The 232,898-nt window shown below is 41.8% G+C and overlaps 10 protein-coding genes and 4 non-coding genes across 30 annotated transcripts; 7 read left to right on the forward strand and 7 right to left on the reverse strand.

The window, feature by feature from the left end:
- The first annotated feature begins 10,184 nt into the window (after positions 1-10,184).
- Positions 10,185-67,133, forward strand: LOC116317890 (meiosis 1 associated protein). The gene is made up of 13 exons (XM_031736802.2): positions 10,185-10,198; positions 10,485-10,535; positions 12,753-13,016; positions 13,193-13,390; positions 18,015-18,189; positions 54,208-54,363; positions 55,533-55,692; positions 56,994-57,135; positions 60,860-60,920; positions 61,017-61,159; positions 62,899-63,014; positions 63,249-63,303; positions 64,923-67,133. Exons 3-13 carry the CDS (start codon positions 12,759-12,761, stop codon positions 65,154-65,156), a joined length of 1,698 nt encoding a protein of 565 aa, XP_031592662.1. The 5' UTR covers positions 10,185-10,198; positions 10,485-10,535; positions 12,753-12,758; the 3' UTR covers positions 65,157-67,133.
- trnaa-ugc lies at positions 14,060-14,131 on the reverse strand. Its single transcript has one exon. It is a non-coding gene; the product is annotated as a tRNA-Ala (tRNA).
- trnaa-ugc lies at positions 32,651-32,722 on the reverse strand. The gene has a single exon. It is a non-coding gene; the product is annotated as a tRNA-Ala (tRNA).
- Positions 35,322-35,393, forward strand: trnaa-ugc. Its single transcript has one exon. It is a non-coding gene; the product is annotated as a tRNA-Ala (tRNA).
- Positions 35,779-35,850, reverse strand: trnaa-cgc. Its single transcript has one exon. It is a non-coding gene; the product is annotated as a tRNA-Ala (tRNA).
- An 8,497-nt stretch (positions 67,134-75,630) lies between the features above and the next one.
- On the reverse strand, positions 75,631-90,448 carry dok1b (docking protein 1b). 2 transcript variants are annotated; one of them, XM_031736807.2, is made up of 5 exons: positions 90,085-90,448; positions 80,164-80,484; positions 78,886-78,985; positions 78,609-78,781; positions 75,631-77,979 (listed from the first exon to the last, which is right to left on the reverse strand). In XM_031736807.2, exons 1-5 carry the CDS (start codon positions 90,139-90,141, stop codon positions 76,621-76,623), a joined length of 2,010 nt encoding a protein of 669 aa, XP_031592667.1. In that variant the 5' UTR covers positions 90,142-90,448; the 3' UTR covers positions 75,631-76,620. The 2 variants fall into 2 exon arrangements, with proteins under 2 accessions (XP_031592667.1, XP_031592666.1); XM_031736806.2 differs by having other exon boundaries at positions 78,886-78,988.
- Positions 90,449-92,262: 1,814 nt separating this feature from the next.
- Positions 92,263-94,967, forward strand: nagk (N-acetylglucosamine kinase). 2 transcript variants are annotated; one of them, XM_031736766.2, is made up of 10 exons: positions 92,263-92,361; positions 92,767-92,851; positions 93,048-93,146; positions 93,239-93,380; positions 93,660-93,770; positions 93,843-93,955; positions 94,036-94,123; positions 94,212-94,309; positions 94,393-94,471; positions 94,579-94,967. In XM_031736766.2, exons 1-10 carry the CDS (start codon positions 92,333-92,335, stop codon positions 94,779-94,781), a joined length of 1,047 nt encoding a protein of 348 aa, XP_031592626.1. In that variant the 5' UTR covers positions 92,263-92,332; the 3' UTR covers positions 94,782-94,967. The 2 variants fall into 2 exon arrangements, with proteins under 2 accessions (XP_031592626.1, XP_039465354.1); XM_039609420.1 differs by lacking the exon at positions 92,263-92,361 and adding an exon at positions 92,520-92,620.
- Positions 94,968-95,527: 560 nt separating this feature from the next.
- On the forward strand, positions 95,528-99,226 carry LOC116317860. Of its 4 annotated transcripts, XM_039610214.1 has the most exons (9): positions 95,528-95,634; positions 95,782-95,899; positions 96,672-96,770; positions 96,961-97,156; positions 97,248-97,307; positions 97,517-97,648; positions 98,697-98,778; positions 98,874-99,048; positions 99,140-99,226. In XM_039610214.1, the coding sequence occupies exons 2-9, from the start codon at positions 95,876-95,878 to the stop codon at positions 99,191-99,193; spliced, it is 822 nt and encodes a 273-aa protein (XP_039466148.1). In that variant the 5' UTR covers positions 95,528-95,634; positions 95,782-95,875; the 3' UTR covers positions 99,194-99,226. The 4 variants fall into 4 exon arrangements, with proteins under 4 accessions (XP_039466148.1, XP_039466149.1, XP_031592616.1 ...); XM_039610215.1 differs by lacking the exon at positions 95,528-95,634 and having other exon boundaries at positions 95,733-95,899; positions 97,030-97,156; XM_031736755.2 differs by lacking the exon at positions 95,528-95,634 and having other exon boundaries at positions 95,734-95,899.
- Positions 99,227-102,759: 3,533 nt separating this feature from the next.
- On the reverse strand, positions 102,760-113,378 carry paip2b (poly(A) binding protein interacting protein 2B). 2 transcript variants are annotated; one of them, XM_031736765.2, is made up of 4 exons: positions 113,134-113,378; positions 104,495-104,661; positions 103,817-103,999; positions 102,760-103,728 (listed from the first exon to the last, which is right to left on the reverse strand). In XM_031736765.2, exons 2-4 carry the CDS (start codon positions 104,648-104,650, stop codon positions 103,672-103,674), a joined length of 396 nt encoding a protein of 131 aa, XP_031592625.1. In that variant the 5' UTR covers positions 104,651-104,661; positions 113,134-113,378; the 3' UTR covers positions 102,760-103,671. The 2 variants fall into 2 exon arrangements, with proteins under 2 accessions (XP_031592625.1, XP_031592624.1); XM_031736764.2 differs by lacking the exon at positions 113,134-113,378 and adding an exon at positions 109,940-110,109.
- A 7,358-nt stretch (positions 113,379-120,736) lies between these two features.
- hspa12b (heat shock protein 12B) lies at positions 120,737-140,752 on the forward strand. Its single transcript, XM_031736825.2, has 14 exons — positions 120,737-121,599; positions 123,479-123,542; positions 124,116-124,198; positions 124,609-124,733; positions 124,818-125,004; positions 125,254-125,358; positions 125,568-125,684; positions 127,961-128,138; positions 134,047-134,133; positions 135,087-135,191; positions 135,266-135,524; positions 135,619-135,722; positions 137,376-137,566; positions 137,652-140,752. Exons 2-14 carry the CDS (start codon positions 123,497-123,499, stop codon positions 138,123-138,125), a joined length of 2,061 nt encoding a protein of 686 aa, XP_031592685.2. The 5' UTR covers positions 120,737-121,599; positions 123,479-123,496; the 3' UTR covers positions 138,126-140,752.
- cct7 (chaperonin containing TCP1, subunit 7 (eta)) lies at positions 140,393-146,408 on the reverse strand. The gene is made up of 12 exons (XM_031736826.2): positions 146,327-146,408; positions 145,003-145,086; positions 144,817-144,886; positions 144,621-144,727; positions 144,365-144,543; positions 144,105-144,276; positions 143,819-143,983; positions 143,552-143,740; positions 143,264-143,361; positions 141,864-141,996; positions 141,295-141,501; positions 140,393-141,199 (listed from the first exon to the last, which is right to left on the reverse strand). The coding sequence occupies exons 1-12, from the start codon at positions 146,393-146,395 to the stop codon at positions 140,969-140,971; spliced, it is 1,704 nt and encodes a 567-aa protein (XP_031592686.1). The 5' UTR covers positions 146,396-146,408; the 3' UTR covers positions 140,393-140,968.
- A 1,276-nt stretch (positions 146,409-147,684) lies between these two features.
- On the forward strand, positions 147,685-154,603 carry LOC116317879 (kelch repeat-containing protein). Of its 2 annotated transcripts, XM_039609422.1 has the most exons (14): positions 147,685-147,786; positions 147,877-147,953; positions 148,251-148,412; positions 148,500-148,581; positions 148,696-148,743; positions 148,853-149,099; positions 149,202-149,291; positions 150,858-150,989; positions 151,078-151,265; positions 151,349-151,545; positions 151,659-151,753; positions 151,847-151,901; positions 153,266-153,363; positions 153,840-154,603. In XM_039609422.1, the coding sequence occupies exons 2-14, from the start codon at positions 147,892-147,894 to the stop codon at positions 154,067-154,069; spliced, it is 1,686 nt and encodes a 561-aa protein (XP_039465356.1). In that variant the 5' UTR covers positions 147,685-147,786; positions 147,877-147,891; the 3' UTR covers positions 154,070-154,603. The 2 variants fall into 2 exon arrangements, with proteins under 2 accessions (XP_039465356.1, XP_039465357.1); XM_039609423.1 differs by lacking the exon at positions 147,685-147,786 and having other exon boundaries at positions 147,798-147,953; positions 149,205-149,291.
- Positions 154,604-159,668: 5,065 nt separating this feature from the next.
- On the forward strand, positions 159,669-211,420 carry mark2b (MAP/microtubule affinity-regulating kinase 2b). 9 transcript variants are annotated; one of them, XM_031736767.2, is made up of 21 exons: positions 159,672-161,051; positions 182,851-183,021; positions 184,620-184,673; positions 186,723-186,771; positions 187,007-187,072; positions 187,509-187,579; positions 187,849-187,905; positions 189,674-189,910; positions 190,913-191,032; positions 191,966-192,068; positions 192,242-192,354; positions 192,609-192,683; positions 192,918-192,984; positions 193,294-193,445; positions 194,828-194,922; positions 198,323-198,472; positions 201,744-202,010; positions 204,260-204,286; positions 207,515-207,553; positions 208,279-208,385; positions 209,231-211,420. In XM_031736767.2, the coding sequence occupies exons 1-21, from the start codon at positions 161,001-161,003 to the stop codon at positions 209,578-209,580; spliced, it is 2,421 nt and encodes an 806-aa protein (XP_031592627.1). In that variant the 5' UTR covers positions 159,672-161,000; the 3' UTR covers positions 209,581-211,420. The 9 variants fall into 9 exon arrangements, with proteins under 9 accessions (XP_031592634.1, XP_031592627.1, XP_031592629.1 ...); XM_031736769.2 differs by having other exon boundaries at positions 192,918-192,975; XM_031736771.2 differs by having other exon boundaries at positions 192,609-192,647.
- A 1,818-nt stretch (positions 211,421-213,238) lies between these two features.
- Positions 213,239-226,975, reverse strand: rcor2 (REST corepressor 2). 2 transcript variants are annotated; one of them, XM_031736827.2, is made up of 14 exons: positions 226,741-226,975; positions 223,404-223,529; positions 221,684-221,740; positions 220,853-220,933; positions 220,477-220,529; positions 220,217-220,378; positions 220,012-220,136; positions 219,670-219,736; positions 219,322-219,561; positions 219,078-219,155; positions 218,717-218,774; positions 216,867-216,934; positions 216,415-216,573; positions 213,239-215,568 (listed from the first exon to the last, which is right to left on the reverse strand). In XM_031736827.2, the coding sequence occupies exons 2-14, from the start codon at positions 223,525-223,527 to the stop codon at positions 215,221-215,223; spliced, it is 1,620 nt and encodes a 539-aa protein (XP_031592687.1). In that variant the 5' UTR covers positions 223,528-223,529; positions 226,741-226,975; the 3' UTR covers positions 213,239-215,220. The 2 variants fall into 2 exon arrangements, with proteins under 2 accessions (XP_031592687.1, XP_039465361.1); XM_039609427.1 differs by lacking the exon at positions 226,741-226,975 and adding an exon at positions 225,439-225,644.
- Between the last annotated feature and the right edge of the window lie 5,923 nt (positions 226,976-232,898).

Consider the following 232,898-nt stretch of genomic DNA (forward strand, 5'->3'; position numbering starts at 1 on the left):
CCCATCAGGAGATTAAAAGGGAAGATGCAGTGCTGTTACTGTTACTGTACAGAGCTATACTGTACATACTGTCCCTCTGCAGAGATGAGATGGAAGTGTTTCCAGACATCTCAGCATCACCGCGAGACACAAAGAAGATCAGTGTGCATTTGTTGCCTACATCAACAACAGATAAAAGGGTGTGCTCTGATTGTTGTCATTTCACCACATACAACAGATTTCTATTACAAATCATGCATCTATAAACTTCTGTGGGGAATTTTTGCAGATCCCGTGACATAACCTATGTATGCAGCTGACCTAGTTGGCGAGAGTTATTCTTGTGTCCATGCATTACGTGTTAGTTACTGTGTGGTCGTGTCCCAGTGTTTTATATATGGTCACGGCCAATAGAAAGAAAATAAAACGCTGGAAATTTTTTCCTTCTTTGTTTTTTCGTGGATAAATATTTTTGTTTTTTGAATATTCCAGTATTTTCCCTCCAAGGAATATCTTGGTCCTTATATTGGGAGGACGATTGTTATTCTGTCACAGATAGATTTAAAAACTGTGCCAAAAAAGTAAGGAGGATTTGGTGACACTGAACAGGCCCAATGTGTAGTTACATTTCTAGGCAGGTGTACGTTGTAGGTTACATCAGTTTCAGTGGGTTTTGCGGTTACAATATAGCTATGATGTAGATTTCCTACTAAAGTATAAATCCCCAGTTTGTCCCTTCCAAAACAAATCTTAGCATCTTTAGCTCAGTTGTCTATACTTGTGCACCCATTTAATGTAACTGTAATCACTAACATGTTACTGGTCTCACTTACTGGTGAAGTACTCCTGGCTTTCCTCTCTGTCCACTCCACCATGTCTTCACCTCTTTTTTTTGCACAACCTGTTGCTATGGATGCTTCACCCCCTTCACCACATTTAGTCCTTGAAACCCAACTCTTCTCTTTCTGACTTTCATTACTATTCTCTCCAGGCTCTCCTAAACCTGTTTCCTACTCACACTGCCGATCATTAAAACAAACATTATAATCCACAGAGATTCTTGGCTGACTTCAACCTGTCTATCACCCTGGCAAACAGGAGAGGGCTTACAGCCAACCCCCCGTGTAATCCCCCCTCCACCTTGAACCCATCTGTCACTCCTACTGCACACCTCACCACTGTCTCACTGCCTTCGTCAATATCCTGCACCGCTCTTATCTGCTTCTCTGTCAGCTGAATTCTTTTCTGTGATACTACACCTCATCTCTCTGCACTTTGTCATGTGCTCTCTCTAAGCCCACAACAACAGACCAATTCCTTCTGGCCTTTTCTATCCTCCTGTAGAGTTCTCCCATTAGTGCTATTTTTTCCTGACATGAAATTATACTGAGCCTCACTGATCTTAACATCTCTTCTTCTAGTAATCTTTTCTTATAACCTTATGCCTTTAACGTATGGAGTGTAGAATAGACTTTCTAACCAGAGTTGTAACAGATCAGCCAACAAAAATCCATCCATCCATCCATCCATCCATCCATCCATCCATCCATCCATCCATCCATCCATCCATCCATCCATCCATCCATCCATCCATCCATCCATCCATCCATCCATCCATCCATCCATCCATCCATCCATCCATCCATCCATCCATCCATCCATCCATCCATCCGCTTCTCCTTTTCAGGGTCGCGGAGGCGCTGCAGCCTATCCCAGCTGTCATAGGGCGAGAGGCGGGGTACACTTTGGACAGGTCACCAGTCTGTCGCAGGGCTAACACACAGAGACAGACAACCATTCACACCTATGGGCAATTTAGATGAATCAATTAACCTATCCCCACAAACTGCATGTCTTTGGATGGTGGGAGGAAGCCGGAGGGAACCCACACAAACACGGGGAGAACATGCAAACTCCACACAGAAAGACCCCGGCCTTATGGTGGAATTGAACTCAGGACCTTCTTGCTGTGCGGCAACAGTGCTAACCACCGTGCCACTGTGCTGCAAAAGAAAAACATTTGTGCTTTAAATTTTTGAAACCCAGTGGACAGGAGGTCAGAAGATCAGCAATATATCTTGAAGCTGTATTATCACATCAAAAGTAAGCAATACAATTTTAAAGTCAGCTCCACAACAATCTGGGATCTATAGTGAAGTGACTTTAAAACCACTCAGATGTTTTCTCTCCTGCTGGACTTGCTTATGAGTTTCTACATCTGAGGTTTAGTGAGGCTTTGCTGCATAATGCACAAGAGCACTCCAGTGATGTAACAAAGATTAAATGAATGTATGAATTGCTATTTTTAAATTGTAGCAAGTACATTATATTTTTACAACAGATTTTTTGAACCATTTTTTTTCTTCAGGGGAAATATGATTGGACAAAAAGTTAAAGGTCCAGACTGAGGTGTTTTTCAACGATAGGTGTAGGGAGGACCCCAATGGGAGAAATGTGATAGGGGAATAGCCCTTGTTAGCTTAGAAGTCAAAACTTTGATATAATGGTTATGTTAGAAGTAATGTGGTAATAAAACGCTTAAAACGAATAGAAATGAGAAAGATGACCTGATAAGAATAACGTCATGTAACTCACGTCATCAGCCCTGGAGATCTTTATGTTCAGTCAAAGATGAGTCATCCATGTTGAACTCACTCAGGAGTTTTCCTCCAGAGAGCATCACTCCTGTTCATGTGGTACATTAGGAACACTAACTTATTGATGAGGCCCCAGTCACAGGATCATCCGGAGCTCCCTGTGTTCAGCAGACAGCCTGTTTCCCCGCCATCTTTTCACAGCGCTGACACAATGCCCTTTGAAATGAGCTTACACGAAACTGCCAGTGGAAACAGACGTCATGAATCTGTTCCAGTACAGCCCAGAGGACAATAAGCAAGGTGTTAAAATAAAAACAATAACGGGAAAGAAAAGGCTGTAAAACCAGCATATATCATCCCATCTGCCTCTGCCTCTGGTAGCAGAACAGCTAAAGCTCTCCATCCATCATCCCATTAGATGGGGGGGGGGAGTGTCCCCAGATTTTCAAGAACAAATTAGATTGCTGCTTGATATGTAATGGATAATTGCATTTAGCAGCGTTTTTAATGGTATCAGTTACATGCTGAAGAAGCAGTTGGAGAGCTGCAGAATTCACTGCTCCAGCCTTTTAAGTATTTTACCAACCAAAGTACACATTAAGTCAATTATGCACAAGAAGGAGAGAAAGTGACAAACAAAGGTTTAAACACTGGTTTAATCAGCTGCCATTAAACCTAATTTAAACATGGGAAAAGAACATTGTTTGTCCACTTAGAGTCAACCACACTATCTGTACATGAAGCACTGATCCTTACCTTTAAGGGTGAACTTATGAGCCACGTGGCTCCGATTTGCTTAAAAATGTTACCCTCCAAAGTACAGTCCTGCATTGGGACTGGGATCCCATAGTACTCAAATCTCACGGGAGCAGTCGGTTTCAAGCATGAGTGGGCGGCTAAAAATAGACAAAGTGTCCCACGAGCCGTTTTATTAAGTTGTGATTTTCAGCAAGTTTGAATGTATTTCTTTGAAATATGTTTCAGGGTTTTCTTCTGTTTTTAAGCTGCTCTTTTTCACAATAGTATGATATTTGCATGTTTGTTTGCACACATATTTGCACTTTGATTGATTGTTGGCCTCAGTGTGTTTGCATTTCAAAGCTGTGAGGCACAGGAGTGCTCTTGCAAGGCCGAAACTACCTTGTAATATCCCAAAATTAGAGTATTCCTGAAACTCCAGAATTTTGTTCTAAGCTGATATTTTTGTTTTTGTGATGAACAAAACTTGATGAAAAAAATGCATTTGCTTCATTTTTTGATTTAATATTTCATGGTAAAATATTTTCTATATTTTGCAGTATTGTGAAATTGAACTGTATACTATTCAGACATGCTCACTAGTTGTCTTTTGCCATATGAGGGCTGAAATATGGGACTTTTTTTAACCATCCAATACTCATTTTTTCAATGTATGTGTCCCAAATTACAGATCACGATTCACTGATGAGAAAAATCAGTGAAAATTTCAGGCTTTAATCTTTAAAAGTGCTCGAGCTACTCAAGTTCACACCTGAAACTTGGTCAATGGATGAGTTTTCAAAAGAATATATGTTGAAAACTTGCTAAATTTCACAGCACTCAGTATATATGTTCAAACTTTGGACCATAAATTACAGCAGAAAATATTCTAAAGATTTGCCGACTCGAGATGGAATGACTCTAGAGCACAGGTGTCGAACTCCAGGCCTCGAGGGCCGGTGTCCTGCAGGTTTTAGATGTTTCCTTGATCCAGCACAGCTGATTTAAATGGCTAAATGACCTCCTCAACGTGTCTTGCAGTTATCCAGAAGCCTGGTAATGAACTAATCATTTGATTCAGGTGTGTTGACCAAGGGTGAGATCTAAAACCTGCAGGACACCGGCCCTCGAGGCCTGGAGTTCGACACCCCTGCTCTAGAGTGCTTTAATCCCAGCAGCTGTTTCTGAGCTAGGAGGTCTGGGATTTGTGCTCTTTGACCTCTGTATAGCCACCACTGTCATAACTCTTAAAGCCTTCAGGTTATGTAAAGCTCTAGAAAGAGTGCTGAAGGCAGCACTTACAAAGACATTAGTAGTCCATGGTGACCTACTGGTAACATAAACTGTGCTTTGAGATTGCTCATGCTTTTGTCCTCTGTTGAAAACATCTGAGTTTGTTTGTTTCGGACTAAACTAGAGAACTACTCTCTCCTCCTCAAAGAAAGCTGAATTTCCATGAGCCCTTTCTGAAAACATTCCCATCCAGGTAGTTACAACAAATAAGAAATCATGCACCACTTTAGCTTATCCAGAGACCATATACAGTCAGAGCTAACCACAGTTACAAAAGCAGCTCTGGCTTTGTGCTCCACACACGGCCAAGAAGGATACCAAATGAACTTGCTTTCCCACTGAGATTAGTGCAAATGCTCAAAGAATTAAAGCTTACCATCTCTAAGCTCCAAGCACGCACACACACACACACACATATACTAGAACAGCAATTCCAATAATGCTTGTCAAGTAACAATAGGATTGGATTGACTCCAAAATAGTACTCATGCAAATAAAAGAGCAGCTTGACTTGTCCTTAGTGGTACTTCTGAGAAAAAGCAGAAGATTGGTATATTAATGATTTCCCTCAAAACGCCCAGAGATATATTTATTTCTTCCTGATATATGATATATTTTATGACCTGAAAGAGTTACAGAGAGAATACCGTCATCCCGAGTTAACGTTAATGTAAGAACGCTATTCTTTTGCAAGTCAGTCCCAGTTTCTCCTCAGGGTAAATGCCTGTAGGTGCTTTATGTAAATTCCTTCCACAATTATGCTTCCATACCATACGTTTACACACATGTGCTCTACATGTCAGGTAGCATTTTGCTGCTCTTACTGTAAATGGCATCCCACGCGACCCTGCTGTGCACTTGAGCGCACGTCTTTATATTCTCAGGAAAAATTCTGACGAAATCTTTCAGAATTATGATTACCTCCCTCTCATGTCTTTCGTGCCCACGAGGAAGACAATCTAGTTTCAACATAACAAAATCAAATCTGTGAAGTCTCACTGTGAGATTATATCGCCTGAGTCTACAAGAAAATACCTGCAGTAGTTCAGTGGAAGTCTGTCTTGTGCAATCATGGCTGCATGATCGATATGCTGTTCCAATAATGAAAACAGGCAGATTTCACAGTTCCTGAGAACTTCACAGTTCATGATTTCTTATTTTTCGTTAATGCCAAGCATAACACGCAGAAGCATGCTTTTCATTTTTACACTGAAATCTTTCAGTGTAATAACTGCGGTGTCTGAGAGTTTTTGGTGTCCAGCTGTAACCAAATATTAAAAATTATTCTTTAAAATATAGTGGTTTAAGAAATTCTCTCATTTACTTTTTGCCAACACTTAGAAGAAAGGACTGGTGACCCTCATGTCTCCTTGATTGAAGAAGAAGAAGATGACGAAGAAGAAGAAGACGAAGAAGAAGAAGAAGAAGAATGCAAAAATGGCTACCCTGGCTGAATCCAAAGGGAATATAATGCAATAAGTATATAATAGGTATATAAAGTGGATTATACAACCTTGTGATTATTCTGTGCACATTTTTCTTCTTCAATTTTCATCCTGATTCATTCTTTCACCCAAGAAGGCAGTGCCCTTTTTGATGATATCATTGGTTTGGGCAACCATTTTTCTCCTCCTGACATGACATGCAGCTGTTAGTCATCCAAATCACACCTGTCAGCAGATGTGAATTATTGCACGACAGACCACCATCTGCTCAAGATAAGGCATGCCTGAAACATCTTGCCCAGGAGGTGCCTAGGAAGCATGCCTAATCAAACGCCTAAAACACTTTAGTTGGTTCCTTTCGATGTGGAGGAGTCAACGGGTCTATTTCGAGTCCCACCTGGATGACTGAACATCTCATCCTATCTCTAAGGCTGAGCCCAGGAACCCTTCAGAGAAAGCTCAAGATTTCATTCTTTCGATCATTACCCAGAGTTCATAACCATCGATAAGGGTAGGGACTTAGATAGACCAATAAAAGGAGGAAAAGGTTTAAACCTTTGCTTTTATACTCAGCTTTCTCTTCATCATAACGGACCAGTACAACATCTGCATCGCTGTAGATCAGGGGTGCCCAATCCCAGTCCTCGAGAGCTACTATCCTGCAGCTTTTAGATGCATTACCTACTCCAACACAGCTGAATCAAATGGTTTGATTACCTCTTCAGCATGCCATCAAGTTTGGCAAAGGCCTGACAACAAGCCATTCATTTGATTCAGGTGTGTCGGAACAAGGATGCATCTAAAAGCTGCAGGACGGTAGCTCTCGAGGACTGGGATTGGGAACCCCTGCTGTAGATACTGCAGCAATCTGTCTGCAGTATCTACAGCTTTTATTTTTTGGTTACAAATTAAATGCGTTTATATCCTACATTTAATTTTTAGCTTATATACTTACTTCACTACGTAGATGAAGTGGTTCAGCTAGCTATAAATGAAGAAAGACTGTGGCTGAGCTTGCAGTTAGGGAGCCCCCTAGTGGATATTATATTGAGCAGCACGGTGGCACGTTGGTTAGCACTGTTGCCTCACAGCAAGAAGGTCCTGAGTTCAATTCCACCATCAGGCCGGGGTCTTTCTGTGTGGAGTTTGCATGTTCTCCCCGTGTTTGCGTGGGTTCCCTCCGGGTACTCCGGCTTCCTCCCACCGTCCAAAAGACATGCAGCTTGTGGGGATAGGTTAATTGGATAATCCAAATTGTCACTAGGTGTGAATGTGTGAATGGTTGTCTGTCCCTGTGTGTTAGCCCTGCAACAGACTGGCGACCTGTCCAGGGTGTACCCTGCCTCCCGCCCTATGACAGCTGGGATAGGCTCCAGCGCCCCCCGCGACCCTGAAAAGGATAAGCGGAAGCGAATGGATGGATAAAAAAGGCAGAATCCCTTGGATTCTCTGTCAGACCCACCTATTGTTCATCACATCTAAATTCACATCTGAAAACACTTCAGACTTCACTAATGCATGATACCACAGGGCTACATCCATCTCCTATTTACAGTCTACAAGTCTTTATGCTCTGCTGACTTTCATTCGTTCATAGACATCATTCAAATATAAATATTCTCATCTGAGTCTAGGCAAACTGATGCTTCCAGAAATATATGTATGCAGCCATATTTTGAAGAGTATAATATAAATGGGCTAAACATTGATAGGGGTGTGGAACCAAAACAGGTATCATTCAAGCTGTTTCCAAAAATAATGCGATTTGTCCCAGTGCCTTTTTTCGGATAATTAAAAACCTAAGTTATGAAAATAGCTTCTGTCAACAGCTTCCATCTGACCCCCTTCCGCCAAAACTGCTAGGATGTAGAGGATTTTCTAATTTCATGCTCTTGTTCCCATCTTAGGGAATTTAACTAAAACCTCTCAAGGAAGCAAACAACTTAGCTGAACCGACTTAACGTTCATTTAACCTCAGTTGCTCAGTGAATAAAACTAAGACGGAAGTGAAATTCAAAACTGGGCAAAAATGAGCGAAAAGAGCAACTAGTGTGCAGGAAAAGTGCTAAAAAACCACCGGGCAAACTTTCCCTGATCCCCAGGAGTAAATCAAAAAGACACAGCGGATTAGTATGTTGGTGCAAAGCTCCTATTGACCTAGAAGTGTGTGCGTTCATCACAACAAAATTGGGAAGCAAATTCATGTGTGTATTTTGTGCACATGTGTGTGTGCTCTGTGTGTAAGACTGATTAAGCTCCAATCATATCAGTGCACCTAATCCCTTTACACAGACCCTCATAGTTCAGACTGACTGCTCAACATCCATCCCAGTCAAGCTCCTCACAGTGAAGTCCCTGCAACAGGATGCACAACATATACATTTAGGATAAAAATAGAGCTTTCAGCAAGGGCAGGCAAGTGGGATGTTGACAGGAGGTATAAAGAGTAACTGGAAAAAAAACCTGGAAGATGGTGCAGGTGCGTGGGCTATGAAAAGTTTAGCCAAAAAAGAAAAAGGCAAGATGGAGAACTGCCAGTGCCTTCAAGAAGCCACCGCCCAATCGGTGACATTAAGCCCTAATCAGCTGCTGACACACAAACACACACATAGATATACACACAGAAAGACAGAGTGTGTTTTCACATCAGGACCAGCTACATATTCATCCCCAAATGGTTTTGCCAGGTGCAGTGGGTTGGCAGAAGTTAAGTTTATTTTATTTTTTTCCTTTTTTCCACCAAAAAACACACATACCTCTTATCTCCCTTAAACAGATGTGCATGTTCCAGTTTCTTCATGACAAACTCATATACCCTGGCAAAGTGACATGTTTCACTGTGAGCATTTGTGTGTGCCTGAGAGAGAGTGACGGGGAGCGAGAGAGAGACGGCGAGTATGACTGTGCACGATTGCAGCAGCTCTCATTTCATGACAGAGCTCTCACCAAAGCCTTTTATGCAGACCCCTTTACAAAGCCCCTTCATACACACATACACACACATTCATCAAAAACCTTGTATTCCATTTTCCAAGACTGCAGCTCCCTTCACATCTTGATTGCACCTTCACGGCTTGGACCGTCTGGCTCTCTCACATATAAACAGCCACAAAGTCCAAGAAAGCACTTGAATCAAGCAAACCAGCAATCAGGAACACATTTCCATGCCTTTTATTCTGTCCCTGCACTTTGCCTCTCATTGATCTTTTTCTGTATTCATCTACAAATGATGAATAGAAATAAACACAGAAGCGGGGCAGAACAAGATGCAAATGGGGTTTTTTGAATTAACATTTTGAAAAAAAGTTATGGGGATTTTTTATTCTTTAATATAAACTTAGCTCAACAGGTAAGGAAATTTGTGTTTGGTCGTGTATTTCATTGCTGTAACAATGCTTCTTTGATATAAATCATATACCATTGGAAAGCCTGTTTATATCCTCTTAAGTGGTACCGCATTTGTAAGAAAAATACAATTGTAGGTTAAGCAGCATAGTTGAATGTGTAAGATGCCTGTGAAAAACTTGCCAAATTTTCTCTGTCAATGCCAAACAGGTTATTCTGATACTGACTCTTGTTGTGAGCTTCTGGTACCTGATTAACAGTACCTGCTACAGCGGTGTCTGCTCCAAGCATGCCATGTTTGACTGATCTGCATAGGGCATGTGCACAGGGAAACTTCAAGCAATTGTTCTGCAAAACCAAGTTGTAGCGTTATTTGGAGTGAGCCATAGTACATCTCCAAATTGAAGGCCAATTTCCATATAACAGAGGATATTAGAGGCAGACTGCAAAGTGGTTGTTCTGAGAAGATAACACCACAATGTATTTAAGGAGAAATAACAATCAATTGGGTAGATGAAACGTTGAAATGGCTGCTTACTAAGATTAAAGAAATTTAACACAACAACTGAAAATGCCAATGTTTCAGCAGCTTAATAAAAATCTGTTTGTCTTGAATTTAAAAAAAACTCTCTTCAAGTAAGTTAGCCATCTATTACAGATGTTTAATTCAAATAATATTAAAATGTAGATGAAATTCTCTAAAAATGAATGACCAGTTTTATATGCCTGCAAAATTCCCCACATATGTCAGTTTTATTCAGCATTAATAAATTAGCAGAGTAAACTAGAAATTGTTTCAAAGTAAGTTTAGTTAATTCCCAGTGTAACATTATTGGTGCTGTGTCTCTATTATGTTATGTATGCCCTTTTGTATTGAAGCTGTTCTGGATTCAGGTTACAAAATTTATTTACAGGCCTACCGTTAGCTAGCTAACGTTAGCATGCTAACCGGGTAACTATCAGGTCTAGACTAGCTATTTTGTTGATAAGAAGCAGAGCCTGTGCATGTTGTATCGCAACAGTTTGTTGGTTTTCTCTGGGGGGCTTTTCTGTATACTTTTATTAACCTGTCTACTTGACATAACAGGACGTCCAGCAGAAGCTATTTTCAGAGAAGTTGGGACTTAACCTCAGCAAGGTAATGTTAGCTAAACTTTGCAAGGTATAAGTTGCTAATCCTAGCTAAAATTAATATAACAGCTTTCTAATCTAAGAATAATCTACTTTACATGTGTTTAGTTTTTAAATACTAATAAATTAATGTTTCTTGCCACCTATTATTTGTGTCAAAATCATTTAATTAAAGACATGACCACAGGCAGTATGGATTGCTTGGCTTATTAAAGCTGCACAAAAAGAGATGTGTGTGTGTGTCACTGTAGTGTGTGTGATGTTAAATTCACACCACTAAGTAATGCCTGAAATATTTTTTTAGGTCAGTGAATAACCAACCCAAAACCCATGTGGCAAAAAGATTCATTTTTTTAGCTACTGGGTTGAATCTGATTACATTTATTTGTCTTTGAACAGAGTCTAGCCTTAGAGGTGATGCAAGATCAAGGTGTGAAGGTGAAAGATATTTGATCTGGGTGGTGGGAAGCACAGAATTTGGCTTAGAAGAGGAGAACTGAGTCAGAGGTAGATGAAAAGGGCACACAATCAAACAATGCACATATTTACACAATGTGCCCTTTATATTGAAGACAACAATAGAGCAGGGCCTGGGGATACAGGATTAAAAGACCTGGGATGATAAAGAGTGCTCGGAGCTCAGCCTTTGAGGGATTATTTCTGTCAATGGTTTTGCCCTGATAAGTCCACTCCAAGCTCTCTAGTAATGGCTCTAAATCTGTTGTATTTCCTTCTGTTTTTAGCCTTGAGTCAGGCCTATGACTTGCCTTTACTATTTCAGTATATATAGTGTGTTTTACATAGACATGATATACCCTGTGTCTCAGAGTAATTAAGATTTTCATCAGCAATTTCATTTTGTAACATATCAGTCAAATAGTGTGCTAATTTGCACATCCCAGTCGAAGCTTAATTGCTATAACAATCAGTCCCATACCAAATGATATTCTGTTTACAATGAATTGAAAAAATGATCAAATCTTCATATTTGACAAACAGCAATTAATTCAGCAATTTAATCAGTTATTTGCTTAAAATGGAATTCACGTCACAGTCCCTTATGTGTAAACTACACAACAAAATGCCATCAGCTGCACTCACCAAGCTGTGGAAATTAAACAACCAGCCGAATAGCTGCGTGTCAGTAAAAGGAGACAACGATGCTGCAGATATATATTCCATAATGATGGCTTTCCGATGGAGTAGCTGTTTATAGAAGGATTCGGGGGTTCCCCTCTTTAACCCTTTGGGCACATCCTGTGTGATGGATGAGTGATTGCTTCCTTTTGACAGCCACACAGATGGCCCTTCTTACAGCTTGTGAGTGAAAGTGGGCAAAATATATATGTTCAGACTGTTCAGTCATATACCCCTCTGAAATCTACAGGAAATAGTGCAAGGATATGTTTTGGGGTTTTCCCCGAATGCGGATGCAAAAGAAAAAATGAGGTACTAATATTTTTCAAATGTGTTTTAGTCTGTTTTTTAAGTGGGTTTTATTTTCTCAAGCATGGAATTGTGCTTACGTGCATAGTCACCCTCACAAAGACCCATTTCTCAGATGTCAATTACTACTTTGCTTTTCTACATTTTATATTATAATGGGGGTTTTTTGCATTTTGGATTGCTGGTTATACAAAACAGACAATTTAAAGGCTCTAAAATATTAAACGTGTTGCCGGTATCATATCTTTAAAACAGCAGTGATAAAATTGAACAGTATTTGGAGCATTCGACACAATAGTGTTGCTTACTTTAGTCTTCTTTATACGCTCCATTTTGTCCATTTTGGTTTTACATATTTTCATTTATGATTTATTCTTGCATAGTAACATCATTCTGATTAAGTGAACATTTGAGAGCAGCAGAGCTGGCTGTGTTATCATTTCAGATTATATTCTTATGTTTTCAGTGTTCAACTACTTCTTTTCCCACCATCCTCCTCAGATCTAAGGGAAAGCCCTGAGTTATGTAAGAATGGACTGATTTATAACCTAGTTTCTCGCCACATATTTTCATATGCAGCATAACTCGTTTATTCTGTTTATTTTCTTCTGTTCTAGTTTCCCTACTGATGATTAGGACTGCAGATAATGTACTTATTTAATGAATCTTGTTAACTCCTAAGGGTGATTGTCATTACAGGGGAAGAGTCCTTACATTTTTCTTTTGTTGTCTTTGTGTACTTTATGTGTTCCTCCAGCATTGTGTTTGTGGTTTGCAGGAGATCATGGACAGCAGAAAGAGGGCAGCAGCTTCTTCCAACTCTCCAAGTTTGGTTTTCTGGTCCTCGTCGTTCCCACGGCAACCGGCCAGGGTCCTAATTGTGGAGGCGCTGCCGCCCCGATGGTCAGAGACCCGCACGGTTCTTTGCGATGCCCTGGACAACTTCTTGTCTCTGGCCTCTAGTCTGGATGGGCCCTGTAGGATACCTCTACTGAGCCTGTATGCCGTCAGCAGGCAGCGGGAATGTCTATTGCCATTTGTGGTAAGATGGATAAAAGTGTAATATTCCTGAAAGCAGTGCAAAGCACATTATTTCTCTCCTATAATTGCTTTTTTTCATACATAAATATTAGCCCTTTTCCTGCTTTGCATTCTGTCATCCACATTATCTCCCATTTTTATCCATTTTTCTTTCCCTGTCACCTTTTTTTCTTTTAGCAAGTTCGTGGTAACTTCGCCAGGCTGCATTCCTGTGTTGAAGAGCTGAGGTCTATTCCAAGTGAAGGTTGTATCAGAGGAGCAGCCGCAGGAGCTGATCTGCTGCGACAGGCAGTGCTGGACAGTCTGCAGCAGTTTAAACAGTACATCAGACACACCAGCGCTGGCAGTCAGGCCGGCAGCAACATCTCTGTGGAGGTGAGAAGCGACACACTATCATTTCACAGCAAGAAATGAATTTCTATGTAAAATTGAACATTCGTACAAGTCACAGGGATTGGCTAGAGAGCTCCTGTCAGAGTCCACTCTTACCATTGACTTAGGAATCAGCCCCACAGTACAAAGCAGAGAGCAACTATCCTGATCAGCTTCCAAAGAAACACACATGTGTGAAAGCTCTGTCTTTATAGTGAAAGAAGACACAAACACCATACACCCTTCTGTACAACTGCATCTTCTGTAACTTTTAGTGAATAATTTACATTTACAGTTGGAAAACAGCTTTTAGAAAGGGTGTCACACGCAGCCTGTTTAACTTTGCTGATGGTTAGTGGAGTAACAAACACTGATTGAGTTTCCCATTCCAGCTAGACCTGCATAAAGCCTCTAACTATCTGCACAAAGAGGTTAACAGGCTCTTTCAGTTACTGTTTGCTAAGAAATTGCTTAGTAGGTTTGTAAGTGCTGATCGATTATACTGAACACACACTGCTTGAGAGCCAGTTAGATCTGTGGTATAAGAGTACCCTGGTAACTGTTACAGTAAATACAAAGCATTAAACCATAATCTTGTTTCTTGTCCTCAAATTCCACTTTGTAGCACAGACCTCTGAACTGAGTCTAAGTAGTTCTAAATGGCAATAGAAGTGGAGATGCTGGGGATTGAACCCAGGACCTCATACATGCAAAGCATGCGCTCTACCACTGAGCTACATCCCCTATGAGGTACAGGGAGCGTGTTGATGATAAAAGCTTTATGAGATATATCAGTGCTTTCTAAGTAGGAGAACACATTGAGAAATTTCCATCAAATTCGAAGCATCACCAGCGGCAGGTAAATTTCTTCTTTCTCATTCCATCCCCTGAACTGTCAATTAGAGCTGTGAGGAGAATAATAGGCACAGTTTTCTCATGTTTTTTCATTTACATATTTTTCTTTCTCCTGTCAGCAAACTGAGTGAACATTAAAATTGTGATTTCATGTCGCCTGTTAACTGGGCAACATATAAACCATTTTGTGGTGATATTTGAATTGTGCTTATTCTGAATGTTAATGATTACAAAAAAGTGTAAAAGAATAATAAGAGAACAGGAAAAGCTGACCAGGTTAAAAATACACAGTCTGTACTCTGCAATGCATTATTATTATGTAACAAAGCATCTTTGAGTGTACTTGCATAGTACCAACACCCAAAGAGAATCACACAATCACTACATTGTCATTTCTGGACACTTCATGCAGTTGTTGTCACTGGATTTTTTTTTAAAACTTTATCTTAATTTTCATTATCAACGATCATCTTTTTAGCTGCAGACCAGCTCATGCTGAATAGATCCCCTTTGGATATTCAAGATAGAGAAGAGGTTCCACTCATACCTATTAAATGAGCTGTCCTCAGGTCCAATTCAGTGTATTAAGCAGCTGCAAAAAAACAGACTGAACAAGGCAATCTCATTAGCATGTCTCTGTTAACAGCCCTCTGTTAATGGCTCTCCATGTTTTATATGAAACAGTGCACTTTAAATAAGCCTGTCCACGTATGAAATGGAGCAAAAGAGCTACTATTTATCTGCTAGTGAACCATCTCTGTAGAAAGAGGACATCACAAAAAGCTTTAGTAGTTTCAGTGTTTCCTCATTTGAAGGGGAAATCGGATCAGGTATCGCTACTTAACGCCAGTGTACGAAATAGTGAAGCCAGTTTCCTTAGTGAGCTTCGTGCAGTCAGTTTCAAAAAGTAACTCCTCTGTTGTTTCAACTCATTATTGCACAGTTAAGTGTATCATTACAAGTTTCACTAAAAGCTCATATCTGCTGCTGAAGCAGCACAGTTCATAGATCAGTTCAATTCTATTAATGCTGCGTAATGTTTTTTGCTAATGGTATGCAAAAAAAATTGCAAGCTCATAAGGCAACACAGAAAACATTTTTGGTGTCACCAAGTGATAGTTTATGGCATGTATTCACTCTCACTTTAACAAATTAGATGCTTTCAGCTCACTGAAAACATCTAATTTTTTAAATGTACGGGCCAGGCCGGCAGTCAGCCAGTAAGAACTGTGGTAGCTGCTGAACATTGTGTCCTCTGGACACCAGGCTGTAGGTTGTTGACGAGATTTTGTAAATTCCAGCCAGCTTTTTATGAGGCTCTGGACAGATGATTGCACTAAGACCCGCTGCTTCCGAGGGTAGGAGATATGAATAATGCTCTTAGGAGACAGCAAAGGAAAAAACAGAAGCATGGCTTTTGCATGTGTGTCTGTGTGTGCCTTGCTAGCTCACCAATACAATGCATGTTTTCATTCAGATACATGACGCTTAATGCATGCATGTATTCTCCTTGAGCAGCAGTTTCCATCCACTTTTCTCTAAACAGCCGGAAGCCGAGAGCAGCCCTCATCAATAACCGTAATACAATCATCAGTTCCTGCTACTGTTAATGTGATTCAGTAGAATGCTAAATGTCAGCCGAGCATTATTTTATCTTTTTTCCCCCATTAGGCATGTAAATGACACAGAAAACTAATTTCATCTCTTCCCATGATCACATTTTTCTGCTTATTTTAAGTTGCTGTCTTTAGTCCAAATGTTCAGCAGAAATCTTCATTATTAAAAAGATAACGGATGAGTAAAAACATTTTAAAATGTATTACCAGTAGTTTTGTTCATTTACAGATAATGAGAGCTCAGTTACCGAAAAAAAATAAATTAAAGGGATAGCTCGTTCCCAAATCGAGTTGACATATTTTCCCTCTTGGGCTGTGATGCTGTGTATCTGTTTAGATTGTTTTGTTGTGTTTTCCAGTTTTATCTGCTGTAGAATACCGTCTTCCCTTGAATATAACAGGACCTGAAGGCACCTGCTTTGTGGTGCTCAAATACATTTGAAAATCTCAGCAGTAACGTCTCTCTCCAGAAATCTCGAGTAACCCAGTTACTTACAAAGACCCTCGAACCTTGTTAAGAGCTGTTCCATACAGAACCCAACATTACAGGTCATTCAAAGGGGAAGCCATTAATCTTCACATCATCTTCAAATGAAAAGCCATTAATAAACTCAGACAAGTGACTAGCTCAGGATTTCTGCAAAGAGACAGTTTTTCAAATATGTTTTGTCAAGGTACAGTATTGTGCAAAAATGTTGAGCTGCCCTCATTTCTTTATGTTTTTCTAAAACAAATGCGAGGTAGTTTACAGAAATGAGATACAGAAATACAACTCTAACAAACTTGAAAGTCAATATGTGATGTGACCATCTTTATTCTATAACACAGTGTGAACTCTCTTAGACTAGTGTTATTGCAGTTTCTTGAAGTAGTCTTCAGGAATACTTTTCCAAGGTTCTTGAAGGACATTCAAAAGTCTTCTTTTAATGTTGGCTGCCTTTTGTTCTATTCTCTATCAAGATGATCCCACACTGCCTCAATAATGTTGAGGTTCAGGCTCTGTGTATGCTAATCCATGACTGACAGTAGTCCATAGTAGTAGTTTTATGTTTTTCCATCAAGGTATGTTTTTACCTGTAATGTAGGCACTATTGTATCTTTATCCTTCTTCTGAAATATTGACGACAGTTTGAACCAAACATGCGGATTTATCACCTGTTGCTTCTGATTTTAAACCAGTTTTTGTGTAATTTAGCATATCTAAGTCTTTTCTAGCTGTTTCCCTTCCTTAAATTAGGATTGGCTTCTTGACAGCCACTCTTCCACTGAAATTAGTTTGTATTATGCTTCAGTGAATAGTAGATCGAATAACACAAGGACCAGATGTATCTCTTAGGTCGTTTATCAGGTTCAGCCCTTAAATTAGTTGCCTTTATATGCTTGAATGATTCATAGGTCAGTGTTAAGAGGCTTAACAAACCAAAAAACCTCAAGACACAGTACTGTAAATGCCACAACTGGGCATATTTACCATAAAATAATCTAAACCGAGAAAGAGAACTAAAGACAGGAAAGAAGTCATACACCTTCAGAGGGTCTGCATGTACTACTTTCCTTATGGGCTGACATTATTTTATCTCTAGCGGTTGTGACATCACATGTTCATTTTAGTAACTGTAATTTACTGCATGTCATGTCCCCAAACTCCCAACAGACACAGCACTGTCAGACATAAAGAATGCTTTGTTGTGGTGTTGCTGTGTCCTGTGACTCTGAGGATATAATCCTTCATAAAACCAGCTGGAACAATTCAAATAGAGAAAGGTTTTGGAAAAGAGTTGTGGCAAAGAACATCAATGTGGCTTTCTAATGAAAAGTGATAGTGTTTGTGTAGTGTGGTTGTGGAAGAGCAGCGAATGGGTTACATCATCGCAAGACATCACAGATTAATTGCAGCACACTTGAGTTGAAGTAGTTTGAATGGCATGGATGTCATTCTCATCAGTCGGTGCATAAAACAAGTAGTGGCCAGAATATTGTGCAGTGTGGTTTAAAGAAGCATTAAGAGGGCACTTCTCAGTTCTTTTTGAGCCTGATGACTTTTTTGCACTGTGTCACATTGAGGTCAGCTTGCTCCTTGACATTGGAAACCTAATGAAATGTCTGTGCTCCTGGGAGCTTTCTTATTTGTCTTCATATTTGTGCTGCTTCCCCAGGTTACTCTGGTGACCAGCCAGCCAGGCCGTAGCATTGTTCATCAGCTGGAGATGGGGCTCAAAGATGCTGACCTGGTTTCACTGAAGCGACTCCTGGTAGTGCAGATCTACAGTACAGGAGACTGGGGCCAAGACGCTCTCTCACCTGAGCCTGCCGCACCCTCAGAGACTGAAGGTAGGAAATACAAATACACACACACACACAGACCCACACAAATTGAAACTCATTAAAGAGGAGACAGACTGTCAGCTGTTACTGCAGGCTAACCAGGAGTGCATGTAACTCAGTTTAAAACAACAAGCAAAAAGCATTAACAAACACTCTGTCCTCATGAAGTCTGTTATCTATTTCCAAAGCAGACTTGACTCCTCCGCACTTTCCACATATCTCCCCCCCGTGCTTTCTTAATCATGTTCTGCGGAGCTGTGTAGCACTGACCCATTTATAACACCCTATTTTTACTTTTTTTTTTTTTACTGTTTTCAGCATATCTGCGCGCCACACTCATCACATATGTCACGGTTTGTATAACTTGGCTACAATCCAAACATTTGCCAGTCCTCTCTTAGAGAGCCTGATTTTATAATCACATGTCATGTTTTTTAATTACACGAAGGTTCAAGTGATGTGGTTTGGTTTGAGTAAGTAGAGGGTGCAATGAGGGCTGGGTAGGAATGAAGGGGTGAAAAGGGAGAAGAACAGAAAGTGAGAAAGAAACATCCAAGAGGGAGCAAATAATGAGGACCAGTTTAAAAGAGAGGAGTGAGGCGTTTCATATAAAACTATTTGCGCATCGTCTGTTTATTCCTTGATCATAAATAGTTATTTGTATCTGTGGAGGAAATGACTTAGCAGACTTTAAGATTGGGTTGTTTTTTTCTCAGAAGTGTGTGTGTGTGTGTGTGTGTGTGTGAGAGAGAGATGCTGGAAACATTATACTAATGATGTTTCAAAGGAGACAAACTGTATTATGCAAAATCCACTCTCATTGTTCTTGAACATAATTAAGTGTCCCCACTGTGTCTAGAGACCCAGAAGTCATAAGAAAGTTTCTTTGCTTTCTCCATAGATCAGAATATGTGTCTCTGAATGAGCCATTCAGATTTGGAGCGGCTTTTAACGTTAAAAGGGGATAACCACAGCTCCTGGCTGCCAAAGAGAGCTCTTAAATCATAAATAAGCAGATGCAGTCCGCCATTGTTATTTTCTTGCTGGAGTACTGTTCTGTTAACTTTGTTGAACATACAGCCTGCAGGTCTGAACTGGCCCATCAAAGAGTAGAGTCTGGCCTTCTGGGTGGATTTGCAGAGTGTAAAAATTGGAGAAGGAAGGTGTAATTTTGGACTTTCAACTGTATTTTGCACCAGAAAGCATGTTGCAAGATGTTAAGAATGGATAGCATAGAAAACATCATGTTGCCAATCATCTGTCTGAATCATAATCAGTTTTATAGCCTTAAATTACCTGTAATACCACAAGATAAAAAAAATATAGTATACGAATACATCAGGAAGAGGGCTCCAACAGACCGCATGCTCAGTGAATACCTCAGGCAGCAGAAACCCAAGAAAGAGGAGGAACCATCATGGAAGGACAAGCCCGTGCACGGTATGTACCACCGACAGATAGAGGAAGTGGCTGACATCCAGAAATCCTACCAGTGGCTGGCTACCAAAGCTGGACTGAAAGACAGCACAGAGGCACTAATCATGGCCTCACAGGAACAAGCTCTGAGCACAAGATCCATAGAAGCTGGGTCTACCACACCTGGCAAGACCCCAGGTGCAGGCTGTGTAAAGATGCCCCTGAGACAATCCAGCACATAACAGAAGGATGCAAGATGCTAGCACCCAGGGCATACATGGAACGCCACAACCAAGTGTCCAGCATAGTATACAGAAACATCTGTGCCGAGTATGGCCTGGAAGTCCCGAGGTCAAAATGGGAGACGCCCCCTAGGGTGGTTGAGAATAATTGAGCTAAGATCCCGTGGGACTTCAAGATACAGACGGACAAAATGGTGGTGGCTAACCAACCGGACATAGTGGTGTTAGACAAGCAGAAGAAGACGGCCATAGTGATAAATGTAGCCATACTGAATGACAGCAACATCAGGAAGAAGGAACACAAGAAGCTCTTGAAGTACCAAGGGCTCAAGAAGATGTGGAGGATGAAGGTGGTCCCAGTGGGAAGCAGAGCACTAGGACTCCCAAGCTAGGCGTGTGGCTCCAGCAGATCCCAGGAACAACATCCAAGAGATCTCTGTCCAGTAGAGCGCAGTCCGAGGAACAGCTGAGATACTGCGCAGGACCCTCAAGCTCCCAGGCCTCTGGTAGAGGACCCGAGCTTGGAGGATAGACCGCCCTCAGGGGCGAGAGGGGAATATATTATAACATAATAACATATAGTATGCAGTCTTTTTATTTGTGATGAGAGTAGACTGAATTAATGTAGAAAAACTGAGACATTATCTTGAAGTTACAGGGTTTTTTTAAGGGTCATTCCATGAAAAATCAACCAGTGCTTCCCATCTGACCCTTCCAGAAATTGTTTTTTTGTACCACAACTTTATTACTTTTAATAAAGCCACTGAAAATTTAACCTTCATATTTTTAACTTCCATATTTTTAACATGAGTTCCTCATGATATATGTAGGGCTGAGACAAAATTCTGTACTTCCTATTTTATTCTTACTTTCAATTTCGTACATTAAACTGGTACTTGATATTCAAAACTAGGATATATCCCATGATACTGGTGGAAGTTGGATATGGAAAATCTTGTTTACCAAAAACAAGATTTTGACTTTAGATTATGACACTTCAACTACATGTTATACTGGCATGCAAAATGTAACTTATTGTAAACATGTACAGTATAATTTGAACCCTTTAACTCATCCGACACAGTTATATCAGTTATGCAATACTGCCTGCAAAATTGCTCTTATACCTGATCCCTTGCTACAGCTTTTATATAATATCTAAGGAAAAACGTTGTTGCTTTGTTCCATTAGTCCTCGTGAGGCCTTTGCTCCCCATGGAGTCAATGTAGCGTGAAGCGGCCTTTAAAAAAACAGAGGTACTTAGTCCTTGCACAGGCAGTCAGGTGAAAGAGAGGATAGTGTGTTACATGTGCGCTTTTTAAAACTAAAAGTATTTAGAATAAAATCTAGAGGAACCACAAGGTAAGTGTCCCTGAATCAGTGCCTCAAGTACACATTTTTTTGTGTTTTTGTGTTATTGTATTTGTTGATCAATATGCGGGGGTACTCATTCCGATCTCTCCCCAGTATCTAATCAAACAGCAATGCCATTCAACATAGAAATGTTTGGAAAGAGCCTTGGAGATGTGGTTTTGTAGTTACTGCAGTTTGATGATTGACTTTGATGAGGATGCCACTGGGAATACATCACTGTGTTCCTCTGCAGTGTTGTTGAAGTGTTTATAGCACAGAGTGTTTGAAACATGACAGTCACTCTAACTTGATGATACTACGGCTTCCATCATCGGAGATATATCAGTACCAGTGGTCCTCCTAGACCTTTGATGTCCCACAGAAAGCTGTTAGCATTTATTCTTTCCATAGTAGAGTGGGCAGGATTGCTGAAACCCTAATGTCTACACACAGAGTTATTGGTTCCACTAGTTCATAGTGGTTCCACTCTTCTGTGCTTGTCGATTGTTGTGCAATCACGCTTAAAGAGCAATGTTTGATTTATTTTATTTGTTTTAATTAAAGAACTTAAAAGGGGCTTGTAATTCCCAGCTCATTCAACAGTTCCATATCTTTATTCTTAGACTCGACTAGAGTAGCTTTCCATGATTCATTTAGAAATAATCTTTATATATCTTATACTGTGCCTTGGTGCATCCTCTTACTTCATCCTCTGTCTTAAATAAGTTGTTTTAACACCCTTCAGCTGCCTTTTAGACCAGAATTCTTTTTATTGGCTGCTCGTCATAAACAAGAAGATTAGAACAGCAGGTGGGGCTTACGTACCTGACGCGACCATATTAGGGATATGTGCTGTAAATGACATCATATCGATCAAGTAGGAGAAAACCAGAGATTTTTTAGCCTGACCTCATTATTTGAGACTCCGGCCAAATTTAATGTGAGCATCTATTGTAACAGAACATATATACAATAATTTCTCTAAATAAAGCAAGAGAGAGATTATAATACATCACACGCTCTATTTGTATGATAAACCTTGTCATGAATGTGTTACATTTTAGTCTCTTACTAACAGGAAAACCTCAAATGTTTTGGATAAGAATCAGCCAGCACAGAAAAGGGAATGGGGTCAGTGCTTCATCCAAGAGCTACACTGACCTCAGAGTTCATCTGGCTGAAAAACCGAAGCAGGCTTTAATCAAGATATAAGAAGTCTGAGTGTCTAGCCAGAATGAATTCCACTCACATTCACTGGATGCTCTAAGAGGTCCTAAATTGTGTTTAGTCACTCTGTTGAACACCCTAGTGGAAGTGTGACAGGTTGATTGCTGCTCTGACACCTTTGTTGGGGTCTAACCCGGAGTAGTAAATGCAGAGCTGCTCCGAAGTGACACACAGAGAGATACTGCTGCTGTACCTTTTCAGTTATCAGTCGATTTCTTTTGTCATTTCTCCACTTTCAGTTACAAAAAGCAGTGTGCGGCTAGACACCGGCCCCGCTTCACATATGGAAGCGGTGTTGATACTCTTGAATCTGGGCGCATCATTCAACACCAGACAATTTGTTTTAGCTCTGTTTGTGTGTGTGTGTATGTGTCAGTTATTTATTCCACAGAGTGAAGCATAGTGCAGGAAGTGGGTGGGATATCCATTTTTCTTTTGTACAAAGTAAAACAAAAACCATAACTATTTTTTTCCCTCACTCTGTCTCTGTTCCGCTTGTCATTCTCACTTGTTGTCTTATATCATGTCTGAGAGGGCATGCGGCAGATTTGTACTGTCATTTTCTGTGTGTGTGCATTTGTGTGTGTGCCTGAGAAGCAGTATTTGTTATTATTATATCTGGCCTTACAGCTGTAAAATCAGCCCTTAATGGAGTTGTTAAGATTTCTCACCTTGACACTCAATTTCGAACACAATTATTAAGTGTTCCAGATTTTGTTTGAATTTCACTTACGAGCACTTTTTAACTGTTACAATTAGGTTTTACAGTCAAGGTTATGAGCGGGCCGAGTTAACGGTCCTCACAAAAATGAAAGTATAGATATGTGAGTGTCTGTAAGCCAACGCCTTGATAAGCATCCGGTTTTTGTTGAAACTCCACCAGTGTGTCCTTAAATCTTAGGTCTGTTCTGTAATTTTACAGCTGAGCACCAGGGAGACGATACAGAAATGGGTCACGGAGTGAGACAGAGGCAGGGATGATTATGGCACCAGTGGTTTTGGTTTCCTCTTCACAGCTAAACAGCAACATTGTTGACTGAAACAGAGTCAACAAGCTGTCCCACTCTGAATGCAGCTGCTCCTAAGGGATAGTCAGAGATAGTCAGGCGTGAAAACTAATTATTTCTGTGCTGATTGATGAGCAAAAAATTATATGGCATTGTTTAGCTGTATTCAAATGCATCTCATCCTTCATCATTCGTCTCTGGAAAATAGTGCACCAATCTGATGCACTATTTTGTGATGTCAGATGTCAGTTTATTATAAATGTTATGCATAACATTAAAATCTAGTGAAGTGTGTGTTTTAGATTGAAACATGAAAAGGTGTTTATCATTGGTAGCATCAATCTGATTTTTATCAAATATGATTGTAATTGTAAACTTGACATTTAAGTTGACATTTTCTGCAAACCATATTTCCAGGTGCATTTTCAAAGTAGTACATACACAGGATAATGAAACCAAAGTCAGATGGTTGTTTCCTTTGTGAAAGGCTGGTTTTTTACTCATTTCATTCACTAATAAACAGTCTAAAAGAGCCTTTTTGTTATAAGTAATTTTAATACTGACGTCAGAGTTTGATGAAAGTATCCTAATTTATGTCACTCATCAATTTAACCTCCATTCAGCAATTTAAGACTACAACTGTGTTCAGTGAAGCTGTACTTGAGCGAAATGGTGCATTGAGAATATAGTGTAGCTTGACAGTAGTGTCCATTCAGTCCAATTTCCACAGGTATAAATCGAGTACCTAGCCTTTACAAGCATTTGTGAAAGAACGGGTTGTTGCTCACTGAATTTGAGCTGCGATGCTGTCAGCCACAAAGGTCTGAAGTACATTTCAGGATCCTTAATCACCAGAAATGATTAAGCTAGATGACTAATATGTATTTACACATAAATGTGTTAATAATGTCTTTTTAAAGCTTTCCTGTGGTTATTTTAATTTTGGCTTGAAATAAAATATCCCCCTTTACTGTTACTGCAGCTTACTGCAACTTCTGCACGCGTGTCCATTTCACGTTTTAGAAAGGCAAAGCGTGAAATGGACACGGTGGGCTGGTGTGTCTATTACGTTTTGCTGCCATATTGGATTGAAACCACACTGCTGTTTGTGTCTTATCTCTGTTGTCTAGTTACTAGTGCATTAGCGCTACTCTGCTAGCCTGCGACACTGTCTCATTTATATGCATTACGCTTTTTTCCTCTACTGTCTGTCTTTGAAATGTGAAAGATTGTCATTTTTTTTCCATTGAAGGTTCTATCTATAAAAGACCTGGACACATACCTAGCTACATACTCTTCCTGCAATTGATTCTTATAGTTGTATTTTTGATCAAACGACAACCGTCACTAAGCTGCACGCTAGGCGTGGGCGGTTTGATCCAAATGTCAATAATATCGATGCCAACATTGGTATTGGTGTCGAATCAGTACTAACGTGACCAGCTTGATGATTTAGTTTGTTTCTCTATTTTCAATACGTCATTCGCGTTTCATGAAAAAGTAGCTCTGTCTGTGCAAACACAGCTCCTCTCATGCTGGCACTTTATGCTCCGCCCCCTCCTTCCGGCTCCGATGTGTTTTGCTGATGTGCGGTCACTCAGCTGCACTGACAAAACACATGTGGGCTGCAGAGTGAGAAAGAAGAGCATTATGTGGAAAGATTTTACAGCTGTTAATGAAAACAGTGCAAACAGCAATATATGTATGAAAGAAATTTCCTACTTTGTCAACACTACTGATTTATTAAATAAATTTTTATTTTCCCCAAAACAAGCCACAAAAGAAACAAAGGAAGAGGGAAATCCTTTAGACACACCTAGACCCCTGCACAGAGGTCAGAGGTCACTGACAGAGTCCTGTCAGAGATACACAGAATATCCAGGTAGCTCATTTAGTGGCAAAAGTAATGTTTCAATCATGACTCTTCAACATTAGTTAAGGTTAGTTACCACAGTGTTATTGGTCATCATAAGCTGTTACTTTACCAGACTGACTACCTATTAAAAAAACTGCATTCAGACATTAAAATAATATATTCAACCCATATGAAACATACTACATGAATGATTTTAATGAAATTGAATAAAAAAGAAAAATACTTCAAACTTGAAGCATAAATATGTCTGAATATAATGCCCTTTTATGGTGACTGTCAAGTTATTTTTATTTATGTAGCACATTAGAAGTTGATCTAAAGTGCTTTTCATACAAACACATTAATACAGCAAAACACACTCACAGTAGAAAACAAAATTCACAGACATCTAGTTGTCATTAAATATATCCACATGAAGTATACTGATGATGCAGACTTCATAAATCATGGCCCACTGCTCTCCCCTGCATACACTGCTTTTATAACTTACAAGTATGAGTATCTGTGATAACCAAACTGTATTTTTTGCAGTATCATACACCACTGCTACTACACACAGAGAGAAGCAGAATGGTGGCATCTTGTAGAATATGGGTTCTAACTGACCATTCAGAGGTTTCAGTAGAGGGAAGTCTGATGATGAGGCTGAAGTCTGCCAAAATAATATAGTATGTGACATGTTTAAAAAAGCATGTTTGCTAGTACAGTATTCTGCAGGACTCCCTCTACCAGGACTCAAGCATGGATTTTGGTTGGGTGACCAGTTGCCAGTTGATCTAAATGCCTCTTTGGCAGCAGAGCAGATATCCTCCAGTTCAGACAACTGTTTGGCTGAGCTGAAATTGTCATTTTCACATTATGAATTATTAGAGGCACCGACAGACAGATGTATGAATAGCTTTGCAGAGGAGAAAATGTATGTAAATCCATTTCAGTTTCAAGTGTAAGGCCTTCACACACCTACCACAACAAATCCCTATGAATATTTCACACTCACCTTTCTTAATGTAGTAGTTTGAACTGACCATGTATTTTTATTGGACAAATTTGCAGCATTTATTTTTGTGAACCAAGCCAGATTTTAAAGATTTTTCCGATCTGAATCCAATCAGATCACTGCATTTAGTAACATGGGTGCTCGTAACTCAAATCACGTACAGGCACTGAATACACGATGAGATGCAAATAGTAAAAGAAAACATACTATTTTATCTGAAAGTACCAACCAATCACAGAGCGAGAAGATTCAAATCAACCAATTAGATGTTAAGATCAAATGAATTGGCAGCTAAAGTTACCATATTGATTGCATTCTGTGTAACTGACAGTAAAATCTTGGTAAATTGCTCCAGCACTACCCACAAGACACTGATTGTAAAGTTGGAGCTACAAGTCGTATCTACAAAAACTGTAGAAGTTGTTCTATAGACCTGTGGGGTTTTGTTTGTTTGTTTCTGTTTGTGTTCCTAGCTTTAAAAACATGTCACTGACGCAAGATAGAAAAACAGGTCGTTCTGTTTTCCGCTAAAAAGCCTTGATCAAATTATAATGGGTCTTCATAAAGCTGTTAGATGGCACTCCTCTCACTCAAATGCCTGCAGAGCAAAAGGCTCAGGATGTTGGCTTTGTGAACAACATTGTTTAAGAGAAAACACATTTTTGTTTAGTAAAAAAAGTAATCCTAGTTAGGGCTGTGCCATCATCATGTCATCCACGATAATACCAGAATAAATTTTTACGTACTATATAAATGTTACATCGTAATACCATTGCTATAGCAACGCCATGCATCTATGTTCCCTAATGTGTGCAGGAACGAGAAGAGCCTGCGCTTGTCTCCAATGACGCTTTAGTACCTAAAAAGGAGGCTACTTAAAAACCTTCAAAAAGCACAATACTTTGGTAACAACAAACTTTGCACCACTTAAGGCAAAAACACATTGCTGAGTCATCCAGGCCACGAAGCATGTGACAGTACTGTGCAGCTCCTGACAAGTAATTCGTAAAGAAGGCTGGAAAATGGCCTTCATTTACTTATGCTTATAAATGCAAGCTGCAAGCACTGAAAAAACCTTTTTCGGTATTGTTAGAAATGTCGTTTTCACTGTTATTAGTCTTGTGATTAAATTGAATTTTGAATTTTGAGGCTATATCGCCCATCCCTAATGGCAGTCCATCTTAATACCAAGGATGCTGATTTGGTGCGAGAAAAACTTTACAGATTTTTAGCAAGCACAAGTATTAGTGAAAATGTTTTCTTTGCAACAGTCCCACCAAAAATAATAAACACATTTCCATACAGTAACACATAATTGGATTTTTCCTTTCCAATAGTTCCACCAATAAGAGGGGAGGAGGCAAAGGTATATATAGAAGTACAAATAAAAGGTGATAAAGGCCTGATTTCAGAAAAAAAGAAGGAAACAGGAAAAAAAGACCACATTTTGACTGACAGGTGGTGATAATGGTATCAGTAGGTAGGCAGATAGCCTCTTACTTTTTACCTGATTGAAGCCAATACATTGGGGTCACTGGAGGCTGACTGACTATAATCCAAATAGCCTTTTGCAGTTTATACTACATCCTTTGTGTGAGAAGCAGGAGAGACCAGTCAAAGATTCCTCTGGAAAAAAGAAACTCCAACCAAGGTAGAGGGGGAACCCTCACCTTATGCATACCTAATAATTATTTCATGTAATTATTTCATGTAACAGATATCACACAGGATAACTTGACCTGTAAATTGTATGTGTTTCTTTGTCTCTGTTTTTTCCCATAGCCTGGAAATGCTAAAGAAGCACATCTATACATCATATATGCAAAGCTTTCTTTACCTCAAAACTCCTATTGTTAGCACGCCTATTTAACCTCCTATAGATAGATAGTAGATGTATATGTGACTGGTTCACACCATATAGAGCTCAAGTATATAAAGAGATTGTCACCAAAAAAAGAGAGTATGAGATAAAAATCACTGTATTCAGGAAGTGAAGTTCATTTTTGAGTCTGTTTGCTTTTCCACACCAGTCCGGGATTTTTTTCGTTGTTGTTTTGTTGTTTTGTTTGTTTGTTTTCCTTTTCTAGTACTCACAGTAAACCATAATACCGTCACAGTATGTGGTAGCCATTGAGCTGGTCGTAGATGAGCAAAGCAGGGTAATCCGTTACTAAACAGCTGCAATTAGTAGTTTTATAATGAAATACAAATGTCCCCAGTAGTTTAAAAATACTGGTTATCTTAAGGGTCTGTGGCAGACAAAAGCAAAGACAATTGGGATGTGCTTGCTATAAGTTAGGAGTAGATAATATGATGGACTGGAGCCAAGATGAATTCAGCATGCCAAATCATGTTTCTGCCAGCCTTAACAGGGTAACACTTTCCTCCCTTCAGACTGGAGAAATATGAACTCTTCTGCAGCTCTCAGACTTCATCCATCTGTTGCTGTTTCTTTGTTCCTTAGAAAAAGAACGTGCAGGTGCATGTTCAGTCTGTTACATACAGCCCATTCAACAGTTTCTGTTCACACTTTAATATTAGGTGTTGTTTTCAGTGCAGTGCAACTTCTATACGCAAGTCTTGATCGTGATCGGGATAGATTCGTGAGAAAAGTAAAATCCTTTCGTTTTTTGCAAAGTCACTGTTGGCACTGGAGGCCACCTCTGTGATAGATACCCATAGTCACTCAAAAACACCATCTGGAGCAGCTAGACTGACAGATTACTACCATCTGTCTCTTATGAACACCTGGACCTTTGTCATCTGAGCTCCATCTTTCTGTCTCTCTCTCTCTCTCTCTGTTTCTGGGCCTGTTTAATCACAAACAGTATGACTGCATAGAGGATTTAATCTCCCGAATTTAGTTGGTTACCCAAAGACTATTATCACTAGTTATAAAGTGCCTATGTGTTGTCATCTGTTCAGACTGCTACTGCTTGCATACCAGGCATGTTATCATGCAGTGCTTAGACAACAGGCACTGGCTATAAACAGAGAGAAATGGCTCTTTAAGATTCCCGCATTTAAATCTATTGGACAATTCCACAAGAGAAAAATCTAAGTATTGCTGTCAGATTTCAGTGGTAATTATATACATGCATTCTTTATTTGACCACTGAGATTAAGTCAGTACATACATATTAGATCAAAATAACTGCTTTGTGATGCTGCCGGCTTGTTTCTATAAGGACTGTAAGATATTGAAGGGGAAGTTTGTGTGGCAAGATTTAAATAACAGGAACACTAATCAAGAGTGCCAAGATGAAGTAACATGAAACACTTTAAATAGCAAGTAGTATGAGATCCTGCTCTGTGCTTGACAATATAGTTGTTTTTTGACTAGAAAATTTCAGTACAACTTCTCTACCTTACCACTTCTATATGTTTGTGTATGTGTATAACAGAATATCTGGGCTAGGCTGCCAGGTCACCAACAGTCGATCTACACTGGAAAGATTCAATTTTCTTTTTTTTATAAGTAAATCAATTTTCCATTTCTCAACTACCTTGAGACTCTGTTGGATTTAACTTAGTCCCTGAAAGACTTAATGAGGCACTATAGCCTCCAGCTTCAGATTTAAAGAATATATTTACTTCATAGCAGTAGTGAAGGTAATAGCCTATTACACCTGTGCGATCTAGGGAATCCAGCACTAAGAGGGTCTTCAACACACAGCTTTATAAATGACTCTAACTTAACTCAGCAAAATCATTGGCAACTACATCAGGGTGATTATGTACATAGATTAATAAAAAGTAAAGTAAAAAATCTGATTGTTTTTGTCAGTCAGCTTTACACCAAAGCTGAATATAATATTAGCCAAATGTTCCCTCTGTCTCACTTCTGCAGGTGCGGTTTTGTGTGGCCCTGTGCAAATAACCTAAATGCAAATGCAGTGGGACTAGAACAAATAACAGGCTTTAAAACTTGATGTGTTGTGCTGTATCTTGCTAATATCTCAGTCTGTGTTTTTCTTGCTGTTTTTCTACGGGGTACATAAAATCTTGATTGGAGCGGCTGTTGACATAACTTAGCATATCTTTGATTCTGGTACACTTTTAGTTATGTCTCAACTAAAAGTCTGTATGCATCATTACATAAAATATACGTATATCTGAAACTAAAAACTATGCTGAATAACACAAATCAACTGACTCCAGCAGTCTTAGCTTTATAGGAAAAGGGGTTTGCTGCTGTTCTGCTGATTTTTGGCTTTACGAAACTGTAACAGTGTTATGGGTCTGTTATGTAATGGTGATTTGCTGTGAGACACAGTATGACTTCTTTACAGCATTTCAGAGCTGTGCTGAGTCTGTCTTCTGAAGCATAAAGACACTGTGAGTAAAAGAATGTAGCCCAGATAAAAAAATAAAAAATAAATTACACCTCTCGGTGAATCATAGCTGGCATATGAATGGCTTGACTCAAAAATAGACATTTCCACTGGTATAGTTTTCTTTAAAAAAAAAAAAAATATGTACCTGACAAACAGTTTGTACTTCTACTGAGTTTCTTCTCCTATCTGAAGTATCTCTATGCAATAGCTTGCAACTATTGGCTTGTTAAACTAAATACACTTTAAAACTCCCGTAATGGAATGTGACACCTTTTCCCCACTGAAAATGTCATCATTTGGTATTTTATAGTCTCACATAATGATTCTGAACAGCTCATCTCCTGCTGTTGTTAGTCTGCTGTTCCTCAGGGAATCCCAGCGGAGCCTTTTTACTTTTTAAGATTCTCACTGCAGAGAGCTTTTTGCTAACTGTGCTCAGCAAGACACTACATTCAGAGAGTGAACACGTACTGATATTTTTACATAGACATGCATTTCTTAATATTGCAATTATAGCCACATACATAAGCTTCTGTCAGCCTCTGATTGTGTGACAACACCCTGATGAAGGGCTTCCATTATGCATGCACAGTGATTAATTATGCTTTTGTTTGTTAAGTGTTTTTAGTTCGGCGCTGGTGAGGTGATTAAAGCCTGTTTTTAAATACGGAAACAGGAAATGGAGATGCTGGAGATTGTTCCCCATGCCTCATACAACAAGCACACTCTGTCACTGCTGCCCCCTTGTGCTACATGTCTTTGCTGGGTAGTGTTTCCTTCCCTCATCTACAAAAACAGACCAAAAAGAAGACAATAAATTCAAGCTTGAGATGCTGGAGACTGATTCAACTAATTGTGCAATTAATTTAACTTCAGAGATGCTGAAAGCTTTAAATATTAGTGGACAGCAGGGTGAATTTCACTGTTTTCCTTGCTGTATATATATATATATATATATATATATATATATGTATATATATATATGTGTATATATATATATATATATATATATATACATATATATGTCTCTTTTCCCAACCTATCTACTGCATTAGTGACATTATCATTTGTGATATTTTTTACTAAGTTGTTAACCCCATGAGTAGTTTCATGCCTTTTTAACCGCAAACCAAAGATGATCAGCGAGTGTGCTCTTCCTAGAGCTTGACAGATGTCTCTATCAGCGCAGCAGGATGTTTAATACAGGAAGACGTATGTTGCGTTCCTTTTTCCTCCAAAGTTGGATGTTTGCATCTGGGAGTGACATCATATCTAAATTTAACCACGTTTCAGAAGTTGTAAAAATGAAATCCAGCAACATTTTGCTTCTTTGAAATGCAGAGCCAATCAGCTATTGCTAAAAACATCTGAATTACAATGCAGTGCTGATTTTTAGACCTTAAAAAGCCATTGCAGCATGTTCAACAGCAGAGACTGGTTGGGTCACTGTTAATGCCTCTGTTGTATATTAGTGAGTTATCTGGAAAGTGACTAAGGCAGCACTTCTTAACTTGGGATTTACCAGTACCAGGTTGTTCAGCTTTTTTTGTTTTAATTCTTCACAGATTCAACAAGGTGCTGGAAACATGCCTGAAAGATTTTGGCTCATATTGACATGATAGCATCACACAGTTGCTGCAGATTTGGCAGCTGCAATCATGGTACAAATCTCTCGCTCCACCACATCCCAGATTTGCTCGATTGGATTGAGATCTGCTGACTATGGAGGCCGTCTGAGTACAGTGAATTCACTGTAGAAACCAGTTTCTGACTGAGTTTTGTGAAATGGTGGATAGAGCAGCAGTTTCTTAAAATACTCAGATGAGCCCTTCTGGCACCAACAACCATACCATATTCAAAATCAACATTTTCTTCCCCATTCTGATACTCAGTTTGAACTTCAGCAAGTTTTCTTGAGCATGTCTGCCTGCACTAAGCTGCTGCCATGTGATTTATCCTCATTTGTTTTATCAATACCAAGCTCCTCTGCTCACCTTAAAAAGCAATGAGGTTGGAGATGCTGGGGACCGAACCCAGGACCTCATACATGCAAAGCATGCACTCTACCACTGAGCTACATCCCCAACTGTACATAGAGTCAATGTCTCTTTGTCCTGAGCTTCACTTTTTAGCTTACAGAAAAGTTGCAAAAGCATTTGACAAGCTATTTTCCAGTAGCCACGATACTCACTTGTGCAGTAACTGGCCTAAATTTTTTCAGGCACACTTGTCTGTGTTCACCACGCTAGTTACCACCAAGTTGGCAGCACTGAGAGGCACTGTGCTTTCAGCAAAGAAGGTGAAGTGTGGAGCTGAAAATTGTTTTGAAAGATACTAGATAACCACCGACACAAGCACTCCTCCTTCACCTCCACTCTACACTTTTTATTGGATGCCAAAGTTGTAAATTAGCACATACCAGGGAATAGCTGTGTTTTAACCATAAAAGCAGTACTTTATTTTTGTAGCCTGTTTTTTTGAACTTTTTAACCTCCACTTTTATTTCTCAGCTAAGAACTGTGGCTGATAAATGCTCTATATAAAGGTAATGCATTCACACAAATATTGTGTAGCTGTTTTGTTTATGTGACTGCACACGACTTTTGTGTTGCTTTTACACTAGTCATTTAAATCAGTATGCCAAACTGTGCTTGTGTGTGTGTCAGATTTTAACATCTTTTCTCATTTACAATTTGCCTGATAATAGAGTTCGGTCTTATGAAAATCCATATGACGCAGGCTTCTTGAGCTTCTCTGAAAATCCCTTTCAAATGGCTGGCAAAATGCATTTTCTAATCGTCATATTTTGACAAAATACTCATTCAAACAGTTTTAGTCTTTTGCACATCACTTCTGAGCTTTGTCAGGGCATTTATATTATTCAAATATAGAATTTTCAAATGCTTCTCAAAGTGACAAAACAACCATTTCACCCACATTTAGCCCCAAAATCCAGCTTTCAAGTGACAGTCTTTATTCAACTAAAACACCATCCACAGTGTGTTTGTTATGGATTGTGGAGGTTGTGTATTATCCCGTCATTGATCTATCCTCCATCCCTCCATACATTAGTCTCACATCAATAAGCCTCTTTATTGCTTCTCCATTGTAGCTTGGAGGAAAACCTATTTTCTCACACAGACTCCAAGGCCTGCACCCAGGTTCAGCAAGAAGCACATAACCCTATGTCAACCCTTCTCAGTTTAAAATATATAGTTATGGTGTCAGTGAGGGAAAAAAATGTCAAAATTGTATAAATTAACATTATTTTATGAGTTTATACAACCTTTATTCCTGATTATAACTGTTCAGATGCTTGAGAATTTTAACCCTTGACTTATTTGTTTTTATTATGCTGTTATTGTTTTTTGTTGTTTTTGTTATTTTCATTTTTTAATGAAAAAAACAGAAATTCATTATTTTATGTATATTAAGTATTATAGAGAAATATATATGTAAAAAAACAAAAAAACCCAATGCCCTCATAAAGAAGGCCCAGCAGCGGCTGCACTTCCTCCGTGACCTGAGGAAGAACAACTTGGACCAGACGCTGCTCCTCAGTGGAGAGCGTGCTCTCCCACTTCCTGGTTGTTTGGTATGCAGAGCCAACAACTAAGAACAGGAAGGCTGTGCAGAGGGTAATTAACACCACCCAAAAAATCATTTTCTGCCCTCTGCCACACCTGAAGGTCATTGCCAGGTCCTCCTGTCTAAGAAAAACCGTACACAAGGGGCCATCACAGGTGACCCCTTGCAACCCACCCACCACCCCTTTGACCCGCTACCCTCAGGTCAATCAGGTCCCACACCTCCAGACTCACTAACAGCTTCTTTCCCTGGGCCACTCAGACTGTTAACAAACACTAGCATCGAAAACTGCATCCAGGATAGAAACAACCTGGATGCTGCTAACACAACTTTGGTTCTTTGCATCAGCCAAGACAGCATGCTAATGCTAAGCTAGCCAAGAACCCAGATTCAAAGCCGACCCCAGCAGCCAGACCCGGAACTTCAACAGGTAACAAGCAGATGAGCTTGTCTGCAGCCTCCCCACCTGTTCACGCTTCAAAAGCAGAATCACTGTGGCGATCACTTTTTTGTGCTTGTGTTTTTTAACTTTGCTTTGTGCGGTCAGCTATGTATTCTACTAGGAGAAACATATTAGATGTGTGTCCTCATTAGGGATTTGTGTTGGTGTTTGGGCTTGTAGCCTGGGTAACATGAAAGTAATGTATCGAGTAGTATAAAAAATTACTTTTTCCTGGGAGTAATTAAGAAACATACTACATTACTTTGATGTAATGTGTAATATGTGTAATATATGTAATAATGACTTTTGAGTGAAGACTCCAACACTGATCACAACTAAGGGAGGAAATTATAATTTATTATTCGTAATTTATTTATTTCTGCTTAGCAAAGGTGGTGACTCACAATGGAGCCAATGAGAACCCAATGACAATCGATAAGGAATCGAATCAATGAGTGATATCGATAATGGAATCAAAATCGCTAAATTCTTATCAATTCCTATCCTTAGATATAACAGTGGTGACAATAAGATTCAAAATTGATACTTTATTATTATTTTTGTGGAGGGTTCACTTAAAAAAAATCAAACTCAGGATGTGAGAAAACAAAATGTCTTTGACATAAAAGCTGCCATAACAAAAGCAACAAGAAAGGGATGTAGCTCAGTGGTAGAGCGCATGCTTTGCATGTATGAGGCCCTGGGTTCAATCCCCAGCATCTCCAACTTTTCAATCCTTTAATCGGCTTTAGACTGTCAAAATATATATAATTTTCATATTCACCGGGGTTAAAGTAATACAAGATGAATCATCAATCATAACTACTAAATATAAGTTGATTTTCTTATAGTATGACCTGAGGCTGAGATCTAATAAATTACAATAATTTGTGAGACCCAAGGGTTAAGGCAGTCACTACCTAAGTACCTTTTAACAACAGTTCTTTTTAATAAAATGCAGAATTAAGAAATAGAGAACACCAACTACATTAGCATGTTATAGCATGGAGTGCCAATCAGTATACTGTGTTGGTGACCGATATTACTACAAAGCAGTAATGAGTTTATCACAGTATGTCAATCCAAAGCTACACTACAGCATTAGAAAGGTGGAGATGCTGGGGATTGAACCCAGGACCTCAAACATGCGAAGCATGCGCTCTACCACTGAGCTACATCCCCTTGCAGCAGCAACCTGATCCCATAATATTATCCCGCTGTTTAGCCTTTGGTTGCTGTGAGACGGTCTTTTATTCTTTGGACTACAAATGACTAGTCTGGATGTCCAGTAACTGAAGATTAACAGGTGATAATTATTTTGTATTTTTTGACTGTTCTTCTAAAAGTCCTGGCTTACAGTCTCAGCTCTAATTCATCCGAAAGGTGTTCTATAAGGTTGAGGTCAGGACTCTGTGCAGGCCAGTCGAGTTTTTCCACACCAGATTCATTCATCCATGTCTTTATGGGCCTTGCTTTATGCATTTGATACGCAGTCATGTTGGAGTAGGAACGAGCCATCCCCAAACTGTTCCCACTAATCTGGGAGCATGAAATTGTCCAAAACGTCTTGGTATGCTGAAACATTAAGAGTTCTTTTCACTGGAACAAAGGGGCTGAGACCAGCTCCTAACAAGCAACCCAACACCATAATCCCACAAAAGCAACCGCCCAACCCAGAATTGTCTATCCGATTGCCAGATGGAAAAGCGTGATTCATCACTTCAAAGAACATGTCTCCACTGCTCTAGAGCCCAGTGGCTTTCATCACTGGATCAGACACTTGCAATGAACTTGGTGATGTAAGGCTTGGATGCAGCTGCTTGGCCATGGAAACACATTCCATTAAAGCTCTCTATGCACTGTTCTTGAGCTAATCTGAAGGCCATGTGAAGTTTGGAGATCTGTAGTAATTGACTCTGCAGAAAGTTGGCGACCTATGCGCACTATGCACCTCAGGTGGCCTACCATCTTGTGGCACTTTGTTAAATTACCGCTAACTGACTGTGGAATATCATAACAAGGAAATTTTACAGCTGGACTGGTGGCGTCCTATCACAGTACCACCCTGGAATTAACTGAGCTCCTGAGAAGGACCCATTCTTTGACAAACCTTTGTAGAAGCAGTCTGCTGGAACAAACGACTGTATACCCACACAGCTTTCATGTCTGTGTGCTCTGCAGTGATACAAAAGACACATTCTCCTCAATAAATCATTTTCATGTCATTCTCAAAGGGACTATTAGTACGACCATTACCAGCTCACCACTGAGGAGCAGAAAGTCATTAAGAAAATGGTCACTAATATTTTTTATCATTAGCCCTGGTATTGTCATGTTAGGTGATAACCCTAACCCTAACCTTTTTTTCTAACCCGAGGCAATCAGAATATGTCATTTTTGTTTTTGTTCTCCCAAGTCTTGACAGTCACGGATCAGAGGGATTAAAAACATTTTGACTGACACCCATCAAAAATATATTTTTTTGCCTTTCTCTAAAATGTAAGAAAACCATTTCACACCAGACTTTTCCAGGGTAGGATTAGAGTTAGCATTACTGTACCACCTGTGATGGCTTAGGTCCCAGAAGGTTAAGACACTAATTTTTGTTACTGCTTCTTATTGTAATATATAGATGACATAAGGTAACATCACTGACAGACACACTGACACTATTTTAATAAACAGGAAGTCAGATATCAGCTTAGAAATTACAAAAGAGTTATTATTCATGAGTTAAACAAAATTGCTTACATTTATTGCGTAGTGGTCAAAAGACATTTCTAAAAATCAAAACAATAATGCAATGTGGCCCTAATTTACAATTTAAAAAATACATAAATAAAAGACAAGTCTCGAGTGAACCTGTTTTAGTTTTTTGTGTGGGGGGGTTTCCATCTCCCTGCTAGTACAGGGAGTCTTGAGTTGTAGCGATAAAAAGCCTGTTACATGGCTGGGAATTTTCTTCACCTTGTCAAATCATCACATAAATACATGTCATTTTACATCTATAGTGTTGACGGCTTACTGATCATAAGCAAAATAAATTAGACTTTGTTTCAATGTTTGAATTTCCTATAGTTCCTTCTTAAAAACACTAATATGACTATTACTATGTGTTCGATTATAGTAATGAAAATTATTACTAAATTAAAACAATTCATTTAAAAAGCATTAAGTTAAATAGATTGGTCTCTTTGTGCTTTTGTGTTTTGGGGTTGTTGTTGGGGGGTTTTTTTGTTTTTTTTTTTCGTAAGACCTCAGAGCTGAAGGTAGAAGCAGTCTAAAAGCAGTCTCATATCTTGGGCAAATAGCTCTTTCAAACTGACACCCTGTCAGCGATTCTGGCATCCATCTCTCAATAGAAAAGGATTATAGCCCATTATATCTCCCCTAATCCTCTCTCTCTTTTTCTTACCATCTCTCACTCCCCTGTCCTTTTCATATCTCTCTCACTGTTCACAAACCACAGTGCTGCAGCTCAGTCTTTTCCCCTCCAGATTTTTGTTTTCTTTTGCTGTCTGTCCAGTTTGTACAAGCGATAAGAAGCTTTTATGGGGGACAGATGACAGTTCTTGTTTTTAGGCCTAAAGGAACACAGAACTGTGTGTGTTTGTAATTCTGCTTATATGTCTCCATTTTTGCAGGTTGTGTTGTTGCTTTTTTATTTTTATATTTGCACTTATATTTATATTTACACTTTTATGTGTTCTATGTGCAAATATGTCTAAATGACTCATGAGTGTCTTTCTTTGAACCTTTCTCCAGTCTGTGTGTGTATATGTGTGCACATATTTATATATATTACAAGCATGTGTGGTCCTTCCCAGTGTTAATTTTCACTTTTCTTTTAATCATACCCTTCTGCCTTGCTCTGTCAAAGCGTAACAGAAAGATGATAGGACTTTTTACCTCATTTCTTCTCTTCTTTCTCCAACTACCTAATTACTTTCTCCTCCTTACCACCTCCCTTTTCCTCTTTCCCGTTCTTTTTAGGAGGAGAAAGTTTTGTCTCTAACTCTTGCCCCTCCCTCATACTTCTCGCTTTCTGTGAAATGGGATACTTCACATTTCTTCTTTCTTTTTATCTTCTTTCACGTTATCTCTCTTGTATTACCATAGATTTACGATGTATTAACCTAGATTTATTGTGCCTCTCTGCCTTAACCGTCTGTGATTTTTCAAAAAGTGGGTCTGCTCAGATTAAAACTAAACTCCTTTCAGCAAAACGCTACTTTCCGTCTATAACTGTGGAAGATAAGCTGCAAGGGAATTCGTATCAGACTAGCATGCACTTTGTGCATGACAGGATGAAATGATCAGCATATTAATGCTACAAAAAGATGTATATATGTCCTTGTACTTGACCATTTTCAGAGGAATGTTTTCTTAAATTTCTAAGCCACTTAACACAGAGCTATAAATCATTCAAACATAAAAAAGAGACCTAACTCCAGGGATCTACATAAAACAGACAACTTAGCAAAGAACCAATTTTAAATTTTATCTTTAGGCACTTTGTTACTAGTAGTCGGTTGCAAAAGCACATCGTTTTTTCCCATTTTGTTAGTTGCATCTATGAAAAATACTAAAGAAAACACAGTTTGACAGCAATGAAAGAATATTTTTGCACCAACGAGGTAATTCCCAAAGAGTTATTAGCTGAAAGTTGCATATCTCAGCATGCTGTGTCCTTAAAAAATCTGAAGAAAGTGAACAAGTGGAGGACAAAAGAAGTGGCAAGCATAAAAAAACTATCTACAGCAATTTTACAGAAAGTAATGTTTAAAAAATTAAAAAAAACTTCAGATACCTTAAGGTTAGGGACTTCATTACTAAAACAAAACTGCTTTTAACACTAATGGCACAATATCAGTAGCAGAGCAATTGCTTCTCCTTGGCCCAACCAAAAACGCACTGTCACATTTTTACAATGTGTTGAATCAGTGTGATATGTTGAATGTGACAAACATTCTAGTGTAAAACCCCGCGTCTCTGTGGCTTTCAAATCCCAAAACACTCTGCACCAAAAACTGGTCCACCCCAAGGATCAGGTCCCCCAGCAAAAACAGAGTAATATGGCATATGCTGTTAAGTTTCAGGAGGGTTCCCATGATTTATACGTGGGAATACATTTTTACACTAAGAGGATGGCGAAACACACGAGCTTACTCGTCAGGCCAGGACTCCATAGTCTATTTACACATACAAACCAGTGGACACTCTTTCAATGATGATGATATACACATGGGGAGGACAGGGAGGAATACTGGTTTGAGCAGGGAGTCAAATCAAATCAAATCAAAGTTTATTTATATAGCACATTTCAAAGACCGAAGTACACCAAAGTGCTTTCCATAAGATCATAGTACAGATAAAATCAAAATATAATAAAATTATAAATATGAAAATATGATGAAATAGTTACATAATCCAATGCAATCCGGATGCAGTTTGCCCTAATTGACCTTAAATACAATGTCGAGCATGTATGTTTTTAAACGTCAAGGGGAAAGACCATCTCTGAGGGGGCCTAAGGGTACATCTTTCACCATCTTACAAATCTGTGCTTGTAACCATTCCCTAACTCTCTATGAATGGTACTCATGGCCATTAATCGATCTCTCACAATAAAAGGCACCAGATGAATCATCAACTTTCCACTGAAGTGAAAGACTTCAGTGGAAACCTACATACACTGTGTTTGGTCATGCCAAAATATCCAATCCTATTGGATAGATATGTTGCAGGATGTGGAAAGAATACTTGAAAATGGACACTGTATCTCTGCTGTTGGGACATCCGAGTCAGGATAATATTACTGATGGCAGCTGTAATAGGCTTTACGATATCCTTGCACATGCTGTAAGGAAAACATTTTTCTATCTTGGATAAATGACAAACCCCCAGCAAAACAATCTGGTACATAATTTTTATGGAATACTTTCCTATTGAATATCTGACCTGCCTGCTCCATTCCTCAAGGAAGCTGTTTAGAAGAATTTGGGTTCCATATCTTCATTTCACGAACTGTGGTGGGTGTTCTGTATTGTGTAATCACATTAACTGTTACAGTGCCTGGAGTATGTGCTGTATGCCTTGTTATCGTTGTGGCTGCCACCTCGGATAAGAAATGCTCTTTTTGTTTAGAAGTGTTTTCCTTCTCCTTATTTGCCTCCTTCAGAACACTTAACCCATTTCCACACCCCACACAGTTGCACTTGGATCAGCACACATCCCACAAATCCATTTCGAGTCGCAAGAATAATAACTGTGAAAATTTTTGTCCCTTGAGAGGAGGATTATAATCCACTGGCCCACAGTCAAGAATTATAAAAAGAGTAAGGCAAGACTTCATCCTCAGGGCTCACAATGAGTCATATTTCTTGTATTACATTACAATGATAATATGAAACTTCATCGATCCCCAGAGGCAACTACTCCCCTCAGTTGGCTTCCTCTGTACAAGAAGTTAATACTAATATAAAAGAAACCTGTGAGCTTTTCTATCGATGCTTTAGCAGAATCAATGCTTGAAGATGTTTTGCCAGAAATGATGCTTCGAGATGAGGCTATATTAACTGTGGTCATTTGGAGTTGTGAAGACTGTTGTCACTTCATCCTGATGCCATATGTTAGGTCACATGAGTTTAAGTTCGGCAGGTAGCCAGAATTAGTTTTTTTTATGCAAACATAATTTGGTATTCCTTCACTGACAGACACTAGGGCACTGTTGTCATTTTGTCATTATGTATAAAGGTGGTTAGGAAGGTGACCAGGGATCCAAAGGTCATTCAGAAAGTTTCAGATGTTCTCTGCAGAGACAGCAAAGTTAGGATCTTAATGTTAATGAAACCTTAGGCTACAGTCCCATACACTGGCTGGCACAAATCCGTATCCTAATGAAGGAAAACATACAGTCTTTCTTTTAGTGTTTGAGTTCGAAAAAAGTAATGTTCATATCTCTATTTCTCAAAAGTTGCAGGCTGCGCCACCATTACTGGGTTGTACAGTGATTGTACTTATACAATAAGTCGGAAGATTGAAATTCCCAACTGGAAGTTCCCAATCAGAAATGTATAGCCCACTTGTAAAGAGCAGACCAATAAAAACTAATCCAAGATGGCGGCACTGAATGTAAAGTAGTGTAAAGTAGTAAATTTTTTCATCTGTACTGCCACTGTTGTGTATTTTTGACTCATCAAAAAGCCAATTGCAGAGCAGTCATCAAGCTCTGATCTCCATTAATGTGTTTTTTATGTGCAAATTATTGCTGGTGATGCCTGAATGGCTCTACCTTGTTAAGAACCAAAACAAATCCGATTTTTCCTGGCTTTTTCTGGAACGTGCTAATTCAGGAGTGATGTCATTCCCAGTATCTGGAACGCAGCATTAAACTAGGAATGCTTTACCTGGCATTGAAAAAATACTTGGTCAACTGTGATAAATTAATACTAGTGGAACTTTTCTGGCCCTACACTGTAAATATCCAGATAAACAAAAATGTAAGATTTACTTGTGGTAGTTTGTTTAATCCAGCTATGTAGCGTCTGTCCTTGCCTTAATAATGATCGATTTCTTGTTCCTCACCTTCCATTTACCCATCCAGATCGAAAATACATGTAGCTGTCCATATTTTCGAAAACTTTCATCCTGGCAGCAGTGTAAGGTGAGCAAGTCTTTAGATGTCACCCAACTGGAGATCTGGGAGAGACATTACCACTTTCAGGGATTTTCAGATGAAAAAACACCAACACTATGAATAGAACCCATCAGACTCCCCAGCACAATGAAAATTGACTTGAAAGTGTACCCAGTGCATCACAATATGAAGCTGACGGGTCCTTACGAAGCATCAGAATGCAGAAGTAAGAAAAGGTTGGGAAATTACAGATACTACTCCACTTGAGGCACAAACCATGCCACTCAGTTCTATTTAATGCTGCACTACAGAGTCAGATGTGAGAGTTTGGTATAAATTTCTTTCTTCCACCAAAGCATCTCAACAAGGAAACTGAACAATGAAGGTATTTCTGATCGGGTCACTTCTTGAACCTCATACAGCTCACTCCAACTCAACTCTGAGGTGTTAATAAATACCATTTCTACACTTTAGTGTAGTTGGCTCTGTGTAAAAACAACTTTCCACCGAACCATTTCCTTCTCAGCTACTATTTCAACATACCTGCAGTCTTTCACCCGAGGGTCTTTTCGCCCTCACAAACTTTTTTCTTCAGTTTCTCCCCGTCTCTCCCATTCAGTTCATTTTTCCGTGATAGTCAGCTAGTTCAGTTTAGTGCATTGTGGCTAAATGTGCACAGAGGTCCTCCAAAGGAAACCCCACCCAGACCTCCTGAGAGACAGACACACTGTAACCATTGCAAAGCTTTCACCAAGAGAGAAAGCACATGCTTAGATAATTGTGTCTTAAAATGCGTACAGAGGACAGAAGGAGAGAGAAACCATTTTTTTATTGTCTGAAAATCAGAATCCATATTTTTCATTTCACTACACACAGGCATCGGCAAGGTCAGGCAGTTCACACCACTGTATTAGCAGAGCAGCAGGTGGCCTCACAGATGGAGACTGGTATCACCGTTCACACCAGTATATGGTGTCTATTAGTATCTTGCTGAGATTGGCTGGTTGCTCAGGATCATGGTCACACTAAAATACAAAAAATAATTTGTCTAATCTCTCCTAACACTTGTGTCTTCATTCTTCTAGATCTTTTTAAATCATTTTAGCCCCATCTGTTTGAGAAAATAAATCTACAGTTTCTATTCATGAAAGGAAGCCTCTGGTAGAACATAGGGTGGGGTCTCATATGGTTTTCCTGTAGTTGTGGTTTGCAGACACGTGCAGAATTTTGGCAGCCAAAAGAAGCAGTTTCAGTTATCTTCCCTCATTCTTCCTTTCTTTCTTTCTTCCTTTCTTCCTTCCTTTCTTTCTTTCTTTCTTTCTTTGTGGGGTTCACACAAAGTTGGAAAAGAGAATGTCAAAAGAGTGAGCAGAAAAAGAAAAAAACAAAATAAGAAGAGGTTACTCAGAGTGGTTCACAGCAATCAAACACCATCCTCTATCTACCTGCCACTGTCTGTCACTGTCCTGCTCCATCAGTCACATCTATCTTCTGCCTTCAGCTCCATCAGGACTGGAGGCAGAAGGGTGCATAACCAAACTTAAAATTCTGATTGTGGTGAAAAATATAAGGCAAAGTAAAGGATCGTGTTGTTTTCTTCTTTTTTTAGCATCTGCTCTCATTTCTTTGCTATACCCTGTTGTGTAGGTCTGTTCTGTCGCCCTTTATTTTTTTCTGCCTGTTTTCTTTCACATGAAGCCACATGTGCTTATGGTCCTCTATGGTTTGAGGACAGAAGTGTGTGGGAGTCACTGAGCCTCTTTCAGACATGCATTCATGCAATCTAAACGGGCTGGTTTCATGTCTGAATGAGCACCCTGGTCATTTTTCTGTACAAGTCACAACAGCAGGCACGCACAAGATTACCACTGCACATGTCTCTCAAGCTGTTTGTGAGTAGAAACTGGAGAATTCCCTAAGCAGAAATACCATCTACATAATAACATTTATCCTGACCAATTTGTTTCTAATTTGCAGTAATATTAATAGATGGTTGTTTCCAACATTCACTCCTGAGTTTTTTGAGACATTACCCAGCAAAAATTGTGCCAGATTGGACATTAAGCAGTGATAATCCTTCCAAGTCTCATGGACAGAGTCAGTTTAATATCAGTTGGAATCCATATAACAATAGAGCAGGGAGTTGTCCAGAAAATTTGCAGTCATATATCCCGCCCCCTGCACACTCCATCCAAAGAACACCCTCGCCTGAACCAAACAAAGTATTTCCAGTAGTGAAAAAGCATCTGTAAGGGTCAGCTTCCTGTTGTGTGCAGTGTGTACAAAAGGGCAGCATCGGACAAAGTTGAGATCTATGTGTCTCAGCTCGTGTGCAAGGGCAAGCACAGCTCTCTCACACCCTGCAGCACTGCGCAGCACATACACAGGCCGATTTTTCTAGTTGTTCTTATGCATAATTGTATATGAGAACACAAATAGCAGCTTTTTGTTTGAGATCAAGTTGTTTTTAGTACTGAGAATATTCCTGTTGTCTTCTACATGCTGCACTCTATCCAGCTTTTGTATATAAAAACGTTGTTAGATGCACAAACTAAATGTTCATGTGGTTATACTTATTTGGGGTCAATGCTGTTGGTTCCACAAGGTCCATCAGTCTTTAGCCCCTATGGCAAATGTTGTGCATGCACTTTCACTCTCTCAGTCACTGTCAGGTATATCTCACCGAAACCAGCAAGGAACACTATGACAGAATGACATCATTTTGACACATGCACAAAAAAACAAAAGCAATTTTTTGATTCCTGGAGCTTTTTAGTGTTTTTTTACTTGTGATTAGCTGTTGTCATTTTTAGGTCTTCTAAAAAGTATGCTTTGAAGGAGATTATTTGGTGCATCATCTTTTCTGGTTTCCTTTCATTTCCTCTAACCCTCTTCTCTCTTATGTGCCTCCATGAAGTGCAGTCTGCAGAGTGCTTCCTCTCCTCTGTCCTCTTGTCTTTTTCAAGTGCTTCAAAGAAGTCACCCAGCTGCCATCCTCTCTGGCTTTCTGTCTTTCTCTTCCAACTAACCACCTGCTATTTCCAGATTCTGCTTGAAATGAGGCAGTTGATCTTTTGCCGTCACTTTATTTCCATCCATTGGCCATCTTCAGTGTACCATGGCTGGTTTGGAAATAAAACCAAAGTTTGTAGTTTTCTATGCCATTCATATACTCATTCCCTGGTTTACATAGCTGTGAATAATATCCTGGGTTTCAATTTGAATCTGTTTCTCAGATTCGTTAAACTGGGATTGGAACAAATCTCTTAAGAGACCTTATTCATGGTAAAAACAAAATGCACCCCTTTTCAGTTCTAAGGTTTGATGTATCAGGACATAATAAAAAAAAAAAAATTGGTCCTGAGCATTAAGGTAAATACAGCATCAGATAGCCCACCGCATGGAATATGACACTGTCGTTATTTATTCAACACAAACTAAACCTATATCGTCAAAGTATTTACTTTATAGTAAGTGAGCAGTTGGGGTGTTTTCTCATAGACTTCTATGCAGTCTGATGTTTTTGCAACCAAACGAGTCTCCCTCTGGTTGCCGGTGGAAAGATTGCAGGCTTCAACACTAACTTCACTGCTAAGATTCATAGGCTAAGTTTGTCTTTTCTGTGGTAGCTCCATCTGAGTTAAGTATCTCTTGGTGTTAATTAATGTAGCATGTTTGTTCAAATATTTTTCATGTTACATCCACTTGCACTTTGCACATACGCAGAAACAAATTCTCCAGAATCCTGTAACACACCCAATCAGCCATCAAATATGAATAGTCCTATTATTCAACCAGCTCTGTAGTATTTCTTGTTCTGGCGCTCCCTTTTTTCTCTCCCTTTGTTCTTCCTCTTAAGATGACAGCTAGATAACAGGGCTATTCTTCCCCCTCATCCTCTTGTACTCTTCAAGTGTCTGTCTTCTTTAATTGCCCCCATGACCGCATGGCTTTAACACAAATGTCTGTGAGGCAATTGGGTCACACAGCGGCTGGTTTGTTGAGTGCCCGTGTTTCAGACCACATGATCAATGTCCTATTTGTCACAGTCTCAAAGTACATCAGCGAACTATTCATCATTAATGCTCACACAGACGTACTGACAGAGGACAGAGTGGGTGCTGTCACTGTATAAGTGAAACAAGGATGTCAGAGGGAAATTCCACAGACAGATGTTCATTGACCCTTCCTTTATGTTTATGTACATTTATCAGAGTTCATTTCAGGTTGTTGCTCATAGCTGTAATGCCTCCTCTCTATATTAATTTGATAAGAGTTCAAACAAAACATACTTTTGAGTTAAATTAGGATTATTGCTTACTTAATATAATTGTGAAGGAAACAAATTAATAGAGGTAACTGTGTGATAACTATGTTACTGTTATTTGTATGTAACTGTTAAACGAATGAAATTACTTATTCAAAGCTTATTACTTATTAAAAGTAGCGGCTGTGGCTCAGGAGGTAGAGCAGGTAATCTACCAATCACTGCTGCTCAGTCTGCATGCCAAAGTATCCTTCGGCAAGATATTGAACCATGCGTTGCTTTTGATGCATTCGCTGGAGTGTGAATGTTAGATAGAAATAGAAAAAATAGGGGGAAAAAAAGTGCTTGTCTAAATGAGATATGTTGTATAAAGAGCTTTGAGTGCTCATGTAGTGTAGAAAAGTGCCGTATAAGAACCAGTCCGTTTAACTTCTTCAACCGCTTATAACCATAAGTAGTGGGGAGTTACCACTCGAAGAAGTTCACGAAGAATTAAAAAGCAGAAAGCACGACTTTAAAGATAAAAGCAGTTCAAAGTAGATTGGTACATTGCGCTCATAATATGAGGGACATGGTCAGCACCAACACTCAGATAGCCTGTGGTATTTAAATGATGTTCGGTTGGTACTGAAGTGTTACTCCCGCCAGTCACCATGCGGACAAGTTCTTTGTTTACAGATGGTTTGTTCCAAGCTCACCAACAGGATCACTCATCGTGAGAACTATTAAAATAAAGCAATTATATTTAGAAACATCAGTTTCTTAAACATAAAACGATAATTCTCTTTTAGCTTGTCTCACATATCCAGTGAAAGTGAAATGATTTGAACCATTATGTGTGACAAGGTTTCCAAAAAACACTGATGCCAAGATAAATCCAGCAAATATAAGTGTACATATAAATGCCTGTTTTACATGGAAACTCAAATTAACAGAGACACATTGAACGCACCTCATTGACTGCTGTAGCCAAACAGGAAAGCATGTTCATCTTGGAAGCTGCACTTCATACCTCACAATAAGCGGCTCATTCAAAATCACAAAAATGTTTCCAACAAATATAAAACAAAGAACATGAAATTAAATCACTGTCAGTTACACTAAAGGGCCCAAAATGTGCCAAGATGGCTTAACCAGCAAAAACAACCACACATACTTCAGGTAATTAGCTGGTAAATGATCAAGTTACAAAAAAAACCTCTCAACTTGACTCCAAGATGATATCTCATGTTTTTTCAAGCAAAGAATTGTCTATGTTTGGGAATATGGGATAATAATTTTAGAAATGTACTTTAAGTGATATAACCATATCTAACAGATGACTAAGAAAATTATAGACCACACCTACAAAATTAAGATCCAGGTTATGAAATTTGTGTCCTGTTCTTCAGTGAAGTTAAATGGCATGTTATGCATAAAATTTAAAATGTTGCATATAAATGTGTATATAAATGTTGTAAATGTATAAAGGGAATTTAAATAGCTTAATACACAAGACATAATTCAAAACTATTGATGTGCTAATGTAGCATACTTTAAAAATCCCCATTTCCATGAGCTCTCTGGAATTAGAAAATGACTGTCAGAAGCTTTCATGGCATTACAGGCCACAGTGTCCAGCATGCTGATCCATATCTCTATGAAGGAGTAAAAACAGGGCTCCATGGAAGAGCTCAGCTTTCTCTTCTAATTGAGCGTTAGTGTCATTAATTTTAACTCACAGGCTAATGTTGCACCGGTCAGTGGTCATGACAATGATGTGCTCTTCCTAATGCACAGAGTAAAAGGACGTTTTACTGGACGTGGAATGGAGATTTAGAAGAAGCGCACACATAGAGTCAGCAGGGTAGTAATCTCTTACATGACCAAAAGCAAAAGGAAATAGTTGCATTAGTGCATTAGTAAAGATACACCAATGTCTTTGGTGTTTTCAGAGTTGCAGGTGGCCAAATCACTTGGGCAGATTTCTCCATCTTGTAAAAACACATTTTGTCAAACTCAAAATGACTTCTCCTCCCGCCCTTTTCTGAAAACAGTCTTGTGGGAAATTACAGCGAAATCTGAAGTCATTTCATTTTCATCTGATGAAGTATTCGACTCCTTTTGCTTGTGCATATATATGTGTGTCTGTGTGTCTATGTGTATCATTAAAAAAAATGACGTGCCTCTAAGATGTCATCGGAAGCAACGTAGTTGCATCTATTTGGTTTTTAATCACATATGAGTCAGGAGGATATGGTATCAGAGAATTGGATCAATGGAGACAGACGAGGAACACTAATGTAAAAGGAAGCCATCTTGCACTTGACTGCGTTTGATAAGTCAGCATCAGATTCATCAGCTAATGTGCGACTTATCTTAAAGAAACCAAGTTTCTGCTATCTTATTGCAATCTTATTTAACAAACACATAGAGACTACAAGACTGAGAGGGATACAGCTGCTATGGGATGCTGCTGAGTCTAAAGTAGAGACACTTTTAATGTTTGTTTTGGACTTTACCAGGGAAAATAAGTGGCTGTTTGTCTGTCTGGTATTTGGTGCAAGGAGGAAGTGTGCAATGGGCTTAAAGCACCTTTTTCAGTCACATCAGCTGTCTGTAGCTGCTGGGAACAGGTTAGTGAGTATATACCCAAAGTTTTAAAACCATAATAATGAGTTGAGAAAGAATTATGCTTGTTGATGGCCAAAAGCGTCTGATTGAAGAGCAACTTGCTATGGGACAGTTGGCCAAATAGAAGTGGAGGTGTAGGTATACTTTTGACCCTGTGTGGATTAGTTGTGTGCCCATTAAAGATGTCTGCTGTGCAATCATTCCACCCTGGAGAAAAGAACAGTTCAAAGAAGTGATTAAAAGCCCAAAGTTACCATTACAGTGATGTACATGATGAATGGATATAACTGTGCCTTTATTAAACTTAGATTCAGAGTGTTTTTGTATATTTTTGTAAGAGAATCTACAGTTATTATCATTTAAAAACACAGTGGGCCCTCTATAGAAATGATCTGTTCTAATGTAAAAGCACATATACAAACACACATAGCGCAACATGACGGGCACTTTGGAAGAGAAACCACACCCTAACTAGATATGAATTTCTCATACTAAGGTAGGTTATAAACGTTAATGAAAATGTGAGTATGGATGCTGTTTTATTGTGTTTCTTAAATAGAGCTTCATAAATCTTTCTTTAAGTACCACATTTTGAAAAGATGTCATCCATATGTAGTATTGAGGTTTATTCAACACACTATTGTGAGTTATGCTTTTGCAAATAAATTGTTTTGTGTTAAAAATGAGCATGATCTGCAAATATATAAAGTTGCAGTGCACTGAAAAGTTAAATTTCCTGTTCATGAATTTTACAGCTAACATAGAAAATGTTTATTTTGAAATCTTTACATCACTTACTGTAGATCTCACTCATTTTGGTCACATTTAGTCACATTTTTAGTCTTTTTGCTGGATTTAAACACTACGGTTACAGTGCAGTGCTTAGTGTAAGAGGGGAGCAATCATAAATCCCTTCGTGACCACCCTGACTTTCTGACACCTGATAGAGACACACACACACTTAATGAGATTCGACTGCCACCCTGTATGCTTACCTCAGCATGCATGTCATGGTTTATCTTCTCAGGTACACACACACACACAAGCAAATGCTAATGAAATTCAGGAGCACTATTAGACTTGTAGATCAGCAGGATGGGTCACTTGCTCTGACTCACAATTTAATGGCGTCTTGGTGTCTCATACCAACAGATCACAGAGAACAGAAACAGAGGGAGCAAGAAGAGATAGCGATAGGAGGATTTAACGATAACACATAATTGATTTTTTTGATCTTGCAGACTTGCAATAAACACACACTTGGTGAACCGAGCAGAGGGAGATCTGTGTGAGGATTTAGCAGTGTAAACACATTCTTCATGAACGCTGATAATCCTGCCAAAGAGAAACAGAGAGCATCATTACTTCAGCTCATTGCCATCTCTCCAAACACACACAGACACATATATCAGGGTTGACTACTTTCACCTATTCTCTTCGGTCTTCAATGTATTGCTCAGCAAAGAGCAGACACAAAGGGTGCATCTCGAATTATTTATGCCGCAGTGAAAAGGAATACACCTCATTTTCTCTTTCCTTTTTCCTTCTGGATGGACCACACAGCTAGAGTGTGGTCCACCATCCGTCACCCACCACACCCACCCGTCTCTTTTCTAACTCATCTTGTCTTCATCTGCCTCCTCTCCTTCCTCCTCCCTGTCTGTATTTATACTTTCTCCCCTGTCTCTTCTGTATACACCATTCTTTCTCTCTCTCTCTCTCTCTCTCTCTCCCTCTGTCTTATTCCTCAGACGCTATGAGAGAGAGACTAACGGTCAGTTTGCTTCAACCATCTTTTCTCCATCTCTGTCTGTCTCTCAAGGATTTTCCTCTTATCTCGGTGTCACAATTTCCGTAAAGTCAAAAGCGCATCCTGCCTGTGTGTTTTTGCTCTCCTGGTCTGACTGTATGGTCATTTACCTCAGCTTCTCTTTTTCCATCATTGCTTTTCCGATTGTTTTTTGTTTTAAAGCGAGTTTGCAGTTTCCTCCATATTTGTTGCCTTGTTCTTTTAGACTCTTTCTCTGCAGTCACTGGGTTTTTGCTCAGTAACACTGCAGTGCTGTAAAGTGGGATACCCAGCTGGCCCCGAGTACCAGAGAATTTCCAAAACTTCTTTATCCGTGTTCAGAGCAAGAGCAACGTAGCATGTGTCAGGACAGTGTGCTTTTTCTGACACATAAAAGGACAACTTGTAAAGCTAAAGTGTCATTAGTCCATGTTTTGTCATCCTCTAAATCCTCCCTCTCAGCCTTCATCCCTCTCAGCTTCACACAGCAGGAATCCTACCGCAAGTGTCCATCAGCAAAAAAGTAGCAAACCTAATCTTCGCCCTCCTCCTCCCCCACCCTCAGAGGATGTACTTATTTCTAGATAAGGCACTTTTGCAAACTTTGGCCAAGAACCCAAAATATCTTCTGTGCTGTAGTTCCATCTGACAGATGAAAGAAGCATCGGCATATTTTAGTCTAGGAATTTCAACTTTCTTATTTTCTCCGCAGTGCTCCTCACAGGATGAGATTAAGTACTTTGCCTACTCTTCTCCATCCTCCCTTCTGTCAACTTCTCCTCCGTCCTTCCTGATCTCCTGTTCTCCCTTTAGTCCCATTAGTCATGTCCTGATGGCTCATTAACTATTAAAGAGCAGAACAAGGGAAAGAGAGGAGAGGGGTATTCTGTAAGGCTTGCCTATAGTCATTTGGTAATGGATATCAGGGGATGAGATAAGCGAGAAAGCAGGAGATGAGGGTGGAGCAAGTCCTTGGGGTCTCTTTTCCTCTTCTGATGATCAAATCAAATCAAATCAAATCAAATCACCTTTATTGTCACATCACATGTGCAGGTACACTGGTACAGTACATGCGAGTGAAATTCTTGTGTGCAAGCTTCACAAGCAACAGAGTTGTGCAAAATACAATAACGTGCAACAAGCAAAATATAAAAATGGTTAATCTAAAAAGTAATAAATATATGTACCATATATAAAGGTATATACATTACTGAATGTGTGTACTAAATATGTTTTTCTACGTGTGTGTGTGTGTGTGTGTGAGTGTGTATATACATGTTTTACAAATGAAATAGAGTAAACAATAAAATAAGATATATAAAATATAAAATATACAGAGGTAGGTATGTGCAAAACAGTGGCATTAATGTACAGTATGGAGTGCATAATGTTGAAGTTCCAGTAGTGAGGGTGAGGTGTCTATGAGGTGTTCAGCAGTCTGATGGCCTGGTGGAAAAAGCTGTCTCTCAGTCTGCTGGTACGGGACCGGATGCTGCAGAACCTCCTTCCTGATGGAAGTAGTCTGAAGAGTTTATGGCTGGGGTGACTGGAGTCCTTGATGATCCTCCCGCTTTCCTCAGGCACCGCTTCCTGTAGATGTCTTGGAGGAGGGAAGCTCACCTCCAATTATCCGTTCAGCACACCGCACTACTCTCTGGAGAGCTTTGCGGTTGTAAGCGGTGGTGTTGCCATACCAGGTGGTGATGCATCCAGTGAGGATGCTCTCAATGGCACAGCGATAGAAGGTCCTGAGGATGCGGGGCTCATGCCGAATCTTTTCAGTCTCCTGAGAAAGAAGAGGCGCTGCTGTGCCTTCTTCACTGTCTTGTTTATGTGTACTGACCACGTAAGATCCTCAGCCAGATGTACACCAAGGAAGCGGAAGCTGCTCACTCTCTCCACAGCGGCGCCGTTGATGGTGATGGGGTGTGTACTCCTCTGCACCTCCGGAAGTCCACTATCAGCTCCTTTGTCTTTGCGACGTTGAGGGTGAGATGGTTGTCTTGACACCAGTGGGTCAGGCGCTGACCTCCTCCCTGTAGGCTGTCTCATCACCGTTGGTGATAAGACCCACCACTGTAGTGTCGTCCGCAAACTTCACAATGATGTTGGAGTTGTTAGTGGCCGTGCAGTCGTGAGGTGTAGAGTGAGTACAGGAGAGGGCTCAGTACACACCCCTGTGGAGCACCAGTGTTCAGTGTGATGGGGGATGAGGTGGTGCTGCCCAGTCTGACCACTTGGCGTCTGTCAGACAGGAAGTTAAGGATCCAGCTGCAGAGGGAGCTGCTCAGTCCTAGATCCTGCAGTTTCCTGTCCAGCTTCGAGGGAACGATGGTGTTGAATGCTGAGCTGTAATCTACAAACAGCATTCTCACATACGTGTCTCTCTTCTCCAGGTGTGACAGGGCAGCATGGAGTGTCAGGGCTATGGCATCATCAGTGGACCTGTTGTGGCGGTATGCGAACTGTAGAGGGTCCAGTGAGTCGGGTAGTGCGGAGCAGATGAAGTCCCTGACCAGCTTCTCGAAGCATTTGCTCACGATGGGGGTCAGGGCTACAGGTCGCCAGTCGTTCAATGATGAGATGGTGGAGGATTTGGGTACAGGGACGATGGTGGCCATTTTGAAGCAGGCTGGGACTACAGACAGAGAGAGGGAAAGGTTGAAGAAAGGACACAACATGATGATTGGGAGTCATCAGGCAAAAAAGGAAGACAAGTTAGGCCTTTTAGTATGTTGTGTCCTTTGGGATGAGGGAAAAGCTCAGAAGCAGAACAGAAGCACATTTGTTTGCATAAAAAGCTTCAAAATATAACCATAAAAGCAATTTTTTGCATCTTCAGTCTTGGAGGCTTTTATTCATTCCTAATCAGACAGGCTGAAGAAGGCTTTCAGAAAATCCACAAACACTGAACCCTTGTATTGATAAGTTCACCAAGGCCGTTTGCTACTGTACTTTGGATTTATCATGTGCTGCTGCCATCTAGTGGCAAAAAAATACTTCTTTGAAAGTTGGGGAGTTGTTGAACAAGTTTGTTAAAATGTTAAAAATTTCTAAATAAAGGTCAAAGAGAATGTGAGTGTCGGTTTGCTCTAATTGACATTGTTTAATTGACAAATGTCAAACTAATGAAAGAGGTTAAAATCTTTAGAACAATGCATTATCACGTACAGAGCCTCAGACAGTCTGATACAGCTTTTTAACACTATGTATGTGCATGTGTCTTTGCAGACTCTCTGATGCTGGGGACAGAGGTCGACCTGCAGCAGGTGGAGAACACTGTGTTTGCCATAGAGACTGTGTTCAAGGCATGGCTTCAGGAACAAGGTGGAGACAGAGAGCACCTTCACCTCTTGCTGCCAAGCCCCATAGATAACCTCATTCCAGGTTAAATACTACAGCCACACACAGGCAGACAAACATACACAAATAAAAATCTTTGGACATGAACACACTGATTGGACTAATTGGATAATCCAAATTGCCACTAGGTGTAAATGTGCGAGTGAATGTGAGTGCGAATGGTTGTCTGTCCCTGTGTGTTAACCCTGCGACAGACTGGCGACCTGTCCAGGGCGTACCCCGCCTCTCGCCCTATGACAGCTGGGACAGGCTCCAGCGCCCCCCGCGACCCTGAAAAGAATAAGCGGAAGCGAATGGATGGATGGATGGAGATATAACCCACCATTGCACAGTATAAACAATTATTCATAAGTGAAAACCCTTCAAGACGTCTTCCCAATAGTAGATATCCCAGCATCTCCAAAGTGCTCAGAGGAACTGCATAAAATCTAAGAGCTACATCTCAGACGCTACAGACCTCAGTTAGCATGTTACATGTTAGAGTTCATGGCAGTAAAATTAGAGGAAGCCTAAAAAACTATGGGTTGCCAGGAGAAAGCTTTGTCTTTCTAAAAAGAACATGGCAGCATGGCTTAGGTTTGTAAAACTACATCTGAACAGTGTCCTTTGGACAAACGAGACCAAAGTGGAGATGTCCGGATACCTCACAGTTACTGAGTTGACCACGAACTCCTCTGAATACAGAAGTATTCTAGAGTCAGATATGATCTACAGCAGAATAGCTGAAAAAGACAAAATTGAAAGTTTTTAAAGGCCTCAACCCGACCCGAGAGCAGTGTAGAAACAATTATCCATAAACCTCAATGAACTGAAGCAACATTATAAAGAAGAGTGGGCCATTCGTCAACAAACACCCTAGACTGGTCACCAGTCTGTCACACAGAGACAAACCATTTGCACTCACATTCTCACCTATGGGAAACTTAGAATCACATATTAACCTAACCACACCAACCTCACGCATACACAGGGGGAACATTCAAACTCATCACAGAAAGGGCGCGGCCAGATGATGGATTCAAACTCTGAGCCTTCTTGGTGTGAGGCAGCTGCTCCACCATGCTGCCTGAATCTGATAAAGTCACACAAAAAAGTTATATTTATTGTGACAAGGGGTGGTTCTACAAATTACTGAATCATGGCGTGTACTTTGTTTTTAACATCATTGCATGTTTCTGTTGTTGCATGTGCAGTGTGCGTGAAGTGTGACATGCAGGAGCGCATGATAAGCCCGGCGCTCATCCCGCTGACCCCGAACCTGGGAGTGAAGACTGAGAGCATTCGGGACTTCCTGCCTGGCACTAAGGGCTCGGCCAATCAAAGCCCAGCACCGCAGACACTGAAAGTGATCAAGTAAGCGTGGGCATCGATGCTGAGGGCCTTCTAACTATAACCACAAATAAAAGATTAGGATCAGCTCACCATCACTTTGTTAGGAGAGAGGGAGAGAAGGCTTGTGTGTGCAAGATCCAGTAACACCCGTTCTCTGTATGCACAGCTCCTTTGTTGGACTTGGGAGCAGTGGAATATTTCTAGGATGAAAACTTTCCTGTCACATCTGAGTGCACTTTGTTCTGCTGGAGTTACTGCTCCGACACTGTAAAAGCAACATGAGCACAAAGTTCAGTCTCTTCTCTTTTGTTAGGAATTTTGTTGGCCTCGTAAATGTACAATCAGCGTGATGGACGAGGAAACCAGAAGATAAAATATATTCCAGAGGACAGAAAATGTTCATCGTAAAAGTCTGACAAATGAATAAAATCTTTCGTACCAATTACAAAACAGATATGGAGAGTTTTACAAGCTTGTAGGTCAAATAGCCTCTGTGGACAGTGTCATACAAAAAATAAGCTATTTTTGTTTCCTACAAAATGAACTCTTCATGTTATTTTTAACCTCACAGGGATTGTGGAAGCATGAACTGAATGTAGCGCAGTATATTTTCACTTTCTTCTCTTTCCTACCTGTCAGTAGAGGAATGTGTACGTGCCATTTTTTTCTCACAAACTCACGCAGTGCGCTGGAGATTGTCTCATTAATGGTGTCACATTTCTTAAGCAGCCAGCTGACATGCTGAGCTGAAAGGTGTGCAGCATGCTACAATTATTGGATGTTTTCTCAGACAGTATTTTTCACTTGTAACTATGTGGTAATGTTTTCATGCAGTTGAGGTAATGCTGATTTTATTTCCAACTCAGTGATCAGCTTTTGTGTAACAGCTGATGTCATTTTCCCCTAAATATGCACACACATGCTACACACACGCTAATGATAGAAAGCAGGCACTGAGGTAGAAACTTGATTTGCATTTGTTTTACATTTTCAGGACCTACAGTAGGAAGTAATGTGCGTTTGTGTGAGCGAATGGGAGTTTGTTTTGCATACCAGACGGTTGGGAAATTGTGCTCTTTATGTACTTGAGTTAGAAAATGGGTCACACTGCAAACGCACCTCAGCAGGGATGATGTCATTCTCTCTGCTCATGATGTTTTCCATATATTTGCATACTTACAGTTTTCTGCTGGAGCTTATTTCAGAAATGAAAAGGATTTCATTGTTTTTTCTATTGCTGGCACGAGCCCTTCATTCTTCTTTGACTAACTGTGTGTGTGTGTGTGTGTGTGTGTGTGTGTGTGTGTGTGTGTGTCTTTCAGAGTTCTGCGTGCAGATGGGGTGTGTGAGAGTGTGTTGTACGGCCTTCCGCTGGTGATCCGCCCAACCACCTGCTGGCAGCTGGACTGGGATGAAATGGAGAACAACCAGAACTTGTTCCATGCCCTCTGCCACACACTCAGGGTGTAGTTTCTGTTTTTTCATCTTGTGACAATTGTCTTTATTAAGAGAAACTGACATTTTATTACCGCATATGATGCAGAAGTAAAACCCATTTGACCAGTCTACATGACAGAATTTGCATAATGCAAATCTGGTTCCCGTTTTAGCGAATGTGGGAACGTGGGAGTCATGGTAGAGTAGAGCAGTCATATTCATGTTTGTGTTTTTGTTTGACAGTTGTGCTTCTCAACTCATACAAACTAATACGAAAAACACTGGAAAGTTGTGCAAATTCAAGTGAAAATAAAATGCAGTGGTTTGTAAATTTCATAAATCCATATTTTGTTTACAGCAGAACATAGAAAACATATCAAACGGAGAAAATGTGCCAGTTTAAGAACAGTATTAAATAATCGTTAACGTTTATAGTAGTAACACATCTCAAAAAAGTTGGGACAGCTCCATGTTTACCACTAAAAAGCATCTGCTATTTGTTTAACAACAGGTTTTTTACCCCTCGGCTATAAAGGGCTGATGGAGTCAGTCTGCTAGGCGGGTGGGCAGAGGTCACGTTTTCTGGAAAGGTGATTTCTTGAATGTGATAACTTAAGAACAAGGTGACAGAGGACTTTCAAATTGATACCCCAGGAGGATCTACTTAAAAATCTCAGACATGTTAGAGGTCAGAAGTCAACTTTTCTGAAAATCATCTAGAATTTTTAATTGTTACCAAAGGTGCATCTAGGGTTAGAAGTGGCGGGTATTTTTAACTGTCTGGGAGCTGCAGAGACCGGTTGCTTCACATTCGAGAGAGGAATGTTGTCCCATTCTTGTCTGATAAAGGATTCTAGCTACTCAGCAGTCCCACGTCTTCTTGTTGTATTTTCGTTTCATGTTTCAACTGGTGAAAGGTCTGGACTGGTGGAAAGGCAGTTCAGCACCTGGATTCTTTTACTGCAAAGCCATGCTGTTGGATTAGCTGCAGCATGTGATTTAACAATGGCTGAAAATAATACTGAAATATGCAAGACTTTTCAAATGATAATAAGCTGTCAGGTCTCTCTGCTCTTTAGTCTGGAGGATGTAGCGTCTTTTTTCCCCCAAAGGAATTTCACATTAAATTCATCTGACCACACAACCGTTTTCCACTTTGTCTTGGTCCATTTTAGCTTTAGCCCAGAGAAGACGTTTCTGGATCATGCTCAAATACTGCACGACTTCTTCTCTGCATGATAGAGACAGGAAGGGAATTTGTGGACGACTCAGTGAACTTTCTGGAAGTGTCCCTAAGCCCATGTAGTCAACCAGAATCATAAAGAGCTGGTACCGGTATGTCCTAATGCATAAAAGGTCAGAAATGAACCTGTGTACTTTATATTTACATGATTGAGAGTATCTGTAAATAAGAGCCACATTGAGCCTTTTTCTCTATTTGGATTCCAACTTTACCTCAGATATAATGGCTTATATCCTTCAACTTTAATACTTCTTTGGTTCCTTATGTTAATGTAACTGGTGCTAATACACTGCTGAAGTGTGCAATGTATCTGCTTCTGTTTTTAACACAGTGCTGCCCGAGAGCCCAAAGATCACAGGCATACAATAAGGATTATCAGCCTTGTCACTTGCACACATAGATTTCTCCAGTTTCTCCAAATCATTTGATGATATAATGTCCTGTATATTATTGATGAGATGTTCAAAGGGGAAGGGGATGACCCGCCAATCTCTGGGGGCGAGGTCACTGAGGCAGTTAAACAGCTCCTTGGTGGCAGAGCCCCTGGGGTGGATGAGGTCCGCCCCGAGTTCCTGAAAGCGCTGGATGTTGTAGGGCTGTCTTGGTTGACACGCCTCTACAATGTTGCGTGGAGATCAGTGGCAGTACCCCTGGACTGGCAAACTGGGGTGGTGGTTCCCATCTTTAAGAAAGGGGACCGGAAGGTGTGTTCCAACTACAGGGGAATCACACTCCTCAGCCTCCCTGGGAAAGTCTATGCCAGGGTGCTGGAGAGGAGAGTCCGTCCGTTAGTTGAACCTTGAATACAATGCGGTTTTTGTCTTGGTCGTGGAACACTGGATCAGCTCTTCATCCTCTCAAGGATACTTGAAGGTGCATGGGAGTTTGCCCAATCAGTCTACATGTGTTTTGTGGACTTGGAGAAGGCATTCGACCGTGTCCCTCGGGGGGGTCCTGTGGGGGGTGCTCTGGGAGTATGGGGTGTCTGGCCCATTGCTACGGGATATTCAGTCCTCATACAACCGTTGCAAGAGCTTGGGCCGCATAGTCGGCAATAAGTTGGACTCGTTCCTGGTGGGTGATGGGCTCTGCCAGGGCTGCCCTTTGTCACCGATTCTGTTCATAGTTTTTATGGACAGAATTTCTAGGCGTAGCCAAGTGGTGGAAGGCTTTCACTTGGGTGGTCTCAAGATCTCATCTCTGCTTTTTGTGGATGATGTGGTCCTGTTGGCTTCATCGGGTGAAGGCCTCCAGCTCGCCTTGGAACGGTTCGCAGCTGAGTGTGAAGCAGTAGGAATGAGAATCAGCACCTCCAAATCTGAGGCCATGGTCCTCAGTCGGAAAAGGGTGGAGTGCCCACTCCGGGTCAGGGACAATTTCCTGCCCCAAGTGGAGGAGTTTAAGTATCTCGGGGTCTTGTTCACGGGTGATGGGAGAAGGGAGCGGTAGATCGACAGACGGACTGGTGCTGCGGCCGCAGTGATGCTGACGCTGTACCGGTCTGTTGTGGTGAAGAGAGAGCTGAGTGTAAAAGCGAAGCTCTCAATTTATTGGTCGATCTACGTCCCTACCCTCACCTATTGTCACGAGCTGTGGGTAGTGACTGAAAGAATGAGATCGCGGATACAAGCGGAAATGGGCTTCCTCCGAAGGGTGGCTGGCCTCTCCCTTAGAGATAGAGTGAGAAGTTCGGCTATTCAGGAGGGGCTCAGAGTAGAGCCGCTGCTCCTCCACATCGAAAAGGAGCCAGTTGAGGTGGTTCGGGCATCTGACAAGGATGCCTCCTGGGCGCCCCCTGGGTGAGGTGTTCCGGGCATGCCCCACTGGGAGGAGGCCCCGGGGCAGACCCAGGACACGCTGGAGAGATTATATCTCGGCTGGCCTTGGAACGCCTTGGTGTTCCCCCGGACAAGCTGGAGGAGGTGGCTGGGGAGAGGGAGGTCTGGGCTTCTCTGCTTGGGCTGATCCCCCCGCGACCCGGCCTCGGATAAGCGGAAGAAAATGGATAGATGGATGGATGTTCAAAGACTTACCAATTTTAATGCTGAGTAACCTTATTCTGAAAGCAATCCCCACTTTGTAGATGCAGTTTTTTTTGCAGAAAGGAGAACGTTTGCCCATCTTTACATCTAAGAAACTCAGGCTCTCCAACGTGCTCTTTCTCTGTTTCCAGTTAATATAAATAGTTACAAAATGTTCTTCTAGCTGTTTTTAAGTAACACATTTCCAGTCTTTTTGTTGCCTCATCCCATTTTTTGAGATGTGTTGCTGCCATTAAATGTTCTGTTCTTTTTTTCATGAAACAGTAAAATGGCCCAGCTTGAACATTTGATATGTTTAAGATTTGTTTACATTTTACACAGCATCCCAATGTTTCTGCAGTAATAACATAGCATAAAATTGTTTGGACCATTTGACTGTTCTTCATTTTAGCTTGTCAACCTTGCAAGATTCTGCATATCCCTCCGTGGTTCAAATAGTTAACAGTTTTTGATTTCTCTCTTTCAGAGTCGTGACCTGTTCCTGCTGCTGCAGGCTCAGAAGTCTGCAGCTGGAGCCTCAGGTCCATGTGTGTGTTTGTTTTTATGTTTATGTGTGAGAGAGCTGACTGTTTATCAAGTTCATTTGTGAGCAATCACAGGCCCCGTGTATGTTTCCAACACAGGTGTGTATTCCCACTATATCCTCCAGCCATCTCCATCTCTCTCCCTGCTGCTGAAGCCTGTGGTCTCCAGAGAGCTGCTGCTGCCGTGCTCACAGCTGGTTTTGGCTCAGGACCCTGCACATCACGCCATGCAGACTATACAGGTTAGATGACCTCTGGTTGCTCTAAACTATTTAGAGAAATAAATAGAGACACTGAGAACCTCAAAGCAGAAGTTGATGCATCAACTTCAGTAATCTATCAGCACTGGTTACCTTTACATTAATACAAAGCAAGCTGTCAGCCAAATTAGACAGATATCCTCACATCTGAATCTACAATACTTTGGTATACAGAGGAGTTCATGATCAACTCTGTGATTGCAAGCTGCCCAGGTCTTGTGGCTGCAAAGCGAGCCTAAATCATCACCCCTCCATCTCCATGGTGAACGCTGATATGAGGGGACACTGTGCGTTGTGGCCAAACATCTCCACTTGGTTCTCACCTGTCCAAAACTGTGCTCTTCTTTTTAGGGAGAAAATGCCTTCTCATGACAGCCTTTACAAATAAGCCACATTTGTTCAGTCTTTTCTAATTGTACTATCATGAACTTTAACATTTATCATGCTAACTGAGGCCCATAGATTCTGATGTAGCTCTAAGAGTTTCATCTTCTTCAGGTGGATTTGTTGAAACGTCCCCTCAATGGAGGATTGTCGTATTGTGTTAACACTCACCTGAATGACCAGTTAACCTTTTAAAGACTGAACCATGAAATCATCATACAATTCTAATTGTATATACCTGGAACTAAGGACCACACCATTTGTTTATATGTCTTCTTCTTCTTCCTGTTCTTCCTCTTCTTCTTCTTCTTCTTCTTTCAGCTGTTGGATCACATACCCATCAATCGCTTTCTCTAGCATCCTCTTGTGTCACCCCAACCTTCTTCATGTCCTCCTTTCTTACATCCATGAATCTTCTCTGAGGCTTTCCTCATTTCCTCCTCCCTGGCAGCTCCATCCACATCAGCACTGTCTCACTGTCCTCGTGTCGTACACCACCTCCACCACCGCCATTCCTTGCTTCCTTCTCTCCAAAATTCTGAACATTTTATACCCTAAAAATGATGTTAAACAATCTGGTTAAAAAGTGCCCTGCTCTCTTTCATAGGCATCTCCACCTCAACAGGTAGGTCTTCTGGACCAACCACCTTTCCACTCTTCATTCTCTTCATAGCTGCCCTCACTTCCTCCTTTCTAATCTGCACTTTATGACAAACTGTCTTCCATCTGTCTTCCTCTCTCTTACATTTCCTACACCCATCAGTTCCTCAAAATTACTTCTTCCATCTTGTCAACACACTCTCTTCACTCATTAGCACATTTCCATCTTTATCTTTTTTCCACCTCGGTCTCTCTATAACCAACTGACAAAAGTCCCTCGTTTTTCCTTCTTTTAGCATCTAGTCTGACAAACAACTCACTCTAAGCATTTTCCTTTTCCTTTGCCACCTTTCTCTATTCACTATTCCTGTCTACTTCTACTTCATCTCCCTGTTTCTTCGAACACTTTCCTCACATTATCACTTGCGTCCTGCTATTAAATAATTATAATAGTAATTCCATATTATGACCTGTACTTAAACTGCACACTCATCATTGAGAAAGAGAAGCACGCAAAGTTTCGATGACGTCTCAGGATGACGCTTCTATGAATGTGATGATGACAGTATTAGACGTCATGTGTATTTTTGACAGGACATTTTTACGATCCTGTTTTGGAACACAGTGCCTCGTCATTTAGTGTGATTCACTTTTTTATTCTGAGTACTCGCTGAAGGTCGGAACAGGTCGCAGTTGAAATATTCAAATGATACTTGTGTGCCTTCTGTCTCTGTCAGAGCTGTCTCACTCAGCTGGATGAGGAGTTTGTTTTAAACCCTCTCTCCCTGAGCAGTAACCTCTACCAGCACCTCAGGAGCCGAGGCCTGCTCTCACAGCCACGATACCCATACAGGTCAGCAACACGGGAGGATCATGATGAGTCTGTGATGATATTAGTAGAGACGAGCAAAGCTCTAATTTAAAGAATGTAGTGATCAGTGCCATTAGAGAAGGTGTAGCTAAGTGAAGGTGATCGTAACCACAAGCTGTTGCCAATGATAAACAAGCTTATTAAGAAGATTATGTTAGGCTTGCAGATATATGTTAAGGAGATGATATTGAGGAGCTAAGCTGTTTGTGTTCCCAGGATTCATCCACCACAGGAGGGCCCTAAAAGCACAGGCAGCAGACAGCCACGGCAGGTAAACACAGCAGCTTTATGACAGTCTGAAGGTCACTCTGCAATGCTTATATATAACATGGGGGAAGTTTATGATTCAAGAGCCATTTGACCGCATAAAGTACCATTCTGATTAACCACATTAAACATGTTTCTACGGAGCGTGTGCTTTAGTAATGCCCTTCAGCCTCACGTCCTCATTTGATCACTAGATGGCAGCACTCGCTGCAGTCAGACACAAACAAGCCTTTTGGAAAAAAACATGAAAATAAACATGAGAATGAAAAATGTGAAGTAAAGCATCATAATCCAATAAAACAACCACATTGTTGTTTGGAGGCAGCGGTTGAGGATGAGCAGATGTCTGAGTTAAAGCAAACAGATAAAGGTGTTGTCTGAGCGTGTCCTCCGGAGGCAGCTGGAACTAGTTTTAACTGCTTAGTTTGTAGCCAGGTAGTCCTAAACTAGAGGTCAGCCAGTCTCAAACACTCTGAGGGTATTGTTTTTGTAAACTGTTGTATGATGTCAGCAGCTTTGTTTGAATGGGAGCATCTGAGAGATGTATGAAAGCTGTCAGATAATGTGAGAATACTAAAAAGTGACAAATAAAAACAATCACAGGTTTTGTAAAGGAGGCCACAAAGTGAACTTGTGGTTAATCTTTAATGGTGCTTTGTGTTTTATAATCTTATCATGTCCTGGAAAGAAACTAGAAACTAAAAATGCCAGATAAAAGTTTGCGAAATACCCATTTAAGCAACTTCAATGCCTAAAGTATCATTTCGGATGCATATGAAGTCAAAAGTTTAGTTAAAACCTAAAAGTAAAATTTTATTTCAGGAAGTGGTTAAGTTACCTCATTGAGTCTGAGGATTACTGCGTTTCTGATGTGAAACAACGATAGTGCAGTGAATCATTCTTCAGTTTTATTTTAGAGTTTTCAAAGTGAGTCATAAACGCTGATTAAACGAGCACACAGTCCGTGCTGTGGTGCTTTCTGATACTCTACAATGTTTTCAAAGATAGCACTTTTGAGATGAAGTGGTTTTCTATCACAAGGGATTCTTCTAAAAGGTTCAGACTTTCCAGAAGATCATTCGGCTCGAGGTTTGTCTGGTGTTTTGAATGTATCACTGCTGTGGTGGCATCTTATTGGGGTTTTTTTTACTGTAATTCCAGACCAATATTCAGTGTTTCAGAGTATATTCCGAGTATATTATAGTAGAGTGTAGTATTTCCTGTGGATTTCACAGGCAGTGTATCGCTCATGAACTTTCACCCTAATTTTTTTTTATATATTCACATCAACTGAAGCCTGCTGTGTCCTGAGGGTGTATAGCTGTTGGCAGGGTGACTCATCAGGGCTGATAAGGCTGCTCACATGCAAATAGTTCACTTCAGTGGGAAAGCGCAGGGAAAGTGATTATTCGCTCTGTTCTGTGGCGACCTCTCGCTCCAGCTGACCTCAGACTTAAAGTCCAAACATAATGTTCCTTTTTGCTGCGTTCACATGTCCTTCCTCCCAACTCCTTCAGATCCTCCTCTTCCACTCTTTCATCTGCCGTTTTCTACAAGAAAGTGATCTTGAGTTTGAAATTCAGAATGTCTGTGTGTGTGTGTGTGTGTGTGGCCTCCATGCAGCTACAAAACTACAGTCGCCAACTGGGAATGAACAACAAGGTCAGGGCCACCGTTGCTCCGCTACCCTCCTCCTCCGCCGCCTCCTCTTCCTCCTCGCTGGGACCTCCTCCCAGCAAGGCCTCCCGCCCAGCTCTGAACTTCCTCAGCAGCAGCAGCAGTGGCAGCAGTCGGGCCCCGGCCCCTACCCGGCAAGAGGGAAATGATGATGATGATAACTCTGTGCTAATACAGTAAGAGTGCTGCAGGGTTAGTAGCAGAAAGTGGGGAAAAGTCCATTGTTGCATACTTCAAAGGGGTTCCAGTGGAGTCAGAGTACCTGCAAATGCATAGACCCTCACACACACACACACATATTTGGCTAATTGGTTTCCACTGTAAAGCTGGTGAGCAATCAGGCAGCTCATAAAGGCTTCAAAGAAAGGAAGAGACAAGCTAATTTGCACGTAAATGCACACAGGAGGTAGTGTGACACGCTGTGAACACACTTACTCTGCACTGCACTCTGGGTGGTTCTTCTGACACTTTCTTTCATCTCTATTTATTCTCACCGCTCGCTCGCTCGAACAATATTAGTTAGATCTGAATTTAACAAGCCTCCGTCGCTGCATTTGCAAGCATGTGTGTGTATGTGTGCAAGTGTGAATGTGAGAAAGGAAAGTTTCAGCTCGCTGCCATGTGCAGATTGCTGAGTTAGCAAAACGTCAAAATCACACACCGTAAACAATGAAAAAAAAAAAAGCAGGATAAAAGATGAAAAGAAGGGAAGCGGCAGGACAATGAAAGCGTTAAACAGTCACCCAAAAAAATGGAGGGAAGTAATAAGAAGTTGCAAAAAAAAAGAACAAACGTGGGTGGTGTGTGGGAGATCAGAGGAAGATTAAAAGCTGATGGATGTATAAAAAGCACTGTCTGTGCACTACAGCACGCACGCTGGCACGCACAGCTTTAAGTCAAAAGGAAACTAGCTACAAAACTACAATTGATGCATAATAAATGAGACGTGGTGTATAAAGACTTATAGCGCGCACACATGCACATTCCTTCTTCGCGTCGCCCTTAAGCTCCCGTTCGAACACAGCTTCACTGTTTCAACGAGCCAGAGACAGAGAGGCCTCTCTGCTCGCCTTTACCCCCGCCGCCAGCTCTCTCTCCGAGGGTTGAAAGGCAGCGTGAGGGGGAGGAGGGTGGATGGAAGAAAACTGATAAAATCTGCAGTGTGTTCTGTGAAAAAGTGAATATGACAACTTTGCATTGGAAAAAAACATTCCGTTGTGTCTGCGAGTGTGTGTGTGTGTGTGTGTGTGTGTGTGTGTGTGTGTGTGTGTGTGTGTGTGTGAGACGACTTAAAGCTATTACATCACTGCTGGTTTGTGCAGTTTTCTATTTACACTCACTCTGACAGTGAGTCACATTCACACATTAGTTACGTTTGTCCGTCGTCACTGTTATGAATTAATTTCCCGTGAATGAGCTTTGTCATACACAGACACGCACGCTCACAGGTTTAATGAGTCTCCCGCCATTCCACCCCCTTACTGAACCTTATAACATTTGGCACATCCCAGTGGCCAGTGACTTCATGACGTTGTGATGTCACACTACTTCCGCATTCACGAATTACGGCGACAACGACGCTTTTGTCTCTGAAAAGAATTCAGCCAGACCTTCAAAACCAGCCACTAACATTTTCCCCACTTCCCCCTCTCTCTCCCGTCGCTTCTTCACTCTCGCTCTTCACTTACTTTTTAATTCTCACGAGCGCTGGAGAGCTGAGTCAACTGGTGTGAATTTCATAAATTTGTTCAGATGCAACAACAGCCGTCCCTCTGTCCCCGGAGAGGTCAGAAGGCTAGAGCCGAAGCTCTTCTGTGTGACCTGCACACTGTTAGACACACTCCTCACTAAATGTCACAACTGTTAGAGATAAATGTGATATTACCAGAAACTGACAAAGGTTCAATTGTTTTTGAAATCGCAGGAAGTTTAACAGTGTCCCGCTTGTCAGGTGACTTTTTCGATTTTTCGCTCTAAAGCAAAAGGTCTTCTCTGAAAAATGTTTTGCATTTGTTGTTGTTCTTTTTTTTTCCTCATCTCACAGTGTTAATTCGATCGTGTTCCCGTTCAGCTTTCTTTCATATATATGAGATATATATATACATGTATAAACCTGTATCTGATCTGTTCATCTGCTATGGCATAATAAAATACCAGTTTGTGGGTGGATGGTTGCAGTAACATTTCTGTAGCATAAGGTGCTGATAGTAGAAGAAGAGCACCTAACCGCCTTTAACCTTTTACCTCCCACAGGTTTCCCTGCACATTAATAACATTATTGAGTTTCCCAAGGATGAGAGCAGAATGAAAAGGTGCACAACTATAAAAATGTTACATATTTACTGATTGATTCTCTTTGTCATCTTCATCGTTATTGCTTAAAAAACCTCCACTGCACAATTAAGTGCATCCAGTGTGTAACTAAAACCTTAAACGCTTTTCGTCTTAAGCCATGTACCTAATGAAATTAACCTTTTTAAAAGTGCAGTATGCACCTTATCCTTTCTCATCAGCTCTGGGTCTTAACTGGTGCTACTTTTGTTTTGTCGTCGACATTTCTTTAATTTTTGTGGTATGTGGACAAAGGAAGCAGCTGGGTTTTTTGTCTCCCATCACCAGATATCACTAGTAGGCGAGGACAGGACATTGAAAATAGTGTGCTAAGCAATAAACCAATCCTGCCTAAATGCTACTCTCAAGGGGTCTGTTGCCAGGAGCTTTACCCATCGTTACATATAATGTTTCTTTTACCATCATTTCTTTCACCACCTTTTCTCCAACACCGTATACATGGGCAGACAGTGGGCACTGTTCAACATAAAACAATTTTCAGTGCAAAGCACTTTATATTGTAAGGTAAAGAACCTACGATAATACAGAGAAAACCCCAAGAATCAGCTGACCCCTTGTGAGCAAGCATGTGGTGATAGTGGGAAGGAAAAACTCCTTTTTAACAGGAAAAACCTCCAGCAGAACCAGGCTCAAGGAGGGGCAGCCATGACCGGGTGGAGGTAAGGGAGACAGGTGAAAACTAAATGCAGAGTGGTGTATAAACAGGTGCGTGAAGAAGAAATACTCATGGGTGCGTCATGGGAAGCAGCCTAGGCCTATTGCAGTGTAACTAAGGGAGGATACAGTGTCACCTGATCCAGGCCTAAATATATGTTGTATGGTGATGTGGTACTGTGAGGTTGTTAAGATGGGGCCTGATTATTCAAGACCTTGTAAAACGCTTTTAGCTACAAACTAGCATTACACGTGGTTAAGGCCTGGAGTTAACTGGTGAGCATATTTATTTCAACACACACACAAACGTCTTTAGACCTAAGCTGTTAACGCTCCACACAAAGAATGAACTTTGGTCTGCAGAGAATAATTTGGTTTGGTGGTTAATTCCCACATTCTGTTGTTTTCTTCAGACTAATAATCATACACACTGACATCTCTCCGCAGACTGTTACTGTTAAGAGAAAGGACAGTGATTATATAGGAACCGACAAACATTCAGCAAAGCTGCTTCACAGTAAAATTTCTGTATGTGTTACCGAGCACGAAGTGATATTTTGAGAAGCGATGGTGTGTGCAAGTCTCTGTGTTGCTTTTGAAAGCTTAATTTGCTTAATTTATTTATTTGTTTTTTTTTAAGCGGAGGAAGCTACTTTCGGTCACTATTATTTTTAGTAGTGTGTCTATTTAACCTTTTTGGTAACGCTTATTGCTCAAGAACAGACTAAATCATTGTTTTTAGCCAGATAAATATAGACAAGATGTAATTCTCCAGAAGTATCGGTTAAAGTTATAAAATAAAATAAAATGTTAGCTTTTATTTGTTTTCACGTCAAAGCTGCACCATCAATAGTGTCATTAGCAATGCATCGTCACCTTGCAGAAACCATATTGGAAAACTTCATGTCCAAGTTATTCTTTCTAATAACTTCTAAAAGGATGGTGGTTTGGTTTGGTTTGGGGGGGGGGGGGTTAAGAGATGGACCAAACTCTAGCAACAATTAAACTGAGAAATCTTGTAATTAAGCTCCTGTTTACCAACTGTTTGGATCATTTTTCGTGGCCAAAGAAACCAAACGGATGCGGCAGTTGTACGACGCATCGGTCACTGGTGAGCAGGAGACAGTTTGTTTCCTACTTTTTCAGTTTTGATGCACAGTTTCCGGAGGTGCGGAGAGGTAACCTTTCGTTTCGCAGTCGTGTCTGCGCATCGAACTAAACTCGGTAATTCTGACCCGCGTAAAAAGGCTTTTGTGGTTCAGCTGTCTAAAAATGCAGTTGTATTCTTTTTTGTGCCATCTATATCTGAGTCAGGATAATATTAGTGCTTTGACTTCCTGCTTTATGCTCAATGTTCCATTTCCTTTTTTGCTGCAATCTGCAGAGCACAAAAAAAAACATGCATCAGACTCTCTGTCTGTCCCACAGACTGTAACGCATTGTCTCTTTCCTGCGATTGTCCTGACTTGCCACAGGACTCTGATACTATACACATGGAAGAATAAGCAAAGGAGTCACAGTTCATACACAGGCAGAGAATAATTATCTGTCTTACCAGCAACGCTGAGCGAGAATTGAAAGAGGAAGTTCATCTCTGTGAGGAGGAAGTGAGGAGGTGAAGTCAGAAGGTTACAGAACCTGAATTGGAAACCCGTAAGAGAAATCTTGAAAGGTCTCTACTCCTACATGTCTGACATGCATGCACATGTGCAAGGCTCAGAGATAAAGTCAGGAGCACAAATCTCTGGAGAGCAAGCGCCCCAGTGATTATCATCACGGAAAGCACAGAAACAAGAGAACCTGAACCTGAAGCGTGGTCCACTGAAGCTCGCTGAGGAAAATCACTTCTTCACCACACCTAACCTTTGTGCAGATAATCACTGAGGTTTTGCAAATGAAGCAGCATGAATGAGAAACTGCCATTTCCTTTAGGTAGCACTGAAAGAGACAGCGAGAGTGAATGAACCTCTATTTCAGACACACATGACTGAATTGGTTTGCCCACGCAAAGCCAAAAATAGAGCGCTGGTGGTCGACCAAGTCAAACACGAGAGGAAACCGGACAGTTTCATGTGTGTCTCGTGTCAGAAAGCACTAACTTCTTGTCAGATGCCCACGACAGGAGTGTGTCATATGCTGTGCATCGCAAAGTTGAAACAGAATGAGGAAACGATGCTCAAGGTCGTTTTTATATTAAGAGGTGCAGCTGACAGGTGTCAAGTTTTCACAAGACCAAAACAAACCCAGCCATGTTTGACATAAAAAATGGCATTTGCACAGATCTCAACATTTGAAGCCATAGCCTGACAATACTGTTGTTCATTTATTCCGCAGAGTAACTACATCATTAAGAGGCTATTGGGATTCCTGACCTGATGGATCTCTCGGATGAAGTTTCCTCTGATTACATCAAAGCTGCACCATCAATAGTGTCATTAGCGATGCATCAGTAAATCTTTGGGCTCATTATTTTCCTTTTAGAGCTTCACTTGATGCAGTTGAGGCAGTTCACAGGCTTGAGCACTAACACAGAGTAGACACCATATGTAGACCTTTGTATATTGTGTTTTGTGCTTTTTTGGAAATTAGGTAGACTTTAAGTACTAATGCATGGAGGTGGTGAGATAATCTGTAACCACAACTGTCCACAATCACACAGTTTTATGCAATTTGCAGTTAGCCAAGCAGTTTACAAATAATGAAGTGGACAGATATTTCAGAAGCAATGAGCTAGGCTAGTTGCAGCAGTTTGGAAGGCTTTGTTCAGCAGCTCCTTTGAGATTAGATGACAAGTGGATGGGGAATGAAAACAAGAACTAACTGGTGTGTAGGTAGGGTAGGAAAGAATTTATATCATAGCTTGAAATCCAAAAAATTAACAAGACAAGGGAAGCACCACAGCAGGGAATCCAACAAAGACTACAGACACAACAGGACTATTTATACACAGAAGGGGAATCAGGGAAGGAAATACGAGGGTCATACCACAGTATAATCAGGGACATTGCATAAAAAGTAAAAACCTGTCTTATTTTGGTAGTTCATTGTTCACTCTGTCTTGTGTTTTCTTCCCTCCCTGCTCTGATTCTCTTATTTATTATGACCCCCTGTGTGTCTTTATCGCCAGGTGTTCCCACTTCCCTTATTACCCAGAACCCAAAAGGATCACAAGCCCAAGGAACAATCATAAATGCAACCGGAAATAAAACCCATCCACCCATTAAATAAGAATACACAATTCTTTATTAGGCACAGAACCCTTGGGCTACATCAATTTGAGGTTACTACACCGAAAAGTAGCCTGACTTTGTTGTGTCCTAACTGCAAACATGTTAGCTGTGAGCTAGCTGACTAGCTAAACTATGGATGGATGGATTTCTGTTTTGTTTCTCAGACGTCAGGGACAGATGTTTTCCTCTGCTCATAGTTTTCTTCTCATCTTTGGAAAGCGAGGATGATGCGAGTGCAGCAGTTTTATTTCTCTTTGCTGGTTTGTGTTCTGTCGTACAGGGACAGGGAAAAACCATTACAGTGAGCTATTTATACATATATTTATGATTCATTTGATTGCACATTTGCATATCATAGGGCACTGCCCTGTTGGCCAAGCACCTACTGCCCTTCAATATGAAGCCTCTTGGAAAGGAGTTTTTTTTTTCCTTTTCTCTTTCCACAGAAGCACGTGTTTGTGAAAAAACAAGTTTCAGTGCCTCTTGTTGTTGGGCTGGTCCTTTTCTCTTTCCGAAACTCTGACGTGACCTTTGACTAAAGAGGCCAAGCAGGAGACCTTGGTGGGAAGAAGACAGTCACGCAGTGTTGAGAATAGGCAGTGAAAAGAACAGGAAGGCTGTGACTGACATGATAATAGTTAATAGTGTGTGTGTGTGTGTATGTGTGTGTTTGTGTGTGTGTAGACATGCAGTAAGTAACACATAGACCTCAAACCTGCAGATAAAACTGTCTGGCCAGAGATAGACTCGTGTGTCTAGAAATGGTGCAAACACACCCACACACATACAACTAGTGTCATGTCTGGTAGAGTAAAGCCTCTATATGTTTCTGCTGTCTGTTGATCATCCACAGCATCTTAACTTTGATGCTTTTGGTGTCACATAGCCTGCAGCAGAGTGCTCACTGTTGAACATTTTTCTCCATTTTTCAGTGAGAAAACTCACAGAAGTTGATCTGAAACTGTGAAGTGAAGTCTGATAAAGCCTTTCAGTATGAGGCTACCACACACACACAAACACACACACACACACATACAAGACACAACAAAGCACACAACAAGGGACAAATGGTGGAAATCATGCAGATGCAAATAACACCCTGATACACATCAGTATCAAGTTGTTCATATGTGTTCGTGCACCTTGCCCGTTGCAGATGTGTGAAAGGTCAAACAGATGAAGAGCAAAGTGTGAAGAACAAAAATGAAGAGGAGGTGACAGAAAGAGCGGGGTGCTTTCTGTAACGTCGAAATAAGATCTGAATCTTAGCTGGTGATAACGGATAAATCCATCGGTTTGTTGTTGAGCATATGTTGACGGGATACATGCAGATTTAGTTGTTATGGCCTAGCCTTCTTCTGCATACCTGTTAAGAGGCACTTTAGCTTTACAGCCTGTCGTGGAGTTCATTGCGAGGCTGCTCTGCAACTGCTTCACACTTCAGGAAATGCACATGACCAAAACAGGCTTAATGGCCCGGCACATAAAAACCTGTAAAACCACAAGCTGATATTTTAGCACACTGCTTTTTGAACTCGTTGAGCATTTAAGTGCGTAACTGGGTGAGCTTCAAAAGTGACGGTAGCTCAAAGTTGTTAACTGGCTGCCGGTTGTAGCAGCATTTGAAAGGCAGATATATGCATGAAATCGTGCTTTCATGCATAAGATAAACATCTATGCAAGAAAGCTGATATACGAGTACAGTGCTAACCCTAACCCTACATTTTTTTATATTTTGCTTATGGTCTGGGCATTGGCTGCTTTTGCACTCACTTTCAGTCCTGTCCTTGTACCTGACATTTTCAGAGGGTTTTTTTTCTGTTTATGATTGACCTGTGAATCAGTAAAGCATAAAAACTACAGCTAATGATTTGCCATGATTTGGGACTGAATTTCAGCCAGTGGTGTTGGAGAAACTGGAAATATGAATACACAAAAGTACCATCAGATATTCATCCATCATGCAATACCATCTGGAAAGTGTAGGATTAAAAAAGGCTTCATTTTTCAGCATGACAGTAATCCCAACTACACCGCCAGTGCAGTAAAAGTATTCGTGAATAGAACAACATGCAGTGGAGCATTATCATTCATTAGATGGCTTTCCCCCAAATTTCTGCACCTATTTGCCATTTTCTTGGCAAAACATAAAGAGGGTGGCTCAAGACTTTTGAGATACGACACCATGGCTGACATCACCATAGGGCCAGAGCCATGTGACATATGGGTCACCTGCTCAACCCAGTGAGCTATACCAGTGTAAGTCTATCAACTTGCACTGAATTTATGTTGATTTTCTTCACTAACTTTAAATAGCCTAAATATTATTAATATAGTAGCTCTTTTCCAGTTTTAGTGACCAAAACACTTAAACAGACACATTCATTGAGCACTTTTAGTGCTATTGTGCAGAGCTTTTCCCTTTACACATTGTGTTGCTTTCCATCTGTATTAGGAGTTTTCCCACTGTATAGTTTTATCGTCAGGCAACATAAAGCTATACTAAACTATACTAATCAGCCAGTCTGTTGCCTGCTGCAACACTTATCCCTGATTGTGATTGGCCAGATGCCGCTAACACCATCCTTTTCCTGTGAACACACAGGGGAAACCCTGAGTTGATTTAGTGAGTTGATAACCAGCTTTGTGTGACTGCTGAATCCCTGAATGAATCCAGATAACGGATGGATATCCTGCATTTATTGAAGTTGTTTCAAAGTACCGGGCCCAGATGTTTGGATTGCGCATTTATCCAGGGGAGGCTCATAACTCTGTGCTCAGTAACACTGAAGTTGTTGCTGTTATTATGCTGAAACAGAGAAAACGGAGAAAGTTGGTCTTTGTTTAGGCGTTCATGACAGGATTAGCTCGGATTACATTAAAAAGTCCAGTGTCTTATCTTTTAAACAAAGAATGAATGAATACATAGTGTGACTGGATTTTTTAAATCTGGTCACACTAACATCTTCTTCACATTTCTTTGCTTACCACATAATCGTTCGCATTTAGCTCCGGGGACTTTTTATGCGACTGTTTTTAAAAATGAGCCTAAAATTGCGACACACACCCGCTCACACTGACAATGACATGAAAGAAATAAAATGTGTGTCACTTTATTAACCAAGTCACTGCAAAGAGAGAGAAACAAAACTTTTTATGTCACTCATGGTCTGTACATTTACACAGACAAAAAAAATTAAATCACAGTTCCTGTTGTGGTAAATGACATGGTTGCCTGAGTATCAAAGTACTTCAAAAAAGTAAAAAGAGTCAGTTGCGCATCTAAAATGCTAAACTGAATAGCTGAAATGTGCAAAACTGTAGCTTTTTTTAAAGCTCGAACAAGTGGAGTCACATGAGATAAAGAAGGCATTGAAACTGAACTCAGCATAAAAGTTTGTGCAGTTTGCTTTATGGCCAGAATTTGGGCAAAGTCTTCTCTGGAAACAGACACTGTAAATGTGTAAACAGCTTGTTTTGGATATTCCAAAGAGGAAGTGCTGAACCGAATAAAAGAAAATGTTGACTGCATGAAAACAGTGCCGTAATGTGTGTGTGTGTGTGTGTGTGTGTGTGTGTGTATGTGTGCCCTTTCCCCAGCATTTTTTTTCTCGCAATTGGTTCACTGAGAGTTTAATGAGAAAGACAGAAACTCACTGCTGCTCTTCTACTTTATGTTTTTCTTCCCTCGTTCTGTCTGAAAGAAGAAGGAGTGTTAGAGAAGTTGGGAAATTTACTTTCAATATGTAATCCAATTACTCCAGCAGCAGGTGAGGGAATAAAAAAAGAGGGATAAAGAAGGATGAAGGGGATAAATAGCAGCAGTGGCTGCAAAGAGAACAGCCTGTACCTGTTTGCAAGCCAACCAGACACAGCTTGGCTCATCCAGGCCAGCATTCATCATGTCAGCATTTCTTTTTTTTTCCCCCTCCGTCTTTAAATCTCTTTGTTCCGACTGTTTTGTCACCCTCAGCTCAGAAGAAACCCTCAAATCTTCCCATTCACATCTCGTGTGCCCGCCGTCCTCTTACGGTATCTCTCAGCAGTTAAAATGCACAGCGTGTCCGACACAAACCAGCCACCGTTTTAACTGTCACCAGAGCAACCGGACAACAGAATTAAAGCAGAGATGGAGAAAGGAAGGAAGAAAGTAAGAAAGGACGTCTTTGTGCTTTTCGTACTTTTTTTTTTTTTCGAGGCTGGGCTTTAATGGTGTGATTAAGTGGCTGGAAACCAACAGAAACAAAAACAGAGCGTGGCAGCAGGAGAGAAGTGGAGGATGAGGTCAGACCGCTTCGCTGTCCTGTTTTGGTCCAGAACAGAAAAGTCTTTTAAGCGTCTGATTGGCTCCTGGCAGGACAAGGAGAGCGGGGTGGTAATCGAGAAACTTGTTTAAAGAAGTGACTTTGAAGAAATCGTTTAAATTTGTAGAGCCACTTTTATTATTAGTTATATTTACAGACAGCACAGCTGTTTTGGACACATACACACACATACTTATTACACTGCAGAGGACTGATTAGTTTCATATTTAGTTTGTGAAAACACAGAAATATACAGGATTTTAACAAATATTAAACTTGTGCAGGAGGTTGTGATTTAATGGCCACGAGATTGTTTCATCGATTCTGAAGCAGTCTTAACAGTTCCACTTTTCAGGCTTCACTAAATCAGCTACTATTTTTTTTCCTTTTTTTTTTTTTTTTTTAAACAGCGGCTCTTCCAGTGCGACCACATCTCATATTAGTGTCCTCGCCTGAAAAAATTCATCTTCCCATTTTGGTGAGATTTGAGAGAATAAATCAGCCCGGAAAACACAAACAGAAAATGACTGGTTCCTTTTGGTGCGTCCCTCATCTCACTGTCAAACAATGACTTGTGTCCGTCAAGCCGTCTCGCATTTCAGAGAAACGGAGAAAGCAGCAGTGCAAAAAAACATGTTCTTCGGTCAATTCGCAGCCACAGCGGATGAGAAAAGAAGAGCCAAGCCACTCTCCCAGCGTCTTCAAGTCAAGCCCGTAGGCAGAGGCTCTTGTTGGCACATCCATTCGGTTCCTTTATGTGTGCGTGTGTGTGTGTGTGTTCGTTCAAATGAAGTGGCTGGCTTTGACCACACTGTGGCTTGGGTACACCAATTATGGGTTTGACCAGGCAAACACTCACTCGCTCTTTCTGGAACACACACAAGCGCAGGGTGGCCCTGCTATAGCTGCACTGCATGTTTAAAAAAATGCAGCCATGTTGTGGTTTTCTCATGGCTGTGAGCTAATCCGCTGTCTCAAATCATTATTCCAGTCTGCCGCCGGAAGAAATGCGAAATGCACTCAGTCCTTTGGAAAAGATCGCAGGCACTGACCAAAAATTACTCTTTCAGCGTCATCTTACCTCTTTGAAAAAAGCGATTCGTGTCAAATATCTCCCAGGTTGTCATAAATGATATCGGGTGCTCTCAGCCGTGCTTGTTGATGCTGGCTGTACCACATAGCAGTAGCTGGAGCCTTAGATTTTGATACTCTGCTGTATACCACTTTCCCCCCGTCTCCACTACCACCACCACCCCAAATGTTGTTGTTGTTGTTCACATTATTGCCGGGACCTCCTTTTCCAGGGGGCAGAGGAACTGGCTCCTTACGAGCGAAACCACCCCTGCCTGGCTTGGGAGCGGTAAGGGGCTTGGGGAACCGCGGCGTCGGAGGCTGTGGTGTGCCACGGCCCTGGCCGAACTGGGGAGGGGATTGTCTCTGAGGCTGCTTCCCCTCCTGTCCTGATGGGGTCACCGTGTCCTCTTGTCTCCTCTGGCTGTGAGGCTCTGCGTGAGCCTTGTCATAAATAAGCATTCCTAAGCTAGCAGGTATGCTTCCTTTTGCACGACCCTCTGGTTCGTCATATATGTGCTCCTGGGAAGAGGCAGGAGGTGACGGAGCTCCTTCTGCGTTACCTCCTGGGGGTCGCCTGCTAGTGTTCAACGCCCGTCCTCCCCCTCGTCCTTTCCCAACACCCCCGTTCAGACTCAGTGCGTTCAGATCCATAGTGATCTGATCGTACACATGCGAGTACAGATCTGGGTGCTTCCTGTGGTTACTGCCTGACGGGTGATCCCCGCCCCCTCCCACGGAATCGTCGCCTACTGGTCTTTGGCGTGGAGTGGGCACTGGAGCGTTGGCTGTGGATGGGCTGCTGGTTGGGTTCTGACCCTTGATGCTGTCCACCGGGTCAGAATAGAGACAATCAGCGCTTTGCAGAGGCAAACGGACTGAATCAGCCGGTTCAGAATAAAGGCCTGCGCTTTCATCAGTTAAGCACACACCTTTGCCCACATGTCCTTTGGGAGACCGCGGAGGTGTCGCTGCACCTCCCAAAACCCCCAACATCCCTGGAGGCTCTGGTAAACTCCTCCCTTTAAGTGCCGTTCCACCTCCTTGCACCCTTCCTCCGTCTCCTCCGTCTCTCTTTCCGAGCACGCCGTCAGCCGAGCCTGGTTTGCTCCCGCCCGAATCACCGTCGGCCTCGCGACTGCTGCAGCTGCTGCTGTCGCCACTTCCCGTCGCCATGCTGGCCGAAATGGTATTGCGGAGATGTTGAAGCGATGCCGGGCAGTCTGATTCAGAGTTCAAAGGGCTGCTGAGGCGGCGCTCTTCAGCTAAAGCTTTCTGCGACTGGATCGCCTGGTCGACCAGTATGAAGATCTCGTTCCCTTGTTTGGTCTCAAAGGTGAAGGTGCCGGGGCCTGAGTCGCACCGTCGGCCCGCCTCGAATGAAAACATGACCTGGAAAAAGAAAAAAAAATGGTTAATTGAGTTTCATCTAAGATTTAGAGTTAAGTGTGTCTGTTACAGAAGGCATTGAACAAATTTCAAAATGAAACAGAAGCAACAGAAGCTAGTCACACAAGTCCCAGCACTTCCTTTTTCTAGTGAACTTCACTTCATTTTCAAGTTTTCTGATTAGATCTGAATAATAAATTTACATCCAAATTCTAATTGAGGCAGAAAGTTGAAAGTCATTATCTGTTTCCCTTCCAACCCGCACCAGCGATGGCATCGATACTTAAACATAAACATCATGAGTAGACAAAGTAAACAGCCTCTTTTAAAGGTCATCTGCTAATTTTAAGTCCTGATCTTGAGCTTTGAAGCATCTAAGTGACACAAAACAACCACAGAGTCGGACCCTAAATATATTTGGTGACGCTGAGGCTCAAACCACATGTATACGCGCTGTCATTGTTTTCACTTCCTACGTATAATCAGTTGTGCGCCGTGGGTTTAAACTTAGGACAACACACATCCTTTCCAAGTTTGTCAGACATCAACATGTTTTGATGACCTGAGGAGATTTTAGCCATTTCTCTGTTGCTCTGATCGTTTTTCTGCCTATCAGAGTATATTTCACTCACCCTGTCCCTGCCGTATCTCCTCAGCAGCTTGTAGGGCCACACCAGAACATGCCTCTTGGTCTTTGGCTCCTTCAAGATCAAGACATCGCTTTCAGCTTTCAGCCAGTAGTTGCCCGCAAGCCCACAACGCTCTGAGGCCTCGGTCCGTTGAATGGTTACCCAGAACTCGTTCACTGCAACAAAATAAGAGCAATTTTTTTCATAAATCTTCTAGAAAATATCTGGCTGGATTAGATTAACCCCTGAGCCCAAAAGACTGGACTGCTTTGTGACTTACCCTCCTCTCTGGAGTAGTAGATGAGGTTCTCGGCCATCTGCAGGTCCTTGGGTCCTCCATTAGAGTCTACAGCACCGCTGTTACTGCTGCCACTTCCGCCCTGCTGGTCACATAAACACAACAGACAACCAGACACTAAATTAGGATAGTCACAGAATGTACACATAAACATATGTAAGCTATGTGTCGCACATTTTGTCCCGTTTCCCTCTTATCAACCTCAACCGCTCACGGCAGATGGCCGCCCCTCCCTGGCCTGGTTCTGCCGACGGTTTCTTCCTGTTAAAAGGGAGTTTTTCCTTCCTATCGTCGCCAAGTGCTTGCTCATAGTGACTTGTCTGACTGTCGGGTTTTTCTCTGTGTTATCGCAGGGTTTTTACCTAACAATGTAAAGCACCTTGAGGCGACTATTGTTGTGATTTGGTGCTATATAAATAAAGCTGAATTACACTGAATTTCATATAAACACAGCAGACGTGAAGGACCAAGTAAAAAGAGTGAGAAGAGAAAAGAGTAAAGTGTTAGAGAGGCTGAGTGTGCAGTCTTCCTCCTGGAAACTCCCTCTGGCTTCCTTTCTGCAAATATCTGCTATGTTCATGTTTGTGTATATGTGTGTAGGCGCTCACATGGTATAAGCTGCGGCCTACATAGACACTCCAAGGGCATGTGGGAAAATTTGGAAGACTCACGCACAAACAAAAAGAAAAGTCCACATTGCACTAAATCCGCTTTTTCATTAAATTTGTGCAGATATTTGTGGTCACGTTTAGACTTGTAGACTACAGAGCAGAGAAGCTAGGTGCAAAGAAACATATTGTAGATACAACAAGAGATAAAGACATTAAAAAAGACACACAGGAAGCCTTAAAAAACACACACATCCACCCTGTTATTAGTCACACACTGCAAACTCTGCTTCCTATAGCAAACCGAGCATCAGCCTACAGCACTGAAAAATAAAGTCGGTGGAGAAGTGCGAAAATCTGCAACTTTCTAACGTCCACATGAGGCTGGTTACTAACGTGAGTCGGTAGGCGCCCATGTTAAAATGACCAAGTTCATTTAAGACAAATGAAACGTTTTGAGGCCTGCAACAAAAAGGTGTTGCAGGCTAGGTGACTTTAGCTGCTAGCTGTCTGCTAGGCTTCACAGCCGCTTATAGGAATGACTGAGCTTTTCACTATAAAACCTGTATGGTTAGTCAAGTCCAGTATTTTATTTGTATATTATTTAGTACTAATTAGCAGGTGTAGGAGTCTTTAAAAACTATAAAAATACCTGAAATGCAATGTCGCACATGGTATCCATCCAATCCTTGGCAACAGTCTTTTCTGCTGAAAACACGTGCGTCTTATCATTTGTTTCCACACAAAACGCTGCCATGTTGTCTTTGGGACAGCTCTCTGTCAGTGCAGGCAGGATGGAAATGCACTCGGACAAGCGAATGATCTTCTTGTCCAGCTTCCTGGTCTTCTCATTGGACCCGCCTATGGTGCCTCCGCCACCTCCACCTCCACCACCAGGAGCGTCGAAGAACTCGAGGCGGGCGATGCCATTTTGGCTGGCAGGGTAGAGGACGAACCAGTTCTTCTTCCATTTCTGTGGAAGTAACGAGAAAAATCAGTAAACATTATTGTAGCTAAAACTGAGAGAAGCGTTTTAGCACCTTTCACCTGACTGGTTTTTTTGCAGCGACAAAGAGGGAAGCTGCAGAGTATGTCACAAAAACTCATAACATGGTTCAAGGGTGTTTCTTCTGCCTTTTCTTTACTTTTTTAAATTTTCATTTACTGATGGTTATAAATGCTGATATAGGTAGACTGGGAAATATCGGTCTAAAATACTGGACCACTAATAAATCAGGTCAGCCAAAAAGCTGTTTAGGCTGCTGCACACTCTAACCATGCATTTCTTACATTAGTTGTGAAGACCAAATCAGTTGTTACAGGAAACCTTGACAAATATTGCCATGTGGATAGAAGCATGACTCCAAATACAAATTATTGTCACTGCAAAACGTGTGAGGAGGTTACACATTCTTAGGTTAGGTCATATTTCAAGTACAGGGTGTGTAATGTTTACTTTCTTCTGAACACTTCTGTCATAGTTTTTATTTTCGAAGTTTTACTGATATTGTTCACTTTACAGTACAAATCTTTAGAAACACAAGTTTGTCTTCCATGTAGCGATCAGACAAGTAGGCTGAGTTTAAACTAAACCTGAAAGTTGCCTAAGTGGGTGGACAGGCTGAAAGGGTAGAAAAAAGTGAATTTGAATTGAAACAAAAGATATGATTTACATTATCCTGTTATTGTCTGTCGAACGAGCTAAAAGCCATTTGTGTGTGGTTTGATCTGATAGCAGTAGAGGGGAACACAAAATTGTCCACAAATGATTAAAAATTGATGAAGAGTAAAGTTAAGATTCAGAAATTCTGAGTCAAAATGAGATTTCCAGGCTGTTCTGTTACTCTGCTGCTCTGCTGTCTGAGGCTTAATGTAGGAGGCATGTGGTGATGACTCCAGTGCAGTTTAACTCAGATCTGTTGCACAAGCCATTGTTTCCTTTACATTCAATCAGCAGCAGTTGCAGACCTCAGCATTAGTCATCATTGCTCATACAGAAAAGTCATCTTAAAAGCATTTAGTCATCTAGAGTTTACACATAGATTAATTTAGTATATTAAAATAATTCTATGAGTTTTTGAGGTTTAACAGTTAGTTCATTTTAACCTAACTACTCCAGCTCTGACTGCATCTGTACATCACTTTAGGATAAAAATAATAAATAAATATCTCATTGAGGATGTTTTGGGTTTACGTGCCTTCTGTGTAAAGAAATGTGCCTGCTTTATCTTTTATCTCCCAGGATAAAAAAATGACCCGGACAAAATTTGGCGACAGGTTTATCATTTCTACCCCGAGGCCAGCGGTGAGGAAGCAACAGCTAACAATGATCTCTTCCTCCACAAACAGGGACAGCAGCAAACAACGTGACACGCGATCCGACACTGAACAATGAGAAGCTCGGCAGGTGTAAAAGAGCCCCGGCGTTCACTGCTGAAAATAGACATGAAGACATGTACGGCTGCATGTAGTCAATACAGTGTAGACTAAAGTAGTGTTTATCGTGAAGCTGATACCACAATAAATCAAACTTGTTTTATTTAGAAAATTCCTCCAGGCTTTTTATTCTTTAGTCATATGTGGACATTTCTCCTGAAAAAGTGCGTCTATGTGTTTTCCCCTTAAATCATTCAGCGAGGCCTGATAGTCAGACAGCTGAGTTTGTAACGGGAAGGTCAGGGGTTTTTAAAGTCCTTCGACCAGCAGGGAAAATCCAGCGAACAGAAGTAAATGAGAAATATGAAAATTACAACGGCAGGAAAGGTTCTACTTCACTGATAAGAAGCGAAAACATTATTTAGTACATCAGAAAATTAAAGCTCAAAGAACCTGAATGCTGAGTGGAACAGCAGCCACAGCCCAGTGTGTGACTTCTGACATCCATTTAAAGGGTTAAAGCTTTATTACGACATGATATATGCAACTTAACATAAATACTTTATCACAGCACATTCATTTGTCATGTTGGGAGACACACAAGGGTTAAAACCATTTACAGTGGCTTCATGTCATTCAGCTGTCTTCCATAGAAGTGTGAGAGTGAGTCAACAGGAATTATAACAGGATCCAGAAGCTAAAGAGATTCGAAGGAATTCAGCCAACTCCTATTTTACTTACACCTGCTTTTCCTACTGACACGTTAAAGACCTTTAATGCTAATTAAAGTTATTATTTATTGTTTCTCTTTCTAGTCTTCTCATATTCTGAGTGTCTTGACCAAGCAGCAAGTAGGAAAAACATAGTTTCCATTTGCCAAATATGTAATCAGCTCTATTCTGACAACAATTTAGCTTTATTTTGAACTCGTGTGCGTTAGTAAACAAAGAAAAGGACGTGTTGGCTTGGACATCTCCTAGCTATCCAAAACTTGCTAAAACAGTTGGTGTAGCATATCATATTGTCTGGAAATGAAACCAGTATAGTTTTTACATGATGTAAGTTTACGTTTGTGTAGCATGCACGCACTGAAACAAGCACAGATATGTCTGACGCTAAGGGTAATAAAGGAGCAACTTTAACTAAATTCAACAAGAAAACTGCTTCAGCTGAAGGCAGAAACAACAAATTGAGGCAAAAAGTCACCATCAAGCACAAACAGGCTACGGAGGCATGCAAGGAGGAGATATAGAACCAGCTGATGTGTGGGCCAAAGTAATTAACTCAACTGAGCATCGTTGGCTGCACTCTATACGGCAGGAAAAGCAAACGATGGATGGAAATTCCTGATGTGGTCACAGTGAGGAAAAGGAAGACTTTAATCAGCAGGTTAAAAAACCTGACCCAAGATACTTTTATTTTACTTTACATTTGACTTCTGTTGTGTCACTACTGTTGCTCCCTAACGCTGAAGCTTCTGTTACCTTGTTACAATAGATTCACGCTTTGAATTAGTTAGACAGCAGCTCATCGGACAAGAAGCATGGATGCTGTCCTTCATTTGATTTTGCTGCCTGCAAGCTGGGAACATCAATAAAACACTGTTAAATATTATTTTTCTATGTCGTCAGAAACATTTTAGTAAAGTCCATTGAAATATTGTTATTTTATTATATTGTTATAATTTTGACTCTATAGAGCTCAGGCCAGCAGACTAGCCCAGCAGTCAGATTGATGTAAATCATGAAATACTTTAAAAGTTCATATTACAACTATTATTTGCGTATCAGCTAAGAAATTCACCAACTCCAATAATTACGTCAGCTTGTGGATTCTTTGGGATTCATTGATTAGACTGTAATAGACAATCTTTGTATGCTATACTTAAGGAAATGTAGTGAAAATGCTTGTTAGGACCAGTAAAAGCTCTCAAAACTGAAAGTACTGCATCTAAATATTTGTATATAACATACTGGTGAAGTACACTTAACTGTAACTGACAAATAAAGGACTAAAAGGATAAAGAAGAAGAAATAAAATAGAGCACCTCAAGTGAAATGAAGTACTTCCTAACTGTACTTCAGTAAATGCTCTGCCCATATTTACTGTCAACCATCAGTTTGCCGTACTGAATAAGCCCTAACGGCTTTTTCATTATCATTCGCTGCATGAAAATAATCAACATGTGACTCAGTATGTAAAGGTGGAATTATGATATTTGCATGACGCTTCAGATACAGCTATAGCAACAGGGTTTGTGTATATCTACAACCTACAGGGTCCTTAGTTGGTCTTTCTGAGGTTTCCTGTTAAAGCTGAGCTGGATAACCTCTGAAGGCCTTGAGGTAAATGTGTTCATAATAAATGTCTTAATATCCCTGTCAAATGTAGCCATAAAAGAGGTCCCCGCATTAAATAAGACAGCTTTACCAAATTCCTTCACGCACACACACAGACACACACTGCAGCCTTTAAAATGAACTGCCAAAACGGACAGGAAATGTGTGGGATTGTCATAACTCAGGATTCTCTTTGCTTCCTTCATCTGAATCCTGGTCTGTGTCAGTGTATATATGTGTTCGCTTGTGTGTGTGTGTGTGTGGGTCTGTGTGAGAATGTTCGCCGTGGACCGTACAAGCGAATGCACGCACACAGACCGCGATCAGCCCTTCTTACAATGTGATGTAATTCAGTGGTATACATGAAAAGGATGTGAGACTTTAAAGCATGTGCGGGTGTGCGACTGTGTGTGCGTGTGTATTATGTCTGTCTGTGAAACAGCTGCTCCATATAAGGCAACCGGCCGTTATCAGCCACTATTACACAGAGTGGAAATTATGCAAAAGAGATGTATCTGAGCGAAGGAGCGAAACTTCCTCAGTGATGTCCTGTCTGTTTGCATGAGCTGGAAGAATTGAAGAGAAGCACATGGCCCATACTTATCTACATGTCAGGGGCATTATCTAAAAATGTGTATCAATAAGAAGTACTTAACTCACAAGGTATCATTCCCCTTTACATTGGCTGAAAAGATTTCCCCTCTTTTCAGCATTTTCATGACTGACTACCACTTTAGGGTAGTATAAGAAATATAATATGTATGTATGTATAATATATAATAATAAGAAGAAGAAGAATGTAATAATAATAATATAAGTCTTCTTCTTTCCTTCAGGTAGCTGTGCACTGAACATAATGGTGGAAAAAATAATGAATTTTGCAATTCTGTCACATATTCAACGCTTTGTTTGTTTATATGCCACAGATTCCACTGTGTTTCCAGTAAGGATTACATAACTTTGGGTTTCATTTGCTTGTCCTTCCAACTGTCATTACAATAAGTGTTTGCATACAGACAGATGCTTTCAGGCAGGTAGATATACATTTAACCAGTCTGTCGCTGCATGAACACGTGATGCTCTTTGTCTGTAATAAACCAGTGTAATAACCCACTTCACCACCCTCTTACTGGCCACAGACAGACCTCAGTGGCACATACAGGGCCAGTGTGTGTGTGTTTCTTTAAGCATAAAAGTTTGTCTGTATCATGCTGTGTGTTGTTGGTAATATGCACTAAAAGGAATCTGGTGGAAAACAGAGGGCTCTCTGTTTATGTGTGTCTTTATGTAAAAGGTAGACAAACGAGTAAGAGGTTTTATAAGAGAAAAGGAGATGGCCAACTGCTCTGACCACAGGTCTGCTGCCCTAACCTCAGTCCTCTGTGGTGTCCATAAACTCAAGCTTTTCTCAACTGTTTGCAGATTCTCTCGACCCAAAAACCAAACGTGAATCACAATGAGCTCAGATTTGAGTGAAACTAATGTGAGAAAATAACATTTGAGCAAACCGCAATAACTGCCTGTTCGGTTCATTTACGCTTTCCGTTACTCGCTCCCAAACGATCTGCTGATTTGACACAAATTATATTTGCGCTACTACACGGTGAGGCTGATACCATTATGCACACGCCGTATGGAAAAACAGCTATGTGTGGAGTGGAGATTTTAAGGGCGATGATAATGTCTGTGAAATCAGGTAACACAGGTAAGAGGTCGCTCTCAGTGCCAACACGGTTTTCAACAATGACGTCGTCGCAAAATGTGGAAGTTGAGGTCTAAGTTTAGCCAAATCGACCAGCAGATCCAATAGGAACAGGCGCTCTGATTACCGATTAATCCTCCGAGAATTTTCATGATCATCATTTGGTCTGTAAATGTCAAGAAATATTAAAAATATTACAAGCAGTCAAAAAGATCAAACAGGAAATCTAAAGATCCTGGAAACAGTGGATTTGTTGGAATTGCTGCATAAAAAACGACTTATTATTAACAAATTTCTGATGACCAGTTAACTCGTCATTATCTTAGCGCTAACTACCAGATAAAACAACAACTCTCAAATATATTCACTTTAAACCAACAAGTATTCCCTGGAAACTGGAAACGTTGGATTTTTTGGTCTGTGGTTCAATCCTTGGCATCAGCGATGACATGTTACTCAAGTTGCTCCTGACAGGGATGGCTACCAGCTTTCATGTCAGCTCAACCATCACCAGCGTGTGCAAACATGCGAATGAGGTCCTTATTAAGACGCTGTATGTTCAGTTTTCTTTACCTGTTTCAGCGAGCGCGTGCAGCATGGGCTTTACATTAACAAATGACCAGAAAAAATGCTGTGAAATGTGAAGACTTTCTGAAATGTATGTCTCGGAGGAAGTCTGTCAAATATAACAAATCATTTCCAGCCGCAAGAGTACCGAATTTCTGATGCGCAGAGTCAGAATGTTAGACTGTTAGTAAACGCCACATGTGGCTTTTGTGCGTGCCTAAATGTTCATACGGTAAACTGTTTAGCTTACTTTTATTACAAAATTAAACAGCTATACTGTAATATCGTAGTCCATGACAAGGTTTATTTTTATGGTCGTTTTAGTCAACAGAAGAAGGGTAGTTCTGTTTTCAAGTATTCGTATTTTTAGGGTTGGTAACAATTCTGAAAAAGTCACTGTGCTGTAACACGATACCTGTATAGAAGTATTAATGCTTACTGAAAGCATGATGACCTGTTGACTAAAGGACGCAAGGGGGAAAAGTGCACCGGAAATAAATCAGAATAATGACGTTGAGCTTTTCTCTGTGTTCTAACCAAGTGACAAAAGATTTTATTTTGGGGTTTTTTTATGCCAAGATATGAACCAAACTCACTGAAGAACTGTTGTGCCCGAAGTTACTGAATGGGAATGAGGGCTTGATAAGAACAGGAAACGATAAGCACAATGACCGCACCCCAACATTAAAATGTACGCAAAGAAATTGCTCCAAGTGTCTTCCAGTCACCTCAGTGTAAAGTGCAGTAAATGTTTTGTAAATTTCGCTAAAATTTACAGAACTAACACTTTAAAATACTCACATTATAGTTATAGAGTTCGGTCCAAACACATCAGGTATTTGTAAAATCAGGAGGACATGAAAGTAAATCATTATGCAAAGAGGGGAAAATATCAAATCTAATGCATAAATGGGGATTTTCAATACTGCCAGCATAATACTTTGTATTATTCCTGCAGGCTATTCAAGGAAAACTGCACACATTCCTGTATGTTACTTCCTCAAACTACAAATGATTTGGTGTTTGTTTTCCGAGAAATGTGATGCAGCTACTGAGGTGCTACCTGCAAATACAGACAATCTGACACACAAACCCATTAATCCACTGCGAGGACCTTCAGACGTGAATCACTGTTGTATAAATGTAGTGGCCTCCGGGCACGTAATTCCACTTCATTCCGACACACCCCGTCTGTTCAAGTGGCAGCTAGCTCCTGGCTTTAGAGCTGCACCGTCATGCCCACACCTGCACTCTTCAAACTCAAAGCTTTTTGCAGCTCCAGCATGAAAGTGGACTGCAATCTGCAGGCCCAAGATTTCTAAATCCAAATATTTATCTCAAACACGGCTTTCCAATAAACGATATTTACAGTGTACATAAAGGTGCCAGGTGCATCACCCCAAATATTTGCCCTGTTTTACACCTCTGCATTGCTCAAATGTGCTTCTGATTGGTTAAAACAAAGCAATATGTCATATTTTTGGATCCTATGAATGCCGCTGTAACACAGAGTGGCATCAAAGGAAAAGCAGAAATATTTGTCTTGTAAGTTATAGAAGGATGATGCAGATTCTGGTTAGCTTGCGGATGTGGGCTACTTCTGGTAAAGACTTGGCACTGATGATAAAATGAATGAATACCAAACAAAAATCATTGTGTGACCTATTTTTTTCAACCAGATCAGCAAATGGGGCGCATGGCCGCCCGAGTGCCATCACAGCATCTACAACACTGGTCAAATAAAAGTGCCCACAGTGGGCCAGATCTGCAGAGTTTTCTCTAATTAAATTTTACCCATCACAAGGAGCCAGCCTGTGGAAGCAGCTGTCCTCTATGAAGAAGTTTTTTTCCTGAAGTTGACAGAAAAAACCCCTCAGATGATAATAGGAGCTGTCAGCATCTTTCAGCTTCAAACAAAATAGTTTTTTTGTGTGTTAGTGTGTTTGTTTGTTTGTTTCAATCCTTTATCTCTAGCACGTATTTACCAAATGGGACAAAAACATTAACAAGTTAATTTAATCAGTGAAATAAACAGCTGATTAGAAAATAGCTAAATATAAAATGCGGTCTACTGTCTACTTCACGTTCGACAAGAAGAACAGAGTGAAACAGAAACTTGGGTTGGACACTGCCATTTCACTCTTAAGTCACATTTTCCGACCATACACGTGGGAACGTCCTACCCTGTCCACTGACAGCTCGAACGGTTGCATAATTCACCCACCAAACCTCGCACTAGTTTCAACACTTTCAGATCAGCCAGCATTTTGCTTCCTGTTCTATTCTGCTCAATTTTTATACTTTCTTTATACCCTTCAGGGTACTTCTGGTCTTCGGTCCTCGACACTCTGTAAAAGACAACGCCTCGCTTTTGAAAATGGAAAGATTTAGGTCTGATCACGCTCTATTGAAAACAGCCTATAAAAGGCATTGAAACTGTGTTTTGGGTGTATGAATATGCATTGTGAAGTGTTGATTCCAGGGCAGGAAATGGAGCCAGAATGTTTTGTTGGTCCATGTCATATGACCACAGAGAGACGGAGAGACAAAGACCCTCTTACAAATCTTAAAGAGTAACCCAGCTCCTATGCAGTGGTGCTCTGAGGCCGAGGGCTGACACCAGCACGCGCACAAACACACACAGGTAGCTGTGCCCAGTCTTGCTGGCTGTGTGTGGCTGTGAGATGACACAAAGTCTGCATGCTGACAGCGAGTTTAAATGGTGTAAACAGCAAGTACAGACAGCTGAGCTGAAGTGAAAGTAAAGACTGCCATCGTTGTAGAAAAAAGATTTGGTTTCCGACTCTACTTTAATGGTTTAACACATTTTTATCATGGGTTGTTGTGGAAAGTCACATAAAGCTTGTCACTAACACACACACACACACACACACAACCAAACTTCCCTTCCTGACAGTACTCGGGGAGCTTGAGTTCACTTTAGTTTCATGTGTTCTTGCATTTAGCCCAGAGATGAATTTGCATGCACACTGATGCACATCACCTTTACTCTAAACCACCACACCAAAAAAAGGCCAGATCACTGAAGGCACAGCCACTGACTTCCTCCTTCTGCAGGTACAGTACCATTATCTTTGAAGCCACTGGCCTGTAATTGCACCAGTGCTCTGTTTACTTGCCACGAGGTACAAAAAAACTCCTCAGTCTGGTGGAGGTACAAAGTTAACATCACTTAGTTGTGATTTTTTAAAAATCAAAATATGACAACATAATGCTGTCACAACAGTTTTAGTGCCTCTTTCTTCCCCTAACAGGCTTTATTTGCTTCTCAATAATGAGCAGCAGCTATCCACAAAACTGGCTGAGTACAGAGTGGAGTTTGTGTGTTTGAGTTTCAGCTCTCTTTACTTTTAGTGACCCTGAATAGATTACACGGAAATAATATCTGCTGAGATAAGAGAGAGAAGTTATGACTTGTTTATTACAGGCTTATTAAAGTACAACCACTTCGTTTCATTTGCCTGTAATATAACACTGGCTGTGGCTACACGCACTTCCTTTATTTCTGTGAACGCAACATTTTATTAATAAAAACAGCGTTTTTTTCTTTTCTATTCCTGGGTCTTACCTTTCCAAACTTTTGATGCTGCACATAAAGCTGTCCCTCCTTAACGTGGGTGTCCATGCCCCCCAAAAACGCCAAAGCCCGCCGTCCTCCACAAAGATGAAACTGGACTTGAACTTGACAGAAGAGAATCACCTTTTTTTTCTTCTTTCCCCCCCTCAACAACTTCTCTCTTCTCTCACTTCCGCTCCACAGCCCTTAAACCGTGTTTATCGCGACGCTCGCGCGCAGGTAACAGTGTCATGGTGAAGAAAAAGAAGAAAAAGTTCCAAACTGTCACCGAGAAGTCCTCACAAACTTAAACAATGTCCAAATGTTGTCGGCTGCTTTGACTATCTGTCGCTTCTCACTCCTCCTGCAGAGATGGACCAATGAAAAGCCGCGCTTATACGACAACGCGTCACTTCCGGGTATCGGTTTCACAATAAAAGCGCTGAATAATGACTTTTGACTTCATGGGTATGGTTGCAAAAACCACAAGAGAAGTTTGCTGTAGTTGTGTGTAGATTCTCCAGCGGGTGGAAAAGGTTCCAAAGATATTCAGATCATTAAATATAGACAATTTCTGTTGGTGGTGGGGGGATTTTTTGTATTTGTTTTTTTGTTGTTGTTTGTTTTTACACTTAAAAGTGTGAAAATTATTTGAGAACAGCCTGCTGAACCCAGTTGTGTCCTTATCAGCTCCCCCCACCGCAGTGCATCAGATATTTGTTGAATACTTCATTAGAAGTGTAAATGATTATTGTTTTGAAATTAAAACAGTTTTATTTTAGTTTACACAAAGTAAAACAAACGAGCTGAACTCATATGACAGTAGGCTTTACTGAAAATCTTGCTGTCATATCAGTTCACAATGTACTTTATGTTGATGGTGAATTTGAAACCGCCGAGTCTCCGGAATGGGGAAATGTTTATTCTAGGATCCTCTAAAAGTGATATCCACCAGCCCCCCAAAAAAGAAACTCTAGAATATCCGTAGTCAGGAAATTTCACTTCTCAATTTACCAGCTTTCTCTGTAAAGTCGATTATTGTGAACATGGAAGATCAACATTAGCCATGAAGAATCATTATTCATGGAAGTGTGAAAAAACACGGGGGATATTTATACATGCTTTCTCACTTGGGGGGGAAGGAGTTTTACTGTTAAACTGAGTTTTTTCGCCCGTAGCGCACGTTTATTTTGAAATAATAAGTAACAACCGGTATTGTATTAAATGCGTTATACTTGTCGCAGCTCACTCCCTTCATCTGAAGGAGTGAGCAGCGCGTGGTGCGCGCACCGAGCCGCTCCTCTCCTTCCCTCCTCCCACCTCCTCAACCTTGTGTAACATGTGTGAAAGAAAGCTTTAGTGGCTCATTAAAAATATGATGTACTCATATGGAGAGATGAGTAGTTTGGGATGAGTATTTTTGGGAAATTACACAAATTTGGGCTTTGGTTCAAAACTAAATCCCATAAAAAGTTCATAAATACATTTACAAGCGACTGTTACTGTTCATTTCAAACCACCCAGCTTTCTGAGAGCTCAAGATTAGCACTTAAAAATACTTAAATTACATAAACATCACAGGAATTGTGAGTGATGCAGGCTATGCTGGCAGGGGAAGCTGGCCCCCAAAATTAATGCTTTGCAGATGCCTCCTGCTGGCTCACAGCGCCCCAGTTTTCAGCCAAATGGCGCTAAATCTCTCAATCGTGATGTTTAAACCATGACTCAGACGCAAAATGGGTTTTTTTGCTGGCTCGTGTTCCTTCACAGGTCAAAAAAACCTGTACTCCTGCATCACATCTTATTATTTAAACTTTAGCAGACTGCCTCACATGCTGGCGGAGTGCATATTTTCTTTATGCACTCATTACAGAGGCATGATGCCACTATCAGGCCAATGCAGCTTCTCTAATAGTACCGTCCTGTAAGTCATTACAGGATGCAAACACTCGCGTGTAACTGTTAAAGGGAGATAAGAGCTGTTGCTAAATGTTATTTTTAACGTCTCTGTAGTGAATCTAATTGTGACGTACATCACGTGTTTGTTCGTTTTCTACCTCCTGATATTGTTTTCTCATCTGTCTCCTTGAAGGCCCCTGGTTTGTTTCACGATGTAGCCATGGGCTGCTGCTGAATTTCTCAAATAGAAAGACATTGCTGCCATCTACTGGTCATTTGTCATAATTACAGGTTGGAGGGCGTTCACCCGCTGCTCTCGCGATATCTGCGCAGTTGCCCGGTCCAAAACAGGAATTGAGACATGGAGCGAGTGTTCGGCGGAGTTGAGGGGTGAGAATCAATTAAAATAAGCAGCAAAACTCTTCCAAGTTTATTGTGATGAAGTGTCACATAAGGCTTGTGTGTATTGCAGGCATTTATTCAAGTTTTTAGGTAATTTAGAAAGTGACGAGTTTTCCTAACGGCTGTGCGCGTGTATGTGTGTCTCGTGATTACTTCTCCTCTTTTGTGGGCTGTTTCTGTCAGTTAAAATGTCATCATTTAGGGGTTTGTTTTAAGTATGCTATAAATACGTATTTGTCTAAATGAGGTTTGTGGGGCCTTTTTGTTTGTGCATCTATTTAAATTGTGTGTGTGTTTCTATCAGGGAAGATGCATAAAATGGTCTTGTATAGTGATGTCTAGTTGCTTTGGTGGTTAGCAGCTTCGTTCATGTATTTGTCACTTCCTTTCTAGTGGAGGAACGCACTCCAAAGCAGTGTTGTTGTCAGGGGATGGGAAGGTGTTGGCAGAGACGGCGGGACCATCCACCAACCACTGGGTGAGCAGAAGTGCTGATGGAGGCAGGTGGAGAAATTTGGAAAGGGGAAAGAGGGGGCAGATGGTGGCCGGATGAGGGGTTTGCACATTAAATAGACTGTCTTTATAGTTGTCTTATGAGTGAATACATTGTTACATTGTGTTATATTTCCTGTAGCAAGTTCCATTTATTTTGCAACACTTTTTGTCTCTCGCAGCTGGTCGGAGTGGACAAATGTATCTCAACCATCGATGACATGGTCCAAAGAGCCAAGGCCGAGGCGGGGCTGGATCCAGGCACGCCGTTATACTCGCTGGTCAGTCGAGCTGTGTGCCGGTGCAGGTTGCTGATGGCTGATTGAAATAATGTGAGCCCTAACATCTGATTTGTGTGCGTCTCCGTACGCAGGGCATGTCTCTGAGCGGAGGCGAACAGAAGGATGCCATCGACAAACTCATTGCTCTCATGAAGGAGCGGTTCCCCAGCCTCAGCGAACGTTACTTCATCACCACAGACGCCATCGGTGCCATGGCCACGGCCAGCAATCGCGGTAAGCTGCCATTTTCTGTTCTCTCTTCATACAGCAGTCAGTCCTCAGCAGGAGGACAGAGCTGCCCCAACCATAAATGTGTTCATGTAACAAACACAATGACACTGTCCTAACTTGTATTTAAGAGCTGCTCTTAGCCTAAAATGTTACAGCAGGTCGCAGTTTAATGCTTTACTGTTTTAGGTGTGGCGCTATGTATCATCTTTACTGTCTGACCCTGAGCTTTATGGCTTGATGGTATCAGCATATCAGCGTTATCATCAAGATCTTTGTCTTCAGGGGGCATAGTCCTGATATCAGGGACCGGATCAAACTGCAGACTAGTCAATCCTGATGGCTCGCAGATCGGCTGTGGGGGCTGGGGTCACATGATGGGCGATGAGGGATCAGGTAACCATGTCGGAATATGTGAATTATTCATATCTTTATAGATCAGACTGAGCTATCTGTCCATCTTCCCAGCCTTCTGGATAGCTCATCTGGCTGTGAAGACGGTGTTCGACGCCAAAGACAACCTGGTCGCTCCTCCTCACGACACCACGCATGTTAGAAAAGCCATGGAGGAGTACTTCCAGGTCAGAGTCCCAAAAGTTCGGAGAGATGTGTTGACATACACTGCGATACCGTCTAATGGGTAAAACTCTGCTTATCGTAGGTGTCAGATCTGATGGGCATGCTGCCACATCTCTACAGAAACTTCCAGAAGTCTCATTTTGCAGGGTTCTGCAAGAAGTTGGCTGAAGGTAGGAGGGTGTAACTTCCTGGTCTGCTTTGAAAAGTGAAAGATTAAACGGTAAGGTAAAAGTCAAACTTTGTGTATGTGTGTTAAAGGTGCCGAGGCGGGGGACGCTCTCTGTCGACATGTGTTTGCTCAAGCTGGACAAGTCCTGGCAAAACATGTAGAAGCAGTCCTACCTGCAGCGCAAGAGGTAACACACCCACACAGTCACGTGCCGTCACCTGTTTGTAATCACGTTTCTCTGAATCGCGTCTTCTTTTATTTTCCTGACAGCCACTATTGAGCGGCGACCTCGGCCTGCCAATCCTGTGTGTGGGCTCGGTGTGGAAGAGCTGGGAGCTCCTGAAGCCAGGTCAGTGTCTCCTTGGACCCACATCATGAAACCCTTCAACTTATCCACTTCCTCTGCCTGGGTAGCTTCTATCCTGAAGAAGTCTGAGATTGTCCGTCTCTCCCCAGGTTTCACTGAAGTCTTGGATAAACTGGCATCATCTGACAAGCACAAGGGTCATTTCCGCAGCTACAGCCTTCTGATTTTGCAGCGGTCCTCGGCGCTCGGTGGCGCCAGCCTCGGAGCTCAGCATTCAGGTGCTACCATAGCCATGGATTATGCCGCCAATGCCAAAGTCTTCTATCAACACACCTTCAGCAGCAGCGCATGAGAATGTGTTGCGGGAAGACTTGCCGGCTGGTTTTTTAATTTTTAACGTGATTGTTTTGCACTTGATTTTGACACTAAAGAGTCAGATCTCAGTATGCTCATGTTACCTTTATCGTACTGTGTAAAGACTTTTTAATGCTCATTTGCATTTGTGATTTATAATAAAAATGAGGTTGAATTTATAGAAGATCTTTGCTTTGTTGTGGATCATTTTAGACTGAGTGGTGTGGGCTTTCCTTCATTGTGTTTACCTAAATTTCATCTAGTTTAGTGTCACATCTAGAACACTGAGGCAGGTCACACTTAGAGGCGAACAACCACACTCACATTCTCACCTACAGCCAATCTAGCATCAACCAACAGCCGAACGGTGTCTTTGGAAGAGAATCTGACTACCCAAGAGAACCCATGCAGACACTGGGAGACCATGCAAGCTCCACAGAGAGGCCTCTGCACTCTGCACTTTGATGCCGGTGTGTAATTTGAAACTGTTGCTGTAAACCCACAACTGAAACTACCACAATGAAAGTGGAACAGGCCAACAAATAACAAACATTTTTCGAGGCCAGACCTACAGTTAGGTACATCCTGATTTAAAAAAAAAAAAAAAAAGCGCATTGGCAAGCTCAGCAGTATTAAAAAACACAGACGCTGAAGGCAGCAGGGGTGGAAGAGTTCCTGTTTGTGACAGTGCAGATGGAAAACAGCAACCCAGGAGATTTTTTAATATAAAGGTGGAGCATTCCACTTTTTAGGGAGCCGCAGATTTGATCACCTTAACCAGCTCCTGAGGACAAATATGTAGCAATAGAAGAAGAAAAGTAAAAAAAAAAAAAAGTACCTAAAACATGACAGTAAGTATTAAAAAAATAATAATTTCTTACAGTCACATTTGAGCCCCTGAAGCAGGGAGCTGTGTGTGCCAATTGGCTGTAATTCCACAGTAGAATTCAGTGGAATAAACAAATTCAATTAAAAACATTTTGCTGGCTTTCACTCAGAGACACGCTGGACGGTCTTTAGTCTTCAGTTTGGCTTTAATACAGTGGTGAAGCACTAAGATTACTCGAGGAGGAACCAAAAAAACCATCAAGCATGCTTACATCAGAGCACCGGAAGGTAAATATGTAGCTTGATGGGGAGTTGGAGTGCAGCAGCAACATGTTGTTGTTTGTCTTCTTTTCTTCAACTGAAATTCACAGGTTTAAGTCAAACAGAAAAAGAGAGTTAGACTAAAACTTTTATTTCAACTTGAAATAAGAGACGATTTTAGTTGTCTAACAGTGGGAAACAACAGACAAACAAATGGTTATTTTTCTTTTAAATAATGTGGTTAGACCCCACCAAGGCTTCTGCTTTATCCTTGTTATTTAATTCATAACACTGAGAAACGCATATTGAAATCCTTACTTGCAGCTCTGGTATTTGGCCACCAGGGGGCAGCACAAACAAGCTGTGAACACAAAACAAGCTGGCATAAGGTCTATCAGATATATAACCACAACTACAATTATTATCTTTGTCTTTTGACGAATTTGGAGTGTTGCATCCAGAGTTAAATGTGATTTAAAACAAACAATAAAAATCAGCATCTACCTACATTATTGCATCAGTGGTTATCAGTGCATCAGTTCTAGTGATGAGGTGATTTTATACTTTTAACACCTGGAGGTCATCAAGTTCAGGACATCATGGTTATAGAGTATTTAAGTGTGTGACAAAGTAAATATGAAGCCTGCATACTGTGGCTGAACAAGCTCTTGTTTCTGTCAGGATGTCAGGTTTGCTCACATTATACACTCAGACTGACCATCACAACAAGCTTAACTCCTGTTTAAACCCCCCCCAAAATGCCTGTTTGTGTTTTGTTTTTGTTTTTTTCCCTGACCAGACTCATGGCTTCAACAGTGCAGGGAGATTTCTCACCACTTACAAGAAGGACTATGGACCCGTCAGGGAGCGCTACCCACATCTGAACTCCAGAGATGAGGTGAGCGAGCTCCTTCACTACAGGTTGGATGGATTTGTGCACGTATGAACACACGACATGTCCATTTTCTTTTGTTTGTTGTTTTGAAAGAATAACCTTGAAGCCACGTGGGCCGGCTGTTGGTTTTAAAACTCCTTCCATTAGCAGTAGCACCACCACAGGCCCTCACATGCTGTGCTTTGTCCCCCAGCCTCCTCCTTCTTCTGCCTTCATGTCTTCATTTGGCGTCCTCACACCTTCCATTTCCGTGGCAACTCAGGATGTTGGCTCCGCCCTGATGGTACACTGGACGCAGGATGCAGGAGTTGCCAGGGGGACTGAGCTCTTCGTTGGTCAAGAGGATGAAAGTCAGCGGCGCCGTGTTTGTGATGGATGTGGTGGGAAAGGTAAGGACTGTTTGTGTGTTTCTCTCTGAAGCAGACATGCATACTCAACATGTAGCCGGCAGGTGTAGAGACACCTTTCTTCTGTTGACAGCAAACATGTTGCAGCAGCAGGAGGCAAACGATACCAAGACTGAGATTGTCTACAAGGGAGGTTAGATTGCTTCTTTTTTGTTGTTCTTTGATTTGATTCATGTGGTGTTTGTGTGCTTGAGCTGAAGGTAACAAACCCGTCAAACCAAAGCCTTTGTTGTTCTGGTTTCTAAATTAGCCCATGTTGGTGTTTCGTAGAGTTTTCAAACTGCAGCCGAATCCGTGGCTGAATGTAGTGACACCCACTTTTCTCTGTTTGTGCACATTCAGGTGTGGTTGTGCTGTCTTCCACCGACGGTCCATCCAGCTGTAATGATTTTCTAAGAAATTTACTGAGAGAAAGCGGACTGCAGCACCTGCTCAGCCCTCCTCAAGGCTGGTCTGCTGTTGACATAAACAAAGGTAGAACAGCTTCCCCTAAAACCCATGAACTTGTGCTATTATTGTTACAATTTTAATAATTTTTATGACCATAAATCAGGGATGTGAAACTCACATACATGTTACTTTGATCTTATGTGTGCCAGGCCAGTCAAACTGCGCTTTGTGTCAGTGTACAGAAGCTTAACTACACATTTAATCTCTGAGGTTTTGATATAAGTAAAGAAGTGCAATTTTAACTTCATGCCCCAGTTTTTCTAAGTGATACAGAATTTCTTCTGTAGCAAATGAAAGAAATTTGTAACCACGACTTTTTAGGCTCAAATTGTAACTATTAAATGTGCAAAATTACAGAAATCTATTACTGTATTTGTAGCAAAAGCTCTAAAATGCATGAAAATACAGTTAAAAGTCCAAAACTTATGTTCTCCTCTACATTTTCCAAAGCCATCCAGTGGGCCGAACTGGAGTATTTGCCGGCCTTATATTTAAGTCATTTAATATGGACAATGGGGTAGATGCTTTAATGAAAGCTTGTGAGTATAACCCACTTAGTTTGTGGGCTTAAGTGTACAAGCGAAATTCAATTTACAAAAAATAATTTTGTAATTTCAAAAGAACCTATTAGGCTATTTTCCATCACCACTACTTAGTGTTCAAAATGATCATTCTTTATGCTACGATGGACTTGATGTAACCTCTCAGTTCATCTACTGTGTGAAACAGGAAGGTTTATCTCCCTTCACCCTCTCTTTTAGCCAGCTTTCTTCTAATTGGCTGCCCCTCCTAAACAGGTCATTTGGCTGAGACGACCAAATCAGGGCTATATGATGCCATGCACACCCAAGAGTTCAAAAACACTCTTCAAAATAGTATTTTAAACCAGTCTAAAACCAGAGATTTACATATATGCTATTATAGTTAGACTGTTAAACAATATATATGCAGACAATAAGACAAAATCTAAGTACATTGTTGTTACTGTTGTTGAGTCATTGTGTGAAATATAGTCTCTAAATTGCAGAGGAAGCTGTATTTGAATGAATGTGCTTTGAAACTTCCCATTTAGATGACCAACACTCGGATAAGAGTGCCTTCTCATGGGGTTTGAGCGCCTCCTCCCTCCAGAACCCTTTAGCTCAGGGCAGCCGGTGAGGCACAGACACAAATTCCACCTTTTCATCGTGTCCTCTCACGCTCTCTGTGCTATTTTCAGACACTTTCTCCCCTTTCTTCTTACTCCCAGCTGTGCAAGGGGACCTGAGTGCTTTGAGCTGAAAACCATCTGTCAGAGCAGCGCCCTGCCTCAAGCCCACGTACAGCCAGCAACTTACTGCACAGAGACCAGGAGGAAGCTACCGCAAACAGAATACCAGTTCAACTATGGCCCTAAGATACAGAGTGGTCAAAGGAAGCTCTGTGTGAGTAGCCTGACACTTGCAGGCTTTTGCCCTGTCCTTAGTCTGTTTATACTCTCATGTCTGTCCCTTTATCTTGTGTATTTCCACCTAGACTCAGCAGGATTCCTTCTCCGATCGCCCACCTTGTCACTGGTCCTCAGTCTGAATCTTCACTCAATACAGATCATTCAGAAAAAAATGTTGAATTTTTTGTATTTTGATTTAGACTTAAAGTGCAGCATGTTAGTATGAAATGTTTTAGAGCTGCTTTGTCCAAACACCTCCGCAGAAAAGTGAGATAGCGGTCAAGGCTTTTGTCCGTGAGTCTCGGTTATCTCGCCGAGGACACAAAAGCTGACAGCGAGTCACAACGTAGCAGTAAACCATCTGCTGGCAGGAAGACGGTAAGCTGTGAACTTGCTGGCATCCTCGTGCTGGGCAGAGGCTTAAGTGTTCACACAGCTGTGGTGGATGAATTACTTAGTTTTTGGGGGGGGTTTTAAGTGTCAAGAGATGTATTCTAAGACACTTCTTCAGCTTCGAATCAGAGAGGAGAAACACACAGTTTTTACTTGCAGCAAGGGCAGGTGCAGAACACTCGCACGGAAGTGAGGGCTCCGAGACTCATGCCCTGCCACTGCCCTGGTCTTTATTTATATTGGTTCAGTGTGTGTGTGTGTGTGTGTGTGTGTGTGTGTGTTGGGGGTGTGACCCCATACAGACTTCCCTAAACCTGCTGGTCTGGAAGTCCAACAGTTCATCTAAACAAAAGGCACTTAGCTTAAAACAGACATAGATACGTTTATCCTATCATAAAACAATAAAAGAAGGTATGCCCTTTTCCCATGCTCCCAGGATGTCGGTGTGAATGCCAGAACACTCTGGAATGCACACAAAGCCTTTGCAGCCTACTAAAGATCACACATCCTATCACTACACAATCGATTATACACCTCTAAGCATATATGGAAACTTGTATCATTAAAAGATTATACTCTTTTTCATTCTTATGATCCAAACTCATACTGCTGCACACAGTAGCGTCCCTGCGCAATGACCTTGGTTCCACCTGGGTGCTGTATATAGAAGGTGTGGTGACTTCAGGGGCCATATATCTCTGCTCCTTCATATCAGCACACATCATCACCAGTCGAGGGATCTGCAGTCTGTGGCGTTCACATTCATGGATTTCAGGCTCCTCTAGTCTGTTAACATTTCGATCCTCTTCCTTTTGTTCCTGTTTCGCTTTGGAAATGAGCACCGACACAGTCATGAGCTCATTTTCAGGATAGTCACCAAAAACCAATCCTTCATCTCTTTTTCTGCAGACATAATCCTGATGTCACTCCTCCAGTCTGCTTTCAGATCCACACTGTGAGCTATAGCTGAATTAACCCTTTATTCAAAGATGAAATGTAGCACCGTCCTATGTCTCAATATTTTTTATTTACTTGGAAATCTCTGTTCTGTGCTGTTCTTTAGTTGCAAACCTGCCTAACGCCTGCAGGGGTCGGAGTGATTTGAGCTGGTTTTGCCCACCAAAGGTCAGCATCAAGCATTCTCCACGTCCTCATGTTTATAAGTGAAAGGTTATCTCCGGGTGATCTCAGACAGTCTGCTGTAAGGGCAGCAGATCAGGTTCTCCAGTGAGGCAAAATGGCATGCACAGCTTTACGCAACAATCAGATGACTGTTTATCAAGCTGATGCTAAACAGTCTGATGGTGAGCCGCCTTCTTGAATGCGAAAACAAAACAAATTCATTCTTAGACAAGGCACTTTGTACGAAAAATAAAAGACAAGCTTAAACGATTGAGAGTAAGTGACAGTGAAACATATTCTGGAGTTGAGTGTCGCTGTTTAAGCCGTCTCAGCTTTAGTAGAAAGGTTTGTGCTTATGTAACCAAAAACTGGCCATTTGTTACCAAACAGGCAGTCTAGATAGATGATGATCATTTTTAAGCAATTAAAAGCTAATGGTGGCTGACCAAGCAACCGCTGCACATTTGGGAGCTGCTCATTTTCAGCGGTATCCATCTACAGCTGGACTTATAAACAGAAATATAATGACAACCACATGCTGAAAAAGAGCCTGTGATATGATCCAAAGCTCCAGAGGGAATGAATATGAATACTCATAAATATCTTGGACGATAGCTCACACAGAGCCGTCCCGAGGAAGTTCACGGTAAGAGCGAAGCGGACATTTGAAGCGATAACGATCTGTGAATTCCCACCGAAATGTTATTCTAACTTTAATAATCTTGATTTTATTCAGTATTCCCAGTAGCCCCGCAGCCAGCTCGGACTTCTCGAGTGTTTAGTTCATCGGCACATTTCCATGTAACTGTAAGCTTAAATACATCACAGCCAAGATCCACACTTTGGCCACTTGGAGACGTACGTTGACCTCACTTATCACTCGGTGTTATGATTCAACTTCCACTCTCTCAGACTTGAAAAGAAAGTGAATATTGTCCTGTACTTTTCAAATAAGAACCTTTACAATGAACTCAGCTGTGTGACATTTTTGATATTATTTTCTTGGACTGGTCAGAGTTATCACAGGAAAAGTCATGTATGCGTACATAAAGAGAAAAGGGGGAAAGAAAAAGGAAAAGCAGACAAAACATTTGTCTTTAGCTGCTTTATTCAACTTTTTTCATCATTTTTGTTTATCTTGAAATTCATACACTTTTATTTATTTTCTTTTTTCTTTTTTAAACGGCTTCTATCACACAACTCAAAAAAAAAAAAAGAAAAAGAAAAGAAAGAAAAAAAAAAAAAAAAAAAAAAAAAAAAGAAAATCACCAAAAATGATTTCATGTTGTACAATCCACCTGGCGGACATTCCTAACGGCGTCACCAGGGTGTCATTTGACATCTGTGGTCCAACACTGAGGAAGTTCCCCTTTAAACCCACGCTTCACCGTCTCTCACAGAAACCTCGGAAAGCAGCATGAGTGGACAGAAGCACTACCTGTCAGATACTTTGAAACACAATGTAAATAGTCTCTGCTTACCACAAAAATACACAAGATCTTACTTTTCCTGGGACAATACTACGTCCATGTTCAAGCCAAAATGGCTGAGATTCAGAGAAAAAAAAGAAACAGAATTCAGGATTACTGGTGATAGGAATCTGGATTTCCTGAAGAGTATTGTCACATATATAACTTTTTCCTACTGGCTCACGATTTAATGGATATTATACTCGCATCAGGGAGAGACACTTTGAACTCTAGACCACAAAGATTTAAAGATTTCTCATTTTAAAGTAGAACTTCCTCAAAACAAAAAGTCAGATTCCTAGGGTAGGACAAGACCGGCAAGGATTAAATACTGACCGCCACATCCTCCATACTGCTATCCCCATGGCGATACGATCACCTCTCCCTACTTGTTTGCTCCTACCAACAGGACTAAATGGACACCACAGGCTACTATACCCAGTAGAGAGCCTCATCCTCAAAAACAAAAATGTGAAGGAAAAATAAGGGGAAGGATGAGATGCTATTTGAAAAACCTGATTTGGATATGGACACTTGATCTGATCCTAAACAAACCAAGCTGACAGAAAGAGGCAGTGGCTGCGTTCCAGACCAAATACCCCCCACCCCCATAAGAAGGATGAACACCTTACAAAAACTGAGCCGTGAACTAAAGCTGTGCACACACAAAAAGATGACTGAGTTTTTAAAATTTAAAAAAAAAAAGAAAAGAAAAAAAAAGCTTTGATGTTCTCACAATTTTATTCAACTCCTTTATTTACGCTCATGATTGGGATACTTGATGAAAAATAAGCATGGATGTCAACACAAATTGGGAAAACAAGTTCTTCTCCTTGATGCCACTCGTCCATGAGCGTTCAGATCAATTCAACCGGCAGGGAGAGAGGGCTGAGGGGTTTGCACGTGGTTTGGAACAGAGCCGCTGCAGATACAAATAACCATCCATCGCTTAGATACACATGAGCGGTGATGTCACAGGAAGCTTTTGACATCATAGGAGCAAATGTTACCGGGTTACTGTGATGGCTTTACAGAGCAACGGCAGAAGCTCGCTGCAGTCCCCTGAAATGTTAATCCTTCTGACCTCAGCAACATAGTAACCTTCAACCTGCTGGAAATGTGTTTTGTTTTTTTTGTTTTTCACCCAATTACACACAAATTAACACTGTGAAACAAAAAAAGACTAAACTTTTGGAATTTAGACTTTGTCTTGGCATCACTCCCAAGTAGCTGCCTATTTTTCAAGGGACTTGCTGAGATCTGCATGCTCTGTAAACATCAACAGCATCGTGTGAAATGCAATGATGAGCTAGCGCCCACAGAAGGGCAGAGCTGGTACTACACCCCCTCTCCCACCCATCCCCAATGTCCCTCAGTTTACAAGAAACAAACAGGAAATAAAAAGATTGAAGAAAAAAAAAAAGAAAAAGAAAACCCCCCACCCCCCAATCGGGCCAGGCAGCACGCCACTGACTTCGTGTGCGTGTGCATGCTTGCGTGTAGGATCAGTGTGTGTGCGGCCGTGGCCGCCAGAGTCTCTGAGAAAATGAGAGGACTGGTGCATGTGTCTGTGTGTGTTTGTGTATGCATGTGTGTGCGTGCGTGCTGAGGCTCCATGGGGGTGAGGGGGACTCCTAGTATTTCTTCCCCGGGACAAACTCCTTTGCTTCAGGATTCAAGATGCTCTTCCTCTGCAGAGAGAAGGAAACAGAATAAAATTACTCATTTTATCAAGAACCGGCAGAGTGAGCGCAGCGCAATCAGACGCATCTGACTCACCGCCACTTCCTCCAGGTTGTTGTGGTGATCGCTGACCGACAGGCCGTTGAGCTGCTGCTGCAGCTGCCCCACCCCCTGGTTGTTGAGGTCGCGCGAAGGGATGAACCAATCCTGGTCCTCCTCCTCCAGCATTTCCTGGAAGCAGCGCTCCAAGAATTCCTGCTCCAACAGCTCCTCCTCTACCTGCAAGACAATAACACAGGAAAGGAAATGATAAATAATAAGATAGCAGTAAAGTGGAACAATAAGTGAAGGCATAGAAATGTTTAGACGTTACAAATTCACGCTTAAGCCACAAGCTGACAAAAACGTTCAACTCTCGGTAAGAAACCTTGTATCTGATGTGGCATAGGCATCAGAGTCCATTAGTGGCAGGGGAGAGGGGTATGAGTCTGCCAAGAATTAACCATTAACAAACATTTTGTTTTCCAAGTACTGTTGACAAATAAATCCACCTGTTCTCAGGTGAGGCTCTCATCCTGAGGGTGAATAAAGCATTATGTTATTTCAACAGCAACTTCGCCAGCAGCTCAGGGCAGACTCAACTTTCAAAGTAAGAGGGGAGGGATTGCTGGATGGTGAGGTCAAAAAACGAAAACCCAGGATGGACTGAAAAGAAGAAAGAAAAAAGCAAGTTGGACCTTCAGGAGTTAAAGTATCCATTTTTGTCACATGTACCTGTCTGTTATACTCCTCCTCATTCTCCATCCACATGTATTCAGCAAACGGGTTGGCGTCATTGTTTTCTCCCGCGTGGCCATTGGCAACCGGCTCTTTCCCTTCCTTTTCTGGAGCTCCGCCTCCTGGTGTCTTAGCCACCTCCGGACCGCTCATCTCAGCTGGCTCTGTGTGAAACAAAAAGGCACAGGTGTGACTGTTAGCGAACAGTCTGGATCATCCTGCTACAGTATGCACGCAATCAGACAACCGAAGAGCAAAGCTACGCAACTCCCGTTCACTAGCCCACAGCTGGGCCTCATCTGTTGTTAATTTACATTATCATATTTAAAATCAAGGCTCCATTATTTAAGCCTGGGATTCCAAATCGAATGACCATCAGCATCTCAGTCAGCATTGTGGGAGCAGTTTTCCAGCTGTAACTAGAGTCCGTCTGCTTATAAAAGAGGAAAAGAAAAAAAAGCCATTGTAAAGTAATTCTGCATCTCTCATGTTATGAATAGGAAACAGACTGAAATGCAACACCTGCTTGGACTAATCCTACTCAGCGATGTCTAAAACATCCTTCTGCAAACACCCAAATGAGCCTGAAGGATTAATAGAGTCTTTGACATTTTATGACGTTGATCAATAGTTTTTTTCCAGGTGGGTGAATTACAGCGCTGCAGTGAAAGGCCACAGAAACACACAACGGGTCCAGAGAGACATCAGTAAGATATACAGCACTATCACAAGGCGAACAAACACCCAGTTTTAAATCAGGTTTGTTTAGACCAATGACAGAGAAAATGTTAAAGTCAATCCCATTTCCCCACCAAATACAGCAGTTTACCAAAACGTCCAGCCACAAAAGGTTTACATCTAAATGAAGGCTGGAAAAAGGCGAAGTTTGAAACTCAACGTTATTTTAAAAAAGGTGTTAAATAAACACTGAGATATGAACCAGAGTACTCAGCTGTGTGCCAGCATGTAATCCTTATTCAGAGATGCTGATGCATGCTTTTAAACTTCGCAGTAATGAGATGAGACTCAAAACTATCATTTAACCCCCAGTCCTACACCCAGTCAACACCAAAGTAGCAACAGGGACAATTCACAGCAATTGTGGAAAACTAAAACAGACTTGCATTTGCTGACTAAAAAGAAAGATAAATGCACCGTTACAGTGATGGATGATTAGATAAGCCCCTTCCCCCACCATCTGGATGGAACCAGTACACAACTTTGCTCTTAAAACTTCTTTTTTTCTTAAATTTTATCATTAACAAACAGCAAATATGGAAAATAATGAATACAAAAATAAACAGTGCAAGTATTGTCCCATCAAATCCACAGAAGAGAGGACTTTATAAACCACTCTCTCAGCGTATCTAAGGAAGTCCCATATAAACAAGGCAAAGCCAAACCCAAGTGACGTAATGAGAGAAGAAGCGCAAACGTGTGTGTGGTTATTTTTCTGCAGTCAGCAAAGGCCTACGCATGATTCAATCAAGCCAAAAGCAGCGAGTCATCACATGTAATAGGGCCGCATCTTGCAATGTACGGCCTGTGGGCCAAATACACAGCCGCGCTGCTGCTTTAAGAGTCATTAGAAAGACAACAGCTAACATCTGTGTTCAGTACACACCTTTGGCAATAAGTAATGATTTTTTTTTTTTTTTTTTTTATTGATCATCACATCCCAATGGGTTAGAATAATTTAGCAATACTCTGCAATAAAACTATTCCCTGAACAAGTACTAGCAACCAGCTACATCTTTAGCAGATGATTACAAAGACTCAACGTGCAGGAGTGTACTTCTTCCTCACTGAATGGGAAAATCTGCACTGTGGAAGTGAAAGTAAAAACTGTGACATCACATCAGGTTTTCCCCCTCCATCCAAATACCTACTTCTCCTTCAAAAAGGGGCAGTCCCTGGATAACCACGCAATTTCCAGCTCAACATCTAAAGCTCGAGACTGGACACGGCATCCACACCTGGCCTGAATTTTATCAGAATCAAACATAATTTTTATCACAACAACTGAGTACAATGCTAAATTTGTGTCCACAACATAGGCAACACCTGGGGCTTATGAAGCCAATGAAGATGTGCCGAAAACAGCAGTTCCTCTAGTGGCCACTTAAGGATGGCTCTAAAAGCAGAGTCTATAATAAAACGTCTCAATACTTACAGTCAGGCACCAAAACACCTCTACTGATACTCTGTCCTTTCATAAAGACTGTACCATTTAAATAAATAAATAAATAAAAAGGGGTTAATGGGTGTGACCAGTTTGACAGTTTTCTCAAAACGCTGTCTTTCAGGCCTCAGCGCTGCTAAATCTAGTCACTGAATTAGGAGTTTTTCACCATGTTTAAACTCTCTAGTCCATAATGGACTCTCGTATTTTATTTCCATGTTACTTGGCTACTACAGAGATCTGTGTCTGTGCATGGCACTTGTGCAGTCAAAGCACGGAGCTCGTCAATCCTGCTTAAACAGTGAAAATGCATGTAGTCTGTGGTCCAGACGTGCAGCTTCACCTTTATGCTGTAAACAGGCATCTAAAACAACAGGGGTGTCTTAAAGTGTAGCCTCTTTCACATAAAACTTAAATACTTAAAACAGATGAGATTAAATTCATTAATTAAGCCTAATAGTCTTTAGTCATAAGCACTATTTAAGCCTGAAGCCAGTGGCTAGATCACAAGTATCCAATAATCTATTAAGAAAAGAGAGTGAGTTGATGAGATTTATGATGTGTGATTGCTTCTACGCACACAGGATTGCCACTATGATGAGACATGCCCAATCATGACATAATCCTCAGAGTGCCAGCCAGATGCAACAGACTTGTCATGACTCAACTGCAGCCTTGCAGCGGGGGGGGGGGGGAAAAAAATGATGATCTCAACAGAGCTCTGCTCACAGCTCCGGGGGTCAGCCTGATAAAGACTCACTCACTCACTGCAACGTGTTGTGACTTCAAAGAAACTTCGCCCATTTCAAAATTCAGCCCATAATATTTCTGCAACACCCGCGCCTGCAGTCCCCGTCTCCCTCAGCACAACAAAACAAACATGTTTGAGCAGAGTGTGACCCGCAGCAGCCGGCCGTTCAACGAACGCAGCGACAGAACGGACACGCTGTTCCTCAGAAGAGCACACATAAACAAGCATGATCTAAGTAGGTCAGTAGACTAAGAAGAAGAGGTGTGTCTGTTTCTACCCAACCGTGGGCGACGATAAAGACGTCTAACAATGCAGAGCAGCGACTCGCACAAGGTGAAAAAACAAAACAAAAAAAAAAACAAACAAACAAACAAACAAAAAAAAAGAAAACACATGAGAAAAATTTACAAGACACAGGTTGCAGAACATTTGAAGCCTGTGCCAGTCCGCTAACATTCACTTTTACTGCAGTCGATAAAGTGTTGTGTAATGAATCGGACTTACCATCAGCCAAAGCTTTAAAATAACACAGTTGAGATGCTGAAGGGGTGTGAGCATGCAAGCAGACAGCTCAAAGCAGGTAAAAGCCAGGAGGTTAGAGCTCAGGTGATCTTTTTTTTTTTCCCCACAATCAAACAAAAGTTATGTTTCCAGCTTCTCAGATTAAACGCCAAATGGTTATAAAATTATACTGAATGCATGACCTAAACCTCCAAAAAGTCAGATTTGTATGGATGCGAATCCCACCTCTAATATTAATTTCCAACAGTTGCCAAGTCACTGACATCATCCCGCCCCCACTGAAGTATAACTAACAAGAGTGCAAGGACCTCGCCAGCATGTGCTGCACATAGCACTTAACATGTTCACATTGCATAACCATGTGGTGGTTACCATGTAATATTTAGTTAGGCAAGCCTGGATCAGTGCTTCCCCTGTGCCTACGAGGATGATGGGTAAGCTGTAGAAATGTAAAATGCTCTTCTGCAATCCGGCGATACGGGAGGTGTCAAAAACAAAAATGTACAGAAAGTTTGAGGAGACAGAGTTCGACTTCTGAATCCAAGCAGCTTTATCTTGGAATAGCAATCATCATCAGCTGCAATGGAAGTTTTTGGACTGGATGATAAACTCAATGTCTTATTTCTAAGTTGTTGTTGTTGTTTTAAAAAAAAAAAAAAAAAAAGGGGGGGGGGTTTGACTCTTCCTATGAGCTAAAAAAAACAAAACAAAAACAAAAACCGTTTTGCTGGCTTGTTTGTTGTGGTAGTGAGAACTTAAGTCTGAAAACTGGATATGTACTTTGTGTTGGGTGGGTGGGGGGGGAATATGCAAAATTAATGACCATTTGATATTTTCAAAGCAAATTTTGTTCCGTGTGTCAGAGGGGAAAAGGGTCATTAAAAAAAAAGAAAAAAGGAGAAGATTATTACTGAATTTGAGTTTTTTTGTACTGATCTGTAAAACTAGGATATTTTAGGGAAAGAAGGGCTTTGGGAAATTCTATTAACGCAACAGCTACTGGTTCCACCTATTTAAAAGACTTTATTTAGTTGTTTTTTCCCCCCTTGAGGCAAGGAAGAAATGGGAGAAACAAACTGCAAAAGTATAAGATTAGTTACTAATTTTTACATTTTTCAAAGTGGTTTAAAAACAAGCTGAAACAGCCGTTCAAATTCACCTTCAGATCCCAGGAACTGCAACTAAATAACACTAAAACCTTTCAAATGTCCAAATGTTGGCTTAATACTCCTCTTGACTCCGTTTGTAATGGATACTTTGTGTACCTGCAAGTGTAAAAATAAACTCTGAATGTCAAGCAGAGACATCCAACCTGCGGGGAGACAAATACGGGGGGAGCTCCTACAGCCATGTCCAGCTCCAACTGTGCACAATGAAGACTTTGATATGCAAAAACAACCCGCTTCATAGCGGTCCGTGTAGCCTGACAGTCCGTGTGTGTAACAGGAGCAGTGCCGCGGCGGCTTACAGCCTGCTGACGGCTCTAAACCAGGTGTCCGGGCATACCTGGGAAGTTGGTTTAAAGGATTTGGTAGTTTCAGTCGAGGTAATGCTAAGTGGCTAGTTCCCAGCGGCTGCAAACAGACAGAAACGCACAGCTGCGCTGTCAGTGAGCGGGCCTAAGGTGAAAGCTACCCCACCAACAACAAAGGGTAGAGAGGCTGAGTGGAAGAAAAGCGTTTTTTTCCTTTCAAAGTCATTAAGTGGGCTTCTTAAAACGGCTTAAATGCGAACCACGTATTAAACAAAAAAATATACATTAAGCTACTAGAACACGCAAAGCACGCATCTGGGGCAAACCCCGTCTCTATTTGAATGCTATAGGCCAAACAAAGTGTGCTCCGCTATGAGCTAGCACGCAGCTACAGCATGGCAGCATCACTGAAGCAGGTCAACAAAACAAGGCTGAGCTCCGGGAACCACAGCAGCGGCAAACACGCACACACGACGAAGCTTTAACGTGTAACCGTTCGCGGGTCGGCGTTACCTGGCATTGTGCTCCTGCTGTGTGTCTCAACGCGTAGGGTAACACAAAGTTACTGTCAGTAAACTGCGAGCTCGTCGTGTCTTCTGTGGGGATTTCTCCGCGCTGCGATGCAACGTAGCTCCAGTCAGCTAAATCCTGTTAGCCACCTCGCTAACGTTAGAAAGCTGGGTCGGTTATGTGGTCTGATGAGGCGTTCATGTACTGCCAGGAATGTGGGAATTTGTACCTCAGACCAGACAACCTAGTAGATAATGTAAATCCCATCACCACCAACGCTATTGGAGTCGACTACTGTTAATCTTACAATCTTCTTTACCACTTGATGAGAGCACAGATAGGATCGATAGGAATGTAACAATGTAATCATTTGCTCATTTACTTTAATCAGCTTTAATGCACTTTTACTTTAAGTATTTCAATGCACTCTATATTGTGTGTGCAATTATTGCACTTCATACCCCATATGCTATTTAATTTAGAAGCTTTAGTTGCTTATTATTTTGAAAATGAATTGCATTATTACAGCTCAAGCTACTGAGCAATAATAATAACTATAACCCAATAATTTCATGTATATGATTCTATGTGCCATTTCACATGAGTTAATTTGCTTAGGTACAGCCTGTGTACTATTAAGCTTCTTAAATAGGAATATAAATCTTACTTAAGTTAGAAGTCTATAAATACTTTTTTCCACTTTAAAAAACAACTAATCATCACAAGATTATGTTTAAATTCTTATGCAGCTCCACTTTTCACTTTTCAACATAATAAATCTGCAAATGCAATAAATCTGTTGCACATGAGCTTGAAAATTGTGATGTTGTAGTTGTATAAGTTATGTTAAAAAAAAGAGAGAAAAGGGATTGCATTGGTTCACTCCAATCCATAACACATGAATACAGCTGACTGCTTTCAACAAAACCTATAATGATGCTAGTAAATATATCTTTTAATACCATGGCAATGACTTCAGCTAAACTTTAGAGGTCTGAGTGCTGACGTCAGTGAGTAAACTGCGACATTCAGCACACGCTGATCTCCATTTGAAACCAGTAACAAATGTTAGCAGGGATGTGGAGCGAAAAACAAAGCACCACCATAAAAACTGGTGTTTGTTTATCGTCCAAAAAACTATTTGAAGAAATGCAATAAAAAAAGATTAGCTCGCCTATCCAAGCAGCTACAACATCTGGTTAAATTCCACCACAGCGTTTCCATTCCTCTTCCCCTCAGAGGTTAATGGTGTGTGATTAGAGGATGAATGCCAAGACTGAACAGAATCCAGCTCGGATTCAGTCTGAGCAGAAATACACGGTAAATCATGGAGCCTCTCTGCTCTGCTGTCAATTCTGAGAATAAAACAAGCAAATTTGAAGGGCGACTTGTTTTCAGCCCATCATACAGAGTGAACTCCGAGCGTCACGACAAGCGCCAGCATCTTTTCTTCTTTGGCCTGCTGTTCGTTATGCTAATTGAGTGACAGCAGCTGACAACAGTTAAAAAATGGTTCCAAAAATAAAATAAAAAAATGCATGTGGCTTTTTTTAATAAAAGTATGTGTAAACCACTTACAGAAACTGTTTCTGAGGCTGCTAATGAACAGGACATTAACAGGCATGCTGTAAAAGCAATTTAAATCCTTTATTATCAACGAATTCAATTCATGTTTTTGTTTAATAAAATTTTGTCAGGAAGCAGTGAAAAAAGGTACAAGTGCTACCTCTGGGAAGACCTTTGGAGTAGCCAGAGGATATATGTAAAAATGAAGTCAGCTTCCCCGAAATTATACATTTAAGGAGTAACAATTTAAATGAGAGGTGAACAAGTTAGAAAAGCAGTAAACTAAATGTAAAGTGCCCAAGGAACACAAGGACAACAGGAATTCAGAGTGGCTGAAAGAAAAGTTTGGCTCAAACTGCTAACAGTGTGGACAGCAGCAAAAATATCTAATCAAATAAAAAATAAACAGATTAAATTTAGTAAAGGGAATGTGTGAGATGTTATATTTGTAAGCACCCATTTAAAATAAATTAGCCTAATGTAAGTGTGAAGAGTAGGAGATAAACTGAAAAAGTGTCTCTATTTTTTATTTAATAAGTGAAATATCCCATATACAATCACATGGGGAGACAAAAATCTCTTGTGGGGTTGCATTAGGAAAAACATAATCTGCCAAAATCAAACATGCAGAGCAACCTGTTGTGGTGATACGTTTTTAACAATGGAGAGTAGTTGAAAGTAGTCCATAAATGGGATAAGTAACTGATAGTGTGTGTAGTTAAAAGTAACTGATACACAGCTTTAAGTAATGAGTACTGTATATGCTAATGCAGTTTACACTGATTAAAACCGCTTTAACAATATCTGCTGTAATTTAATCAAGTTAAACAACATGAAGAAGAAGCTACAGATTATTTTAACCCCGGATGCCCTTACAGATACAACCCAAAAAGGGATTCGCGTTTTCTCCTGGGAAACACAATACACTTGTTAGGGAACTATATAAACCCTACATGGAATTAGTTCCATTAAACATGAAAGGTGGTGTTGCTGCAGAGGTACGTGAGTCTGTGTGACATGCTAGAGGATGTCTGATTTACATTAAAAAAACAACACCACAACACTGAGATTCTACCTAATTAGCTAGTCAGCAATGAGAGCTACAGTATAGATGGCAATCAAAAATCGGGCAGCACTTGAATGCAGCATGTGCACAAACATCTCGAGCTCCGTCACAGTACCTCTGTCTGTACTCCTGACTAACCCCAGAGACAAATGCCTGCGTGGCTCCGGAGAGAAACGCGCTTCTGGCGGTTGACTCCGAGAAGACACGCTTTAACTGACTTTTATGCGGCTCAAAATACTCTAATAATGGACAACATGAGGTCTGTTGTTTCAATTAGCGTGTTTTAAAAAGAGTATTAATTGAAAACTGCATATGTTCATAAACTTGGCTGCCCTACATTGTAGTTAGGCCAGTGTTACTACTGTGGAAGTTTGTTTTTACCACCATCACAACAGCCCGCTCACTCCTTTTTAGACTAAGCTACTGAAGGCAGGAAGCGTCAGCCTAGAGAGGATTTAGGTTTAACCACGTAAGGTTAACATTGTTTCATGTTGAGCTTTCTTTTTATATTTCTTGATATTATAAAGCAATCAGGTAGCGTCCCCTTTATCGCACCAACACTCACCACTCAACTTCAAGCGCAAATCGGTGCGGGGGGGCCGCAAGCCAGCTGTCTGGAGGAGTAAAATGCTCTTTTCCGGTCCTGGGTGTGAGAAGAAAACCACACAGTTGAGAAAATCTTCCTATAAACTCCAACTCGGTAAACCAGCGGTTGTCCCCTTGCTCGGTTTGGTTGCGTTATTAACAATAAAAAGAAAAAAATTCCCCGTTAAATCCACAAATTTTCTGCCAACACGTTGAGAGAAAAAAAACAAACAGTGTTGTAGTCGCGCTCGTCCAGCTGCACGCTTCAGCCATTGGTTGAGGTTTACGTCAGCCAAGGCCTCCTGACGACGCTATTGGCTAAAAGTGTAGAAACGCCCGCCCCTAGCTCGCCATTCACGCGACTAAAGAAAATACTTTACAGCCTTTTTATTTTCTTTCCACCATTTTTTTTTTGTAATCAACATTTCCTAATATTGAATGAACAAGCTCTCCCTGTATTTATAATATCTAATGTATAATATATAAAATAAAGAAATGACCTGTCCACGTGTAATTCTGACTTTATATTATTATGACTATATTTTAATAGATCCAGTCCTGTTTGTACGTTTAAAATATCTTTATAAAACTGTTATGTTATATTTGTTGCGATTTCGGCTGCACTCTCGGCCACAGCTCTCTTAAAAAGGTCATTGTTAATGTCAGTTACATTTTTTGCACCGTGTTGTAATCGCTACACTTTGAGACACCTCGCTCAGGGCAAAGGTATCAGGGCCAACTCGGCCTTCCCAGTTCAACTCAGCCTGCCTGCTGGGCACAGAGCTGAGAGTGGAGCAGAGTTTCAGTGTGCTCAGCGTGCTGTCCATTGACTGTGACAACCTCCTATGAAGGTAAGTGTTTTATGCTGAAGCTACCATATAGCTATATATATATAGATAGATAGATAGATAGATAGATAGAGATATAGCTATCTATCTATCTATGTAAATAAATGTTGTACTCCAGATTATATTGCGTGAGATTAACATATGTAATGAGATTAACTGGGAATTGTTCACTCCGGTGTATAGCTGGAGTGAACTGAGTGAACTCTGAAAACAAAAAAAAGTTTTAGGGCTCAAAATGCGGCCTTGTGGAGATAACATTTAACAACGTGGCTGCTGTTTTATCCCTTTACAAACATAAACTTGAACTTTGTCTGAACACGAGCTTTGTCTCATTAACATGTGCAGGACTAGAGATTAATCACAGAGCGACTGTGGCTTACGTGTTTTTCAGGGGAGAGGACAACCCCCGACCTCATTCGTGTTTCTGCAGGGGTCAGCGTTTAAGGGACGAAATGACCTCAGAGCAGTAAACTGTATTTTCTGTGGTACAAGAAAATAGTGAACGCAATACATTGATCAGTGACTGTCGTGAGTCAGAAAAAGCTGTGAGAAATTGTTTTTAAATGTCACTTGCTTGCGTCAATCTACACATATGCAGCAACATTGTTACTTTGTGTGATATTGCTGAATACACAGCTTATTTATTCAAATGTAAACACTATAATACCCTGTGGGAATAATAAATATAGACTTTCTAAAAACCTTTTTTTTTTCCTGAGTGCACTTACAGTATAACTGATGCGCGTGTTGAAAGCGACGAGGTAAACAGTGCTGCTGCAAACCGGGTGAATGTTTTATCCATTTGGATTATTCAGAGCAGCCACCGCATTTGCATCTGAGCCCATTTCATCTATTTTTGGTCAAAGTCAATGACTCGTGTTCACCCGTTTCCCCCTCGTGCAGCTCTGGAGAGCTGGAAATGGTGTTGGTGAGAGCAGCTGTTGTGAATCAGAAACACTGTTGTCACTAATGACAGTGACATGAACGTAAGTGACTGTGTGCTGAAAACAGAAAATGAGCACTGCCATAGCGTGTCACAAAGGGTTTGAACATTCTCTGTATTATCAGCTGCCTACTTATACATATTGCACTTAAAATCTTAAGTGTTTGGCTGATTGTTATTTAGTTTTCCTTTTTTTCAACTTCTTCTTGCACTTTACTGGAATAGCTGCATATTTCCCAGATTTAAAAAACCCAGTATTGGGTAAAACGTATTTACCCAATACTGGGCCTTAGGTAGCAGCCATGGTGGCATAATACAGCCTTCCTAAGCCAGGGTGTGGGTTTGAATCCCATCTAAGTGAAAGCAGAGTGGTGCAGCCAGAGCATGCTGGGCCAATTATCCAGAGGGCGATGAGCTGAATCCATCTTCTGCTAGTGTGATTTTTCTGCAGTTAGCCCTCAGGGATTAATAATTTTGCATGACTAGTTTAAAATATGCTTATTTTGCTTTTTTCCCACTCACAAAGAGAATTTGATCAGGTGGGCGGGGCTTCTGCACTCACAGCCACAGCTGTGTGCCTGAGATGACCATAATGTGGATGTCAACTCTCAGAGACATCATACACAAACACTCACTGAAATGGCAACTTTAAAGCTTTCAGGTCAAAGGGATCAGTCTTGCACACGTGGTGGGAGGAGTCATCTGCTTCTGGACACGAATAAGACCGGAAAATTGGCGATAGACTTCTGAAGGAGGAGGACGGCTACATGGCCAGTGTCTGTCCTGTGACAGGATGTTGATGTGGTCGAGGAGCACCTGGGCGTCCACATCAACAGCGGGCTCAACTGAGAGATCAGCAGAGAAGCTCTGTTTCCAAAGGAAACTGAGACCCTTCATAAAAGTGTTTTTTGTCATTCTCTCTTTTATTCTTTGAATCTATATTATAGAAAATAAGGAATCAATGTTGTCACAGGTTATGTTTAGACACATTTTTGGTTAGCAGCAGTGTTTCAACATTTAAGTTTTTGGCACTCTTAACACCTTGATGAGGCTGAAAGCAAAGCCTTTTAATAGAATAACATTCAGCCTCCGTGCTCTGCCAACATTTCTTAATCCTGGCAACTTTCAGTAGGAAGGGTGCATTACTCTGACATCACAGCGGAGGGCGACTGTTGCACACAGGGTGACTGTTGGCCTGTATGACGTGCCCACCGACAGGAACATTATTATTATTATGAAGTAAGTTTGGATCCAAGTAGAGCAGAACAAAGGAAATATGAGCCTCCCTCAATTATTGAAGGAAGCGGACACAGCTTTAGTCACAAAAATGTGCCAGATGACAGAATGAGCAAAGTCATAAAAACGTAACAGTCCATCATTGAGGTTATGACTTTTGAAAACAGTGCAGTGCTCATGATTTGTGTTCTTTTACACACATTGCCCGAGTTCAAAGTCAGGGTCTGGTTTAGGTCTGATTTCTCTGGCAAAGACAGACCAGGTTTATACACCACATCACTGCTTTTGACTGTAATCACAGAGAAACAGGACTTCACCATAAATCCTCATTTTAACAGATCCCAAACCTGCTACATTATTTCTGCATTTCAGCTTTATGCAAATACATGCATGTGTGTGTGTGTGTTTAAGTGTGTATTCATATCTTTGTGGGGACCAAAATTTGGAAGTTTACTATACTTGTGGGGACCAAAATCCTGGTCCCCATGAGTTTGAAGGCTCAAAATGTGGTTTTAGTGTCAGGGTTACAATTGGGTTATGGTTAGGTTTAGGGTAAAGGTTAGGGTTAGTCATTCATTTTTCATGGTTAGTGTTGGGGTAAGGGGTTAGGGAAAGCATTATGTCAATTAGATGTCCCCATAAGATATGAATACCCGACATGTGTGTGTGTGTGTGTGTGTGTGTGTGTACTCAGAAGGAGATGCTAGACATAAAATGAGCATTCAAGCGCGCCAGATGTTCCCTATAGAGTGTCAGCTTAAACGCATGTGTGTGCATGTATCTGTCTGCAGCCGCAGCGATCTCTCCTGTGGGAAACAAACGAAGGGCTAAAGAAATGGTTCATGTCCTTGTGATTAAAGACTAAAACTACGACTAAAACTGCATCCAAACAGCACGCAGAACGATTTCTAGTTTTTGACTAAATGAAGACATGTGCTTCAGTTATTTTAAAGGATGGCTTGACAGTTTTCAAGATCTAAAGAAAAAAACATCTTAATGCTTTTTTGATTTCATCAAATCAACTGGACATCTTCCAGAAGATTTTTTTTCTTAGGATCAGTTCCCTTCTGTGTGTTGTGCACACGCCTTTCTATGAATAGCAGTTGAGGTACAGTAACACAAAAGAAGCTGTAACTTTTAAACATAGCACTTTTTGTTTGACTAACTCAAACTTCTAAGTTTCAGCTAAACTTTGCAACTCAGAACAAGGAATGCAGGTTTTGTCCCCATCAGGAAACAATCTTTTAATGGCCGCTATGAAACGAATGATTACATCCAACAAAAACGGTCTCAGTGGTCACATGGGTACCAGAGTGTTGCTTCAAGACGGACTTGGAAAACTGAGCATAGATGCACACCACACACGTCCACACGTATATTGTTATAGGAGTTCGTGGTAAAATAACGAGGTACACACACATTTGCAGAAATGTTCCCCTCTGACTTTTCCCCCTTTTTCCCTCTCTTCGTTGCTGTTGCACCACATCCCCCTCCCTTTTCCCCCTTTCCCTCACTTCCCTCTGCTATAAATTTCATCCCTTGTCTTTTGCTATTGAATCATAAATCATACACTCACATCCTGTAACCCCCCAATCCCCTGCTCCCTCTACTTTTTATTACACAATAGCGCAGACTTTATGTGTCAGGGCAGACATGCTGTGTGTGTGTGTGTGTGTGTGTGTGTGTGTGTGTGTGTGTGTGTGTGTGTGTGTGTGAGGGGGTGTCTTCCACTCCATCCACTTCAGGCTTTCCTGTGCTCTGGGTCCCCACCCCAGGCTGCACCGGTGACTTTGTCCGATGCAGCTTGCACACAGAAACACATTTGCATGTACAGTTTGTGCACACACTGTGGAACATCAGACACACCCTCACACACAGACAAACAGGACATGACTCGTTAATGCACACACACGCACAGCACCCAAAAGTCTAATACTGGCCTTTATTTTTCTGCAGAAACTCAGAATTCTTGCAGTATTCCTGCATGCAGGTGCTTATGATCCAAGGTTCTGTTAGCACTCAGCCTGCAGTGAGCAACAGGCATGCACTGGGTTTAATTTTAGCATGACTAAAAAAAATCCTCTTGTTGTACATTTGTTCCTGAAAGTTTAAAAGAATGAGAAACCAATACTGCTGCTTCATTCCCCCTCTAACAGTTCCCCCTCTACACTGTGGGCCTCAAGTGTTCAGATTCGGGGCCTCTTGGTTGCTGAAAATACTTTGGCTCACATTTATTATAATTTCCATAGTTTATGTATTGTGCCATTGTTATTTACAATCCTGGAAGCTCATATACACACTGCTAAAGTGTCAAATAATGAGGTTAAAGCTTCATTGCTCTAGATGTTGGCAGAGTAGCCCCACCCACCTGCTTTTTAAACCTTCTGTTTACAAGGGGCAGCCAGTCAGCAGGAACTTGGCTTCAATAGCAGAGAAACAGCCTGTTTTAGACAGTTAATGAACTGTTGGCTGCACAAAGGTATATGATAAATAAGGATCAGTTTGACTAATAATGTAAAGTTACTAGCTTTGAAGCTGGAAATGAGTAGAATATGTTCTCTTTAAATGGAAAGGTCTTGCATGTTCATGCTGCACAATCGGTTTGTTCAAAGACACTGATAAGACAGAAGCCAGTAATGCCATCAGCGGCGACTTAGTTTATCATAAAACTTAGCATGCTAATTAACATTAAGAAGAGCTAATAAGATAAGATATAAGACTGATTTAATTTATCCCAGATTTAGAAAATCATTTTCTTCTAACAGTTAAAAAAATAGAAGTTAAACACAACAAACAAATATAAGAATTTCAAAATCAACAAAGCAAAAAATAGATATTTAAACTTTTTAACAGAGTAGAAGCAAAATAGAGATTTCTGGCATAACTTCACCAACCACTAACGTGTTCCAGTTACACTCACACGTTCCCCCATCACCTACGTCATTAGTTACATCTTGTTAGTGCTGGGTTGGACATCTCTTCTGCTTTCAAAACTACCTGAAGTCTTCATGAAACAGGTTCAACGAGGTGATGGAAACTTTCCTCAGAAATTTTGGTCCATATTGACGTGATAGCATCACACAGTTGCTGCAGAGGTTGGCTGCAAATCCATAATGTGATTGTCCCATTCCACCACATCCCAAAGGTTCTTGACTGGATTGAGATCTGGTGACTGTGGATGCCATACGAGTGCAGTGAACTCACTGTCATGTTAAAGAAAACAGCTTGAGATGATCTGGACTTTCTGGTATGGTAAGTTATCCTGATGGAAGCAGACGTCTAAAGATGGCTTTAATACAATACTTGTTTGGTACTAAGGGCCCCAAAGTGTGCCAAGAAATGATCCCCTGCACCACGACACCACCATCAGCCTGTACCACTGATAAAAGTTAAGACGGATCCATGCTTTCATGTTTTTTATGCCAAACAACATGAAAGCTCATCAGACCAGACAATGCTTTATATGTTCAATTTTCAGGTCTAGTCAGTCACTCAATTTCCTGTTCTTTGCTAACAGGAGTGGCACACATTAGTTAAAAAATAATGTTGTTATTTATACATCGGGTATTACTGGAGTTTGAACTACTGTTTTCTTCCTGCTGTCATCGGTAACCCAAGTTAGCTGGATGCTGTGATCAAGAAGGAAAGGAATTGTTATTACGTGGCTCTTCTGCATCAACATTATATGGTCTGATGTTATCTTGGGAGGGAACAGGTTCTCATTCAGGCCGTGTCTGTAACAGTGAGCTATTTAGAGGAGCTGGAGGGAAACCGTGTCTTAGAATGAGTGTTATGGGTGTGTTTCCTTTGCTTGAGGACTTCCAGGGTTCCAGAGATAATGTGGAATTCATGAGAGGAATGCCACGCAGGGGTTCCTTCCTGTCACCTGACTCCATCACTTCCCGCGCTCAGTTTCCTGCGTCTGAATCTCGGAGGAGAATGGTGAGGCTGAGGAAAGGGGCAGCGGACCCCGAGCGAGGCCCCTCTTGTAGATCTGATGATGATCGGGATGAAGCCGGCTGCTAAACACAATCAAAATGATGAAAAGCGCAGATCTGAAATGTTACCGCCCGACTGCTGATGTAAATGATTAGAAAATTAACCGGAGCAAATGAACGTGGGCAAGAGATCAAATGAAAGGGATTAAACAAAGAAAGAGTGTGCTTTAAATGTGGGGGGAAAACATCTGCATGAAAAAAGGCAATAAAGAGAAAGAGGAAGGTGATGGCAGGATCTGTATGGGGCCTCTTGGTTTTTGGGCAGCAAAGGGGAGGCGTGCCAGGTAATGGTTTCCAGACACACACACACACACAGTTGCACACTAGTAAGCCTACACTCTAATTCGATTTGGAAATCTGACGGGATAAGGGGTGTATATATGTGGATGTGTGTGTATATACCTCGGGCCATTTTTCCTTCTCACTTCTTGCTTCTTCTGCGCATTGGGAGAGGGCCCGGTTAGTCACAACGTGTCGTCTGTGCATAGGTGTGTGTGTATGCAAGCACAAGGGGTTAATGTATGCTTTCCATCACAGCTCTAGTGGGGAGAAATCAGATCCCTGCAGCGCAGAACTCAACCTCAATGCACGGACGGACACCCAAAGCAGAAGAAAAAGGGAAAATTGTCCCGCCCCCTATATCTGTATGATCTGCACGCCTGTGTGAAGAGGTTAAGAAGGCCAGCTGCAATATCAGTGAAAGTGCAAAGATATGAGAATGAGAATAGAAATAGTACAAAAAAAAGAAAAAACAGAGAAAAAGATGAAAAGAAGAGCAAAAAAGGAGACAGGAAGAGCTAATTAAACTGTGGAAGGATAGATGTGTAGGAGCCGGAGGGAGGCGAGAGGGCGAGATGACTTAACTGTTCAAAATGACTCCACCCTCAGTCGCCAACGCAAACGGCAATTTCCCATTGGGGTAAATCCCCCACCGTGCCCTGTCACAGCCCTCCTACTTCTGCAACTGGTGTATGCGTGTCTGTGTTTGCATGTGTGTGTGTGTGTGTGTGTGTGTCACCACTTTTCTCTGACATTCCTGTGCAGAGCAGGGAGACGGTGAGCTGAGCTGCAGAGAGGCTGAGCTGCAAACCCAATTCAGAAATCCATTCGAAAGCAACTGAGGATTTTCTTTATGTTTTCCAGTCATTTTTCTTGCACAAGCCATCATTTTCTTCCGATTCTGGAATTCCGGTTTCAGAGAATCTGCCAGCAAGTCAGCTGGGACGAAGTCTTGCATTCTTAACACGGGATTCCTAGAAAAGCATCCTCTCGTTTCCTCCTCTTCCCTTTTTCTCTCCATCGCAAACCCCTGGAGATAGATTCCAAGTTTGCCAAGTTCCAGAGTTTGGGAATATTTTTGTGCTGCAGCCAGGAGAGGCTGAAACAACAAGGGGCACAGAGGAGAAAGCAGCACTTAAAGGGTGAGTTAACTTAAGAGATCAAGCTTTTTTTGTGGGGTCCAGCTCTTGTTGGCATAATGAGGTTGATTACTCTCTGAAGAGGAATGCAATAATCCTTCTATTCCGAGCTAAAAAACTTTTAAGATGGCAAAATCCTGTTTGTGCAAGTTTGCATTGATTTTGAATTGACTGTCAAAGCTCAAATATACCAAACAACAATAAAGCTGATAAAGATGTCTAACATATGTTGTCAGCAGTTTCTCCTGCAGTCTAGAGACTGATAGAGCTTATTGTTAATGGTGCATAAAAGTGGAGTGTTTTGCAAAACCTGTCACTCAGGAGTTTTAGTTGCATGTTCTGCTGATCCACGGCTGGGACTCGGGTGGGTGTGAAGCATCCGCCGCGCATTAGGCTTAGGAGACGATGAGACAACAGAGAGAAAAAGAATGACATTACTAAGGGGCAGGTATATGCAAAACAAAAAGGCAGGGGATAGCTGGGGAGTTTCATCCTCTTTCTGGTTTTAACATCAAATAGTGAGGACAGCTGCTGGGAAAGGAAGCGAGCGATGCGCACACGCGTTATATTCCAGTGTCACAGGCACAGGCTCGGATAAATGCGCACAGATGTTGCATGCATGTATGCAAAGAAAGGATGTCAAGCTAACTTATGGTCGCTTTATTCTCTCTCTCTCTCTCTTACGCACACACACTCACAAGAAAGAGATTTAAACAAACACATCTTTGTTTCATTGCACTCATCTGTTTAGTTTACTCCTGGCTCAGATCACAGTTTAATCCCAGAGCTGTAATCAATACTCACACACACATAGACACACACACACACACACACACACACACTGGCCATAGGGAAAAAAAACAAAAACACACACATACAGTACTTGCTTTTTTTAGGAGAAATAAGTCAGTTCAGCAGATGCAGCATATATACAGAGCATGGAGCAGATATACTCCAGCCTTTAACATAATAACAACATATATTACTATTTTAATCGACTCTCATAAGTTTGATGCTGAAGTTAGCTGTGAATGATGGTTTGCTTTGTCCAAAACAGCTCCCCATTTGCTTCCTATTTCTATTTTTCCAACATGTTTATGCAGCACGTAGCGCCTTCCAAAGAAGTGTCTGCGTCATGTTGTTTGGTGAACAGACCTCGTAATGTGATGCTTTGACTCTGGTACGGTGGTTTTTGTGATGGCACAAAGATCAGGAGTGTTATTACTAATAATAATCCTGACAATGACTTCCGAAAGTATCCCTGCAGGCCATAAAAGTGCACCTGCTAGTGAATTGATGGAGCCATGATATCCATGTGCCATTATGTTGAAACATGTGAATAAAAGGCTCAATTTTCGATCACTGTATCTGCAGCAGATGATAAACTACATGGACAAAACTACAGGAGCTGCTATGCTGTCTAAACCCATGTAAGGAAGCTTAGGGGCACAGTTTTTGTGCAAGAGGAGGTTTGGGACGGACTTTTACGCACTACGCAGCTCAGCACTCAGCGACCCCACTCTGCAACCAATTTGGAATCACAAAATAACCAAACATTTATGTGTTTGAACTGTGGGAGGACAGAATCCACGCTGGCACAGGGGAAGTATGCAAACCCCACACACAGAAAGATCTCTGCTGCCCACTGCACTCAAATCCAGGACCTTCTTCTTTTTCTGAGGCAACAGTGTTACCAGTGTGCCTGCCAGCTAAAACTTTGCTTTAAAAAAGCTAATGTATTATATAAATATATCATGAAACTTGGGTAAAGTTCTTTTTCTCAGTGTTAAGAGTCAAATAGATGATAATATGTATTACAGCAGTGTTTTCCACAGACATCGTTTTCCATTCATCACGTTATCTTCGGTTTGTTTCTCTGCAGACCCTGGCTCCTGTAAAGATGGCTGACGTATTGCAGCCAGACTCCAACAGCCTGCAGATACCAAGTGAGATACACACTCAAACACTGACACGCACATCAACACTAGTTTGCTATTGCAGTCCTGTCCAAATGACTCACTTCTCCTTCTTTATCTGTTGGACCGTGGACATGCTGACCTTTCCATGTCCCTCTCCCACTTGGGTATACTACACACTTCACATTCCAGTGGCATTCCCACGATTCCATTCCATTCCATTACGATGATCACTTTTTGATCTAGAGAGGTCAAGTGTGTTTACATTTGACCTAATCGTCTAACCTCCACGGTGAAAAATGAGGTGTTTTCTGCAGTTACTCAGCAAATACAGTTTCAGCATGTTAGTATCAGTAGCTGATGACAGTTCAGAACCACCTCCTCTCTTATGATAAGAGTTTTCCCATAACTGCATATCTCCTTAAACAGACAGGATGACCTTTCTGTTTGTTTTCAGGGAGTGCATGTGGTGCTTTTCCAATATTGAGACTTAAAGAAACTTTCATATTTAAGAAGGGATTCCCCTTCACTTCCCTCATTAGCCACACCCCCTGTTAGCACTACTGCATATTGACACATTTCATCTCCTCCCTTGTCTTCCAGGTGAAAACGTATCCACCCCATCTTCGCCTGCCACAGCCAGAAATGACTGCAGCATCACTCCCCTCACACCCTCACCCTCACCGGTAGCTACTGCACACACACACACACACACACACACACACAGCCACTCACCACAGGCACTCCTACACACCCATTCCTCTCTTACTACTTATTTAACTTTATATAAAGTCCTTAAACGAGGCCTGCAATGCCACATCCACTTCTAACTGCTCTTAGTGGTTTACCATAACATTTACCTTACAGTATAAAACTTACGGAGAGGCTGAAATTAGTGGCAAAGAAACACACCAACTTGGCGCCAATGTATGCAAGTAGAGGTCCATCAAAAATAGCTTCTGATTTCTAAGCCTGCTTATTAATTCTGTTCTGAGTCTGTCCACTAATGTTAGGAATGTCAGTTTAAAAACGCCACCAGGTTTACTGATAGAAACCTTATCCTTTCTTACCTCTTTGTCTCTCATCGCTCTCTAAGAGGGTGGAGGTCAGGCCCCGGATGGCCTGTCCATTCTCCGTTGTCATAGCTATAGACTTTGGGACAACCTCCAGCGGCTACGCTTTCAGCTTCACACAGGACTCAGAAGCCATACACATGATGAAGTGAGAGCCTGTGTGCATTCTCATCAATTATATACTCTGTATTTTTATTTTGAAGTTTTGACAGTGGTTCTTCACTAAATGCAGGCGCTGGGAGGGTGGCGACCCTGGAGTGGCCAACCAGAAGAGCCCAACATGTCTGCTGCTCACTCCAGATTTGCGGTTCCACAGTTTTGGGTTTGCCGCTCGAGACTTCTACCATGACTTGGATCCAGAAGAGGCTCGGCACTGGCTTTACTTTGACAAATTCAAAATGAAGATCCACAGCACAAGTGTAAGAAACAGATGTGGAAATAGTGACATCTCGTACCCGGTGTTAAAGCTATAAAGAGAAACCTAAATATGTGTCCTCTCTGCATGACATTATGGTGCACTGACATGTGCAAGAGTGGGAGATTTTTATATCACTGCCCACAGCTGAGAAGTAAAACTGTGGTTGAAAGTGACAAGCTTTAACTGGTGCTGCAGACTTCTTGGTGCAGCGTTTTGTTTTTTTCAGCAGTTGTGATTGTGTTTGCTGCAGGACCTCACTATGGAGACGGAACTGGAGGCGGTGAACGGTCAGAAGGTCAGGGCCATAGACGTGTTTGCTCATGCCCTTCGTTTCTTCAGGGAACATGCGCTGAAGGTACACCTCAAATCACTTCCTTCACGATTGTTGTACAGTGAATACTTTCACATATTCTAGGATAGAACATGTATGGCACGTATGTGCGTTTGCTGTACCTTTGTTTAGCACTTTTAAATGAAACCCCTTGGGGGATCACTTCATTCTGTGTTTCACTTGAGAGTAGAAGAAGAAAATGATTTTTTTGTGGGGGGGGGCTCCTGTTTTAGGAGGTGAAAGACCAGTCTTCATCAGTGCTGGAGGGAGATGAGATCAGATGGGTGATTACTGTTCCTGCTGTGTGGAGACAACCTGCCAAACAGTTCATGAGAGAAGCAGCATACCTGGTATGAAAACACATTGTTGTTTTGTTGATTTTTTAAAATTATTATTATTATTTACAGTGTATTACGGTGTTGTGCACATGTGGATACACAGAGAATCACTGTGGAGTACGTGTGTGTGTGTGTGTGTGTGTGTGTGTGTGTGTGTGCGTGTGTGTGTGTGTGTGTGTGTGTGTGAATAGGAAGAATAGGAAGAACAGCGGGCCAATGGAAAGAAAGATAGTGAATAAAGCATGAGATAAGCACTGATGTTCTCACAGAGGATTATTTACAATTCTATCTCTCTCACACACACACACACACACACACACAAATTATAACACTGCGTTTTTCCTCTTTACACATCTTCCCACCCATGCACACACCGTTCTCTATGAACTGTACATAGAAGATGTAGGAAGTGTACGTACAAGCCCAGGAATGCAAGAGGTCCTATCCTAGTATAAATCAATGGGAAAGGACCAGCCTGGGAAAGACTCCACAACCTTTTACTCTTAATGCCACCCTTTCTTTACTGACGCAACAAACACTGTGATTATTTATTTACTTTTATCTGCCATCTACCATTTAGTCACTTTAGTACAGACATGAATAGTCGAATCCGTATACTTTTTCATATTAACACTGATACACACACACACACACACAAACACACACACTTACCCTGAGCTGGCTCCTGGCTTGATTCTTGGGGCGTGTGCACTTCCTGCTGGTGATGATGTCATCAGGGCTGAACAATGAGGGAGACCGGCGTACAAACACAGGAAGTTTAAACTAGACCCCCGCCCTGCACGCACACACACACACACACACACACATTCACACTCAACTTTACCCCCAATATATCATGAGTTATGCTTATACACCTCTCCTACTCTATTCAGTGGTTTATCCCAACTGTCAGTGAATTTGCTCCCATTGCTGTCATTCACCGTGTGTGTTTGTTTCTATTTATTTGTATCCACTGTCTGTGTGCTGCTTATGTTAAATAACATTGACATTTGAGTTGTAAATATATGAATGGCTCCTTTAATTATCTCTATTATTACAACATGCATCCATGCATTCACTTTTGTTTTCTATAATATTTTTCTCCTTTTCTCCCTCCATTAGCTATATTTTTAAAATTCATAATACAGTCATGATTTCATATTCTAGTTTTCTTGATCAAAATATTAGGGAAATAGTGAATGAACTCGCTTTTAGCAGAAGATACCTCCACTAGAACCAGGCTCAGCAACGGGCAGCCATCTGCTGCGGCTGGTTGGGGGTGAGGGGAGGATGACAGGATAAAAGACACCCTGTGGAAGACAGCCAGAGATTAATAATAGCTAAGGATTAAAATGCAGAGTGGTGTGTAAACACATGGAGAGTGAAAAAAGGTGAGTGAAGAAAAAACACTCCCAGCAGCTTCCTAGACCTATTGCAGCATAACTAAGGGAGGATTCAGGGTCACCTGATCCAGCCCTAACTATACGCTTTATCAAAAAGGGAAGTTTTAAGCCTAATTTTAAAACTGTCTCCCGAATCCAAGCGTGGAAGCTGAAAGCTGAAGGCTATGCCTCCCATTCTACTCTAGGAACCACAAGCAGGCCAGAGGTCTGAAAGCAAGGTGCTATGTGCAAAACTAGAATCAAAAGATATGTTCATGGATGTAAATACAAGGTGCAAACCACTGGTTACACTAAAGAACTTAAAGGCCAAATTAAAAATTTGCCAGAAAGATTGTAAAAGAGGGGGATCCTTTGGACAATGAAGCCAAGATGATATAGTAGAAAGATGGGAAGAAAAACATATGGCGACGTAAAGGAACAGCTCTTGATGTGAAGCATACATCATATAGTGGAGACAATGTTACAGGATGGGCATCTCATGCTGCCAGTGGAACCAGTCTTCAATGATGTTGTGACTGCTAAAAGAAGTAGAAGGATGAATTCAGCCAAATGCTGTAAAACTACTCATACAACACTTCACAGTGCAAATGGATAATGCCGGAGAAAGACCAAGTCGATCACCTGATCCTTAAGCTACAGTTATTAAATCACTTACTAAAAACAAAACTGAGGACACAAAGATTCACAAACAAGCAACAGCTGAAGGTGGTTGCAGTAAGCGCCTGGCAGAGCATCTCAATCGAGGGGGGGAAAAAGGATTTTGATGATGTGCATATTTTCTAAAATACAGGCAGAAATTGACTGCAAAGGATTTTCATCCAGGTATTAAAACGTATTGCCTGTCAGTCAACAATATGGGCAAAGCTTCTGCTGTGTCCTTTATAGGCTGGTCTGGTGTCTCCTGACTGTCCTGAGCAGCTCCTCATTGCTCTTGAACCCGAGGCTGCATCCATTTATTGTCGGAAGCTCCGCCTCCACCAGGTGATTGACCTGAGCATGCAGCCAATCACAAACGGCCTGGAATTGGACGTCTCCCGGCCCTTTGATTCCAGCTTCAGACAAGGTAGAGAACAGAGAGCATGTGTGCATGTAATTTCTGTTGAGCAGGGGTCTTGTTGTTGACTTTGCCATTAGCATGAGCGTGAAACCGCACTGTGTTCCTGGAAATGTTGCTTTTTGATTTCACTTGGGGGTTGTGGGGTCTTTTGGGTGGCTGTGGCTCAGGTGGTAGAGCAGATCAGCTACTGATCGGAAGGTTGGTGGTTCGATTCTTGGCTTCCCCTATCTGCATGTCAAGTATCCTTGGGCAAGATACTAACCCCAAATTGCCCTCCGATGCGTTCATCGGAGTACGAATGTGTGTGAATGCAGGTTAGTTTGCACTGTGTTTAGAAGTGCTTGTACGAGTGGGGGTGAATGAGGCATGTTGTATAGAGTGCTTTGAGTACTCCGGGAGAGTAGAAAAGCGCTATATAAGAATCAGTCCATTTACCAGTCCATTTTTTTCAAAAGCTAAATGCGCCTCTGTTAAAGACAAAAAAAAGAGAGCGCGCTAAGGACAGCGATCTGAATGCAGATACTACTCATGGTTTTGCCTCAGATGACTTTGCAGTTGTGTGTGCGATGAAGTGTTTGGATAGACCATAGGGTCTGATCTGAAACAGACCGCAGAATTCCCATGAAGAGGATGCAAGGAACTATTTAACACATCAGCTCTTTAATTAACTTTATGCAGTGCCAGAAAAGCTTTTCCTTAGAAGTGATTAGTGTTTAGTTAAGTTTGTGGCAGTAGATCGCTTTCTGCATAGACAAAGTACAAGCAAAGCACTTAACATTTCATGAGAAATCACTTGAAACTCTTAAAAAGGAACAAGCTGGGATTTCTACTACATTTTACACTTTTTAAATGAAAATAGAACTCAAATGGTACTTAAAGGCTGCTACAGTCAGTGCCAAATGACAAAAAACAGGAGCTTTATATTGTAAGATATTGTAAAGACCCTACAATAATACAGAGAATAAATCAGATGACTCCCTATGAGCAGGCTCTTGGTGAAAGTGGGAAGGAAAAACTCCCTTTTAACAAGAAGAAACTGAGGGCAGAACCAGGTTCAAGAAAAAGTAGCCATCTGCAATGACAGGAAAAATGTTAGAACAGTGATGCTGTAACAATATAAGTGAAGTGTGTAACTGGTTTATTGAATGTCAGCAACAGCACAGATAGGAGTGTGCAGTGTGTCCATGTTAAAAATAACTATTTTAAAATACACAAGGAGGAAATACTTAAGATTAGTGTTTTTAACGGACAGGATTCACCAAGTGCTTTGTAGAATATGATCTAAGCTAATAGAAAAAGAAGGTAAATGACACAAAATACAAAAGAACATTTGAAAAACAAATTAAAAAAAGATTAACGTATTTGTAATTATTTAAACATGGCTAAGAGCAGTGCAAAGCCTCAAAGGCTCTATCACTGCATGCCCTTAGATCAGCACATGGAGCAAACAGTCATTTCAGATTGTTTGACCTGAGTGAGCTGGCTGAACACTAAAGTTAAAGAAGCATGACGACATGCAAGGTAGCGTGACCGTACAATGATCTGTAAGCAAGGGAGAGGATTTTTAACTGGATCATAAATGTTAAAAGCAGCCAGTGAAGGGACATTATAGTGTGGTCATACTGTTTGACTTAGTAAACATTTACTAAATTTAAAAAACAGAAAATTGCACGTCAATATAGGGAGCGGTGAAATATTTCCATGGTGGAAACATTAGTTTAACATGGACAGTGGTTGATCAAGGATAACCTCTGAATTACACATACTGACATTAACAGCAAAGGCCAACGGTCCCAGATTATTCTTGATAAGGAGGACGACAACCAGAACCAAAATCAGCATCAAGCTGCAGAGTTTTTACCATTTTTACTAATCCCTGACCTCATGTGGTTTGAGAAATAAAGCTGGCTATCATCAGCAAATAAGTAACAATTAAGATTGTTTTAAAACTTTCAATAATCTGTCCCAGAGATCTGAGACAAATGAATTTAAGGGGCCCAAGAACCAAGCTTGGTGGGACTCAAAGACACAAAGCCTTGAACAAAGACAGCAAGACTTCTTGGTATAAGAGATCATTTGAACCATTTTAGGGCTGCATCTGAGTCACAGATGATGATCCATCACTGAGGTCTGTGGTTTAGTAAGCATGAGTTCATTAGAAAAAAAAGGTCACTCTCCATTGAACATACCATATAATTAATGATCTCATTTAACTCTTAGCAATTGTGGCATGTAATTTAATTGTTATACTATTTTGTGTGATTACAAAACAATTATCCAAAAGTCCTATTAACTGAATATGCCTAAGTCAATAATAATTCATCTGATTTGTCTATAAGTGATTTAGTACATTTGGAATTTAATTAAAAGATTAAAATGAAAAAACTCGTTTTATTCATGAAAAACCAAAGCAATGAGCCAAACGTTTGCCAATGAAATGAAAATAAATTCAGGCAATATTTCTGAGTGAGTGTATGCCTACAAATTACTTCATTCACATTACACATAGTAATGTGAGCCACTGTTGCTATAGAAATCTGGATCAGAGCGCAGCTTTAAAAGAAAACTCAAATATGGGGATTTACAGTCGGGGAAAGTACCTCCAGAACCAGTACACAAGTGAGAACTTTAACAAAAAGCTGAAACGCAACAAAAAACTTCCAAAACAGAAGAGCGTGTCCTTCATGCCCACATGAAGGAAAAACCACGAAGATGTAGCAATGAAGAAAAGTCATTTCAAGCTGGGGAGAAAGAAGAGTGATGCATAATTCAGCGGGTGCATATGCCGACCAAAACCCCTGCAAAGGCCCACTTATACATATGCAGTCAGTGACACACACACACACATTCACACACACTAAACACACACACTAAACACAGGATATTGTAATTGGAACAAGGTGCAGCGAGACTATGATCTCACCCCCTCCTGGCCTGTCAGTCTCCCTCTCCTTCACTCACTTTCATTTTTCCCTTTATTCTCCCAGACTTTCTCTACCTCTTTCACTTTTTCGCTCGCTTTCCGAGGACTCGAGCAAACAGACGTATTTACACGCATGCTTGGTCTCCCAGTCGTGTTTTTTTGCTATCTTTAGCGCGTCTTCCACCTCATTTCATCTCCAAAGATAGCACCGGGGAGTCGTTAACGCACACACATTTTCTTTTTCTGCTGTTTCATGTAAATGGTTTCCAGACTTGCGTTCCATCCATCACCCCTGTAAAACATACACGCAGGCACCAGCGAAATCAAGGCCTGTGTGATTGTGCTGTTCTTTGTTCAGCTTCATTTACTATGTACACACACACACACAAACAGATCCAGAGGTACATCCATTACCTTCTGTGTCATCCAAGGTCCTTAAACAACAGTGAGAGTATATTTGCTTTCGACACAGTGTTGCCCAATAAGTCTCCAATCTTTGTTCTTATTCCCCACAACCCCCCGTCGATTACTCTAATTATTGTGGTGTGTGGTGTTCTTGCGGTTTGAGAAAACCATGTAAAAACCACTTTCACCAGCACTACCCTCCATCAAAAGCTGTGCTCAATGCCTATGACACACATGTTTACGCATGCCTTTCATCAGGCTCACAGTTTACCAGCACCCTTGCCAAATGTCTAATCAAAAAAACTGGCGTATGCTGTATATATTTTTTTTTACATTTTAACTTTCTCATCTAGTTTTCCATTGATTTGTAACTATTTGGTTCTCAGAACCATTATGTCTCCTTTCATGTGTTCACCTTGACGTGTGGAGGCATATATAGTGTATCTGCTCTGTCAAACAGCCTGTCAGGTATGTTGCGTTTTTGCCAGCTGCATGTGAGCCTGCTGTGTTTTTGTTGGCCTCCCCCATCCGTCCACTTAGCCCGCCACTCTCACAGTTTACACGTCGAGAACAAACAAAATGTTGAAATTCGAGAGCATTCTTCATTTCCAACAAATTGCTCCTGTCACATAAAAATATTATGACTGTATGGTTTTCTTGTTTAACTTGGATCGGATGATTTATGCTTCGTCCTGCACAAATGCCATAAACTCTCATATGTAGCATAGATTACAAACATTTATCTCTGCCGGGTTGAAGTTGAGGAACTTCTTTGCATTGAGGAGTAGTAGTCAAAAGCAAACTTAAGTGTCTGAGCGTGCACCAAGTGTGTTTATACAGAGAGATAAAGAATGTTTGAATCCAGGCGAGGCGGTGCAAGGTGGTGAACGGTGGTGATGACTCTATGGGCTCACAGCTGGAGAGAGTCCAGAGACATTCCTTCTTTTTTTTAAGTGCATTAATCTTGCAATTAGTTATTTGGTCACTTGGAGGCAAACAGTTATATTGTCTTCTTTTATCATAAGTTCTTTATTCCAGATCATATAAATGACGGTCAAGTTACTGGACTGCAGGTCTTAGGACCCTAATGCAGAATTCAGGAGGCAGACCTACTAACAGACACCAAGCCAATTTACTGTAACCGATTCACAAGACTTCAAATGTCTTGATAAAAGTGTACTAAACACTCGCGGACCACTTTTTAGGTACATCTTGCTAGTACCAGGTTGGAACCCCTTTTACCTTCAGAACAGGTAAAAATTCAGTGTTGGAAACATTCCTCAGAGATTTTGGTCCATATTGACAGGACAGCATCACACAGCTGACACAGATTTGTCAGCTGCACATCCATGATCCAAATCTCTTTTTTAACCACATCTACTGGATTAAGATTTGGTGACTGTGGAGGCCGTTGAGTGCCTCCTATATGGCACAAGATGAGATGCATACAGTGAGAATGCAAAAGTCGCCAACATCAATGCGATAACAAAGTTCTTTCGCTTGACCAGCAAGGTTGCACATCCAGGCCTTTTTGAGTACACCAAGCAGAGGTTTTGCCCTCACAGAGGTTCCCAGGATGAGGATTTGGGGCATAATTGTGTTATTTGCAGGTTATGCATCATAAACTGATCAATGAACTGCATTTTTGGGGGTAAGGTTTTGAGAGATGTTTGCAGGAAGTGACATTAGGACAACCAACACTGTAAATATTGGAAAGTCATTGCTTGGCTGTTTCTGTGCACAGCTGGGATTCTAGGTCTGTGTTTGTGGTCTGCTCCTCTACTGCTGGGTCACATATTTAGGTTAGCAGATGGATGGAGGGCTTAATTATCAGTTAAGGCTAACAAGCCTGGTTAGTAGGCTGTATCCATGAATTGTGAAAATGTACAAATTCAGATACCTGCTAATTAGTGCTCAGTAACACACTAAGAAAAAGCTGGGATTTCATTAACCAAGCTCAAGTGCAAAACTCATGGGTGATCAATGTCACATAGCAAGCCATTATTTTTGTTAGATATTTCATTTATATTAAAATGGTCCAAAAAGCCATAAATTAGCAAAGATCGAAGACAGCTGCTCATCAGTCAGAGTGGCCTAAAGTGCTAAATTAACCATAAAGACCAAAACTGATTTTTGTACCAGCCTAAAAATATGTTCATGTTACTGATTTTAACCTGATCAGGTGGTGTAATGGATAACACTTGGCAGGTGAAAGGTCTCTGGCTTGATTCCAGCTGGTAACACAAACTCCCCTTGGGGTTGCATCTGCAGGGCATCCTGTGAAAAAACTGCCAAATTAAACATGCAGAGCTACATGCTGTGGAAACAGCTGATAACAGTTTTAGTGTTTGACAGACAAGATGATGAACTGTTTTCGAGAATTCCCTTTTGATTCCATGTTTTTCTCCCAAAATTAGTAATGCCAATGTGATGGAACCATCTGAAGAAGCATCACTTTCACCTCAGTGCTCAACTTTTTTTTTTCGACTCACAGAAAGACAGAAGAGGTTCTGGCTTGTGCCTCTGAATAGCAAAGAAATAAAAAAACAAATAAATAAATAATTCTGTGTGTGTGTTCTGTTACAGCAAGGGAGCAGCTGAGGCGATCCAGACACAGCAGGACCTTCCTGGTGGAGAGTGGAACTGGAGAGCTGTGGTCAGAGCTGCAGACTGGTAAGGCCATCTGTGCGTATGTGAGCCTGAGAGACAGGCAGACCCCACATGTGGGAGATATTGATGACTTTGACCTTTAACCCCAGCCTGCAGACTCTGAGGAGCAAACCCACCCACTTTAATAGAGGACAAACCCCAAACCTGAGGTTTGCAGGTCCCGTTTGAGCTGATTTAAATGATCTAATTATGGCCGCCTGATGTGTTTTAATAATAAGATCCTTTTTTAACAATTACTCTGCATATTTTGCATTTTCCTGGGTTATAGAATGAAAGTTGTTCACTCTGCTGTTGAGGCATGACAACATTCTGTGGAGCCACGTGCGCCTGCTGACCCTTCGTGCTCTCTTCCCTGTCAACACACACACACACACACACACACACACACACACACACACACACACACACACACACACAGGAAGGACCCACCCCATGGGACTCTCTGCACGGTAGATACAGTAAAGAAGAAGAGGCTCTCTTATCTTCCTGCCTTGCAAACATCTTTTGATTCCTCCTCTCGTCTTATATTTTTATAAGACGCCTTCTTTTCTCTTCCTCACTCGCTTCTACACGTCTCATGAGCTCTTGTGTTTAGCGTGCAGTCATCAGGGTAGCTACGCGAAAACTAACCCTTATCACCAGACATATCACAAACATACACTCTAGCAGGGGAAGAGCAGCAACCACAGATGCCTCAAGGTTGTTTACATTCAAAACACTGCGTGTTCAAGAGTTTCTGGGGAAGCTGCAGACAATCTCAATATACACACACGCATTTTTGCATCGTCCACAAAAATGAAGACGTTATCTTCCACGATTTCCTCCTACAAGCTTGATGTGCTTGATATGTGTTTTTTTCTCTCAAATATCTGAAATATGAGAAATGAAAAAGCAAAAATGTTCTTAGGATGCAAACAAAACAACAGCATGTGTTCATCCGTGCCCTCTCTGTGTAGGTGATAGATATGTGGTTGCAGACTGCGGAGGAGGAACAGTTGACCTGACAGTCCATCAGATTGAGCAGCCACAGGGAACTCTTAAAGAGCTCTACAAGGCCTCAGGTACATCCTTTTACAAAGGACAAAAAAAGCAAACACATTTCCTACAGTTTCCATAGCTGCAGTGTTTCCGCCAGGCGGTCCCTACGGCGCCGTCGGCGTCGACCTGGCCTTCGAAGCCATGCTGTGCCAGATCTTTGGCGAGGACTTCATCCAGAGCTTTAAAGCCAAGCGGCCAGCGGCCTGGGTGGACCTCATGATCGCGTTTGAGGCGAGGAAACGCACAGCGTCTCCGGGCAGGACCAACGCCCTCAACATCTCCCTGCCTTTCTCTTTCATCGACTACTACAAGAGGCACAGAGGGCAGAGTGTGGAGGCTGCCCTGAGAAGGAGCAAGTGAGTGCGGGCTGAGAGGTGCAATGAGTGAACAACGAGCGTACGTGCAACTTTAGATGACAGAGTGATTTTTTTCTTCCTTCTGTGTGTGTAGTATGAATATAGTGAAGTGGTCCTCCCAGGGGATGCTGCGGCTGACACAGGAAGCCATGAATGAGCTCTTCCAGCCCACCATCAGCAAGATTGTCAAGCACATTGGTAAGAAAGACAAATGTCCAGAGAAGGGGGCTGCTGCGCACATGCTATACACAAAAATGTACTGACTGACATAAAAGACCCGGGCACTTAAAAACTTCCTTTTCCTTCGACTCCCCACTTATGTTTTGTGTACTTTCACATAACTCTTCTGTTTAACTTTGCAGTAAATCTACTAGCAGAAACCTGAAAAACAACCCCAGTAGAAAGCCAGCGCAAAGGCTTTCCGAGATAAAACTAGTATTCAAGCTCAACAAATGCCGTGCTTGGGCTTCAAGATGAACCTGTGCAGAATCGGCCCTTGAAATTATCGACATTTTTATGTTGTTTTTTGGAATCAGAAGTGACCATGTTTCAACAACAGGGTAGAGTTGCTTGTTAGCACTGGTAAAATTTAAGTGCACACATTAACAGTATAAAAGATAGACCCAGCTACCATGAAGTCACCCATTAATCCCATTTTGAAGCCTCAAGATGAATTTCTGCTATCTTTGTGTTGAAACTGGATGTGACGATAGAGGGTGTGTCTGAACGTGAAACTGCTTGCAAATGAGCCTAACCTGAACGATCCTCATTTCTGAAATCAAATGACATTAATATCTTATTCGAAACAAGTGACTGAGCCCACAAACGCATGAGGAAGGTGTTTATCTGTGTCAAATCAGAGAGCTGTTTCCTTATAGACTTTCTTATAGACAGAAAATCTTTCCGTAATCACAGCTATCGCCATCTGGTGGCCATTGAAAAGAATGTAGGTTTCACACGCTGATGCTTTGGCTTCGCTTTTCAGACCCAGAAGCTACGTCCATCATTTTATTGTCTGTGGGTGCACATAATGGGTTAATCATGCACAATAGATTTCAGCTAATTAGTGCTAGGTAACTGACTAATGAAATAATAGCATTTAACTCATCAAAACTAAATCACCGCCTTTTTTTAACAGATTTAAACTGAATCCTCGTCAACACCTAGCAGCCCTATTAGCGGCCCAGTAATGAAATGCAGTTGTCATGCAGAAGGAAATTAGCTGTACTATTTTTATACCCAGTTGTGGACCATGTATTTTCCATCATTCGTAAAGCCTGGGTAGGTTATAGTATTTTTTAAGACTAATATTTGGTGACTTTTTAATTCATTTTTTTTTTCAAAGCACAAAACAAAAACATAACAAAAAAACAGATTACGTAGACTAAAGATGGAACATGAGTTTGCTTAGATTCTTGCACACTGCTCGAACTCCTGACCTTTCTAGATTACCGACTGCCAAAAGCATGAAGTGTGCTTATTCAGATGTAAACGGACAAAAGCTGCTACAGCTACAAATTACAGCTCAAATCAATCAAAACATAATGGCTTTCCTTGAGACCCTTTTCAAGATGGTTGTGATTTCATTTTTAGGTTTTCCAGCCTTTTCAAAAGAGAACAAAAGCAGAAAAATGCAGTCTGTTTCAAATCAAGTGCATGCCAGTGGTACATTCAAAACCATGGAATGGTTTCCCAGTATGAATATTTGGTGGTCATTAAAAGAAAACTGGAGTCAACAAAGGGTTTGACATGAAGAAACACCAGGGACAGCTGCTGGAAAAGGCAGAAATTCTCTCAATGGAAAACCAAATTACTTATAAAGAAGCTTTATATTTTCTTCTTCCTTCACAGAGGAGCTGATGACAAAACCAGAAGTGCGTGGTGTGCGTTTCCTCTTCCTAGTTGGTGGTTTTGCAGAATCCCCTATGCTGCAAAAAGCCGTCCAGAAGGCACTGGGGAGGACGTGCCGCATCATCATTCCTCACGACGTTGGTCTTACGATACTAAAGGGCGCTGTGCTCTTCGGGTTGGATCCCACGGTGGTGAGAGCTCGGGAATATCGGACAGTATCGGAGTAGCGCTGTAACACATTATCTTACGATCGTTCTCTCTCGCTCTCTGTCACAGGTCCGAGTGCGTCGTTGCCCTTTGACCTATGGTGTTGGTGTCCTGAACAGGTTTGTGGAGGGACGCCACCCACGGGACAAACTCCTCATCAAAGACGGTCGTGAGTGGTGCACGGACATCCTCGATCGCTTCGTCTCCGTCGATCAGTCGGTGGCCCTGGGCGAGGTTGTGAGGCGAAGCTACACGCCTGCTCGTCTGGGCCAACGGAAGATCATCATCAACATCTACTGCACCGCCACCGATGACGTCACATACATCTCCGACCCTGGAGTCAGGAAGTGTGGGACAATAACCTTAGACCTGCCCGAACCGTTACCGCCACCGGGTGCGGTGGGAGGAGCAGGAGCAGGAACCCCAGAGAGAAGGGAAATCAGAGCGACCATGCAGTTTGGCGACACAGAGATTAAAGTCACGGCCGTTGATGTCATGTCTAACCGCTCCGTCCGGGCTTCCATAGACTTCCTGTCTAACTGAGGAGGAGCAGGAAGTGGAGCCATGGATGCAAAAACACACATTAGCTGATTGGAGGGATGATAATTTTAGAAAAAGCGGTACTTTGGGAGTGGGTGACATGTTTTGTTGGAAAAACACTGCATTCTTAGGAGAAACTTGCAACTTAGGATGCAAGAAGATCAAGAGAGAATCCATTTTTCACAAACACCAAAGTCCTTGAATCTCTTTGAAGTCGAAGAGGGACAAAGTCCGTCATGTCTCGCCTTATAATGACGTCAGCAGCATTTCCCGCCAACAGTCAGAGAAACACTTTGTGGGAACTTTGTGAAAACGAATGAAAGCTGGAGAGCGAGTAAACAAACGGCAAATGTTCTACAGACTTTACTAACTCAGTGACTCTAACGAAACACAATATGCTACCTAATGAGTGAAACTCGCTCATGTTGATCGTTAAATATACAGACTTTTACCTTTGGGCCTCGTGTAATAAACAATGCCTTATTTAAACCCCGAAAATAACGTCACCGACTGGACCGCAGCCTTGTTTCTCTAATGTGAAAGCACTCCACCTAGCGGTGCAGAGACTGACCTACAACACTGCCTTGGGATCGATCAAAACACATACTATAAGAAAAGAACTGTGGCTTTATAAGATATATGTGCGTCATTTCAAATGTTTCAAACCACTTTGAACAAAAAAAATAAAGTTGTGCTATTTGAAGCAGAAGCTTATAAACCTAAATCACAATATCATGACCTCTAAAAGTTGTGAGCTTTTATTTTGAGTGGAAACTATGAATTTAAATCCAGTGCTTTTTCTTTTTTTTTTTTCTTTTGGCTTCAGATAATTCATCAGGAAACATTTGGCTCATCAGCTGATAAACGTCCCACTATGTCCACCAGCTAGTTGCTAACACGTCCTGTTTTAACATATGGACTTTAGCCCTCTACAGATGCATTGTTACTACTGGAAACACTAGATGAAGCACCACATGCACATAAGAACTCACTCACTACCTGCAGATGGATGCATTTATGTCTGAAAACCGAAACCTATTGTGAAGTTCCTTAAACCTGCGTTCTTGCCATTTCATTAGGTACACCTAGGCACGCAGACATGGTCACGATGACCTGCTGAAGTTCAAACCGAGCAACAGAATGGGAGTGTATGGCAACTTAAATGACCTTGAATGGAGAATGATTGTTGGCTCCAGAGGTGCTGGTCTATTTCAGAAACTGCTTATCTACTGGGATTGTCTCACACAACCATCTCTAGGGTTTATAGATAAAGATCTGAAAACTAGATAACATCCAGGGAGCAGCAGCTCACACGGGCTCACCAAAACCTGACAAGACTGGAAAAATGTAGCATGCTTTGATCATTGTGAATTTGTGCTGCAACGTTTCAATGATAGCGTCAGAATTTGGCGTCCAAGCAGATAAGGCACGATGTCACAAACTCAAATCACCACATTTCTCAGTGCAGTAAAGCACCTTTGGGATGTGGTGGAACGGGAGATTTGCAACAACAAATGTGTTGTAACTGTGTGATGCTGTCACGTCAGCATAAACCAAAATCTCAGAGGAATGTTTCCAGCATCTTGTTGAATCTCTGCAACAAAGAACGAAGGTCAGAGAGGGTCCAACCCGGTACTAGCATTGGTAACTAATGAAGCAGTGAGTGTGTCGTTTTGTACAACATATATGAGAAAATGCTAACCTGATCTATGCACTCAGTTACAACTTATGTCTAATAAGCTTCAGACCTAAGTCCCAGGTTTCAGGTCTTAATCAGTACATGTGTATGTTGTAAATGATGGTCCCCACTGTGGAGGAAAAAGATGATAAAGCTGTGGAAATCCTAACTGGCAACTACAGAGTTGTTACAAAATATGACTTATGACATAGTACTTGACATCACAGTTTCTATATCCATCTTTTATAAGCAGTGTATGATTGTTACACTTTATTGATCTAATAATTCTCAAGATTTGAGCCTTGTACTGACTACCTGTACAAAGAAAATCAGGTATATGTGTGGAGCTGTGGAGCGAAGGTCAAGCAGACCTCATCATGGTAAACCAGTAACTGTCTTCTTGTGTATTTGTGTAATAACCCTAACATGAATAAATATAATTCCGACCTCATCTTTAATATGTTGTCCAAACTGGAATGCATTTGTATCCATATCGCTGTTGAATACAACTCAAAAGTTCACTTGTGTCTGGATCACTTCTTTAAACAAAGGTCATTTGAGTGCTCACACAAACATCAGTCAGAACAAACAGTCCAGGTTTCAGCTGTGAATTTATTGATGAGAGTGCTCCAATAAATAGTTTCACACAGCGGGGCTAACAAATGGTTCAGAACTGCTCGACGTTGCATCAGTGCTTCACTTTCCATGTTACACATCAGTTTGTTACGTAACACAAAACCAAATTAGAAGTTATGGAACGACTCCTTCAGATCACAGGACACAGGAGTGTGTTACTAAAGAGGGGGACTGCTGACAGTCTGCTTCCACTTCACCATTCCTCAGTAAAAAAAACCATAAAATGTGTGAAAAGATGCAGTGCTTGAAATGTTTAATGGATGCTATCGTGTGAAAGCTTCAGTAAGAAAACCTACAGACAAAAAAAAAAAAAAAACAAGAAACATCAGCCGTTCTTCTTCCCCCTGCTGTTTGACTATACTTAACGTCTGCCGTGTGTCTGACTGCTTACAACACCTCATTTTATCCAAAATTAAAATCCAAACGTGGGTCAAACATGTCAAATCTTTGTCTGCATCGCTACAGGAGACACATTCTTTCTGGCGTTTGGATTTAGTCCTTCTTTAAAATGGGGTTTTGTCGTTTGGCGTCGTTAGTGAGCATGGGGTCTCCCGCGGCCTCGGCCCCTGCCAGCGCCACCTGGTGGTCCATCCATAGTACTGCGGGGGTTCTTGATCGTCTCGTCGACCGACAGGATGAGACAAGCTGCTTCTGACGCCGCCGTCAGGGCGTTGATCCGCACTATGGACGGCTCCCACACGCAGGCGACAAAGTTGTCTGCGATGTCCTCGTTGTTGATGTCCACACCGTACCACATGCCCCCCTGACAGGTGACAGATGAAGCGCATACAGTCACCTTCACTTTAAATACTACCTGGGATTAAAAGGTGTGTGTTTGAGTGTGTGTTTGTTTTCTACCTGTGCGTGTTTCGCCCTCAGTTTGTTCAGGATGTTTGTGGCGTCGAAGCCGGCGTTGTCGCACAGCTGTCTGGGGATGATCTCCAGGGCCTTGGCGTATGCTCCAATCAGGAGCTGCTGTTTTCCGGGGATGGTCCTCGAGTAGTCCCGCAGGTACTTGGACAACTCCATCTCTATGGCACCTCCACCTGCTACAACAGAGTCATTCTAGGAAGAGGGTTGATACAGTTAACACACTGGACATCAAAATATATCAATGACAGTGACGAGCAAAGATAAACCACACTTACAGAAACAAGAGTCAGAGACAGTGTTACAGCGATATGCTCTACTAACATGTCACAGCAACTCAAAGACAAGCTGCTTTGTCCTCATGAAGCATTGCTGAAGCTCTACTCATGTTTCTAGCCAAGCAACCAGTATGCATGTAATTTATCATCAGCCAATTAAAATCTTACTTTTAAGTACAATCAAATGTTTTTCCCTCCCACATGCGCCAAATAAAAACAGAGACCGATACTTTAAGCTCAACCAGGAATAATCAGCATCTTAAAACTTGTGCAGCTGACCTTGATGGCTCTGCGCACGATCATGATGGCATCGTGCAGCGACCGCTCCGTCTCCTCTGTGAACTGCTCGGCCCCGCCCCTCAGGATGATGGTGCATGTCTTTGCCTTCGGGCAGCCCTTAAAGAAGTTGTACCTACACAGAAAAAATACACAACAAAACACAAATTTATCACTTTAAAGTTGCTGCTTTACTATTTTTGCCATTGCAGTGACAGTTTTGTCTTTCGTCACACTGAGTAAAATCTCATCCATCCATAAATGCTCTTCTGCACCTCTTTGGCCGGGATCGAGGGGGCAGCAGCCTAATGTTGACTTAGACTTTAACTTGCATAGTAACCGGAAACTCCTTTTATCCCTAAACCGCATCCGACCAACATGTAGTTACATTTCTCTGGGAGGTGCATGTAAGGTTACGCAGATGGTTGCTGCGTAGGGCTAAAATGAGGTTCCAGTTATGGTGCAAGTTACGCCGTAGATCTGACGCAGAATTATAATACACGTGTTAGCAGAAAACTCCAGACCTCTTCAACCCCAACCACCTGCTACGGTTTATCTGGTGGAGCACCAAGACCTTCCCAGGCCATCTGAGCGATATAATCTTTCTAGCGTGTCCTGGATCTACCTCGCCCAGGAGACGCCCAGTACGCACCCTAGCCAGACTCGCAATCCACCTCAGCTGGCTCCTTTCAATGCGGAGGAGCAGCGTCTACATGCTCTGTAATTTTAAGCTGAGATTAAAGTTCATTTAAAATAAACTTTGTGTGTTTCCTTAAACTCTGGTGTCCATATCCACTTTATTCTCAAGCTTTTGTGATGGGCTGCAACGCACAGAAGTGGAGCTGTGACTGAGAACGAACTTGGGAGGAGTGAAAGAAACCGTTTTGCTAAAGTTCATAACAGCACTGCTGATCTCTTCACCTCCTACCATCTACTGCTCTTTTACTGTACATAGCAACAAAGCCTGAGAAAAGCCACAGAAGTTCAAATCAAAGTCAGAAACTGTTGGCTTCGTTTGTTCTGATCTTTAAAAATGTGGCAAGTTGATGCAGGAGGCCTCTTAGGTGATGTTTCAGGCATGTCCTACTGAGAAGAGGCTCCAGGACAGAAACAGTGACTTGTTCCCTGGCCAACCTCTTGGCTGGTCGTTCCCAGGCTCAGTGTTCCCGGGATGAGCTGGAAGTGGTGACCAGGATGAGGAAAGTCTAGACTGCTGCCCCCATGACTCTAGTCTAGACTCTAGTGCAACCCACCACAAAAAACTCTCAGAGGGATGAAGAATATGCAAAACTGATTTTTCAAACTTTTCAACACTTGTTCTTCCACTGACCCAATGTAGCATAATTATTACAATATGTTTATCCATTATACTTATCTATTGTCACAATAGATGCCTCTCTCACCTCTCTCCTCCGACCTGGACCTCTTCAAAGAGCTCACACTGTCCCAGCACATCGTCGGTCATCGCTCCTACAGACGTCTGGATGGAGCCTCCGCAGGCCTGGTGGTTACATTGCACAGTCAGCTGTTTTCACCCTCAGAATCAGTCCAAGCGTCAGCACTTTTAAAACCAAGTCTGCCCAACAGCAGTTTTCAACATAATAATCAACTACCAAGATTGGTTTTGGATTTTTGGCGTCCCAGTTGATCCATAACAACAACAAAAAAAACACAGTTTGAGAATGCCTCACCATCATGGTCCTCTTCAGGTCTTCCTCCTGAACCCGCCCAGCACAGAACAGGTCTCTGTCAGCGAAGAACTGGGTGGCCACATCACCGATGGGCAACTTTGACAGGACCACCTTGGCTCCCGACTGATAGATCTTCTCCAGCTTGTCGTATAAGATGTTCCACTCTGCATCCACGATGGCCTGGTAGTCCTGCAGCAAAGGTTCAGGTTAGAGGGAGCGTGGAAACAAAACCCTTTCACAAACAGCTTTGTCGCGGCTAATTCGTACCTCCACAGATTTCACACGGACTTCAGCGTTGTCCTTCTCGGCTTTCAGCTCCAGCTCCACATTGAGCAAAGCGATCTTTGGATTTTCGTAGCGTTTGGGCTGCATCTCAAAGCCGGCGTAGGAGAACGTCTTCTTGAACGCAACGCCAGAGACCAGCTGAGACTCCTGAACAATTTTAAAAAACCAACAAGGTGAGTTAAGACCATGTATGATGTATCATCTGCTTCTTTAACACTGTTGTTTTGAAAGATTTTACACAGAAAAAATCACACTTCCTGGCACCAACCTCCAGAGCTCCTCCCTGGACCTTCTTGATACCGATCATTTTCAGAGACATGAGCTCCTCCAGTGACATGACTGCATCCACAACCATTTTGGAGAAGAATTCCTTCTGACCGGCGATCAGCTTGGAGTTTAGAGCTGTGGCTGCACATTTCTCCAAAAGCTCCCTCTGCTCTCTAACACAGTGAAGCAGAAAAGAGGTCGTCAGCTGTACTGCTCACCGGAGAAACATCAAAAGTAGCTCAAATCAATAAGGGAACTCACTGCTTATCGTCTTTTTTCACAGAGACGGCGATCTCCTTGATCTTGCTGACGGCGAGACTGGTGGCGGTGCGGAACGCTCTGATGATGGTCTGCGGGTGGAGACCCTCCTCCACGTACGACTTCAGCTGCTTCAGGAACTCTGCAGCCAGGAGGGTGACGGAGGTGGTGCCGTCCCCAACCTGAGGACAAAGACGGTGTCAATCTGAAATTCCTGACAGCATAAACTCTGATGCACGAATGGCCTCAAACAGCTCACCTCAGCGTCCTGGGAGCGGGCGATGTCCACCAGAGTTTTGGCCGCAGGGTGAACCACATCCAGCAGTTTCAGGATGGTGGCTCCATCGTTGGAGATTGTGGCCTTTCCTGAAAAAAATTTCCATTTGCATTACACCGACTGTGCCGCAGACCAATCCAGGAACAATTATGCCTTCATTTTCCCCCATCCATCTCACCTCTGCTGTCCACCATCAGTTTGTCCATCCCCCTGGGCCCCAGGGTGGTCCTGACAGCCTCAGCAATCACCTGCAGAAGGAAACATGAGCAGCACATTTAGAGGACTTCAAAGAATGTTTAGTTAAATTCAGAGCAAATGAAAAATAGACACAGAGAACTACAAAGAGATGAGTTTATGTTCTGACCTGGCAGGCATTGATGTTGCTGATGAGCTGGGGAATGCCCTGAGATGTGTCCGTCCCCTCCTTAAGCAGGATAACCGGTGTGGGCTGAAGTAGAGAGGGAGACACAGGAAGACAAGAAGAGAGGGTAAGCAAAGTGATAATCTGCTCACACCTGTCAGCAACATCCATCGTGAGTGGGCACCTCAGAAATCCCATCATTCTGCTCGTTTCCAGCACAACGTTAGTGTTTTTGGACTCAGCTAAAGGAGTTTTGCAGCAAAGCCTCTCAGTCTGTCCACTATCTGGAACAAACCATTTTAACATCCTCAAATTTCTTCTGACTGTCCATCCCTCACAAATAGAAGATGGCTGTGGTTCATTTGCTCACATTGGTGCTATTTTAAGTACATACACCCTGATCTCAGGTACTTAAAAAGCAGGCAAACAGATTTCTTTAAATTTGGTGATGATGTTTCCCCTCTCACTTTCAGTTCAGAACTGAAGAAGCCTCTTGGATAAGAGGCTAAATGTCTTCAACCAACCTAAAGAAGTCCACTCGCCTCCCTTCTAAGCTCCTAAGACGATCATGACCCGGATGACTGAGAACCTACACAGACATATACACTCTGACATCACACAAATCCAAGAGCAGGAGGAAAAAGTCCTGCAAAAGCACTGTGACAGTGACGATACGCAAACATCTATTGTACATCCACATTGCCAGAAGGATTGATGCCACATTGTAGGCACTCTTAAAGATGAACAATATGTCAAAGTACAACTGCCTAGATTTATACACGACATTGTTGAACTATAGCAATAGCTTTGTCAGTGGTGTCAGTGCATGCATGTAGGTTTGTACAGCTCGCATCATTTTCCGGGCCATTAGCTTTCAGATTTTTACTGCTAAAAGCAGAACATCGCATAAGCCGGTGCAGCTCCTCAGCCGTACAAAGAGGCTAAACACACAGCAGCTCAGCTCATCACAAACTAGGTGGAGGGCGGTATTAAAATCAAATATGTTCAAATGCTAAAAGCGAATCCACGTGAAGTAGTTAAATATGTAACTACACGACGCTAGCTCAAATTTTAACACTAGTTTATAGGAAGCCGTTTAGCATCATCGTTAGCATCGTATCCGCCCATTGATAGCGGCTATGCTAGCATTGTCTGGCTAAATATAATAACCTTTTAAAAAGCCATATCATAAAATAAGAGCTTTCCGGGACTTCTAACGGCCTGTCACCGACACCAGGCGCACTCCGGGAGACCATGTTCCCTGATAAACTACAGGATGGAGGTGGATTAGATGTTTGAGTGTGGTGCATGATGCTAGCTGACTCACCATCATCTTTGCAGTTCTTTCGAGAAGCTTTCCACCGGCATCGGATCCCAGAATGCTTTTCGAAAGCATGCGCTGTTGGTGGGGGTACGTTCAAGAACAAACAGCAGTAGTTTGTCAACGATTTGAGATGTACTATTTCACGCTATGTTTCTGAAATAAAACAAGTGTTGATGATATGAGCGTGAATTATTTGTATGTAGCATCAAAGTGTCCCGTTTAAAATAAATAAATAAATAAGTAGCACGCAATAAACGACTTCTTTTGGCTGCTTTCTTTAGAGGTCCCAGTAGCAGATCTCCATCTCACTCTATTCCTGGCATCCTCCTCTGTCCTCCTTCACTACATCCACTGATCTTCCGAGGTCTTCCCCTTTTCCTCCTGCCTGGCAGCTCAATCTTTAACATTCTTTGTCAAATACGCTGCCTCAGCATATGTCCAAACCCAACCTCTCTAACTTTGTCTCCAATCCACTCAGTCTTAGCCGTTCCTCTGATGTATATGTTTCTAATTTTGTCCATCCTCCTCACTCCCAGTAAAACTCTTAACATCTCCACCTTTGCTTCCTGTCTTTTTGTCAGAGCCACCATCTCCAAACCACAAAGGTCACTACCATTTTATAAACCTTGACTTTCACTCTTGCTGCTATCCTCCGGTCACAAATCACCCCTGACACTCATCTCCACCCTGCCGGCACTTCTTCTTCACCTCTTTTGTGCACTGTCTATTGCTTTGAATGGTTGACCGCAGGTATGTAAAATCATCCACCTTCACTATGTCTGCTCCTTGCATCTCCACTGTTACACCTGTCTCACTCTCATTTACACACACATTCTGTTTTGCTTTTACTGACTTTCATTCCTTCTCTGCATACCTCAGCCTCCCAAGGCTCTCATCCACCTGCTCCCTGCTCTCAATACAGATTATAATGTCATCTGCAAGCATTAGTCTACAAAGACTCCTCCTTCATCATCTGTCAGCCTGTCCATCATCATTGCAAACACTCTTCCTGCACACCACTTCGTCTCATAAAGGCTGTAATTTATGTACACCCACTGTATATAATCTGTATAGTCTATGTTTCTATTATTAATTTGCTGTTTTAATTTCTATATACCGGATAAGTTTTCTTAATTAGTAAATAGAATTAACTTACTAATAAAAGTAATGCCTTAATTAAACTAGAATTCCCTGTTTTGTTGAAGGTGTTATTGAACGCAGCTTCTGTTGCGTCTCGCAGCGCCTCCGAAATCAGGCCTGTGATTGGCTTGCAGCCCCCAAAGTTGCAGCCCTGAGTCTCTTTGAAATTTATGTCCGCGTTTGCCGTGCGGGCGGAGAACTGGTTTGCTGTGTAGCCTTCAGCGTCTACTCGATACTCTGACGACAAAACACGCGCACCTAAACTAACCCCAGAGCTCGCGCGGAGTTCAGATACCGTACAAACAGCGGTGGCGGGAGATTGGGTAAAGAGTGATTTATTGAGATATTTAAAATCACACTTTAAAATAAAAGAGTATAGTCGGAACCGGGTGGATGTTGTTTGTGTTTTTCAGGAGGACTTCGCGAGGATGGATGATTTCGGAGTTTATGCCGCTTTCGGAGTAAATGGTCCGCCTCAGAAGCTGCTGAGGTAACGCAGGCTTTCGACTCGCACATAATGTCATTTGTTTTTTGTTTTTACCCGTGAGACGCTCATATATGTCTTTAAATAGTTCAGTCGCCTTTAGCTAAAATTGCTAGGCCTAAAGCTCTGTCGCTACACTTTTATTGCTCCTCATTGGCGCCTCTTTGAATTAGACCTGTTTACACACAGTCACTTAACTTCTCCTACTTTAAAACAAATACTTTTCGCCTCTCGTTTTTCTGCATGTAAAATCGAGCAGTGTGCCTTTATTTGCTTGTTTCTTCGTTTGTTTTTCCGTGTCAGCGCTGAAGGCTCTAGCAGGGTCCGCGTTGCAGTTCCACCAAGCGTCCGCCAGGTGGTGCTGTTTAGCAGCGGCCGGTGGGGGGAGAGGATCTGCGTCAACGCAGAGCTCAACGATTCTGATCGGATGCCCATCACTATTGGAAAACTGACTCCTTATAACAAGTAGGTTCGCCCTATTTATCTGGTTTGTTATTTTAAAAAAATGCACTTTGACAGCCTTTCTGTGAATGATGCATATTTCACCTTCAGATGTTTGTCATGGGAGCAGTGGGAAGAGGAGACCTGGATAGACAGTGTGACACTGAACGTCTCTCTGGAGGGAGGAAACCTGGTAAATACTAAGGAAATCTAAAGAGCTTATGAAAACATTTCTTAAGTTAAAACTTTAAGATATGGACAGATGTCACAGGTTAATGTATATAATCCCCCTTTTTTTTTTCTTCAGTCAACAGAACCAGAGGTCATCATGGCTGTGAAGGAATACACACCAAAGGTAATCTGATAAGGATGTACTGTGTCTTATAATATCACAAAGACATGTTGCTGCTGGCGGTAAAAGCAGATAGCGATAATGACATCATTTCAATTGTGCTGCATCTCAGGACACGGCTGCTCCACCCGCAGCCCGAGAGCTCCACGGCAAGAGGAAAAGAGCGCAAACTGCAGAAGAAGAAGAAGGAGGCAATGACTGGACAAAGCGAAGAGAAGAAGAAGAGAACATGTGTCCAAATGCAACTAGTGAGAAGACCACGCCTGTGCGCAAGGTCAGAGGTCAAGCCAAAGGCAGCCAGAAGCTGTTTGCAAGCGGTGCCGATACCACCAAGCTGAAGGGAGCAGGTGAAAAAGGAGGTGGGTTTTTTTTTGTTTCGTTGTGTTTTTTAAAAAAAAAAAAATTTCTTTAGGTGCTATTTCTTCTATCAAACCTGCTTTCTCTCTGTCCCCACTACCCAGCAGCAGAGATGCAGGGGACTGTGGGAAGAACGCCTCCTCAGAGTGCAGTCAGGACGAAGAGTAGGCAGGCCAAGGCTCCCGCACACACTGGTGCTGTTTCTTTTTTTTTCTTCCTTTTTCTGTCATATTTATTCCCTCTTCAGTCCCAGCAGCTGACACCACCCATCCCAGTTCACACATAGATGTTTTCCATTCACTGCTCATTTGCAGGAAAGTAACATAAACCTGGGCGTGTGACTCACGCAGGGCTCGGCTCCCTCCGACTGTTTGATTTTAGATTGCGCTGTTGGCATTGCATCGGTATTCCTGCAAGTCAAACAAATGAATAACTTGGAAGAGCATTTCAAATACAAATCCTTTTTGGAGAATTATTAATCTAGACAGCGTTTCTCACTTTATTATCAGCATGTTGAAGCACTGCTGTGTTTCATCAGCCAGAAATTCGAATTTAACCTCTCTAAGGTGGCCATCAAACCAAGAGGTCAACCCAGGCCTTCCCAGTAAAGCAGTGAGCGAGTTTGCATTCAAGAGGCAATGCTGGGAGCATGTGACCAATCGCACCTCGTATGCAGCTATAGTGGAATGTGTGAATGTGGCTTGTAGTGTAAAGTGCTGGTGTCAGACTGTGTGTGAGCAAATAAACAACAAATATGAGGCCTCTTTGCAATTACAAACAAGGCTCTGCGGTTTTAGGGCTATGTCGCCATATGTCTGTAGAATAATGAGACTGTCTGCTTAATGAGAACTGCTTGCAGCTGGCATCACAAATGGGGGAATATATCTCTGTTAGATGAGAATTTGTTGGATCTGTCATTGCACTTTGGGGAAGGATAAAGGATTTACAGCAGGGCTGCCGAACATGCGGCCAGGGGACGAGAGCAAGCCCTCTGCACGGCTATGCAAAGTGTAATAAATTGCAGTCAAGTCATTTTTTATGTCACCATTACTGTGTGGCCATACAATGTCTCCATTACTACACAAACTTGAAATGAGACCTGCATCCACACCGGAAACGATTCGCACGTCACTTTAAAGCCGATAGCCAGTTGCCTGCAGTCACTTCAGGGTCAGGTTGTCTAGGTAACCATCTAATGTAGTCATAAGCCAGTCAACAGTCTCCTGCGCTCTCATTGGTAGTTGAAAAAAGTTTATCTTTTATCTGTGAGTCGCTCAACTTGTTATCGCTGCTGGCTTTTTCACCTCTAGCTGCTTAAAGTCATTGAATATCACTTTCTGTGGTCTCTGGTTGCCACGTCACTGCCAGTGTGGACACAGTTTTAGGGCTTTTGTTTTTTTCACTTTAAAAATACAGGTTTAACTGGTAGAGCTCATTGGTACTGTATGAGTTTGACCCTGACTCTACAAAACTTGCACATGGAGCTCCAGAGCAGGTTATTTCTACAGCTCAGGTTACTATGGAGATGTAACCCAGTAATGTAAGGCCAAAGTGAAGTCACTAAGCCCCAAATCCTGCTTGTAGTACACAGGATTCGGATGACAAACATCCAAGCGCTGGAATAGGGAATATAGTTGAATTAACTGACTTTGACATGGTTGTTGGTGACAGGCAGGCTGCTGTGTTTCAGAAACATGTTCTGAGTGATGATCGTGTCTGGCTACTCTCAACAGAACATGACATGTCGTGTTTTCTTGCAGCTCCGTTGGCCAGCCCGTCAGGTCGCTGGGGTCAGACGTTATGTCCCATCGATGCTCAAACAGCAATTCTGATTGGAGGCCAGGGAGCCAGGATGCAGTTCTGCAAAGATCCCATGTGGAAGCTCTGCACAGGTCAGTCAGGTCAACAGCATTTTAGACTCTTGTTGATATTACAGCTCAGGTGAGAGCCGTGTTTAAGGGGACGTTCTGTGTGCAACAGAGGACATGTCCTGGGTGGCCGCGGAGACTCTGGCAGAGGGTCCGACCCCTGAGGCCAGGATCGGCCACACAGCCATCTACGACCCCGACTCAAGAAGGATCTTTGTGTTCGGGGGCTCTAAAAACAAGAAGTGGTTCAATGACGTGCACATCCTGGACACGCAGAGCTGGAAGTGGACCATGGTAGAGGTGTGTGTTGATCTGTGTACACCCTGTGCTCACTTTATTTCTGTTTTTTTAAATGACTTCCTTCTGCTCTTCTTCTTCTTCAGGCTCAGGGTAAGGTTCCTCCCCTGGCCTACCACAGCTGCAGTATGTTTCAGGGTGAGCTGTTCGTGCTGGGAGGGGTGTTTCCTCGGCCCAACCCAGAGCCCGATGGCTGTAGCGACTCTCTGTATATCTTCGACCCCCGCCTCTCCATCTGGTACCAGCCCATCGTCACCGGAGACAAACCCTCCCCCCGCTCAGGGTAACATGGCTCAGTCCGAAGCTTTATTTAACGCACACTTTCTAACTTTTTTCTTTTTAAATATAATTGCTCCATATTTTTAACCTCCTCTTTGTGTTTTTTTTGTCTTGCAGTCATTCTGCATGTGTGATGCAGGAGAGGAAGATCTATGTGTTTGGTGGCTGGGACACTCCTGTATGCTACAATGACATGTACATGTTGGACCTTGGTGAGCAACACACACAAAGTACCTAAATCAGGGGAAACGTGTAACTACACATCCATGCTTGCATAATTCAAATGCAACGTGTTTATGTCTTAGGTCTGATGGAGTTTTCTGCAGTCAAAACAACTGGGAATCCCCCCTCTCCTCGAAGGTATCGCACATAACACTTCAAAATATTATGTGAGCGTGTGAGACGTCAGAGCTGAGTTCAGTGTGATGATGGATCTGATCGTGTTACGCGTGCTTTGATGAACCTGGGACGTTCAAACAGCCGATGGGCATCCTTTGGGGATCCAGCGTACTTTCTTCTGCGGGCAGCGTGACCTTTGTGAGTCTTAAGGAGCAGGCAGCTGCGTGCTGGGAATCTGTTGTGCAGCGCTTTGTTATCTGCTGCAGAGCCGTTTGGGTACCGTGTCAGGATGCTGTGAGGACATTTTCAGTGGTGCAGAGGTAGAAAGACACCAGAAGGTTTTGAGGCTGATTTAATTTCACCAGTTCTCAGAAAACAGACTTTTTTTTCCTAAATGAGGCAGTGCCTTCTGCGTGTCCATGGAAATCTTCTGTGATATGTGTTCCCAGGAACCCAAAACTAAAGACTCTTCGCGTCCTCTCCATTTATGTTCAGTGACAGATGGTCATTCTGATTTCTCCTGAAACCAATGAACAGCTCTTTGTTTTGTTTTTTTGGTGTTCAGAGCCAAGTTGTTTTCAGTCTGTCAACTTCTTTGTGTCTCCTCCAGTGATCAGTTCTTTTTTTTGTGTTGTCTGCAAACTTAATGGTGCCATTGTGTTGTGAGATGCTATTAAGGGCTCAAAACAGCCTGTGGTGCTCCTTTGGAGAGGATGGAGGGGTGGTGGGGGGGACCCATCCTGATCAACTGTGGCCAGGTTCTCAAGAAAGCTAGAGTCAGTGGGCAGATGTTACGATGAAAGCGTCTAGAAGGGCTGACTGTGTTGAACGCATGTGTTCCAGCTGGTATAGTGTGGTGTGGAGGACACTGTAAATGGCAACATCTGTTGACTTATTGGTTCTGTATAAACACTGATGTGGGTCCAGAGTAGGTGGGAGAGTGTGCTTGATGTATTTGAGGATCAGTCTCTTAGTGTTACAGCCTCTGGCCTGTACTTACCGAGGCAATTTACTACAAACTGTCTGAGAACATGTGCTATAATGGATGTTTTTACCCAGGTGGGGACATCGTGTACTGTGATGGGGAAAGACTGAAGATATTTGTGGATAGCTCGGTTAATTCCACACTTCAGCCTCTGAGACCAGCTGCCTTTCTTTTATGTAGGCACAGCTGTATTATAAACATAACACAAGCAGTAACATTTAGGGACAAATGAAGGCTTTATGGAGACATTTACGTCCCTCAAATTAAGGTTTAATAAGATTTTAATAAGGCTGGAGATTAAAATGAGAGCAGAGATTGTTACAATATCGTCTGCAGTAATTTCGAGAACCTTTAAGCAACTTGAAATTAAATGTGAACATTGTGTGCTTGTGTGTTTCAGCTGGCACGGCAGCACTGTGCTGTCAGACACAAAGTTCCTGATCCACGGTGGTTACAACGGAAACAATGCCCTCAGTGACGCCTTCATCTTTGATATAGGTGAGCAGAGGTTTGGATTCTGAAAAGTAGCTCTTTTGTTGTTAATGACAGCGTCTGACTGATAGAGGATTTAAGATCAAGACAGAATTATTTTAGGGTTTTGGTAACGTAATTCCCAAACTAGGTAGGCTTATTCTACTGTTCCTGCACAGTCCATACTGTAAGTTCGGTTGGTTCTATGCCAAAAAAATATCTCTATTTAAAATAAAAGCACAGACATATAAACAATAAAGTAGCTTACATAAGTATGTCAAAGCGATTTTTGAGCAGCTTCTAGAATGTAAATCGAGCCTTTGTTTTACCAGGTATGATAAAAAAAAAAGAGTATTAAAAAAATTAAATTGACATTTTCTTGTTTATGTTAACAATGTGTTAACCGCCACCTTCACCTGACTGAGTTTATTCTGAACATAAAGTGTAAAAACGAGAATTAGCGGAAAAATAAAAAATTTCATGCCTTTGTTTTGCTGTTTCAGACACCAACAGCTGGACAGAGGTGCGCGTGCCTGAGCTGTCTGTACCCAGGGCGGGGCACTCCATCATCACCATGGAGACGGCCGGTCACCGCTGCTTCTCGGAGGAAGATGAAGACGCGGATATGAACGGCGGCAGAACCCTGCTGGTGTTCGGAGGCGGGGACAACGAGGGCAACTTTTACTCCGACCTGACGACTGTCGCCGTGGAGGAGCTGCTCGGTGCTATTTAAAGAGAGCGAGTCAGAGGTGAATCCTCTCTGCCTCACTGGATGTAAAGCTATTTTAACACCCTCACCCTTTGTTATTTATAATCCTGTGGGTTTTTTTCCTTTTCTGTTGAACGTCTCCTTTCGCTTTAAAAGGTTTCACCAGTTTTATTTGATACATCTGAGCATCTAAAGAGAGACCTCAAAAGATCAATATGTCGTGAAAAAAAGGATTAAGAAAGAGATTTCTCTCATTATGGAGCTCCCACTCATAAAAACAATATCTGCTTTAAAGCAAAGGGAAGATTTGATGATGTAAATATGTTTGTTTTTCCTCAGGTACTTTTTTTAAAATGTTGGTTTATATTGATTGTGTTTTTTAAAAACTGAGGCTCTACTTTAGTTCAGAATATATATATTTTTTCTTGCAGATATATGTAAGTGCATTGCAATTTTTTACAATGTTTATTCCTTCTTTTGTTTGTATTTGTCATCATCTCCAAACTAGGGGGGGGGGGATTTTCTATTCATGTCACTGGGCTGTACCATTTTGCTTTTCTGATTTTACTTAATACACATTAAAAGGTAATTATTGTTTAACTATTGTGTTTTCCCTTATTTTATCTTTTTTTTTTTAATTGTGCATATACTGTTTTTTTTTTTACCTCTTGGATCAGTATGATGTCAGACAGAGCAGATATCCTTAATATGGTCATTATGGCAGAATCTCCCACCTACCTGCCGTATAAAACTTCTTGCAGCCAGTGGAAGCTGGTTTAAAGGGAGGTATAATGGCTTGTATCAGACAGCGTATGAATTGATGGATGCACCTGATGCCCTACATAAAATAAACAAGGATTATTTTGAACTATGAATCATGCAAAGCTACTCTAGCAGAGTCCCAAGAATGAAAGTACGCAGCTGCATAATAACTCCTGTTTTAGCCATTTTTCTGCTCAATATTAATATTATATTAAGTTAAACCCAGTTACATATTATTTTCCACATGGATTGTACGTAGAGTAGACTCTGTACAGTCTATGCATTACTGCATGAGGAATACTTTATACAAAATCAAACCAACATCAATTAAAAGGGGTTTGACAGCTTTAAACAGAAAAGACTGTTCATGCTGCTGTGGTCACTTGACAGTAACACAAGCTAACGTGAGACCTGCAGCGTGACACTGTTATCTTCAGAGAACCAGAGCTAAATGGAGACTTTTTAATAAAAGATTAATGGAGCGTGGGAGGGATTAAGTTCATATCCGCTCGGTTCCTGATAACGGTGTCACGACTGTGGCTGTGTTTGAACTTTTTTCACTGGATTAAACAGGCAGCCCCACGTTGGGTAACTTGAGATTAACAGAGGTCAGTAAATACACACTTAATTTAAAACAGAGATTCGTTCTCACAGCACTAAGAAAGACTTTTAAGCGTGAGTCGTCATCATGGCCAACCTGCAAAAGAAATGCGATCCACATCATCCCCAGCTATTTAATGCAAAAGTTAGCAAACTTGCATGTTTATCTGATATGTGATGTATGGTGAACATGCCAGAGTCAGCTGATCCAGCCATAACGATATGCTTTATCAAAAAGTACAGTTTGAAGCCTAATATTTAAAGTAGAGAGGCTGTCTGGATTCTGGTAGCTGAAGACTCCTTCCAATTCATGTTTTAGAAACTCTAGTCAGCCTGAATTCTCACAGTGAAGTGCTCTGTTTGTTTAACATGGTACTTTAGTCTTAACACCTCCAACTACCACATGCGACTTGAAAAACTAATATGTGAGTGATATCATCACAATTTCTAGTCCCTGTCGGGATACTTGCTGCAGTGTTTTGGCTCAACTGAAGGCTTTTCTGAGATCTTTTAGGGCAGAGGTGGGGAACTCCTTGAGGTGGCAGAGGTGGGTTTTAGAGATCACCCTGGGTCAACACACCTGAATCAAACTATTAGTTCATGACCAGGCCTCTGGAGAACTTCAAGGCATGTTGAGGATGTAATTTAGCCATTTAAATCAGCTGTGTTGGATCAAGGACACGTCTAAAACCCGCAGGACACCGACCCATGAGGCCTGGAGTTCCCCACCCCTGTTTTAGGGAAACCTGATAAACAGTTACATTAGTTCAGCCTAGAAGTAACACATAGAATAGCTTTTCAGCATCGTTGAGACAGGATGTTCTAGGACTGCTCCATGTACATCAAACCTTTAGTTTAATGACCATCCAACTGAATATTTCAACAGGAAAATTCAGCTATATTTTATGTACAATTAAGACTTAAGTACTTTATAGATATCTTTGTCAAAGTGTCTCTTAAAAGGTGCCACATCTGCTGAGGGAGGCAGACATCTGCAATTTTTCTACCTTGAAAACTCAAAAACAAACTGGTCAGAATCGGTTGGAGGCCATCAAACTGCTTTCACCTACTCCATGGTATTTCCTGTGGCGATACAAAGGAAAGCCCGACTTCCTCGACATATTTTACTTCATACCTGTGGATATAAAACCGTCCTCACTTCATTATTTCACAGACTATTAGAAAAATAAAACGTGTTGCTATGCATCGTGCTTAATGGGCCATAAAACAAGTCTTTATTATGTTCATCATAACTAATGGTAATGTGCTTCAATCCGTTTATCTAATTACACGGTGTTGCACTTACTGTGATTAGAGCACAGTGTGTATAAAAAGCCTGGTTTTTGGCTTTGGTTCTTTCCGTACTACTTTTGCCCACGCTGCGAGTCAGCAGCTTCTAAATTGCTAAGGTTAAGGGCAGGATTTTCACCCAGCCGACTGCTGAAGAAAGAATGATGGTTCTAAGGGAATCACTAATTTTATGTTTGTGTCCTCCACTCTTTTCCTGGCTTCCTTGGAGTCGCTCCATTTGTTTTATAGCCACCCCTGTGATGCTTCATTAAATCTTCTACATGGTGGATAAGCAATATTACACTTTAATGGCCCACAGCACTCCAGCATGCATACCTTTACACTGAATACAGGTGTTAATTAGAACTATTTGAAACATATGTGTGGGTGTTAATAATGCTTGAGTTTGTCAGAGAACAGGAGACTATGAAGTATGACACAAAACTGCAACATCAGTAGCTCCAAATAGATGCATGTCATGCATGGAGTGACATGAGCCATGGGTTATATAACAGTGTTGAAATATCAAAATAAAGAAATAGTTAATAATTGCTTAAAAAATTTAATTTTTCTCATGCTTCAGTGGATTTAGACCAGTTCATATGTAACCATGTGAAAGAAAAAATAACTAAATAAGGGTGCTGCTTTAATCAGGTGCTGTAGTAGTAAAGATCTGTATTTTTCCACTGACTTACACACACCCAGGCTGAGGTGGATTTCAGAGGGGAGTTGCTGAAAAGCAGAACTGCTGTAAAAGCCCGACGATCACAGATCAAAGTGCTCACTGTTACATATTACATCCTCAAAGCAGCCACATACATTTGGCACATGGAAATAGTAATTGGACACTCAAAGGCTGATATATTTTATTTAATGTTCCTCCAGTGACACTTAAAATATGCTTAGATTAGTGCAATTCGGTCTGCGACTCAGCCTCCTACACAGAGTGTTGTTTCTTCTGTACAGCAGCCAGAAAATGTGTTTCAGTGCAAATGTGCGATAGATAGATAGATAGATAGATAGATAGATAGATAGATAGATAGATAGATAGATAGATAGATAGATAGATAGATAGATAGATAGATAGATAGATAGATAGATAGATAGATAGATAGATAGATGTAATATAAGGAGGCCTCCTGCAGATGGCGACACTTCAGCACATATTTGTCTGTAACCAGCATGACTCCTGTTAAAATGGCCCATGTACAGTCTAAAAAAAGACTGTGGTGTCACTGAGTTTACATATTTACTGTTTTGCTATAGCTTTCTGACATTCCCCCCCCCAAACTGGCATCCCTCTACTTTGATCCACCATGAAACTGGACATGATCCAGATCATGTGACTCGGTCAGGTTTATGCACTGACTGAAAGGTGCAGTGATTCTGCATTAACAAGGTTCATTATTAAATATATAGAGGGTAGATTGATATGCTAAAAGCAGGCATGTTTGTTTCCTGGAACATACCCAGTGCACATACCCTGGAGTGCTCTCCCTCCATCATCAGGGAGGTGATTTTTTCCCCCTTGGTTTATCGGGAAATCCTGCCAGTTGGATGCTCTCCCGGTCGTCCCCAACAACCTTCTCATACCCGTTCATATCCTGAATTCTTCTTTTTTATTTTGCACAACATCCTCACATTGTTCAAATGCTGATTTGTTATTTTTTTTTTCATATTGCACCTCTGCCGACCTCCCAGCTGACAGACTTGTGGCATCACTACTTCCAGTGGAAGTCCTATTACCTTTGTCAGTCTATGGCTGTTGCTAAGTAACTTGAAAATGTCTGTACCTGCAGTCAGCATCTCACACTTTTAGATGGCATGAGTTTCTATTTACATGTTATTTTTACAGCTGTGGCTGCCAAGAGGTATTGTTCTCTAATTTGCTTAAAAAAAAAAATCTTCAAATGGATTTGTATATCAACCAAAGTATTATTGTTTTAGTCCAAAATATCAAATCCTAGCCAATAGACTAGTTTTAGGCTTAAAGATTGAAGTGTTTATGTGCCCTCCATAAGTGTTGCACTGCACTGTAACAGTGTGCCTCAATAAATGAGTACTGGAATTCTTAGAGGTGTGATGGGAATAAGCTAAACGTGTGACAGATGAAAGGAAACAGGGATGTGACTCAGTGGTAAAAATATCTGGCAACTCTTGTAGGTGTTGCCTGCAGAACTGGAGCTTCCAGAGACGAGCGGAAAGAGGCGTGTGTGCGTGTGTCCATAGGACTGTTTGCAGATGAAATTAATCTGCGCAGACATAATGAGGAAATACTAGTTACTCACTGAACGAAAGTCCAGCTTCTCTTTGGCTTTACTGAAAGGGGGATCAGTGTTCATGGGACTACACGCATTCATGCTGTAGGCACTTCTCTGGGTTTTTTTTGGTAGTATCTGTAAAGAGCAGAAACTTCCTCCAGTCAGCACATTTATAAGTACTGACCATTAAATGCAGATTAGTGTAGTAAAAAAGTGCAATCTCTCCCGCTGAAATGTAGTGGAGTAAAGGTAAAGTCGCATAAATCCGACATACTCGAGTAAAGCTTCTCATGTTTGTAATTAAAGATATTAGACTTACTTGGGTGGGTTAAATTCCATCACAGCTGGAAGCAGAAACATGCACACATTAACTTGTCAGGAGCGCACTGTAAAAGACTTTGCCACAATATTAACAATGCAGGAGGCAAAGAGCCCGATAAAATATTCATCGGCATACTTAAATAAATCAATAAACCAAAAAAAAGAGGAAATGAACTGAAAGATCGGTGAACTTTTGCACCCCGGAGGCTCCAGGTTTCTCTCTTCCATTATGTCTGGAGTTGTAACAGAGCCTTCATTCCTGCAAAGTTGAGGAGGAGAACAATTACAGTCTCCCGCACCTGCCATTTACCAGCATGGAGGAATTGCGGTCATTCAGCGGTAAAGGCTCGGAAAAAATCGAGTGAAGCCGAACTCAGAACTCCCTCCCTCCCCTTTCAAGTCGTGGTGCAAGCAAGCAGCCATGTTGCCGCGAGCTTGTTCCGGTATGAGGGCAGGATCGTGCGCATAGACTGCATTCGGGCGCAGCTCCTCGCTTTTCTCCCCCCCTCCCCGTTGCCCGTGACACGCACCTCCGAGGAAGAAAAGCCCACTTTGCTGATAATGGATTTTACAACTTGATGATTCCTCCTTTGGTCGGCTGGTGACTGGAATATTAGTCGGTGTACCGACAGGACGAACTGGTATATCGCCACACTGCAGTGCAGCACTGGTGAACGACCTTATTCCAATCACGCAACACAAGGAAGAGCGCCGGTGATTTCCGTGGATTTTGAGCTCTGTGGGTTGCTCTCTGGCAGTCACCGCCACTGCGGTCGCTGGGGAATAAGCTAACCAGCTAGCCTTACCTCAAAAGAAACCCTGAATTAGCTAGCTACATGGGCTAATGTCGACCAGTTAGCTAGCGCAACAAATTAATTTGTGATTCTCACCTGCCATGTGACCATTTTACAAGGTGCTGCTTTTATTTTTAGGATACCCTGGCCCCGGATAACTCACTGGGAATATTTGAATTTGCTTTGTGAGAGTTGGGAAGGTCGAGACCTCGCCGGGAAATAACTTTGGCCTGAAAGTTTGTAGACCTCGGAACTGGTTTGAAGACCTAAAAGGAAACATCTCTGCCACAAAAGGAGAAAGACAAACGGCGACACTGCGCGATGAAAACGACGCCGTGTCAACATTTGCTGTAGATTTTGGCAAGCGGTCATTGGTTCCTCAAACCTCAGTTGTCGACCTTACAAGTTAGCACGATAGCCACCTATCTGAACCTTGTCTTCTTTCAATACAACCATTGCCCAACTTTTTCTTCAGGCTAGCATAAGTAGCTAGCTGGTCAAAACGTCACAGCACCAGGTAGTTAGCTCGCGTCTTACATCCGTGCTATACCTCACTGTTCGCTATCGACGCAGATCAGCTTGAACTGGGAACTGAATGCCTTCACACCCAGGCCGGAGCTGAAGAAAACATTAGTTTCCCCCATTTTCTGCTTGTTGACAAACATGAGACCTGCGGTTGCTGCTGCTAGCTAGTTTCGAGCTAGCTGGCTAACTCGGCTAGCCGCTGATGGTGGGATTCAACTTGTTGATTCACAGGCTGTCTGTCGCGCTGCTAGCTGGCTAGCACTGGACATCTGTTGGAGATTTTCCTCAGCTATCAACTATACAAGTTTTAAATGCTCAGCAGAGACTGACGAATCGTACTAGTTTCAAGGTTCCTTTTCCATTTTTTATTTTTATTTTTTGGCAACACAGACTCCTTCAAAAATGTCAACAAGGCCCCCACTGGTTCAAGTCATTGAAAATTCGACCGGGCAGGTAAGATATCCTTGTAAATTAATCTTAGAAATGTGATTATTTGTGATATTTGTCCACAAAATTACTTTAAGTTCTTATCTGCTGGGGAGAGAGGCCCTTGTTGGCCTTTTACAGGCTTTGGTTGTCTCTGGTTGCTTTTTTTCTCCTTCCTCTCCTGTGTCTCTGTTGTCTTTGCCACAGAGCAGTGATTCACCAGCTTGCCTACGCACTCACATTGGATTTCCCACTCCTTACAGGATAGCAGAGCAAATTTAGGTTTCTGTTTAGTCTGTGTTTAGGCATGTCCTCCCACTTGACTTTTTGTCACTTTTGACCTTCTGCAATACAGGCAATCATAAAGCTGAAAGTCAGTTTTCAACACATTACTTTGTCACAAAGTTTGATGGAGACATGTAGATTTCTTTTTTTATTTATTTATGCTAATTTGCAACTTACCTGTCCTTCTGGAAGAAAATTGTGGTGTTTGCCAAATAAAGACTGCAACAAGCAATCTTAAATGTGTCACAAAGCTATCAGACAGAAGAAGTGGCATTTAAATGGAAATGAGAATTTGTATTTCAAATGAAAACTTGCAAGAAGGGTTGCGCTTGGATATATCCTCAGTTTATTGGCAATAAACTGTTAAGGAATGAGTCAAAAGCCCTTGTAGGTCATAGTTCAAAGGAAAAAAAGAAACTTGGATTGCAAGTAGGCCTATAGGGGCTGATTGAAGGCACTCAGACTGTACAAACAATACACATCTTCTGGGGGTTAGCAGGCTATGTGAAAGAGCTCCCCAATGAAGCTCCATATGTGAAAGAGCTCCCAAAAAAAAAAAAAAAAAACCCAATAAAAATTGAGATTCATCAGTTGCAGAGGCTGTGCAGATATGGTTTCCCGCTTCAAGAACCCTGTTTTTTCTATACATTTGATTAGCAATTCTTTGAGGTATGTGCTCCAAATCCATACTAGAAAGCTGAATCTAAGCTTCCATATCTGCCGCATCTGTCTTAATCTTGCAGACAGTTTTATCTTTCCATTATGAGAAAGCCGCATTTGCTCACATGAAAGCTATTATAGTTTCTAGTTAAGAGTGTGACTCGGGCAGTCCATGTTCAGCATCACGTGGTATTGTCATTAAAATCTCTGAATGTTTGATGGGGAAAGAAAATTGTGTAGGTATTGACAGTGTAGCCACTGGATGATGTCAGCAAGCGTTTGAAGCTAAACCCGCTTTGCGGTGCTGCCCTACGAATGCATCTGTGGTGAGGATTTGCTTTTAGCAGCTGATCAGCAGTTTTGACGAGTGTGGGAACTTAAATAGAACTATTGTTTCTGACGTGCAAAGTATTTTTAATGAAACCTTTGTGAAAAATTAGATGTGTGGCTTTGTAACACAAAAGAAACACAATAAGGGGAGTGCTACAGTGCACTCTGTCAAGCTAAATAGAAACGACGAAAACCCCAAACTTCAGTGTGAACTGCTGATGCATGGCCCTACCAAAATACAGAACTTATTTTATCAGCCAATAGGAGTGTGTCTTGGTAGTAAACACTGAAGGGTTCAAAGATATTTTTTTCTGTCTTTACTTCCCATAAAAGCAAAATGCTGACATAAGTTTGCCAGTAGATACAATGCACGTGTACCACTGCCTGTCGCCACTTCTGTTAAACCACTTTTTTTTCTTACACATGCAGTGCAGCTGCAAACAACTTCTTCTACTTATTACCTGATGGACATACGTGCAAGAATGCAAATGTCTGATCAGACAAACTGTCTTTAACTTACCAGCTTCCTAATGAGTCCACATGATCAGTCAGATTTCACCCAAACAAAAACTTTTAGACTTTTTCACCTTTGTTTTTTGAGTTGTCGTTTAAAAACAGCGTCAGGGTGTAAAGAAAAGTGGACATAAGCTTATTCATATGTAGGCAAATAAGTAGACACGGTGACAATGAGACATGCGTACACAGCTACACCCTTATGGGAACAAAGGTCAGCAGTAGTGCAGTAGAGTCATCCACTGTAGCTGCCTTTTGCGTACAGTACAAACAGACAGGGCATTTCCATCTCCAGTGGGATCTTAAAAGTTGACGTCATAGTGAAAGCTGGGCACTTTTGGACATGTTGCTGTAAGAGAGACACGTACGAAGTCATGAGCAGAAGCTTCCTCACTGTGTTCAGTGTGACAGCCTCTGCACAGGACCTTGGCGAAAGAGAAGCGGTCGATTAAAACGTCAGACCTGGCTCCACTTTAGTCAGGTCTAGAATGGACAATCAAACATTGTCCATTCTGATAGGCAAATACTTGAAAGCAGACATAACCGGCAGAATATGGAGCAGTGTTTAGTTTGTAGCACAGGACACACAAAGCAGGAAGGGAGATAAGTGCTCCTGTGATATCTTGTCAGGCTCATAAGAGTGTAAAACCTAACTGCGGTACCTTGGCGATTAATAACCCCTCAAACTGAACTTGTTGTCGGACGCTGTTTGTGCAGCCTTGACCTTATGTCGGTTTGAAATAATCCCGCTGTTGTTCTGAATGCGTCCATTCTCGTCCCACAGCATCCAGTGAGGATTTAGGGGTGGATTTGAGGGGTAAAAAAAAGAGAAGTTTGGGGTCATGGCAAATTCTTAACTAGGTTTATAGGCAAAAGGCCATGGATGAATACTCCCACACAAGTCCAGTCTGTCTTTAAAGGCCATGTATAGAAAGCCTTTGGTGTCAGGTCTCAAGATACGGGACAAAATGGCACCGGGCATGAGGACGGGCTGAGTGTTGACGAGTCTCTCTGTGCCCGTCAGAGATTTAAGTGTAGGTTTTGATCCTTTCAACCCACGAGCAGGTTATGATCCGCTTGTATCTGCTAAAGACGGCTTGATTGCAGTGGTTTGTTTTAATATTTTGAGGGACCCTAATTGGGAGCTGCTTTACTTGGCTTCAGAGTTTGCAAGCTTTTCTTTTTTTTTCCTTCTTTACACATGACTGCCAGCTAATCTGTGAGTTAATGGTTCTACAGGTCTGGGGGGATTGTGGAGTAAAGTTACTGACCAACACAGTTTTCCATTCAGTCATCATGAACACTTGCCGCGCACGTATAATTAGAGAGCTGTCAAATACAGAGAAGTGACTTATGACATCTTTCTGACAGTGTGAAATGGCAGATATGTTGAGTGGCTTTGATCGTACACGTTCCCACGTTGTGCAAGGCTTCAGGCCTGCCGTTAGTTTGAGGAACTTATTTGTGTGTTCCACATGAGTATAACAACACTTCAGTGTTAAACAACAGGATAAATGCATGTTTATTACATGTTAGGTTGTATTTTTGTGTTTAAACTACCTGGTGTTAAAATATCACATGAGTGCAGTTTGAAATAGGTTTTGGCACAAGTCATCTTGTTAACAAGTTTGCACAGTTTGTCCACTTCCCTAGACATGATCACTCAATTGTCTGATTTCCTGTTTTACAGTGCTCTCCCTCTATTCATTAAGCCATGTCTTCTGACCCACTAATATAGCTAGAAATACTGGTATGGCTCTTCAGGTCTGTCAGTTCATCCTTCTTTGTTTGGATGGTTGCACACTATGCCGGATCTTCCGCACATTATAGAGCCAAGCTATTAATTTGTCAAAGTTGAGACATTTCCTCATTGGGTCATTGGGAGAAAATGTAAAACTAACTAAACTAGATTTGGAAGTGGCGTTAGAGGTTTTATTGAGTTTTCATGAGGTTTATTTACGCAAGTCTTTATTCCCAAAGGACTTACAACAAGGAACAAGGAAATAAAGCACAATAGGAGATAAAGCACTTGCCCACCTCCAGCCAGATGTACTAAACAGTACATGCAGATGTTACTTCCTCACTCACACACTCCTATTAAAATCATTATAAAATGTGTGGGGAGAATTTCCTCACCTTCAGATCAGACATAAACATGTTTTGTGTAGCTCACTGTGCTTGATATGAGGTGGTGGGCAGACACAATGGGATGGAACATAGTGATCTAGTTTTCTGTTTATTTGTTGTGTAACTCCACTTTTGCACTGGCTTTTTCTACTTTTGCTCCCAAAAGAATTTAAACTTGTTTTTTTTTTTTTTTTTTTTTTTTTCAAGCAAAAAAAAAAAAGGAATAAACAACAAGATAAGCAAACAAATATCTGTATTGCTCTGGGGCACACAGCTACTTTTAAAAATGGTATCAGTACAGAATATCATCATCGGCGTATCGGTTTCTTTTCTTGTCGTGTACACGGGACTATGGAAAATTTCAAACTTCAGGCATGTTCATATGCTTTATCTTAAACAGCTGTTAATGACAAATGCAGTTCGTAAGCCTTTTTATGAACCGTCATTTCTCCCGTCATACCACCTTTGTCAAGTGTGTTTCAGTGCTGGGTTAATCATTGAGCATCCTTCTGACATTTAGTGTGATTGAGACTGGTGCAATGTCAGTTGAAAACGCGCTTGTTTGGATCAGACTAATTGGAGTTCCCCGAATTAGTGAATGATTGAAGGCCGTCGACCACGTCTGGCATTGGTTTCAGTCTTGACAGCAGTGCCTTGAGCCTATGGTAATTGGTGAACTTCAGTGGATGGATATTAGCTTGACAACTGAGGGTTAAACTGTATTAGACAGTTACTTTTGACTGTTTTTAATAGTTACTAACTATTCCAAGCAGGACAACTTTTTTAACTACTTTAAAACAGTTTAAAAGGATCCTGATGAAAAGATGTGAGTGTAGCTCAGGTTTTGTAAACAAATCCCCCAAAATCTTATGGATAGTTTGATCCTTTTACCTGTGGAAACCATAATCAGCATGAACTTCATGGGGTTCCCAGCAATATATCTACAAAGCCGTTGTGGAACTCTCCAGGCTTAGGTTGGTCAGGGTTGCAGTTTAACCTGACATTGGTCAGTCCTTTGTCCTGGCAGACACCAGGTTACTTCTAGTTAGTGAGTGGAAAACGTAACTTTTGTACCAAAAACAGTCATTGAAATCAGTTTATTGATTTATACCAATGGTTAATATAACTTGAACTGTTACAGTTCATCAGCAGTAGTTTCTATTTTAGTTTGACCTTTGTAAACGCCACGAGAACTGAAACAGTGATGCTTGCAGATTCAAAATCTTGTTGAGCGTCACAACAGCAAACATGAAGGAAATAGGAGTAGAGCTGAGCACAGTTTGACGCTTTTCACTCGATACCTTGGGCGTATGAAAGACGGCAAGAATGTCTTACCAAGCTGGGGAGCTGGAAATGTAATATAGATGAGAAAGAACCACTGAACGTGTGAGTGTGTTTACTTGATGTGTGTTCACCTTTCTTTTCTTTTCTTTTTTTCATCTCTTCATTCATGCTCTTTTTGGATGAGTCGTCGTGTAAAGAAGCTATAGGACACATGTATGCACACACAAGTTGCTGTAATGCCCAGGAAACCATAAACCATGTCTCTCTCGCTCCCTATTAGAGCCATCACTAGGCAGATGAACAGAGAGACAAAGCTGGCCAGGGCCTTAGCAACAGAGAACCTGCCTTACACACACGAGCGTTTACTTCCTCACACTCGGATTTGCTCCTGCCTATACACACACACACACACACACACACACACACACACACACACACACACACACACACACACACACACACACACAAGCAGTCTCTCATTTTCCCCTTACAACTGGGTACGTTCAGTTAGTCAACTGCAAGTGCATTTATACCTGAAGGTCCGGGTGTAGGTGCTACCGAGGGATCTGACCGACATGCACTGAAATTTGGTGCTCAGTCTGTGTGTGTGTTTTGTGTCTTGAGAGAACAGGGTAAAACAGGCCCTACCAGTTGAGCAGAGTGGTAGGTGTGGCGGCCAACTGTAGATGTGCGATTTGAAGAGCCTGACGTCATTTAGGTGAAGGTGTGGGTTTCTTTCACTGCTTCAGTGTAATTCAGTCGCTTGATATCAGTTTGCTGTGAATACTTGGATTTCTTCCTGTGATCCAGTGTGCCTGGTTTTTGTGTCAAGGAAAAGTTAAAAACTTGAGAACATCATTAAATTGTCACATTTTTGATTATTAACTTCCTTATAATTGTTTCCTGAGATAATTGTTTCCTGAAGTAAAGCTATTTATGTAGTTTGACATTAACAAAAAAACCCAACATCAATCCAACTTTCAGTTTAAAACGAAGGCTTTCAGGCATGCATCCAAAGTGTTATTGTTTTTGCTCTCTTGACTGCATTCATGCTGTTGTGGTGCAGCTCAGTATCCAAAACATATTTCCCAAGGCTGAGACGGGCTGTGCCAGAACTTGATTTGCCTACTTAACTGTCTTTGAAAGTGGTTTTAGTTGCCCAGCTTAATATTTAACTTCATGCTGCATTCACCACTTTAACATGTGTGTGGATTAAACGCTACAGGTACATTATTACCACAAACCCATCTGAAACCTTACAGTGTAACCTGTGTCATAACCTGATGGAGACTTCCCTAGAATTGTGACTGTGTTGTTGCAGCCCGCACAGGTTTAAATGCTGGGAACGGCGTCAGGCACTTGCACAGGCTATGTCATAGGCTTAGAGAGACGTCATCTCTGCTTAGGGCTTGGTGCTGCAGCCAGAAATCATTCAAGTACAAGGACAGGACTGGAAGTGAGTTAAACAGCAGCCAGTATCCAAAGAAAAACTTTGAAAGTCTTTCAGAAAACCTGGAGAACTATAATAATGTAAATAACTTTAACTGCCACTGGGCTCACAGTTGGGGATAGTTCAAAGTTTTTGGAGTTGGCATGTATGAGGTTCTGATCCAGTGTTTCCAAAAACAGATTGAAATCGGTACGCTCTGAAGCGTCATGAAGTACTGACCAGCACAGAAGCCAGGCGATCTACAAATGGATTTTAGTAACCTACAAAAAAAGAATCAATCTCTCTAAGTGTATGCTATATTAAGAACATTTTTAGGCCTTTACTTTCAATCAAAAACCCTTTATGCACCATTATCAAAGTAAACTCAGTCGACAAAGTAATTTTGCTTTGCATGATGAGGGAGTTTGCTGCTCTGTCTACAGCCTGCATTGGTTGTGTTTTTGGTTTAATTTGTTAGTTTGGATCCGCAAGTTCAAATTACTGTTTGTAAGACTGATTGTTTGAAAAATAAATTCCCACACGACAAATTTTGTCGACTTTTGCCACATTGTGCATTTGTATCAGTTGGTTAACGTGTACCGTCAGACTTTGTTACTTATTTGTGTGTCCTCAGTATTGCAGTAGAGCTTTGAGAATGGGCAAGTAAATGTGTTACAGGGTTGTCAGAGAGCATCTTTGTTTAAAGCAAGGTGGCCAGTCGTGGCGCAAACCTGTGCTTCATCTGCATGTAACATCCATGTAACCTTCAGCTTTTCCACCCTGTGAAAGCTACACAGACCTGTTTACTCTGGTGGCTCGCACACACTGCTCACACCCAGTGTTACATAGCAGCAGGAGGAGGGCACACAAGGAAGTGTTATGCAGTGTGTCCCAACTGTGACAGCAGTAGTGCAAACACAAACTCTGAACTGATTTGACATGTACACACACATTCACTTATCTAGGGAGTTTCAGTGTAAGAGAACACACACAACACTACATTGACAGCATACTGAGATCGAGCGTGACACCACCTTGTTAAAGTTAGGGCCTCTCAAAGATTTACTTGGCCTCATGCGGGGTGTCAAGTTTGTTTGGCTAGTATGGATATAGTAGCTGTACTGTACATTACATGTTAGCCTGCAGGATTTTAGAAGGCATGACAAAGAAGCAATATTAACCAGTGTACTAATATTACAATTGCTTTTTGTCCTGAATTCAAGTTGAGATGGAGCTACACCTGGATCTACACCTGGATGTATGAATTACCGCTTCAGCTGTAATGTTGCTTAATCACGTCATTGTTCCCTACACCCTAAGGAAGGTGCAAGCTGATATGCATTGGCACATTTTTTTAATGTCTTTAGCTCTGTAAAATGAAAGGCTTTTTATTTTTTAAACCTACCTCAAATGCCTGGACTTGGATGTTTTATGTTTTAATGCCTTTTTAAAAACATTTATCTTTTTTATTTTTTTTTTTGTTTACTGTGTTGCTCAATTTAGCGGCTTGTCATACTTTTAGCACTTGCTGTCGAAATTATTTCTCCTTTTGTGTTGGCGTCTAACTGTAGTTTAAAAACTGTCCATTATTTATTTTTTTGAATCAAATGAACGGTACGTTTTCAGATCTGCTCTTAAGTGAGGCATTTTTCAGACGCTCGATATGTAACATCAACATTCTGCAAAAGTCTCCCATTCAGACATGGCCTGCTTATTTTCCTCGTGACTTCATTGAGACGTATCATATCAGTGATTTGTGACTCTGTGTGAGCTCGGTGCTGGCTGACAGGCTCAGAGATACAGATCCCTCTTCTGGAATTTGAACAGCAAAAATTCATTGTAGATTAATATTTCAATCTTGCTGTAAATTAGAAGTGGACACCAGAGATGCATGCAGTCTGGGTATTGTGTGTGCATGAGGTAACACTGCTGCTTTGAAAGTTTTACGTAAATGTTCCAGTCATTGACTGTTACAAAAACACGGCCAGGCTGCTCATTCAGGCATAAAGCATGCGGATTCTGTCAGACTAATATTAAGAAATGAAATGTTTATACTGTCCATGGTCTGAAAGCTGAGCAGAAAGCACTCTGTTAAATCCCAGACTCTCCCAGGGGCTTTAGCAGTAGTTTATTACAGAGTAGCCAACCCGTGTGTGTGTGTGTGTGTGTGTGTGTGTGTGTGTGTGTGTGTGTGTGTGTGTGTGTGTGTGTGTGTGTGTGTGTGTGTGTGTGTGTGTGTGTGTGTGTGTGTGTGTGTGTGTGTGTGTGTGTGTGTGTGTGTGTGTGTGTGTGTGTGTGAGAGAGTGTGTGTGTGTGAGAGAGTGTGTGTGTGTGAGAGAGTGTGTGTGTGTGAGAGAGTGTGTGTGTGTGAGAGAGTGTGTGTGTGTAAGAGACAAACACGCGCCTTTGCGTTGTCAAGTGCCACATTTCAGCACCAGATCATGCCCTCCAGTATCTGAGCGATTGACCACTTGAATTAACTTTTATTTCCATTAGTGATGTCCCCACAGCAACAGGGAAGCCAGTCTGTTTAGAATGAGAATTGTCTGCAGCTAGGGCTGCCACAAACGATTATTTTGATAGTCGACTAGTCACCGATTATTTTTGCGATTAGTCGACTAATCAGATCATGCATCCATTGAACGTAAAACGTACAGCTTATTGCACCAGCATGCATCTGCTCTTATATAACTATCATTAGCTTACAACTTTAAGTGTTTAAGGTATGTGCTAACTAAAAATGAAGACAAGATGATAGTTTATTAAATTTAAATGAAATTTGCAGATTGTTTTGGTGGAGTTTAATAAACGCAGCCGTCTGCTCCTTGCTATCTAAAATATAACAGGACACCGGAGTATATTCTGGAGCATCTCACACTTCTGATAATCAGGTGTCTGCTTGACGTTTATTCAGCTGTGTAAAAACTATAACTTTCAGCCAAACCGATTTACTCATGAACAAATAAAATACTGAAAAAAGCCAAACAATAACATTTTTAAGTTATCTAAGTGGCTTATATATCATGTTTAACCTGAGTAGCGAAAGATTTGCCGGGAGTCCGGTGTTCTCACCGGCTCTAGTGAGCCTTGCCCCTGCCAGCTATCGAGCTAGTGGGTAACAGACGTCTCCGAAAACGTCGGAGCGCTTTTTGCAAATATGTGGTGTCTTGATAAACTGAGCAGATATTTGAAGTTTACACAGTTACATTCTCGCCTGAAAATATGTTAAACGTTTATTTTGTGACCCAGAAAGAATAATAACAGTAACATTAAAACTAACTAGCTGCCGCCATTGTTGGAAACTGAGCTGAGCTGCGCTATGAATTCTGGGACAGTTTCTTCTTCTTCGGGGTTTAACGGCAGCTGGCATCCTTGTACATGCAGTGCTGCCATCTTCTGTTTCAGTCCGTTATTACACTCTTAAATCCTACTACTTATTCCTGCATCTTTTGGGATCTTACAAAGCTTCAAACGACGCGTCGACTATTAAATTAGTCGTCGACGATTTTGATAGTCGACGTAATCGTGACTAGTCGACTAATCGTGGCAGCCCTATCTGCAGCTAACGTTAAATCTATTTGCCGATCTCCAACTTTGTGAACTGTTTTTGCAACATTTAACAAAAGCCGTTCTTTTGTATATTCCTTTTCTTTTAATGCCGCCCACTAAGACTAATTTCTAGGCTATTATTCTAACCCACTTCACCGCTAAAGCCCTGATTTTGTAACAAAGAAGCTGTCTGATAAAATTCCTGTGTGTAAAGGTCCAGTTCACCGAATGCCAGATGTTCAGAAGCCTTGGTTGACGAGGATGAGTGTAAAATGTAACTCTTACACTTGTACAGCAGTTTATTTTTGCCCTGTAAGTCATGCATAATGCTGATAGCGAAGCCTTATTAATCCTTGTCTAAGATGGCCCACAGCTCCTTGCGTTTTATCATGTAGAATTTGTTTAATCTATTTTGTAGTATTCACAAATAACAAGGAAATGTATAGATTTCTGTCAAATAACACAACCAGGATTGATTGGAGGCTGGTTGCCTTTAGTACCAAAGCCCCATTCTGAGCCAGGAAAACCCTGACTATGGTGATTAGATAATAACAGTGTGCTCTGTTCAGATGGATTTTTTCTGACACTTCTGACAGTTATGATACACAAAATATTGCTATCTAAGGACAATAAGCTCTCTTTGACACGTACACTTTTTATGTGCTTTGATCTTGGGTTGAAGAAAAGAATTACGGGAAGGAAGAGAGCACAACGGGTAATAGAAGTATGAAGAAGAAACCAGCATTAAGATAGATGGCAGGATTTAGGAAGTGACAAATCTCCATGGCAACACAGCCATCATGACTTCAGCTTGGTGTGTGTATGTTCCCTCTCACTCATAAAGTAGAAGTAATGCAGCTTCTGTCTGTAGTTGTTCTGTGTGCAGTAAAGTAAGTTTGCACATTGAGTCCAAATGTTGTTGGGGGATTGAATCTTTGATGCAATAGTAAAGTTTTTATGACTTTTAGACTTGAGTTATAACTGTTGTCCCCATATTACCTAATTTTTTACTAGAAATGTGCACTAGTCAGCTAAACATGTAAACATTGCTGCCTTTGCTAGTCAGAACCAGAAATGCTCGTTAAACTAAATATTCTTTTTTGGAATGAACGTCAGCTGCTGGCTTTAAGATGCTCTGCAGCAGCCTCCTATTGGAGCTGCATTTCTGCTAGGTGGAAAGTTGTGATGGATTACAGCTGTGAAAAACAGCACATTACTGCACTGTTTTGATCTAGAAAACCAAAGGTTGTATGTAGCCTGTGTCATAGTAAGCTGACATAACTGCTTGATAGAAGCATCGCATAATTCTATTCATAAAGAACGCTGCTGGTGCTAGCATTTAGACCAACCCTTAGCAGACTGACGTGGCATATGCATGCCAAAAAGTGCTTATAGGAATATGATCGACCTTTTCAAATCTCACACGAATGGGAACCAGCAGCTGCTTTCAGCTGCTTTTTCACAGGGCGCCTGTGTTGATGCCATGAAAAACAAATTGTGCTTTGAGTATCACCTGTAGCTAGAGCTGCAAGCAAAGATTATTTTAGATAGTCGACTAATCTGCCAAATTTTTCTTCTATTAGTGATTAATGATTATTTCAGTAACTCTTATCTCTGGCCAGGGCCTTAGCAACGCTCGTGTGTGTATCTCCGCTTCCTGTGGGCAAACCTCCTGTTCCAGGCTCCAGTACCTCACCTGCTCAAGTCTGCCCAACTGTGAATATCACCCTGTTGTCTGGTCCCACAGGCAATAAAATTAATGACCCAGGAAACACGTGAATTTGAAAATAGTCAAAAGTATTTTAACATCACTGAATAGGACTGTCTGAATAAAAATGAAATAAATAAATAAAAATAGCAAAAATTAAAGTGCTAGTAATGTTTATGCAAAAACTAATGTACAAATGGGAAACTAAAAAAAGCTTTGAAAGTTTAAAGATAATTCAGTTCATGAGTTTACGATTACAGTGGACATGCTAACGATGCTTTCTGTCATGACTTCAGCCATTTGTAGCCACTCCTGTTTACTGGCTTACTTCTAGCTGCTAACAAAACTGAAATGGTGTTCGCTTAGCAAACATCATTCTGACAAGTTTCCGACAGGTAAGCTAACATAAACAATACTGTACAAACATTAACATAAACTAATTAAACTATTAATTCTGAAATGTCACAGCTCCAGGGTGCCGACTTTTTAAATGCCCGTGCACTGCAGCAGTGCTGTCGCGGAAGGAAAGGTCCACGTTGCACAATCTGCTTTAAATTTGTTTTCTGTCAAAGAAAAAAAAAAAAATCTTATTTACACTTTCTTCCGTCCTTTGTTGTTCTTCATTAGTATTGCATGTGGTCTTGACAGACGATACAAGCGTTAGTGACCTCATAGCTTCCTGTAGTGTATTGCAGTTACAAAAACGCATTTATGTGACTTAAGGATATGACTCGTCAACAATAAAATTCAGCGTCGACATCATCGATTACGACGACAAATCGTTGCAGCCCTACCGATAGGACATTAACTTACTGCACAGCATTCAAGGATATTGGTAGTGAGCAAGTAGGGGCAGAAAACTATAGCTTAATAACTTTGTTTCTTTTTAAAGAAGCATGGCCACACTTGATTAAGCCCAATTTAATATTTATTAAATAAGATTAAGTTGGACAAGTGTATTTAAGGAGGACTCCTCTCATTAACTACACATCTTGCTGCCAAATTACAGCAAGAGGTTTGTTACAGACCACCTCAGATTTCCTCACATGGTAAATTGGCTATTTGAAGGCAGCTTACAAGCCTGTTAGTAAGATCACATGTAGCTGACATTGCAGCAGCTCTATTAATGAAGTCAGAGAATCTGGCTGGGCTTGAAGATTTTCCATTTTTCTTGTTTGGATGTACAGGCTTCCAATTACAGCTGAGTATCCGTGTAAATGGTCTTTAAAATCGAAGAAAAGCGAAAATTCTGAGTTATGACTTGGTTTAACTCTGGATTTGATTGGAACTTAAACAATAAAGTAATATTACTACTGCTATGTTGAAATTGTCCAGCTCCAAGCCCTCTTTATAATTTATAAGCTTTATTTTTTGATTAATTATCAGCTGTTGTTTTCTTTATTTGTATCAGCTGATTTGTAGGTTTTTGCTTGAGGGTAAAACTACAAATATTGATGTATTGTCAAATAGGAAACTGTCAGCTCATTACTCATGCATTAAAAAAAAAGAAAAGAAAACATTGTCGGTTACTTTTCAGTCTGAAATACTACAGTGCAGTGTGTTGTTTCAAGCTTTCTCTGAGGCTTCAACAACAAACTGAAGTTGTCTCTAGACAAGAATGGAAAGAGTCGCAAATTTGTAGTTAATCATTTCAAATGAGGGGGAACATTGCAAGAATGTTTAATTGTTAACAGCAGTTTGGGATGTGGTGTTTAAAAATGTAATTTGGAAAGAAAAACAGCATCTAATAGTAGCTGCCAGTGTACCATGTTAGTTGTTGCCAACATTGGTAACAAAGTTGCAAGATTTTAATTGTGTGTAACTGCATTAGTTGACATGTCTTTGTCATAATGCTGCTTTTTTTAGAATTAAACTCGCACAGTTTGTTACATTCTACAGAGATGTAACTAAAATAATCCTTCTATCCTAATTTCAGACAGTTTCTCTTATAACTACTAATAAAATTTCAGTTGTGATTACAATTGAATGTACACTTAGCGCTTAATCAGTTTAATGGTTGATAATTAACTGTCTTCTGGTAGTAGTAAACTGGAAAGAATGAACGGTGTCTGTTTCTCTTAATGTGCTGCAAGTTGGGTCATTTTTTCTTACCCTAGCTTAGTTTGTAATGATCATTTTTCTTGGTTTGTTTAAAGTTCACCTATCCCTGTTTTTTAAACCTTAGGTTGGCTCTCTGTTGTTGAGGTCAGTTGACAAAAGCAGCCAAACACAGGCCAATCTCACATTTGGTTTCGGCTGTCCTACTATTAGTGCATAACACATACTTCTTGTGCAGCCCTCCCTTACTTTCGTAACTGCACTGTTGTATTTGAAAGAAAAAAGACTGTATCTGAGTGCCTTCCTCCCAGAACTCAGATTAGTAAAGGTCAGTGATTGGAAGTCAAAACACAGGCAGTACCTTGGATTAGCTCGACTGCTTTGCCTGTATGTCTGTGTTGTGGTCAATTGCAAATGCTTGTGTTTACAGTGTGACAGAGAGTGGATTTAAGCTGCAAACATCTTGTCAGTGACTTTTCATCTTGAGCATGTGCTGGGAGGAGTGTTTTAGTTGGACTGGGTCTGAACACTATACTGCCATTATATTTATATTTTAGAACAGGGCTGTCCTCACTGCAGATTAGTTGAGACACGGTAGCCAAAAAAGTGTGGCTCTGAGTTTTGCGGGTGGCTTATCTTCCTTTATTTCATTGTACTGCAGATGTGTAACAGGTTGGTAAACCTTGTGAACTTTCACAGCCAACCTTATATTAAGTAACAACAATATGAAACAGCCAAATTACAAATGAACTAAACGGTAATTTCACTAAAATTTAAATATCACTTTGAATATGGGTATTTATATATGGGGGGGGATCTGTTTAGTGTCCTGTGTCACCCTTACTGCACAGGCACACAGTTACTTTTATTATGCCTTAACAGTGTCCCCACAGTCTTAAGTTGCAAAGTGTATGAAGATAATTAAAATAGAATACTTCCCTAACCCCATGGTATCATGTATTGCAATTACAAGAAATTCATTACTTTATACAAACCAGAAACTTGTGTAAACATGTTAATGCTTGTGTGTTACTGTAAGGAAGTGGCTTACAAAGGTGTCAAGACATTCGCACAATGTGCATGTTTTGGTTTTAAGCATTCTATAGCTGCTGCAATACAATCACCACAGGAGTGTTTAAGTAAGAGATAATAAAAATACAAGTTTTACAGTCCATATATGGACTCGTTTTTTGTTTTTCATGTCAGTAACATGAATCTCCAAGTACTGTATTGGATCAGAAGCACATATTTGGTCCAGAGAAAGTTGGGAGTCACCATGGCAACCAAGAAAGTGAAGTTTTAAAAGAAGTGGCAGCTGTTGTACGTTTTAACCCAAGCTTGTGGTTTGGTAAACCTGACCCAGCAGCTTTTGATGCCTAAACATAACCAACTTGTTTTTCACATTCAAATCTAAACACACCCTCTGTACTCCATAAACATGACTAATTTGTTTTAGGATAATGCCAGAACTTAACTAGGCAACAGCATTTTAATTATTAGCTTATTTAAAAATGATAAAAATCCGAGATATTAATGACCTGAAATTTGGTCTCTGGTAAGACAGCCATCTCCACCACCAGAACCTCCAACCTCCAAATGGTGCAAATGCTCCCACTAATGGCTGGTTGATGGGTGGTTTATGTGGTTTTCAGTTTGTTTTAGTTAGAATTTTTTATTTGAAAGTGGAAAAACGTCAATTTTTCATGTATATGTAAGAGAAGTCATGTGCAGGCATCAAAAGTAAATGGTGGTAAATCTTTCTTGAGGAGCATGGGGGGGAAAAAATGTCCAAAAATTCGAATCATTAGTTTGATAGGTTGTGACTATTTCATGAGATGACGCGAGAATGCGTTGACTTGAAGTTGTCTGTAAAATCTGGACTAAATTGAACTCTCAGACCTCTGAGATAGCATCCTAACCATAATGCTAGGATAATAGAATTTTTCAGTTTGAAAATTAAGACTGTAAACATGCAGCTGGTTTCACTGGAAAGGTTTTTTTTTTTTTTTTTCCCCAAATCTCATCTTTAATGTCCCTCATTAATGTGCTGGTCGATTAACTAAAGTTTAGAATTGTGCCTTTAATTTCTGTGCTTATTTTAGCTTTGCTAGGTAGATTTGTCGGGATTTTTGTCTCCAGTTTACCACCTAAACTTTTTCCACTGAGAATAGGATCAACTCTCCAATGGCCTCTGATGGTCTTGACGGACATGAAAATATAGATTACGCTGAGTCTTTGTGTGGTTAAACTCTTGTCTAAACTGTGTATATTCCCAGTTCCACGTTGGTATTCATGAGTCAGAATCAACTTCAGAGAGTAATATAAGTAGAAAACAATGATGTCACTTATTGTCCTCCGACACGTCTATAATTAAAACTGGGGGAGGTGTGTGTGTGTGTGTGTGTGTGTGTGTGTGTGTGTGTGTGTGTGTGTGTGTGTGTGTGTGTGTGTGTGTGTGTGTGTGTGTGTGTGTGTGTGTGTGTGTGTGTGTGTGTGTGTGTGTGTGTGTGTGTGTGTGTGTGTGTGTGTGTGTGTGTGTGTGTGTGTGTGTGTGTGTGTGTGTGTGTGTGCGTGTGTGTGTGTGTGCGCTGGGGGAGGGGGTTTGCATGGTCTGCAGCTGCCCAAAAATGAAGGAAGAATCAGAAGACAAAAATAGTCAGACATGAAAGAGGAGAGGAGGAAGACTAAAGAGCGGAGGGGTGTAGGAAGCATGAAGGAACTTGGAGGAAACGCGCTTGAATTGTAAAGACCAGTATTGGCCCTCAGAACTAGTTTGCAGGACGTGCTATCCCAGCAGGAATCTCCACTGATTGTAGCAGTTTAGAACAACCACAGTCCAGTGGCTGAGCAAAAAGTCGGCTATCGCAGAGTCAGTGGGGATGTGATACTGTTTAAAAGCCAAGCTAATTGTGCACGCTCATTATATCTGGACTTCACATGAAAAAGGCCACAAATACAGTAAACAGGCAAAAAAAGGAGAACTAGATGAAGTGGTACAATGCCCCCGCACTCTCTCTCTTCATCTGGGTGTGAATTTCAGATGGTATCGCCCTCAGAAGTCAAGTTTCATACTTTACACTGCCTCAGTTAGTCCGTTTGCTTTAAATATGGTTTAATGTTCTTCTGGCTTCTGTTTTTGTGTCAATTTCTGTTTTAATGTAATGTATCAAATGGCGTGGTGACCACAGGCATGCATCAGCCCTTTGAAGTGTCTCTCACATTTACAGTCAGTCATTGTTTATGAACTAATGTTAATTAATCCAAAAAAGTAGAATCATCTTTACAACTCCCAAAGATTATGCAGAGTTGCTCACTCACATGTAGATATTGTTCAGTAACCTTGTTGTTATCTGAAATACTATGTGTTTAGAAAGGGGCTGTCCCTTGAGTCTAAATGCTTTTATGGACAGTCGCACTGTGGTAGGGAGCTAGCAGTGTAGCATCCAGCAATCGGGCAAGAGTTCACGTCTTCAGCGCGCGTGTGAAAAATTGGCTTAAAGTGTGGGAAAGCAACCTAATGACAAATTGTCCAGTCTTAACCTTATAATCATCTAGATTTTCCTCTCCTTCAGCATGAAATTAAAGAATTCACACTCCCACAGACTAAACTTTTGCATTTGCAGTTTCAGTTAGTTCAATGTACGCTTGTCTTTTATTTTTAAAGTTGCCATCCAGAAATTAAACAGCGTGAATGACTCCTGCTGCTGTCGCTCTGGCAGACACAAATTGACAGTTCCTTTACTGCTCAGCAATCGTGATTACAAACTGTTCTCAAATTTACACCATCACTGTATTGACCCTAAAACGTGCACAGCTGAACAGTGGCAGTGCTGTGCTGCACCTGTGCTCTAGATGCAGTTTCTTCTGGATTCACAGGGCTGTTCCTCTTTATTTCCTCTTGCTGCATCTTCATAAGTGTATCTCTGATGGGGATTTTTTCAAAGCTTGGCTGTTTTTAAATGCAGATTGCAGAAATTCCAAGTTGCTGGTTCTTCCAGTATCTTTTCATGAAATGGTTTTGAATTTTATTTTTGGGAGCTCAGATTATTCTTATGTGTGTGAATGACTAGAGAGCAGCTATCCACCTGTTGGTACTGACATCAAGTATTTCTACAACAAACAACCCTCAAACAAACAGCGTTGCTATAACTTTAATGCAAGTAAACATAAAAAGGTAAATACCCAGTGATGTTTGGAGGATTACTGAAGTTTGGTTAGTTGACATAACCTGATGCACTTCCTCGTGGTAGCTGCAGAGCTGTGGTTAGGCCGTTATAACCACATTAGGGAAGATGTAAGATGGGGGTTAAATTGTTCTTAATAAGAGGCAGGCAAATGCCATCATGTGACAGGAAGAAGACAAAAAACAGACAAAACATCTGAAACGACCTTATCCACAACACAAGGTTAGTCATTCTGTGTTGTCGTGTGATAAAGTTCTGATCCTAAGATTAGCATCCCCACTGAAATCTTAGATTGCTTCATAGTGTTTCTTTTCTGAAGCGTTCAAATATTTGATGCGTGGAACATCATCATATCTGTTTTTCTCTCTATCTGCCTGTAGAGTCTGAGGCTGACAGTTGAGTAGGTTTTGGTTCACTGGAAATGACTCGACTCTTCGCATGATTTACAGTGTCTCCATCGCCACTCGTTTATTGTAATGCGGTCTGTTTGTGTGCAGTTGTCTTTATTTATTTAACACAGAATGGTTGATTTATTTTCTTAGTCATTGTTGACAGCGACAGCTTCACCTGTCAGTCTGGCTGGTACTGTCATTTCAGTCATATCCACTGCAGTGAAGTTAAAGCACACATCACTGATTCCTGCAAACAGTTCAGTCATGAAAATGTACCGTTTCTTGTCTAGCTGAAAATGCAGTGAGAGGAAAAAGCCAGGATGTGATTTCCTATGTACACATGGAATGTTATTGCAGTATAAGAGAAGTACGGCAATTTTATGTCATATATTGGGATATTTGTAATTAGAGCTGTTTATATATAGTAGAGCTAATTTGTTAAATTTTGTGATTTTTATAATATGTTGTTTTATGAACTCTGAGGACACCCCAGCTGATGTAGAAATCAGCTTTGCACCGTCAGATTGGGCCTCATTGTCTCAAGTAGTGCCCACACTGGACATTTTGTCTGTCTCCCTCTCCCACATGTTCCAAAAATAAAAATCATTTGCTTCGCCCCTCACATAAGTGCACATAAGCCCCCTTCTCCTGTCCTCTGGGCTTAATGTAGCTGTCATTTGTTTTTTTTGTCTCAATTCCCCCGATTGTGTCGGAGCTTAATCTGGCCTGTTACATGCTATGCAGGTCTGCACTGTCAGGATGAGGATGCTTGAGCATGTGTGCGCGGGGGTTTGTCGGGACGCAGACGTTAGATCATACCATCTGGAGCAAGGAACACGCAAACATAGTGAAGTAATCACGCTTATCTTTCTTTCCCGTGGCTCGAGATTTGCTAACGGGGAAGACGGTGTTGATAAAAACGTGGTCTGAGGGTATTTTGCAACCCAATGACAGCTTCTCATTCGCGCAAGCCAGGAGGAGATAATTGGGTGAATAAAATGACCGGTCAGTGGGAGACGACAAAAGAAAGGGTCAGTTTGTACTGACATCTTTACTCTTTACCAGCAGTGTGAATTTCACCTGACGCTTTCTTCCGTTGGTATCAAATCTCTGAGAGATGTGTGCAACTCACACCCTCACCTTTGTGCGTATTCTAGTGTGTGTGTGTGTGTGTGTGTGTGTGTGTTTGAGACTCGTCACCCTGGAGCCAGTCGTTCTCTCCTCTGACCCTGATCCCCGTCACCTGTCTGCTCAGATCACACACACAGACACACAATTGCTGTGACCCTTTCCTGGAGTTGAAATCCAATCGCAGTTGCCAGCCATGCAAAACTTGCCAGCACAGCAAGGTTGTGTTTTTCTTTTTCTTTTTTAACGTTGGGGGGTGTATGCGTTTGATTCGAACAACTTACTGTCTGCTTTGTAATGAACGGCTCTGTACGACCATTTTAAATGACTTAAAATAACACGTGCACGATATTGACCTTGGACTGAGTCGTGCAAAGAACTTAAATGATGTCTAACCTTTTTTCCAAAAAAGTCCAGCAGCTGAGTTAATCAGTAGTTACACAAAATATACAAAATATCAAATGTTAAAATTCAGAAACTTTCCTAAATCACTGAAAGTATGCTGAGAAACAGTGTTTCATAAAGTCCATCAGCTACATTAAATCTTTTAGTAATATGTAAACATGCTTGTGAAATCTCAGTATGCAAGAGACAAATCCGAAAACCTAAAATTAGATGATCTTCATGTGGCACTGCACTAAAAACTGATGTTTCTGTAGTGGAACTCATGGATCGGCTCAGAAACACTTGGAACATCTTTATTAAATGGATCAGTATTTATTTCCTGGTTTTCTACTTGATATGAGTAAATGCAATTAAAATGACTCTGGGGTAAAGCAGAGAATTGCCATTTTCTGTGATGATATTGTGTGATAAGTGCAAAAGCCACAACTATCTCATATGTCTTGTAAGACACAGTTAATGCTGAACCATATTTACAAATTTCAGTGCCACATGCTGACGTTCATGGCTTTTCTGGGAAGGCCTTGGATACTTCATCGGGTCCTAATAGCATGCTAAATGTATACCACATGTATGGCTAGCGTAATGTTCTGGGTGCCCTACAGTCCAGACCTGTCACCAGTTGGACACAAGGCCCCAAATTGTTAAAAGCTGAGAATATGTAAACATGTTGAGACTGGGGAAAAATATTTGGCTTTGAAGAGAAAAAAGAATCTACTCAGTAACTAAAAACTTGTTGCTTAAAAACAGGGTCAGCATGTCTAGATCTAACGTGTCTAGATTATAACCAACCTCTAAGGGTCTGCTTGTCCTAGTGACGTAAACTTGAGACTGTGAGCGCAAGGGTTTGTGTTGTGGGGATATCCGCGTACCTGCTAATTTTTTGTGACTTTACAACGCACCGACGTCACCCCAGGCAACAGACTTGAAGCAAACCTTTTTGAAGTACAACAGGAATGACTACTCGGCCGTCACGTCTCCAGCTGCCTGTGACCACAACAGAGGATAATTGAGGCTTAAGCCCACAGTGGTAGCGCCTATCCTCAGTACATAAGAGAACCAGTTTATCGGACTGTTAGCTTAGTTTTAGAGTTCAGCAGTTCTCTGACGTCTGCACATGCCTAAATAATAAGCACTGCCATAATGTGGTAGGTACTACAGGGAAAACTGTGAATTTGAAACTTAAATGTTAGAAATGGTGTAATGTGAGCAGTCCACCAGCAGAACTGGTAACCTATACAAGTTTTAATAAGGAAAAAAGGGGAAGTTTCCATTTCTTGCTGTATTTTTAATCAGCATTTGCTTCCCAGCTATTTACAGATTTTCTTACATCTGAAGCAACACATGTGGTGTTTTCTCTCTAATGGTGACAGCTGTCGGATGAGGACGGTTTCCAATTACATCTCTACGTTTAAAATGCTTGATTACTGTCTTCCTCCAAAAGTTCACGGAAAAAACTGTGTTTGTGTGTGATACTTATTATATTTCACTTGGGTAATTGTTATATAATCACTGATCCAAATGCTTTGAAGATTCAGAAGATTGCCTTTTACTTTAAAGTCGTGTACTTTTTTTTTTTAAATCATTGATTCTGTGTTCTTGCAGTTCTAAGGAAATAGAGCTGGTCAGTGGGACTAAAGTCAGAGAATCACAAACGTTTTAAATGCTCTGTAATTTGTGCTCTGTCATGTTTCTTAGTTAAATTTCTTTAGCCTTCTGCTTACAAGTCATTACATTGTCTTTATGGTTAAACTGCACTGTATTCCCTCTTTCTCAGGAGTCCAAGTTATCATCTGGCCGCTCCAGTACGTCGCGAGGTCGAAACTCCGTGGCCACGACCACATCAGACGAGCAGCCGCACATCGGTAACTATCGGTTACTGAAAACCATTGGCAAAGGCAACTTTGCCAAGGTCAAACTGGCACGACACGTCCTCACCGGAAAAGAGGTAGGCATGTGCGCACGCGCCCACACACACAGGCTAGATTGGACTGTACGCTTCAATCTTATCCTGCGGTTCCACTTACAGAGTCGTTCTGACTTTGTGAACTTGGCTTTTATTTTTAGCTGCTTCGATCACATTCAGGAGAAATGCTCTAGTATTGACTCTTTATTTAACCAGAAACAGAATCGTCAGTGTTTCAATAACAAACAGGCAATGCTAGGGAAACTGCTGAGACATGCTGTCATGTTGTGATGATGAAACCTGATGATCACTGCTGGTGGTGATAATAATAATAATAACAATAATAATAGTAGTAATAGTAATAATAACAGTAATAGTAATAATAGTGTACTTATTGACAATACAAGTATACCTGGTAATTAGACTTTGACAGAAAAGAAGCCTCAACCTTTTTTTCCCCCAGTTGGCAAAGATGGTAAAAAGCAGGAAAAATGGCTGCTAAGTGTTAATCTGTCTTCCTGTTGCTGAGTGTAGGGCAGGGTTCATGCTGTGCTACACAGTAGGTTTGGTCTGAGGCTTGCATGGCTTTGGAGACAGTGCATCTGCTGCAGGAGATTAGTTCACTATTGTCAGCCTGAATAGAGAGGCCCTAAATGTCTCCGGTTTACTTTGAATTCCAGATGTGATGTAACCCGGTGATCAGTCCCTTTAAGGGAAAAGCTGGGACTGCAGTGAGCCCATGCTTGGTTCTGTCTGTTGCCCAGTCAAGTCGGCTCTCCAACTGTGTGTATGTGTGTGTGCATGTTTGTGAGTGTGTGTGTGTGTGTGTGTGTGTGAGAGAGAGAGTGAGTGGGGTGGGCGTGCTCTGTCAATGTGTGACAACTCTGTGCCTGACACCCTGATAACATGCCATGTGACCTGCTGGCTGGCGCACACGTACTCTCGCACAAAACGAAAACAAGGGATAGTCAGAGGGCACGAAGGAGTCAGATTGACGAGCACAACCAGAAACAGGAGTGAAAGAAAGACGTTAGTTGACAGTGAAAGACAATAATTGGACTGAGGAGTAGCCCTCCCTTTTCCGTGTCCCTTTGAAGACACGATTCTTTGTTCCCCCTGCCTTCATGTCCTCTCTCTTCATTTTCTGCATCATCCTCTTTTTCCTACAGCTCTCACTTTGAATCCATCCCATCTGTGCATTTCTCTCTCTCTCTCTCTCTATATATATTTTCCTCTGTGCCTGTTTTGATTATTTGTCTTTGCCCTTATGGCTTTTTGTTTTTCAGTCTCCCTTGCTGGGGACTGCTGTTGGATTATGAGCTGTAGGCCCTTAAAATGGCATGGATAAAAAGCATGCTTCAGCTTGAGAGAGTGTGTGTGTGCCTCTCTCCTATTTTCTATCCTATTACGCAACTATCACCTGCTGCGATTGTGTATTTATCACTTAATGCTGTGAAATTGTATCATATCTTGTGTGTGTGTGTGTGAGATGTGTCCCAAAAAGAGAGAAGTGTGTGGACATTTGTGTTTGTGCGGTGCTGTCGCAGGCTGTGGTTTTGCGGATTTGTGTGAGCAAAATGCGCCATAATAAATGAATCAAAGTGTAATGACAAGTGAGCACACTCTTGCTTTGCTTCTAGGTGGCTGTAAAGATCATAGATAAGACACAGCTCAACTCCTCCAGTTTGCAAAAGGTGAGTTACCTCGCTTTCTTTCTCTCTCGCACACACACAGAGACACACACTCCCCCACACACACACTCCCAGCACAGAATTTAAACCTCAGTCCTTCTCATCCCTTTTCTCAGAAGTCATTTTAAGCCGCTCTCCCTGCCCCAAGTGTCTTTTTCTCTCGTTCTCCCTCGCTCTCTCTGGCTTTCTGAAGTGGTCTAGTTTTCGGAGAGAGTTTTAATTACAGGAAACAAGCTGCAATTACTTCCTTTGATCGTGGCAGGGTGGGGTCTGTCCACTTACACGCACACACTGTCTAACCATGTATACGTGCACACTGAACGCACACACCAACCATTCCACAGACATAAGGCGCAGAGTATATGCTTCTATAAACGCCGACGCACAGATGATAAGGAAATGTAAAGACGAAGGAAAAAGGTCACACGGAAGTCGGAACAGGAATTGGCAGGGAATGCTAGTGAAAATACGCTATCATATCTTGAAGTGGCTTTTTCTTTTTCTTTTTTAAACATTGATTTATATAAAGGCCCGAACTAAGAATACATCAGTCTGAAGTCTCAAGTTTTTAAATCTCAAAAAAAAGCCAAGCAGTTTTAGTTTCATTCAGCATAAGATTTAAATATGTTTGCTGTGGACTATATAGTGTGGCGGATTAGTACACGTTTGCACTCCAGGGCAATGTGGCTCATTTATCCGTTTTATTTGGGTTATCAGACAGTTAATACAAGTTAGTTGGTTTTGCAATCCAAACAAAGAGGCTGTATTTTTGTGTATTTTTTTCTAGCTGCAGAGCACACAATAGGTGCAACAGTGTAGCCGCTTTCATGTTAACATAAGCATAAACTCAGCTTTAATGTTTTGATGTCGTTTTTAGATTACGCTCAAGGACAGCAGTCTTTGAAGAAGGTAACACTTATAACAAAGCAATAAATATTTTACACTGAGATGCTGCTTTAGTGGTGCATTTAGGGCTGTTGGTAACTTTAATAGTTCCTGGTTTGCACAGTTTTTGTATGGATAAATAGTTAATGTGCCCATAAAGTGCTCAGTCGGCCTCGCTTGACCTTATCTGCTGACTCAGAAGAAATATAATGAGCAGAGAGCAGCGCATCTTTACGCCCTTAACTGATATGAAATATGCAATGTTTTATACTACATGCACGATTTAACACTACAGTCTAATACATGGGCTCAGAACCTTCTATAATTTGGGGTCTGTATTTTGATATTTGGCTATTGTGGTTATTAAAAAGGCCATACTCCCTTTATGCAGTTATGGGAATGCAGCTTATTACAGCTTATAAACTGTGCCTCTGTAAACTATCATTTACTGTTGGGTCCTGATTAATTCTGTGTCTTTGTTGGTCATAATGATTGATTATTGAAGTGCCACATGGAAAGAGAACACAATCTCTCATTTTGGAGAAGCTTATGAATAGATTCTGCTGCTGCACGATGCTGGAGGCATGTAATAAACTCACATGAAAGACTTTGAGAAACATCTGGAACCAGCAGCTGTTAAAACGATCAATTTGGCCGTGCCGAAACAGACAGAAGTGTTATTGGGTCTGATCTAGAAAGATTACGGTTCTAACTTTAACAGAAAAGTTATTGAGCTGATATGTTCAGATGTTACCTGCAGGAAGTGCTTGTCTAGAAAACGCTAAATAGTTGCCTTTAACTGATTTTTGTTCAATTATGCAATTCTAAATTGCACCAGACTTTAGATTGAGAGCGGAATTACTTTGATCTCTGTTGGTGTATCATCACTAACTGTTTTTGTTTTCCTTCCTGCTCTTGAACAGGAAGTGAGTGTTTGTGTGTCAGTGTCAATTTACCCACCACAAACAGAGATTCTGGAGTCTTTGTAATCATACAGAAATTACAATACTGCCGTTTGTTTTCGCTCCCTGTCATTTGGAGCAAATGCACATAATCAAGTGATAGACATTTACACTGGAGAAATGACCGTATAAATGAGTGTCACAACAAGAAAAACTCCCTCTGCAGTCTGATGGCGTGTTTGACGATCTGTCTCGTTTCTCACAGCTCTTCCGGGAGGTGAGGATCATGAAGATGTTGAATCATCCCAACATAGGTGAGTCACCCTGAAACATGAGGTTCAAGTGTGTCGTCACTTGCTGGGAGCCAGTGTTTTTAAGGCCATGTAGCCAGATAATATTAATCCTGTTATTTGTTTTTGGTTTTTTACCCCTTTTTACTTTCATTCTTGCTCTTTGCTCTGCTTCTCCCTTTGTTCTCTTCTATTCCCTTGCCCCATCACTCCCTCCTGCTCCATTCCTCTTGCTTTGCCTTTCTCTTTCTACCTGCAGTCAAGCTCTTTGAGGTGATAGAAACAGAGAAGACTTTGTACCTGGTAATGGAGTACGCTAGTGGAGGTAAGTGCGTGTCACTGTGAAGTGATTCCCCCTAAAAGTTGTCATTCTGTGATAGATTATAAGTAAACGAAAAAAATAAGACTTTTATAAGCAGGATCATTTGCAAAGAGCTTTATTATTGATAAATTTGCTGAAAATGAATGCAACTGTAAATGTTATTATAATAATCTATTTATGTTATTGAGTCAACGTGATGACCAGATTTTATTTATTTATTTTTTTCCTCCTGAAAACATGAAATTGGAAAATATTAGCAGACTGCTTGTTGGTACTGCTGTTGTATCATTATAAGTCAAGTCTGTAATAAAACAGAGTTTCAGTAATAAACTCCTAAAGGACAACGTTCAGTTCAGTACTCCTCTGACCCTTTATTCTGGAGGCAGGTATCCAGTTCCAGCACTAAATCTGCTCTCCTCCTCTTTCTGTCGTCTCCCAGGAGAGGTCTTTGATTACTTGGTGGCTCATGGCAGGATGAAGGAGAAGGAAGCCCGTGCCAAATTCAGACAGGTGTGTTGGGTTGAAAACTGCTGATCTTTTCCCCTCCTTTCACAGAAACTAGTCCAACTTTGTATGCGTCGTATGTTTCAAGCCAGTTTGGACTGATATTAAGAGTGTACAGTTTGTACTAAGTCTTGCATCACTAGCTCTATCTCGAAATTGCTTTTTGGATGAACTCCTAATGAAGAGCTCACTGTTTGAACCTCTCCATCCTGTCATCCCTCCTCTCCCCTGCTTCTCCCTGTTCCCTCTCTCTCGCTCACTTTGTCACTCTCCAGATTGTGTCAGCTGTGCAGTATTGCCATCAGAAGTGTATAGTACACAGAGACCTCAAGGTGAGAACACACTCGAAGGCATTATTGAATTAGAGTCGGTGTCAAAGCAACCTCCTCCCCTCTCCGCACCTCCACATTTAATCTTCATACAATCGGCTCTTTGAGCTGAAATCCCACCTCCACAAACGAGTCACCCAGACGATATTCACAAAGTCTGTTAAACGCAAACGTGCATTGTATACATTTCTCCTCCGATGTCATCTTTTTGTTGTGTTTTGTTATTTTTTCCTTCTGCCAGTTCATCTTAGATTATCCCAAAAACCAAAGCGCACAATATGCACACACAGATCCAAGGCCTCTGGGTCAGTTTGGTTCATAGTATTATGCAGAGTTGTAAATCCTCTTATTGTCCCACCAGACAGACCTGTAGTCAACACATTATCATGATTAGTGGGACAAAAACCTCCTATTTCAAAGTTGTTTCTAGTCTATTTTGGGTTTTTAATGACATTTTAACAGCTTTTAGGAAGGTCATGGATTTCCTACACATAACAGTTACTAATGGTTGTCATTTAACACACACGACACACACACACACACACACACACACACACACACACACACATACACACAATAAAAGGCAGGCTGAGAAGTAAGCCGTTTCTGGTTGAGACAGAAGGATTATCATAATGCTTGCCTTCCTTCACATTAACACAATCACTGTTGATCTGAGGGTTGTAAAATAAAATAAAAATCGAGCACAGGCTTATTTCTAAGTGCTCCAAAAGGGTGGCTGTAGACCTGCTGATATCACCCGATTTTGTCCATAAGAAAGTTGGTTGGCAAGGTTGTAAACATGTTGATCTTAGACCCTCATACTTCGATTGACCTACTTTTAGAACCAGCCTCAAGTGGCCACTAGACGAACTGCAGGTTTAGGCACTAATGCCATGGCTTCATTTTTCAGGCCTGCTGTTTGGTCTTACACTGAGAGCAAATTTTGATGAGTGTGCATTTTCACACGGAGACTAAAATGACCCCATTTGAGTGCCAAGACTTTAAAAAAATAAATAAATGAATACTGTATCGTTGATGTCATGCTCTACTGTATCTCTGCTTCTTTTCATGAGAGATAATAAAGTTGATGTGGATGACTAATAGGTAATTAATATCAACAACAAATCATTAAAAACCTGTGATGTTCCGTTTTTATTTATTTATTTTTTTTTAGCTCAGAGGTTAGAGATGATGTCAGTATTGTATTTAATGTGTGCATGCACACTCTCACACACTCAAACGCACAGAAGCTGCAAAGTATTCAGAGCAAGTGAAAAGGAGAGCGGACCTGTTGCTAGGCAACCCCAGCCTCCTTGCTCACTGGTTCACTTCAAGCTTAAAGATACAAACACGCAGGAAAAAACTGTGGTCTCTCACTTTTACCCATTGTGCGCTGCTTGAACGGCACAGACGATTCCTGTGAAAGCTCTCTTTCCCACACAGCTGTTTATTTTAACCCAAAGAAAAGTGTTTTAGAAATCCATCTGTACCATGAATGTGCTGCCTACAAAGCCATTTGCATGTCAGATCATGTTACATTTGATCCCAAGTTAGTCAGTTTCTTAATTTCACTTTGTCAACAGCTCAGATTTATACTTTTTGTGCCTCTGATCTCGGATCTGATGAGCCCACAAAGCAGATCTTAAGTGTTTTCATTTTTTGGCACATTTGGTATGGCGTGGTTTCTTTCCTCCTCTTTCTTTGTGCTTCTGTATTTTGAACATAGTAAATGTCTCTTCTTCTGACCTCTCTCCTTGCCGTTTGTCTGCAGGCAGAGAACTTGCTGCTGGATGCAGACATGAACATCAAAATAGCCGACTTTGGCTTCAGTAATGAATTTACTCTGGGGAACAAGCTGGACACGTTCTGTGGCTCCCCGCCCTACGCAGCTCCAGAGCTCTTCCAGGGCAAAAAGTACGACGGGCCTGAGGTGGATGTCTGGAGCCTCGGAGTGATCCTCTACACACTGGTCAGCGGCTCGCTGCCCTTCGATGGACAAAACCTCAAGGTCGGAGGGATGAGTGTGTGTGTGTGCACGCATTACATAAGTGGAAGTCTGTATTCTGTGGGTGGTTGTAGTATTTGTCATGCTGGTTTCTGTTCCCTCTTCGTGCAGAATGCAGAAATTGAACTCTAGAATGGGTGAAAGTTATTCTCTTTGCCTGTATTGACTTTCCAAATTTGCATTAGTTGATGATGTGTGTTCGATGTTTAAAGAGAGGAGATTTAGTGTTTTCTATGAACTGCTTTTGCTACCAATCATTCACACCACCTATCACGCTGTGCATTCAGTCAGTACCCACATGACTCATTCTGGAAGTGCAGACACATTTTGGGTGGGCGATATGACATTGAATGTGATGGTATTGATATTAAAATGCCAGAGAAATATAATCTAGGCTTACTGAGCATGCCTTTTGCTCTACCTCCTGTTGAGTTTTATGAAAATGCAGTGCTTGACAGAATAAGCACATTCATTACAGCTGTGTTAACAAGCGTTACTACGTGCATTAACCTGCTCCGTGTCTGAGCACATGAAAGTTGATAAATGAGCTGAACAGTGGCGTTAAATTGCGATGTTACTCTGTACCTGGGAACTGGAAGTGCATTCGCTTATTAAAGCTAAAGTAGAAATACCCACAAGTCAGTGAATTTCATTTAATGCTTATATCACCCACGTCCTGTGCTGCAGCTCTGATTGAATCAGAGCTTTTTGAAATGCTAACCAGCTTATATGAATATGGTTCCTGTTTAATAAAGCTGTAATTCATTTGTAAGCATAGATAATGTTTAGCTTGGCTATGTGGAGCCATATCTGATTGAGGTAGGGGAATACTGATGAGATTTCCTCTTCGCTCGCATCATAAAATCTTTACATAAATCTTTGGATGGTTAGTTGCTTTGTTTTGGCCAAATTTATTTTCAAAGGAAAGCTGTGTGTGTGTTTATGTTTAAAATTGCTGATTGTTTGCGCTTACTGTTGACTTTTCATATACCTGTCCATCTCCAGGAACTGAGAGAGCGTGTGCTGCGTGGTAAATACAGGATTCCTTTCTATATGTCCACCGACTGTGAGAACCTGCTCAAAAAGTTCCTCATCCTGAACCCTTCAAAAAGAGGCAGCCTCGAGGTATAACGCACAGCAGTGCCACACGCACATACTCATAAGTCACAAAATGCCTTTAATTCAGTTACTGTATTTGTTTCCTTATGAATGAAATGATCATTTCAGCCACTAAATGTAACTGCATGAATCCTACAGATGTTTTTAATGTAGCTCGTTGCTAAGAATGGTGTTTACAGCCCATATAAGACTGTAAAGTTAGACTTGCTTCATCAGCCATATGTGAGTTTGTTGCTGAGGTGTAAAGTGCTTTTTAAAGACTTAGTAAATACCTGTTAAGAGTAATTTAATTTGGTTGCACTGAATGTGGATGGAAGGTAACTTGCTCGGATGAAAAATATTACTAAGGTGACAGCGAAGGGGAAGTGTTGCTGCTTGCATTAGCTTGTCATGTTGTAGGTTTTCCTTTAATAGCGTATGTAGTTATTCCTGATCCTTGATTGGTCGTGCTGAAGCAACCCCATAAATTCAGTTTGTTTTTAAAAATGAGTCATGTGCCTGTTCGTTTAAACCCACTTAAAATTGTATGCACTTGTTTCAATCAGCAGAGTGCATCTCGCTCAAACAATGAATGTACAGTCTAATCTGCTTTAAGAAGCCAGTGGATCAATAACTCTTAACTGAACCCTGCTGTGATTGCACTCAGCATTTATCAGACATACAGTCTTTATATAATGTCCATTTTCATCATCATGGACTCTGCAGCGTATAAGCGATATTGTGGATTTCATCCTTAGTCTAAATGCTTCTGTCAGTGTAGTATCTGAATTGTGACACTGTTAGTTGCCCAGGAGAAAAGTCTCGGTGAAGTAAAACAAAGAGACAAGTGAACTACTACTACTCTGTTCATCTTTCATCCTTCCCCACACTCCTTTCTGCCCATTTGTCCTTTTTGCCAACTCATGCCTCCCTTTATCTGTTTGTTTGACTTGCTACCAGCAGCAGATAATGAGAGACCGGTGGATGAATGTGGGCTATGAGGAAGAGGAACTCAAACCCTACATCGAACCTCAGCCAGATTATAAGGATCCCAGGAGGACAGGTAGGCAAGAGAAAAAAGAAAAGGAAAAAAATGATGACTCTCTAAACCCCTTTTACTTCATCACACACAGCCAAGCCTGTATACATTCTCTCTTTCTCTTCTTCTTTTTTAATCTTTAGGAGATGTATAAAGTTCACTATTCTAATTATAACATGGTTTTACTGTATGTGCAGACATCATGCTGCAGATGGGATTCTCTCAGGAGGAGATCCAGGACTCGCTGGTGAACCAGAAGTACAACGACGTGATGGCCACATACCTGCTTCTGGACTATAGGAACTCTGAGGTTACTCAGGTTTTTTTAAATGCATGCTTCACCCAGTAATACCAGAGTCATAATAACTATGCAAGGTACTGTATGTCAGAGCTTAGCTGTCCCTTATGAAGAACTGACTCTATCTTTATATATCATCTTTTTAAGAAGATGTATATAAAGATGGGTTTTTTTTTTTTTTAGTCCTTTCTGTTTACGTGACCTACACCACAGTTTCTTTCTCTTTCTCCCTCGTATTAAGACGTCTGTTTTGGTTTTTCCCTCAGCTTGATGAAGGTGGCATCAAACCTCGGCCCGGAAGTGACGTAAGCAACATAAATGCTCCCTCCCCGCTTCATAAGGTATAATGAGAACACGTAATGTCTTCAGCTAGCGCTTAATGAGGTTTCCCCAACTCCAGCAAGCGACACAGATACACTGACTTGATCGCACACATGTAACAAAAGCTCTTTACTTTGATGTTTGAGGTTCTTAATCATACACATAGGTCATGGCTTCTACATTAAACTATCCCATTGTGTATTTAAGCATGTTAAATGCTCCTCTGACGTTTGTGTATCCTTTCTCTCTTTAAGGTACAGCGCAGTGTGTCATCCAACCAGAAGCCTCAGAACCGCCGAACCGGCGACCAGGGTGAGATTGGTGTGTGTTGAAGGGGAACGGGAACACTGGAGACATAGTTGTAGTTGTGTTGTAGACATGGAAGCTCAAGACGAGGACAAGATTTAGGCTGGAATAAAGGTTAACAAGGAGAATGAACAAGGAAGAGAAGGTTAAGCGAAGGAAGTAGAAGAGTGAGTGCATGAGTAGAGGGTTTGCTATGACTGCTTCCTGTTTGAGTAAAGTAAAGTAAGGAAGTGACAAACCAGCAGACAAAGCAGAAGAAAGGTCCAAGGTTCAAGCCTATTAAGTGCTGTCTGACGCACTGTCTTCCTTTTTTTTTTTTCCCAGGCTCCTCCTACTCTAAAAGGGGAGGTCAGACAGACAACCGGTCAGCAGGGGAGGATTCTGGGAGGAAGGGTTCATCAGGCAGCTCCACCACCAAGGTGCCGGCCAGTCCTCTGGCCTCGTCCGACCGCAAGAAGAGTGCCACACCCTCCACCGTGAGACCTAATACCCATACTGCTGATATATTTGCATTTAAGCCGCATCAAAAACACAAGGGTTGTATTTGCGTCATCGCTTGGTACACACACAAATTCCCAAACATGCGCACAAGTAACTGCTGCGTCTGCAGAGCTGTAATTTTTGCCCTTTAGTGTATGCTGTCATCAGCCATAATTACTCACATGCTGTGGTCCAAAGATCAAAATAATTCCTAGTTAATTATCAAACTAAATAAAAACAAGTGGCCTTTAAACTATGAACATCTTAACTGCTCTGTGAAAGTGAAACTGTGCGGGTGTGGAGCTGTTACACTGCGGTAGTATGTAGTTGCTTTTACATTAGCGTGTGTTACATCTGCATATTAGTTAGATAACGCCTTTATCTTTAAGTTATATACACCCAAACGTCTCACCAGGGATGAGAGCAGCGTCCACAAACTTGGTGAAGAACTTGGTTTCACAGCCTTGTGCCGGGCTCAGGCTTCCGAGAACGAGAGCTCAGAAGCTCGTCTTTCCGGTTACTCACACAACCCTGAACAACGAGAACATGCATTCCACAGCACATCCGCCCGCATTGGTTACATCTTCGTTCATTCAGTGACGTACGCACGTGTCACATGCCTCAAGTGCATTCACCCGCTCTCATCTGCTCAGTTGGCATCAATTGGCAGAACCCTGAGGGAGTCTTATAACTGTAACATCTGACACAGGAAGTGCCTGACAGGGATCTGTATTTGACGCCTACCATTAAACATTAAACTCAAACATAACTGTAAAGGTCGAGTGTGCATATGAAAAATATTTTAGGAAATTTCATGTCCAACCGTTTTGGTTTGAAGCCCCTGGTCAGACCTCTTGGTTTGACTGTGTGGGTGTTTAAAAACTTTGCTCGATTGACTTCTCTCTTGAGGTTTGTTGCACCTGTCACCTCGACACGCCTTTAGATATTTATTATTCATTTATCTGTGGGCTTTGGTGACATAACAGACATGTATTATAGCTCTGCCCAACCTCAAACTGTGCGGAGCTTAACTGTCATTCTAATGGAAAGTGCACGCGTGGGAGTGGAGAGGTTTCAAATGACTATTCAAGCATAGCAAGGTGAAAATGAATTGGGTTTTTTTTTTGTTTGTTTATTGTGTCATTCACAGATCATTTGGACGAGGGTGCATAAAAATTAATTTGATCCAGGAAATTCTCTTGAGCGCTAATTACGGAATGATTTCATTCATATTAGGTTGTTTAAGCTGCTTGTCCTTTTTTCATTGAGGAGTTTGCTGAAAGGCTGTTCCCTGGATACCTTGGTGGGGTCATCAACCCTTAATCAAACCTTTGTCCCTTTTTTCTAACATTTCTATTTTGATGCTCCTGCTTTTCAGAATAGCATCCTGTCCACCGGTACCGGCCGCAGTCGGAATTCTCCTCTGACCGACAGAGCCACTCTCGACCAGAGCATCCAGAACGGCAAAGACAGGTACACAAACGCACGCACACTAAATACACACACAGAATTACAAATGAGAGAAGACAAGGGCAAACACAGCCACTCAGGCGTCCTCACAGGGACTCTTTCTCGTCATTCAAAGCCCAACTAGTTGCTTTGAGGCAGCGCCGCTTCTTCACTCATATACACATAATACAAACGCACACTCACCATGGTTTGTGAATGAAGCAGTCCCACAGCTGTCTCAGTGACTGAATCCCAGACCTTGGCTGGTACTCTCCGGAGCTCTGCCAGCTGGCTCAGGGAGGCCCGCAGCCTTCCCCCAGGGTGGGGTGAGCTCTGCTGGACATGGAAATCGGGCTCTCTCGGGAATTTAGGCCAAACCTCCAGAAGATTACAGATTACTCGTGATGGCCTGATGGAGGCCGGGAGAAAGTCCCGACGTGCAAGCACATCCAAGTGTGCAGGTTTACGTACTCGATCTTCAAACTCTGCTATTTTCTCTTCAGCTAGAAAAAATAAAATAAAAACGCATAATAGAAGTGTCATATGGGTGTGACACCTATAAGTCCCTCCAGAGTCCCTCCATGTGTCACTCCCATGCTGCACCAAGGTAAAAGAAGGTGCAGAAGTGACATTAATCCTATAAAATCCCAGATGGCTAAAAGTAGCATTTAAGTTAAATAATCGACTAGTCCCCATTTTCTTTAGCCTTAAGTCAAGCTTCCATCTTTTTCCCTCCCTCCTTGTTTACTGGAATGAGCTACTATGCAGTTTTATGGACTATTCCCCCTATTTTCCACTTTCTAATTTCCCATTTTAAACTTCCTGCGTGTGATTCATCCTCCCAGCTCTCCTCTCATCCTCAATCCCCTTTCGGTTTTTAAAAGAACGGTCCAAATCTTGTTGCCCTTTGACGGTTCTGCGCGTGCTAACTTCTGGTGTCAAGCAGCTCATAATACGTCCCTGCATACAGCTATACGCACATCACTCATGCTTAACCCAGCCATGTGCTTTGTGGGCTTTTTCATGAGCATTAAACATAAAACCAAACCATAATCCGTACTAGGATGCAGCATTCATGGTCATGGTTCATACTGCTTTGTTTACCTGTTCATGTGTCCGTCTCAAATGACCCCATTGTTCCCAACGTGGCGCACCACCTACAGTATGGCAGATTCAGTTGAATCCAAGTAGAGGCTGTAAAATCAAGTCTCCTCTGCGTTCACTGTTGGAAACGGTCATTTGAGACAGCATTGCTTTTTTAGTACTGTGGGTCTGTTAACTATGGTAGGCTCTGCTAACTGAGTGGTTGTCATCTGCTTTGATTTTAAAGTTACTTTATTTGATCATCACTAATGCTTTGAAGTTTGGGCTTTTATACTTGTTATACCCTACCCACACCACCCCCTCTCTCTCCCCTCCCCCTTTCTGTCCTTTTCTAATTTCCTTAATTTGGCTTCTTTTATCTGCTGCTGAGCCTCCCTCTGGAGTCGCTCACATTTTCTTGGCACCTCCTTCCTTTGCTTTATTCCAGCTTCCTTTTTCCCCCTCTTCTTGTCCTTATATTAATCTTTCTTCTTATTTCTTTCTTTTCCTCCCCTCTCTCTAAGGAGATTAGAGACTTGTGATGGAATATTAACTCTTAGTGGCACTATATGGTCCCCGCATTCACCTCCTAATAGGCTTACATATGCACAAATACATCCACTCACATGCTGAGAGGCGGCTGGGCATGCACAAATTTCAACACGAGTCATACACACTCAGACACTCACTACACACTGGGTTATCCAGTTAATATTTTCCATCACTAGCCATGCTAATCCCTGTGTTTCTCTCAGCTGTGTGTTTGTTTTCTGTATAAATGTCCCTCTTTCTCTCACTGTTCATTCTTCCACACTCTCTTGATATCTCTTGTCTCTCCACAGTACCACTCTCCGCTGTCCCTTACACTCTGTGTGTGTGTGTCTGTTTTTTCTCTTGTGCATGTGGATAAAGTCAAGTTAAAGCTGTCGGTAATGTGCAGAGCTTTGTAGGCCGTAGCAGCCTCCTGATTAGCAGAGGGTTCAGGAAGTACTGAGCATTTTGTTTGTTTTTGTTTGTTTTTCTTAAGTAATTCATAAGATATGTCAGTTGTGCAACTTTGTAGATGATAAAATAGATGGAAAAAGTTTGGATTGTTTATATTTGAGGAGGTATGTGAAAGTGGTAAGTCAGGAACTGCAAGCTCTGATCTCCTAGTGACTTACCCAGCTGGTTTACTGTAAGAAACTAAACTTGTTAACATGTCATTTGCTGGAATCTGCATTTTTGGCATGACTGTTTGCAAAGGAAACGGTTTGTTGTCACAATTGACTTAATATAGCACATTTTGCTTCTATCAGTAGTATTTAGTTTGAAAATGTAACCAAAGAAATTTGTCCTAAAAGAGGCAACAAAGCACATTTATGGTTTGTTATTTTACTTAAAGGATGTCAAGTTTTTGAGTGTGTTTTTCTTTTTTCCCCAATGATGTACACACGTAAGTGAAATTTGGCCGATCTCTGCTAAACGCTCTATTTAGAGGTTCTGTCAGGTTGATGCCTTCTCTGCACCAGTTTGACGTCTGTGTTGAACTCACAGATGCACGAGTGCAGGTGGTCAGAACGGACTTTGGGGCTAAAGATGGAAACTACATTACACTCGCGTTGTCATGGAGGGAAGATCTGGCAGATTTTAAACCTAAATGAAGACACGGATGGTTGTTTTATCTCTTTAATTTATAGGCAAAACTTTGTTTTTACTGTGTGTTTATTGACTTTATCCACATAATTTGACTTTCTGCTGTGTGTGTGTGTGTGTGTGTGTGTGTGTGTGTGTGTGTGTGTGAGTGAGATAAGAAGCTGGGCTCTTGTGCTCTGCCCTCTGTGTCACGTACATTTTTATATGTAAAGATAAAGGCACAGGCAGCCTTTTGAATGTGGTTTCTGATTTCTTTATGTGAAACCACAATGAAGCAATGTTCACAGCAACGCACTGGCCCTCCTCCTTTGTTCCAGTTCTTCTGCTGTGTGTGTGTGTTTTCTGTCGCTCTTTGTTTCTACTTCCTCTGTTCTTCCTCTTGTGTCCTGTTTTCTCTGCTCTTCTCTCCCTCCTCCCATCTTCCCCCCTCCCCCCTCCCCCCCTTACAGTGTATGATAAGTGCTGCTTCTAACCATACTCCACTTCACCTCCCTGCCCACCTACACACAAACCCCGCCCGGTGTGCTTGTGTTTTGTTTTTGTTTTATTTTTTGGGGTGGATGTTTGATTGTGTTTCTGTTTGGCGTGCCTGTCCTGTCTTACTCGTGTTTGTGGGTGTGTTTGCATATACACGTGTGTGTTTGTGTGTGTGTGTGTTGGGCGGGGCACTCCTCCTCCTCCTCTTCCTCCCCGTCCTTCCTCTCAGCCTAAACACTCCGGGTTCCCGCGCCTCCACTGCCTCAGCCGCTGCCGTCCTCTCCTCCTCCTCCTCCTCATCCTCGCGTCCCCGCCACCACAAGTCCCTGTCCTCCTCCAATCATCCATGCCCCTCTGACCTGCACGCACCACGGCCCAGGCAAGTCTCTCACACTCTCTTTTTGTCTTTCTCACACACACACACACACACACACACACACACACACACACACACACACACACACACACACACACACACACACACACACACACACCTCTCTGCTCAGATCATCATCTTTCCTGCAATGGACACAAAAGAAAAAGAAGAGATGAAGACGGGATAAAGTGATTTATCCCAAGCACACTAAGAAAATGCAGTAAAGTGTACAGTAATCAGAAAAAACCCCTCTTTTTCTTATGATGGATATCCTGCATAAAGCTTATGGTCACTGTATAACTTCACGCTAACAATTATTTCCCCCCCATGACGAAGCAGAACTGTGAAGAAACGTGCAGCAGCAAACTAAGTAACACTGCCATATCTGAGGCTATGCTGCTGCTATTCTTGCTGTGAAATGCACTGTCTGCATGTATACGTTCTCCACTATAACATCACCATAGTGAGATGGTCAACATTTCTAAGACTAGCAATCATAGGCTCACCAGTTACTTAGCAACGGCCAGGAAGTACATTGTGGAGCTCAGAAAAGCTGCACAATTGTGGAGATGTTGACATAGCTCGTCTTTGGCCAGTCACTCACATTCAAAGCTCTCATCTATCAGTGGAGGCATAACTGAGCAGGCAGGACTTGAGAACAAGATGAGCAGGTTTATTTTTTTATTTTTTTAAGCTGTCCTGTACCTCTGACAGGCCAGAGCAGTTTTTCTACTCCTTTTTGTTTCCTCGCAGCATAAACCATCTGCGGACTAACAAGAATTATGTCTCTATACTCAGAAGCCTTAATAGATTGCATAAGAATCTCGGTTTGATAATCCTACACCTGTTTTCTCAGTACAACGTATAAAATAGAAAAGCTGAAGGAGCGGACGGGACGATCCCTGTGTTGTGTCATTTAGAGGAAATAAAAGAGAATGTGAAGTTGCTCTGGGGAGAACCAGACAAATTACAGATGTAGCTGTGTTACTTTCTGTTTATGTGAAAACACCTTTGTGTTATCTGTTGCATGTCCTCTATAGGTATTTTCCATTTGTCCCCGATTTGATATTATGGCACACATTGTGTTTGTTGATGAGGGTTTTCCCCGGCTGGTAGAAATGCTTTTCAGTTCTGTTTGTGGGAATTTATCCACCTTTAAGGTTTCCCAGCCTCAGTGTTTTGTTCCCAAAGGCTCTTTGAGGAAGATTTTTCCCCTCATACAGTCTCACTCTGATATATGTAATCCTCCCTCAGTTATGAATTTGCCTGGGAAAACCCCATTTTCATCTATTAAGCATTAACTGTGCTCTGACATTGTTTCTTTGAGTCAGTGAAATGGAGTAATGACCCGAGGATCCTACTGGCCATGTGTGTGTGAACTGCCTGTGTATATTTGCCATCTGTGTGTTTGTCTGTATATGTTGCTCTGTTGGCTAGCTCCCCTGCTTCACAGTGTTTGTTTCACGGGCTACTTTAACATTTTTGGGCTTTAGTTCAGACAGCCGTGTCTCACAGAACAAGGTGGAAGGACTGTATGTGTTCCTCAACTACCTTAAATACAGTCTGCAGACCCCCCAGCCATTTTTGTGATAGCTTTCGACCCTTTATTAAAACAAAAAAAGAAGACTGCTAAATGTCTGACTGATTCCACCCATGCACGTGTTAAGGTGGCCCTTTTTGGCTGTATGTGGTTTTGTCTGCTCTATGTTGAAGTCTTGTTCTGTTGCATGCGTCGTTCAGCAGTCAGCTTGGGCTGTTCAGAACCTGGTTGGGAACGCTGGAAAGAAGGTACCGCTTCAACACGTAGACTGTACCCTGATTAGGCACCTTTTTTTCCAGAACATAATCTGTACCCTTAACTCACATCCATTCCTGTTTGATACATCTAGTATGAAATCTTTCTGAATGACGTGCTCATAACAGTACTGCCATAAAGCAGGTTGGTGCTGAAACGTATATGGGGTAGATGCAGACTACAATATGACCCTGAACCACCTTAAAATAAGCCTTTTCTCCACTACTCCACTTAATGTGCAAGTGAGAAGGAAAATGGGTTGAAATCAATTAGAAATATTAACCAGTCTGATTAAGTTTATCATCTTCAACTAAAACACTGGATACTGGTCCCCACTAATCTGCCTCATCCAGCTTTTCTCTCCTTGAATTTGCATCCATGTGTGTGTTGGATACCTTTGATCTACTGGACAGCATGATCACATCTACATCAAATTAAAGGACACCCTTGAGCTGTTTTTCGCTCCGTCTCACTGGTGCTTTGAATGGAGCCCCTTCTTTCGTCTTCTTGATTTTGAAGCTGTCAGTGGGATTGTGCAGTACTGTTTGGTTTCTGTCGCACTTGAGAAACTGCATTTTTGATCAGCACCACCTGCTCTCATAAGATTTCAGCAATCATTCAAGCTAGACTGTGATCATACCAGTTACTGGCAACAACTTTCAGCTGGTAGGCAACTGTTAAGATCGGCACCTGAAGCGTCCGAGCGGTCTTGCTACATTGCCAATGAGTGTTCATTTTTGTATTCCTGCTCTTCTGTGTTTGTTTGTCTGTGTGTGTGTGTGTGTGTGTGTGTGTGTGTGTGTGTGTGCATGCATTTGTGCTTGTTTGTTGCCATCTGCTGCAGGCGTGCCGCAGCCACACGCTGTCATGGAAGATGCACATCCTTACAAAGCAAATCCAGCCTTTTAGCTCAGTGACTGCAACCAGTCACTGAGCTAAAAGCGTTCTCGTGTGTGTGTATGTGCGTGTGCACGGGCCACTGACCTCATGTGGCTCTAAATACTGACTTGAGGGATTAGATGAAACACGAGGATGAGTAGACGTAAATACTTGTGTGACCTTGCGCTGAAGTTAACAGCACATCAGAAGGAGGTGATTTTTAATCTTTAACTGTTGGACTAATTTTGTGTTCCTGTCCCACACTCTTCTCCACTGCAATCCTCTCTCTTCATCCCTTTTCTCTCCTCCTGCATCACCTCCCACACTTCACTTTCGTCTGCTTCATCCTTCTCTTTCTGTGTTTCCTTTATCTCCTCTCTTCTGTCTCCTGTCCCATATCCATCACCATTCTTTTTCATTTTCACCTCCTCCTTCCCGCCTCTTTACTTATCGCACCTTCAAACCTTTTGTTGCTCGCAAAAAATGTTTCGCACTTCTTTCCTCCTCCTCATGACCACTTCTCCGCTGTCCTTCCTTCCTCTGTGTCTTTACCATCCTTCTCTTTTTCTCCTTCTCGTCTTTCCACCCTCTCTCCTGTAGTGCCCCGGCGCAGCGGGCACCCGGCGCCTCCCCTTCTGCCCACAACATCAGCAGCGCCGCCGTGTCAGACCGTACCAATTTCTCCAGAGGGGTGGGCATCCGCAGCACGTTCCACGCAGGTCAGCAGCGGAGTGCCCGGGACCAGCAGGGCTCCGCCTACCCCGGCGGGCCTGCTTCTCCATCACTGTCGCATGGCAACAGCCAGGCCCGAAGAACACATGGCGCCACGGGGATTTTCAGCAAGTTCACATCCAAGTTTGTACGCAAGTGAGTAACGGGCGTAATCCGCACACAAAAAGTAAACACTGGTTAGTTGATGTTTGATTCTGTAGCGTTAGAGAGCAACGGAAGGAAGTAGAAAAACCTGAAGTACAGGAGAGGACGTGTGGTAGAAGGAGGAAGCGTGGAGTTTGGTAAATGCAAAAGCAGTTGTGATAACAGCTAGTCTATTTATTATCCAGCTACCAGTGCAGTTTAAAGCTCTATTGAGGTTTCAGCTTGAACCAGAAAATGACTAGGTTTCCATTACAAGTCATTTTGATATTCTCTGAGGAACATTGTACTCTGTGGTCATATCATCACTGAGTACTTTTTTTAAAGGGGCTGGTCTCGTCTGTCACTAACCACGCGCTGATCTGTAACTGTGCTAAGAGCAGAAAGGGAGAGGAAGGGAACAGCTGTGCGTCCTCTATAATTTTGCTTGGAGCAGTGGTGACGGAGGAGTAATTTTGGTTGTGGTTCCAGTCTGGCCTAGTTTTCATCTCAGTCTTGTAGTGCAGGTTGCAGCAGTGAAGCCGCTCTCAAGGGTACCTGATTGTAATGAAAGCCAGCACTGTTTATTTCGACATTTATAACTTTCTCTGGAAGTAAAGTGAACTTTTCCTGCTTTGATCTGGCTATCTAACTCTGCTGGGTAAATACAGGATACTGATTTTTGCATTTGTCAAATAAATAAGTTTCAGAAATTAGATGTTGCTGATGTTAAAAATGTTTAAGTAATCAAATAATGACGCTAATGTGATATAAAGTGTTGTTTTGATGGGTATTAAGGCACATTTCCTACTTTAGCATTTACAGCAGCAGGTCTGCATATGTGGAGTTTGGACCTGACTCCAAATGAACTGCACTGTCATTGTTTGTCATATAGGAAGGAGAATAGCGTTCTTCACACACGGCTGAGTAAATAATGCAGATTTATGAATTTATTATTGGTTTTAGTGTTCTTATAAGATTTGTTGACTGACTCGTTACAGTGAACTACCATAAACCACATAAACACGGTTCCTTACAGATGCATGGCCCGCAGGTTGTTTTACACTTGGCAAAGTTGATCACGTAACAGATGTTACATTTAAGATATCATATACTTAATAAGAGAAGTGAGTTTTTAACATAGCTACCTCACAGTGAGAGCAAATGCTAGAATGAAAGATGATCAGGACAGGAAGTGACAAAAGTGAGAAAAGTTCCAAGTGAGCAATGTGTCACAGCCACCACCTGAGGTTTTTTTGTTCTTTTATCCTGTGTGTGTGTGTGTGCGTGAGGAGAGAATATGTTTGCTTGTATTTTTAGTTGTTTTTGTCTGCTTCAAAATGAGCGTGTGTGTAGCCTACGTGCATGGTGTATAGTCTGTCTGTGCATCTGTGTGTAGGGTACAGGCACAGCCACTCTCCAGGCCTCCCACTCAGAGATACTGTAGCTCCGTGGCGACAGTATCCATGGTTACACCGGAGATATCACTTTTCCCTCAACTATAAATACCGCTACTGGGGACACCTTGATACACATGCTCACACACACGCAGACAGTTATGTGCCTGTAGCACAGCAGGCAGACAGATTGTGTTGCATTTGTACATTTTGACCTGTCTCTCTCTCTCGCGCACACACACACACACACACACACACACACACGATAAATCTGTGTGTTTTGTTACCATATTATATAAGCCCCCTACCTGGTCTGGAGAGCAATGGTTTGTCTGTGTTGAAGGAGATAAAAGTTGTTGCTTAACGTCTGCTTTTCTTTTTTCTTTTTGTCATTTGTACATGTGTGATTTGTGTTTTTTATAGCAGCTGTTCTCTCGCTTTCTCTCTTTCTTTTTAAAGTTTTATCACATTTGAACTTTTCACCTCACAAACGCTTCTTTTCAGGATCATCCCGGACATCTTTGTGTAAGGGAGGGGAGTGTGTTCAGAGAGAGCCCATTAAATCCCTCTGAGGTGTTTTTGTTCACACATTCACACCAATAAAGGGTACATCTAAACACGTTCAGATTGCACGTCGACCGCAGTGCAGTAACTTCTTCTTTTTGTTGTTGTTGTTGTCCTTCTTCTCTTTGTTTTAACTGTGGTGTTTGCCGTTTCAATCCCAAGTGAGTCTGGACTGATTTTTCTTTTTTCTGTTGAAGTTTGCTCCTCAGAGGACAGCTTTGTCTTTTACAAGAACGTCATTGATATATGCGTTTTACACATACGTTTTTTTTCTCTTTCTTTATCCCTCTTTTGTTTTTGTAGAAATCTCTCGTTCAGGTTTCCGAGAAGGTAGGCAACATACCCAACGTTAAATATAACCCCTTGATTTATATAAACACACGTCTCTTCTTTATATATATTTTACATATATATATGCATATATATATAAATACTTCCTCCCCTTTTGGTGTTTCGTGCAGCTTTTTGTTGAGATCTTCCTTTTGTGCCTTGAGCCTTTATCTTTTCACCTTTTTGTTGTTTTTTTTGTTTCTCTGTGGTTTGGCCCCTTTGTTTTTTGAGCCTTCTGATTTTGAGTGCTGTGTTTTGGTCCATTTTCTTTCTCTTTTTAAAAATGTATTTAATTTTACTAACTCCCCTCCCTCACCCAGCCATCCACTCACTTAACTCACTCACTCCATCATCACGTGGCACATTAACACCTCACTCATCTTCCTCTTTGTCCCTCCATTGTCCCTCCCGCCCACCTCTACTTCATCCTCACCCCACGTTTGTTTTCCAGGTAGATTGTGTGTGAGCTCGCATCTCCCTGTGGAGTCCCAGATGTAGGTCAAGCCTTAATGACGAATCCATCATCAAACTCATCCATTTCCACATTTAACCCGTTCATAGCTTGAGATGCCAGTCATGTTGTTACTCTATGGCTCATAGTAAAATGTAAAACTAGTGAGGCAATACTAAAACGTGTCATGTCGCTGACCACAGTTTACAATAAATAACTCAGTTTAGAAATAACAGAAGCACAGCAATAGAACCAGTAGTCTCTTTAAAGTGTGGCTAACCATTACCCCAGCTAACCAAACCATTACCCATTTCACCTTCCTGCTTTCGTTAGTTTGGTCTCCGTAATCTGAATTGCCCTAGCCACGCAGGCTAAAGGTGTCCTGATGTTAGATCCCAGTGGGGGGAGGTAGCTTGTAATAAGTCCCTGTCAGTATACGGTTGTAGTTGTGGACGAAGTCAGAGAGGAGGAGAGGGCCCAGGAGGGACGGGGCTGCACTATTTCCTGGAGGCTGCACTCTTTCCACTCATTCATTGCTCTGTTCTCACTGTAGCACTGGCTCTCTAATAGCAGCAGAAACACAAGTGGATGGCTTTGACCTACAGTGGCTGGAAAAGAAGCTGTTTTTTTTTTGTTTTGTTTTTTTAAATGCTGTGAATATACAAACACAATTACATTTGTTTCACAATTACACACACTGAGCGTTAGCTCCGACATGTCCATACATTAAGATAAAAACACACCTTATTTCCATCTACATATTTGGTCTAAATGAAAGACACGTGTTGACACATTTTACATTTCTGTATGTACACAACCAAACTGGACATGTCTCCTGATTAGTGTATTGAATTATTTTAACCAGCAGGTCTTAGAGTGGACCATTGCTCCACCTGCTGGCTTAAAGCTGTTACTTTATTATCATGGTGATATTATATAGGTGTATTTTCTCTAAGCTGTTTAATGACTCTAAGAATATTTTAAATTGGAAATGTAATAGTAGAAAATGTCTAATTATAGGGTGAAATCTAAAGCTACTGCTAAACACATGACTAAATAGTAGTCACATATTTCCAGTGATTATCATACAGTATGTTGGGACTGAGTAAGCTGTATTTAAAATCAATTAATCATCTGATCAGTCTTTTATTTTCCCTTTATGTCACGGTGTTCCTATTCTGTGAGCCATTTTGCATCCCTTCATATTAAGTTACATGGCAATGGGATGCAAAATGGCACATTGACTTTACATTGTTACAGAATTCCTCATCTGCAGTTTGTTTGGGGTCCCCCCACACCCCACACTCCTCCTCGTCATTTCCACTGTGCTATATTTTTAACCATGGCTTCTTTTGCAGAAGGTATTTGACATGGTGTTTCTGGTCATTCTTTTTTTTTTTTCCCCCATTTTCTTATTAATAATGTAAAACAAGAATTTTGTCTTTGTCCAAAACAAACTGAATTGCAAATCATAAAGTGTTGAATTTTTCCATGTTTGTGTCACTTTCCTGGCATCGTCTGCACGTGTTTGGCTGTCGTCTGTGTTTTTCTGTTTGTCGTCTGCTTTTCTTGCTTTAGTCTCGTTTGTGTGCGTTCGTTGTTGTTTGCAGGTGTGAGAGAGGATGCGCGTGCATATGTTAAATGTTACATGGGCTGCAAGTTCATGTGTTGTTTACAGGGTGTGTGTGTGTGTGTGTGTGTGTGTGTGTGTGTGTGTGTGAGAGAGGTAAACAGCTTTCGTGTAGGTCAAGTGTTACTAATACAGGTTTTAACGCAGTGCTGGGATTATTAATGCTCCTAACCTCCTCCTAGCAACAGGACTCGCCCTCACCATGCCGACCATTCTCTTCCAAACCATTCCATTCTGGATCTAAACAGTTCCACTTCATGATGTGTTCCTAACATTCCATCTTTGTTTGAATCCATTCCACTCCAAAGTGTTACACCATTTACCCCACCGTTCCATTTTGTGAAAGTCCATGGTGTTCCATACTCTTCAAATTACCCCATTTCTGGTCCACAGTGAGCCGTTCCATTTGTAGCTAGCTAACTATTTCATTCGGACTTGCTTCATTCTTAATTTATTTCGACTCATAAACATTTTCTCATCCATCCCAGAGGGAGTTGAACCAGTTCCTTAAATTCCACCTTATAACTTGGGTGTTTTCTAGGTGGAGTTTTCTAACATTAAAACAGGTCGAACAAGTCCATAGTGACGCATTGAATCTTTTGTTGTTGTTTTTTTTAGTGTTAGTAAATACATGTTAATGTTGGCAGCAGCAGATGGCTTCCCCTACATGAGCGTGGTTCTTCCACAGGTTTCTTCCTGTTAAAAGGGAGTTTTTCCTTCCCACTGTCTGACTGTTGGGGATTTCTGTCTTATTGTAGGTTCTGTACCTTACATTATACAACTATTTATATTGTCATCGGCTGTTTTCATTTGGTGCTATTTAAATAAACTGAATTGAACTTGTTAAATTCCACTGAGTGGTGGTACTATGATAGTGTTTGCTCACAGTGGACTGGTATTACCTGGAACACCTGCCACAGCAGTGCATTGTGGGCTGTGGAGTCCTCAGACGTTTAAGCAGTTGGAGTGGAATTAAATATTTGGCACGCACACTTGAAGTGGTTGGCTTGGAAGATTGAGGCGGGCATGGTGAGCGGTGTGACTGTGTTCAGCCAGCTGGTTTCCTGTCTGTGTAAGAGCCCACTTGTTGCCATAAGCCCTTAAGAAAATCTAAAGACTAAACTTATGTTGATTTTTTTTTTTCGAGGGGTCCATATGAGGGAGAGGGTCTTGATGAGGGGAGCAGGTGAGATACAGAAAAAACAAACAAAAACTCCCACAAACCTCCCAGACTCTACCGAATCGCCTGCCAATCAGTAGAGTGGAACCAATGAGTAGATGATCTGAGCTTGTTGTGAATGGTGGGGGCCGGGGTAAGGGGCGAGCTGTGGATGTGTAATTAGTTGGTGATGGTGGTAACGGTTTAACCAATCAGGGGATGGGAGATCTGAGGTGAATGGGTAGCATCTTAAAGACTGAGAGTGATGGTGTGGAGGTTGATGCTGCATGGTGGTGCCTGTGTGTGAAGGGAAAATCAGAATCCAAGCGCCCCCGATGTGCGTTTGTGTGCTCGCACACCCGAAACGCAAACGCGCACTCGGGCCTGATCGACCCACGTGCTGACCGGCGATCTGAGTCGTGTGCACAAACGCACACGGGGGTGCTCAAATTTTTCTTTTTGTCTTCATTCATTTCCACAATCCTCATTATTTCCCTCCTCTCAATCCTTCCTCTGCATTCCTCCTTCCACCTTTTTGTCTCTGCTCTTTAAATAATTCTGATTTCTCACACTTTTATCCTCATTTTCTCTCTTTGCTCCTTTTCCTGCCTTCTCCCACTCCACCCTTCCTTCCTTTTCTCCACCCCTCTTGCCCCTCCCCCATCTGTCCCTCTGTCCTCTCATTTCCCTTTTATCTTTCCCCCTCTCTCGCACCATCTCCTCCTCCTCCACCCTCCCATCGCTCCACACAGGTCTGTGCTGACCAGTACTGTAGACAAGTCCGAGAAGACGTCCGGTGGTTTGTCCTCCTCTTCTAACAACGATGAGAACAACTCGTCCCCAGGATCTGGAAACACTGGTGGGTTCATGACAATTTGACTCTTCTCAACTCAGTTTTGATCATTTTATATGTGACAGATACACAACACAGCAATGGAGGACATCTAGGCGATAGTATACCACAGTGTTGTTTTTTCTGCTGCCGTTTCCGTCTTTGCGAGGTTTAAAAAATGGCAGGTTTGATATTTCTGAAGGAGTCAAACTCATGACTCAGAGTGTTGCCATTGACTGGCCAATCAGCGGCATGCTCTCTGTTTACGTCACATTTTCAGATCAACTCGGCTCGCTTGGAACCCTGATCAAGCGGGAACTAAAATACCTGGTACCAGGTGCTATCACCTAAAGAACCCTAAAAACAGAGTCCAGACAAGCCGAGTAGGTACTTGTGGAAAAGTACTACTTTTGGTTTGGTGAAGGAGGACACATGACCACCACTTGCTGGCTGAGTTCACTGGACAGTAAACTGCCTGCACGTTTCTTACACAAGGACAACATGTCCACACGTGGTATTTGTCCTGTGTTTAACACCGTTTAAAGCCCAATCTGACTGAGTCTGACATTCGAAGAAAATGTAGGGCTGCTGTTTAAAATCAATGAAAGTATGACAATAAACCACTAGAGAGCGCTGTTGAAATCATATATGGCAGATTCGATAAGTAGCTACATTTCCTGAAAATTGATCATCTCCGGGATTTTAAAGTTCCCTCATTCAGGCACACTAAATCCACCTCTGGTCCTGTTGAGGTCAGCATTTCTCAATCGTCTTAATGAGATTTTAAATTAGACATTATTGCTTTTCCCGTTCTTTTTCCTCCTTGAAACTCAAAGTTCTCCTCTTACTGTTCTTCTTCTCCACTCCTCCAGGTGGCACTGGCACCCCTCCCGCCATCTCCAGCCAGAAGGACCCTGTCAAGCCGCGCTCGCTGCGCTTCACCTGGTCCATGAAGACCACGTCGTCCATGGAGCCCACGGAGATGATGCGCGAGATCCGCAAGGTGCTCGACTCCAACAGCTGCGAGTACGAGCTACGCGAGCGCTACATGCTGCTGTGCATGTCCGGGAAACCGGCGCACGACGATTTCGTCCAGTGGGAAATGGAGGTGTGCAAGCTGCCGCGACTCTCCCTCAACGGCGTGCGCTTCAAGCGGATCTCGGGCACGTCCATCGCCTTCAAGAACATTGCCTCAAAGATCGCCAATGAGCTCAAACTGTGAGCACGGAGGAGCAGCGAAGAAGAGATGCAAGGGTGAAGGATGAGGACGAGAGGAGTAATGATGCTGTAGGTTGGGTTAGGACGTAAGCTAAGGGGTGGGATCACTTTAAAAACGACACGATTGTTACGTCAGGTCTGACGTCGGGCTGCCAGTTCTGAGACTAGAAAACCTTTTTTTTTTTCCCTAGAAGTTTTGTTCCATAAGTTCCCCGAGGCGCTCGGATTAGAGAACCGGAGCCGAATTCCTCTGAGTTGTGAAGAACTTACAGGCCGGTCTTCTTCTTCTCCACCCCCCTGTAGGGTGAGGGGTTTCTGTCACGTTCTACTTAGACGTTCCACTCTTCTGCATGTCCGATCTTCTTCTTCTCTGTTTTTTAGGAGGCACACTTTGACCACTCCTATCATTTCTTCCTGCTATTTATTCCGTTTTCTTTGCACGGTTCTGATGCCAGGATGGGACGGGGTGGGGTGGGGTCAGGCGGGTGGATGGGAGATCAAAGCAAACAGAGGGATGCTGTGGGGGGAATCTTTGCTCTGAATGATTGACAGAAAGTTCAGAATGGAACGTGGAGCCTTATTTTGCTGGAAAACTCAAAAGAAGTTTTGCTCTGATTCTCCTCCAAACCTGAGTGGACTCCAGCCTGAGCCAGAACACACACACACACACACACACACACACACACACACATGGATTTTGGGTGGACAAACTCTGCTGTTAAAGATTAAAGGACCCTCTCCACCCCCCCCAAACAAATCTAATCCATCCACCTTCCACCTCCCTCCTGCCCTCACACACTCTTCGCTGTCTCTTCCTCCGCCTTCAGACTGAAGTCAGCACAAGCACATCCATCTTTTCACTCCCTTTCTCCCCCCCATTCTGTTTTTTTTTTATCTTTCACACAGTCATGTCCGAGGAGGCCAGTTGATCCTGTGGGCTGCAGCTTTGTAAGTCCGTACTTTTAGTTCTGTTTTGTTTTTTTTAACTGAATTTCTTTATTGGCTTTTAAAGAGTTGTGCACTGGAAAAAGAGCAGCATCTTATGAGAGGGGAGGACTGATGATGGAATTTTTCTTTTCATTTTAAAGTTGCCTTTCTTTTGAAGAATCAAATCTGGGGGTTTGTTTTCATTGCCATTTGTCAGCACATAAATGCTCAGATGATTTCTGTTTTCCTATTTTTTTTTTTTTTTTTTTTTGGGTACCTCTTGGTTGGCATCACGCCTTCATATCCAGAATGTCAACCCAGTACCGATGCATTTCTATGCCCCCCACTCCAGCCCGGTGTTCCCAAAGAGCAGACACACAAATCGGTGGTTGTTGGTATGTGTGCGAGACTGTGTTGTAAGAGATCACTGGAAAAAAAATAAAAAGCAACAAAAACGATTGAAGACGACATCGACGACGAATGGTGAATTATTTTCTTCTACTTTTGATTTGATAATATATTTTTGTGTCGTCGAGTATGTACAGATTTGGGGCGCAGTGAAGACTCACTGTCAGATCGCATCATCGCTGCCTTTTTTTTTTGTCCCCCCCTCCCCCCACTATAAGCGCACCTTCAACACACGGACAAACCCAGCCCCCCTCCTCCCCTCCGGTGCAGGACATATCGATGTATTTAATGATGTTGATGGTGGTGGTGGTGGTGACGACTACTGCTCGTTCGTTTTTGGCCTTCTTTTATTTTATTATAATTCTTTTTCTTTTTTTATATAAAAGACTCGTTGGTCCAGAGTAGTTTGGGGCAGAAAGAGAGAAAAAAGGAAGAAAAAAAAAAGCAGAAAAGACTTCTCAGAGCACACGTTCACTCTCGAAACCACAAGCAGAAGAAGTCACTTCCTTTAACTCGTTTTCTCGTTGCGTTTGATGCTCCAGTTTTGTCAATGCAGAAAAAGAAACCACACACACAGAGACACACACACACACGGACAGACGTAGGGGTCGGAGAAAGGCTGGTGCCCGTCAGCTGGTTGTACCTAACTGAACACTTTTCTTTCTTTCTCTCACAATGACACACTGTCGTTTTATTTTTTTATTTTAATTTTATTGTTTTAGTTCTTTCAGTTTTTAATACGTCAGATTTTCCTTTTAAAACGTTGATCATTGTATTAAGGTGCTGGGTATTGGATTCTAATTATTCTGGCTGTTGCTGTTATATTATCTCTTTCAGGGTTGATTTTATTTGACATTATTTCGTTTTACATTGCTGTAATTTACATTGATTTAAATGTGTTTTGAGCAAACTGTAACTGTAGTGGTGGGTTTTTTGGGGGGTTGGGAGGGGGTGATCAACTCCTGAAAAATGTATTTGTTTTGTTTTTTTGTTTCTTTTCTTTTTTTTTTTGTGCAAAGACAAAATGATGAAAAATTACAATGATAGTAATAAAAACAATGATATAATGATAGCCTGACTCTGAAATCCATTATATCAGCAGCAGTTGAGGTTTAGTCTAGTAGCCGCTGTGAATCTTTGTCACATCACCTGAGCAGATGGAGTCTGTGTTCAAACTTCGGCGAGTGGATGTTGTACAGGAGTGAGACGTTCCCCCCCCCCCCTTTTTTTTTTCTTTCGGCTCTTCCCAACGTGACTGAATCTTGGTTTTCATTATGATTTTTATCAAAGCTTTGACGTTAAAGTTTGAATATTTATCAGAATATGCTTTGATTTCTTTCTCGTTCTGCAGAAAGAGTCACAGAGGTCAAGCTCAGCAGGCTGGTGTCTGCAGCCTTGCTTGGGAATGTGATGACTGCAGGTGATCCAACCTGTTAGGACTAAACAAAGGGTTTTGATGATTTGGCATTACGAAGTGATGAAACTCCCCTGCAGCACTTTGGCCACTTTATTATATACACCTTGCACGTACCAGTTTGGATCTCCTTTTGCTTTCAGTGCTGCCTCAGTTCTTCGTGGCACACTCCATATTCCAGTGATTAGATGGCAGACTTTCTGCACATTTGTCTTGATGGGATTCTCCAATTGCACCACATCCCAAAGGTGCGGGTACACTGTGGTAAAAAGTATGGGCATGGTCAGCAACCACACTCAGGTAGGCTTTTGATTTTAAATGCTCTGTTGGTCCTAAGGGGCCCAAAATGTGCCAAGGGAACGTCCCCTGCACCATGACACCACCAGCAAGGTGGGAGGGATCCATGCTTTCATGTTGTTCACACTAAATTCTGATCGAAACTCAGACTAGGAAGCATTTTCCAGTTTTTCATTGTCCAGTTTTTGGTGAGCTCAGTTATGTCCTCAGTTTCCTGCTTTTAGTTGACAGGAGTGGCACTCGAGTGTGGTCTTCTGCTGCTGTATCCCATCTGGTTTGAGATGCTCTTCTGCACACCTTGGTCATAACAAGTGGTATTGAGTTACTGTTACCTGCACGTCTTTTGGATCATTGTAAGCCCCTATCGTAAATCCCAGTAGAGCAGTATTTTTTTGTAATAGACCGTCCCATCTGGAACCAAAAGCATGCCACATTCAAAGCTACTTAAATCACCTTCCTTCACCATTCTGTTTGAACTTCAGCAGGACTTCCTGAACATGTCTACATGCCTAAATGCACTGAGTTGCCCCTATGTGACTGACTTGTGTTAACAAATAGACAGTCATTTTATTCATATTGAACTATGACAGAAATGTCTTCAAAAACTGACATCATGAAGAATTTGGTCATTTGTTTATTCAAAAGAAAAAACTCCTCAAACACAGTTCAGTTTCCACAATGTAAACACCTTGGTACATACAGTACACACAAGCAGGGTTTTTTGGAGGAACAAAACAAAACAAGTGAAAAAGGCAAACTTCTATTAAAGCCAAACGTAGCGATGCAGTTTCCGTTGCTGCTCAGTGCCGCGTTCAACTGAACGCTGAAGGCCTCTGCTAACATAAGTAGGTGATTTGAGGCTACGCTTAGGGCAACACTTCACAGTTTAAGGAAGCTTGACCACTGACCTCAGATCTGCATAAAAAGGCAGCGATGCAGACAGCTGGACAAGAGTAGTCTAAGACTAGCAACAGAAATAAGCAACAAAGGTCATCCAGACAGATGCTTCAGTCATCTACATTTGTTCATCAGGTTGTGCCATACCATCACTTTTGGAAGCGCTAGCCATGAGCAGAAACTGCACTGTTGCACAACTCAGAAGCACTCGGTTTATTGGATAAATGAATCAAGTGGCTGACGCTGCGGCACACAGGTCTTCCAGATCTCCTTTGACCTCCGCACCAGGACAGCACAGGACTCGAGCCTGCCTTATCTGGACTGGGGGGGGGAGACACAAAGTCGTCATCACCTCTTTGTAAAGTCACTTCTGTAAATTACTCAGACACACAATCTAACTGAAAGTCGCAACTTGCTCTATTTTGGGTTTAAATGACTGGTTTGGCATTTTGACGAGTGCAGAGAGATACCACTCTGAAGTGGTAATCGAGGCTGCCGCTCTGAGACTGAGACCCTGCGAGAGCACAAACGAGTGTTTCCTAAAATGTCAAACTCTTCCTGTGTAAGAAACAATGCAACCATGTAAAATGTCAGACTCCTCTCTGATGCTCCACGCCTAACTCTGCGTTTAAAGCAACAACACACTTTGGCAGGCGCGGATGTCAAAGATCAAACATCACTTATTTAGAGAACATTAACACCATTATTGAAACATCAGACTGATGTTTAGAGCTGCACTGCAGATGTTGGGATTGATCACTTCAAATATTCCTCCGAAGTAACTTAAAACAAGATCTGAACACTCAGCCAATGAACAGCACCAGAAACGTGAGACCGAGCTCAATCGCGGATGTTAACAGGCTCTTTTTCTCCTTTGCGCTCAGTAATCAAAGTACACCATCTAATCTACTTACAGTTACTAACTGCCTACCTCAGGCACACCTTTAAAATTCTAGTTGAACCAAAAAAACAAAACGAAAACACCACTCCAGTTAATACTAGCAATACATGGCTATGAGGGAAGATTTTCGCCCAACGCAGAACGAAAAGAATCAACAATTCAAAACCAAAATAAAAGATTCAGCTTTGATCACAAAGCTTTTGCAAAAGTACCTCTGCTGCCCTTTGAGGGTCTAAATTTGAAAGAAGGAAAAAAAAAATGCTGCGTGTGACGTAGACGCCCTCTCAGGAGCAGCACGTCTGGCTCAGCTGTGGGCCGCTCTTCCTCTTTCCCTCATTTATTCCTTTTCTTTCTCCTGATGGTTGTGTGGATGACTAGACCGATGCAACTACAGCATATAGATATACATAGTGTTCATCCACAGTCCTCCAGATGTTCAAGAGTTGCCATGGAGACGTGCAGGTGGATTTGCACTCTTGTGGTTGTGGCTTTCTTTAACGGCTTCATGATCCAGTGTCTCTTCTGTGTGTTGTGTGCAGGTAGTGTTTGGAGTTCCTAGCTCTGTGTGTGTTTGCGTGTGTTTTAGAGGTCTGTGTTGGAGGTAGGTGTTTGTCAGTACAGTAAAGGAGCTTCATGTCACTAATGACGATTGATGTCACACTGGGGACCTGAGTGTGTCATTTGATGATGTGGTCATGTGATGGTCCCAGGGTGAAGGAAGAGAAGCTTTGTGTTTGTGTGTGTGTGTTGTTTTTTTTATGTGTGTGCGTGTCTGTGTCTACTCCTGCTGCGTGTGTCTATCAGTGTGAGTTGGGCTGCTCCACTTTAAGCCCGACCAGTGATGGAGGCATCTGAACTGCAGCGGAGGAAGAGGACGAGCTGGGAGGAGAACCCCTGAGACTCCCAGAGGAGGTGGTGGCGGTGGTCACTGCGGGCCGGATGAGCGGAGGTGGGGGGTGGTTGTGGGGAGCTCTGTTCTGAAGCGGGCGCGTCTGAAGAGGAGGCGGCTGACGGAGGAGGCTCGGGGGTGCTGACGGAGGAGCTGGACGCAGCAGCGGGGGAGGCTGGGAGAGAGAGGACGGGGCGTGAGCGGAGGAGGGGGGAGAGGAGCTGCCCGTGGCGTCTGAGGGGGGGTCCTCCATTTTGACCTGAAGGGGAGGGAAGAGACAGATGGAGGAGCGTCAGGAGGCGGTGCAAACAGGATGTAGAGAGAGGGACAAAAGCGGTGGGCAGATAAAAACTTAACATTTTGTGATCGGATGCTGCGTTTCATCGTTTCTTCTACTTTTGGCTCTGTGTGCTGTCACCGAGTGAGCAAATATAGTGTGTCTGTGAGCACAGAGGCCCCGCCCACCTGCTGTTCAAATCTTGTTTGCAAGGGTCGGACAGAGGGGCTACACCGAAGCCCAGTGAGATAAATAGGGATGAGTTTGAACTGTGAATCACTCAAAGTTGCATTACGAGGTCTGAGAACAGCACGTCCGTTTCAAATCTGTTAGTCAGACACAGGACAGGGTTGGTGGAGAGAAAAGCAACTGGGAGCTTTGCTAAGCTTGAAAGCCTACTACTTCCAAATATTACAGAAGCCACATGTTGCTTTAACATGCTGTTGCATGTTCTACACTCAGTCATGTGCTCTCCTGCAACACGTGTTAATCCACAGCTGAAAGTAGTTCCATCAAACTAATAATTTACAGAGATATAGATCCGTTTACAGCCTTTGTCATGTGTTTAATCCTTTATTAAAAAGCAGAAGGTGCAATTAAGATGTACAGAGTCATTTACAAATGAGTTTGTGTTTCATGGAAGGTTTCAGTATAGCCTGCAGCACTCACATGCTGACAGCTTTATATTAAATACAAATAATATTCTTACAACCTGCTTCAGTTTCATGTAAAACTTCTCTTAAACAGATTTCACGTAACAACAAAATCAGAAACTCTTACAGGCACCTCTTAGGTATTAACTGTCCTGTGTATCCTGTCTGGTCTCACCTCCTCCTCTACGCCGCCATCTGTAGCCGTTGCCATCTCCTCACCACTCCTCCTGGGGTCTCTCTGGTCTCGGCTGGTGGCCACTTGCTCCGCCGCCCACTCCCTTAGCACTTCGTCTAGGTTGAAGCGGCGCCGGTAGCTCACGAAGAACGAGCTCACCTGAGCAAGCCAGGGAGAGATGGAGAGTTAGCGAGGAAGAGAATGAGGACAAAGTGATGCCGATCTCAAGGACACAGAGGCGGACGTTAGAGGGCAGAAGACAAATGAAAGCAGGGATAATGGAGATTACAGAGATCCTATAGGGGAAACCGTTAGGCGGAGGATGAAAGGGAAAATGGAAAAGAGATGAAAAGCTGATAGTCAGCTCGCTCAAGTGCACTGCTGGGTGAGGTCAGAATAAGACGAGAGGTGGTCATCACACACTTTCAACATGTGAGAAAGAGGAAGTTCACCTGAGCCGGAGTCTTAGTCCCGATCACTTCAGCGATGGCGGTGAAGTCTTTACCATAACGCCGGATAGCTGGAAAAGAGAAGTCGGGTTAATGTCCTGCCTGTACCAAGCAGCATATAGCAATCAAAAGCAACAGAATCAGCCAGCTTCCTCTCACTCAGTGAGAGGTGTGTGGCAGAGGATGTGAGAGGAGGGACAGGAAGAGTCACGTATGGTGAGCATGTTTACAGTTAACCTCCATCTGAGCTCAGCTGGCTCAGTGCACCTGCTCTTTTCCCGTCCTGACCTGCTTCACTGCACACTTTCAGGGTTTTTGTTTTGTTTTTTCTGTTGGAGCAGCTGTACTACATGGAGGTACAGGTTTTGCTCAAAGGCACACGGGCTGCAGCTGCTAATTTTACCTTCCACTTTTGTGGCTGATTTCTTTCCTCATGCTCTCTTTAAAGCTGAAATAATGCACACGCACATAAACAGACCTGAGTCGTTATTAAGTGTAACGTGTGTACATTTAACCTAAGCTACTGCAAATAAATAATTTACAATTTCCAAAATAATGATAATAAAGACAGAGTGCCTTAGTGCACAGTGCTCTGTATTCATGCAGTTTGAGTTATTCATTGTAAGGAACTGTGAACCTCTGTGTGGTGGAGCAGATGCAGGTTTACGGCACTTTCCAGTCCAGCTGCACTCTGTAGCTCCATCGTGTCATGAAACACAAACAAACAGGGTTCTCCCCCTATAGACTGTATAATGAAGATGAAGTTAACTTCTGAACTGAGTAGATTAGAAGTGCCTTAAATTTGCATTCTGTCTAATGACCAGCAGGGGGACTCATCTATGGGCAAAAAAGGCATTTTAGATCTTAGAGGTATAATGGAAAACAGTCCCTGGTTCCCTTGCTCTTTGACCTCAGTGAGCACTTTCTTAATGAGTTTGAGCTCAAATGCTTGTTTCATACCAAATAAAATGACATTAATTTAGTAAATTATGGTCTCCATCAAGGACAAAACTATAGATTAACTAGGGCAACCATTCCCAAAATCAAGAGTGGTGCAGCCCACTTAAAAACCAGAAAATCCCACTAGGCCCACCCAATCCAAAATCTTCATGCTAATCAAAATACAAAACAGAAGTGATGCATTTGCTAGGAAATTTTATCCAAAATCAAACAGTGCAAGCGGTTGGCTATGCATGGCTAATATTATTATGTTATATGCAAAGTGTTGAGGTCAGTGTGTGACCCTCCTGTCACTGGGACAAAGACTTCAACACAAGGGTAGAGTAATGAGTAATATCACAACCCAACTACCTCCTATTACCACTCATTTCAAACTGAATTTCTGTTATTACTGCGGTCCACCAGGGGGCCTCGGCCCTTACTTTGGGAATGAGCTAATGCTAAGTTTTTGTAAGTGCCTCACTCACAGTCAGATCACCCCATACTCATGTCTGTCCTCAAAAAAAACTAATATAATGAGGGCAAATACACTCAGAGGCTTTACAATAGAACTTCGTCTCTTTTCATGTCAAAATAAAAAAAAAAAATATCTCTTTTAGGGGCAAAATTAAGATTTCTAAATATTACCATTCCTGAAGACAAAAAATCCCACCAGCATCATTTGATTAGCACAATCTGCCCATTGCAAAATATCCAATAGTAGCTCCTGGAGAAATAATCGAGGAGCTTGTACCATACCAACACACGAGTACAGGCAGCTCCTGTGTGTGCAGAATATCAATATGAATGTCTAATAAGACATCTGGCTGTGAATGGGAGGTAGGTAGAGAAGAGCGGACGACAAGAGGTGCCTCTTGGAGGGGGAGGAAGAGGAAGCTACAGCCTTTACTCACCCTGCACTGCCAGGAGCTGCTCCTCTGTGGTCCAACGAGAGTTCATCTTAGGGGCAGGCTAGGAGAGAAAGAAATAGAGATTAGAATGAGAGTGAGGTAGGTGGTAGGAAACAAGGGGGGGAGAGAGGGAGGAAGATGGCAGTAAGAGAGCAATGAGCAGGTTAAGACTAGAGTCAGTCCCACGAGGGGTGAAATACTGTCTGGAGGGAGTTGAGGAAGGGCAGCGTGAATAAATGAGGAAAGGAACAAACTGGAGCGAGATCAGGGGAGGAGAAAATTGAATACAGGCAAGAAATGAGGCAGTAAATAAGGGATATGGAAAGGAGGGAAAAGGCATAGAGAGGGGAGTTTCAAGACTTACGTCTGTAGGTCTGAGGCCATCAACACCTTCAGCTAGGTTCTGCTTAAAACTGCTGTTGTTCTGTTTGATAGACTGGACCTGAGACAGGAGGGACAGTGAGGTAGGGTTATTTTTTAGCTGGTAGCACCGAGTGGTAGTTTTTGCAGCTGAAATCTGCTTTCAGAACATTCATGTGCATTTACTCTTTGCATTTATAATCTGATGACCAAAGACATCATTAAAGCAACACTGAAAACCCTGGTACCTGTCTCTTGAGTGAAACCAGCTGTGTGTCCAGCTGGCGAATGGTTAGAACTCCAGCATCGTGAGAGGCCGACAGAGACATGATGTCCGCCTGCTCCAGGTGCATGCCTTTGGGTGGCCTGCGACGGGCTCTGAGCGGGTGGTGTCTGTACTGAGCTCCGATGTTCTCCTTCTTCACTGGACCGGAGCGGCTGGGCGTGGCTTTGTCAGAGCTGGTGCTGCTCGCGTTCTGTTTTGCCGCCTGTGTGCACATCGAATCACAAATATCATTCAAGTGTCAAGGCAGCTCGGTCCTCACCTCACAGAAGTCGTTTCTCTGAATGTGCACACACACACACTTTTTTCTTACCTCTTTCTTGGCATCAATTTCAAAATCACTGTCACTGGCCTGCTCTCCTTCTTCAATCTCATCATTACTGCAAGACAAAAAACATAAATAAATTACACAAAGCACACCAGTGCTTAAACTTTGTGCTGTTTTATTGTTTAAATTTCATCAAATACACGTCTGAAATGCTCTAAAATGTCAGCTGAAAAGACAAGAAATAATATCGGCCTCTCTTATTTATATTCATGAGCCTGGTTTCCCAGGATGTCACGCTCACTGAGTGTCATTTAACAAAAAAGTTCTCCAAATGTCAGATCTCAGATAAGCAGTTGTTTCTCCATGATTGGTGAAGGCATCTCAAACCTGTCATCTTTCTCTCTCTTGTTGATCAGCCTTCTGGCCTGTCGGTCCATGACGGATGTCCTGGTTCTAGTCTTCTTCCAGCTGTAGTAGTACTTTACCAGGCTGGAGATCAGCTTGTCTGGAAGCTACAAAAGAAAATTTACTTTTCATCACTTGTTTTAAATATTTAGGGTGGTAAGTGCATGTGTGTCTCTCTGTCACGCACCATCTGCTGGATGCGGTGGAAGCTCTTGCCGTGGAAGCTGAAGGCCTGCTCAAACAGCACTTTATCTTCAACTGTCCACTCATCTGGGAAGGGGGTGAAGTTTGCCAAGTCGGCCAGTGAGCGCTCCACGTCGTGTTTGTGCCATAATAACATGCCCAGAGCCTGATGGAGCCGAAGTCAGGAAACCAGGAACAGTTTAGGTCAGAAGACAGAAAGAGATATAAACATCTGAGCTTTTGTTTCTGATGCACTGCCCTTACCTGCTCCATGTTGTATCCATGTTTCTCCTTAGCCATGAGGATGTACTCGTCCACTGGAAGAAGACAAAAATTGGTCACCAGAGAAGAAAGAAACACCCAGAAAAATTGTGAAAATAATACATAATAATCTAAAGATGGTGAAGGAGAATGAAGAGAAGACTAAAAAAAAGTTAATAGGAAGGGTTGCATAATAACAGAAAAAAGAGAGGAGATGAAGAGGAGAAGGGCAAGAGAGAGAAAGAACATAAGTGCACAGGAAGAGACAGTCAAGAGTTTTAATTGCCACCCTCCAGTCAGCATATATCCATTAAACTGAAGGTCAAGTTTTTTAGCTCGCACACATGAATACAAGGTAAGGCAGGTGTGTGGGGCTTACACATAGCATCAGAGAGCTGGCTGTTGGGACACCAGACCAACATGCTCCTCTGGTCCTTCTCACTGTAGCGGGCTGGGCTGTCTGAAAATGGAAACAAATAACACAAAGCGAACACTTAAATCCACACTTTAATTGAGGTTATACATTTTTGTCAATCCCTCTTTTACTCGTTCATGTCACCTCCATGTCCCTCCTATCCACCACTTAAGCTCTCTCAATCCCCAGCATCTCTCTTTCCTTATCTATCTACCCATCTTTGCATGTTTCCATCTGGCTAAAGCTCCCTCTTCATCAGCTGAACTCTTTTGGGAAGTCAACATTTGTGCACTCAGTAAAACAGATTATGCTGGTTTGCCTGCTTGTCCCCTTCTTTGGTACAAGCTGCCTTTCCTCCATGAAGGTTATGACGACTGTTTCCTCAGCATCAAAACATTTTTCATCTACTCAAGCAAAGCAACAGGGCTCTTTCATGGAGCACACTTAATATTTTTGAACCTTTTGATTTTGCATTCAATAACACAAACACTGACAAATAAGCGTCACTCTGACGTCTGCATTACTGGACAAAGATGATAACAGCTCCTCGTTTTCCCCTCCAGCCGCCTTTTCATTTTCCTGGGGGTTTTTTCTATTGTAAAATGACTCTTTTTGACCTTCACTCCTCTACTAATCTGCATTCACCTCTAGTCTCCTCCACACTTCTCTTCAACCTCTATGTCTCCTCCCAACAGGAGACACAGAGGTTATTCCCTCCCTCTCTCTCTTTTTATCGTCAATTTTAATGCCCTCTGTCGTCTCCTTTTGTTGTGCTTTTTCTCCCTCCCAGCTTACCTGGTTTGAACTCTGGGATCTGAGCCTGGTAGTCTCCTCCCACTCTGATCATGCTGTCTGCAGAGACAAGCGTACATACGTTTATATTTCAAGAGCTGCAATGCAGGGCAAAAACATTTCTGTAACACAAAGTGGATCACACCAAAGGAACAAGTGAGGTATTAAGAGAAAAATAAAATTAATAAAATAGTCATATTGGAGGAGTTTAGATATCTCGGGGTCTTGTTCACGACTGAGGGGAGTATGAGAGTGACACATGAATCTGGGCCACAAGTGTAATGATGCAGACTGCACCGGTCCTTTGTGGTGAAGAGAAGACCTGAACATAAATGCAAACCTCTTGATTTACTGGCCAACCTACGTCCCTACTCCCACCTATGGTCTCGTGCTCTGGGTATTGACCAAAAGAATGAGATTGCAGATACAAACGGTGGAAATGAGCTTTATGTAAAGGATGGCTGGGCTCTCCCTTAGAGAGGTTGAGGAGCTCAGCCATTCGAGAGTGCTTCAGGCATCTCGCAAAGCTGCCTCCTGGTCAAGGTGTCTAACATCATACAGTCGTCACTAAAACTTCAAACTAGCGTCTGTAACCATAAACTCATTCAGAACGTGTTTACTGAGGAATCTGAACTTTTCTTTTCACATAAACTTCCATACAACCAGGTGTCTTTTTGGCATAGAAGTGTCACCCCCTTCAGGGCAGCAGAAAGAATTCATTCAGGCATTTTTGTATTTGTTTCATTTTTTTGACACACTGGCTAAATCTAACTTTTAAATATAGTCTTAATGTTAAAAAAACCTGTTTTTAAATGCATCTATTGTTTATTTTATTATGTATTAATCTATTGGTACATAATAAGGTCAGCTACATATTTTCTAATTACACATGAGAACAAAACTATACTACATTTGTAAAAACACAGTAAAAAAACAAGTGGGGGAAAACACTGGTATATGAAGAAAACATTTAAATAAAGAAAAACTTCCATGTACAACTTCCATTAATAAATAAATAAAAACAATAAATAAGATAATCCAGAAATGCTATTTAACATTTTGATATTGTTCACCACTAACTAATAAAATCCGACGAAGACGAGAGGGTAGAGCATCGATGGGTGGCAGACATCAGGTAATTATTGCTGTGGTAAAGCTAGCAGGAAACTAGGAAGCTGGAGAATGTGGAAAGCGAGGAGTGAAGAGAGACTGTGAGAAATGCAGGGAAGCAAACCTGAAGGAGGTTGAGACAGATTACAGGTTCCTCTGGGACAGAGGACAGGAAGGGAGGAGAAGGGGATGATAGAAACATGAGCAGATGGGTGAAATGAATGGAGCCAGAAGGAGCATGATAAAGAAGAAGGATGCTTGATAGAAGGAACAGAGGAGGGAAGAAAGGTAACAGAGAGGATAACTAGTTGTGTAAAACTGCCATTTCTTATCTTAAAATGGGCTCCTCAAAGATCAACAGGAAGTCAGTGGGTGAAGGAGAGAATGGAGGAAGGAGAGATGTATGTGGGCAGAGGACAAGGATGAAGAGAGGGGATGACAGAGAGCACTGCAGCAATGCAATGCATGCAACAGGAACAGCTGGCAGGAAAATGCCTGTGAGTATCAGATGTAGGTACACTTTGTAATGCTTCATGTTAGAACGCCAGAGTCAGACGTTTATCGTGATATCTGATAAATCAAACACTATAACGAAAAGTGTGTACGTGTGTACCGTGAGCATGCTCTTCATCGCTGCTCTCCTCCTCAGAGTGTGGCTGGCTATTCCCGTTGGTTACGGTTTTGGCTCTGCTCCTGGACAGGACCCCAGCCCCCGAGCGCTCCATCACTGAGGGCATGACTGCACACACACAGACACACAGACACACACACACACATAACATGTCACTAGTTAAAAATCCACCATTCATCAACATTTCTGCCCTAAGCAATTCAATCTCCTATTAAACTATGAGTTATGCTTTGTTCCATTAGTGCACTGGCAGCTATTTGTTTCCACTTGCAAACCTATAAAAACCAACTCACGCTTGTAAAGTAAAATGGGCCCTTATGTTGCTACGATGGAGGGAATCCCATTATCTCCCAGGAGCTGAGTTTATTTTCCAAAAAACAGCTTTCTATACAAGAACTCATTCAAGACCTCAACTATTTACGATTAAATCTCTAAATGCAAGTTTTCGGCTCAGGTTCTGACTTATCAAGAGCACATCCCGACTAAATCAACAGGAACAACTTCATCTTCAACAAAAGAGCCAGACTGATTAACCGGAGTCTTCCTTTGTAGCTCCAGCCAATTAAAGATGTCTTCTTGTCTGGGTGGAGCAATACCAACAAACAAACAGAACAGAGGCCTATTTTACCCATTGTTTACAGTTCAAGTGACATGTCAACATCCCATTTTTTCCCAAATGAACATCTGTTATCTCACCACAGTCGCTCTGTAAGAGCCATCAAGGACACGACACTGAGCTCTGGACCAAAATCTGACCATTTTTTATGACGCTCAAATAAATAATATTAAAGATAAATAATAATAAGCAATTGATCAAATCATTTTGATTACAGTTAACATAATCAAGTATTTCTCAGCTAAAAGTTCATCAACTCACATTTTTAGAGCCATTTACAAAACAAATCCTTTTAGGGACATGTCAAGAAAGTCCGCTGTACAACTCTGCCAAATCAAACATCCAGAGCTACCTGCTGTGTCAACACCTTGTGACAAAGAAGAAGCTGAAAGTAGCTCTCTTTAATCCAACAAATAATGATTAGATGAGTGAGTAATTAACTAGATGTGGTCCTACCTTTTTGTGTATGTAAAAAAAAAGAAAAAGGAAAAAAAGAACCACATTTTAGTTCAATACTGGCACAAAATACTGATATCAATACTAATCCCAATATTTTACATATTTGTTTATTTTTTGTAACTTTTATGTATCTTATTTTTGCTACAAGGATGCAAATAGACATATAAAAACTGATTTGACACAACAAGTAAATATTATCCACTGAGATGCAAATTTTACTTTCCAAGATACTATCAGTCAACAAGGCTGCTGTTGGCTGATACCAGTACACCACCCATCTGCTGGTGCAGAAAGGCGCTGGTTGCTACAGTGCAAGTAATCATACATAAAGAGAAATCCATTACATGAGCCCCTCCAACAGCAAAGGCATGCAGTAAAACCTGTTCAATGGGGATCAACGTCAACATCAGTAAACGAATATAATCGCTGATGAGAAGAAACATCTACAAACAAATAAATAAATAAATAAATAAGATCCTACTCTAAGAGACGAAGTGTGATCCACAGCCATTGCTATACTATGACATGATATTTGTCGTCTTCTCGATGTCTCTACATCTCTGGGCCAATGAAGTATTGCCGTAGCACAAATGACTAGACGGTCAGTTCAGGCCACAGCAAAAAGTAGCCCACCTTAACTCCTTCCTCCTCAAGCGCAAACGATAAGAGCCCCTAAAACAATGACTGGCAACACCGGGCACGGGTCCCAGTGCAAATGCACGTTAAAAGGCGCGTGCCTTTCATTCACCTTCTCATCCGCAACTTCACTTGTCAACTTGAACCGCGGCCAGAACAAAGCATGGACGCGAAGTTGGGTGACCGATGTGGTACTTTACCCCGCACACACATCACCACCACCGCACAACATACTGAGCCAGTCAAGCCTCTGCGGGAAGACGAGTCGCAACCCTCACGATCCTCGAGATTAAAAACCATACACACCAAACTCCGAGCAGACAATACAAGTGTCTGAGGCTCTCTGGTGGTCTTTGTCTATCGCTGTTCCCGGTGGCCTCCGAAACTACAGCGGCTGCCCCCCGTCCGGCTTCACTGGAAATATCACCACCTTCAACACATCCCTTCGTCTTTGTCGATATACTCAAGTTTACTTATTTACAAGAGAACTGGCTGCGTGAGACCGCCCCGCTTCACTTTCAGCGAGTTTCGTGGTGGAAGGGGGTGGGGGGAGAGTTGTGGTAGCCTCTATCGCGGTAGCCTCAATCACTGGCAGATTTATCAACCGTTTCAAGGATGAGAGCTATAACTACAACATATTAACTGATAACCCCGACAGTGACGGGATACTTGTAGTAATACATGATACTCAACTAGGCGATTACATGCAGGCTTTCCTGTTCTACATCCTTTTCCCTAATATGGCCAGATTTTTTAACTTTTCCTCACTTTAAACACAATATTCGGTCATCAGATATGCTTTGCACTATAGTGAACAATACCACGAGCAATTCGATCGTTTAGTTTTGGGTAATATGTCTAAAATCTATTTAGGTTCTTCACCTCAATTTTTAAGTGGGTAGTCTGATGATGAACACTTTTTGACTCATAGTGGTAAAAAAAAGAAAAACAATAGTACTCCTACAGTGACTAGTCAGGTGCTCATGGCTCGCAAGACTGAGCACAGGGTGACCTTAAAGCGGGGGACATTACATGTTAAAGTTAACATTGTAATAGGCGGACTGTGTAGTTTTATAATGTGTTAAATCCTGAGATCCCACCACTAAAAAGAAAAAAAAAAGAGATGACGGACTCGCACCGGGTGTTTCTCAAATTTGAGTCACGTTTACTAGCTTAAAAAAAAGTCAATATTTTTAACAGCTTCATTGTACAGTCATCTGTACGCTGTGTCTCACTTTGAAGTCCTTTTGTTTTCCCCACGCGTACGCTGCTGTTACTACCAACGCTACTGTACTGTCTGCTGCTGCCCTGGAGTCAAAAAAAAAAAAAAAAAAAACCTCGCTCTTTAGGTCATAATTGCCCAACTTGCTGGTATGTTTAGGGTCCTTAAACTAAAAATAGTAGCAATTTGCAAAGTCCAAGTCATTCCAAAAGGCTGGAAACTAGAAAATATATATACGACATCTCTCCTCATCACCAAAGTGCAATTTAAGTCTAGCCTAGTTGGTCGCTGGGATGCTAACGTTAGCTAGTTAGCTTGCGGCTAGTACCCTCGCGTTACATTAGTAACGCCAGTAGTTAGAAGTGGAGATAATAGTCACACTGTACCTGTGTTTCCTTTCTCTCCGCTTCCCCGCACCCAAAACTTCTCCGAGCCTCTGTCCGCAGCTTGCAGTCCCCTCCGAAGCGCTCAAAGGCAATTAGTGTGTCTAAAAAGCCTGAACTCTCGCCTAATTGATGAGCACAGTCACACTACAATGAGGAGAACTGCACGGATAGATGGAAGCTGTGAGTGTGTGAGTGTGTGTGTGCGCCGGGAGACGGACAACACCCGGAGAAAAGTGAGGTGGACATCCGCTTGGATGCGTTCGCCTCTCCCAAGCTTAGGAGCCGTTTGGATTGACAAGAAGTAGTCCCTTAACTATTAACTTTATCTCAGTCTTGGTTTTGGATTTTACCTTATGCGCCATGTGTGTGAACTGACTTTTAAGAGAGCCCACGTCAGTACGTGATACTTAAAATCTTTGTCCAAAAAATATTTTGCCTTTTAAATATGCCTGCCTGATAATTCACGTCTGGATCATTACATCGTTAATGGCCTTTAAATGGAAGAGAAACGTGTAGGTATTTCATTTTGTAAAACAATAGGTGTTAGAGAGTGTTAATCCGCTATCTATCAAAATCCCATAAATTAGGGACTACTTGCCAGTGTGTCGGCGGAGGGATTCAGTGCATCTCTGTACTGAGGCAGGCTGTCCAGACTTGCTTGGTGGAGAAAAGGGCAGGAGCGGAGCACAATTGAAACGAGTGTTCGTGCGTGTGCGCGCGCGAGTACGTCAGTATGCGAACGTGTCTTCAGGCGCGTGCGTTACTTTGTGCATAAACTGACAGTGACTCAGATGAATAGCCTCAGTGTGCTCGTTTTTATTTATTTATTTAAAACAGAACAGTTCAAAGAGTTGCGACCTGGATGTGTTTGTGTGCACGAGCCTGTGCGCGTGTGAGTTCACAGGTGGATGAGTGTGTGTGTGAGCAGAATGGGGGATGTTTCAGTGTTAGCTTTAGCAGGAGCTCTCTCACCTGATGCTGGGAATAAACCCACTAACCTTCGCAGTAACACACTCACAGAAGCCACTGCTCCCGTCACCAGTCCCTGCTGCTGACATGTAACAGCCTGTTACAAACTCCTCCAGCTCTTTCTCTCTTCTTTCTTTCTCTGTGGCATCACCACTTCCTCCTCCCTTTCCCCACCACCTCCTCTTCATCCTCTCACTTCTCACCTTATCTCCTCACTGCTGCTCTCTCTCTCTTTCTCCATCTCCTTGTTTTTGCTCCTGTTTCTTCTTCACTACTTTACCCCCTTTCTCTCCTGCCTTCCTTCCTTCCTCCCCCCTCTCCCCCTTCCTTCCTAAATATCTGCCCTAATTCTCCTTCTCCTCCCCCCTCATCTCTTGTCTTCTCTCTGTGCCCCCTCCCTGTTTTTTTCTCCTTCTCTTCTTCCTCTCCCTTCCTCTCTCCATTTCCTCCCCTCTTCTGCTCTTCCACATCCCCCTCACCCCTTTTTCCCTCCAGTAATGACTCTTTTCCTGTCTTTCTACCTTCCCCTCCTTCCTTCTCTTCAGCCTCCTTACCCTCTTCTTCTCCCCTGTGTCTCCCTCTCATGTCGCTTGCAGTTTTCAACTCTGTGTGTGCGTACGTGCAAATTCTTCCCCTCCCCCATCAGTTTCGCTTCGCTCTTTTCCAACCCCCCCTCCCCTCCCCTGTTCCTCTTCTTCCTCCCTCCCTCTTCTTCCTCCCTCTCCAGTCTCATTTACACCCTTTCCACCTCCTCTACCCTCCTTTCCTCTCCCCTGCTGTCTCCCTTCCCTCCTTCCCTCCTCTCCTCTCCTCTCATTAGTCAGTGTCCACAACTCACCCCTCCACTCCACTGTCTCTCCTCGTGCTCAGTCCTCCAGTCCCTAACACATCCTCACTAATGAACAAATGCTATATTTCTCCCCTCAGCCCTTCTCCCCTTACCCGTCCTCCCCCTTTTCTCTCTGTCCTTTCCTCTCCTCATCCTCAGTCCTCCCCTCCACTTGTCACTCCATCTCCCCCCCACCCCCCACCACCACCTTCCCTCCTCTTCGCGCTCGGTTTCTCTTCGATCTCTCAGAGCCGAGTGTACCTCCTACTCTCTTTTTTAGCTCACTCTTTCTTCCACCTCCCCCCCCCACACACACACACACCCAAGCTCTCCACTTGTCTCATTCCTCCTTCTAGCCCGTCTGTCTGTCAGTCTGTCTGCTCTTCTCTCTTCCATCGAGGGAAAACGTGTCTCCCCTACTATCTCCCCACGTCTTCAGTCCCCCTCCTCCCCCTGACTCCCATCCCTCCATCTATCCCTCCTTTGACTCCCCCGAGTCTCTCTGATCTCAAGAGATGCAAGGTGTAGAATCAGATGCGATAGAAAGGATTCTTCCTGCTGAGGTTGGTTGTAGCTGCCGTTGTACTGGAGGACCACTGAATGTTTCTGCACTGTTAGTGCTCGTTTTAGTGCCACGGTGAAATGCGATGAGGCCTCATCGGTTTGCGACAGAAATGGATCAGGGTATGTAAATTCAAGCTGAGTAAACGTTTAAAAGGACAATAACATCACTGGAGTGTCTGCTGCACAGCTCGGCCTGCTGTATATCTGCAATGTCATCGTGTGCACAAGAAATTAGGAACTCTTGCATAATAGATATGCAGCCGTGTCTCAAGGCCGCATCACTTTTACCTTTTTTTTCCCCTGTAAAGCACTCTCTGCTCACAGATCAGGTGTTAATTTCCTGAGGCTCTGTACTCAGCATGTAGTGCTCAAACCCCCACAAGTAGGTTACAGGCCTTAATATAAACTGTAATACAACAAGATGGACTTAAAAAGACACACACAGAAGCACTAACGCTGCGATCCATTATCAGCCATGTTAGGAGCATGACTGCACTCAGCAGATTTAGTGTCAGTATTGACTGATGCAAAACTCCAGTCTGATGCTGGTGGAAGTTAGTCACCAAAGACAGTCAGGATCCCTGCTTTGGGGCATAATTTACTGAAAAACTGCACAAAAACACAACATTCAGTTTTTGAGACACCTTTCTTACGGTCAAAAACGTTGTTAAGGTGAAAAAAATGGACTTAGCCTCCTTGGTTTATCAGCTTAACTCAGAGGTAGTTTATCCAGTACCAGTCACAAACTGTAGCTTAAGGCTAGAAATCTGCAAAAGGGTGCAACTCATCCAAAACCTTAAATTCAGTTGGCCAAAATTTAAAAAAAAATGTAAAAAATAACTCACAAAAAGCGTCATGGCCAGCTTTTGACTCTTACATGGCTCACACAGTTTAATAATATTAGCATATTTAGAGAACAGAATGATCCAGCCACTGTTCATGCACTCTTAGAAGTAGAAGAGCCTCAGGCAATCTCTTAGGTTTCCTCATTTTTTGGGTAATATTGACTTTTTTCAACTAAAAAAACCCCTAAAGTTTACCCAGTAACAGCTGGGATCTGGGATTGGTTGTGTTTTTGAGGTCTGGATTCTTGTTTAATACTGTTAGTATGTCACTTTCTGCTTAACATCTGTTGTTGCTTTATTTGAGTTGGGTTTTTTATTACACTCTTTAGGATTTGACTTCCTGCTTGGGCTTTGTCAGTTTTGTGAGTCACTTCAGCTTTGTAATATTTTTACGTTTTGTTTTCTGCCTTGATTCTATTATTCTATCCTCCCCAGGGTTTCTCTGAGTCATGTTTAGTCTGGGGTTTCTTGTTTGCATCTACTGTCTGTCTAAAGTTTCATGTTTTAGTTTGGTAACATGTTTTCTTTTGTTCTCTGGTTTTGAATTTTATTTCCAGATTGTCAGATTGTCTTGATTAGTTTCAACTTTGTCTCTTTACATCTTATTTCCAAGCCCCAGTGTATCGTCTGTGTGTATTTACAGTCCTGTCCTTCCTCTTAGTCTTTGTCATAGAGCATCGGTGTATCTTCCTAGGTGAATTTTCTCTTTTTCTGGCGTCTTATGAAGATTGTGGGTTTCTTTTGGTTCCTTTTTGGATTTGCTTTTAGACAAATAAAGGTTTGATTTTGAGTCTTTAGTTCATTTCAAACTTTACACCTTAGCTGTCCAGCACATTTTTTACTTAAAAGCTCTAGTACATATTGACAAGTTTACTTCTACTTATTCAGCTTTGTACCCTAAATTGCAGTGTAAAGCAATGAGTCAGTAAGCACTATTGCCAATAAATCTGTTGAATTATTAACTATAACATCACCAAAGCTGATGCAACTCAAATCAAGCACAACAAATTCCTTTGAGTCACAGTAAGCCGGTGATGCCATTTTGGCATCTTTTGTTGAAAAATGGTGGTTGTCATTTTTTTAAAAAAAACAACCTAGGCGTGGTACAAGGGCCTCCAGGGCTCTGAAGAGGTACAGTTAGTGACTGTCAGGGCGCTGGGTCTGTGACCCATGTTTCATGTCTGTGTTTTCCATGTCATATTGTCAAGCTCGTATTGTCACAGTCTTCGTCTCATTATGTTTCCTGTTTTATTTTGACAGTCTCGTGTTTCCATGTTCAGTGTGTTTAGTTTCGTTTCCCTTGTGGCATTATGTTAATTTGTGTCAGCTATGTTCCTCATGTGTTTCCACTTCCCTCATTACCATTCTGTGTACTTAAGTCCTGTCTTCCTTTGTTCAGTGTCAGGTTGTCTGTTGAGTTCTCGTCATGTTTCCAGTTTTTTTTTCATGTTCAGGTTTTTATCATGTTCAAGGTTTTGTTCTTTGTCTCTTGTGTTTAGCATTTAGTTGTACCCAGTTTAGTTCTGGTTAGTTTTGCCTCAGTGTGTATCTGCCTTTTGTTTTGTACCTTTTCCCAGCTACAAATAAACGGCTTGCCTTTTGTTAAATTATAATTTCGTTCCAAGTGTCTGCATTTGGGTCCTCCTCCCTCCACATATGCCAGTGCAAACCTTGACAAGTGATGTTCAGCGGGTCGTCAGTAAGAGTTCTTTAAGGGATGATATAATTGGTAGCCACACCAATCTTAGAAGCAATCTAACACTCTGAGGTCCTAACATTACTGAAAAAATCTTAATTATCAGGGGGTTGATTAAATAACAATACTAATATGCAGTGTTGGGTAAGTTACTTTAAATTAGTAACTTAGTTACTTTACTAGTTACTTCTCTAAAAAAGTAACTCAGTTACTTCAAGTTACTCGTTACTTTCAAAGTAACTAGTTACTAGGGAAAGTAACTTTGGTTTTACTCAGAATTCTCTTGTTAATGTGTTGCTTCCGTAACTGGATACCCAGCAAGATTGCCAGTCTTCTAGCTTGCTTACTTGCCACAAGTGCACTGTGCCACCTACCAATAGAAAGGAAAAAATAATGTGCACATTTCCACGAGAGAAATCCCACACCTGGACCGTCGTTGACCGCCGCCATGATTCTAGCCTGCTTTTTACATCCAACACAAAAACTGCAGTCGTGGTGCTTTTGATTGTACTCAGAACTTGGAAATTCTGCCTTCTGAATAGGAAGATGTAGGTAACACCAGACTGCAGATGAGCTGCATACAGAGCTGGACTGGGACAAAAAAATCGTCCGGGCATTTTGACTAGAGACCGCCCACCATTATGGGAAAAATCATAAAGCCTTTGAATGAAAATAAACACTGTTGTGACAGTGATGTACACTGTTCTGATGGTATATATGTATCAATCTATCAATTGTTTGTTGTAAGACTCAGATAATTATTTTTTTAAAAGCGAGACATTTAAATGAGAATAATAAAGAAAACTATTTCCTTGTCCCCCCCTTTCCCTGTTAATGCCCTACATGGACCCCTGGCAAAAATTTGCTAGACCCGCCCCTGCACAGTTACCAGCTGTCAGCTACGTAGAAAAGGATCCTGGTGTTATTTGTCTCTCAGAAACAGTTCATAACTTCCCTTCAACTCATTCATGTCACCTAAAAGGTAAACCTGTTTCTCCATCACCTGTTCAGCTCTGATGATTCAGTAAGGACATCTCCTGGTTTCATCTTCATGTTTCCCTCTCACCAGATAACCAAACCGATATCATGACCAGCAGCTTTACAGCTGTGGCTCCAACAAACATCAGCTGATACTAGAAATTAATATTAAATAAATTCTAACAACAGCTGATCAAGCTTAAACGTGCTGCTGTTGTTTAACCCGACATCCGCTGGTTTCCTCTTTCTGGCGCAAAGTGGGCGATAAATAAACAAG

This window comes from Oreochromis aureus, linkage group 3 (genome assembly GCF_013358895.1).
Source record: "Oreochromis aureus strain Israel breed Guangdong linkage group 3, ZZ_aureus, whole genome shotgun sequence".
Lineage (NCBI taxonomy): Eukaryota > Metazoa > Chordata > Actinopteri > Cichliformes > Cichlidae > Oreochromis > Oreochromis aureus.

Bases quoted from the DNA above. Each gene is read 5' to 3' on its own strand.
- LOC116317890 (XM_031736802.2), top strand. From the start codon at position 12,759: ATGGACAGCAGAAAGAGGGCAGCAGCTTCTTCCAACTCTCCAAGTTTG. The intron at 13,391-18,014 runs GTGAGAAGCGAC...CTGCTTCCCCAG, and splicing joins GCAGCAACATCTCTGTGGAG to GTTACTCTGGTGACCAGCCA. The intron at 18,190-54,207 runs GTAGGAAATACA...GTGTCTTTGCAG, and splicing joins CGCACCCTCAGAGACTGAAG to ACTCTCTGATGCTGGGGACA.
- dok1b (XM_031736806.2), bottom strand. From the start codon at position 90,141: ATGGACACCCACGTTAAGGAGGGACAGCTTTATGTGCAGCATCAAAAG. The intron at 78,989-80,163 runs GTATTTTTATAG...TTATGTGACCAG, and splicing joins TGTGCGACATTGCATTTCAG to CAGGGCGGAAGTGGCAGCAG. The intron at 78,782-78,885 runs GTAAGTCACAAA...ATTTTGTTGCAG, and splicing joins CTACTACTCCAGAGAGGAGG to TGAACGAGTTCTGGGTAACC.
- nagk (XM_031736766.2), top strand. From the start codon at position 92,333: ATGGAGCGAGTGTTCGGCGGAGTTGAGGG. The intron at 92,852-93,047 runs GTGAGCAGAAGT...TGTCTCTCGCAG, and splicing joins GACCATCCACCAACCACTGG to CTGGTCGGAGTGGACAAATG. The intron at 93,771-93,842 runs GTAACCATGTCG...CCATCTTCCCAG, and splicing joins GATGGGCGATGAGGGATCAG to CCTTCTGGATAGCTCATCTG.
- LOC116317860 (XM_039610214.1), top strand. From the start codon at position 95,876: ATGCTTACATCAGAGCACCGGAAG. The intron at 95,900-96,671 runs GTAAATATGTAG...TTCCCTGACCAG, and splicing joins TTACATCAGAGCACCGGAAG to ACTCATGGCTTCAACAGTGC. The intron at 98,779-98,873 runs GTGAGGCACAGA...TCTTACTCCCAG, and splicing joins CCTTTAGCTCAGGGCAGCCG to CTGTGCAAGGGGACCTGAGT.
- paip2b (XM_031736764.2), bottom strand. The intron at 104,000-104,494 runs GTACATGTGACA...ATTGTCTTGCAG, and splicing joins AGGAGGAGTATAACAGACAG to GTAGAGGAGGAGCTGTTGGA. The intron at 103,729-103,816 runs GTGAGTCAGATG...TTCTCTCTGCAG, and splicing joins ACAACCTGGAGGAAGTGGCG to AGGAAGAGCATCTTGAATCC.
- hspa12b (XM_031736825.2), top strand. From the start codon at position 123,497: ATGGCTGACGTATTGCAGCCAGACTCCAACAGCCTGCAGATACCAA. The intron at 123,543-124,115 runs GTGAGATACACA...CTTGTCTTCCAG, and splicing joins CAACAGCCTGCAGATACCAA to GTGAAAACGTATCCACCCCA. The intron at 125,359-125,567 runs GTACACCTCAAA...CTCCTGTTTTAG, and splicing joins TCAGGGAACATGCGCTGAAG to GAGGTGAAAGACCAGTCTTC.
- cct7 (XM_031736826.2), bottom strand. From the start codon at position 146,395: ATGCTTTCGAAAAGCATTCTGGGATCCGATGCCGGTGGAAAGCTTCTC. The intron at 145,087-146,326 runs GTGAGTCAGCTA...TCTCTACTTCAG, and splicing joins AAAGAACTGCAAAGATGATG to CCCACACCGGTTATCCTGCT. The intron at 141,997-143,263 runs GTGAGAGAGGCA...TTTTCTGTGTAG, and splicing joins GTCCAGGTCGGAGGAGAGAG to GTACAACTTCTTTAAGGGCT.
- LOC116317879 (XM_039609422.1), top strand. From the start codon at position 147,892: ATGGATGATTTCGGAGTTTATGCCGCTTTCGGAGTAAATGGTCCGCCT. The intron at 150,990-151,077 runs GTCAGTCAGGTC...TGTGTGCAACAG, and splicing joins CATGTGGAAGCTCTGCACAG to AGGACATGTCCTGGGTGGCC. The intron at 151,754-151,846 runs GTGAGCAACACA...TTTATGTCTTAG, and splicing joins CATGTACATGTTGGACCTTG to GTCTGATGGAGTTTTCTGCA.
- mark2b (XM_031736767.2), top strand. From the start codon at position 161,001: ATGTCAACAAGGCCCCCACTGGTTCAAGTCATTGAAAATTCGACCGGG. The intron at 161,052-182,850 runs GTAAGATATCCT...CCTCTTTCTCAG, and splicing joins TTGAAAATTCGACCGGGCAG to GAGTCCAAGTTATCATCTGG. The intron at 187,073-187,508 runs GTAAGTGCGTGT...GTCGTCTCCCAG, and splicing joins AATGGAGTACGCTAGTGGAG to GAGAGGTCTTTGATTACTTG.
- rcor2 (XM_031736827.2), bottom strand. From the start codon at position 223,527: ATGCCCTCAGTGATGGAGCGCTCGGGGGCTGGGGTCCTGTCCAGGAGC. The intron at 220,934-221,683 runs GTAAGCTGGGAG...TTCCATTTTCAG, and splicing joins GATCCCAGAGTTCAAACCAG to ACAGCCCAGCCCGCTACAGT. The intron at 220,379-220,476 runs GTAAGGGCAGTG...CGGCTCCATCAG, and splicing joins ATGGATACAACATGGAGCAG to GCTCTGGGCATGTTATTATG.